We start from the raw sequence: 251,731 nt of genomic DNA, 5'->3' as shown, positions 1-251,731 counted from the left end.
CCCTCCACAAGGTTTCCTGCCCAAGGACTTCTGCATTTCAGAATAAGGCAACAGGAGTCAAACAACTCTTAGCATCTTTGTTCACAAACTTCTCCTGCAGATCAGAGATAGAGCTCTTCAGAATTCTCTCCCCATGATCCTAATTACCAGCCCCACTCTCATTTTCTCAATGCTCAGGATTCCCTTATAAGAGAGACATCTGAATTAAAAGTCTTTCCCAGATTTACTTTTTACTGATTTTTGTTCCCAATTAGGCAATAAAACTCCATCTTTTTTCACTGATACGCCACATAAATTATCCAAACAGTTTGAAGCCCATAAGAGAGAAGGAAGAAGGGAAGATTCTGGGATGACACAATATTCCTGGTTTTAGTGGCTACATTGAAAAAAGTTAGTGCTTCTTACCTACTTTCCACAGGGAAAACTGAAGGAGATAGAATCCAGTCTTAAACATGATGAGTTTGAGATGCCCAGGATCATCTACGTGGAGGTGTTGAGACGCCATGAGATGGACCAGCCTTGAAGACCACTGGGATTAGTACTCTGCAACGTTCAGGCAGTAATTCTGAGGACACACTGAGTAAGTGCTCTCACAACTTTGGTCTCAAGACAGTTCTGGTCCTCGCAGTAGACACAAAGAGCCACAAGGCAAAAAAGGTTTTTTTTTCCCAGATGTGTCTGACTCTATGACCATATACAATATACATTAGGCATCATTTTGCAAGCTGCTCTTGGAACTCACCAAGTCCAAATCTAGACGAACGGGGATTGCTATTTGAAAAGCTGGTTTCCTTGTTGAGCCTACACAGCTCCAGGAGCAGACTGTAAGCCATAGCAGCTGGTTACAGTCACCACTCTCTGCTGCCACCTCCAGGTGGGCACATATCTGTCCATCCATTGTGCTGCAACATGCCACATCCTATATGGGGACTGCAGCAGCACACATCCGCTGCTGGGAAAATAAGACTGGTCAGGTCCTATTCACAGAGGTCAGAGCAATCAGTGCCCACCTCCAGGTTCAAGTCATGGTAGAATCAGAGGCACCTAAAAGCATCAAATTTTCCACGTGTGGCTTGGGAGTAGCTGTTGAATTGGGAGGCGGAGCTAGGGAGTTTGTCATTAAGCTGCTTTTGCAGAACAAGAATTCTAGTTTTACTTATATTGTATGCTTATTTGGGATGACTCTGGGTGTGAAGGCTAACGAATGTCATGGAGATAATGGCCCACTTAAGACACTTACCCTTGGTGCCATGACTTGGGCCACCATGCTGTTTTGAAAATGAGGTCATAACTTAGGGAGCCCAATAACCTAGCGGCGCAAGCCACAGACCTCTCAGGCTTCCATATACCTCCCTGCCCGCTTTGTTCATTCTCAACCTCAGGAAATTTACCACATCGAATTCTTTTTTTTAATGTATCTATAAAATGAATAATGTTTATAATCATCCATATATTTGGTTATTACATTGTCAACTTAATTTATTGGGGAAGAGTGTGCACGATGACAAAAATGTATTTTTATGGCATTTACTATATATATATAATAAATACATATATATATAATATATATATATATATAAAATATATATATACACACACACACACATACACTTAATCACATTCAATTCTTACCAGGATGCTTTCATCGAGAGAAGTTGTGCCTCTGCACCAGGAGAGCATCTTCACATTACACAGCATTTGACCCGTGTTCTTGTCCACTAGGTAGTTATTGTTAGAATTTGAGGTATAGATAGGGAAATTGATATCTGGATGGTTTAAAGGTCATCCAGATGATAAGCAGCAGTAGAATTTGAAGTTAGGTGTGTCTGGCTCCAAAGTGCAGGCTCTTTCTACTTTTCCCTGCTTCCTGTCCTAGAGCTTGGATGAGCTTCAGAGCCTCCCCAGCATACACAGTAGGAGGCAAGTCTAGGCCTCCAGGTTGATTAGTTTAATGCCTTGGGGACCACATTCATATAGGGAAGTTCTTGACTTCCCTCAGGCTATCTCCCCAACCCTGTTGGAAGATCACGGCCTATTCAAAGCATTAACCATGGCCCTTCAGTATGGAATTCTGAAGGCTCTGCATCTGGCATGGTGCCTTTGACACTTAATTGTAATGATATCTGTGCCCAGAATGCAGAGCCTCACAATGTCTCAAGGCCCGCCTGAACCACACCAGTCCTAGTAAACTATCACAGTGGGTTTTAACACAGATTTGCCCATCTCCCAAGTCTGCAGCAAATTTTGGAGGTAGTAAATATCCTTTATAATCCCCAGTCTTCATCCTCTAAACTTCTTCTCATCTACTTTCGTCATAGTCATTTGTTCATCAGAGATGGAGGAGGATTATCTGGTATCTGACAGTGGCTGATAGTTCATATCTGACTTCAGAGAGCACATCTCCCTGGCACCCAACACCCACCGCCAGATGGCCAGATTGTACCAGCTCCATCCTGAAGCGCCTCTGCTTCTACATCCATCTGTCTTTGCTTTGCTCCTTCTTTCTGCTTTATGATCTCATTTCTTAAATCTAACCCCTGATTTTGATGTTTGGACTCAGCTCTCCTTGCTCTTTTTGTTCTCAGACTTGACACTTTGTCATTAGATCAAGTTTTAAAAATGGTCCCTTCATCATAGAAACAGAAAGTAGCATGGCAGTTACCAGGGGCTTTAGGAGGGTGGGAAGAAGGAGTTGTTGTCTTAAGGGTACAGAGTTTCAATTTTGCAAATACAAAAGTTCCGGAGATCTGTTTCACAACAATGTGAATATACTTAACACTTCCAAACTGTGCACTTAAAAATTGTTAAGATTGTAAATTTTATGTTAGGTGTTTTTCACCAGGAAAAAAAAAATGCCAAAAAAAAAAATTTAGCACCCAGAAAAAGACAAATGGTCCCTCCATCCAGATTTTTTCTAAGAAACACAAATTAAATTTGCTACCAATAGGCACTAATTAGAAAATGCTGTAAAAGAAGTTTACACTCTAAGGTATTCCTTGGTGTTGGCTACAGCTATAATCAGAATTCACTCAATACTTGCATAACTTGTTCCCTTGAGTCACTCTCTTGTATGAGTTAAGAATGTATGTTTTATACTTACCTGGCAGGGGAAATATCATGATCATGAAGGTGGTTTTCCCAGGGTAAGGCTCATCCATTGTACTCTGGATGTGCTGACTCCTGCGATTTCCCCAAATGTGGGAAACTTGTCTGCGTAATTTGTGGTAGTAGGGGATTGTGTTCGCGCTTTCCCCTAAGGAAAAGAAAAAAAAAAAAGAACGTATGTTTTGATCCCTGGATCAATGGTTCTCAAACTTCAGTGTGCAATAACAATCACAGGCTTATTATATATGCATATTCCAAGGCTAACCCTAGATCTACTGAATTAGAAATCCTCTGAGTCTGAGGCCCAGAAATCTGCATGTTAAATAAACCCTGCATCATGCTGATACAGGCTGTCATTGTACCACAATTTGAGAAATTCTGCTTTAGAAGGTATGCTGCTTCTCAGGCAAGGACCAAGTGTTTAATTTTATTTTTCCTTCTAGAGGCTCAATCTCAAAGCTTTGTACTTAGTAGGGACTTACATGTGGTTGAAAAAAATAGAGTTAAAAAAAGTATTTGGCTGGACTTGTCCTAATAAAATACAATCTGTAGCATGTGGTTTCTTTCAGAATTAATTGTGCATTAATATGTATTTGAGCAAGCCATATAATAAGGAGCTATAATGTGAGGCTAGCTCCAAAAATATGGCTTTAGTGTTTAGTGTTTTGAAACCCAGACTCTCAGAGTCTCTGATCTCATATAGCTATAAAAAAACATTTCCTTTTTGAACTTTTTATCCCTCTTCAGCCTCTAAATGGAAATGAAGCATTCCTAATTTCAATCTGATTTACAACTTACAGTTTTTTCTCAATGAAGTGTTAGAAGACATTTATGATGTATTTCATTGTGTAGTCTGTCCACAAAAGAATAACTGTGAATATATTTTTAAAATTCCATATACTTTAGAATTTAATTTATTGTGTGAAGAGAAGGAAAGTTTCATTTATCTAGTGAGCAAAGAAATTTGGAGTTGCCTGATTCATATTAAATTCATAATTTTATTTTTAATAGTCATTTACATTTACGATATCACAAAAATATGCAATGACAGTCTTTTTACTTAGAAATTAATAAGGCAATTTGTTCTTCGTGTTCTGGAGGATTTTTGCCCATTAGATGGATGGTTAGATAAATGTCTATGATGGCTCTATCTAACCCTAAGATTCTATGAATTTATACTACCAAAGTAATTTCTTGATACACTCAATATTACTTGGGTGTAATGTGAAATGTAACTTGTTCCCCACAGAGAACAGTTTTTAGCCCCAAATTTGACTGTATAAAGTAAATTGCATAATAGTTTTATCTCCATGTATTTTTAGAATGACATCATGCTTTAGAAATATGAACATTCAAATGGAAAATAAAAAATTGGATCAAATAATAACACCCAAATGATCTGGCTTTTAACTTTTCTAAGGGACTAATCTATTATATATTTTCTCTTTCCACCTGTATTAAGGTGTCAAAAGTAACACAATAGTCAGCAAATGAGTTGTAGTTGCAAGAATACAACCAGGATTTGTGGCACTCCAAAATGTCTTGAGAGCCTTGAAAAGGCAGGTCCAAAGTCACAGAAGCTTAGAACTGAAAGGACCTCAGAGATGGAGCATGAGCGCTTTGAGGTCACTGAGTTGCCCAAGAGTGTATGATGGTAGAAAGATGACTTACTTCTCCCTTGAAAGGCAGTACACTTCCCACTGCTTTGAAGGAGGAAAATTTAAGAAGTTGTTTTGTCTATTCTGCTTGTGGATAACACTGTCCTAGCCATCCTTTAGAAATCCACCTGGTATTATGGGTACTTGTTTCTTCCTTCTAGGTTGGTTACCCATTGTCACAGATAGACCCTAGGGTGGCCCCCATGATCCCCTGCCTCTTGGTATTCACACCCTTCTGTCCCCCTCCCCTGAGAATGGGCAGGACCTACAATTTGCTTCTAACTAACAGAATGCAGCAAAGGTGACAGGATATACATGGTTATGTGTATATGATGACCTTACACATAGCTGTTAACCATCATGATAGGAGACTCTCCTATAGCCTGCCTGGCCAGACACAGCTTAGCTGGATCCACTGATTCAGAGTCTTACAAAGATGCAATCAAGTTATCAGCTGGGGCTTTCATCTCATCTGAGGCTTTACTGGGGAAGGAGTTGCTTCCAGCTCATGTGTTGTTGGCAGCATCCAGTTCTTTGCAGGCTGACGGCTTGAAGGCGTCAGTTTCTTGCTTGCTGTTGGAAGGAGGCTGCCCTCAGTACCCTGCCATGTGCTCTCCAGAGGCAGCTCACGCCATGGCAGTTGGTTCTTCAAGCCAGCAAGGGAGAGAGTATTTTGGTCATATTGGATACAACCAGAAGACTCAGTTATTTTAACTTGCTGCATCTAATTGGGATGAATTTGCACCCCAAACTTTATGTAAGAATTCTAAAGCTTGTGATTGTGTTCACCTTGACAACATCAATATAAACTCAGTTTATATTTTTTTCATTAATTGTATAATCATATGTTTCTGGGGATTACAGAGTGTATTGACTCTATTATGAATTCAAACTAATCTACTGTGCAAGCAAGGAAACTGTATGAACTATTAAATTAGCAACCAGCCTACCACTTGGCCTCAACCAGAACAGAGTGTCTGCCAAAGCAACACATTTCAGTCTTTGATAGGTTAGTCAATTTCACTGCCATGTTTTCTTTCCTACTTCCTTCTCTTCCTCTTTCCAAATGCTGCACAAAAATAAGGTACTGTTTGGACACCAGTGCTCTTGGAGCCCATGGCAATCTTCCTGTCTTCAGAAGTGTGCCTTGAATGGTCCCTATAATGATCTGTTTTTTCTGCATATTTTCCTCCCAGTGATGGTTTTGCTTCTTCCTGCCTCCATCAGTGATTAGCTTCATGAACCACTTTAGGTTGAGTCCAAAGGTTTTTCCCCAAAAGAACACACAACTGACAAAAACAATGAAAAGTGTCTATGTTTCAAAATTAATAGAAAAACTTTTACCACAACATCAATTAGAATTTCCGTCAGTTATTATGACATCAGATTTTAGTCTTGACGAAACTGATAAACTCTAGGCATTTATTACTAGAGAATCTCAAGATTATTATTTTTTTTAATCATCATTACCTGGAAACTAGCACTATTTTATTTTAGGTACATGACAAAGTGACAGAATACCAATCAAGGCCATAGCCAAATCCAGGGAGGGCAGTCTGGTTTTGATTTTCCCACTGAATTTTAACCAAGGCTGGGCTTCTGCTGGGAGATATGGTGAACTGTTTCATCTGTGCCAAGATTATTGCAATTCTGCAAAGTAACTTTTTCTTGTTTACTGACAGTTAGGCCAAGTACAAATAAGCTACTGATGAACACAATGTGATTTCACTAAAATTAATGGAGAAGTTTCACTCTTACCCCACTAAGTCTTCTAGTTCCTTTAAAGAGTTGTTAACTTTTATATTTTATCTTACAACGTGGAATTCCTTCCTAACTTGCAACCATCTTTTCAATGTTGCTGCTAAAATTTAGAGACCCATCCTTTACCTGTGTCCTTTGGATTAGACATTCCAACAGGTCTGATTTATGTTTATTAGTATGATACAACCATTCAAGTCAAAGGAACACAGTTTCCCCACACTTTGGTAACACCTAGAACTTCTGCACTTTGTGAACAAAGGTTATTATTTAAAATCCTTACAAGGCATACAGGCTCAGATACATGCTGTGCATCGGGGTCATTTGAGAAATAATACACAGACTTTTTTGCATTTTCCTTGAGGACTTTTGCTTGGGTTTCCTTTATACTGTATTCATTGAAATTCTTTGTAGGTGACTGAAATAAAAAATGTGTTTTCCTCCACTTGCAGAACCAAAATAGCTGAAGAAATTTGCACATACCTTTCCTGGTGAGGCCTTTGACTTTTTCCCCCTAATGCCTTTTAAGAGAGTCTATCGTTAATTTTAGATTAAGAGTACAGAGCCTTTCTGTTTCCAAAAATGTTTTAAAGCTTCAGTTCTAGAGACGGGCTATGTCGGGAGGGCGTGAAGTTGCTCTTTTTGAGAAGTAAAATAATTCCCCACAAAAAGAGAAGGAAAGTTTTCAGAGAACAATGAAAGCCTGGTAAGTGGACCTGGAGTTTCTCAGAAGAGCTCATTCTTCTCATGTGGGAGGATGGTTTGCTCCTAGAAACATACTACCTGATTGCCAGTCATTTTCTTGCCAAAGTCAACTCGTGTACCTTGTAGCCACCTGAATACACTGCAGCTGTTACAGCCTGACCACCATGGACTTCCTTCTTCCTTTCTGCTGTTACAACGAGGTCATTCACTCCTTTTTCTCTCTCTTTTTGTTTTTCTAAAGGACTCTTTTCCTCCCCATCTGTGCTGGAGGAGGCAGACACTCCCGCTTTTCCCTCACCAGCTCTGGCTGAGCTCATTGTTCAACTCATTGTTTCTCATCTGCAGGGCTTTGCCTTAAGGCTGTGAATGGACAAGAGGTGCTGGGCCAGAAAACTGAAATCAAATCATTAAACAAAAATGGGGAGTGGAACATTTTGTTTCTGTTTAGAGACTTAAATTTCTTCATATTTTCTTTGGTTTTGTCTTATTTCAGGCAACTTATAATTTTCCAACATAGCTGTTAGTAAAGCCTGCTTTGAATGTATGTTTTTTATCATGACTACCCCCAAATGAGAGAGTGCTTTCGTCTCTCCATCATTTGCTCTTTCTACTGCTTTTGCCTTGCAGTTACTTTGGTAGCTCCTCCAAAGTAATTGGGAAGTTAGTGTGGCTTTTTAACTTTTATGTGTAAGAACTCCTCTAGCCTTCTAAATAGTAGTCAGTGGCATTAAAAGTGTTTAACAACAAGATTATACTGTATAGCACAGGGAACTATATTCAATATCTTGTAGTAACTTAAGGTGAAAAAGAATATGAAAATGAATATATATATGTTCATGTATGACTGAAGCATTGTGCTGTACACCAGAAATTGACACAACATTGTAAACTGACTATACTTCAGTAAAAAATATATATACAAACAAAAGTGTTTTAAAAATATCCTTATTCTTGCATAAAATAAAATCAGTGTCTCAAATTTTTAATTGTTTATTTATTTGAGGTATAATTGACATATAACATTATATTAGTTTCAGGTGTCCAACATAATTATTTGATATTTGTACATATTGTGAAATCAACACAATGAATCTAGTTAACACCTGCCATCATTCATAGTTATACAAATTTTTCTTTCTGGTGATGAGACCTTTTGAGATTTACTTACTCAACAACTTTCAAATATGCAATATAGTATTATTAACTCTAGTCACCTTGCTGTATGCTCAGACTCTTTTTAGAGGGTTGAATATTAATAAACAAAGAAACAAAAGAATCCGATAGACCGGTGCTTCTCATACTTTAATGAGTATCAGAACCACCTGGAGTGAAAATACAGATTCCTGGGCCCCTAACCTGGAGATGCTGATCAAAGTGCTACTGATGCTATTGGTCTGTGGACGGCGCCCTGAGTAGCCCCTCCTGTCCAGAGATTCTCTAAATATCCCAGTATTGCTTCTCAAAGTGTTACCTCAGTGTAAAGAGAAGCTGGTTGAGACAGTTAAGTGTAGAGTGATCAACAGGTAGATGATAGAAAATAAACAGATAACTAATGGAATCCTATGAAGGACTCTAAGTAATAAGTTTTTAAAATTCTATCTTTAAAATTAATAAGTTTTTAAAGCATGGCATACACAGTATAAAAGATAAAAAAGCACAAAATACGTATATCAGAAACGAAACTGTCCCCCATTCCAGATCTCCACTCCCACTTTGCAGAATCAACCATATTTAAGTATCTTGTTAGAGAATGTTCACTTAACATTTTGAAAGAAGTCAAGAAGTGCCCTGTATCAACAGTTTATGCCAGTTCACACTTCCATCTACTATTCTATGGATGCTGATTTCACCATACTTCAATGGTATCACAAAAATCTGAAATTCTGATCAATCTGACATGTAAAAAATGACACCTAGCTTTTATTTTTTGTTGTTGTTGTTGCATATAATTATGAGAAAAGTTAAACAACTTTGAGTAGTAAGACTATGGACAATCTATTAATTTAGTACAAATGGCTGGTTGATAAATGATAGACGGTTTATAAATTCAACATTATACATTCTTTCAAGCAAAAATATCTGCTTTTCTTGTTCACCTGACATTTTCCTTTTGTTGAATCTTGCCTTGAAAAGTACTGCTTCACCTCCTTTTGAATGAAAAGAAACAATTATGGTAACCCCCCTTGTCCACCCCCTTCCTCATTTCCCCCTGGAAATTTGATTCTTATGGCAGTCCTTTGAAAAATGAAGGCTTAGATGTAGGTTTGTTTATGGTTTATATACAAAATGAGACATCTCCAAACCCAAGCTTTGCTTATGGGAAATGACAACATATAGCCAAACCGAGGTTACAGGAAATTAAAGAAAATGTTGGCAATGGTACACACACCAAAGTTGAATTTTCCTTAACTTGTTTATTGGTGTTCATTTGAAACACACACACACCTAAGACTGCTTTTTGAAATCAAATGCATTTCCTGCCTTCTTCTTTCCTCTGTACTCTTGCGACCAGCCTATTTATAGCCCAGGAAAGGAAAAAGCTCCGCTGGAGGCAGGAAAACTAAGTTCAGAAAGAATAGGAGGAAGTCTGCCTGCCATTTAGCCAAACAACCTCTAATTCATTGAGCTCAAAGCTTAGCAGCTTCACTGTTGTCGTGAGGCGTAAACAGCTTGCAAATTCAATTTTTTTCCCTCTCCCCACTTCTGAACTGGATTTGGGCAATGGAGGTGAATGCAGCAGGTTGGAAGAGAAAACAGGAATCTCTGGGTGTTTAGACACGTGGAAGAGAAGCTGGGCAGGAGTCAGTGAAGCGGAACGAGAGAGTCTTCCACAGAAGGATGAGCTTAAAATGATCCCATGTCTGTGAGTTAAGGTAAGTGCCCTTTTCCAGACCATCCATTGTTGCGTATACATGCACATCACGCACTGTGGGTATCAGCCACAGACATGGTGTATATAACTGGAGGGCAGATCCTCATGCAGGGCTCAAAAGCTTTACTTATATCTCTGAAGAAATGTAGAAATCAGCCTCAGTGATATGACATCTTTGGTTTTTAACAATAATACATATTTTTTAGCTAGTGATTTTCTTAAGATAGCTTTATCTCCACTAAGTTTTCTTTGGCTTCATTATCACCAGGAAATTAAATAGTTTACATAATTTCATAGAAGGTCCTTTCTGAAAGATAATTTCTTGATATTTGTCTGTTTTTCTATCCTTTGCAAAGTACTGATTAAGAATTCATTTACTTTTTTTAATCAATACTGGTTTAGAATATATTTTATAGACAGGCCCTCAAGCAAAGGTCTATTTTAGAAAAGTTATTTTAACTAAAATTTAAATTTTGTATAAAATTAAGTGAAGATTAAATTTTTTAATGATAAGCTTCTCCTGAACATTTATTTTCAGACTAAGGAAAACCTTCTAGAAGCACAAAAAACAGTATTTAGCAACTCCAGTGACAGAAACTGTTCACAATCATTATTTGCATTTAACTTATTATTTCAAAACAGTCATTCAACATACATTTTCTGAGTGATCTGAAAAAATGTCCCTGGGTTGGAAGTGGAAAGGTCGAAAGGGAATGGATAAAATCCAAGAGCAGCTGATGCTGCCCACAAAAGCTTGGAAAGCTCCGAGGGACATTCCAACTTCATTTAACATTCCTTGCCATCAGACAAATGCGTTTGTTTAGATGATGCACCATGTTTGCCTCTATCGCCGATAATACCACATTTGTGTCCTAGAGAAAATTGAGTAATGTCACCACGATGTCAAAGGAATGAGGTTCTGGTGGTTTATTGAAGAGGAAGAGCAGGAGGAGATGTGTTGCTGTTATTTTGGCTTATCCCAGTTTGAGATTGGTATGTTTAGAATCTGTCGTAAGAAGATAGCAGAGCTGGAAGCTGGAAAAGCTGAGCTGGCCAGACTGCAGCGAACACAGGAGGCCACTCTCAGTTCTGTCTCAGTGTGGCTCTCACTGGCTGTTCTCTTTCCTGGAAGAATTTAAGGGTTATTTTCTTCTGATTAGAAAATTATAATTCATTCCATGGAAACAGCAGAGTATAATATTCTTGAATAGAAAGAGCAGTATTTCTTAGCTGAATTTAGGTTGTTAAAAAAAGAGGGAAACAAAATCTGGACAAATATGATGGGTCTGAAGAAACAAAACAGACTCTTAGCCCTTGTCTCCAGGACGCTCCAGTGCGGCAAAGTCAATTCTGAATCCATTTTATTATTTCCACAAAGTGAAATCTAAGGTAGTCTAATTAATTGCTGCTCCACGTGGGTCTAGCGCTAGAGATGTTGTGTACAGTTGATCCTGATTTCTGTTGATCTTGAATTTTTTTTCCTTTTATAGTTTCAAAATAACATTTCTCATTTGACGCATTTTCGTGTTTACATCATGAGAATAAAAATGTTTTAAACACTATTACAGGCTTAAATAATAGAAACAATTACGAGTTACGTATTTTATTCTAAGAATATATATTTTTTCACTTTTAAAAGTCCTGTTCGTCATTCATTTCTGGATGCCCACAGATGCTTATAAATGTATTCATGAAATACCACTTACTTAAAACAGAGTTCTTGGGAATGGCCTAATAGTTTCACAGCTTTCTTGATGTATTCTTAAGCCACAGAGAATATTTTAAGTTATTAGAGTTGCCTGATTTTTTGAAAAGGAAAAATTGTCATTTTTTAAGCTCCTCAATTAATTAAACAGAAATTTATTTCCTGGTTTCCAGTATAGCTCCTACAACCACTTATGTTTACAGGTTACACTGTATAGTCACCCTTGACCCTCACCTTTGAATATAAGTGAAATCAGATTACTGAAGAGACAGTGTGGAATGTTCAGAAATTTAGGTGTCACCAAATGTAATACACAACTTGGAGGTGCTGAGGGAGGTGCATTGGGAGAAGTGTGCCAAGGTCAGGCAGCCGTACCCACCTGGACTGATGCTGTGGGTGGGGGGGAGCTGCATATTGACTTTCATGGGTCTATGAGCACCTTAAATCCAGATGAGTAGCCTCTGCAGGTTCTTTTTCTCCTACACTCTCATTCCTTCACATCCTTTATTACAGGTCAGCAGCACCACCACTGAAGTAGATTTATTAAGTTCTCCTACTTACAATACAACCTCTGCCTTTGATAAACTCAACATTTACATGGAGAGAACTATAGGGGGATACAAGGCAACCTACGTATGGAACCAAATGAATGATGTAGATGAGTGCAGATAAGGAAGGCATGATCCAGGCAGGCTTCACAGAGGGATGAGGTTTGAGCTAAGCCTTGAAGGAAGGGTAGAAGGAGATCTGATGGGTATAGCAAGAGATAAGAACTTCCAAGACGAGAATGGAGCTGTGTGCACAGGCAGATAGGAATGTACCTGGGTTGCCAGATGAAATACAGGCTTCCACTTCCATGTGAATTCCAGATAACATATACTTGTTCTGAAAGAGGATGTCCTATTGCACATGTGTGTATGAGACCTATTGCATGGGACATACTTATACAAAATATATTTGTTGTTTCTCTGACTTATGTTTAACTGGGTGTCCTGTGTTTTTTATTTCCTACATCTGGCAGTCCTACCAGGGAACTGTGGCTGGACAGGACAGCTTGACAGGAGCAGGGGCAATGCACACATGGAGCAAGAGAGAAGCATCTGGAGGAGGCTGGGGTCAGATGGCAGAGGGACAGTAATGCCAGACCAAGGAATTTAGAATCTAATTTTTAGACCCTGGGGAGCCACTGAGGATTTTGGAAAGGGAAATGACATCAATAAGATCTGCCCATTCAAGGCAGGACCTTCCAAGGCCTGGGTGCTGGTGACAACAGAAAGAAACCAACTAGCCGAAGACAGGTTAGAGAACAAATCCACATTTTGCAAACTAATTGGATATGGTTTTAGGAGGAGAGGACATGTTAGAGAGGATGTCATGTTTCATGGTCTGTTCGAAGAAACAGTTCAAGATATAGCAGTAGGTCAGGGAGTTGAGGGGCAAGGATTTTGGTTTCAGACACATTCAATTTGAGGCGATGATGGGATAATTGGGTGGAAATAGTGAATGGGCAGCTGGAAATGAGAAATAGCTTAGGAGGAAGGTAAGGGCCGGAAATAATGATAACACCCACTACTGATGGGGCATTTTCTATATGCTAAGCTTTTTACATCCATTATCTTATTCACAACCACCTACGGGCAGGTTCCATGGCCAGCCCCACTGAATATATGAGAAAACCGAGGCTCACAGAGGTGAAGACACCTCTTTATTTTAATATTTATTACCTAAATTGTCTTTTTCCTTTAGCGCCTCATTTTAAGATTTCTCCTCATTTACCTCATGAAGTAAAGACTATGCTGAAAACAGGACCAAGAGTGTGAACTCCTCTCCCTGTCCCTGGCTGCCCTCTAGTGGCAGAATCAGGTAACAATGCCCAGCCTAGGTCAAGGACAGCTCAGGCAGCCTAGAAGCAAGCTCCTTGGGAAACCAAGAGGTCACAGAATCACAGCAGAATCATCTGTGGGCTCCTAAAAGGTTTAGAAGCTAGCTGTGCTAGGAGATTCTGGAAAGGACATCATGGAATCATTTACACCCTTACAGCTGGCTGGCCTGAAGGGCATTTTGGATAGACCCATTTTAGATTTACCTTAAACTTTGTAATTATTGAAAGTATTTCATTTGTGTATCCTGTTAGGAAAGGTATGTATATTAAGTTTGGTTATTAAATTTTTAATGCACATCTGTGCCTTAACTGTGACAAAAGTTTCCTAGATCTTTTACTCTAAATATTTTATTTTATTTCAAAGTATCCAATATATTCTTTAGTGAAAAGTAAACAGTCTATCTTTTAGGAATGTATCCCAAGGAAACATTCATAGATTGAGACAAAAATGTATGTAAAAGAAAACTTATTTGAAACAGACAAATTTTGGACAAATATACAAAACAAGGGAATTGCTAAATAATATTCCTCAATATGGAATTTCATATAGCCACTAAATTACTTCAAAATATTTAATGGCATCAGAAACACTTCATAGTTAAGTGTTAAGTGAAAAAGAGAAGGCAAAAATTATATACATGGAATGATCCCATTTTCTTAAAAATCATAAATGTATATACGAAAAAGAGTTAAGACTTAAAAATTCATACACCAAAATGTTAATAATAAGACTCTCTGGTTGTTGAGGTAATGGTGATTTTTATTTTCTACTTTGTCTCCAGGATAAGCATGTACTACTTTTCAAATGAGGCACAAAAATCAGTATGTTTTGAAAAAGTGGAGAAATGAGTCCCAGTGCTCTAATTCCCTGCTGCCATGGCTGACAGTCAGGTTTGTGCTAATTCAGCCCCATTTAGGCTTCTCTGCCCTGTAAAGAGCTGTATCCTGTTTGTGACAGCATAATTCATTGTAATGGAAAAGATTATGATGCACTAGTCTGGTCTATGACTTCACTGTATTCATCAGCAACAGGAAACAAAGACGGATACTTGGTTTTTTTTTTCATAATTGTTTTAGTAATAATTGACAATTGGAGGAAATGAATGGCAGAAAACAATTATGGGCAGACAAGATGGTCAGCAAATCAGGCTGGGAAATGCAGTGGGGCCTGTCTTGGTTCTATTCATGCAACGCTTTCAGAACATTACAAAGATATTATTGTTTTGTTTTCAATCTACTCCTGAAATCACTATTGTTTTTACCAGCAGTTATACAACTCTTTGCTGGCAGCAATGACCCCCAATGTGTTTTTAATTCAGTAATCTGGTAATCCCACATCAGGAATTTGGGACTGAATTTTTCATGTATATTATTATTCAGGGTCAGTGTGAACTCCCTGTGCGCGTGTCCAGTAATGATGCTCCTGTAATAACAACTAGTTACCTGTTGCCCCTACATAGAATCTTAGAAGTTTTTATTTTCCATTACATTTTAAAAAATCAAATTCATGGTTCTATTTCCTATGAAAAGATTCCTCATCTTCATTTTAGCAGCAATGGTTGGGGGAAACAAACAACAAAAAGTCAAAACAAGTGAATTCATGATTCACTCTCCTGTTTCCATGCTGTGAAATAAGTACAGTTAATAACAGCTAAGATGAAAATGAAGGATGTGTTATCAACTGGGAAAGAGCTAAGTAAGGCAGGTATTACATACACTGCGTGACATTTATCTCTACCAGTGTCCATAGACATGACCTCACAGTCCTGTTGGGTACTATTACAATGCTTTGGATGGGAAACTAAACCAGCCGGGGCTGCTCTAACCTTTACTCCTGGTCATATTTTCTTCTGATTAGCCTGATTTAGAGTAAAATTCTGCAGCAGCTCTCATTTCCAATCTTAAAAGACCAATGACTGGTCATGTGATTTATTATGGCAGCCTCTAGACCAGTGCTGTCCACTAGAAATATAAAGTGAGTCACATATGTGAGCCACAAATGTCATTTTATATTTTCTAGTGGCCTATTAGGAAAGTAAAGAGAAACAGGTACAAATTAATTTAAAAAATCTCATCTATTGAACTCAATACAGCTGAGACATTATCATTTCAAAATGCAATCATTATAAAAGATTATTAATGAGATCCCTTACCTTCTTCATTTTGGGTGCTGAGACTTTGAAATCCCATGTGTAGTTTATGCTTGTTGCATATCTCAGTTCAGATGAGCCTTGTTCCTCGTGCTCAGTAGCTTCAGATGCCCAGTGTCTAGTGTACTGGGCAGTGCAAACCCCAGCAGAAGAGCTGCACTGCTCCCACCAGTACAGAAAGAGCATGTGAAGCTTGGACAGTGAGGTTCTGCTATCCGTTCAGAACTCAACAGTCTTCCCCATTCTGATGCATTCAGCAGGCCACGCTTACAGCTGTCAACTCCAACTGAACTGCTGAAAAGCAAGCAAAGGATTGACAGTTGTTGAATTTTGGCCTCTTAGAACAATCCGATTGTTCGTTGGATCAACTGGAATGCTGCGTAACTATGGATTCCTGAATTGAGGATAAAGGTAATAGAGGTTTATAAAAAACTCTCAATTTTTGAAATCTGGATTATATGATTATAAGAAACTTTCTTTTATCTTGATGTTTCCAAGTGAATTTAGGCATGGGAACAGATTATAATACATAGCCTAAAATGAACTTCTAGGAAACATTATAGATACTGTGCTCTTAATAGTGCATAGAACTTAGTACAAAGAAAGAAATCTTTAGCAATTCACACACACACACACACATACACACACACACACACACACACACACACACACACACACACTCTCCTTCTACCATTGTGACCGTTTCTGATGTCTCTTCTGCATTCTGCATTGTCTTATTTGAAGGGTAGGAAGTATGCTTCAATAATCCTGTGTAACTACTATGCCCTGGGGACTCTCATGCCAGTCAGCTGGAGGGATAAAGATAGCTCTGTGTGCTAAGTATGGAGACACAAAAATAGAACTGATGGAGTGGATAAAACTAAAAGACATTGTAGGTTCTCAAGGCCCCGCCAATGGCAGGGACCTGGAAACAAAGGCTTCTGAAGTCCTGGCAATGAGTCGCAGCCAACTGAACGATCATATTTTGGGTTCATTTCCGATTCCATGAAGTTTTGGTTATAGGGTGAGATTTAAAGCAGTTGGAAAATTCTAAAATCAAAATAAAAGTTAAAGACATTTAACATATAAATAATGACCAACTGCTGCATGATATACAAATTAGAATTGCTCCAAAAAATTGTTTTTAAGAACGTTCTTGGCCCTCTGAATTGACTTTCCATTTTTCCCATAGAAAGCACTTTGTAACTTTATAAGGAATGATTGGTATGTGCACCTAAAATATCATATGCTTACAATGAAATCACTACAATGTATTTATAATGTATTCACAATGCATTACATTAAATTATTATTCTTAAATCATGATTTATAATAAATATGTATTAATCATTAAATTATTTCAATGCATTTATACTTAAATATAACCATTAATGTACTGTTTCTACATTAATACATTATACCATACATTAATACTGTGTTAATAACTAGATTACATTAATACTGTTAATAACTAGATTGCATTAATACATTAATAATATATTAATAAGTAACCCAAATAGAAAAATAATACATTGAATCAACTCACAATCTCCATCTACCAAAGCAAAAGCACTGACAGTGAACCTCGGAAGTGCCAGGTGCTCTATCAGGAGCCAGGACAAACAAAAGATAAATTACATTTATTTTCTTTGCTAATGTTGGTAGGAAAGCAAATTCACTAGAGAAGAATGAGGAAATGGATGGAATTCTTTTCGAAGGAGACAGCCTTATCTACACGATGCAAAGGTGGAGAAGGCCTTTTCATTTCTGTATCTAATTTTACTTCTAGACTTTGGTTTTGCCTTTTCCACTCATTTTTTTTTTCCCACCACCACATTAACATCACTAGGGGAATTCATCCTTTAGGGTTGAGATATTGTTTTTCAAATACCTACTTTAAAGACAAAATATATGATGTAGGTGAGATGGAATGGAGGAATATTTGATGGCAGTGGAATATTTAAGAATACTTAATGACATTTGCAATATGATATTGAAAAGCAGACTGAAAATCTATAGGCTTGTTATTAATTTTAGAAGAGATAAGAAAGATATTTATTAGTTACCTATTTCTGTGAAACAAGTCACTCCCATGCCAAGCACCTTTAATGAGCAATTGCAATCAGGTGTCAGGTAGGGCGTTTCCACAGTGACACAATGACAATATTTTGGAAGCTAGAAAGCAGATGGTTGACTACTAACTCAACAGTGGAAACCAGAAAATCAATCCGATTTACACTAGAGAACCCTTCAAAGACTCAGGAATTAGTGGCACCAGGTACCATTAAAACTGTAGGTAAAGCTGAGACTAACATAGGGAAGACTGGCTGAAAATCTTCCTAAAGCAGTTAGGTTCCCAGATCCTGTCCCCTCCTTTATTCAATACCAGGATACTGGAAGCTTACTCTCTCAAGAGGAAAAAATAAGGGTGTTTAGACTGGGGGACACCGGGCTTTGGATGAGGCCTAGCTCAAGGTGGGCACATTATATCTGAACTCAGAGAATTAAATTTAAGACCCAGCCCTTTTCTTCCACTTGGCTCCCAGAACACGGTAGGCAAAGCAGAAAAAGTGACTGCTAATAGGTTCTAGGTTTTATATCTTAAGATGTGGCCATGGAAGAAGGGTGTTCTGGTGCCATCCGAAAAACGTGGGGAAGGGACTTATTAGGTGATGGAATTGTCTGCCTGAATCAGGAGTTTACCCCTGAAACACTCCAATGTGGCCAAAGCAAAAGAGGTACTATGACTGGCCCAGTCTGCATCACATGCATCCTTGGACCAATGAACTTTGACCAATAGATTAAGGAAGTACCAAAGGTAGGATGGGCAGATGGGGTTGTTGTCGTAGGTGTGCGAGAGGAGAGTGGGCATATCAGGTGGGCCGTATCCTAGGTGTCAACTAAAATTCTCAGCCTCCTTTGTAGAAGATGATGTTATGCAGGCAAAGGTACTACGAAGGCTTAAAATTGTCTCACAGGTGCAAGAAATGAGTACACTTCACATTTCTACAGTACATTGCGGGTTTTCAAAGTACTTTTTTCCTATACTATTTCCCTTGCTTTCCAGAAAAATCTGCAGATACTACCATTCCCACTTATTGATTATTAAGGAGGATTCATAATGGGAATGCGGTGGACTCACTCACTACCCCCTAACTCGATTAAGGCAGAGCTAATATGAGAAATCCTGTGTTTTGATTCATAGTCTGGTGCAATTTCTTTTTTAGCATCCCAGTGATGAGTCCAGGATCACAGATTCCTAGATAATTGGGCGGGGAACAACATTTGGAGCTGCTGTTTACAGGCAATGAACTGCAGGACTGTTCAGAGTCTCCTAGCGTCTCGCCCACAATTCCCGGCACATCAACCCCAACACGTGTGAAATCAATAGAGGCTGGGAGAGGCCTGCCAAACGCACACAGCCCAGAGGAGCCACGTGGCCTCCTTTTGGAATAAGACTAAAGAATTAAGTTCTGGGAAGAATTTTCCATCTGTTTTCCAGATAAGATTGATTAGAACGATCTATCCAGTTTCATAGATTTCATGAAAGAATGGATGAATGTCCCGTCTGGCCTGGTTAAATTTAGTTTCACATTTCTCGGTAGAGTTCTAGCTCTACTGTGCAGGGAAGGCCACTTCTTTACCTTCAGAGCCCCTCTGGGGAAGAGGAGCGGGAGGTCCCTGACACGAGCCCCACCCTGCCCTGAGGCCTTGCTTTAGGTAGGAGGGGCTGCACTGTTTGCTGCAGGCCAGCTGGATAGCACACAGCCTCATTTACCTTTTTGCTGAGGTTATAGCAGGGAAGCACATTTCCCTTTGCCAGATCTTTCTGTCTCCCTTCAACTTCCCTGACGCTCTTTCCTCCCCACCAAGTCAGTTCCCTTTGTTATTTTTGGTATAAAGAACTTTCCTTCAGTTACTTTCAAGGCTTCAGAGAAGCAGTTAAAGGAAGTTGAGTTAGGGAGAAGTCTCTGAGCCTTTTATCTGTGTGTGTGTGTGTGTGTGTGTGTGTGTATACACACACACCCTACACCTGTGGGACTGAATGGATTAAAAATGGATCCATCTTTTTGTTTCTTACTTAACGAGAGTCTTTTCATTTTAACGTGAATTCACACAATCAACACTGATCACGGGTATTTTTATTCTCTATTTACCATTCTGTTTCTCTCCTCTCCTGCTTTCTTTTGGATTTTTCCAGTTTTCTGTATTTTAATTCCTCCCCTCTAGTGTTTTGGGAGTTATGTAATCTATTTCTTTTCTTTTAGTAATTATACTTAAAAATTTAAATCCATATTTGATATAGCAAAGCCTAATGTAAATATCTTCATAGTAACATCTTTTGAATGACATAAAAGAAATCTTCTGAATAACATAAAGATCTTAGAAACCTTTCTTTGTGATCTCATGCTGCCATCTTTCATATTACTACTGTTGAAACGTTTAGCTCCACTTTTTTTTAAAACAATTTGGTTGAGGTATAATTGACATATAATAAAAATATAGTTTGATGTCCTGACATATGTATACATCCATGATATGTATCGTGACAGTAAAGACAGTAATCAACCACTAAAAAAACCAATCGAGTTCATACACAAACACGCCTGGTTGATGTAAACTTGCTTTACTTAAGGAGTTCCACTGCTTCTGGACAGAAATAACTATGATAATGACCATTCACCTAAGTCCACTAGGCATTCTGCCAAGTGCTTTACATGACATAATTGATTAGTATTTCTCATTGCTTTCTTTATTGTCTTTAATTATTTTAATTATAAAAACCAATACAGGTTTATTATAAATGGATGTACTCAATACCAAAATGAATAGTAGAAGAAAGACTTGCAATATGCTTTTTTCTTCAGAATAGATACATGTTTATTGCTTCTTGTCACTGCAAATACTGTCTATGCATTTGAAAACATACGTGATTGTAATAAAAATCGGGCTAAGGCATAGTGGGGTTTTCTTGGGCCTAAAGCAATAGTCATTTATGCATAATGTTTTTGCTTTTTTCACTTATTACATCAAAGCCATCTTACCATCCACCCTTTTCATGGCTGCATGATATATACAGCATTGAATTAATACATTGTGATTATTTTGATTAATCTCTTATTTTTAGGTTGTCTCCTTTTTATTGTTGTTATTACAAATGTTGCAATGAACTTGTCTTACATATATCTTTGTGCATTTATTATTTTTATTGGATAAAACTCTGAAAAGCATGATTTCCAACCCAGAGAGCCACCATCTGAGTTGAGTATTATTTCCCTTCTACAATTGAGGAATCTCATATAGGTTTTCCTCTACTTACAGTGTGGTCATGTCTCAATAAACTCATTGTAAGCTGAGACTATCACAGGTGAAGAATGCATTTAACTTACCTAACATACCGGACATCGTAGCTTGGCTTAGCTTAACTTCAATGTGCTCAGAACACCTGCTTTAGCCTACAGCCAGGCAAAATAATCTAACACACAACTAACCCAGGAAAAGAGCAAAATTCAGAATTCTGTGCAGTTTCTACTGAATGCATACAGCTTTCACACTACCATCAATCGAAAAACTTAAGTCGAACCATGGTAAATCAGGGACTGTCTGTACTTAAAGAGACAAATAACTCCCTCAGCTAGTGAGTAGCTGACTGGGGGATGAGAATCCTGATCCCCCAGGTCTCCAATATGCCAGCATTCTCACCACTTACCACACTGCCTTTCCTACTAGTTTGGAAATGGTAAATAAAGAAATAGGTTATTAATGTTGGAATTGTCAAGAGGATTACTAGGGATTTTCAGCTAATAGTATTCTTATGGAATTAGAATGCAGGGGACATATTTCAGGTAACTTATAGTTTCTCTTGGCCCTTAGTTGAGGAACTGATGTAAGAGTTGAGGGGCTATTTTTAGCAGGTTACTTTTAAGCACCCCTGGAGAGGCGGTAAAATAGCCTGTTCTCCACAGGCAGCTAGGAATTGCTTGCCTACTTTTTTGTTCCGAAGGAAAGGACACAGACCATCTGGGCCAGTAAGTTGGGTCCAAAATTGGACTCATGTTTATTTTACTTAATAAATGTGTTCTTGAAAAATATGAGTTGAATTTTGGTTGGTTGAATGCCATTTTCAGTGCACCAGTGGTACACACATTTCTTGTAATCCTGCAATGAGTGGCTTTCTAAAACAAAGAATGCTTTGGTAGGTAATGTGAACAATTTTCCCTTAATTTATGTTGAATATAACTTTTTTTTTCTTTTTTTAAGGCAGGGAACCCTGTGCTCAGTTGCTTGCGTCTTAGAGTGTGTTGGATGGTATAGCCAGATTAGTTAATGGTAATATAGAATATATATGCTCTCAAATTATAGACTAATAGAGTCCAGCCTGTCACTCCAAAGTCCCAAACCAAACAATGTGGTGAAATGTATAATTTAAAAGAGGTGGTTTGCAATAAACACCCCATGCCAGAAAGAATACAGTTGTAGACCTGGGGTGCTCCTATCCTTATGTTTGGATTGTGGGCCCCATTCCTGCCTCATCGAGATGGCATGTGGAAGACCTGGCTCTTCAGTTACTAAGGCCACTGTACAGCAAATAAGATAGAAATAAGTGAGGATGCAACTGGCCCTTTGTCACGCTAGCACCATTGCATGCTTTGGAAGTACAGTCCAGTATTTCTAGTCCAACATGAACATTTTTGTTCTTCCTAACACATCAGTTCTCAGTTGCTCATACATTTTTTAAATTAATCAGCAACTGATTCTATAACAGGAATGGCCTTTAGAGTTCATGGAATTTTTGGTGTGTGCAGATAAGGATTAGCCAGGGAGAAATATACTCCAACCTTTCACTTTGAGGAATTTTAGTCAATGTGGCTTAAGATGCTTTGGTTTTTAAGAAATATTTTTATTCTACATGAAAAGCAAGCAAACATCTTCAACATAAAAGATTTAGTGAACATGCCTGTTAGGATATGATTCTGAAATGAACTTTTAGTGCTCTCATATTACAATCTTGATCCTCTAAGTTGACATATATTGGTGCTTTAAAGGCCATGACCCTTATATGGCTTTTAGTTTCACTTGGGGAAACTAGTGTAGTAATAGTAAAAGCATAGTAAAATGGATACCTTTTCAGTTCCAATAATCTGTTTTAGAGATCTATACTGTTGAAATAAAAGTACCAGAAACTAAGCTACATGTGCTAGAATGTTTAGTGCAACACTATTTACAGAGGCAGAACACTGGGAGCATCTTGAATGTTCAGCAATAGGGTGAATAAACTATAACTATACTGTGGAGGAATATGAAAACATTAAAAAGAACAAATTATATTATTGATCTTGGAGCCAATGTATGTGCTCATGGTACATTGTTAAGGGGAAAAATCAAATTACAGATTAATTTTTTTTTTCTTAAACTGGAAAAACAGACCCCCTCACACACATATACATATGTATGAGATACATTTCTTACAGGTGTGTGTTATCTTGGTGAGAATGAGAGGTCTATACATATCTGTAATATATTTTATTTATTTTATTATAAAAATGTATTTTTTAAATATCTCTGTATTGTTTTACTTGCTACATTGAGCATTATTACTTTTGAAATTTAAATTTCTTATAAAGTAAAAAACACAGGTGTCCTGCCTTTCTTATTTTATAAAAGGAAAAAAGATCACTCTTCCATGTGGTAATGTAGTTATTCTGACCATTAAAATATATATTTAAAAAGAATTTATAGGCATTCGAATATCTATCGAAGCCTCACCACTGAGGTCACTATTTTTCAGCTGTTTTAGCCCATCCTCCCCTGCACTGATTTCTCACTACCATGTGTTTATCTTCACCAGCCAAGGAGCTCTGCTGATCTTCTCACTTCCCATGGTTATGTTAAGGAAACAGCACACACCTCTCAGCTTTGACTCCTCCCCTGCACTTGCCTCTCAATTTGAGACTTTTACACAGCATAAATAGGTCTACTGCCGTTCACTAACAAGAATGGCAATCACAAAGAAGAGCCCTGAGAACAAACACTCTTTGTTTAATTAGAACATGAAGGAAAACTGAAAATTTCCCCACCACTTTTTTTATGTGCTTCTAAAAGGCCTTTCTTAGTTTACCCCCTGTGATCTGCAAATAAGAAAATCCTCCTGCAAGAATATTAGATCCTCATTCCTCTGCATGTTCCAACTGGCTTGTGGTTGCCTCTGTGTTCTTCCAGGAAGTCATAAAAGGGAATATCTTATCCAAAGCCTTTCTGCACACAAAAGGTATAAATAATCCCAAGATGCACCTGAAAGTTTCCGCAAATAGAGTGCAAGTAAACCACTGGGATGTTGAACCAAGTGTATGATAAAGGCAGTGATACCTTAAGAAAGGATATGGAAATGAGGTTAAAAGCTCAGGACTCACAGATTTTTAACCTGCAGGCGGTGATGTTTGGATTAAAACTTGAGCAAGTAGTGGCACTAAAGACTGGAAAACAGAACTTGTAGTCAGCTAGCTGGATTTGGATCATACGGTACAGTGAAGAGCAAAAGTGACTCAGTAGAACATTGACATTATTTAGACACAATTGTGAACAAATGGATTTGGTATCAAAATAATACGGCTCTTTCATAAGTACAACCATGGTGTAAAAATTCATTCATTCATTCATAAAGTATATATTGAGCATCATCTTCTGCCAAGGCCAGTGGGCTGTGATGTGAACCCAGGACAGCTTAGCAGACCCAGAAGGAGGCCAGTACTCAGCAAGAGTGAAACAGCAATGGGAGGATGGAGAGAGGTGAGGCCGAGGGGGCGGGGGGTCTATAGTTTGCATATGAGAATAAGACGATTTGGAGTTTCTGACAGCACTTTTCCTATGATTCTCATGAAGATCACATTGTGCACCACCTCATGCACTTAGCTATCACACATTTCGAGGAAAAAAATTAATTTAAATATTTTCCTTGCCTCATTTATCCCTGAATCAACTTTGAATTTTATGCTTTGAAATAGCAATGATGTTGAAACTTAGAAAGGAAATCTTAACTCTGAAAATTGCCCTTCTATTATTTTCTACACACTGACTCTAGAAAAATGCAGAGGCAGTCTCAGATTTTATTTATTTTTATTATTATTTTTTTTACTCTGAGCAGCTCTTTTCAAGAACTAAAAGAATTCTGAAAAAGGCAGTGGCATTTTAGAAGATTTAGATTGAGATTAACTTTACCACTAGTCTGTGATTTATTGGGGTGAGAGCCTCAAAGATTAATGACAACTGCTGTCAAATCAGGGTTTTGAAATAAAACTATTGAGGGGGGAGTTATGTAAGTAATTATGCTAAGTAAGTTCTTTTGTGCCATAAACATTTAATTTTCCTTCCCATGTTTTACCAAATCCAGCTTCAGCTAGAAATCTAGCGTAGTCTAAGAAGCTGATTAGATGGAGGAGAAAATGCTACCATAAGGTAAACTTAAATGAATTAGATTAAGTAAGTGCAACTATACTAATAGGCAATGCGTTTTTGAAAAGTAAATGACATCTTACAAAAAGGGAGAACGATAATCAGATATTTAGGACGCGATGTGTTTAATCCATAGAAGCATTATCCTCAGAAACAATGTTATAAATGCCAATCAGTCTACCAGGCTGTCCCACGACTAAACCGTTATCACTGGCTGAAAGATCACACATTTGCAGTGGGTAACAGTAGCAAACTACTGTTGTGATGTCAATAATTAGCTTCCAAAGTGCAATACAATTGGCTGTTGTGCTTGAGGGTAAGCAGGTTTAATTAGAAAAGGATGAGCAAGTCTATGAAAACTTCTATGATTATCGAAATTATTTTGTGGGGTACATGTGCAGGGTTTGGAGTCAGACAGACAGTCATATCCAAATACCTCTTTTTCTGCTGCTTACTACCTGCAGGCAGGCTAGTTAATCTCACTGAAGGTCACTTGCAGATAATAATAGCACCTACACAGAGCTTTGCTGTGCGAATTAAATGAGCATTTTGCACAAATGTCAGCGTGTATTATTAACAATATATTAATATAGTATATTATAATGTTAATAGAAATGGATTGTTATGATATATAATTATCATTATTCCTTATATAGGGCTTTCTACATGTCCCACTTTTCCCCAGAGACATTATAAGCTTCTAGAGCAGAGATTTTTCTTCATACTTTGATGAATCCCTAAATGCAATGCACATTGAACATAAGAAAAATAAATGTACCTTCTCATTTATTGACAATAATTTGCTCTGTTCAGGAGCTTCAGAGAGTAAAAGCTCTATTCTGATTCTTTCACCATTTTTTTCTTTCCTTCTGTTTGTTGCAGGCATGTAGCTAGCACAGCCTGTATAACTGATTGTAACTAGCTGCTTATTTTGGCTCACACATGGTTCAAGGGGAAGAAAAAGGGAAGGAGAAGAGGTGGGAGAGAAAATTCCCCAAGATACTTAGACAAATGTTGGAAGAAAAAAGAGAAGGAGAAAAAGGACCCCAAAAGTGTCTGAGAAAAAGATGACCAGGTAGAATTTACTCAATTCCAGAAATAAGAGAGTAATACTACGTACAAGGTCCCCTGAAAAGAAAGAAGGCAGGGATGGGGATAAGCGTGGCCTTAGTACCTTGAGTTGACCAGCAGGTGGTGTGTCACCAACTTGAAGCAGCTTGTTTGGAGTTTGGCACAAGAAAAATGGGTGGGTGGACAGTTTAGGAAAGGACAGCTGACAGGGGAGGTTCATGCTATCTGATCACGTGTGCATGGGATGGATACCATTTGGAAATTTCTACTTACAAAAATGCCTCAGATAGGCACAAAGGCCAGCAGGACATCTCTGAGAGACTGAATCCAAGGTGCTCAAACAAGACCATGCTTCCCTCCTCTTCCTGCATCCTTGGAACGTGGTAATTCCACCACTTCCAGTGACTGGCTATCAAATACTGCCTCCAGAACCAGGAGGTTAGAGAATAATTGAGACTTAGTTGAGAGGAAGTGTCTGGCTTGGTTAACGGATGGTGAGGCTTTTCTGCTTTGGTTCCCTTTTTTTAGATCACTTTTCTTGTCAATGGCTTTCTCCTCTTTGTATAGATGATTAACGTACTCATGTATGATTATAGGTTTAGAAGCTTTTTTCTTATATTAAAAGCACCTCTCATTTGAAAGTGAACAACTGATACACATTTGCCATGGAAACAGTATAAAAAAGCTGATAAACAAAGAAGGGGGACAAACTGTACTTGACCCCAACCAGCAAACATAACCACTATTAAAAATTTGATATACAGTTTCAAACTTTTACATGTTCACATGTTTTCTTAGAAAAATGAGATCATACTGAATAAGTTATTTTGTAACTTGTGTTTTTCACTTAATCTCTGCCAAATATTTTTCCATGTTAATATATTTCAACATTATTTTATAGTGATTGCATAGTGCTACATCTTCTGAATGTGTTATAATTTATTCTACTACTTTTGGCAGGTAGATTGAAATTTTTCACTAGTGTAAGCAATGCTGTGAGAAACACCTTACATGTATGAAAATCCATATTCTTTTGTAGGGATATATTTCTAGAACAGGAACTGATGAATTAAAAGGTATACATATTTTGAAAAGCTTTTGCTACACATTATAAAATTATCTTCTTCAAATGTTGTAGCAATTTATACTTTTGCCAGAAGACTATGAAGGTACCATTTTCCAAACTTCCTGCCAAAGCTAGGAAGAATCAATTTTCCATCTTTGTCAAGTTTATGGATAATAAATGACACCTCATTATTAATTTGTGTTCTTTTTTAGGAAACAATTTTTTAATATGTGTATTGGTCATTTATATTTCTTCCCTTATGAACTCATGAACCATTTATAATATACTCTGCCTGACTGTTAATTATAAATGCTATTTATATGTTAAAGCTATTAACTCTTTACCATACAGTTTTCATTTTTTATCTCATTTTGTCATTGTGATTTAATTTTAGTTATGGTGGGGTTATTTTTGGCATACATAAATTTTACATTTTGTTCATTTAAATATTTAAACTTTTTAATGTGTCTGCTTTTATAATCATAAAATAGTTTTCATGATTAAAATATTTAATCATGATTAAATTATTTTAAGATTATAAAAAAATCATAATTTTTTTCAAATTTGTCTGTGGTTTTATTTTCACATTTTACTCTTCAGCCCACTCTGCCTTTACTTTGTGTCTCATGTGAGGTAATAACTGCATCTGTACTTTTCCTAATAATTAACTATTCAACTAGTTGCTGAATAACTTTTCCCCACTAGGTTTAAATACCACATTTAACAAATAAACATTTTAATATAGTATTTTTATTTATATTTCTGGGCTTTCTGTTCTGTTCCATTGCCCTCCCTCTTTTGGCATCAGTATCAAACTTTCTTTTTTTGTGTATATATTTTTATTGAAGTCTAGTCAGTTTACAGTGTTGTGTCAATTTCTGGTGTATAGCATAATGCTTCAGTCACACATGAACATACTTATATTCATCTTCATATTCTTTCTCACCATAGGTTACTATAAGATATTGAATATAGTTCCCTGTGCTATACAGTATGAACTTATTGTTTATCTATTTTATAATATATTAATATCTGCAAGTATCAAACTTTTAATTCTTTAATTTTTTTAGCCTATTTAATACCTAATACCTCTTGCTGTTTTCTAAAAATTTCTTTACCATTGTCAGTTTTTTATTCTTTCAAATAAATTTTGGGATTTCTTTTTTAGGCTGTTCAAAAAATACTTGGGAGATTTTAATCAAAAATTAGTTATATTTAGAAATTAAGTAGGGGAGAACCTACATCTTTACAATGTTAAGTCTTCTGGTCCTGGAAAATTGTATAACTCTTCATTTATTGAAATATTTTCCATTTTCTCAACAGAGTTTTATAAATTTTTAATATATTACTCATTTTTTTGTTATTCCTAAAAATTTTGTTGTTGTCATTACTATTATGAATGAGGTTTTTTCCCCCGTTATGTTTAACAGTTTTTGGCTACTATATGGAAAAAATTTTTTTTGTATTTTTTTGTTAACTGTTCACCTCACTGACATTTCTAATTATTTAAAATCTTTTAAAAAGTTGATTCTATTGAATAAATGATTATATCATATACAAGTTGGATAATTTTATCTCCTAATTGCTCATAATTCTTTTTTAGTTTCTTTTTCTTAACTGGTCCAGAACAGTGTGCTAAATGATAGTCATGTCAATGAGCACCCTTTTCTTGTTTGTTTCTGATTTTAATGTTAGTAACTCTAGTATTATAACCATTAAGTGTGATGCCTGTGTTTGGTTTGAGATAGATAATCTTTACTGTGCTAAGAAAAATTCTAACTCTATTTTATTAATGTAAAAAAAACCCTGATATTTAATTTTATCAAAAGACTTGTTAAGATTACCTATCCAAAGGCTAATCCAAAGGCTTTTTTCCATTGACTTATTTATGTCATTATGCTAATGCATTCCTTAATATTGAGATAGTTTTTCATCTCAAGGATAAACTATGTTTATATGGGAGGTTAGGCTGTGGTTTCCTTTAGTATGCTTTATCAGTTTGTTAGTTTTCAAGTCAAGGGTATTATGTTAGCTTTCTGTTAGTTTTGTCCACTTGAATATTTGATATAGCCTGGGAATTATCTGTGGCTTCAAGCCCAAGAGAACTTGATTGTGTAAGTAATTTGGAAATAGTTTTTCTTGGAAATAATTTTTCAATAACTTTCGCATTTTTCCATGATTATTGATCTATTGTTTTTCAACTTCTTGAGTCATTTTGCCTCTAATTCTTTTGGCTTTGCACATACTATTTGATGTGTGATGTTCTCATTATTGAAATCTTCTAAGCATTCTGTAATTTTTTTTTCTTTTCCAATCAACGATTTTTTTTAAAGAAGAGTTATAAAAATTTTCCAAGAGCTTAGCTGTTTTCTGACTTAACACTTCTGTAATTGTTTTATAGTTTTATTACAGTGCAGTCATAGAATGTAGCCAAAACAATTTCTTTTGGGGGGAAGTTGCTTAAGATGTCTTGCTGGCCTGATATAAGTTTTTGCAAACTTAAAAAAAATATCTTTTCTTAAAGGAATAGACAGAAAATCCTTCTGTTCAATCATTTGTTTATTCATTTAGCATGGTTTCAGCCATGTCTCTCCTACAAGCCAGGCATTGTATTACGCATTGCAAGATATAAAATGAGTAAGTCATACTCTTTCTCTAAGGTTGCCAAAGTTTAGATGGAACACAGATACACGAAGACCTAATTACAATGCAGAGTAAGAAATGCAACAGCAGTGGAAAATACAAAAGAGAAGTGTAAGCCCGGTCATAGGTTCTGGGAATACAAAGATACTGAAGACACCACCACGGCCCCTGAGAGGCTTTCAGTCTAACAGTATAAAAAAATAAACTGAAGGCAGAGACAGGCTTTTGGAGGCAAGGCAACTAATTAAGAAACCACTCTAGTCATTCAGTAATAAATTAAGACATGAAAGATGCTAGAAAACAGGAAGAAAAGAGGGGATTTACACATTTAAGGGGCAAGTAGACTAAAAGTCTACATAGGAGGCTGAAGGAGGTAAGAGCAAAATTTTACAGAAATCACAGAAGAACATTTTAAGGAGTATTTGGTGAGTTGGGTCAAATGGAGCTGAGAAGTTGAGTAAAATCAAAGCAAAGCCAATAGCCTTGGTCTTCAGTGCCTTGGGGAAAGGAGTTTCAGTGAAGTGGATGGGAGATGCCAGACTGTAAGCAGGTTGAGACTTACAAGGAATGCAAGATGGTGGAGGCAAGAAGTATTTCTCCAGAAGCATGGTTCTGAAGGGAATGAGTGGGTTAGGGTAGGAATTAAAGAAGCAAAGGATCAAAAAGGATTACTTTTTAGGACATTGAAAACTATGAGTATATTTAGATAACGAGGAGGGTGAGCAGACAGGGAAAGAAACCACAGTTGTTGGCGGCAGGGTCCTGAACGTGGGAGTTGCAGGGTGAGACACAAACCCAGGGGGTGGATGGCCTCTGACTGAAAGAGAGTACCTCTTTCTGAGTCGAAGGAAATGACTGGTGCCTGTAGACAGTGTGGACAGGGAGGTGGGATCTCCCCATTTCTTTGAGAGGCTGAAAGGTGTCATTTTAGAACCTTTCATTACATTCATGGACCCTGTTGGAAAGGTGCTGGGTCTTGGTCTGCATTGACAGTTCCCTTCATAGGTATGTTTCAGGATCCATCCTTTCCTTTCTGACCACAGACTGAGAAACGTATTTCTGTGTTTTCCTTTCCTGAGGCTGTTTTCTCTATTGATCACTGAAGAGTTTCTCTCTTTCGCTAACTGTGTGGTATGCAATAGATCATCAGCACAATTAACAAGTCAATTGCAAATAAAGTGATGGATGCCGTAAGATCGCCAAAGTTGGTTACTGTACTTACAAAATATAAATCAATTAGAATAGTTCAAATCCTCAGTGGGCCTCCCTTTCTGTATCTGATTAAGGACTGTCACATAAACACATGAGGAAAAATGTTTATGAAGGTAACATGTATTCTAGCATATTGTATATTGGTATCTGTAGTTTATTTCTATTACTAACTTTGAACCCTTAGAAAGGGATATGTTTTGAAGCTTGCAAAAATGTTTTCATTTGTACTCTGGGCTCTCACATGTTGCTAACACGTTAATCCCCTGAAAGAATGGTAAGACTGAGGATTTTTAGTCTTTTTCTTTTATTCTGGAAAAACATTATCTTCTGTGTGGAGGGAAACTTCTGGTTTGATTAACACTGTAAATAATTGTGAGACAAAATCCAGATATGAAAGATTGCCCACACAGGCTCCTCTACTGAGTAAGGTCTCACTTATTAAAAATCAAATTTGACAGGTTTAACAGGCTCATTATGGTTCAGAAATCCCCTGGGACATTTTAACCTTTTAAAAGCTTTTTTTTGGATGTTCAGTTTGCTAAAAGGGCTGATTCTCTGTCATACCTCCACTCTACCCTGCTTGGGCACTGGTTTGGGGAAGTGTCACCCTTACTATATAACAAGAAGTCAGATACCCAAGTCAGATACTATCCAAAATCAGATTATTTAAGGGCTTCCCTTGGAGAGAGGGATGAAGAGGAAGGGGTGGGGATATCAGCTCAGGTGAAAAGTATGCATTCACCACAGTATTCAGAATGGTTTGCCACTTGTATGAGCAACACAGGAAACAGCAGGTTGATCCCATTTCCTAGCATACCAAAGGGGGCAGCAGCACATTTTTTAAGTGCTTTGTAAATTTCATAATTTCTGTTTCCACTCATTCCCTAGCTGATAATCCCAGCAGTGCTCCCAAATGTTGACACAATCCAACACATAACTATGTGGAAGTTTGATCTTACAGTCATTTCCATTAGCTCTTAGATAAAGCTGCCCTTGATATTCTTCATTAACCCCTCACACATCTACCCCTCAGCATCACTGGGCATAGCAGCCATGGTCTTTGAGATTAAACCTAAGCGTCCTTAGACTGCTGGTCTGCCTTCAGCACAGTGCACTCAGTCTTACGGCTCTTCCAACAAACTGGAGACTGGAATGCTGAGAAAATGAAAGCACAACGGAGTGGCAGATTGATGGGAGTCTGGGGGCACCTGGAAAGAGGAGCCACTTCCACCTGCTGTACTAGTCTGGGGTTCCTTCTTCTTTCTATTCAAGAGCCCCAGTGAAAACCTGAATGAGATGAAAAGCAGGACTGCCAGCCTCCCCACCGCCCTTCCCTCTCAACACAAATACATCAACTTTCCACTTGCTGTGACCTGCCCTCCAGGGTGACTTATCAGCTATTTGGATTTTGTCACAAAAAGAAAACAAACCATGGAATGTACTGCTTTACATGCTAATGAAACGGCTGAGCCGGTGTAGGGGTTATGAGAAGGTTTGCAAATTAGGAGAATAATGATCTTCAGTTTCTGACCTCTTGGCACGCAGCGGTATTTATCAGGAGGTGCATGTGACTGGCTAAGACACAGAGCCCCGGCTTGAAGGAAACAGCTGCTCGCAGAGTGCTCTGCACTTGGCAGCTGAACAGGCAGGGTGCTGATGTGAGGAATACTGCAATCAAGTGCCCCAGTAAGTAACTGGAGAACTCTGTGTGTGTGTGTGTGTGTGTGTGCGCGCGTGTGTGTGCTTGTGTGTGCACACGCATACATTTTGCAAGCCACTGACAATTTTTAACTGATTTTGGTTTCCCTTTGGCACTAAAGGAGGTATTTTATTTGTACTTGTTGCTAATAGCCATTTGTTTTTTACTGACTTTTTTTTTTAAGAACCTGTTATTTTCAGCAACATTGTTTTCTAACTTTAAGGATGAGTGAGGCATGTTACTTGACTAGCTAGGAAAAAGTGAGTTTAGTTCCTGCTATTTGGGGCATTTTACAGTCTGTGGTGTTTAGGTTCAAAGCCAAGATTCAGGTTACAAAGTAGAGACTACTGCAGTGAGTTGATGACTAGGTTTGATTTTAACCAGTTTTGCCACTGACACTTGGAAAACAGTGTTTTGAGAAATAACTTGTGAATTGATTGCATGTCCGACTTGACCATTTCTAGTCAATTTTGAAGATTATCTCATTTAACTCCGTGTAAAAATGTGCAATATAGAAAGCTAACAATACGTAGATTTAGATTGGAAATCATATTTAGATTTCAGGTATGCCTTCTATTTCATCGAAAGATACATTTTATAGCTCTTTTCTTCAACGCAGTAAACTCAACTTCACTTCTTTACAGCTAAAGTTTATGGCTGTCCTTGGTCTTCCTTATTTTAGAAAAGGGAAAGTTCATGCTTTTATGATGCAGAGTCTTTCTTCCTTGTTTATGATCTGGGTTATAAAAGTGTTTCCTGACACGGATTATCAACTCTGAGGGGTCTGGCATCCCAACCTGAGAGGACTTGTTCTTTCTCTGGTTCACCCAGCAGTCATGGAGCTCGCTCTTGGGAAAGAAAGCAGCAGAGCAGGCACTATCCTGGAACAGAGCTGCTGTTCAGGGACTTTTGTCCTTCCTGGTAGTCACTAGACAGAATGTTTAAGATGAAAAGAGGAAAGGGCAGAACCCTGAATTGATAATGTGAGCCTCTGGAAGTGACAGGCCTCCATCAGAGCACTGTGGGGAGGTAACCAAACAAGTTCCTTTTTCTGGATTGCCTGGATGTTGAGGAGGGCAGAGAGTGGTCGTTTTGATTTGAATTCTTACCGAACAGGTATTTTTCTTGTGACAAGCCCAGGGCACCCAGAAGTGTGCTTGTTTCCCCAAGTGACTGATGGATTGTCATACAGGCTCAAGTTGTACAATTTCCTTGCAATTTCTGCCCTCTGCCCAGAGGGAGCACTGCTCTCCCTTCACCCCCACCACCCCTTAAGGTATATGGAGAATGGATTGAAAACGACATGCTAGTTCTGCTGTGGTTTCCCCTCACACAGTTGGTCTTGAGTGCCACATCAGCTAAAGGCCTGGGATAGAAGCAGATTCAGATGCCGGGCTAGTCTGGCACTGGGAGGTTTTTCCCCTTGTTTTCCTTAAAATGTAGAAGTAGTCACAAGACCTAGAATGTCCAATGAGAAAACAACATTTCTAACTCCTCTGTTCCTCTTTATGCCATTCGGGTGAAGTCCTTGGGTCAGCATGTGGCCCAGTGACTTCCCTGTCTAACTGCAGGGCACCGGCTGCCCAGAGGTCAGTCTTTAGGGAGTTTGTTTCTGGTACAGTTTCACTTTTTCCAAAGGCTGATAGTGGAAAAGAACTCTCAGGGAAAACTATGTTTCCAGAATCACAGTCACCTGCAGTAAAATGGGTGGGGGGGATGCCAGTCAGAGTACCCTTTGAATTATAAAGAATCCTGAATTTTTGAAAGCCCACAGATTATTTTGAAAATCCCAATGATACCTTGACTTTCAAATATTAATATCAGATTGTAAAAATTATTTTACATACAGGTAGTATGTCCGTAGAACAAAAGACTTTCAGCTCTGGATTGAAATCCTAGAATGCGTGATTTAATACCTTCATTTCAAAGATGAGGAAATCATAGTAAATTTATCTGGGTCTCAGTGCTAGTGAGTGGCAGAGCTCACAGAGAAAGCGCAAGGCCTCTGCCACTATTACCATCGTAATATTAACACTGATCATTATAGCTAACATTTATTGTGCACTTACCATGCTAAACGATGTGCTAAACAAGTGTTATTTTCATATAATCCTCACAGTACAGCTATGTGCTTTATCCAATTATTCCAGTTTACAGACAGAGAAGCTGAAATGCAGGGACACTGAGCCGCTCCATTACACAGGGCTCAGGCAGAAGTGACACCTAGATCTGACTCCAGAACCTGCACACATTAAAAAATAAAAGTGGAGCTCATATGCTAATCCCACACATTGAAGCTTAAAAGCTCATGAAATGCAAATCAGACTATTTTAACACAATACGTTTAGACACACCATGTGTGTCATGGCCCTTTCAAGCTCTCCAATCCCCGGCAGGAAGGGTGAGGTTTCCCCTAGTGATGGTCCAAGCCCAGGCTCTATAAAAGCACTGACCGGCAGCATGTTTGTCTCCGTGAGAGTAGTTCACGGATGGCCCTCACGTGGTCAGAACAGCAACTGAGAGCTTTGTTATTACCCAGCCATACGCTGCACTCGCTGCCCCTGCTGGCCCTTCCCTCAGTTTTTCCTGTCACTCCTTTCCTTTGGAGGACAGCCACTCCACCCATACCCCACCCCCAAACAGCCAGTTAGTGGTGATAACACTGGTGTCAGACCTGCTTATTGCGTGGCTCAACCTGGGAAGCTGTCGTCATTTGGGAATTGAAGCAACACAATCCTTCCCTCTGTTTCCTCCGTTTGTTCTGAGCTGTTAGGGAGGCTCCCACCCAGGGGACTGGGTTTGGGAAGAGGGAGGAGAGGTGGACTTTTCTTTGCTGACCAGGATGCTGCCTGCACCTGCCTTTGCGCGGGTGCACACTTCTCCACACATCTGCCCCGTATCTCAAGACTGACCTTCTCACTTGTGGGCCACGAAGCTGCGGGCTTCCTGGGTCATCAGAGACAGAGCCCTGAGACAAACCTACCTCTTGAACTCTTCTAAAAGTTTAATTTGGCTCTCCGTGTTCCTCCATGGGGTTAAATGACAAAGTGAGGGCTGGGGATGAGAAAGAGTACTGAGTAAGTAACAGAAGGGCCTTCTGGTTAATCAGAGGAAAGTTAAGTAACCAGACCATTCATGCATGTCTTTGAGAAACTTGTCAATGTTTTTTCAAGGCTGTTATAACAAGATAACACATTTTGAAGATCAAGCTATTTATAACAAGAGGAGGGACTTTTTAATCTACTTCTCACCTGCCTGATGCTTCTAAACCTAAGCCCAACTCAAGAGTAATCAGCAATTAAGTCTTCCAACCCAGAAACACTGGAAATTACCTCCAGTTCTTGCTGGGAATTGGTTATTTCCATAGCAACTGGCGTGGTCCAGTGGGTGTTATATGGAGATGTGTAAGATGGACTCACAGCATAGCCCACAAATCATACTCCAGAGCTGGTCTGGAGCAAAATAAAGTGATGATTTACTTGGGACCTTTTAGGATAAGGAAATAAATTTTGTGATGTAGTGCTTGTTTTGTTTCTCTGTTTTCTCAAAAAACCTGTTCCCAAAGAGTTAACCCCCTTGGGTCCCACTTTCTCTTTGTGTTGATTGCTCATTTGCAGTCCCTGGAGTTGTTCAGCTGTTTGTGAGTCACAGTCTCATTGTTTTATGGATTTGAAAGTCTGAATTTTTGTTGTCGTCATTGTTGTTGTTGTCGTTTCAAATGAGCATAGTCGTACCTCTGCAGTCTATGGTGTGTATGTAGGTTCGCTGTGCTTTCATCTTTTCTGAGCCCATCCACAGTGTTAAGATAAACTCCTGTGTGTTTATGGAAACTTTCCAGTATAAGGCATTTTCTTGCACTTTGCCACAGTCCAATGAAAGAAGGACGACACCACCACCATTGTTTCCAGAGAGGAAGCCAAGAATGAGAGAAAGTGACTTGTCCATGGTCAGGGGACCAGTAACTAACAAAGCTCAACTAAGTCCCCAGTCTTCTGACTCTGAATAATATCTATGGAATTGCTCTTTGTGATCAAAGTGCTATAATTTGTATTATCTTCTCATGGGTGAAAGGTAAATGGATCACTGATTCATGATATGCCATCTCACATATGTCAGTGATGATATTTCCAAAGCCTTTGGATATTTGGCTTCAGAAACAGGGTCAGCTTAGTTACAGACACAGTAGTATTTGCTTTGGGTAGTATTTTTAAAGGAACTTACTGGTCATTTTCCTAACCTGCAGACCCAATGTGGTTAAGTTGGAGTCATACCAGCTAAGGCATGATGTAATATTTGGCTTTTAGAAGGGATCCTGTTGTTGTTTGAGATTTTAAAAAATGTAGTCTGCTGTCCACTATGCATTCCTCTTACTCAACAAAACCATCAGCATTCTTGGAGGTTCTTACTGGTTACAGTAACTTTATTCCCATGGGAAGTAGTGTACTGACAAGCAGGAACAGGGTCCCTGTGACCATCTCCCTCTGCAAAATTATATTCCCACAACTGACTCTTAGCTTGCTAGAGTAATTGATAACCTTCACTACTAGTCAATTTTCTCTTATAGCAATCCAGTTCATTGTATAACCACATAATCAGCATGTCGGCAAGGTCCTAAAACTGACAGTGTGTGATTCCTGACTTATAGTGCAGCTGTACATTGTGATGGCTAGGGCTTAGAGGCAGCAGAGAGGGAGAAACTTGTGAACAGCTTTATGACAGTAACAGTGCTTATAAGCATTTCTTTCTAAAATAGCCTTGAGTATGGATGTGAAAGGTAGCCTTCTTCAAATTTAAAAAATCCTGAAAAACATGAACCGCCTCAAAGAGCATCTTCCTTAGGGACTACAGTGCAATAATTAGAATTTTCTGTACCTTTCAAGAGAACGAAAAGGGAAGGAAAAAACTTTTTAGAAAGAAAAAGATGAAATAGGTTAAAGGAATTTGAATGCCCCTATTTATAAGTGGAGATTTCAACTCAATACACCAATGATTTATGTGGCTGCAGATATCTCAGTATCTTTTAGTTTCTATGCGATCAAACTGTTAAGTTTTATTTTCTGAAGGCTTCTCTATTTGCCAACAGCTGCCCTGTCTTTATACTTCACTCTGTATTGGTTTAGGTGAACCTGTTGCCACCTCAAAAAATGTTCCAACACCCTCGCATAGATCATTATGCCATTGGTTTGCTGTATTATTATAAGTGCACTCAGAGTTTCATCTTCTAATGTGTTCCAGATAGTCTTTGATAGAGAACTAGTAGGGGAGAATAACTGTGAACTTCTTCCATGTTAATTACAGAACTTCATTTTAGTCCCCACTTTGCTGAATTATTTCAAATATCGCAGACAAGTAAATGCACTTGAATGTAAGTGATTTTAATTGCTTCTCTTTTCCCTCTCTGAGGTATTTGTGGTAGAGACCTTAGCAACTGATGAACTGGCTGAAAGGAAGAACAACTCAGGCAAAGAGGCCATCAATTGACCATAGAATTAGACTCCACATTAAAAGAAGTAGAAGAAAAAAAAATGTTAGTCACACCTGTTTTGTTTTGAGAAAGTAATATTTTTCCTTTCATCCAACAATTCAACATGGGCTGAACCAAGTTTCCTTGGAGTCTTCTACTTAAGTTCACTTTGAGAAGGTTCCACCTAGGGATTTCTTTTTAGAAACTGACACACCGTGAAACCATTCTGATTTTGCAGAACTCTTTTTTTTTTTTTAATTGAAGTATAGTCAGTTTACAATGTGTCCATTTCTGGAACTCTTTAGACCTGGGATCAAGGAGCTAGGAAGAACAAATACAATTTTCCAGCCACACTCAAACAACTTGCCCTATGACTATCAAGAATGATAGTTCTCAAAGTCCAGTTAATATAGATTTCTAGAGCTCATACTCCAGTTAATATAGGTTTCTGGAGCTCATAAACTACTCAAGAATTTAAAACAGTTCTAAAATAGAAGAACTGAGTATACTTTCCATATTTGGTTCTGGAAAACTCATACCATGAATTCAATTTGACTGAACTTTGGATTCTGCCCCACTCACAGTTCTGCTTTTTAAAAGTAGAAAGTATTTCATTTACGCATGGAATGACTGCTATTCAAAATCCTATGAGTTGACAGAATGCTTTAGAGATCATTATTTTTTTATGGCAAGGATAGAGCCTCAAAATGAATGGTGGTGCTCCAGATTCCTCTGAGGTCTCTTTCTGTCCTCAGTCACTTCACTCTGATTATAAGATCAGTCAGTCTCTTCTAGTTTCCTTCTATAGCAGGCATTTAAACTAAATCTGCTACTGGGAGAAGAGAGAAACTGAGTTTATTTGCACAACACCCAGAGTTAGACATTATTGCTCTCTTACAGAAGAAAAAACTAAATTTCAGGGAGGTTGAGCATCTTGCACAAGGTAGCAAGGTGGCGAGTAGTAAAGCCAGAGTTCTGGTCCTGGTCTTTCTGGAAACAAAGTGTATGCCTTTTCCATTCACTGCATGGTTTCCACCGTGTTTATGTCAAAAAAACGCTCACTATGGAAAGGGCAGCCATTCTGTGAGGTCCAGATTTTGCTCTTCTTGTTATGCCTAGTGCATAGTCATTTCCACTAGAAGGAAATGTCCATGCTGCAGGACAAAGAAACATCTCAGGATGCTGGATTCAAGATTGTATCCCGCAGTCTCATCCTGTTTCCTTCGTTGAGGAGGCCTCTCAACTGCTGGGCTCTGCACCTTGGGCAGGGTTCCCTTGCAGAGCTAAGCAACTGGAACACTCAAAAATCATTATACTATCTCAGATGATGACAGGTATAAAAAGGATCTAGACTGTAGGACCTGGCTGATTAGCTAGCAGTGACAGTTTGCTTTATATTATATTTGGTTTTTACAAGAAGTGACATAATATTAACACCAAGAGGGGCAATTATACTCATTCCATGAATTGTTACTTGGGGCCATGATTACAAATAGATAGAAGGGCTGAACAGACCTTGAATGACGCAGAACCAGTGGAACATATCTTTATGCTACTTTAACTCTCTATTTTCTGGAAGAAATGCTACCTTCAAACTCTTCTTTGGAAGGTGCAGAGCCTTTGATTGACTTACGCCAGTGATGATATTGCTGTGCAAGCATTGAGGCTTTATCTTTTCAGCTACAAGGATGACTGAGAAATGTGTCATGCATAAAATTTTGCAACTACTTGGAATACTCTCTCACATTAAGCTTGTGGAAGGGAGGCTAAGATATTTGGAAGATTAAACATGTTTAGAGTTGTAATCCTCGGTAGAGTTGTAATCCTCAGATTTGGAAATTTCACTCAGTCCAAAGTTATCAAAACCTCAGTAAGTACATTCTAGTTTATGGGACCCCCTTATGTGAAGTCAGAACTCATATTTGGATTAAAAAAAAATAAAAGAAAAAATCCAAAATATATTTTCCTATGATTCATTTGGCAAATTTTTTAAACATATGCTTTGCACTGCATATTGCACAAACATAAATAGTGGCATAGACTTTACCTTATTGCCACCTAGTTAAGCATATTGATTTTTAAAATATTATGCCAATTACCTTACAACACAAAAATATTTGTTCTACAAGAGAAATTTATACAGAGTTCTATGGAAGTCTGGGGAAAGAAGGTGACCATAACAGGATGAATCAGGGAAGGTTCCTTAAGGTTAGTGACATTTGAACTGGGTATAAAAGGATATATAGCCACTGTTCAAAAAGAAAGAAATATCTGTATTTTGAAAGATTCCTTTCCAGGAGTAGCATGTAACTTGGCAGAGCTGAATCACAGGCTACATGTTGGAGGAGGAACTAGAGAAAAGGCTCAAAAGGTAAGGTAGTTCCAGACGGTTAAAGGTACTGTTTGCCCTTCTAAAGCATTTAGATCTTTCTGAGAACCATTTAAAAGTTAAGAAATATATATTTTTATTATAGAAAATCTCCAATATACACAAAAGTAGGCAAAATACAATGAACCCCACATGTATTCATTACCTGAACTTAACAATTTTTGAATGGTCACTCTTATTTATATCCCCACCCTGTTCTCTCCTTCCCATATTAGTTTTGAAGCAAATCCCAGACATTTCATCATTCCACCTGTAATTAGCTTAGTATATATTTCTAAAAAATAAGTTCTTGTGAAAAATCTACAATATCATTAATACATCTAAAATAATTAATAATTATTAATAATTATTAAAGCTTTGTTAAGTAAAGGAGTGATATGAATATACTTGCATTTTGGAAAAAAACTCTGGAGGCAATGAGGAGGACAGATTGGAGAGAAAAAATACCAAAGTCCACTTAGAAGATTCCAGAGATGAGTATGAACCAAGCCAATGATGATGGAGAGGACAGGAGAACTTTAAGAATGTTTAAAAGTAATGCTGATAGTTCTTGAGATCGACTCGAAATGGAGATGAAGGAAAGGAGGGAGTTGAGAAAAATTTGGAGATTTTTAACTTGCATAATCACATGTTAATGTGCCACTAACTGATGCAGCATAGGGATTTTGTAAAAACCAATTTAGCCTGGTTCTTCACTAATGAGACACTATTATAAACAAAGTCAAAAATATTTTCCTATCACCCTCAATCAAAACTTTGAGACTTGCAACATTTGGAGTAATTTTGATTGCTCTACCTTAAGGAACTCATTAACAAAAATTGGACAACATCCAGAGAATAGCATCTGAAATACTTCAGGGGAGATAGGAGCCACTTGGACAGACTGATAACTGATAACCTCTTCAGCCTACATATGATTAATAGTTATAAAATCATAAAGGCTAATAAACATGACTTATTCACCAAATCCTCAAATACTTAAGGTTTGAAAGACGTGAATTTAAAATAATGGAAGGACCCAACAAACAAAAGACCAGGATCAGATGGCTTCACAAGTGAATTCTACCAAACATTTAGAGAAGAATTAACCTATCCTTCTTAAACTATTCCAAAGAATTGTAGAGGAAAGAACATTTCTGAACTCATTCTATGAGGCCAGCCCATCACCCTGATACTAAAACCAGTATCACAAAAAGATATCACAAAAGGAAAATTACAGGCCAATATCACTGACAAGCAAAGTGCAAAAATCCTCCACAAATTATTAGCAAGCCAAAAGGATAATCAAGTAGGATTTATCCCAGGGATGCAAGAATTTTTCAATATCTGAAAATCCATGTGATATACCACATTAACAAACTGAAGAATAAAAAATCATACGATCATCTCCATAGATGGGGAAAAATATTTTGACAAAATTCAACATCCATTTATAATAAAAAAAAAGAAAAAATTCTCCAGAAAGTGGGCATAAAAGGAAGATATCTTAACATCATAAAGGCCATATTCCAAACCCATGGCTAAATCACACTCAGTGGTGAAAAGCTAAAAGCATTTCCTCTAAGATCAGGAAGAAGCCAAGGATGCCCACTCTCACCATTTTTATTCAATTTACTATTAGAAGTCCTAGCCACAGCAACCAGAAAAGAAAAGAGAAGGAATCCAAATTCAAAAGAAGTGAAACTGTCACTGTATGAAGATGACATGATACATAGAAAATCCTAAAGACACTATCAAAAAACTACTAGAGCTCAATGAATTTGGTAAAATTACAGGGTACAAAATTAATATATAATATCTATTCCACTTCTATACACTAGCAATAAACTAAAGAGAAATTAAGGAAACAATCTCATTTACCACTGCATCAAAAAGAATAAAATACCTAGGAATATACCTACTTAAGGTGGTACAAGACCTGTACTCAGGAAACTATAAGAGACTGATGAAAGAAACTGAAGATAACACAAAAAGATGGAAGAATATACCATGTTCTTAGACTGGAAGAATTAATATTGTTAAAATGACTATACTGCCCAAGGCAATCTACAGACTCAATGCAATCCCTATCAAATTACCAATGGCATTTTTCACAGAACTAGAACAAATGATTTTAAAATTTGTATGGAAACACAAAAGACCCTGAATAGCCAAAACAATCTTGAGAACAGAGCTGGAGAAATCACATTCCCAGACTTCAGACAACACTACCAACCTACAATAATCAAAACAGTGTGGTATTAGCACAAAAACAGACATATGGCTCAATGGAAAAGAATAGAGAGCCAGAAATAAACCCACACACTTATGGTCAATTAATCTATGACAAAGGAGGCAGGCATATACAATGGAGAAAAGACGGTCTCTTCAATAAGTGGTGCTGAGAAAGCTGTACAGCTAGATGTAAGATAATGAAATTAGACCATTCTCTAATACCATGTACAAAACAAACTCAAAATGGATTAAAGACCTAAATATAAGACTAGAAACCATAAAACTAGAGGAAAATATAGGCAGAACACCCTTTGACAGAAATCAAAGCACATTTTTTTTTTTTGGATCTGTCTCCTAAGGCAAAAGAAATAAAAGCAAAAATAAATGGGATCTAATTGAACTTAAAATCTTAAGCGCAGCAAAGGAGACCACAGGCAAAAAAAAAAAAAAAAAAAAAGACAACTTACTGGATGGGAGAAAACATTTGCAAATGATATGACCAATAAGGGGTTAATATCCAACAGCTATAAGCAGCTTATAAAATTCAACATCAAAAACACAAGCAGCCCAATTGAAAAATGGACAGAAGACGTGAACAGACATTTTTCCAAAGAGGAAATGCAGGTGGCCAAGAGGAACATGAAAAGATGCTTAACATCCCTAATCATCAGGGAAATGCAAATCAAAACCACAATAAGCTATCACCTCACACCTGTCAAAATAACTATCACCAAAATCTTCAAATAACAAATGTTGGCAAGGATGCAGAGAAAAGGGAACCCTTGTACACTGGGTGGGAATGTAAATTGGTGCAGCAACTGTGGAAAACAGTATGAATATAGAGGTTTCTCAGAAAAAACTAAATATAGAACTACCCAATGACCCAGCAATTCCACTCCTGGGTATATATCCAAAAAAACCAAAACCACTAATTCAAAAAGATATATGCACCCCGATGTTCATAGCAGCATTATTTACACAGCAGCATAATTGCCAAGCCATGGAAAAAAACAAGTGTCCACCAACAGATCAAGGGATAAAGAAGATGTGGTATATATGTACAATAGACTACTACTCAGCCATAAAACAGAACGAAACGTTGCCATTTGTAGCAACATGGATGGGCTTTGAGGGCATTATGGTAAGTGAAATATCAGACAGAGGACAATAAATACTGTACAATACCACTTACATGTGGAATCTAAAAAATAGAACCAACTGGTGAATATAACATAAAAGAAGCAGACTCACAGATATAGAGAACAAACTAGTGGTTAGCAGCGGAGGTGGGAGCAATATAGGGATGAGGAGTAGGAGGTGCAAACTACTGGGTGTAAGATAGGCCCAAAGATATATTGTACAACATAGGGAATGCAGCAGCCAATATTTTGTAATAACTGTAAATGCCAAGTAAACTTTAAAACCTGTATGAAAATAAAACAATTTTTAAAGTGAACAAAGGAAAAAAGATTTTCCATTCTCTTTGGGTCATCTCCAAGTTGGCATATTGTTCTTTCAAGTAAAAAAATCTGCAGTTGAAAAAGGGGAGTGCACCCAGATCAGTCCCACCAGCTACCCAATCTCAGCATTCACACCCTCAATGGGGACTTGACAAGGGACATTGCCCTACCTGAGTTTGGCTGGCTCCTTGGCAGGTATGAGAGGGTGAGATCATTCCTCTCTCTCCATCCTCAGAGAGAGGGTGGAGAGGGGGATGCTGAGCCTGAGGCTCAGGCACTGGCAGCAAAGGAGCAGCAGCACCATCATCTAAGGTGGGAGGAGGAGCCTTCAGAGTGTTCAGCTCAGCTAACAGCAAGTCTTTTTCATCAGTCAAGCAGAAGAGGTTTCTTACCTTTCCTTCCTGTTGGACCGGAGTCTTACATTTTCTTTACACAAGTTTATTTTGATACAGTTACATACAAGACTGTGAACAGGTATTTCACCTCCTTTTTCTTCCCACTTATAAAGGAAATCTAGTTGCAAAATTTTGTTGTAATTTAAGGGTTCATTTTCAGACCATTTTGCTCTGGAGTCTAAAGGCTATTGTGCCCATGCAGTATTACCAAAAAGTACCATCTTCCCCCACCTCCCCCATCAGGTTCATAACTGAAAGTGCCGGTTTTGAAGAACGCAGCCTAGAGGGCTGCAAGAGGGAGCTGAATTAACATTTCCCGCCTTCAAGGGGCTTTGCTTCCAGCGGGTCACAGCAACAAAATCGTTCGGAGGGTCCTTGCTATGGTCGCCAAGAAGCTCAATCCCCCAAAGCCAGTTCTTACTTAACAATCAAGACAACCAGACCTAAACGGACAAACGCTCAAAACCAAACCAAAAACTCTGCCCGGGCCTTTAAGCCGGGTACGGAGTACCTTAGCAGCTGTAACTTTTTATACTCTCTGCCAAAGTCCCACCAGGTGGGCCACCAACACACGATCGGGTCAGAACTGCAAAGACAATCTAGAAACAGGTGCGTTTCTCTAAGGAGGTTACTCACCCAAAAGACGTCTTCCAAATTCAAACTCCGAAACCACTAGTTTCCTTTTGCAGCACAGAAAGTGTGGAAGCTCAGCGGCACCTCGCTGGGGGAATCCAGGGATGGTTCTGGAACAAACGGACCGGGCAGCTGCTCGGCTTGTCCACAGGCTCTCAGTACCTGCAAGGGGCGGCTGAGCCACGGGCAAACGTTCCGTCTGGACGCCCCTCCTGGACTTGCACTCGCCAAATCTGTTACCAACCCAGGTTGCCTGACTCAGCGCAAACCAAAATGCTGAGATGCTGAGATTTACAGCAAAGAGAGGGCTTATTCGCAAGGCAGCCAAGTGAGGAGCCTGGAAAACAAACCGCAAACATGCAGAGGCCCTGAGAAAAGGAATAAAGCAGCAGGGATGTTGGGAGCGTAGGGAGCGTGGGGAGCGTAAGGAGCGTGAGAAGCGTAGGGACCGTAGGGAGCGTGGGGAGCATGATGGGAAAAGGTGCCGTAATCATCCTTCTGCGCAGGCGTAACTAAGCTACAAGCCTCTGTAGGCTCAAAACCTCACCAGGTGGACACTTGCGCATGCCCAGTTGAAGTTGGTGGTCCCTTCCTGTCTTAACCAGCTCAGTTAAACTAGGCACAGCTGACTTCAAGTTTCTGGAAAACAACTTAAACATCTTGTTGTTTAGGCTGCTTGCCACTTAGAGGACATGGAAGTCTTTTGCGGCAACAATTAAAACAACCTTGATTAGTAAAGACAGGTTATAGGTGAAATGGATATAATTAATGATTACCCGCCCTTTCATGCCCAGCTTTCATCCATCTTCTTGAGTATAGGACAGCCATCTTTGAAGGAATAGCAGTTGTCCTCCAACGTATTTAGGAAGAGGATTTTTCTTTTTATAGATGACTGAGCATAACTAGAAAATGCTAGGCTTTCTTGTTGTGAACAAACAGAATATTTAGTAGGACTCTGATTATCTTGATGCTGCTTCTCCACATATTCTGCACCCTCCTACTCCCCACCCCTACATAGACTTACACAAGAATTCACTGAAGCCTGCATGAGAATTTGGATTTTTTCCCCTCAAAAATGTCCCTGCAGCCAGGCATACTCAAAATTGTGGTCTTCAGACTAGTTGGATATCCTGAGAGAGCTTCAGAAATGCAGAATCTCAGGCCTACAAACAAGATTCTCCCAGATGACTCTTATGCATATTAAATTTTCAGAAGCACTCTTTTAAAGAAGTGGGTTGGTTTGTTTGGCTGTGTATTGGAATTACTTGGGGAGCTTGAAAAACTGAAGGCTCTATCTCCAGAAATTCTAATTTAATTGGCCTGAGGTGTAGTGGGATTCCTAATATTAGAACTGTTACTCTTAAAACAATGAACCTTATCTATGAAATAGAGACAATGATACCTGCCCTTACTACCTCAAGAGACTGTAGAAGGGATCAAAATAAGATAATAAGATCATATTAAAAAAGCTTTACAAACCAGGATTCATTGTGTACAGTTAAGGAATGATTATTCTTTGCCCCATGTCACTGAACACTACAGACTGAAAAAAATCAAAAACACTATTTCGAAGATACATGCACCCCAAAGTTCACAGCAGCTTTATTTACAATTGCCAAGATATGAAAGTAACCTAAGTGTCCATCAACAGATGAATAAAGAAGTTGTGGTATATGCGTATATGTCTCAGTCATAAAGAACAAAATTTTTGCCATTTGCAGCAACATGGATGCTTTAATAAAAAAGATTAGTTGACTATAAAAATAAAAATAAGATAATGGCAAGAATTTTTTTCATACTTTATGGTGAAAATGTTCAAACAAAAAAAAAGTTGAAAGAAGTGTATGGTGAATATCCATCTACTGCCAATTCAGTTTTACCATTAACAATCTACTTTTTTTTCACATATCTCTATTTATTCATTCCTCTTGTCAATCTATTGGTCCATCTATTTTTTTTTTCAAAATAGGTTGTAGACAGCAGTATACTTCAGTCCTCAACACTTCATCATACATAGCATTAATATTTATTTATGCAGAATTTATTTTTTACACAAGATTACATTTATTTTGCCAAAAGGAAAGGCTGTGATTCAAGGAGGATTAACGGAATTCATGGCTGATTGTTCCTGGGTTATTTATGAAAGCAAGAAGCTGTTTGAGGACCTCTTGATCCTCAAAAGCTGTTGCCATGTGGAGCAGACACACCCTCCCACAAAAGAGCCTTTGAAGCACTGTCAAGTTTTGACTTGGCAAACCACATGCCTCTCAGTAAATGTTAGTTGGACTTGAATGTGAGAAAATGACACCCAGAAGCACAAGCTATTTGCCAGTAAGTGATAGAGCTTGTAGGAGAACAAATCACCTCCAATAGTTTCACATTGAGCATCACTCCCTGCCTGGAATAACTGCACAGTAACAGCGCAACATAGTGAATAATTTATAAGTAAAAACTGTAATACAGGCAATACATTCAATATAGACTCATCCTGAGATTACTCAGGGGGAGCCAGTACTTGGGCAATGGGAAAGGAAGTGAATTATTCTCACAAAATAGAATTTTTTATTCACATATTGAAAAAAATGCCTCAATGTATAAGTATTTGTCCTCTAAAGTTCTTCAAAAGGATTAAAACAGCTTATGATAAACAGCAAAATTAAAATAAAACTGAAAATGATTAACATAGAGATGAAAAAGGGGCCAAGATATGCCAGTTTGTAGATGAGGAACAAGTTTAGACTTAGAAAGCTTTGAAGTGTTCTAAATTGAGTCAAATTCTGACGTGTTAAATCCTGCCAGTTGCCTCAAGAATGGAAAATCAAGCTGAGATGGTGTCTAGACGACGCATTCATTCAAATGTCTGTTATTGTTGAAGACATCTAGGATTCATTTGAAAACTGAAAAATTCAGTCAAATAGCCAGGCATATGCCTACACTAAAAGCAGACATTCTGATACTAGAAAAAATTTAGTTAATTGACTTTTTCAGTTTTCATTTTTATGTTGTGACATCTGTCTATATCAGTGGTTCTCAACTAGGAAAAATTTTACCCTCGAGGGAACATTATGTGATGTTTTGAGCTGTCTCTACTGCGGGTGGAGGTGGGGGTGAAGTACTCCTAGCACCTGGTGGGTAGAGGCTGAAGATGCTGCTAAACAGCCTGTGATGCACAGGATGGACCCCTGCAACAAAGAATTATCCAGCTGAAGTATCAATGGTAACGAGGCTGAGAAACCCTGATCCATGTGAGTCAGTTACAAGTCTTACTCTAATATGCCTTCAAAACACTTCAGATGATTTACACATGACATTCCTTCTCGTAATTGCTGTTGAACAGTAAGTAGTGACAATCTGCATTGGCATGATGGCAAAAATGAGATGTCAAATGACTAGTCCTCCAGAATAAAGTTCACAAAAAGCCAAGTTCAGTGGTTCACAGCACAAGATGACAGCACTCTTTGGTGTCCAAGGGCATCAAATGTTGGCAGACAACAATACAGATATTTAACTAACAGAACAGCATTCAAAGGAATGAGGACCACATTGCTTATAGGAGCAGGAAAAAGGATCATTAGATACTAAGTTATGGGACAGTTCATCCTGGGATATCTCCCTCTTGGACTTGGGGAGCTCATTTCTCTCTTCCTTCTTTCCTCTTCAAAAATTCAAGGAGATTGGAGTGTATCAGAAACAGGTGGATTAGATAAGCTCCTGCTGCCAGCCTGGTGATTTTATATCTCTGATTGATGTTATTCTCCTTCCTCTTCCCCTCAGCAATTATATATGCTCTATCTGTGCTTGCAACCATATTCTCCTTTCTTCATTCTTGTTACAGCTGGTAGCCATGCCCTTATCTTCAGTTATCCCCTTCTCCTTCTGAATCTTTATTGATCACTTCTCTAATAGATCATCCTCATCAGCATCTAGGTATGTGCCAGCAACTCTCGTCTTACAAAAATACCCCTTGATTCCCACAACCTCTGCCAATTTGTCTTCATGCTAATCCTAAACAAACTCATTAAACTCATATTCTACACATGCTATCTTTGTTTCTTGCCCTCCCATTCTCTCTTCAACTCACACTAACGTGGCTTCTGTCCATAGCTCCACTGAAGCTGCTCTTGTCAAGGTTACCAGTGACCTCCTTGTAGCAAAAATTATAAAGCAGGTAGTTTTCCATCCTTCTCTTATTTGACCTCTCAGTAGCATTCAACACAGTTGATTGTTTTAACTTCCAGGAGCACGTTCTTCTCTTGGCCTCATGGCACAAAATGCTTTAAGTTTTGCTTCTGCTCCTCTGACAACTCCTCCTTAAGACACTTTTCTGCTTTGTCTCCTCTCTCTGACCTCTAGAATGCCCAAGGCTTAAGGGTGGACTATCTTGTCCCTTCTCTTTATGCATTCTTCCTAAGGAATATGAGCCATTCTTATGGCTTTAAATGCTGTTCACATGGGGTTAACTCCCAATTTTAAATTCCATCCAGATCTTCTCTTGGACCTCCATATTTGTATAAATAACAGCTTCTTGAGACCTGCACATAGGAGTTTCACAGGCATCTCAGCCTGAAGGCATCTTAAGCACAACTCTAGATGTCTTGCAATGTACCCACTCTCTCCATCCTGTCAATCTTCTCCAACTCAGTAAGGATAATTATGACCTCACCTGTTTTTCAAGCCTTTCTTTCCCTCACATCTTTCACTAAATTAATCTCCAAGTTTCAATTCTTGGCTTAAATACTGTCTCTTCAAAGAGATCTTTCCTTACCACTCAGCTAAAATAATCCCTCTTGTCATTCTCTTTGTCCTCTCATTTGGATTTTCATTCATAGCTCTTATAACAATTTGTAATCATATATCAACTTTATCTACTTGTTTGATGTCGGTTTCCCTCCATAAACAGTACATGCCACAGAGATTTGGTCTGTGTCATTCACCATTGGATACCCTGGCCCTGGCATAATGTCTGAAACATAGAGGTATGTGCTTAGTCGATATTCATTGAGTCAATAAAGGACTTAGGATTTGAATACTGAGCCTAAAACAGACATTTTTTTCCCCCTGACAAGAAAAGAATCAGGTCCTTTTGCTGTTAGAATCATACTTTTAATTAGATTAAAAGGTAACATTTAAACATCACCGAGGGTGGGGGAGGAAAAACAAGTTACCATTTAATAAATGCTTATAGATTGATGGACAGATTGACCAATTGAAAATTTATTTAATTTCTTTGTATTCCAATTTATTTAGTTATAACATAAAATAATACTATTGTCTCTTTTCCAGAATTATTTTATAGGGCAAAGTTAGATTATTGCCCTTTAATCTCCTTTGAAGAAAGACACAAATCTCCTTTGCATAAAAGACAAGCAAAGCCCCATTTGAGGGTACAGCGATTGCACACACGGACAAATTTCTCCAGTCTGAGAACTGCACTGCACTGGGTTAATGTCCGCACTCCTGTGGTTTGTGAGCCAAAAAATGTTATCAGTCTAAATGGTTAATACACCCTATTTGAAAGGACATCACACTTGACAGGCTAGGATTATATCATTGTCTATGCAGCCTCAGGGCCCTCCTCTCTGCTGCCCTGCCCTGTGGGAAGTGTCATATGACGCTGGTGGACCGCACAGAACAGTGCCCACCCTCCCTTCTCATGGCATCTGACCAAGGTACTGAAGGGTAACGGAGGTGAACGAAGTGGTGGAGGAAGCAACTTCACGGGGAGGAGTAGGTGTAGTATCTCTAGACCCTGACAGGGGCATAGATGCCTCTGCAAAAGGAAACCTTATGTTTTTAAATTGGATGTTAAGTCTGAGGTTGCTCATGGACTCTTGGGAGGGAGTGAAAATGGCAGTATGTCAAATTTTTTGTGACTCCAAAAAGCTGGTGGTGAGAATCAGGGAGTGATGTGTTTCCATTCCTTTTGCCCTGGGTAAGTTCATCTGTTTTAAAATGACATCAGATGGTGGAACCTTAGGGAATACTTGTTTTCCTGTGTCTTCTTCTGAAATCCTTTGCGGCAATCAGTCTCTGTGTGTTTGAGTAGTGGCTCTTAAACTATTATTGGTCACAGGCCCCTTTGAGACCCTGAGGAAGGCTATGGATCCTCTTCCCCAGAAAAAAGCTCACAGGCGTAAACACAAAATTCTACATGTGATGTCATAAGTTTTATAAATCTCTGATTCTTGGTTAAGAGCTTTGGTGTGGACTGAATTGTGTCCCCCTAAAATTCATGTTATATCTCAATATAACTGTATTTAAAGATAGGGCCTATAAGGAGGTAATTAAAGGTTACACAAGGTCATAAGCATGGGACCCTATTCCAATAGGGCTGTGCTCTAAGGGACACCAGAGCTCTCTCTCTCTCTACCATGTGAGGACATAGCAAGAAGGCTGCAAGCCAGGAAGAGTCTCACCAGGGACTGAATTGGCAACACCTTGATCCTGGACTTCCCAGCTTCTAGAACTATGAGAAATTTCTGTTGTTTAAGCCACTCAGTCTGTGATATGTTGTTACAGCAGTGTTAACAAACGAATACAAGTTTCTCTCCTAGAAACTGCTCTGCCCCACAAAGTAGCTATGTTTATGGTTACTGATCCATGAAGGAGTGGGACTGGGGGAGGGGAGGTCCCTAGTGAGCAAATGTTCTGAATGTGGAAGAACCACCCTGCACCATGGATGGGAGACTGGGAGCACAGGAACAGGATCAGCTGGCAGCACCATGCCTGGCTCTCTGCCCTGGGCTTCATGAGTCCACACTACCGAGCAAAGTATGAAGTATGACGGACGCGTGGAAGGCTGATGGGCTCTTGTGCTGAGCGTAGATCTTTTCTATAGGTTCTCCTTCATTTCACCGGGCAGGTTATCCATCTGAGCCCAGGGGCCTTCTTGAATTTCTTTCAAACATTTAATAAGAGACAGGTATCCTCCTGAATATGGTAATCTTGTAAAGTGGCGAAGTCTCTTCCCCCAGAGTTAAGATTGGAGCCACCTGAGCCAGAATCTAACTGCTGGGAATGTGGGAAGAACTTGCTCCTTAAAAATCCATTTGCCCAATCGTTATCCCTCTTGAAAAAGCTGCTGCTGTCTGATGTGAATGGAATTTGAGGACAAGGATGATGAGAGTTGTAATTTGCAGATAATGTAGTCCCAAACTCAGAAGAGCAGAGTCTCAAAGCTTATAATGGTGTTGAAGGAGTGAGTTTAGATTCAGGGAATGGAGCATGTGTGGCTCTTTTCTGGAAGACTTTAAAAGAGACGCCAAAGTTTGAATGAACAAAGATAACCAAGAAAATATGTGGGGCTCCATGTGACAAGAGTAAATGACGAGACAGGGTTCTGGATCCAAGCGTCAGAGCCAGGGAGCCAGCTGTTTGTGCCAAGACGACTTTTGAGGTCAATCTCACCTTCACCACACATTTTTATTCATCTCAAAGGTACCCAGAACTGCTTCTGATGCCCAGCCCCCATCAACCAGGAATATCAGCTTCTTACTAAACCCTCCACTGTCATTTTAGACCCCTGAATACAAAAATTATTTTGACAAAGGGAGATGATTAGGTTGAAATAGTTTTTGCAAAGTTCAAGAGTCAAATTCCCTTGAAACCAGACTGATGAGCAGAAATCCCATGACTGACAACATATAGCTGCTGATTCAATTCTCCATACCTAAATAGCAAAACAACTGCTTCATATCAGAAAACTCACTTTCTTAAGCAGATGCATTAGTTCAAAATCAGCCTCTGACACATGCACTTTTTACGTCCCAGGGACCCCACCATGAGTCTGGATTCTATGGAAGCACTACTGTGATGGCATATTTTTCTTTCTCCGATTAACTCACTGTTTAAACTTGTGCAAATTATGTTTTCTTTTTGGCCCCGAGGCTCTCCTTTATAAAGTGAGGTAGTTAACCTGAAAAATAAAAGGTCCTCTTGAAAAGAGGGAAAATATGTCTCTGTCTCTCCTGTACCACAATCTATTTCTCTAATAGAACCAGAGGTTTTCTTGGAGTAGACAAAAAAAGCTCTATCAGAAGACTTGAATGAGCAAGATGACGAAATCAGGTGTTTAGAGGTTAATCCTTGCAGCTGCACTGACCAGTAAATAACACTCCCCTGGTTGCTGGTTTCTATTTTTAGAGTCATAAACAACAACAAAGGAAGAATACCAACTCAGTGTATATAGTCACTAATTATCCAAGTGACTCATTATCTAAGTGCTGGAAATTATCCACAGGAGATTATCCTGAGAAGTACACAGTGATGAGTACCTGTGCGTTATTTGAATCTGACATGAAGGAATAAGCCATTACTAGTTTAAGTCAACAAATCCAAAGCAGCAGAGAGAGGAAGTGGGAGAGAGTGAAACTGGATACTTATTGTAGTGTGGGGAATCTGAAAATGTATTTGCCTCTAAGCATAAGTAGGTAGGTACTTTTTGTGTAGCTATCCCAGTGTACATTCTAGTTGCCTTTAATCTTTCCAGAATCTACAAAGTTAGGTGCTTAGAGGGCATTTGGCACCAAGTCCCATGCTCTTAGTGAACATCCATTTTGTGATTAGGACAACGTTTCTGTAAAAGAAGAACACAGGTATCTGAGGAAGTTGCAAAACTTGGAGGTAATCTAGAAATTTACTCATATTATAAATGGATACAAATAATTTATTGACCAAGCTTGACAAATGCTATAGAAATCCACATCTTACTTTCTTGCTTGAGCAAGACTTAGTCTTGCAATTTGAGCCTACATTTGAATGGAAATATGCCAGGAGGCATAGTAGCTGTCTTGTGATTCTTCCTTGTCCAATGCACAAATAGAAACATTCTAAAGAGCCCTCCTTAGCATCTTGATGTCAGCTGGCATCCTGGGGAGCTGCAGGAAGGGGCTTGCAAAGGCAAACGTTTGTAAGGCCAGGAAAATACCAGAATGAGTGCAGTGGATTTAGGGATAAGACAAATTCTCTCTGCCTAGGACAAGTGATATTTCGCTTTCTTCTTAAATGTACTACAGAAGAAAAGGCACAGAGTTGGGTGATAAATGGCCCTGACACTTGGCCTCAGTTTGGGGAGACAATAGAGGGTAGTGGAGATTTTGGGGAACTGGGAGGTGGTTGCCACTCAGCTCCAGCCAGGTGATGCCTCATGGGGATGCAGCCCTAAAACCAGCAGATCTGATTTTTCCACAAGAATCTAGAAAACTGGATTTTTTTAAGGTGAAAATCTGGATTTGTACATTTTTGCAACTAATTCAGAATTTCTACAACTTTGTGATGGCCAGTCCTGTGTGAACCTAACCAAAAATATGTCTATGAGCTAGATCTCTGTTTAGGAGGTCACTATTTTATAACCTGTAGATGCTGGGTGACAAAGAACTTGTTAACTTATATCATCTTCACTTTGGAGGAAAAAACTGAGACTTGTGGTTTATTATTTGTGTGTCTCTAGGCTTTCAAATAAAGGGGAAAATGCAAAAAGAGAAGGGCATTTAAGAACAATATTTATAATGTGTATATAGCCACTATACCTTCCTATTTAATTGCTGTCGCGTCAGAGCCAGAGTTCTTGGGTTATTACAGGAAGCACGATTTTGTGTTAGGACCCACAAGTACATCTGTGTGAGATATTGCTGATGCCAAGTATGGCATCTGTTCAGTCATCTTGGTGTGAATATGGGTCTCTGTAAAAAAAACTCACTGGAAAGACTCAGGTTGTTCCATATTATAATAAAGATATGGAGATTTGGATACACCTAGATGATGCAAGGAATTTTCCAGTCTTTTTAAAACAGATGTTTGGCACTCTGTGGACAACACATTGTCAAATTGAAAACTCCGTATCCAAAAGCAACATTAGATTTTAGGAAAGAAACTGGAATACCTGAGAAACAAAAACACTTTTACTATTTGAGATCACTCATATGTGGAATTAAAAAGAAAAAAAAAAGACAAATGAACATAAATACAAAACAGAAACAGAGTCATAGACATAGAATACATACTTGTGGTTGCCAGGGGGGAGTGGGGTGGGAAGGAACAGACTGGGAGTTCGAAATTTGTAGATACTGACAGGTATATATAGAATAGATAAACAAGAATATACTGTATAGCAGAGGGAAATACATACGAGATCTTGTGGTAGCTCACTGTGAAAAAGAATGTGACAATGAATATATGTACGTTCATGTATAACTGAAAAATTGTGCTGTACACTGGAAATTGACACAGCATTGCACACTGACTATAACTCAATAAAATAAAATTTAAAAAATAATAATAAAGTGCAATAACTAACTTAAAAAAAAAACACTTTTACAAAATCTGGGCTCCCTTCACATTGTTTAAGATACATGAAGGTAATACATTTTGGGTCTTGAGCACTCCTTGATTTTTCAGTGTAGATACGGCTTCAGGTAGTCCAGTATTTTCCCACAGTTGTTGATGTTTTTATGATGGGTTTTTGCCTTTATCTCCCGAACCAAGTATTACTACATTATTATGTAGTAGTAAGTTAGTGAGAATGTTTAAACATTTTCATTTGCATTTTTCTGTTTTAAAAATGCTATAAATAATTTGTGTTGCACTTAGTAGTGAGGAAGTATCTTTTTACCTAAATTCTTGGTGAATGCTTTCAGGTTTTTTTGTGATTAATAGTTAAAGAGTATCTAAACAAATAAATAAATACATGTCCACTTTCCTGGACTAGAAACTAGAAGCAAGTGTTAAAAAGAAGTCACTGAAGATGAGATATTGTGGTGAGATAAAGATTGGCAAGGGTATAAAACTGTGTGAATATGCAGATTTGTGAAATCCCCGCAAATTACCACAGAAGCCGATGAGGTTCTCGTTCTAATTTTAGTGCCCAGCTTGGTTTCACTTACTATTTCAACTCTTCAACATTCTTCTGTGACAAGTGGATCCATCAGTAAAACTTTTGGTGGAAGTGTTTTTGTGCAATATCTACTCTCAAGAATTGTTTTTGAAGTATTAGTAACCTGACACGCATTTATTTCCATTTCACAGAAGAATGAATGCAGTGTCAAGACTTGGATCCCCTCCATGACTCATTGGTACACACAAGATACTGCTGACATTTCTGTGTGGATCTACTGAAATCTCCTGGTCTCTAACCTCTCTAGGGGCATGTACGTGTCTTTGTATCCCCTTAAGTACTTATTGTATGTGCTTGATAAATCTCTCTTTAAAAAATAGATTGTAACTGATCAGTAAAAATATAATTGAATAGACAGGCTTGCATATCTAGAGAAGTTAGGTCTATCCTCCAAAAATAATGAATATTAGAATAGGGAAGTTGATAACAGAATCTTCATTTAAAAATTTTTTGAGACTAAGACACAGTTGGTAGAAATGGTATTTAAACTAGTTCTCAATTCATAACTCAAATTTCCAGCCTATGCTGCCTTTCTCCGTTTTTTCTTTCTCTTCCTTTTCTTCCTTCCTTCTTCCTTCCCTCCCTTCCTCCCCAACATTCCTTACTTTCCCCCCAAGTCTTTTGCAAAATAGATATATGTGACTTCTGAGTTTGAGAGAGATGACATAAATAGGAATCATTATATCCCTTAGGTAGAAGGCACTTTTTGTCACTTGCCAGGAAAACAATGATAGTAGCTAACATTTACTGAGAATATTCTGTGTGTCAGTTAATACGCACTTTACCTATATTCACTCATTCATTCAATTCTCATAACAACCCTCAAAAACAGAGATACTGTTATTATCCTGCCATACAGATAAAGATACAGAGATATAGGAAGATTAAATAATTTGCCCAAGGCCACACAGCTAGAAAGTGTAAGAGTCAAATTTGATCCCAGTGGTCTGGCTCTGAAGTCCAGGCCCTTAACCATTAAGTTATATACTCAGAACTCATTCAAGGAGTAAAACGTGTGAAGCCTACACAGACCCACAGGAAAGGACTACATTGGATTATGCCACATGGACCATCACAGAGGCTTTTAGTTCTGATGCTTAGAACATGGTAGCCCCCTCTCTATGTTTGTTTGGTGAATGAATAAACATGTAGGTACTTTAATTCATTTTAAGACAGCACCATTCTGTTAGCATTCCTGTGTTTCCATATCTGTCTGCTTTTTTTCAGCATCATTCTCTCTGCATGCAGTGTTCTTTTCTCTGCTCAGTGCAACCTCACTCATGCTGCAAGGCACAGCTCAATTCTGTGAGTCAGAGCTTGTTTTTACTTCTCTTTCATAACGCCCTATATCATAATTTCTGTTGATATGTGTCACCTCTTTAGACCCTGAGGCCTCTGAGATCAGTCTGTGCCTGTTACGTACTTGTACCTCTGCCACGGTGTTAATCAGTGTCTGGCACAGAAACAAATATTGAATAGACAAGAAAATGACTGGAAGAAGTATTTGGTATACTTTTATTCTCTCTAACATAAATCTGTACTACTAAAAATCTAGAAACGGGTCTTGAAATTCCATTACAGGCATGTTAAAATAAAGGAAATAAATTTATTCAATAATTGAAAGAAAAAAGTTCAAGACAAGAATAAGATTAGAGAGGAAAGTTGGAGAAGAAATAAATTTAAAGTTTGAAGACCATGTTGGAAGAATAAGACGGCAGAGAAAGATAACCATATAAAGATATCAGACATACTTCTGTTTTGGGAGCTAGAAAGACAAAAGACAGGGTCTAGTTCTTAAGAAACTACTGGGGAGACAGAACTATTCAGTAACATAAATCACACAAAGCCTAAAGGAAGTCAGTACATTGAGTGCCAAAGTCTGCCTGGAAAAGTTGGGAGGGAGGAGGAGATTTCAAGTAGGCATTTGAGAAGTGAGTATGTGATTGCCAAGCAGACATACTGTGGGGAGGAGAGACATTCTAAAAAAAGAAACAATATAGGCAAATCATGTCTTAGTCGGTTCAGACTGCTTTAACAATAGTACCATAAACTGGGTGGCTTAAACAACAAACCACCCTCATGAGTTAATTATCTTCCAAAGACCCCCCCATTGGGGATTAGGGTTTCAACATAGGAATTTGAGGGGACTCAAACATTCAGTCCATATCACATGGGCACTATGAAAAAGAAGTTCATTTTACAGTAATAGAACATGCATTGGGTAAAGCAGAGGTGAGTAAAGAGGAGTGAGGGTGTGGGTGGGCAGAATCAGAGCCATTCATTAAAGGCTTTGTATGCCAAGCACGGACTTTAGATTGAGCCAATTGGGAATGGTGGAAGGACTTTAAATAAAGGGGTTATGTGATCATTCTGATAATTTGGGAACACTGATTTGGCACTAATGGAGAGGAGAGATAAACAAGAAGTGAGAGCCAGTCTAGAAGCCTGACAAGTAAGCATCGCAGTGGCCCAGGGAAAAGTAATGACAGCTTGAACCCAGGAGTGGCAATGGAGAGGGAAAGAAGTGGAGGTATATGCTCACACACCACTCATTCAATCAGGAGGTAGATGATCAGACTCGGACATGGAGGGATGATGAAGGAAGGTGCCAGGAAATCTAGGGTGAGTCCCAAGTTTCTGGCATGGAATATTGGGAGGCAGTTTGAGCCATAAATCAAGGAAGAAAATATAGGAGATATAGTAGTTTAGGAAAGTGAAGACAACATATTTTTTAATTAATTAAAAAATCAATAGAGATATAACTCATACACCATTAGAATCTACTTTTTTTAAAGAGTAGAGGTCAGTGATTTTTAGTGTATTCACAAGGTTGTGCAATTACCACAGTCAAATTCCAGAACATCTTCATCACCCTCAAAAAGAAACCTGAACTCTTTGCAGTCACTCCCTAGTCCTCCTTTTCCTCAGCCCCTGGCAACTGCTAGTTTACTATCTGTCTCTACCTATTGGATTTACCTATTCCAGACATTTCATATAAGTGGAATTTACAATATATGGCCTTTTTTGTGTCTGGCTTCTTTTACTTAATGATTAGGTTTATCCTTATTATAGCATGTATCAATGTCTTTTCTTTTTATGGCTAAATAATATTCCACTGTATAGATACACCTCATTTTGTTTTTCCATTCACCAGTTCACGGACATCTGGGTTGTTTCCACTTTTGAACTATTCTGAATAATACTGATATGAGTATTTGTGTACAAATGTTTTGTGGACACTAAGTTTTCAGTTCTCTTGGGTGTGTACGCAGGAGTGAATTTGCTTGACCATCTGGTAACTCTATGTTTATGTCTTTGAGGAACTATCAAACTGTTTTCCAAAGTGGCTGTTTCATTTTACATTTCCACTAGCAATGTATGATAGTAAGATATGAAAACTTACTCAAAAGTTAAGTAAAACCTGCCCAAAGTCATTCATTAGTAAGGAGCAGAGCTAGGGTGTGATCTCAAGCCTGCCTCTCTTCAGAGCCCACTCTGCCCTCTACTATGCACCACACTGGTGTCACCAACACAGAGGTGGTGGGTGAAGCTGTGGTTGTGGATGAGCTTACACTGAGCATTTGAAGCAAAAGAAAAAGGCCAGGTATGGAGACCTGCAAACCTGTACGTCAGACTGGGAATGTGTGACCAGAGGCATAGGAGGAAAATCAGGGAAGAGAAGGTGCCAGGAACACCATCCGAGGGGAGAATTTTAGGGAGGGTGGGGTCAAGGGGTAACACGTGGCATAACTTCTAACAGAACCCGGTGACCTCTACCGGAGTAGTTTTGGAGAGGTGTGGGGGTGGGAAGTGGAGGGAGAACTGATTTGGGTGGTCTGAAGAGGGGATAAAATCGAGCCAGCAAATTTTATTTGACCGTGAAGGTTGGAGAGACAGGCAAGATGGCTGACAGAGGGCTAGTGTTTGCTGTTTGTTTTTGTTTGGGGCCAGAAATGACACCTCATGTTTACCTAAACTGCTAACACTTTAGTTCCAATTCATCAATTCCTCTGTTCTTTTATAACTGTACCAACAAAATTCTTATCCCCATTCCTTTGCCTCCTCTAACTTCGTAACAGTGACTTTGTGAGAAGTTATCTCTCTCCCTTTTTCTTCTTCTCCTCCTCTGTCTCTCTCAATCTAAAAATACCCATCAGTTTCATGTTTCTAGGACTTACACAATTTCTGAAGGCTAGTTTGGCATATAAGGAACGAGTGGTATCAACTGCTAAACTTCTTGAGAATTCCAAAAGTTATTTGTAGCATTTTTGACAGATCCCCACCAACCTCCTTGTCCTCCATGTGTAAATCTACTAGCAATCCATTTATAATATTGTTCCAGTGGGGAAATATATTCCTATATAAGGACTTTTCAAATATAATTTGGAACATTTCATAATTTTAGGACTTCCTTTTTTCTCATGTTTTATGCTCTTGAAACCTTCTCAAATGAATTTTTTTGTTGTTCTGATAAGAATGGCAGAGTAATATTATTTTTCTCATGTTAAGGATGATGAAAGTGAACCTTAGAGAAGTTAAGTGGGACTGAAGATACTTCTGAAATGTTCTAGTTACTTATGTTTTCTCTTTTGTTGGTATGTACTGTGATTTCAGGAGTAAGGCGAAATTAGTTAAGGTCTTACATAGGACGAAGCGAGACATCACCACTTCTTGAAATTTGTTTTCCTTTTAGAGAAAGGAAGAAACGTTTGCTGTAGGAGAAAAATCTGAAATAAAAGAGAATGAGAGAGTCAGTAAGGAGAGTATTCTAATTATGGGCTTCATTCAAGCTGTGTAAATTTAATTGAGAATACAGAAATAATTAAAAATACATTTGGGGGAGGTTACTATATTTTACTTTTAATTGGCTCCAATAAAAAGTGTAGCTCCAAACCCCTGATTCAGAAGTAATTTCAAACTGAGACTTTACTATCCCATAAAAGAATGCTATAAACATATTTGTTTCTGAACAAGAGCAAGATGTTTTCACTTAGGTGATAACATACTACACTTTCACCTGAAAAAGAGAAATTCATATTACATCTTCAAGTAGATCTGTATCTGTGTATACAAAAATTAGCATCAAAATGGTGTAAGGGACTCAGTTTTTAAAGCTTATCAATGTCAGTGGTGAAATTGGGGAAAATAAAATAAATTATAAGAACGATGATGCTAAAGCATTGTACAGTCCCTATCTTTTTGTAGTACATTTATTTACTTATGCCTTTTTTTAATCCCAAAACTGTTCAGAACTCAGTGCATACCTACCTGACCCCAATCATTTCACTCTCACCAGCTCTTATTCTAAATATTGTCTTATGCGTGTTCTTATTCTTTTTTATGTGATGAGGAGTTTTGATAGCAGGTTGGGGATATCTGTCCCTTGTGCAGTTCTGAAATCATGCTCAGGTATTTCCAGCCACTTTGCCGTCTGACACCACTGAATTTAGCTGGTATTCTGTTTTAGTTTTGTGATAATAAAACTTAACACTCTTGGGTATATCCTCCTTCTGGAAGCCTTCGTAGATCTCTTAGGTTGAATTTGGTCCAGTTCCTACGCTCCTACGTCTTGGGCATGCATCTCTGACACTGGACTTAACAGGCTTATTATTTTATAACTGGTTTGTAATCTGCTTCCACACAGCGATGTGAGTCCCTGTGAACAGCTCTTAACATCTTCAGTCTGCAACACAGTGCTTAACATTTAATGGGTATTCAATAATCATTGGCTTTTTTGCTCAACCAAACAATGCCTTTCTCTGAGAGGATGGGGATACTTTTGAAGGCAATCTTTCATTATATTAGTGCTTCTTGCTGCATTCCTGTATAGCAACTTGGAACACAGGCTTTGAAATCCTATTCCAGAATCTTCGTAGACAGGCAGCTTCACCCCCAGCTCGAAGTGGTGGTAGGTGAGAGACAGATTTTGTCCTCTAGGCTGTATCCTCTGTTCTTGTTCTCTTGCTTCTTAGAGGTTTTCTGTGTAGTGTCTTCATTCCCATGGAGCCCCCTTTGTGTAGACTCTATCCCCTGAGATTGTCTTCTGGCTTCAGAGTTTTACTTAACCCATGCCAGTTATTGAAAATGTCCTCCCCATGGTGGGTACACAGGCATGAGTGTGTTAGTGCTGGTATCAAGTACTAAGTGGAAGTCAATAACCAGCTCAGAGCTCACCTCACAAGGTGTCCTTGCATTTTTTGGTAACAATTAAATAGCAAAGTTTAGCTGTGTTTTATTCATTACTGGGTTTCTGGAGTGGGGCCTGATCTTCCAGAGTTCATTGGGTAAAGCACTCAGCACAATGACTGGCACAGGAGCACTCAAAAAGATGACTTCCTCCTCCTCTTCTTCCTCTTCCTTCTTCTCCTCCTTCTCCTGTATCATCATCACCACTATCATCATCAAAGTCACTCTGAAATAAATGAACAAAGGGTGAGGAAATGTGACCTTATTTCAAGGGATTTGGAACCAGGTCCTTCCAGGTATTAGTGCCACAGACAGAATAGTTATGAATATAATATTGGCATCTTCAAGAGAAGAAAATATTGATATTTAAAACAAAACTATTTTCCTGAAGTTTAAAATTTTAATTAAATTTAATGAGTTAAACATTTCCTAGTTCTGGGTCTTATTTCGGGGATATTATTTACAATTTGAACACTGGAGTTGCCATAGTAGGTCATAACCTTTCTGTGTAGTTGAATGTGTCCATCTGGAAACCTTCTGATTGCAAATGTCTTATATAAGTAAATTCTCTTCTGTGTTCAGCCCCAGCCAAATGCTAGGAAAACACCTCCTTTGTTGGACCTTAGAATTTCATTTTATTTATTACTAGAGCTTCTTCAAGACTCATTTCTCATTCAATTCATGTCAGGTAGCCATAAATATGTTTGTTTGGTTGTCAATACTAAATGCTGTTAACCAAGAAAAAATAAATAAAATGCAGTTTAATCTTGTTACCTAATTGTTACTGAAAAATGCAACAAGGCCTTGTGAGATGAGCTCTGAGCTGGTTATTGACTTGTTGTTCAGTGTTTGGTACCAGTGAGTCCCTGAATTGTCAAGCTTGCTGTAATAATAATGGTTATTCATTTTTCAGACAATAGGGCCAGTGATAGAATGCTTAGAAGCTAAGCACAGGGAATAGTAAACATTTGTTCCAGACAATACCTAGAAATTTATCTAATAGGCAAGATATAACAACAGCTAACATGTGTCTGGGTAGTGGAAAAATATATAAATTTTTGGAATCAGATGGACCTAGTTTTGCAACATAACTAGTAATATGATATGGATAAGAAGTTTAACCTCTCCAGGTCTCAATTTCTTCCTCTATGAAATGGGGAGAATAATACTTAGCTTTCAGGATTATAAGATTTAAACATAATATAGGTAATTTTCCCAACAATATGTCTATCACATATGCCAACAATTATTTCTAGAGGCTATTATTATTTTGTTTTTAAAATTCAGGACAATGTTGATTATTAACGCTCCATTAGTAAAAGAGCTTTTTTTGTAGGAAAAAATAAACAAACAATAACAAATACAAATTTAAAGCCCAGGAAAACCTCATTGTGAGATTAAATAAACCCATCTAAGCCAGGAATGAAAAAAAAAATTACCTTTAGAACTGAGAAATACAGTATTATCCATGGCTATTCCCTCCAATCAGTCTTAAATAAACTTCAGGGATATCACTCCACTATCCATAAATGTGGGATACTTTCTTCTATGGGTCATTATCACAGCCCGTTTGAGGTGTTTAAACTTTGCTATAAGCATTGGACTCATTTTCTAAGTTCATACTATCCCAGTTGGTTTGTGATAGAATCAATTTCAACAGTACTGGCAATGAGACTATGACGGAGGACTCTGGCAAACGTAACTGACTGGAGGAGATAAATTCAAAGAACTGAGAGGTGATGTTGAAGGAAATGAGAAGGAAAATTAAAAATAAAACAAGACCAACACAGAAATAACTAAAGAATGCCAAATGTGAATAGTGAACTGAGAAAAAAAGCAATATATCTTGTGATTTGTGAACTTTTTAAAAATAACTTAAAAATGAGGGCATTGGAGATTGTGCATAGTGGGTCAGAGCTACAGAAATTCTGGCTTGGAGGGTAGAGAACATGGGAATAGTGGCTGAGGCTGAAGTTGCCGGAAAGAAATATCCCAGAGCAAGTCAAAAGGGTGGGAGGCAAATTATTTCTTTATTATAATTTCACTTCCAATCATGTCCGTCTTTCTTTTCCCCATTTCAAGCAAAGCTAAGTGAAATTGGAGCAGGGATCCATGCCATCATGAAGAAACCACCAAGCCAATGCCAGCCATGCTTTAGCTCTGAGGTTCATAATTATGGAAACTTACGTGACTAGACTATAACAGCAGAAACTCAGAATTGCCTGCTCCATACAAAAGAAAGTTACCATATAACTTGTTCCAGAAAAGTTACCTTAAATAATTTTAGAAACATGACACAAGTGAGTGATCTCACCCAAGGAATAAGGAACACTAAACTTCCTCTCAAAACAAATCAGCCTTCTACTCTGGATGGAAATAATCCCAATGCTTCTGGTTTCTTTCTTCTGCTCTACACTGTATATTTTGTATATTTTCTCCTCTTGATAAACCTCAGACATGTCCCCATGAGACCTTCCAGGGAATGACCTTGTCTCCTTCTTAGAGTAAATAAAAGTCACCACACAGGAACTTCCTTGACTTCCTGTTATCAAAAGGACAAATACTCCTGTATCTGTACCCATTTTTTCCCCCTTTCCTGCTGTTACATTGAAAGAGGTGAGCCTCTGCTTTATCAAAGTAAATCTCTCCACTGTGCATAGTCCATCATTTTTGTCTTTCCAGAGCCTTTGTTATGTAAATTCTCTTTTTCGTGCCCCTTAAATTTCTCCTTCCACTAATTCTTAGCACTTAAACGTGATTGGGCAAGTGAGGAGTCTGCAACAGATATCCAGAAACTAACTCAACATTCTCCTTAAGATATCTCAGCAATCCCTAACTCAAAATGTCCAAAAGTGAGTTCATCATTTGCCCCTCCTACTTCCTACTCCTTCCCTCTTCCTTCAATTTCCCAATCTCAGGGGGAATGGCTCCACAACTCAACCAAATATCTAGCTGGAAATCTGGAAATTATCCTTGATTTCTCCTTTCTGCTCATTCCCCAAAGCCATCTGACCAGCAAATCTTGCTGAATCTATCCTCAAAAAATATTCTGTAACCAACCACTTTTCTCCATCTCCATTGCCACTCATTGGTTCAGACAGCTATTTTCTCTTGCCTGGATGGTTATAATTGGCTACCAACTGACTTCCCCATCATTAGTGTAGGTCTTTACTAATCTTTTCTCCATACTACAGCTGGAGGGATCTTTTAAAAGTCCACATTTGATCATGCCACTCCCTTACTCACCATTAAAACAATGGTTTCTTATTGCCCTTCAAATAAAGCCCCTACTCCTTAATATAGCTTGCAGGACTGTTCACGAGCTACTCCTAATGACTTTTTAGTGTCATCTCTTTCCCCATTCAGTACTTCAGTCATTCTAAATGTCTTTTAACTTTTCTTAATTGCCATCTTCCCACACATTCTTTGCCTAGCTAAAACTCCTCTGGCTCCTAGACTATATCAGTGCCCTGCTACCTTCATAGGATAGTTTATTGTAATTATTTGTTTAAGTCTTTGCTAGAGTATAAGAGCAAGAACTGTGTCTGCCTTGCTCACCAGTTTATCCTGTCTGCTTGCCTCCAACCTCCTCTACCAGCCATTCTAGTACCTTGCTTGGTATCTGGCATCTAATAGATCCTCAGTAATTATTTGTCAAAAAAATTAATTATCTTTCATAGTTGTATTATTTCTCTTACTGAACTCAATAATCTCCTGTGGAGTCTCAGAGAATATAATCACAGCACTTTCAAAATCTCATGTCTGTGGTGAAGAAGAAAGATTAATTAAGCTTGAATGTTGCCAGAACAAATGCTATGGCACATTCATTGTTAATCCTTAAGGCTTCAAGGTTTGTAATAATTACCACTCATCTTAACAGAGGATTTAGGCATTTGGAGAAACCTCCTTGTCTCCATATGAAGATCAAATGAGTGCAGTGACACACATATGGTTATTTATATATATGCCATTAGGAGGGAAGAGTCAAAGAGTTTTTGTTTGTTTTTTTCTTACAATAGAGGTAATGCTGTAGACAAGACTATCTTAAGAAGTTCTAATATGGCCAATACCAGTTCACAAATATTTCTTGAATACTTACTAGATATAATATTTCACCTTATAAATTCTGTAATCCTAGAGCCAGGGGGAACCTTTACTTTTATTTTGGCATATTTCTTAGACACTGTCTGGGAATTTAGTCTACAGCATCTCTGACAGGCATTACTTTACTTCGGCTTGAGCACTTTCAGGAATGGGATTCCACTGCTGGTGAGGCCACCTGTCCCACTGCTAGATGCCCTAGTGTCACAGTATACTTTTCTCCTATTTCCTTCTCCCTTCTCTAAACTAACATCTCTCTTCCTGTCACATCTAAACGTTGATCCTCTACTTCACCTTATGTCCTCAACTTAAAAGCCTGTAAATACTGGGAGGGAACAGGAAGCGTGGACAAAGGGAGACACCTTCCCAGCGTGTTTTGCAGGAGAGACGGTGGGTGCATTTTATGTTACCTCACCAGCTCCTTAAACAATCTAGTAAAGTAAGCAGTGTTAATGGCATTTTCCTTAGAGTAGTAATGGGGTTTTACTCAAAGTAGTAAAACTTTCCCCATTTGTCTATCTAATGTTGAAATCCAATTTGTAAAAACTCTAAAGGTTCTGAGTTAAGAGCCTGGGTGCTAATTAAGATCTGTTCATGTACAGTTACATGGAATTGGCTCCTTTTCCCTATTGCCAAAATTGAGAGCAGAGTTCTTATTGTCTTAGACAACTTCACAAGGATTTTTTGAAGACAGAGTCTCTGCCAGTCATGTTAATGAAAGTCTTTTTGCTGCATGAACACATCATGGCCTTTGGAAATCACACCCAACAGAACTCTATTGCCTTTTTGAAGTGAGACCTTCTCTCTTAGGAATAATTCAAGCCCTAGGGGAATTTCAGCTTATTGTGTCCTTTTCAGACTTGTGAGAAAATGTTTATGCTGAGGAACAATAATTTTCACTGCAGCCAGAGAGTATCTATCAACACGAAAGCAAGTCCTAAGCATCAGGAGACTAAACAACCTGGACTAAAATAACATTGACCTTCACGTTGAGACAGTCGGGAGGGATTTAGGGTCAGAGTTTGATGATCACCACAACAAACTCTTTTAGAGATTTACTAACATTCCAAAGTCAGTGTTTGGAAATTCTTAATGAGAAATTCACTGATAGAATATTTGGGCTACAATAGTATTTTACACTATGTGTATAAATTTTGGTTTTGTCACATTTGTAGGTTATTCATAGATCAAATTTTTTTTAATTATTTGATTTTTAAAATAGCATGACACCAAATAACTGTTTTGAATGTATTCTCTTTTTGATTAACTTTGTGAGTAACATTTAGACAAAAATCTCAAAAAACACTTCTAATTCAAGGTTTTTGGAAATGCTTGAACACAATGTGGATTATTTGGTGTTTCTATTATTTAACTCTGGGGATTTCTTTCTGGTTTTTAATCAGGTTCTCCAAAGGACTTATTTGAGTTGGGTAAGCCAGTTCAGCAGACTGCATCTCCAATGCTTTTTCCAATGATGATAACTGCCCTTAAAATCCTTTCAGACCTGGATATCTATCTATGTGAGACCAATAAGTATTTTGGTAAGTATGTCTTAACTATTATAGATTACTGTATGTAAGAAATACACCAAAATAATTATTCCAGAAAAACTAAAAGTAACATGACATTATGTTAACAAGAGTTCTTTGTATGGTGAAATTATAGGTAACTTTTTTTTCTTTCCTATTTCATTATTGTCTTACTTAAATGATAAATGTATATTGCCTTTACAATAAGGAAGATTTACTTTTGAAAAAGCAGTTGTAGGCACAGTAATATCCACACATATGAAATGAGATCTCAGGTACATGTGCAGGTGACAGAATACTAAGCAGGGACACAGACACATCTACTAATTGCAGAAACAGACTGTAACCAGATAGCCTGGCCCACCTGGCTCTCACGTACTGGCTTCTCTGCAGATCACAAATATAACTCCAAACATGGTGACAGGTCTTTGGTACCAGATTATTTATAACCCCTTGTGGAAAGTCGACATCTTCCCCAAACAGATGAGTTGAATAATTTTGGTTTTAACCTAAAAACTAGTTTAGTTAATCTAGGGTGTTTGGTTCTAAGTAATACATTTAATATTCAGTGACAGGAGTTAACAAGATAAAAAAATGTCTGTTTAGGCATGAAGGTAATCAAACTTGTCAGTTGTCCAGTGCTGACTTGTAATTGGTTTGACAGAATTTACATTAGGGAAATCAGAGAAATGCTGCCCCAAAATGTCCTGGAAGAGGTACCAAGTTCTTCTTATGACTAGAGTATATGCAGATCCTATCACATCTAGAAAGCTGGCAGAAAGTCTAGAAAACTTCTGTCCCAGTGATGTTTACTGAAAGCTGATTTAAATTAGTAAAACAAACTAAAAAGCCACCTCTTAAAATTTATAGTATACATTCATACTAATATATATACATATTCAAAGAAAAACTTCTTACAATTCGTATTTTATTCACTTCTTTATCTATCCATCCACTCATTCATTAATTTAGCAAATGCTTTCTCGAATATCTTCTATATAAGAGGCAAAATCTTAGGAGTTGGGGAGTATACCAGAGAACTAACAGAAAAATCCATGTGTTCATGGAGCTTACGTTTATAGTGCTTGAGAGATTAAAAAACAAATAGACAAGTAAAATATATAGTGTGTCAGATGGGGATAAGTGTTAGGAGGAAAAATAAATCCAGAAAGTGAGGTAGGGCATGCCAGTTGGGAGGTGGGTGTGGAGAGTGAGGTGCTGTTGTTTTAAATTAGGGTGGTCGGGAAAGGCCTTACCAATAAGGTAACTTGGTTAAGTGATGTAAGTGTTGGTTCCAGACAACTTCAATATTCCTCTCTTTCACAAATCTTTTGAGCAACAGAAGTGGGACAGCACTGATCCACTGTATCTGTTATTTTTATTGCATATGTGAAATAATCATTCTTTTCATGCTTTAAGAGTTTTGTATCTTCAGCACATGAATATTGCTCTTACACAGCAATAATACACAGTAAGCATGTTTACACTAGAGTTATATAGCTGGTGAACAGACTCATTCAGATGCCAGTCTTTTAGTGGTACCATTAAACTAACACAGCCGCACATGTGAACATAAGGTGTTTTTCTATTCATTCATGTGTTTACCTTCTCAAGTTGACTATGAGCTCACTGAAGGCAGGGATGAGACAATGCTATGTTCACCTTGGCAGCCTTAATGCCTCACCTAGTGCCTAGCAATTGTCAGGTGCTCCATGATTACTAGCTGAATAAATAAACTTTGAGAGTAAAATAGACATTGACTTTAGGTTCAAGAGATTCCCAATGGCCCACATATACCTACTGAACTGCCCAAAGTGGGTAACTGACTTATATCATGATGATTTCTCAATTTCTCTAAGCCTTATACGGAGCTGGCATTAAGGACTTACTCTGTAAAATAAAATGATGGTGTGTTTTCAGCAGGGATACTTTCTGTATAAACAACTCTGAGAGGTTGTTTCTAATTCCATTTTCCCCGTGACAGTGCTATGAAATGAGACAGCTGTCGCGCTCACATTTTTCTTTTACCTCTGTGACAGATTCCCTGGTTCATGTCCTCTTTCTGAGATGGTGTGGAGTGATACTCTTCAGACTAGATTAGGGGGCAAAATTATGACAGCTTATGTTAGCCACACTTGGGAGAGCAATAAAAGGGAAAGAGGGAAACAAAAAACTTTATTTTATAATGGAGTCCTGATTCTAGTTCTTAATAGTTAATGTGGTTTTGGACCAGTTGCTGAATGTCTGTGAATTCCATGACCTTGTCTACAAACTGGGAATAATATTTACTCCCTCGCACTATTGTCAAGAAGGTCAAGTTGGATAATATATATATAGCGTTTGTTATGGTGCCTGGCACAAAAGGTGGGTGTTTAATCGATTATTATTAGTATTTTTACCACTACTACTAATAATATTACTATTAGAGAAGTTAGGTAAATAAGATGGTTTTCACCAGTTGTTGAACACTTATATGATCACTGAAGATAATGCTCATAAATATACTTGCACTTTAAAGTTTATCTCCCTTTATATATTTGTAATAATATTAAGCCAAGTAATGTTTATAATAATGTACTCTTGAATGTCTTTATCACTTAAGTATATGAAGAAAGTGTAAGATGTTGTATCAAAAAAAAATTCAGCTGCAAAATGGGATGTTATTTAATAGGGAATGTCTCCGTGTTCTCAGAGCACCAGACATGCAAAGGAACAGCTCAGCAGGCGTTCTGCCATCATGGTGGTCGATGCAATCCCTGCCCCTCTGATACTTTTCTCACAGAAATGTAAAGTCAGTGGAAGTCATTATCTTTTCAGGTAGGAAAGTGATGCTTTAATTGTTGGCAGAACTCTAGTCTGATAACCTTTTCCTCCTCTTTCTTTAGAGTCTTGAGGCTCCAGGACAAAGCCCACCACTAGGCACAAACATCACCAGCTTGCATGATTATGGAGATGGTCTGTCTGATGTTGAAAATGTCCCTAGTTTTTTGACAACGGCTAAACAACCATGGGGTCAAGTGGACTTGGGAAAGCGGCAACATTAGATGAACTGCTGAGCACTTGCATTGAGATGTTTGGTACGTGCCTTTTCTCCCTTTTGTACATGTTGATACTATTACTTTCCCCTTGTTCAGATGCAAGTGTTGCTGTGGAACAGAATTCAGTCTCCATACTTTGGTATTTAGGGCCTTTCTGATTGACCCCAATCTGTCTCCCCATTAGCACTGCCTCTGCAATTCCTTCCCTGTAGTGCCTGTAGCTAATACCCCAGCCATACTGTTCACTTGATGTTCCCAGAGCACTTCCTGCATCTTTCTACCTTCGTGCCTTGATCATTCTCCTTCACTGCAACTCTGCTTCAGGCTCATTTCAGAGGCCACCTCAGATGTCCATACCACCGTTCCCAGTCTCCCCTGTCAGGAGTGCTGATTGCGTCCTCCACCACCCGACAGCCCTTTGACTTTCTCATGGTGCATGGTATATGCCACTGTGATCATTTCTTGGTCTTTTGGCTTAGATATCTATAAGTAGCACCATCTCCTGCATTCTCTATGTGTGTGTATGTCCTGTATCTCCTACTAGGCGATAGACTGTACAGCTGTATGCTTTTTCATGTTGTTTATGTATCTACCTCAGCATTTTGGATTATTCCTTGCACAAACAGAGTCACAAAGAAGTTGCTTGTTGAACTGTTGTTATAAGAAGAGTTAAACCAGATAGATTAGGGTTGCCGGATAAAATACAGGATGATCAGTTAAATCTGAATTGCAGATAAACCACATATCTAGTATAAGTATGTCCTGAGTAATGCATTGGACACACTTATGCTAAAAAATTATTTGTGGTTTATGTAATTCAAATTTAACTAAGTGTCCTGTATTTTTACTTGTGAAATTTGGCAACCCTAAACCAGACGAAGGGTGAGACCTACCCACTTAATTTGCAAGGAAATACCAGAAAAAGTAGGAGGAAAACGATACTTGAGTCCAACAAGAAATTTTTGACACTAACATTTCTCTACTGCTATTAGAAAAAGAGAAAAGTAGTACGTACTGTTGTCTCCTCACCCCTTAATTTATTTTATTTTTTAACAGATGACAATGGAGAGCTGAATAATAGTTATCTGCCAAGAATAGTTCTACTGATGCACCGATGGTATTTATCTTCCACTGAACTGGCGGAAAAACTTCTCTGCATATATCTTTTCAACTACTGTGTAATTTTTACAATCATAAATCAAGTTCTGTATTTAGATAAAGTGTCTAACCAAAGCCAGTAAATTAAGATGAATAAACAGTCTTCAGTCAGTTATCCAGATGTTTTGTGAATATATATAGATGTCTAGACAAAACAGCTGGATGATTGACCAAATAGTTGACTATCCATCTGGATGTTTTGGCTCCACTTGAAAATAATCACTAGATATAAAATGAAACAGGAGCTGTAGGCTGAATGTTTCTAGCTTGTCTTAAACATTTCTGTTGTTAGTACAATGAAAGAGTATTTAAGACTAATTTGAGAGCTAATTTATTCCTTTCAAGAAGGAAAAATGGTGGACCTAGAGGATACATTTTAGACATATGGAAATGACAGCCAAAATAGTATGATCTGGCTCAGGCATAAACACCACTTAAATTTTCATATCTTCCCTTGCTGGCAAGACACAAGGAACATTCCAGCAGATTTATTATAATTTGTCAATAAGTATTAATTTTAAATTTTCTTCTGACATAAAAGCAAAAAAAAAAAACAAACCCCACATAGTTAGAAACCCATTTATAATAAGGGCTTTTAGCAGTTCACCACTTTTGTACATGGTACAATCCTAAAAGGTGGTTAAAAGCCAGATGACTGAAAATGGCTACAAAATAGTCTAACATTTATAAGGAGGTTTTATTCCCTGAGATCTAATGTTTATTATATAATCACTAATGTTGGTTCCTACAGTCTCTGCCTGCTTCACGCCCAGGGGTCCTACAGGTGAGTAAGAAGCCTTGCCGGGCAGAGGGTACCTAAGAGGGAGGGGGTCCATCAAGTGTCATTAGGGCCAGCAGGGCTCCTACCTGTTCAATTCATGCTTCCGCCACTTTCTACTTCCCTCCATCATTCCCCCAACCTCAGGGCAGAAGAGGATGTGAGAGAGGATAAGGGGACATTCACCCTGAACAGAGGTCCCACGAAGTGAGGAGGGTCCTCAGTGATCCAAGAGTTCCACGGGTCCCAGTGTTGAAGGGAAGTGCATAGGGAAAGACAGAGGGAATTGACTCAGTCTGGCCCCATCCTTCCTCAGGATTCAAACAATGTCCAAAAAATGTGCCCACAAACAGCATTCTCATCATTAGCAACGTCCACTGTTACATGAAACGCAAACAAAATGAGACATTTAGGCAGAGCCCAATATCTGAAAGTACAGATTGTACGGAAGTTGAAACTGCCTGTGAATTACCATTTCTTCAGATTTTCTGCCCTTTGGATTCCTTGCTCACTGCATATCCACAGTGTCCTGGCATATATAGCAGGAGCTCAATAAATATTAGTTAAAAAGAGTATGAACAAATAGACTTGAGACTAAATCACAACCCCACCTGTGTATTAACATACCTGAAAATAACATTTTCAAATACTAAAGAAATTAGAGTACTTATATAAAGCATTCATCCTATATTACAAAATCTTTTTGGCTAAAATGGTGCCTCTATGTACTATCAAATCTAAATTATCTATAGTTGGTAATATATTTGTAATGACAGTTGACAGTCATTACTTGGTAAGTGCTCAGGAAGGTGAAACTCATTTTTTAAGTGGCATCTCTTCCAGACCAAAAAATACATCCCAGAGCAATAATACACCGTTCTAATTATTCAGTGCTGATGGCATCAGAACCCACTTCTCTCCCTATTTGAATATCCACATAACCCTAATATTCCTACTATGGCCTTCTTATTAGAACTTCATCTAAATAGATCAAACAGCTGCAGGTCTGTTCAAAGGAAACAAAGTACAAGCATTTTTTCTTTAACTAATGTACGTATCGAAATGCCAGTGGAGAAAGCTGTGATGAATTTCGATTAAAGATCTGCTACTTCATAAGGTAAATACTTAGAAATTTAATTGTCTTGTAGTTTCTGATTCTGGAATTGTTGACAGTTTCCTTTTCCCCAAACAACAGACTTAGTCTGACAATAGAATTGACTCAAATTCCCCTTTTATTGATTTTGTTTAAGTTGGCCCTCCTCTGTTCCTTCGGGGTAGAATTTAGCTTTCTTTTTGACTAGAAATCAAGCAGTGATCAATGTGATTAGGGAATGAAGCCAACGTTCAGAAAGAGTACATTCTTTTTTTTTTTTTGTCTACTCCCTCACCATACACATTCCCACCTACTTGCCATGAGTTGAGAGAAAAATTTTCTCTCAGCTGTGGTTCTAAAGAGAGAGTCAGAAAGAGGGCTCAGAGTGGGAGAGGTGGACTTGGGTCCTTGATTGAAGAAGAGACGAGTGAGATTCAATGTGATTGGTGAGGGATCAAAGATCGCTAACTTGGGGTGTGGTCCCGGATATGTTGTTAAATGTAATCTGTAAAAACAATAGTTTCCATAGAAGTCTACTTAAAATCTTCCGATTGTCAAAAATACTTGGTGCCTTTCAGGTACTGGATTCTGAAGTTTCCTGCAGAGTTTAATTTGGACCTCGGTTTGATCCGTATAACTGAGGAGTTCCGGGAAGTAGCTAGTCAACTGGGATATGAGAAACACGTCAGCCTCATTGACATATCCAGCATGTAAGAGTGGTGTAAGCTTCTTTCAAACAAGATGAGTCCACTGTTTTGGGGAGGGAGTAGTGATGACCCCACTTGACCTCCATGCACACCATTTCAGAATCAAGGTGTGCTTCTTTGAGGAAAGGCTTGCTGCAATGAGCATAGCCCCACTGGACATAGTTCATCTCTCCAAGTTTCAGTTTCTTTATTTGCAAAGTGGGGATGGTACTTTTCTCATGGGGTTATTATAAGCATCCAATAAATACAAAAGATTATGTCTGAAAGCATTTGGCACATGATAGATGCTCAGTACCTAGTTACTAAATCTAGCTAATGTCTCATGCCTTTGCCACTCATAGTGTGTTCTGTGGGTCAGCAGCGTTGGCATCACCTGGGGGCTCAATAAAAATGCAGACTCTCATGCTCCACCTTACACTGCTGAATGGAACTATAGTTTAATAAGATCCCCAGGTGATTCATATGCTCACTCAAGTCTGAGATGCTCTATACTGTGGTGCTTCTGAGGTCAGCCTGAGGCTGTACAAATGTTGTCCATAATTGTATCATGAACTGATTAGCTCAGTTGTTAGGAACTTAGTGCTCATTAGGCTAGCATTTTATATCAACTAGTTAACTTTGCAGACAAAACTATTTTAGGTCCCTAAGTATGGTTATCCATATTACAAATATATGCTCTTGTGTCCTAGACATTCACACCCTAGTCTGTTTTCCTAGAAAACTTCTTCAAGAGTGATCAATGGTGAGCAATCCAGGAATCATTAGGGATACTGTTTAAAATACAGATTATTCAGATTATTCATTCCTAGTAAGTCAGAATCTCTGGTAGCGAGGTCCAGGCCTTTGTCTTTATACAAGCTTTTCAGATAGTCTATATGTTGCTGAAGCATGAGAACCAGCTTTTGGTGATCTCCATGTACCTTAAATCACCATTTATATATTGATAAACTCCCTAATGTATATCCCTAGCCCTAACCTCGGCCTTCTGATCCAAACCTTTCACAAGAAAGGCCAAGTAAGAGATTCTGGATGGATCAGTGCAAACCCGCCCTATCTGGAAAGACACTTGAAGTTTATGTTCTGTTGGCAATGGGTCAGTGGTTTTCTCTTCAAATATGGAGGGCAGGGCATGTATTTTGCACAAGCCCCTGGAAGCAGGCCACAAGTTACAGAGTCAGTAGGTTAATAACTTCCATTGAGTGAAATGGGCTTTCAGCACATTGACCAGACTCACTCTTCTTTTATAGTCCTTCCTATGATTGGATGAGAAGAGTCACACAGAGGAAAAAAGTATCCAAGAAGGGAAAAGCCTGTCTGCTGTTTGACCATCTGGAGCCCATTGAATTGGCTGAGCACCTCACTTTTCTGGAGCATAAATCTTTTAGAAGGATCTCAGTAAGAAACTGGACATTTATTCCTCCAAGGATAACAACCACCATGCCAACTTTCCCAAGAGCTGCGTTTTCATTCTCTGAAGTGTTGGCAGCCTCTGTCACTGTGCTCCACTGGAAAAGTGCCCTTACTTCACAGGAACAATCCCTTTTAACCAAAGATAAATATTATCCTGTCTTTATTTTATGGCTCAGGAGCTATATTTCTGTCGCTATTTTCAATGTCTCCTTTCATAGGATTAAAGCATGGTTTTCTAAATACTCAGCAGAGATTGAACCATTCAAAGTTTTTATTTAGCTCCATTGACTGCTCCCAAGTGAACATGTTTGGCTGGGCCCTTTATTTGGGGGGAATAAATATTTATTTAGGTTGGGATTTGTATAAATGCCTAATTATGGGTATAGGCTGAAAATAGGAATCGTAGGCTTTCAGGAGAATCTCAGCATCAGCTTGTTTCTTTCCCAGGGATGGAGATCCTGGATTAAATTTTTCTTTTCAACTCTGCCTTGATAGCATTCCTTCTCTTCACCCCTTTTCTTTCTCCTGACTATGATCTCTTCCTAGCCACCTATTCACTATTCACTGGCTGTATTATTTCCACAATAGTTCACAATCAGCCTTTGTCTTTGTCTCACCAAGCTCTGGGGAAGTCACTCTTTCTTTTCCAAAATGCCAAAGAAGAACATGAGGTTAGAAGTACGGATTTCTGAAAGATATTCTTTTCACTAAATAATCCTACTTGGAGAGGACCTTATCTTTCTCCACAGACAGGCCATAAGAGGGAACCCCCTGCACCATTTGTTTATAAGATAGGAAGCTCCTATGTATCTGATGACACCCATGCTGACTTCCCAAAGATGTGTCTGTTTTGCTAAACAGTGGCCTTAATCCAATTACTATTTTTTCTCTTTTTTTCTTGAAAAAACTTTGTGAACTTATTCTGACTTGAAATTATGATATTTGTATTCATTTCCTCCTCTTACTTGTATCTCAAACTTGCCTGACCATTGGAATCACCAGCAGTGGGTGAAAAATGGAGATTCTTAGGTTGTCCCTCAGGAACAGTGAGCCTGTAGGTCTGACATGTTCCCTGAAACCAGTATTTAGCAAATGCCCCAGGTGGATCTTATGACTCAGCAAATTTTGGACTCACTGGAATATGACTCTGAGTCTTGTCTCTTCCTTCTCCCACCAACACTGTGGTGTGCAATAAATGTGTGTCTGTATAGGAGAGTGAAAATCAGCAGAATAACATGTTAATGGCACAGAAACAGTTAACCTTGTAAGATGCCATTATAAACGTGAAAGGAAAGAAATCATTATGTTGTCCTGAAACAGTTATCTCACCTCTTCCATGCAACATTCTAATTTCTGATTTTGCAAAGACTCCATTATAATTCAGAGTCTCCGAATCTTCCTTTCCTAGTTCACCGATTACCAAAGTTATGTCATCCATGGCTGCCTGGAGAACAATCCAACCTTGGAGCGGTCTATTGCTTTATTTAATGGAATCTCTAAGTGGGTCCAGTTGATGGTTCTCAGCAAACCAACCCCTCAGCAAAGAGCACAAGTCATCACAAAGTTTATCAATGTTGCCAAGGTATGTATGTCTGTTAATTAGACTGGGGTTCTCAAAGGATTCTAGATATTCATTCACTCTGTTGAGAAGAGTCATTGAGGAAATTTGGGGTTCACAGGATAAACGCCAATTAAACTACCCATTAAGTGTCTAATGAATAAATCATACTTCTCTCATGCAAGAAGATTGCTTTTAATTGGCCATACTTTAGAAGCATTTAATGTAGCTATTTTTCTGTGAAATGATTGATATATTTTTCTAGTAGATTTCATTTGTCCTTCATTTTGAATTGATATTATTTTTCCTACATGTTGGTTAGTAAAATTGTACATGACTTCATCTGTAACTTGAAAAGATCAGAATAATTCAAAAATTGTTACAAAGTATTGAAGTTAACATTTTTTTAATTGCAGAAGCTCCTTCAGCTCAAAAATTTTAACACCCTGATGGCAGTGGTGGGAGGCCTTAGTCATAGTTCCATTTCCCGGCTCAAAGAGACCCATTCTCATCTTTCTTCAGAAGTTTCAAAGGTACAGTGAATCAGATCCTAATCCTAAGTGAAAAATTCATTTGTAAATTATTTAGGGGTAAGATGCTCCTAACAAATGTCACTCAGAAGGGGAAAGGTTTCTTCTTAGATAGTAGTAGGTTACACATGAGGGATAAAATAGTAAAGGAATAGCCATTCCACTTGGAAAAACAGGCTGGAGGGGGTGGCAAGTGTCTCAGAAAGAATACCTTGAATACCATTAACATATCGTAATTTTAAATATTCAGTAAATATGTATTTGGTGTTTACTATGTGATAGGCATTGTGAAACACATTGGGGGAGGCAGGGATAGGGCAAATAAGACCAAAATGGTTCCTTCTCTCCCTTCCTCAAATGAAGTCTTTGAATACCTGCTCTCTTCTTAGCACTGTGTTTGACACAGTGGAAGATACAAAGGAATTGGAGGGGGGGGCATAAGCCTTGTATAGAAATCCCTCAGATTATAGCTGAGTTGTCAGGAATAAAAAAAAAAAAAATTAAACAATGGTCATTTCCCAAACCCAGATTTTTCTGCCATGTTTATTTCCAAACCACAATAATTTTTCCTTATTAAGCAAAAAAGAACAGTTCATTCTTATGAATAGATCTCCCTATAAGAGTGTACTTTGCTGTATAAGTAAGGACACTTTCAGCTGTAAGTTTAAAAAAAAATCTTAAAATTGCTTAAACAATAAGGAAATAGATTGTCTCACATACCTGAACATCCAGAGGCAGGGTCAACTCCAGGCATGGTCTGATCAGAGCTCTGGCTCAGTTGCTCTTTTTTCTTCTGAGTATCAGTTTTTGGTTTTTGTTTGTTTGTTTGTTTGTTTCATCAGACTGCCTTTCCTCCTGATTGTGCTGTCTGCAGAACAGGAAAATTATGCTCTCTTATTCATGAAAGTTGGAGATAGGAAAAACTTCTTTCTTCAGCTCTGCCCCCATGGAATTAAAGACCTTTTTTAGACAGATTGGACCATCTCAAATCACATGCTCATCCCTGGACCAATAACAGTATCAAGAGGAATACAATGTACTGATTGGCTTAATTCTGTGTTCCTGAACCAATCACAAGCCACAGGGATGGAATTATGATGATCAGAACCCATCCTTGGACCTGGGCATGGAAACAGCTCTATCTGAGTCACATGGGCTGCTTTGGGCAAGAGCAGACTGATCAAAATTAGGGTCTATTAGGAAGATCTGGTTGCTATTAGGCAACCAACAATAACTTGTCCATATAAACAAGAGGATATAAGCCACAGAAGCACTGCTGTCTGACCTCAAACACTGCACCCATTTCAAGTATAATGGGGCTCATTATGTAAGTGTTTCATTTTCCTTGAGATTTGTACTGAATGTCCAGCAAAGAGCAAAACATATTTTAAATATTGTGAAGAATAAGATTTCAATGGAAGCTCATAGAGGCTTGGAACCACCAGTATGTCTTCAAAATTATTTATTTGAACTCCTCTTTCTTACAGAAAAGGAAACCAAAGCCCCCCAAAGTGGAGTGATTTGCTTAAGGTCACCCTCCTGGTTAGTGGCAGAGTCCAAAACCACAGCTATCTCACACCTCAGTGTGTTCCTACCCGATATTGCCCTAGATTAACCTTCAAGTTATATCTTGAATGCAACTTTAAAGGACAACTAGGAAATTTTAATACACTACATACTTTGATACAATACATGCTTGTATTTGTGGATTGCAGTAGTTCCAGGAATTGCAAAATACTTATATATACATGATGCCATTTGACATCTCAGCATCCCTAGTAGGTAGGCAGAGGTGCAGGCTGTTCTGTTTTGTAGCAGAGTGGAACAGTCTGTCCAACTCATAGCCAGGCCTGGTACATTTTTCGAACTTTCTTTTTCCTGGTTCATATTTCCCTGCATCAACAATTGATACTTCTCTCAGTAGCCGAGGAATTTCCTAGCCACACACTGCTGGGCCTGGGGTGGGCAGAAGGGAAGGCTGTTTGAAAATTCTACTTTTCCATCTGCTCCCAGAACTGGAATGAAATGATGGAGCTGGTCTCCTCCAACGGCAATTACTGTAATTACCGCAAGGCCTTTGCCGACTGCGATGGCTTCAAAATCCCAATCCTTGGCGTCCACTTGAAAGATTTGATAGCAGTCCATGTCATTTTCCCAGACTGGACGGAGGAGAACAAAGTGAACATTGTGAAAATGCACCAGCTCTCTGTTACCCTGAGTGAACTGGTCTCCCTGCAGAACGCCTCTCACCACTTGGAACCCAACCTGGATTTGATCAACTTGCTCACGGTGAGTCCAAGGGACTGGAGTTTGTGGTAATAACTCATCACTTCCCAGGGGATACAGGAAGAGCTGTGCCAGCATTTCACTATTTGGAGGGAGTGGGGTTTGAATTCAGAGTTAATAAATGGGAAGAAATCTCAAAGGATGAAGAGAGAGAAACCCACACCCATAATCAGCATGACTTGAGACTAATCTAGCAAAAAAAAAATTCCCTTTGCTTTGAGGGGCCCAGTCTCTATCCCTACATCTCCCACTTCTGAAGTTCTTAGAGCCCTCTCCAGCCCTGTCGTCAGTGCTTCACTCTCCTGCATCACACTCATCTCAGTCATCACCTCCTTCTCTATGTCCTCGACTCACCAGCTTCCCTGGATCCTCACTGTACTGCTGTAGTTGAGGCCTGGAGTAATGTAGAGACCATCTCTGTCATCTCCTTGTCCCCGACCACCACCAACCTCCCCAAACCACCAGATGTAGTTCCCAGCCTGGCATTCGGGGCCCTTCAGGACTTGTTTTCTGATGGTCAGCCTATCCTCATTTGTCATCATCTGATCCTGCATCACACCTGCCTTTGGGAACTACTGGGCCTCTACTTTTCACTACAAACTGCTGCTTTTGGCTTCTGAGCCTTTGTATTTTCTTGGAAAAACCCACCCCTGTGACTAGTTTAAATTCAAAAGCCTCTATCTTTCTGGAGCATTCTCTGTTCCCTTCCAAAGCAGTCATACATCTGTCACATGTTGCCCTTGCACTTTGTACTTTAACTATAGGAGGTATCACTTGACATTAGATTTTCTTTTTTTCTGTTTACATGCCTTCTACATCACATGTCCTCAGCACCTCACACACAACCTGGCATATTTTGGAGCTCAACAGATGAACTGAGGGCTGTATTTAGGAATAATATGGGTCAGAAGAAATTCATCTACTGCTCATACTTTTTGGCATTTGTGGCACATACCTTTAGCTGGTCTCTAGGTCCTAGCACTTTAAGATACACAGGTGTGTAGAAGAGAACATTTCGCATTGGCTGCTGCTTTGTCAGGGGGCAAGAAGCATAAGCAAATTCTCTCACCCCTTTTTAAACAAGTGGAGGAGCAACTTCCTTGTTTGGGTTTGTAACACTGTAGCATCTGAAACTTGGCTGCAATACTGAATTGACTACTTCCTCCCAATGGCCATAGGAAAAGAAAAGAACCGCTCTGAAGCTCTGAAGGGCTAAATCCTCTAGGACTGCTGCATAGGAGTAAGAGTGCGTTCCTAGACCTTCCCACAAACTGTTCCTAGAACACATAATTGCTTACCAAAGAATAGAACCCCTAGGTGTAGGCAGTAATGGCAGCTGCACTCTTAGTGTAAAGCAGAAGTGGTCAACACACAGAAACACAAATCTCTTGGGGTTGAATTTGTGTGACAAATAGTAAATACACAGACATTCTCTATTGAGGGGGAAAAACCTCACAATAATCCAGGCACCTGCATTTATTAGTCATTTGCCATGTAAATCTGTTTCTATGAATAAGTGACCAGAGTTGCAGCCCCAATCAGAGTGCAAACCCACAGGCACAGGTGATGTCTGCAGACCAGTCCCAAGGTGTAGCCCAGGTTTCAAGTGTCTGTGTCCAGACTGTCTCTATGAGATGGAAGATAATTTCACAGAGCAGATGCCCACACTTGGGACAATTTCTCATCCAGAAAAAAGATCATGATGGAGCAGAGAAAATAAATTTTTGAGTTGTAAATACAGCAAGCATTATCATGACAGATATTTAGAGAAATACTGAAGGATTTTTGCATGAAATTTTTGGGGTGCAAATGGAAAATCTTAACTCTAGAAATAAAAGCTAAGAAATAATTCCTTTTTGCTGGGAAGGAAAGAAACAAGAAAAAGACTCATTCCCTCTCTCTCTCTCTCTCTCTCTCGTATTGAAGGAAAATCCAGAAGCCACCTAGCACCATATTTAGTAATGGCAGTGTTATGTAGTATAGTGTACGCTAGCGACAAGAATCCCAAGATGGGAGACCTACCTTTTAGCCCTGCTTCCACAGTTACTTAGCTTTGTCCCTTTACTAAATGGCCTTGACTTTGGATTTTTCCTAAAGGGTTCAGTGCTCATTTGCGAGGTCTCATCCGGCTCTAACCTTTTCTGGTTCTAGATGTAAGGAACTGTAGAGCCTTGGGAATAAGGAACCAAGTGTCAACCTGATTCTGTGGTTCCAGCGCAGCTGTTAATTAGGATAGCACAGTCCCGCATAAGAGCACAATCACCGAGACAGCTTCTATTTAAAGCTAAGATCCTTCCTCTCTCCCCATAAACAAAGAGAAGGCTCAGTGCAGAGGAATACCCACTCCTGCTTCCTCGCCACAGGTGGATTAATCCCTTCAGAAGAAAGATGGAGGAGACTCCCACTAGGTGTTACTAGAGCCCAATAAGCATCTCATGAACCACATACATACCGGGGATTCGAACTGTATGGTTGCCTGCAGCTGCCCAAATGCATGTGAGATCATTCATAAGCACAGCCTTTGAAGGGGTAATTCTTTTTGTCTTGGTCAAGTTTCTGCCTGAAGAGACTGCTTCTAAACATGGCCCCAGGCGAGGAAGCTGATAATATGATTGAGAGCCCTGGAAGAAAGAGAATGAGAACTTTAAAGTTAGTCAACAGTTACTAAATGCTTACTCTATGCAGTGGGATGAACTTTCTGTAATAACTGATTACAGTTTTCACAGAACTTTTCATATATATTTCCTCAGTAGATTCTTACATGCACCCTGATATGACCTCAGAGGGTGTAATACCCTTGTCCCTATTTTACAAATGAAGAAGCTGCGATTCATAAAGGTCAAGTCTGCAAATAGCAAACTTCTGAATCCCAGGTTGGGCCTTTCTCTCTCTCTCTGATGGAAATTTAATCTGTTATGTGGGAATATTGCTGACATTCATTTTATTTTGCATCTCTACAAATTAAATAATATCTCTCCCTCTTCATGGATTTAAAGAAAGTTAATTACAAAACAGAATCTATAAGAGCAGGGACTATTTTTGCCATTTTTATCATTGTAACCTTAGCTTCCTGAACAGCACTGAGCACATGAAAGAAAGAGGACCGCACCACCAAGCTGCTGGGATCTGGACTGTTTCCCTTTTCAGGGAAGATCTGAAGAAGACATTTTCCACGATGATCCCAATTCATGTTACCAGGAGCTTTCAAAGCTGATGCTTCTTGTTTCATGGTGTATGAAATAGTCTGATTTTTTCATAGTATTTTTAGATCTATCAGTTAGTTTTACCATTCTGGGTATATGCAAATTACTGGAAAGCCCCTGTACTTTTACAATCGAAGGAGGAGGAGGAGGAGAAGAAATAATTGCAAAAATGGTGAATGGAGATAGTTTGATGAGTGTGTTTTACTTTCCAATTCTCCAGTCAAGACAATGTCCGTCCTAAGGTGCAGACTAAATCCACAACCATCTTTGTGGATAGGCGTGGATGTAAATGCAACAACCTGAAACAGTGACTCAGAACATCAGAAACAATCAAACTTAAAATATGTTAGACAGAAGCAAACGTTTTGAAACCTCATCTTTTTATAAAAAAAAAAAGATGTGTAGAAAGTAGAACAGGTCACTCTGTGAATGGCCATAAAGCCCAGAGGAGATCCGAGAATGCAAGTAGGATTGTGGCTGGGAATGCAGAGAGATGGCAGGAATAACCTGGAAGGCAGCTCTGCATTCATGGATGAGCACAGTGGCATTTGGCCACTGCATTGACTGGGAGTCAAACTCAATAGTTCTCATCTGTGTGGCCTTCTAAATAAACCCCGTTGGATGCACATTAGCTCATTTAATCTTCACAACAGTCCTGGGAGGGAGCTATTATTGATGATCCCCATTTAACAGAGCAGGAGACTGAAACTCAAGAAGGTTAATGACTTCCCCAGGTTCATACTATCACTAAGAAATGGAGAGCAAACATTGGGAGAAGACCAAAACATTTCCATCACAGAGTCCATCTGACATATGAAAATACCTGAGGATGCTCTGTGTCTTTTGAAAAAGCATCTCTTCTACTTAGTGTGTAGCTTATTTGGATTTCGGGTTGGATGTTCCAGCACAGCTGTCATCTCCTCTCCAGCAGATGCCGATGCCAGTCACTAGAGGCCAAGTCAGGAGGACAGGAACATGCCCATCAAAGCCTGGATTAACTCCTGATAAAAAGGAATTCAGACGGAAGAAGTCACTTGGTTTTCTCTCTACTTATGTAGCATTCACATTGCAAGGCAGCAAGCTGGGACTGGGATCACAGAGACAGATATGCTGCCTGCTTTCATAGGCTTAAGACCAGCACAGCCTCCTACTGTGGAATTTACAAAATGGTGGGCAACTGTCCATGGTAGATGTGTTTTATTTGGCCCACATGGAATCATAAAAAAATTTTTGTTGTTAGGTGCCAGAGTTTTTAAATGGGGCTATTTCACATAAAACGCCAGATTTATGACTTCCCTTGACAAATTAGAAGACGTGGCAATTGTCAGACTGACAACAATTTGCCTTAGCTGAGTAGTAGCTGCCTCTCATTTGTCAGAGACCACGCCTCCCCCATTGCTTCCCTAATCCAGATATCCAGTGTCAGATTCCACTAATTATCACACCTTTTTCTTATTGTCAGGCTAAGAGGAAAGATCCCCAAGTTAATCGTTATTTGCAAAGACCCTCTTTTCCAAAGACATTGTTATACCAATGTCTCTATCACAATATCTCTTTCATGAATCCCACTTCACTTTTATATAGTTGGCTGGATCCTAAAAGCATTTATTTCTAACACGGGAATGGTACCTCTCCTGCAGAAATGCAGAGCCTTGGAAATAGGAGTGACTGCTGTTCAGGGGAAGGTGGATACAGTGTTCATTCTTTGTAAGCAGGATTTTCATGATCTGAAATGATGCTAAGGGCAATTTTATAATAAAATCAACTTTATTATGTTTAGAAAATACCTTTAGGTGATAAAGTCTAGGTAAAGCAATATATGACCAGATGTATGAAACCCTTAATTTAAATATTGTATTTAGTAGGTAGAATAGTGACTAAGATTGTCCCTGACACATATTAAATGACCGATAAATATTTGCTAAGTGAAAGAATGAATGATTCAAAAATGGCATTTTATAATGTCAGCTTCTTTTTGAAATGAGATAGAACAAAAAGATAAATCCTTAAAAGACATACTTTTGCCTCTGAATTTTCTCTCACTTTCTCCTTTTTTCTCTTCCTTCTCCACACTCATACACATTAAGTCTTTACCTTTAGACAAAATATATTAAAGGAAAATTTTCACGCCTACATGGTCAAAAAAAATGATAGGGCACCTGGTTCTCCTCACTGCTGGTGAAATGGTGTGATTTATCATGTGTCTTAACATTGAAGGGCACGGGGGGAAATTATCCAGGCTTATTTTAAGTCTTAAGACTTCTGTTTTAGGTGGATGGGACCATGCATTTTAAGGTTTTGCAAATTTTATTCATGCTGTTCAATAGTCTAAGTTGTTTATTTTTTTCATATTGAGTTGTATGAGCTGTTTATATATTTTGGATATTAACCCCTTATTGGTTAATGCTGAAGACCACATTAGGTTTAACTTTTTCTTTTTTTAAATTTTTTAAATTTCATTTTCCACTTCTGCATGATAGCTTTTTAATATTTGGCATTCACTAAAATTATTAGACATTAAGCTTAAGCATTTGGTTTGAAAAATATTTCAGCAATGTAACAAATAAATATATAAATAAATATGATCCAATATACTTATTTATTCCTTCTAATTTGTTGTAGCTTTCTCTGGACCTCTATCACACAGAAGATGACATTTACAAACTCTCACTGGTGCTGGAGCCTAGAAATTCTAAATCGGTAGGTGTTGTTTTCTAAGGATTCATGCCAAACACCATTGTTTGTCATTTATAATAATTGGCCATTATAGTGGTGCTTTGTGATCTAAAGATTGAAGAAATTTTTTAAATCTGTATTCTTCCCATTTTACCAGTAGAACAGCTTAGCCCTGACAATTTGAGAATTATTTCTTCTCATCAGAGGCTAATAAAGCAATATACCATTCACAATTACTCCTTTTTATTGCTGCTCTTCTATGTGTTTGTCGTCTCTGAGAATTCATCTACATATAGGACCGAAAAAAAAAAAAAAGAAGAAGATGAAGATACAGTAATTCATTTTAACGTTACAGATCACTTAGACCCTCTAGGCTTTTTAAAAAATCCCATTTAACATAAAATTAGACTTAATAAATTGTAAATACCCTGATTATAATTCACAGGTTTCTGTACTAATGATCAACTCAGCTCAACATTTCAATTTCACATTGGCTAGAGTCTCACTTAATTGATAGCTGACCCTTAATAAAGAAACATTATATAATGAGTTGAGGAAATTGTACTACTGAATGTACACTCCTCATTACTTTTAGTAAGTAGACTGTAGGTCAGATATGTTTTATGCTAATAAAAAAAAAATACCTAGGTAAATTAGAAATTTACAATGAAGATGAGGTTTGCATGTTGAAGAAAAAGTTCATGTTTACTTCTTACACTCATATTCTGAGATCAGTTTCCTTATAGAAATCTCATGTGTTACCTCCTTACCAGTTGAATTCTGTCATGTTACCAACAACTCGAGATCCTAAGTCTGTCCACCTGTTAATACCTACTATAATTCTGAACCATCGAACTGAAAGAGGCAGAATGACTGTGAATGCTGTTCACAGTGAAGGCCAGGTGGGAGGGCATGACCTTGAGTCTCAGTCAGTTGACCTGGTAGCATCTGTTCTTAAAATAGTGAGTATGGTGGTTCCATCAGCACATTCCCCTCCCTGCCAGTTCCAAGAGGCCCGTCTCCTGGGGACACTGCAGAATGTGAGAAGATACAGCACAGGCAGTGAGGTGACAGAGAGAGAGCTAGAAAGAAAGGTAACTTTACTGAGAAAAAGGAATTTATAAGCTCCTCCCTCATCCCGTAGCGTTGGTGTGAGGAAGCTGGCCGTGGTGTGGCAAGCTGCACTATTGATGCACACACAGCATTTCCACCTCCTGACACCTTCCTGTACCTATAACCGGGCACCTTCATTTCTACCTGTTGGTTGTTGGATACCTGGCATGTCATCAGATATGTGTTACCTCATTAACTGTGTTAAGAAACAGTCTGGTGAGCACAGGTGTCTTTCACAGACCACACAGCCAGTAAGCGGGAGAACTGGGATTCACTCTCAGGACTATCTGCCTCCATCACCTGTACTTTTTCTATCACGGGATGCTGCCTGTCACTTTCCCACCACCCCTTGTTCAGAAGCAGGGTAGGAATAACCATTTTAGCACACTTGCCTGATTTGCGCCCTTTAGATTTACTTTATATTCAGGATAAAGTTTTGCCAATTTTAGGACACATTTCCATCCAACATTTAAAAAAAAGTCTTTTTATCTTTTGTAAAAGCAGAAGCTTTTGAAACCCCCTCTAAGTGCTAAAATCCTATGAATCTGTGAAAACACATTTCCCAATCCCTTTCTGTCTCTTCTCTAAGTGGAATGTCATTCCACTTTGTGCTTAGTGTTTGACACATGCTGGTAACTGGAGAACAATTTCCAGTCAGGATTATATTACTGATGATATTCCTAAATCCTCTAGCTTTAACGTGCTTACAGTGGGTGCTGGCTGACCTCACCTAGTTAGTCCCAGAGCCTCTCAACAGTTTTCTGTTTGTCGTGGCACCTTAGTGTCTATTTTTTATGTTGTACTTCATGTACCTCTAGGTCAAAAGAAATATCTAATAGTTTTCTGATAATAATATTTTTATTTCATTCTTAAATAACCGCAATTACTCAATAGTGGATGTGTGTGCCTGTTGGGCACTGTACAATTTCTTAAATCTTGGAATCATATTGGATATTGTTACTCATTTCTTATTCCACATTGACATTTTGCTTCATAAAGATACGAAATCATTGAAAGAAACGTTGCCTGGTCTAATGTGTGAGTTGTGAACTTCTTCAAGAAGGTAGTTCACAAGGTATCCGACAAATGTTGAATATTGCTGTATTTCCCTTGGAAGTTTGAAATATCTTTTGCTACTCCTCTGAATTTACTGCAGTGCTCTGGGCAGGGTGACTTGCTGTATAGTTTAGGAGCCAAGGGTTTAATCCTTTATCAGAACAGTAAGATGAAAGGCTTGACCAAAAGAGCTGAGATGTGTGAATGTGTGTGTGTGTGTGTGTGTGTGTATGTGACTGAGTACGGAGGTACCATATTCAGAAGGCAGGTAATTTTTCATCCTGTTTGTGGCCCACAGGATTCCAGCAACACCCACCACTCAACATTGGTAGGGGCTTAAATACAGTTATTTCTCAGTTCCTCTTGCAGAAATGTTTATTCCCAACTCAGTATCAAATAAAAAACCTGCTAGTGCAGGCTTGTATGTGTGCACCAGCAAAAATATTTCATCGTATGAGAGTCCCAGGGAGAGGATACAAAGTGCACAGCACTTTTGGCTGGGCTCCTGGTAGGACTGGGTTTCACGCTTGTGTTGAGTAAATGTGTTCTGCATTATCGCCACCATTTTCTCCACAATATTAAGTGAGAATGTCTTGCAAGAACGTGGAAAAACCTGTGGAGAAAGGAAGTTCACCAAAGAGGACTCAAGAGAGCTAATGATTAGCCAAACAGTCAAGAAGTGGTTAAGCGTATAAGGAGAGATGCTGGCATTGCTGGCGTTAAGGGCAGAAACTTGGCCGTGCACTGATGCCCACTTACTGCACACACTTAATTTGTCACTAAGAATTAGATAACTGGTGTTTTATATATTTTGTATTATATTTTTAAAACTGTATGGATTGTTGTAGAGATGTCTAAGGGTGTTTTAGTGTTATTTGGGGGAACTTGAATAGGATTTTTGGATGATCTGGAAGAGCGATATTTTTTTCCATCTAAAAAACACAGGTTAGCTGCTGCTAACCAGAATGCACTGTCCAAACATGTATTTAGTTACAGGTTAGAGTCTATTGACAGAATACTCCATTAACAAAAATTCCACTGGTGTCTGCTTTCAAAACATTTAAGTGATACATAAACATAAGTTTTTACTGATATTATTAATACACAAATGTCACATATCTTTCTCAGTGTCCTTGGCTCTAATTGCTCAAGGCCCCAGATAAAGCTGAAAACTGTGTGTTTTGTGCCAGCAGCCTACCTCCCCTACAACGCCCACCAAGCCCGTGGTGCCCCTGGAGTGGGCATCAGGGGTGATGCCAAAGCCAGACCCTACGGTCATCAACAAGCACATACGGAAATTAGTGGAGGTAAGTGGTTGAAGGAAAGTTAAAAACGAGCACCAGAAGGCCCCTTTGTCTTCCCAGTATATTCTCTGGTTGCCCAGGAATCAGATGGAGGCCATGAAGAGAGCCCTCTGGCATGTGGGAGCAATTCAGCAGATGCTTAGCTCTACCCGGCATTGGCCTCTGGGGAAGAGCCTCCCAGGAAGGCCGCCTGTCCCCTTCCTGTCTGGCAGGTCTCACTTGTGCAAATACTGTCATCTGTTTAGAACCGCTCCGTTCCCTAGGCACTGGACACTTCTGTCACTGCCCCTGCCACCGGAGGGGCTGTTTGAGGATTAGAATCTACTCATTAAAAACCCACATGGGTCATAGTAAAATGCCCAATAAATTGGTTACTTGAGGGTAGAAAAAAATCTGGTAAGTTGGATCATTTCTCCAGTTGTATGTATCTGAAGGTCTGTGACACCGCAGCACAATGCCATTTAAATCAGAAACATCAGTTCATAAAGGGCAAGATTATGTCAGAGTCTTCGATCTAGAAAGGAGTCAAAGCACTGGTGTGAGAAAGATGGAAATATCTCAGGCACTGGAAACTGTGACGATTGATTAAACACCAACTTTCATGGATTCAGTACATCCTCTGATGCAGCAGGAACAAGTCTTTGGGGGTATAATGTGCTCTTTGCTGGGAAAGGATGTTTACGGAAAAAGAAAGAATGTTCTACATCCATGGAACTATGAGATGCTGAAAGAAAAGTTACGTGGAGCATGTGAGGCAGGAAGGAGAGGTCGGAAAGAGTGAAAGAAGCTGGGTGAGAAGGCGATATGGTCGCATGGAGGCCTGTGATATGGTGGTAACAGACCCAACTCGGTGCCAGGGATGGTGGGCAAAGGATCCCAGTGCCTGGAGGTGCAGCTCAGGAAGGTCTAGAATCAGGAAATGGAGAATAGAAGTGTTCTCTCTCCTACTCTCATCTCTTTTTTTCTCTGAATGCTCACTTTGTTCTCTGCAGACAGACTTTCTTTGCTCCACAGGTGGACTCTGTTTCTCCTGCCACCCCTTATATTGTCTCTCTTCTCTTCTCTCTAACTCCAATTTCACGGGGAAGGTTGGACAAATTGACTACAATTGGTTTAACGAAATGAAAGGCCACGTTTTACTGGAATTTCCACACTGAATTTTATTTCACAAAAAAATCTTGTACTCTCAGTATAAATATGGATTTAGACTATAAATAATAGGCACTCCATAATAGTTAATTTTTAAGCAATTTTGATTATGAATAAGTACTGACAGTGGGACTTGCAAAAAAATTCAGTTATCTGTGGGTAAATCTATAATGGGTGCTAAACAATCATGTTTCTGATTAATTAATTTTTTGATCTATAATTTGCCTACTTCCCAAAATACTCCTGAAGCAGCTTGCAATGTAAGGCAATATAGATAAAACAGAACAGACAGAAACTTTAGGGAAAAGAGAGAAAGATTCATTATAACTGGACTCTAAGCCAAATATATGTTTGCATACATGAGTTTCCAGGGAGAACTTACAAAATTTTTTGAAAATCCTATTAGGCAGAGGACAATGGAAAAACTTCTCTATCTTTCTCTGATTATAAAGAAAGTCAGAAACATTGTAAATATTAAAACCTTACATAAAACATAGAAAATAGAAAGTTTAACTTTCAGGCCTTGGTATTTCTACTGTGTAGAGATAACTACTGCTAACCTATAGATTATCTTGTATGACTTTATTCTACACACACGGACACACACATACATGTATATTATTGAGCAAGCTTGTTCAATGATTTCCTTAGAACAAGTCCTAGAAGTGGAATTGCTGCATCAGAGAGTGTCCTCCAGAACAACTGTGGGTATTTGCCTCACCAACTTGATATGAGAGTATCTATTTTCTCGTACCCTAGGAAATTATCAGTTATTTGAATGTTTTCCAATCTGAGAGGTAAAAAAAAGTTTCATTAGTACTTCTATAATGATTAGCAGAATTGATCATCTTTCCATGAATGTATTGGCCATCTGTATTTTCACTTTGGTGATCACCTGTTTTTCTTTGGGTCTTTGCTCTCATATATGTTGCAAATTATTTTCTCTGTCATTTATATTTAAATTTGTTAATTGAGCTTTTTTGATTCAGACAAAATTTGTATTTTATTGTAATAAAATGTTTTGGTTTATGACATCTGACTTTGATATCAGGCCAAGAAAGGTCTTTCCTACTAAGATTGTAAAACATGAAAAATATTTTCATCTATTTACTTTTGGTTCTTTTATAATTTTTTATATTAAAATATTTAATGCATCTATAATTATTAGCTATTTAATTCAACAGAAATTGTCGGATAATCCATAATTTCCCTGTGGATTTGAATAGATAACTTTTTGATATTCTGAATTCCTACATATATATTCGTATATGGATCTGTTCCTGGAATGTACTTTCTGTAATAAGTTGCAATACATGTTTTGATTAATGTAGCTTTATAGAATATTTAATTTCTGATAGGGCACATTCTCCCTCATTAGTCCTCATTTTTTAAATTAAAGTATAATTGACCTTCCAGATGTTTTAGATATAAAACATAGTGACTGGATATTTCTATACAAAACACAAGATGATCACCACAGTAAATCTAGTTACCGTCTGTCATCATACAAAGATATTAAAATATTATTGACTATATTCACCATGCTGTACTTTTCATCCCCATGACTCATCTATTTTATAACTGGAAGTCTGCACTTCTTAATTTCCTTCACCTATTCATTCATGTATAGGTGTTTGTTCTCTGTATCTGTAAGTCTGTATCTGTTTTGTTTTGTTCTCTGTGTCTATGAGTCTGTTTCTGTTTTGTTTTGTATGTTCATTTGTTTTTTAGATTCCATACATAAGTGAGCTCATGTGATATTTGTCTTTCTCTCCCTGATTTATTTCACTTGGCACACAAAATACCCTTAGGTCCATCCATGTTGTCAAAAATGGCAAGATTTCATTCTTTTTTATGGCTGAGTTAAATTCCATTTTATTTATATACCACGTCTTTTTTTTTAATTGTTGAATTACAGTCAGTTCACAATGTTGTGTCATATACCACATCTTCTTTATCCATTCACCTTTCAATGAACACAGGTTCTTCCCATATCTTGGCTATTATAAATAATGCTGCAGTGAACACAGGGGTGCATATATCTTTTCAAATTAGTGTTTTTGTTTTCTTTGGAAAAAATACCCAGAAGGGGAATTTCTGGATTGTATGTTAGTTCTTTTTTTTTTTTAATTGAAGTGCAGTCATTTATAATGTGTCAGTCTCTGGTGTATAGCATAATGTCCCCTAGTCATGCATGTATATGTATATATTCATTTTCATATTTTTTTCCATTGAAGGTTATCACAAGATACTGAATATAGTTCCCTGTGCTATACAAAAGAAATTTTTTAAAAATCTGTTTTTATATATAGTGGCTAGCGTTTATAAATCTCAAACTCCCAAATTGATCCCCTCCCACCCCCTTTCCCCGGTAACCGTAAGATTGTTTACTAAGCCTGTGAGTCTGTTTCTGTTCTGTAGATGAGTTCATTGTATGGTAATTCTATTTTTAATTTTTTGAGGAAATTCCATACTGTTTTCCATGGTGTTTGCACCAATTTACAATACCACCAACAGTGCATGAGTCCTCTTTTCTCCGTATCCTCACCAACACTTGTTATTTGTTGTCTTTTTGATAGTAGCCATTCTGACAGGTGTGAGGTGCTATCTCATTGTGGTTTTGATTTGCATTTTCCTGAGATGAGTGATACTGAGTATCTTTTCATGTGTCTGTTGGCCACCTGTAAGCCTTCTTTGGAAAAATGTCTATTCAGGTTCTCTGCCTATTTTTCAATCAGGTTGTTGTTGTTGTTGTTGTTGTTGTTTTTTGATGTTGAGTTGTATCAGTTCTTTGTATATTTTGAATATTATCCTCTTATCAGATATATCATTTGCAAATTTCTTCTTCTATTCAGTAGATGGTCTTTTCATTTTGTTGACAGTTTCTTTCCTTGTGTAAAAGCTTTTTGTTTTGATGTAGTCTCAGTTGTTTGTTTTTGCTTTTGTTTCCCTTGCCTAAGGTCTTTACTGTCATCTTAAAACAATTTTAGGCTAGTCTCAACATGTTCACTTCTATTGGAATTTTAGAATCAATTTGTTCATTTGAAACAAATTCCCACTAGGATTTTAATTGGAATTGCATTAAATGTATACTTTGATTTGGGGATAATTTAACATTTTAAAGTTTCTTTTTCTATTGTTATGGTATTGGCATTTGTGAATTCACCAAGCCTAACTGCTACTCAACCCTGAGGTCTCAGTTTAGACCTTGCTTTTTCCAGAAAACCTGTTTAAATCTTCCTCCTCCCTCCCCTCAGCACTGTCTTTATCCTCAGCACTGCTCTTATCTCATCGTACCACAGAGGCTTCTCAATTCCGTTATCTCTCACTAAATTCCAAGCACCTTGATAGAAAGAATAATATGCTAGTTATCATTGCTTTCCCAATAATGAGTTCAGAGCCTGACTCACAGTCATTCAATAAATATTTGTCTTTCCTTTGCAGTCTGTGTTTAGAAACTATGACCATGACCATGATGGGTACATCTCTCAAGAGGACTTTGAAAGTATAGCTGCCAATTTTCCCTTTTTGGATTCCTTTTGTGTGCTGGACAAAGATCAGTAAGTTTAATTTTGTTATATTGTAATGCAACTGTCCTGAAGTAGGAAATTACTATCACAGGAGAGCAGGGAAACCTTTAATTTACATCTTGACAGCTTCAGTCCTAGCGTGATGAGATGTCTAACTTTTCACTGATTTTTTTTTTCTTGGTGTCTATGAACATGACTGGTTGGATAGAATCACAAGGCAGACCTCATAATCAGTGTTGAGTACAAGTGCTCGTTTGCAAATTAGCCCAGCTCTATATTACTTCTACTGTTTAGCTAGTTCATCAACCCCAAAGCTTCCATCAAAAAAGAATAAAGGAGAAACATATGTAGATCTAGCCTGGTAGAGTCCTCAGCATCAGTGGACCTGAGGGCAATCTTAAAAGTTACCAAGTAAGTAAGATTTTTGTTTAGATTACTTACAGTCTTCAGGAGAGCAGGTGAAGGCTGCAGATAGCTGAGAAGTGTCCATGCTTTTTTTTTTTCTTTGCTAGTTCAAAGGTTGCCTTGAGAAACAAAGAAAAAATATATTACTCTTTATCTTCAAATGATTACTGAGAAATTAAATAACTTTAGAGGCTAAAACCTGCATCATTAAAAAAAATAATGATTTTTAAAAATTTTTGCCAAGAAACCATGGTATTAATATATTTTATTGCTTAATTTTTAATTATGTGATATTAGTTCCTAGTCTAAAAATCATTTGTAATGAAATACTGGATTTTATGTTGGTTAAATGTTCAAATTATATCACATTAAAATCCTCTAATATTTTTGTTGGTGTGAGAATTTAAAAAAAAATCTGTAAATACTGCAACACACCAAGTAAAGCCTTGGTACTTTATAATAAAGGTCTTAAAGCCTTAATTGATCTTCACTGTTTAACTAGAACAAAGAATACCTAACAGCTGTCCTTTCAGGTCCTTTCCTCCTGTCAGATGTATCAGGGAAGTGAACATTCCCCACCTGCTTTTGGCTACAAAAAAGGTTTGGAAGGTGAGTGATTTAAGTGTGGCAACTACTTAGCAACATGGTATTCAAAGACCCCTCCTTTCTTTGATTCTCTTCACAGGGATGGCCTAATTAGTAAAGATGAAATGATGGCTTACTTCCTGAGAGCTAAGTCCCAACTACACTGTAAAATGGGACCAGGATTTGTCCATAACTTTCAGGAGATGACCTATCTCAAGCCAACCTTCTGTGAACACTGTGCAGGATTTGTAAGTCTGTTTTCCCTTGTTTTCTCCTGTATCTAGTGATTTGTGCAGCATTCTCAGAAAGTAAGAAGATGATGCAGTAACAGAGTCCTCTGTCTGCCTTAGATCAGAAGTAAAACATGATGACTCCCTAAAATTAAAAATTCAATTAAAAACAAAAGCAAGATCTGCAGATTTAGCTATGTTCTTTCTAGGAATGCAGGGCTGGTGAAGACAGGGAAGGTTGGTGAGGCCTGTTAAGTCAAGAGAGCAGTTTGTCTGTTCATCCCTGCCAGGGAAAGGTTCTGCCCAGCGAGCCCTGAAATTCATCACTAAGTGGGTGCAGTTAAGGGGAGTTTTTATCTTAGCCAGTTCCTCTCAGTTCTTGTTTCATACGTGTCAGTCCCTAGAACTCCATCATGGCATGGCTCAGTAATTCATAACTCAGAGAAGAAAAAATCTTTTCAAAGAGAAGATGGTTGTAATAATAACATTTACTCAGCACTTGACAGTATGAACTATTTCAGAGGCATTAGTGTAGTTAATCCTTATAACTAGCCTATGAGGTCGGCATTTTACTCTCCCTATTTGCATGTGAAGGTAGAGAGGTCCAGAGAGGACAACCCAAGTTTCCCAGGATTGCACAGCCAATAATGGCTAGAACTAGGACTCAGACGCAGGTGTTCTGGCTCTACCTGCATCACTGCAACAAATGAAGGTTGTACACTTCATTTCCCCACGTTTGATGATTCTTTGGCAACTGAAGTCAGATTTGGCCATGGTATTAAACAAATACCCTAGGGTCTTGAACTTCTTCTAGTTGATACCCAAGTTATATTAGATGGAAGATGTGGTACTCTAGGTGAGGGTAGCCTAGCAGCCAGGTGAGTGAGGCTACTGCTCCTTGGTCCAGATGCCAGCTCAGTCATGCCAGCTCAGTCATGTCAGCTTCATTCAGCAGTCATGCCCTGCTGTGGACACATACTGAATTCAAAGCTGATATTATATATGCTCCCACTAAATTACATTTTCCCATTTTGTTCTTGAAGAACCAGCTTTAGAGGGGCTGCCAAAGGCATGAGTCTGTGTTCAAGCACACACCCCACTGACAGTGGGTTACATAAGAGGCAGTGTTACCTTGAAGATGACCCCAGGTGGTCATAGCAGCTGATGTGGTCAAGGGGCAAGACCAGCCTGACCAGCTCTCTTCACCCACCTCAGAGAAGGAGAGGTTCTTCTACCAGCTACGCCACTGGGATTGCATCACCTGGTCACTTTATCATAAAACAAATACGTTTCCTTTTTCATGTTTTCTCTTCTGTGGATTTTTTGCCTGTATCTAGACCAGAAAAATGCTCAAATGGGAGGGAGCCATGTGTAACTCTCTCTGCAGAGTGGGGCCCAGGGAATCTGTTTGGCCATGGCAAGGCTCAGCCCAAAGTCAGGTTGAGATACTTGTCCCGTGGTGTGGTGTGAGAGCTGGTAGGCCTTACCAAATCTCAAGTTCTTCTCTCTGCTCTCCAGTCCTTCTGGATGTCTCTCCCTTCCATGGAGGCATTGGTTTTGTAGAAGCAGCAAGGTGAGCCATCTTGGGAGCTTCCATACTCCTCTCCCCAACTCATCGGAGCAGATTTGCTGGTACTAGGTTCCTGATGCAGCTGTGATGAGGTAGAAAGCTCTGGACTTGGAGTCTGAAATCTTCGGCTTTGAACCTCAATTCTGCCCCTTATTAACTCTATGTCCTTGACCAAGTTATTGACCATCTTTGAGTCTCTATTTTCCTATCTATACAAGGGAGTTAAGACTTACCTGCCATGTTGTTGTCATGTAAATGATATCAGATATGTATGTCACAGAACTCAGAGTAAACTTTTCTTTTCTTAGTATTCCTTGATATTTTTGGAGTTTAATTAAAATTAACTCATTTAAAGTTTTAATAGTCCTTTTATTTTTTAAAATATATTTAATTCCATTGGAACAATTTGATTTGATCTTTACTTACACATATTTTTTAAAAAGCTCATTGGTTTTCTGGCTATGATATCCTATGTCCTATGCAAAACCTGAATTAATTTTGATTTACACACAAGAAAAATGCCTGGGAATTTATATAACAAAATAAAAAATGATAATTATCTCTAGGTAGGAGGGGTATGGGTATTTTTAGATTCTTATTCTCTTTTGTTCATCTGTATATTCTGATTTATCTACAGTGAGCATGTGTTTCTTACATAATCAAAGTAGTGACTGAAAGAAATTTAAACTGCTTTAATACAAATTAAACTACAAAAAAATAGTGGAAAAAAAAAGACCACGTAACCTAAATACTGTTTTAGATACGGCAAATTTGGTACTCTATTGTCATAAGAAAATGTTTCAAACAATAAATAAATGCATTATTGCCTCCCCCCCCAAAAAAACTCATTGGTTTTCAAAGAGATTTATAAATATAATGCTCTAGAAGGGTCATTAAAAGGAATCATGGGGGAATGATTCCTTTTTTTTTTAGTGCCTGAACCACCTGCTTTTGAAATACATTCCACTTTAAGGGTAAAGAAGACAAAGAGACACTACTTGAAATACGCTGATTATAGAATTAGAATTCCAGCACTGCAAAAGTTTTGCTAATCCCCTTATTTTGAGTTCTAGAGAAGTTAAGTGACTTCCTGAAGGTCACATGGATTATTAGCAGCAGGACCATGACTCATATTCAGGTCTCCTGACTCCCAGTCCAGTGCTCCTTACACCACAATCACTCCAAATTTTACAGCAGCCTGAGGTCTCAAAATCAGAGGACTGTGGGAAGTACCCTGTCCTGTCCTTGACTGGCACTTTGACCCAGAGCCTCTTCCTGCCTCGTGCTGTCTCCTGGTTCTTAAGTAAGCATTAGCAAGCAATGCCCTGGCTTGCCCTCCTGATGGGACTCACGCTTGACTTTATCTTTTTCAGCAGTTTCTGCAGTTATGCTAATAATGTGCCCTAGCCATATATTAGGATGCTTCTAAAATCTTACCCTTTCTTGTCCTAGATCAGTGGCTTTTGCTCTGATCACACACAAAACGTTCAGGAGCAATGGCTTCCTGTCTTTCCCTCTAGTGACACATTCTTCACATTCTTCTTTCCCTACTCACCAGCTCCGAGATCTTGCCAAGTGACCTCACATCTCTGTAACTCAGTTTCCTCATCTGTAAAAATGAGAAAATTATTATTACCTGTCTCACCATGTTGCAGCAAAGTGTGTTACAGCTCAGTTGTTACAGCAACCTGGATCCAGATGAGAGATCAGGCAGCTCTTGGAGGGTTGGAGAACTCAGGTTTATTACGTCAGCAGGCCCAAAGGAGTTAACATTCCAAACTCTGGACCCTATCTGTACGTTTACACAGGCTTTTATAGGCTGCCAGTCTGGACTTTGCAACATCATATGCAAATAAGGTGTAACAAAGTTGACTAATTAGGAATGAGCTTTGTAGAAATAGACCAATCAGGAGTGAGCTCTATGCAAATGAAGCACTACAAATGGACCAATCAGGAGTTAGCTGAGGGAACCAATAGAATCTTAAGGGTAAGTTCTGCTTTCCAAGCCATTTTAGAGGCAAAAAGCAAGATAATGCCACTGGGCCAGGGAACTGGATGGTGCTGGCAGGAGAGTACTGGCCCTGCCTGGGGGTCCTGCTGTCTTTTTCATGGGGCTTCCCACCTCAACAAGGATAGCGTGAGCATTAACTAAGTTGCTACACACAGCTTAAAACTTTGTCTTTCACACAGTGAGAGTTCAATACATTTTAGCTATCGTTGTTATTACTTTTACCAAGGGCTCTGTGAGGGAAAAATTTCTTATCACTATAAAGCTTCTCAGATGCAGGACCGTGCAAATTATTTAATTTCCTGGATCATCACATTTACCTATTATAAAAGGGAAGCAAACTAGATTATCATAAAGATCCTTACAGCTCTGACAGATGTGACTGTCCTATCCACCTGCTTCCCTTTTCTGTGCTGACCCCTCCCTACCCCTCTTCAGGTCATCCTAGGCACCTGAGGCCTTGCTTCCAGTTAGTTGTCTTAATAATCCTTCCTGTCTTGTTCTGTCCCCGGAGACATCTGCATCTTAGTAATGTGTTCCGAGGGACCAAATAACCTTTAAGGCTCAAAGGAATCGCTCTCCACTAGTGGAATTTCCTTGTCAGAAAGAGGGTAAGGAGCAGCCTTCCTAATGCCTTGAGTCACTTCATGTCGGCAGCTACTTACTCTTCTCAGGCCATGATGCCCACACTCAGGGTGCTGTTCCCCTATTACACACCCCAGCAGCCTCAGCAGGCCACCAACCTGTTTCTTTCAAAATCATTTTATGAGGTAGATATCAGCCACTTAACCTCACCAGTAAAGGGTTAGGAATGGAGCTTCTCCTGCTTGAGCTAAGCCCATTTAATTCATCAGTACTGTGTGTTCCTGGTGTCCCTGGTTCCCATATGCAAGTGCTATGGGAGGCCTAAGAAAGGACTCTTTCTTCCCAGAGATCACAGTGTGTCCAGAGGGCAGGGACACCACCACCAGGATGATGCACCTGGGCAAACACTCCCTCGTTGAACTGTAGGCCCTCACATCTCTCCTGAGACACTTGTCACTGCGCACATCCTGCTTCCTACTTGGTTGGCAGGTTCTGAGCCTTTTCTGCATCTCCCATAGCCTTGCCACAGGCCAAACACCGAGCAAATGCAGAGAATAAATACATGAATAAATACAAGACCTTTTCCTCTTCTGTATTCTATCAAAATAGAAATGCTTCTCAGAAAATAACCAAGCAAAATGCTGTTGTGTCATTGGGATGTGCACCGCTTTGGTCGCTTGATTTCCTGTAGGGGGCGCCAAGAGCAGCTGAAGTGATTAAAAAGAAGGCAGAGGGAGCTAGGGGCTTCCAAATGCAGAGGAACAAAGTCTCTCCTGGTGAATTTTGCTGAGAGGGCATTATGCCAAAATCCCAGAAATGCACCCACGTCAGTTTCCCATCCCAGCTCCCATTTGGCTTCCAGAAAGAAAAGGGAAGCAAAAGTCCCATTATTGCCCCAGCTGGAGTGGGCTGGGAGAGGGCTCTTCTATCTACAGGAAGGGTGTCAGGAGCAGCTACATCCTGTTTGTGCTCCACCAGTCATCACGCTTCCCAGGACTTCCTTCTCAGTGGCCTTGTTTTCTTTCCAGATTTCTCTTCAGATTCCTTGACATTCCTTTGTCTTTTGTTACAGCTCTGGGGCATAATCAAGCAAGGATACAAATGCAAAGGTAAATAAACTTCTTTTGTTGTTAAAATTTTACATTGTGACATTTGGGGCAGGACTCAAATTTGCCTAATGGAAACCACCAAAGCTCCTCGGTGTTATAGAGAATTTAGTGCTTCAGGGCCATTGGCAACTGAAGAGTTAATGTGTTCAGGAAAGGACTCCCTGGAGTTTTGGAGAGACCAGGCTGGAATTTTATGGCTTGTTACAAGAGCAAGCAAACTATCACCACCCCCAACACACACACATCTAGCCCCCAGCTCTAAGATGCCTGGCTCATCATCTGCACACAGTTAGGTGAGAACTCTGAGGAGGGCAAGCCTAATGGAAACATTGTATGTAAGAACTCTGCCTTCAAGGGGGAAAACAACAACAACAACCTGTGCTTATTTCTGTAACACCTATGCATTTCTTTCCACTCTCACACAGCTATTCCCTTCTCTGCTAAATCATAGATGACAATGAGAAAAAAGGAGAAACTTGCATCCAGTTCAATGAATTTGTTCATATACCTCCATTTAATTGAAATTTAGAACAACTGAATAAATATTTGCCAAATGCAATAGGAATGTGTTGCTACTTGCAGATGTATGATTATTGCACATTATTCATGTTTAAGAAATTGCTGGATATTTTATGCAGACTGTTTATACTTGTTCTTTTAAGAATCAGATAATGCTCTTGAAAAATATAATGTCAAATATAATAAAACCACAAAGGGAACACAGAATGCCTTCAGATTAATATTGTCCCCTTGGAATACCCTTTTTCTCCAGCCATCTTTCAGTATTTGGCTCTCATTTTACATGAATAGGGAGCTTCCTTGAACCTTCATGAGAGCCACCTTTTAGTGTTTAAAAAACTGCTTCCCTTTAGTTCTCTAGATCAGTTGTCTTAGTCTAACTTTGATTTTTACTTTCAAGCAGCAAAGATAGTGCAATATCTTACTGCCCCACCATAAGTCATTAGTTTTATTCTGGTTTCTGCCCCTTCTCCCCTAGACACACACAGACACACACAGACACACACAATTTTATGAAGATGAAAATCAATTTAACCTTTGGGTCATCTTTGTTCATACAGTATTTTCTCTTAAAGGCACACAGAGTGAAAAATCTAATTAAAATAGACTGGGCATGTCATTACAATTTGATCTTTCCATGATATCATTACAAAATCATTTGAAACAAGACCGTTTGAGGGAAAATGGGTATTGGAAATAATGAGAAAAGTCTTCTTTGATAGTGAAAAAGAAATAAACCCTTTAAAATGATCGTATCTGTTCAGTGATTCTAAGGGGAATGTAGGACCGTCATCACATGAAATAACTGTGTGCTATCTTCCAAAGTGGCCAAAATTTTCTACCCCAAGTAGCAATTAATATCTACTTTCTTAACTAAAGCATCAAATGAGAAAGGCCACAGAATCTGCCACATGCCATTTCCAAGCCATAGTCAAGTCTGGGACACGTTTATTGAACATATGCTCACCTTATTTTCTGCTTCTTCCAAGAAAGCAAGCCAGGCAAAGGGCAATCACAGCAGGTTAAAGCCACAAAGACTGTGAACCCGTCTTGGAATTGGGGTCTTGAGGTTTTATAGAAACTGGATGGAACAGAAGAGTGATAACAATCAGGGGCAGTGGTGCTGATTCTTCTTAATCTTGATAAGTCCATCTGGCTTCACAAAAACTCCTTAGGGTCTGTCCATTCTTCTGAGGTCATCAACTCATGACTTTCTTTCTGGAAAACAGCTTCTGGGTTAAAGAATGTATGGGGAAGGTTGGGGGCTATTTCAACAAAGCAATTGAGTGAGTAAACAAAAAGAAAAACAAGATGTGTCAAAATGAGTCAGCAAACAGCCTTAGCATTAAGGAAGCCATTTTGTGAGTTATGTTAGTTAGATTTCTACTCTTTCAAATGCATGTGGTTCACACTAATCATCTGTGATATTTTGGGATGTTTCAGACTGTGGAGTCAATTGTCACAAACAGTGCAAAGACCTTCTGGTTTTGGCCTGCAGGAGATTTGCCCGGGCACCCTCCTTGAGCAGTAATCATGGATCGTTGCCTGGAAGTCCATCGCTGCCCCCAGGTAATGTCCTAGACTCTCTTTCTTCCTGCGATTTCTCTCTGCTAACCTTCCCATACCTCCACCTCAGTGGGGTTCCGGATCTAAAGCTGGTCAGGGCCATTCTAAACACTGAGGCCTTCTTCAGGATCAGCAGCAGTGGCAAAAGCCCTTGAATCCCACATGCTTCTGTCTGCTTTCAGGTCTCACTAACATGCAATTCACCTGTGGCCAGTTTCATTCTGTCTCTTCCTCTAGGACCTTTCCTGTCAGACTCCTGTTGTTTGCAGCAACTTTGATGGCTTGCTATGAAGCAGTCAGATGTCAAATAATCACAATAATTACAGTAATTCTTCCCTTTCCAGTGCAGGATGAGGTATTCGAGTTCCCTGGCGTTGCTGCTGGACACCGAGACCTGGACAGCAGAGCCATCACACTGGTCACAGGCTCCTCTCGCAAGATCTCCGTGCGGCTGCAAAGGACCACCACCAGCCAGGCCACCCAGACCGAACCTGTGTGGTCAGAAGCTGGCTGGGGGGACTCAGGGTCCCACACTTTCCCCAAAATGAAGTCCAAGTTCCACAACAAAGCAGCAAAGGACAAAGGCTTTGCCAAGTGGGAGAATGAGAAGCCCAGGGTGCAGGCTGGCGTGGATGTTGTTGACCGTGGCACCACGTTCGAACCAGACCAGGATGAAGAAGACATGGGTGAGACCAGACAGGATGGTGAGGTCAGTGCTGGTCAAACCACAAATAAAATGAGAAGAAGGAGGCTCAAAGGGATTGAGATGAGGGTTATAATGAGTTGAGGGTTATTTGAGAGGCAGCTTGGTAATTTTGAAAGCAGAATGGTTGGGAATCAAGACATACCACTTTTAGTCTTGCTGTTGGCTAGTTTTGTGACTCTGCAACAATGATTTCTTCTCCTTGGACCACAGTTTCAACAGGTATAAAATTGAACTGGATGGATTCGAAAAGTGATGGTTTCCATGTCTGTATACTGACATGATGTCCCAGGGCCCCTGACTGTTGCATGTATCCAGTACAACAGTACTCTATATCTATCATTACCTTAGTTTTCCAAGCTAGAATGAGGGCCCAAACTCAGAAGAGGCAGTGGAAGCAAAAGACTTGCAGACAGAGAAGGAGAGTTGGAATCTCTTGCCTCTACTAAAAATAGAGAGGCTTTTGACAGCATTATGGAAGAAAGGGTGGTGAGTATCAGAGATGTGGGGACATCACAGTTCTATAAGCCAGACTTTGCCTCCACACAGAAATTACACTCATATCATCCAAGGCAAATTGAGAAGCATATGGAATTTGTTAGAACAAGCTGAAAACATAAATTGATTCAAAATTAACTTAGATAAATTTATTATTCAATAGTCCATAATGGATTAAGAAAAATGATTTGGGGAATTTGTTGTCATATTCCTAACCTTAAAGCAGTGTCACAGAGGGCAGTCACTGCCTCCCTACTGAATCATTCTCATAAATATACTATTGGGTTAGGCAAAGATCGTTTTGGATAAGGCAGTGCTCTTTGTTCTTATGACTGATCCTCCAGATTCCACTTGTTACCAGGAGACCTAAACACACAGTCTCCATAGTTTCCCATGATGAGAAAAACTCCAATGACCTTTTACCGAAATTCCTCTAGTTCCTTCCTCATTGAAGACAATAAGGATGCCACACATTATCTTCAGTCATATGAAGTTTACTGTAAGTTCCTGCTGATACATTTTTTTCCTTTCTTATAACACCAACTTTTAAAGCTGCTTTTTTGAGATATAATTTATGTAGTATAAAATTTACCCATTTAAAGTGTATAATTCAATGGTTTCTAGTATATTCACAGAGTCGCACAACCACCACTAACAATCTAATTTTAGAACATATACATCATGTGCCGGGAGGACTACATGATCTTTTAATTCCCTCTAGGTCTTGAGAGTACAAGGTATTGATCATTTGAGATGTTCCCTTGAAATTATCTGATCAACTGCTTTCTAGGAATATTCTGATTTCCTTAAAATGAGACCCAGCCACACAACAGGTTCTGATTCATATTGCAGGATGGCTGACTTCAGGCTGAGAATACTGAAGGCAATTGCGCTGGCATTTGGAAGAAGCAAGATGAGAAACTCTGAAGAACACTCCAGCTCTCAGGAAATTATACGAAAAGATATCTGGATATTTACCGCCCTTGTGACACTGTGGGATCTCCCTGATAAAACTGTGGGACAGAGGATTTACCCCATGAACTATTTATTTCTCCTCCCTTGCCCCTCGTTAGGTGCCACAAAGACTGTGTTATGTAGTTGGTAGTTTTCTCTCTTATCTTCCTCTAGACCCATTTATATATGGGTGAAGTGAAAGCTTTTGTGCATGTAGTTGATACTCATTCTCTAAACTCAAATTTTGCTTTTTGTGTGTGAGAATGTTATTTCAGTATTTTTATAAACCTTTGAGTGGGGTTTTAACAAGGAGTTAATTCAGAGATCTTTTTGTGTGCTTTTTGGATGGGACCAGGATGTACCATTTTCTTGAGGGACAAGGAAGCTCTTCCTGTCTTGGAAAGCAGGGGTTCTTCTAATGATGATTTGTTGCAAGGAGAAGCTGTTTACATTGTTCTTACCATACAATTGCTGTTATGATGTGTAACAAGTCACAGTTTTATAATCATATAAGTCTTACCAATTCTGTATCACTAGGTAGCTATGACACAGCCATGAAAACTCTTCTAATATTTATAATTGTCATGGGGAAAATTAACTATACTTGTCCTATCTGACTAGGTTTAGCCGTCTTTCTTAAATCTTCTATGTAGAAGTCTGAATAGCAATTAAAAATCAATTCAAGTTTTGGGGAATAAAATTTAGGAGAAATACAAACTCAGACCACTTACTGAAATGCTAAACAACCAGCAGTTTTCTTTGTGGGGGTTCAACAACAACAACCAGCAATTTTTAAAAACTCAAAATAGTTTTAAGAATTTTGTTTGCTAAAAAAAGAAATTTTGGTTGTGAAAGATAACTCTTACGCTCTTCCTAAGAAATCTTTCCGTCCGTGATTAAAGAGTAATTGTAGAGAGCAAATCATCACAAACCACTTTTGTGTTACATTTCATTTAAAAAGTGTCAATATTTTAAATATCTGCCATAACTAGACATGGGCCTGTTTCTTACAAGATGAGAAAAGAAAGAACTTGGCTCAAAATGTTCAAAATAGAGACGGGATTGAGCCTATGGGTGAGGGGAATGACCTGCTACCAAATGACCAGACAGAAACTGGTCCCCAGAGATGCACTGGTCTGCCTTTGGGAGCTTAAGAGTGATTTTGTTTTTATTTGGGGCAATCACATCAATAAAGAAATGCCTTTCTTCTCATTTTCCATTAGGTAATTGAAGACAGTTCTGCTCAACAAACACTTGCTGAGCACCTGTGCTGGGCAGGCAGGTCCTGTGCTAGATGCACAAAGAGGAGGAACACTTGGTCTTCTGCTCTCAGGAGCAGAGAGCCTGTGGGCAGTAAGCAAGATGCTTCCTTAAAACACAGTTCCAAATTTGCTAGAACTGACTTAATTGTGCCAAACAGATTTAGAGATCAGTTTGCAGACATATTGCAAATTAAATGAAGTTATTAGTTGAGGGAGTTGGGATGAAACTAGATAATAAGAGAACTTACTTACCATTGGCAAGCCCCTCAGAAGGCAAACAGCCATCCCAGTATTGGTTATATGTATATACACTCTCTGTTCCTACTCATAAATGCAATGAGATATATGTTAACAAAATTAAAAACAGAAAATGGCAATGTAAGTACAAGAAATCTTTCTTGTGTGTGTGTGTGTTTTTTTAACTTTAAGAAAATTCTGGAAGAAACTTGTTAATGAATGACTAGCCTTTTTTTTCTCAAAGCAGTTATTTCACTTACCACTTAGTTTGGGTTATTTTTGAGTTGTCACATATAAGAAGAGTTTTATATTATCAGCCTTCCTGTGACAAAGATACTAACTGTATCTTGAGTAAAAAACAAATAAATACAAACAAAAAAGAAAATAAAACATATGTGTTTGTATATGTATTAAACAATGTATTTATATGTATACACAGGCCCACACATACACACACTACTGTTACTACTTTGCTGAAGAGGAATTTAAGTCCATAATGAAGCTGCTTTATAATTTTCATTATATCCTGTACTCGTAACCACAATGGTGATTCTGATGTTTCCATTCTATCAATTTTCCATAATCAGTAAAATACGTAAATAAGGCAAATGTGTGGTGCAGCAAAAGAACTATCATGGTTGTTGGTTCCTCCAGAGCTTCCTTTTGTAGGTTTGATGATCATTGTTACCTTTTATGTGAAAAGCAAAAACAAAACCAAACTCTGAACAGTGAATATTATTAGGTAACAGGAGAGGAAAAATTAGATGCTGCAATTGAGCCTTCATTGAAGGATGTACAAATTGGATTGATGCTTTTTGAAATGTACCTAAACCAGAGAGTGACCCTAAGTGGCATCTGAACACTTTATGTTGAGTAGCTATCTCTTGTCTCCAGATTTCCATGGTAGCAGAGTCTCTCCAAAGGTCCAAGAGGGTTGCTATTTAACAATGAAGGCAGGACTGCTTTAGAAGGAAGCACCAAACCACTACTGACAGCAGGAAGCTTAAGCATCCCTAAGGTAAACATACAGATTTTTGAAAAGGTAAATTCAGTCAAATGAGATTTCCAGCACACCTTTGACATGCAATCCGAAGCCAGATTTAAATCCCATCTCTGCTGTAGTCATGAGGTCCTGGGCAAGTCATGTACATCTATTTGAGCCTCAGTTTTCACATTTGAAAAGGAGAGGTTTTACCACTTTCAACTACCTCATAGAGTTGTTGTAAAGATCAAGTCTAGTAATACATGTAAAAGTACTTTGTAAAGACCTTACAAGTTAATATTATTTTACAGTTACACAGGGTCCTTCTCTAAAATTGTCTTTAAGATCCCAGACTACATGTTTACATGGCTGTATTCTTTGGAGGCTCTAAAACCAACATTTAACTAACTTTTGTGTTCAAGAATTAAACAAAGAAATATTCATAGAGGTTTTTTCTGATTCCTGGCACTTTGTATGTGTAGCGTCAATTCTGCTCCATTTTCTAATATTGGCTATTCTCATTCTGTTTGTAAACAGGTAGGCAAGATTAAGAAACCAAATGGGTAAGATATAAATGAGTCTAGAGAAAAATAGGTCAAAGCATAAACATGCTTAAGAGGCTCATCTTGAAATAATCAATTTTACAAGAGGAAAACAAAAATTAACTTTTCAAATAAAAAGTACTCCATTTATTTGACAACTAGAATGTATTTTATGACTATTAAAGATGGTAACCATAGGAAACTACTTGGAATTTAAGGCTTATCAGGAAATAGCTTCCTCCATGCTGCATCCAAAACTTGCTTGCTGAATGAAGTCTAGAGAGTATTCAGACCTCAAACAAAAATATTTATTCTCTTTTTAAAATGTTAATGGCAAGTATGTTGGAATTCACATCTATTCAGAATTTAAGTGACTTTCTGTTTATATATAATAGCATAAGGAAAGCATTACATGGGGCATTCTATAAGATAGCTGACCTGAACATTTCAAAAATGAAATGTCTTAAAAAGAGAGAAAAAGCAGGGGAGACGCAGTTATGGATCAAATGAAACACGCTAACAAAACAAAACAAAATAACCAAATGCAGTCGTAAACCTTGATTGGATTCTGGACCAAAAAATTTAAAAAGCAGACATTTTGGGGGGGCAACTGGAGAAATATAAATATGGACTATACATCAAATGACCTGTGAATGTTAATTCACTCCAGTGTGATCATAGTTTTATAGTTATGTAGGAGAATGTCTATTTTTAGGTGATGCTTGCTGAAGTAGTTGGGGAGGAAGTGTCAATATTTGCAATTTACTTTCAAATGGTTCAGTAGAAAAAAAAGAACGTTTTTGTGTAGAGAAATAAAGCAAATGTGGCAAGATGTTAACTGTTGAATTTAGGTAGAGGGTATATGGACATTTATTGTTCATTTTTAAAGGTTTTCTGAAGGTTTGTAGTTTAAAAAGAGTTGTGAAAAAAGAAATCATTGTTTCTTCTCTTACTGGAATTCATTTAAAAAGCAACAACAAGAATAAAAACAAATAACAAGTTCCATTATGCAGAGAAACTAGAACAGATCTGAAATCCCAGGCCCAACGGAGGAAAGACAGCCCAAAGCATTAGAGACTGATCAGAGACGCTTGAGGGGGACACGGAGAGAAGTTGCTGGAGTGGAGGACTCATTGGCTGCAATATAAACAAACAGCAGACAGCAACAAATACCATCTCAGTGGGAGGGGCACAGTCTGAAGTGCAAATCCTCAATCTATTCCTTAAAACAGAAGGAAGGGATGCATCAGCAGGTGGCAGGAGCTTCCTGGATCTGGTTTGGTTCTGAGAAGTAGCAGAAATGAAGCACAGAGATGGAATATTTGCAAGAAGCAATCTGTCTCTAAAGGGCAGACTGCTTAGAGAGTCTTTGTAATGGAAAAAAAAGAAAAATCCCACAGTTGCCAATTCCTGCCAATTAGCCTTTGCCAACTGAATTTACATACAAAACCCAGGATCATAAGACAAATTTCACCTGGCCTGGATATTACCCTGGCTCCTTCCTTACAGGAACTTCCTACAAATTTTGGATAAAAGCTCAAAATTAAAATACTTTAGACAAAACAAAAATCCAGGGCATACTAGAGGGAAAAAAAAGAATAGTTAAATGTGAGACCTCTCACCTGAAAAAATAAACAACGTTACAGAGCATATGAAAATTGTTTCTCTAAGAATTAAAGCCACTTAACGAATTCCTGATCCCAGAAACCATGATAATAATAAATGTTTATTATTGTTGTTTTAAGCTGCTAAGTTTTAGGGTATTTTGTTACACAAAATATCCAACTGGGTGATTAAACCAGAATTTTCTTTCATTATCTTCTTCTCTACTGCACGGAAATAATTTGCATCTCTATCAGATAAAAACCATTTGCATCTTACCAAGTTTTCTTCAAGTTAGCATTTGGGCGCATAATACATAGTATATCAAATAAAGTTATATTCTCCCAGAAGAGAGTTTCTCAGCCTCTGCACTACTGACATTAGGGTCCAGCTAATTTTTTGTTGGAAAGGGGTGGGGGCTGTCCCGTGCATTTGAGGTATGGCACTAGCGCTCCCTCTCCTCCCTTAAGTTGTGACAACCAAAAATGCCTCCAGACATTCCCAAATGTCCTCTACGGAGCAAAATTGCTCTTGCCCATGCATCTGGAAGTCTTGCTCAGATTGCTGGGTCCCAACCACAGAGTTTCTGATTTTGTTGGTCTGGGATGGGGCCTGAGAACTTGCATTTCTAACAAGTTCTCAAGTGATGATGGTGCTGAGTACTGCACTTCAGTGCTCCAGAAAATCAGGTAACCCTTAAGAAGGCTTGTTAGACACTGCTCTAGAATGACAACCGAAGGACATGCAGCCATCCATTGCCTTATTTCCAGGTTTTGGATGACTTTTCTTAGTAATTCTTTCTGAAGAAATATAAGGTGAAGGCAATTCTATATAAATAAAGGTAAACACTGGAACAAAACTCTAAATCTTTCTGAATATCAGAATAAATACAAAAACTAAAGCAAAGAGGCCCTCTGTGACTTTTAAAAGTTGTAAAAGTAGAAAATAGAACCTAAAATAATAAGACAGAACTAAGTTCAAACATGTATGTCATATCAATATAAATGGGCTAAACTCTATTTTTAAAAAAGATTCTCAGACTGACTGGTAACAAAGAAAAATCCAATTATATGATATATACAGGAGACTTACCAGAAATGATTGAGATGGTTAAAAAAAAAAGGCAAAGATACAACAGATAAATGCAAAGAGAAAACACTGGTCATAAATATACCACATGAAATTAAATTCAAGGCAAAAGGCACCAAAAGAGACAAAGGCAGCTCCATTTTAATACTAAAGGATACAATTCACAATGAAAGTTTAATAATTACGAGTATTTTTGCATCAAATTACAGAGCATCAACATTTATAGAATAAAAACTAAAGGCGATCAAGAAGAAATACAGAGAAATATATGAATGGTATAAGATATTTATTTTCACCTACTCAGCTCATGATATACCAAGCACTAAGTACACACAAAAAAAGTAGCTAGAATTTGTCATCGGTATAGTAGCCACTGACCACATATGACTATTGAGCACTTGAAATGTGGTTAGTCCAAACTGAAGTATGCTATAGCTACAAAACATGCCAGATTTCAAAGATAGTGCACAACAAAGAAAGAAAAATATGTCATTAAAAAATTCTGTATATTGATTACATATTGATAACATTGTTGATATAATGGGTTAAATAAAATATACCATTAAAAATGACTTTTTCACTTTCTTAACATAGCTACCATAAAACTTTAAATTGCATATGTGACTGTGCTATATTTAATTTAAATAGTGCTGCTCTAGAGGAACTAAAAAATTAACCAGGTCAATCTAAATAATTATAACTGCTAATATATATACGGTGCTTATTTCATTCTAGATACTATTCTAAATGCTTTGCACATATTAGTTCATTTAATCCCTGCATCAACCCTAAGAGACAGATGTTATCATTATAGCCATTTACAGATGAGGAAACTGAGGCATAGAAAATATAAGCAATTTGCATAACATTCCAGTAATGAATCTGGGATTTGGATCCTGTTGGTCTAGTTCCAGAGTCTGTACTCTAAACCATGATGCTAAAAATTGATACATATACTTATTAACTCTGTCCTCCAAAAACAGAAATAAATCTTGAGTTGTATCTTCTTCAATAAAACATTCACAAAAGTTGACTGTATGTTAGAGCACAAGAAAAACATCAATAAATTTTAAAATTTGGAAATAATATAGATAAAACTCTATCGTAGTACTATAAAATTAGAACTTAATGGCAAAATCAGAAAAATAAAGTCCCTAAAATTCAGAAATTAAAACAAAACCCATCTCCTCTTCCAAATCTGTCAAACAACTCTTCAAAGAGGAAACTGAAATTGAAGAATGTATAACAAATGATCATGAAAACACTGTGCATACTGCCTACAGGTTCCATATGCACTATTCAGAGGAAAAGTTAGTCTTAAACACACGAATATATTAATAGACAAGAAAGAATAAAAACAAGTGAGTACTTTGCTCAAATCTAGACTAAAAAAAGAAAAAGCAGAAAAGAAAACATAGTTAAAATAGATAATTTTCTAGGAAAATACAATCTGCAAAAACTGACTTAAGAATTAAAAAGTTGGGTTGTTGAAGAGCTACTGCCCAAAATTATTATCAGACTTTTGTGGTTCTAGTAGGAAATTTTATCAAGCTTTTAAATTATAGATTATTTCAGTGTAATTTACATTGTTCTAGCACATAAGAAAAAAATCTTCTAAAAACTTTTAAATAAATCAAACATAATATTAACACCAAAGCCCAATAAGAATTGCCCCAAATAAGAAAATTGGAATAATCTTATTTATGAATATCAAGGCAAATCTGAAACATTGTAAGTACAGTACAAAATATGAAGGTTCATACTAGGAATTTAAGACTGGTTCAGTATTCATTTATCAATGAATATGTGACTATGTTAATAAAATCTAAAGAGAAAAATTATATGATCATCTTAAAAAATGTTAAATAAACATGTGATAAAATTCAGTACAGATTTTGATTCATAAACTCTTAAAAATAAAAATAGGTGAAAATTTCTAAATGTGATTAAAATTCATCTATCTCAACCCCTAAACTAGCATGATATTTAGTGAGGAAACACTGCAAGCATTTTTACTAACAACTTGTCTAAAATAAGAAGGCCTATCATTATTATCTAACATTGCCTTCAAGAGGTATTAGGTAATACAAAAGATAAAAAAAGGAAATAAGTGTAAATATTTTAAAGTAGGCAAAATAATTACTATGAAATGACTTTATACTGAGAAACTCAAGAGAATCAACTGAAAACTTACCACAAACAAAAAGAAAAATTAATAAGGTAGTTGGGCATTAAGTTAATAGACAGAAATAATGTCATAATATATAAAGTAATCAGAAGATATAATAAAAGATCTCATATATGAGTGACAAAAATAGTTAAGGTATTAAGGAATAAACTTAATAAGAAACAAGCAAGCTAAACTTTAAAATACTCCTGAGAGACACAGAAGACTGAAATGAATGGAAAGGCACTAAGTTCTTGGATAGGAAGAAAATATCACAAAGATTTCAGTTTGCTTCAAGTGAATCTTTGAATTTCTTACTGCAAATCCCAAAAAACACTAAGAGGAATTTTTTTTTTTTTTGCATTAGCAAATTGATTTTAAAATTCATTGGGGGAAAAATAAACATGAATAGCTAGGAAATACCTGAAAAAGAGTAATGAATGGGTGAGTACTAATTAGCTCTGTCAGATAGTAAAACAAAGTAAAACAGTTTATTACAAGACTATGAATGGATAGAAATAGAATAGTGAGTCCAGAAATAGAAGCAGCAATATGGTAATTAAGTATATGATAAAGTGGCCATCTCATATCTTTTCAGAAAAAAAATATTACTCAATAAAATAGTTTGAGGCAACTGGGTAGCAACATCAGAATAAATTTGGATTTATGGCTCAAAACTTACACTATGATCATTTTCAAGTGCATGAAAGATTTAAATGGAAAAAAAATCAAACCATATTATAATCTATAGTATAATTATTTTAAATTATTATATTGGATTGGGAATACCTTTCTAAATATGGCATAGTATCCAGAATCCTTAAAAGAGAAGATTGATCAAATCAGCTCTGTAAAAAATAAATAAATAAAAATTATGAGTGGCTCATCCACCAAAAGCTAGGTCAAAAGATAAAGACTATTTTAGAATATCTGCAAGTCCTATCACTAACACAGAGCTAATTTATTTAATATATAAAGAGCTCCAAATTCATATGACAAATTCAAAATCCTGGTTTCAAATAAAATGGGCAAAGGAATTAAGCATGTATTTCACACCAAAGGAAATCCAAAAGACTCATGAAACCATGTTACCCTCCCATCACTTAAAATGATATGTAACTTGAAACTACACTGTGATAACAGTTTTCACTCATCAGATTAAAAAATTTTAAGTACTTTCTTGGTATGAATGTGGGGAAATAGACATTCTATTCACACATCACTGCTGGCAATGTAAATTTGTGGAGTCTCGACTGAAGACCATTTTGGCAATATGTATCAAAACTATAAATGTATTTTATCTTTGATTTATTAGTTCCATAACCGGAAATGTATCCTAAAGATATTGATGATAATAATAGCAGTAGTAGCAGCAACTAGTACTTACAGCATTTACTGTTTGTCAGGCACCTTTCCAAGTAGTCTACATAGGGAGATTTATTGAATTTTCACAATAGTCTGAGTTCTTACTGATGAGACACTTGAGGCACAGAGAAGTTAAGTAACAGGCTCAAGAATACACAGCTAGTAAGTGGTGCAGCCAGACTTCAAACCCCAGCAGTACTGTCTCCAGAATCCAGGCTCATGCTTGTGACCTCTCAAGATATACTTGACACAAGAGAAATACAAAGTGAACATGGTTTTTCACAACAGTATTGTTTGGGATAGGAAACAACTGGAAATAATTCAGTATCCATTAATAAAGCCCTGGTTAAATAAATGGTTATATCTATACAATATAATACCATTCAGATGTTTAAAAAAATAAAAAAAGAAACTCTCTGTGGATTGATATAGAAAGGTCTCCAAAATAAACGTTAAATAAAAATCCAGGTGAAAAGTGGTATGGACTGCATGCCATCGTTTGTGTACAAATGGTGGGAAAGAATGAATATATTTATTCTCTCTACATGCTTAAAATGTCTCTGAAAAAGGACACATGAACATACACACACACACACACACGCACATGCAGGCACACCCCTAACAAATTAGATGTCTGTGACAGCAAAGCTGTGTGACTGACAGTCAAAAATAAGGAGATTTCTTTGAATAATTTTTTTCTACATTTTGAATTTTGAGCCATGTATTGCCTATTCAAAAATTAAATAATAGTAATTTTAAAAGAATGGTATGGACCCTCCTTAATTGAGGCAAGGTGAACAATGGTGACAAATGCCCCCTTGCAGAAAATTCCTAAGAATGACTACAGAAGAACACATAGTCACACTTTAATAATCACTTAATGAAACTGAAGAATCAGTTATTAGCAGAACCAGCTTTTTAAGCTCCTGATATAGTCCTCTTTCCAGTACATCACGCCATCACTTTTATTTTTTCTATAGCTAAAACAACTTCAAAGTTGTGTTCTATACACTCCAAAGATAGTAGAAATTATATCCTCAAAAAGGGACTTGTCTGGTGTATAATATACAGAGAGAGCTCTCTCTGGTCCAGGACAATGCGTTAGGAATGAAGTATTCCTTAGACATACATGAAGACATTTACCGAGCCTTTCTGCTCACCTGCAAACTTTAAAGTCTATATACAAAATTTTTTATAACAAATTTAAATGTTTATTTTTTTCTGTAAAATGAAATGAGCACTGAATGTGATGAGAACATCTCATGACATGATTTGATAAAATCAATTCTACGTATCTTATTGCATAAAAACCTCTGAATCTGAAAAGAAGTCATTTAACATTTTATCCATGAGTTTTAATTCAATGTTATAAAATGGTCTAGTTATATATTTAAAAGAATCCATATAATTAACCAATACTCTTTTGGTTGCTCTAAACTCAGAGTGTCCCTAGATGGGTCAATTTGATCCTTAAGGGAAGTAAGTAAAAAGGGACTTAAAGGGCTAGAATGCTTTGAATAGATTTTTAAAGGAAGCCTCCTTGAACCAGTACTTTGAATGATCTCAGTGATTGGTACCTAGAGGGTTTTACATTCTAGGGCAATTCAGAAGAGGAAGATGTGGGATGCATTTGGGTATACATATATATGTGTGTGTGTGTGTGTGTATTTCCCACATAAAGTGGGAAAACTTACTTTCTCAGCTAGTTTTAGGAAAGAGTACTGGTGGAAGATTAGGATAGAAAATTTATTCCTTTGCTTAAAGCAATCCATTCAAGCAGCATATCCCTTGCAATGACTGTGTATTCTTGCTTATTCTATTTTGGAAAAACATTAAACCACAAGCATCACTCTACCTTCTTATTTTAGCTTGATTTTGATGGGAAAAAAAATGCCCAACTAGAAGGAACATTCAAAAGATATAAAAAGAATTCTGTAACATGAGCTGATGAGCAACAAGCTCCTAACCTTCAACTCACTCCCTTGGTTGTCCTTGACAATGGTTACAAGGCTTCTCTGTTCTACACACACTAAATACATTGGGAAAGAGTCTCTTGTTTGACAAAAATGAGAATTCAAAAGAATGCATAGCAGACTGTCCATTATAGATTCTGCATGTGTAGGCAATTGGGATATTTTAGGCTATTTTGAAGTTGCAGAATAGAGAACTGAATGTCACATACTTCTTTGAAACATTTGTTCCAAACTTGAACCAGGAAGGAAAGAGAGAGATTCTCCCTTAGGTTCTGTTTAAGATGTTCCTGAGTATTAATTACTTCTGTATTGATAATAGGTAAACACTGAGTTCATATTATGTACCCTACACTGTGGTAGGCACTTTACACAGATTATCACACTTAATCCACACAGCTATTCTATGCAGGCGGGACTTGCTATCCTCGTTTTCCAGAATGGAAGATAATGAGTTAGCTAGGTTAAATAACTAACTTGCTCAAAGTCACAGGGCTGGTGTACCAGAGTTCTGAATTCACATCACTAGCCTCTAGGTGCTCTAAATGAATTGTTAGGCAACTATTTCTTGAAAATAGCTTTCAAATTTTAATACATGTACACATTTCATTGCCCGAGGTTGTAACAGGGCAAGTGCTCCGAGGGGAAGCACGTTTCCCGTTACTTTTCTTTTTTCCATAGCAAGCACTTTAATAACTGAGTAAGAAGTTAACTGATAGAGAACAGCCCCACACAATTTTAAACTGTTACAGGTCATCATCATTGTAAGTAAGATTACAGAAAAGCCCTCACTCATCCCTTTACGTTAAGGGTTCAGTTTCCACTTGTTTCATTTGAATTTTTTCATTAATTTCTGATCACTGAGGATTATTTAGAATGAAACAAGTTTCTCTGTAATTTCACATTGGTGTAGTTGAGTTGTGATTGGTCTTCTACACCATGCAACTGGTCTCTATTGAGAGAGAAAGGATTCTGAAGCAGGTAAGTCTTAGGAGACATTAGAGATGGTGCTGGCTAAGGCCTTGGTAAGTGCTGGAAGCTATGTAAAACTGGGAGTAAACCTATCAGCTCTGAGGATTTGATGGTAATTTTATACCTTTCCCCAAGAAAACCTGATATATCCCAAGCATCTTGTAAATGCCTCATGAAAAATAGCATTCAGATACAGTGATGGCTAGATAGTTTTGCTTTGAATTCCTTAAGAATTCTGCAGTTGACACTTTAAGGTTCTTAAAGCTATTCAACTACTACATTTTGTCAAAAACTTCCTTGGCTTTTTGTAACCTTTCACAATACAACACTTCACCCCACTAAGTTTTATATTGCTATTTTACTCTTTCCCATCTCAGTGAAGCTTCCAGAACTAGTCTAAATTTTCTCCCCTCAAACTCCAGAAAACTGGCTTTAGTATTTATCTGAAAGTACTCTTGAAAAGGTCAGGGTAACGCATATTTTTAAGCCTTGGTTTGTTAAATCTCTAGCATCTGGAATTGCTGGTTACTGAGCTCTGGAGCCAGATGGCCTGGGTTTGATTCTAGCTCCCCTGCTTATCAGTTACATGGACATGGGCCATCTACCCAACCATCCTGGGCTTCACTCTCCTTACGAGTGAAATGCGGGTAACAGTACCACATTGCTCTTGAAGAAAAGCATACCAACTGTTCTGGTTTCCTCTTACTTCGGACCCTGCTCCATCACCCCACTAAATGATTATTCTCTAAGATTCCTTCCTTGGTCCAATGCTCTTTTTTCCCCTCCTCTTGAGTGATGTAATATAGGATCATTATTCTAATCGAATGTTCTAATGCAAAAAAAAAAAAAAAAAAGTCACTGGATGATGATCATTCCCAAATTTCCATCTCCAGGCACTTTCTTGAGTTTCAGATTGAAATTTTGCCATCTACCATCTGCCTACATATACATTTTCCCCTTCTTATATTTGATGACAATTAATGGTATTGTCATCTAGTCACACACACACACACATACACATCAAACTAAAGTTCTTGTTCTCACTCAAACCAATGAAGTCCTGTGATTTAATCTTCTAAATATTTCCTGAATTTGTCCTTTCTTTATCCCTGTTAGTTTAAACTCTATGCCTCTGATTCCAATCTTCGTCCCTCTCCTTAAATCTATTCTCTTAATTTTTAGCCAATGATTTATACAGAATCCAAAACGGATCACACTACAAGCCTTGGCATACTAAGGAACATAAATTAGGCCCAAGTTACCTACGAAAGTATGTAGGGCCCCCTATTATCCCTGCTTCTGCAAACTTTCCAAATTCTCCTCCTGCCAATTTCCATCTCACATATGAGCAATACTGAACACCATGCCAGCCTAGTACCCTGTATAATTTTTTTAAATATTATGCTACAATAATCTGTTTCTGGCTCTGCCACTGGACATTTTCGAAGGCAAGCACTTTCTAACTTATCTTTGTGCTTCAAACACTCAATATAGTGCCTGGAATACAACAGTTACTCAAGTGTTTACTAAACTAACTGTAGGCTTTTCTTCTTCTTAAGGAAAGTATAACAACATATTTTAACAAATACTGGTCATTTTCATAGATTTCCCCCCAAGATTTTCCCTCAGATTCTTAGGGAACATATTAAAAATGATTTACTGTGGAAGTTCTCATGCCAATAGTTATGTTTATGCAAAGTCTACCAATATAATTTTGCAGCTGACTCCAAAGTACCCAAGGCGAATGAGTCCAAACACTGACACGCGTACCTGCTTCAGTGAGTCAAACCCTAGCAGTATATTAACGTACACAAATGTGGAAATGTACTGTCAAACACACAGCATTTCTAAAGATTATAATCACATTAGTGAGGAATGAGAGAAACAAGAAAGGTGGGGGGCGGGATTATGTAACATTAGATACCCTGTGGTGAGGGTATTTTAAAATTTAGGTAAACCCAGTGGCCCTCTCTGTTAAAAAAAAAAAAAAAAAGACTCAAATACCATCCAAATTACTTAAGGGGGAGATGGCTGAGTAATATGCACACATTTAAAGTCTATTTTCAAAAGGATATAATATAGGCAAAGTATCCAAAAGGGTAGAAAGGGCATAACCTAAAAAAATCTAAGTGTAAGAATGTAAGTGATTTGGGCAGTGGAAAAACATTTAAGTATACAGCTAGTTGGCCCTTGAAGAACACAGATTTGAACTGGACAGGTCCACTTAAACAGGGATTTTTTTTCCATAAATACAGTACTACTCAATCTGCTTGGCTGAATGCATGGATACTGTGGATACTGAGGGCCAACTATGGGACTTGAGAATCCTTGGATTTTGGTATCTGCACGCTTCCTAGACCAACTTTCCATGGATACTAAGGGACGATTGTAGATGAATTTTCAACTGTGTGGAGGGTCAGCATTGTTCAAGGGTCAACTGTATGGAGAAATGATTTTAGTGGGGTGTGGGTATAGCTCAGTGGTAGAGTGCGTGCTTAGAATGCACAAGGTTCTGGGTTCAATCCCCAGTACCTCTGTGAAAATAAATAAACCTAATTACCACCTCCCTTAAAAAAAGAAAATAGGGAAGGAAAATGTAAAATTAAAAAAAAAAGAAAGATTTCAAATGCTTTCCCTCAGCACAAATTTATTTAACTCCCTATCTGGCACAGTTGGGTATGTCATGGAGGAAAAAATTTCCACCTGTACTCTTCTTGAGTTCTTTGTCTGGACTAATACTAAAATTGACACAAGACAGATTAACAGAAGAAAAAGAAACAAATTTTAATTTGTGCACACTTGAGGTCTCATAGAAATGGAACCTAAAAAGTGGTCAAAACAGGCAACTTTTATACTTTGTAGATGAAAAATAAAAACAATAAATTTGAGAGTTGACAGGACAAAGCAACTTAAGGTTCTGGGTGCTTAATTAGTGAAGAATCTAAACACAGTTTGTACTTGGGGTAGTAAATTAAAGAAGTAACAAGGTTTGTTTATACAGACTTCTTGGTTCAAATTCCCTATCTCTGGCAATAAGGGTGCCCTTCTATCTGCAGATGGAGGGAGTGCACCTTTCACAAGACTTACTTTCTGCTTCAGTGAGACAGAAAGGAGGTTCTATGTCCCTCTTGCACTGGCTATTTCTTAAGTAACTTTAATTCAAAATAATCAATATGCTATTGTGGCATATTTTGGGGGTGGCCTGCCATGAGCCCCAACAGACACTAGCTCATTTTAGATCTAGAGTAAGAAATGAAAATGATAGTGGCATATCTTCGATAATTTTCATAGAGAATGTTGACATCCTGCTCCAGTTCCTGGTAGAGGAGGGAACAAAGCACTCACAAAAGGTACTGTCTGTCTCTGTCTACCTGTTTAAGAGACAGTATTTTAAGATTTCACATGTCAAAAATTTCCTCCTAAAAATTTGTTTCTCCAAGAAATTCCTACATTCCCTACTACAGTAAATCATTATTTTCCGTAAGTAAAGGTTAAGAATGTGTATAAAATCAACACTCTACAAAATCTGAGAACTTTAATATAACAAAACTAACTAGTGGTTTGAAATATCCTCTTTCTAAAGAATTTAATCTACGTCACAGAGAAGAAATTAAAGACAGTTCTTTTATGGGGTTATAATTTGAAAAAACTTCTAATGTAAAGCAGAAAATAGAGTGCAAATTTTAGAGCCATTGTGGAGAAATGTATCATTTGTTTTCTTATATGCTTATATATGATAATTAATCTATTAACCATAAAAATTATATTTGTCAAAAGAATGAAACATATTCATTAAGAATGTTGTGGAGTCTGAGGATAGAAAACAGAGTAAAGCAGTAAGGTACAAGTTAATACATTCTAAAGATATCATTTTAAGATATGAAACCTTGACAATTTTATTTCTAACTGGAAAGTACTTTACGTACTAAACATATTTAACAGCATAAAGAGACCAACACTTACAACTTTCAAGACAAAACTTAAAATCTTTAATGATAAATAAAAATATCTGAAATTGTCTTCAAGCCTGAACATTTTAGAATGGTAAATGCTAGTCGAAGAATCTAATAAACAGGAAAATTAACAAAATGATCAAGGAAGCCTTTCAAAAATGGTTTTAGCAATCAAAAGAATGTGCTTATTTCAACAGCAAATAGAATATTTTTAATGGTAGGTCGTGAGTTGATTCTTTATTCTAAAAAGACCAAATTAGTAGGAAAAGGAAATTCTGTTTCCTTTTACAAACATATCTTTATATTTTCAATTCACTTCCTTTTAAGAAAAATGTCTCTCATTCTCAGGAAGAAGAGAGAAACAAATAAAACTGAACTAAAAGACCAGGGCCATTAATACAACTTTGCCTAGTATACTGTGTAGCAATGGCTACACCCAGTGGCCAGAGATGCGTAGTGAAGCTTTCCAGCTATAAAGTTACAGCAAAAGATAAATTTGGAAATAGCTATTTTTCAATTTACCTAAGGTTTTAGGGTGAGGGTTATCTTTCACTACAAATTGTTTCAAGGAAACACTTGAGAATCTTTGGGAAACAAAGGCCTTACTTAGTTCATAAGCCTGAAACAAGTGCCCAGCATAAGTCTTAAAAAAGTGGCTAAAAGAAAACTCAAACCAAAGAAAGAACATAGAGATACTTTATTGCTCACCTTTCACACAAAGCACACCTCCAGCCATTTTCTTTCACAGCTTGACAATATATACGTGTACAAAAACCCAGCAAGAAGCGTCATGTAGATTTCAGTAAAGGAGAGTGTCAAACATCAACTCAGCCAGGCTTTTGTTTTCTGCAGCAATAATAAAGGGCCTCCTGCTCTAAGCAAAAATCTGTCCTCTTACTTGGTAGTGCATTTCTTCCATTACAAAAAAGGTCTCCTGTCCAAAGCAAACTAACTTGTATTTGCTGAACCAGTGGTATTAACTCGTGCATAAAACAAATTTCAGTTTGCTGTTTCTTCTAGCAGATTTCAAGTAAAAAGAAGGTTGAAAGAGGAACTTGTTTTGAATGGATGCAGGTCAGTTTGAATTATTATACTTAACTAAATGCCTACATGTACTATAGGTTCATAACTTAGTTTGCTTTTTATAATCTTTATGGATTTTGGCCACGTTCAAGGTTTTCAGAGTTGAGCATATGGTACAGTGTTCCATCGAAAGGATAAGGCTACTGAATGTGTTATCTGCAGAAGAGCTCATTTAATAGGAACTGACTTAAATGTTCTATCATGAAGCAAATGTTGCACAACCTCTCTGAATAAAAAGCCAATCAGGGCAGAACTGTGCTTGGAAAACAGGCATTAGAATACTTTAAGGAAAACACATTAAAACGGATTGTTAATATGAGGAGGGTTTCCTAGTTGTAAGTCTAAAAAGGTCTAGGAGAATCCTCATTTTTCAAAACCGCATATTGAAAACATGAAAACTACTTATTCAAGTAATTTCTTCAAAAGAGTATGCATGTCCTGACTGTGGAATTAGTCTGCTGGTCATTTAAAGGCAATTTTAATTACCTTTCAAGAAATTCTTCATACAAAGGAGAGATACTGTATGTGTTTCTCAAATAAACAGCATTATGTAAGTCCATTAAAAAAAAAAAAAAAAGAACAGTATTGAATGAAGACCTACAAATGCTTACACCAAGCAGGAATCTGCCTGCCACCTGTGGTCTCACATTAATTCAAAATCAATGCTGGATTCAGGATTCTGAAACTAAATTTCTATTACTTGAGCTCTAGCAAAATGTAAGGTTCTGTAGCCTCAACTAGTATAATGTCTTCCCTGTCCAAATCCAGAATGATTATACTGATAACCCCCATGCTGGAAGTGCTGTTCAAACTGTCCCCCCTGGTGATAATTCTGGCTCCCTCTTCCTCCCCAACCTCCTCCCTGACCTGCACGACCCCCTCGGCCTCCGCGACCACCTCTCCCTCCACGACCACTGCCTCGATCACTGTGGTGCCCACCATCTTGGTATCTATTGTCCTGCTGATATCCACCACCCTGGTATCCACTTCCAGTATATGTAGACGCTTGGAAGCCACCACTATAACCACCACCTTGATAGCCACCACTGTGGCCACCGTGATAGCCACCTGGCTGGAAACCCGCATCTCGATAACCACCATCTTGGTAGCCACCTCCTCCTCCACTCCCTCCATCTGTCCAGCCTCCTTGATGCTTATTTCCTCTTCCTCCCCCTCGGCCACCATGGTCATAGCCACCGCGTCCACCTCTCCCTCCTCCTTGTTCATGACCTCCTCGTCCTCCATATGAGGAATGTTCATAACCACCTCTCCCTCCTCCTCGGCCTCCTGCTTGCTGCTGGGGGCCATCTTGCCTTTTCTGCCATGGTGGCATCTCTGGGGGTGGAGGTTCAATTTCATTGGGTCTACCTCCTCTGTCAGGCACTCTGCCCATCAATACCTATGGGATAAGAAAGACATTTTAAATTATTTCACTTTATAAACAAAAATAAATGTATCTGAAAGAAAATTAAAGGTACTCCAATCACCTTATTGATGGCACAGGCAGTCTTTTCTCTTATGGAGCCGCTGCTTGTCCTTAAAATCTTTGACAAGTCTTGTCTTGCGGCCAAAAGGTGTGCAACAGAAATAGTACTTTTGGGAGATAAGACTGAGCGTTTCGGCTGGTAAACCTTCGCTAATTTTTCTGTCTGACTCTGTCGAAAGAAAATGTTCAAAGAATATCAATTTTCAAGATGACATAGAAACAGTAAGTTAAGGATTTCCAAAATGTCTGATGAGAATATCTACTAGGCTCCAGATGAGAGAAAAAGTTACATACTCACCACTGCTCCTATCTAGTCAATTATTACCTTAAGAGCACAGCTGTCAGACTTGCTGATACAGCTGTATGTTGGGAGTAGGGGAGGAGGATAGAGGGGCTTCCCTTTAAGACTGCGGGACTAAAAACATTCCCCGTACCATTGGTCTCAGATCAAACATCTTCATTTTATCTATTTAAATATAAGAATGTAAATCCATTTCAACAATTTTGCTTTTTAATTTTCCCACCTGCTTACTGTGAGATAAAAAAAGTTAGCTGTGACTAATCTGAACTACATTGTCAACATGATATTTTTGCAAAAATGACTCCCCACATAGTACTTTCCTCTGTTATAAATAATAAATAGGAAAAAAGAGTCTACTTTAACCATTTAGTAGAAGTAAATTTAATGCATTTTAAACATAAGACCACAAAAGATGAAAGAACAAAGGATATAAAGAAGTTCAGACAAGAGAAAATAAAGTTCTAATAAATATAAAACATGTTTTCCAGACAGGAATCAATAAATGCAAATTAAAGTAACCTAAATTTGGGGAAATGATTAACAAACTCTTAGCTACTAAATTTTAGAAGCAACAGTTATAACTACAATACCCAGGAGAATAGAAAGAACAAAAAATATTTGTTTTTAGTCTGTCAGTTATATGCAGGTACTCAAATACTGATGATAAATGTTTAAATTGTATTATCTGAAAAAACAGGATGTAAAAAGGTATGTTTACTATGATTGTATACGTGGACAAAGTAAGAAAGATAATACTAAAAATGAAAATAAGTATTGTGGTTAAGACAATGGGATGATCAGTGACTTTTTATTTTTAAAAATCTTCTTTAATGATTAAAAGACTAAAGAGATTGCCATTCCATGGCTTGTCTGAGGAATGTTTCCTGAATGTCTTATATTTCTTTTTCTTTCAGTCACTTTTGTACCTACAATAAATGTTCAATGTTTGATGAATAGAAACAAAGACATCAGAGAAAATAGTTTCATATATGTTTCAAATAAAACTGATTTAAAATGCAATTTCAAAGTGAGATGTAAGTACGTAAATCTCCTTATATGAAACAAAAGTTCATGTTGTGCGTATTGAAGTAATTTCTATACAGTGATTTGAAATGAAGTTTGAAAGTGAGATATCACTACATAAATTCCATTAAATGAAACAAAAAATAAACTTGTGCAAGTTAAGTAATTCGTAGTCCTTTCTTATCAGCTCCAATATGTTAATCTATTTTGTAGAATCATTGTGTATTATAGTTCCAAAGGATCTTAAATATCACCTAGATTGAACATGAAATTTTAAAGATGTCAAAAATGAGGAGAGTAAACACAAGCTCAGACATACTGCATCAGGACCTCAGAAGTGAAGTCCATTAATGGCAATGTCAAGACCAGATCCACAGTGTTAATGCCTTGGGGTCAATGCACATCCATCAATCACTACATGCTTTTCTAGCTGAGAGGTGCAGATTACTGTTTTTGAAATATGTGTACTATGCCAAGAGTGAAACGATTGTTTTTTTTCAAAAACAATTTAAGAAAAGACTGCTATTTCCTCAACAACAGTCCAAGAAGAGAACAATTTACTCCTCATGTTACTGTGAGATCTTAGGCAAAGACTTCCATTTATCTGGGTCTCCATTTTTTTAGGTGCAAAATTTTTTAGGGAAGTTAAGACTGACCTCTAAGACTCCTTCCCAACAGTAAAATATTACAACTCAATAAATTATCTACTCGATCAATTAGTAGTCAAACAGGACTATGGTATGGTTTAAAGATTTTAGGTGAAACTAACATATTAGAAAGATAGTTGAACTATTTCTCAGTCAATTAACTAAAATTCTGAGGAAAATCTACTTTCAAAAAATGAAGTTACTATTAAAAGAATATCTAATGTTAACATATCTAGACCGACCTCCACATAAATTCAAGAATTAGTACCATTTCAGGGTTCCAAGAAAAGTCAAATTAATCAATTGTGCCAATTAATCCCCACTTACTGATGATATAGTAGATATTTAATAAGCACCTGTTGAAATGACCAAGCCTTTACCTGGATTATCTCATTTGAGCTGAAATAAAATGAAGTCTTACCAGATTCCTCAATTTTCTATAAATGGATCATAATATTTGGTCTTACTAAATCCAGTATTTCTAATATAATTAATTTATTTAATTAACAAATTAAACTGTTAGCTTAACGTATAGTAAACAAATAATTTAAAATTCATCATTTTTAGTAATTTTCAGATACTCTCTCCTTTTCTCACATATGGGTACTTCCAGTAGGGCTTATAACATACAGCTTCATTGAAAAATATTTAAAAGTTGAAAAATGTTTTCATTAGTGCTAAATGGCTGAAAGAATTGCCACTCAGTAACTCACTAAAGAAAAATTCCTATGTGTACCTCCAATGTATTTCTCTTACAGTCTCTACTGTACCTAAACTGTGCTAGGAAGTTTAAGGATCATGTCTATAAATACACTGCTCTTTTAAATTATTTAATGTGTACCTTAGCTCTGTCAGACCAGCCAAAAGACTGGACAGTGACATCCAAACGTTTTATTAGCAGCTTTCTCCGAACTTCATATTCATTGGCTACAGCTTGGTTAATTGCTTCTATCTTTTCCTGAAACAAAATAAAAAAGACCAGTTAGAATTTAAATCTGTTTGACCCTCCACTCCAAAAGGGCAGAAACTGTATCTGTTTCATTCATAACTGAATCCCCAGCACTTACCACAAAATAAATTAGGTTATTTAATAAATATAATAAAAAAGTGAAACAATAGGCATAACAACCTTGTCTTAAAACATAATAAAGAACATGTAAAGTACAAAACTCTCATTTAGCTTTCCCATAATTTACTGTGTAAAGCTCAGCCCAGTGAAGTTTTTGGCCTGAAGGCAACCCATTTGGCAATTAGAAACATGCATCATACTGAACTTCAATTTATTTTAATCAGCTGTGTGAAATATTTATAAATTATGAAATAAATGTTTCCAATCTTACACAAATAAAATTATTCTGGATAAATCTTAAGATTTACAAATATGATTCTAAGGATGTCCACCTAGGAAACCACATATTAGAAAATATAAATTGAAAAGCACAAACATAAATATCCTGAGATAGGTAGATGGTTCCTTACAAAGTTTACTCAGGATGATCACTACTCACCCAGTGGGCCGGTCCCATTGGCTTCTTCAATAAAGGCTTTCCCACATGATTAGGTGGAACTTTTGCTAATGTTTCCTTTAACTGACACAAAAAATAAATGAATGAATAAACAAATCTAAAAGTAAAACACATCCTCCTCATCTTCCCAATTCCCATCATATCCTGCCATCAAAAGAAGATTCCTGACAGAGGCAAAGGTGGAGGATGTTTTGAAATGTACAGGACCCACATGATAAAGACACTCACTTGTCCCACTCCTCATGTGCCTATGAAGCATGAGTCCTTCACTGCACCTAGAACAGTGCCTGACAACAGTGGGCACTCAATGTGTATTTGCTGAATGAATGAATGAACACACAGAAAAATATGGACTATGGATACATTGCTGCTCCCCTGTAGAGTTCAGCCAAATTTGTGCATCATGACGTCCATCTACCCCGCAATGGGAATGTACCAATTCTTAAGAGTCCAGCAGATATGCATATAGAGAATGACTCTGCTATAACAGATATCATTCTCTTCTTTTCATTAATTTTTCATGAAAATTCCTTGTTCCTAATCAATTATGTAAAAAACCTTAATTGTTGATAACATGTGGTATAAAAATAACTGTGACTTATTTTCACATACTAGATTATATTAGCAGTCAACATATTTAGTTTGCCAATTGAAACATGTAAGTGACTGGATTAAAATTACAAAACATTAACATCCTTTTCTGTCCAGTCAATGGGGAGAATAGTGGTAACATTTAATGATAAAGACTTTAAAATTAATTGCATCAAATTTCAATGATAAAATAATTTTTAAAAGGACTTAAGTCCTTATTTTTTTACATTATATCTAGCTTATTTCAGTTTATAAATCAAAATGTAGTTTCTTTTCTGAAAAAGAAACATGCTAAAATGTTAAAAAAAAAATTAGTAAAAATACCAATTTCTCTTTAAGGTATCTAGGATTTAAAACCCCAAACTCAGAAACAACCACTTAATAATATGCACATTAGGTTCCCATTAAGAGAAAATAACTTGCTTTATTTCAAACAATTGTAGGACTATGCCTTTAATATACCACAATTTGGTACTAAAGGTCTTACTTTTTTTTCAATCCCGCTGAAGAATTGGAACATAGTTATATTGGCTGGAGGTTTGGACATTCCTAGAGCAATACATATGCCTTTCAACTCTTGAAAGACCTCACTACCGCCTCCTTCTTGAGCTTTTTTTGGAGGAGTATTCACACAGAGCATTCTGGCAGCTTCTAGTTCTGAGATGAGGTATGCTGAAGTAAACAAAATAAGATTTCAAAATGAGATACAGCTACAGTTAATAGTCATAAGTCTGGAGTCACAACTCTATAGGCCTAATGATATGTAACTTTTAAAGCTGCAAGAATGGATAAAAACAAGAAAGGAAAACCATTTTTACCTGCAAATGACATAATATATAAACTAGTTCTATAATTCAGTATTTAACCAATATATGTTTAAAGTTTGACTTAAAAGTGATTCTTTCCTGAAACCAAGGGATCAAGGTAGATCACATCTAAAAATCTGGATTCTTGCATTTCACTATTAAGGAGCCTCCAGAACAGGGGTTGGCATCTCTTAACAAATTTGCAAAAGGCAGCAGGTGGCAAATTTTCAGCAATAGTTAAAAAGGTTATTTATTTAATTTTTTACTTCTCACAACTCACACGTACCAGTGATTTAACCATTTTGCCCTCTTACCTTCCAATACTTAGGTAGTCAGTTGAGGGCTGGAGTGAAAGAACATTTTTAAATAGTCAAAGCTTCACTTACAAGAGAAGGGGGAAGGTACTAAATTCTCAAACATTCCTTTTTCATGGTCTCCAGTAGCCTAATGTCACCCACTGGCTGTAAACAGAAAAGGCTTTTCCATCTGTATTCTTCTCACTATTTCCTTTCCTCCTACATTCCTCATTCACCCCACCCCTAGGAGGGGGAAAAAAACCCCAAAAACTTTCTAATCATTTCTTGGCGGACTTCTTTCATATCAATAACATCCCCTTGTGTACTGATTTCAGCCAGGTGTAACGAGGGCTGCAATCTGCTTCAGGTAATTCAGTTTAAGGTATAAATAGTCAATCTTATTCCTTTAACCTCCGCAAGGACATTTTTATAAAAGATGTTTATAATCATTTGGATCTCAGGATTTCAGGTTACGTGACAACGTGCAAAGTTTTTGACATTAGGAAGAGAATTTTGAAAAAAGACGTTTTCTGGGCTTTTAAGCCCTATTTTAAGTATAAAAGAACAATCAGCTTTAATATCTCACTTCCTACACCCAAGGTGTAATGTGAGAAGTACAGGGGTCATAATTTTAGCAGATCATTTCTGACAAGCTGCCAACTCCTATTCTAGAATAAACACAGCTAAGTTTCTGAAAAGGTCAGGTCATGCTAAATGGATTTGACAAAATCTTAATGTGTTCCATATAGCAAACTGTATGAGTTAAAGATCAAAACAGTAAAACTCCACTGTCATGAAAATAATCACTGTTTTTGCAAATAAGCTATTATTGGAACCCTGTCACACTCTGATTCATTTACATGTCATCCGTGGCTGTTTACATGCTACAACAGCAGAGTTAAGTAGTTGTGACAGAGACCTTATGGCTTATGAAGCTGAAAATATTGACTATCTGACCCTTTAAGAAAAAGTTTCCCAACCCTTGTTCAAGAAAATCACATACTACATGATTTAATAAACTGGTCTCTAAATTTGGGACAACATAACTCAGACATTCACAGTATTAGTTCACCAATACAATTACCATCAAAAAACATTAATTGTAACTGATATATTCAAAGTACTAGGAAAGACACTGGAGATATAATATACAACAAACAAAAAAGATTATATCTACTGACAATCTAGTTAGGAATAAAAAATATATGCATTAAAAAAAAACCCTGACTTATTTAACCTAAGGGAAATAAACTGACAACCAGAAAGGCCAATGAACAGCCAAAACAGTTCTTATCCTGACACATGAGAGTTTTTCAGCCACTACAAACTATTAGAGAATAGACTATTCTACTTCACTAAATATTCTAATGAGGTTGGTTTATTTTCCCCCTCAGAACAGAATGTATTAAAAGATTCAAATCAGTTAAGGTAAGGGTGCTAGAAGTAAGTAAAATTATAGCATCAAGATGTGACAATTGATACTTGGAGAGATGAGACTTTCTATACAGAGCGAATAGAGAATGAGTATATGTACATAAAAACATACTAGCATGAGAGAGGATACAAACTGAGGGGACTATTTTAGAAAGAGGAAACAGCAGAAGCACAGATAAAGAGGAGGGAAGGCAGCAGGGTGTATGCATGTGTGAAGATCTCCAAGAGCCGAATAAGTTTAGTTGATTTAGTCATTTAGTTGAGGAGCAGAGTTGTATGTTCTTGAAGAGTGTCTGAGGTGACAGCAAATTAAAATACAGTTTATAATTATGACCCTGAGTCCAAAATAATAATGTTCAGTGCAGTCTGCTTAAGAAACAGGAAAGCGCTAAAGGCATTTTATAAAGATTTATATTCCAAGTGGTTTTTATAAGCATCAGCACTAAAAAGACCAAACTCTGAGGTCTTTGGAAGAATTCGCCATTCAGGGTCATTACTAAGCTTTCCACACAGCTGTTGTCTTCCTACGTAAGATAACATATTCTAAGTGCCAAATATTAGGTATTGGTAAGGATAAGCAGTGCTACAAGGAAGATTCAGTGAGTATACTGCGGCTGAGTCAGTTACAGAAATTATACAATTTGAAGGATAATGAATACATGCATAAGAATTATATGCAGCAATATCAACATCTAAAGCAAGAGCTAACATTATGTATCTATTCCCCCCTCCCTTACCTCAGCCCCCACCCAGTAATAATCATTTGACAAAGGGGAAGAAAGTGATTTCAGAATAACCTAATTCCTAAGTATAATGGCTATGAACAACTTCTTTAACTGAACCTTCAAAATTGGTGTTGTATCATTTTTCAGAAGCCAGAGTTCAGCTGTAAAGACAAACATTTAAAAGATCCTCTGAATTGTGTTTGTCATAATAAGAACTATAATATTCAGTTAACCAAAACTTAATCTAAATGTATCTCAGAATACTACAAAAATTCTGAGTTTAAGACTACTGGTGGTGTTTATTGGAGAGCTGATCTAAGGCAATAAAACTTTTGAGTCTACTTACTGTTTTTCAGGTTGAAGAGAGAAACAGTAGTTAGTATATTAAAAAAAAAATGGAAGGAAAGAACTTTTCATAAAAATTTACTTTTCAAATGATCACTAAGTACAGGAACAATCCAAACAGTATTCCAGAAATGTCTACATTGTAATCTGACATGTTTACATAAAAAAACCAAAATCCCCAATTACCCAGCCACAAAGAAACAGGAACAAGACAAAATACTTTAAATAATTACATTTACCATTTACTGTGCCTAATGAATGATTACTGTCCTCAAATAAATTAACTTTTTAAAAAAATCTTCATTATTCCCACACTATCTTCCTAATTTATTTTAAAATGTACTTCTGGTCTAGAACGCTAAGGTTTGATGACCACACACTTGGACAACCCTCCAGCACTACCTTTGGTCACGTTAGGTGAAACACAGCAGGCTGAGCACTACACTGAACTTAAATGGATAAAAGAGTAGCAATTACAAAACAACACTGCTACCACTGCATGGACCCACCATTAGCTTCTAAGTTAGAAATTTAACAAAGTTTTCTTTAAATTGTCTTCTGAATTAATAAGTCCATAATGAAGCAAAACAATAAAACCCATTTTATTAGTCGTGGAAAATATAAGTAGAAGAGAGTAGCTACATTCTCATAGCCATGAACTTACTGAGCAAAAGGAGGCAGTTCTTCTGAATGAGAAGGCGCTTGGTCACATCCCCAGATGTCAGTGAAAGATATGGACAGTTCATCTCCCCCAGTAGCCCACTCACCTCAAGCTGGAATTCTTCAGCTTCACTTGGACCTTTTAAGAATTAAAATAATTTTATTTAATATAAAAATTACTGTTTTCTCCATTAGCATAATAATTATATATAAGTTGAAAATTTTCATAGTATTTTCCTAACACAAGTTCCTTCCTCCTAATTCATCCTTTCTCACACCACTGCCAATTTTCTTTCAACAGTTTTCATTAGGTTGTTGCCTTATTTGAGAATCTTTAATGGCTTCCTAATTTCTGCCTCATGTAATCTAACTTTTTTATGTCTGCCTTTAAAGATTCTTCACAGCCTCTCTGCTTTGCCCTTCACAATACAGTGTTAGGTAGTAGTTCCTACTACATGTTTGTAGTAATTCCCTTCAGTCTCCACAAATATTCCCTCTACTTGTGCCAGGTTGGTCTCCTCATACTGTCCCAGAAATGCTCAGTCTCATTTCTACTTCCATGCCTTCACTTAAGTTACTCCCTGTGATTCATATGCCCTCTACTCTCTCCCCATCTATCAAACCCTACCTATCCATCAAAGCCCAGTGGTCCTACACCTTGATGAAATCTTCCCGAAGTCCTGCTGCCCTCACTGATTTCCTTCCCCTGTGAACCACAAAACCACAAAGAGAAGTTTAATTATTGTACTAATCCCCAGTTGTCTCATTTGTGCCTAAAACTCTGTTGGATGACATTTGAAGATCACAAACATGATTTGTAGTTCTGATTCCTATAACATGTCAGTACAGAGTTCCTTGGGTGAATCAAGGAAAAGCAATGCTCTTTCTTCCTTACTATTTTGATGGTTCTCTATCCAATATAACAGAGGGGTAAGATTTAATTAGCAAACTTGAGAGAGTCACTCGACTTGAGTTCATTTTCTCATTTATAAAATGGGAAGACTTGTATTACCAACGTTTTGCAAGCTGTGTCTGTGAATTCCAGGGTGTCAAAGAACTCCATTAGAGGCAGCTGGGGAGGAGAGACTTGTGGTGCTCAAAGTACTCCTTCTCAACTTCAACTAGAACCACACTTTCACCTGTTTCATATTGACTTCTATAAGATGTTACCATTCAAACAAAAGGGCTCCAGATTATAAAGTTACCATCTAGTATAGGTGTTTTCAAAGGCACCACAATCTCTGAAATGTTAGGTCAAGAGGCAGTGTGAAGACCACTGGCTCCCATACTTGACTGTTGGAGATTGAATCAGGGCTGTATCACTTACTGATTGTGACCTCAGGCAAAGTACTTGACCTTTCCTTGTTTAATGTATATTAGTAATAAAAGCTGCCTCCTAGGGTTGCCCTGAGGTTAACACAGGTAAAGTTCTTAGAACATGGCTAGTGTTCAGTAAGAGTAAGCTGCTGCTATTACTGTTACACTATACTCTCCTTAATAAAGGTGGGTTAGCAGGTAGAAATTATTCTTTGTCTTCTATTATGGGTTTACCTATGATAGGAGGGAACCAGGTGGTGGAGTGTCAGTTTCCAGGGTTTAGTACCTTTTGCAGCATCAAAACTAGTGCTAAAGCAGATTTTTAAAAAAAGGCAAATACAACACAGCCCTCAACACCATAAATCTGATGGTGCTGGAACTGGTTGTGATGTATCTAGTTATATATTCTTATAACACAGAAAGCTTCTTAATAAAGTATTCTTTCTCCCCACGCATAACAGAATTATAATGCATTTAATTTAATGCTATATATACTTCTGGAATTTTGTAGTCCTAGGAGAAAAGTATCCCAATTTCTAGTTCTAGCCACGAATTTAAGATCTCACAATTTTTACAAAGAATGGAAAGTTCAGATATATTTGTCTCCTCCATTTTTTTTGTATCTCAGTAATAGGGTCTTTCTAACATCCACCACTTTTTCATAGTTGTACAACTATATTCTGGCTTTTCAACTTCGGAATCAACTTATCTCTAAAAAGAAGGGAAGGCAAAAAAGAATTTGGTTTCTTTACAAATTTTTTGTTTTACATTTACGAAGAACTTGAAATTTCAGCTGTAGTACTGATAATGTTCACTTTACAATACAAACTTTATTTTTATATTTTGCACCTAAAACTGAATGTTTACTTACTGTTAGTTGCTTGCACATTTTCCTCTAGTTTACAGAGCACTCTTAATTCAGACACCAACCAAGCACAGAGTTTGGTAAACTCAGGGGAATTGGCTCCAGCAGAGACTGCCTGAGACAGAGCGCCATCTTCTAACAATGGACCCTTGTAACTGGTGAGTAAGAAATTACACTTCAGAAAAATATAAAATCACATCTAATATATTACAGATACAATATATTTACGTATTATTTGTATAATTAAGCAATAGTTTAACAAAGATAAGTTACAATGGCCAATCTCTAAACCTGCAAATACAAATAAAATTTAGGACTATACTAAACCATTAAAAAATAAGCTAATCCCCCAAAAAAGGAAAATAAGCTAATCCCTTCAAAATAAATGTGAATATTGAATAGAATCATATATACTATTAAATTATGTCAAACTCTGTACATTTACTGAGAGCTTTCATTGTACAAAGACTTACTTCCTTACTTTAACTGAATTGAATGGTAAAACTAGACTTATAAAAGTGACAGCAATTATAGTTTACTACTTCAGAAATAAAACTTAGGCTATCTTTTCCAGAATTTTTTTCCAAAAATCAATTAGATTAGGTTTTTAATGACTTTCTTTAAAAGCAAAAACTTTAGAATTATTTATTTATTTTCTTTTTCTGTATTTAATGACAGTAAAGATTAGTAAGACATACTAGTACCAGAGAAATGTCAAAATTAATTTAATAATTGCTGGCAGGTTGATGTTTGGGTGAACTGGTACAACTCAATGCCAATCCTTTGTGATTCAAGTGTAATTAAAAAAAATTATCAAACGTTCAAACGTTCATAAAAGACAATCGTAATAACAAACTTCAATCTAGAATATAGCTAAAATTAAAGATTTTATCATTCTCAAAGCACTTTTAAAATACATATTCTTCAGGTTATTTTATCTTCTTATAATGAAATATTGATAAAAAAGTTACTAATCTTTTAAAAACACAATTATATGTTTATATGTTGAATGGGATGGAAAAATCTTATACAAAAAATGAGATTATTTATAGCCTGGCATTCTGGATTCAAAACCACATATTATTAGACACTGGAATAAACAAACTAGGCTTAGAAATTTCTTCTTGTGTTACACATTTAAACCATATTATTTTATTCTACAAGTATTTACTGAATTCCTATGTGTCAGGTTAGAGATAAACAAAGGTCATTTATTTTTATTTCTCAGTAAATCCTTGAAATGTACATGTCAATCAATTAAGGCTAAACTTGAGTTACTGAATGCCACCAAACTAAGCAGTTACTAGTTAAACTTTAAAGTTTTCAGAAAATCTGTTGGTTGACAGTACAACACATCTCAATTATTTATTTAATTAGAGTTATTATGGTAACAATGAATTTTATAGTACCAAAAGAAGAAAAACACAGCTAAAAGAGGGTAAAAGAACAATAACGGGAAGAAACGGCATCCATCACCAGTTGTTAAGGTTAAATCTCTATCCATGCAGAGTGACTACATTTAAATAAGGTTTACCTCCATCCTCTCATCCTACATCTCCTTCAGCACTAATCTTCCAAGTGTCACTTCGAAGAAGCTTAGAAGTTGTTTGCTTTCCCAGTTTTTTCCCCCCATTTCTTTTCCTTTCCCTGGCCCTCCTCAGTTGCCTCACAGCATATTCTCAGTGTGAACTTCTCTTCCACTACAATCCGTACCCTTAAGGGCTCAGATCAACACTGTCAATAGGTCAAGCGTTCCTCAAAAATGTTTACTGAATGAATGGTTTCATGGGTGAAATTTAGCAATTTAGTCTAAGAGGTCCACCAAATAGACACCATCTTGCTGAAATGTGACTTTTATTTAGGCTCTAATCAAAGAAATAAGCCAACTAAAGTCTGGGATATTCATGAAAATTCAGAGCAAGTTCCAAAGAAAAGAACAATAATAACGTTGACCAAAAAAAAATTATATATATATATATAAACTACCACTTCCTTTCCTAAAAAAATTCTACCAGGACAAGTTACTTAAATGTAAGACTTTTGCGAACCCTCACAGTGTCCTTTCTCCTAAAAAAGAAAGGTTTATCCTAAAGGTGTCCATGCTACGGGAAAATCTATGGGAAGGTTTTGATAAGGGACTTGTTACTGTATAAAGTTACCTAAATCTGTATTTTTTTAAGCCTGTAGGCAAATATTTAATTACACAATTCGTTTCTGGAACCACATTTAGCCCAAGAAATTCTAAGTTCTCAAGTTTTAATAGAGTACAATGATCTGGGTGACCCAGTGAGATAAGAAGTCCTACTTCCAGCTTGTAGATACTGATGAATGGCTGGGTAACTATCAGGAAGAGAGACAAACTGCACAACAAATAAGCAGGGACTTGGTGGGTTAAGATGTCCCTAAAGGTAAGGGGCTAACAGTGGTTCAATGAAGGACAGTGTTAGAGTCAAGGAAAACTTCCAGGGTTCCCATGAAGAGGGTGACAGGTTAGGTGCCCCAGTGAGCTGGCTGGCGGAATAGATGCAGCGCACAGACATGTGGCTTAGGGAAGCCTGGGTGCATGCAGACATGACTGGGCAAAGATTTTTTCAGAGAAGTGGGGTGGGGTAGGAGTAGGGGCTCAACACAGGAGCAGGAAGTTTGGATGGCAAATGGGAAAACAGAGAATCATCTCTGGCAACCTCCAGAGTGAGGGGGTAGGGCAGAAGGATGGGAGCAAGGAGAGAAGCTCGGGGAGGGGGGGTGGCGAGAACCAGAGCCCAGACAATGACACGCATGACTGACAAACGCTGCGGGTAACTCGGCTGCAGGGAGCACAGGGCAGGCCTAGGGGCCTCGCAGGTGGAGGGGCCCGACCCGGCAGGGCAGGCAGTGGACGTGGCATTGGGGTCCCAGAGCCACAGGGAGGCGACAGCCAGGAGCCACGGGGTGCGGCGTGGAGAGGCAGGTGTCTCCCACTGAGGCGAAGGAGGAGTTCCCGAGGGGCCAGCAGTGTGGGATTTAGGAGACCCGTGCCCTGGCAGTCTTACCCTAGATCTTCCAACGACTCCAAGATGTCAGTCTCCATGAGGTCACACTCCATGCTACTGTGGTATTCAAATTTCCGAGTCGTCAGGCTCCCCTCTTCGCCGGCAACGCGTACACTCACGCATGCGCCGCCTCCCCGGAACTTCCAAATCGACAGCTGGCGCCTCAGCCCCTGCACTGCGCATGTCCCGAGCGTGCGCAAGACCCTTGGTCCCGCCTGCCGCCCCGCCCCGGCCGGCCAAAGGATAGCAAGCGACACCGTTTGCACATGCGTATTATTGAATAGTGAAGCCAGCGGCCCCAAGAAGGGCAGGAGGACTGGCTGCGTGGCAGCTGGGCGTGGGGACCAGGCGAGGCTGAGAGAGCGCTAACTTCTCCTAATTGGATGTACGCATGTGCGAATCTTGGGGCGAGGCGGGCGGGGGAGGAGCTTGAGGAGGGAGTGCCTCAAGACTTGGGGTGGGTGTTGGCTGTGAAACGGAGTCTCTGGATCCCAGGCAGTCAGCCGAGTGGGTGTCTGCAGGCTGCCGGTGCGTTTTAACCTTAGCTGTGGGTCATGGAGAAAGGGAAAATTCCTACCTCGGATCTAATTCCTTAGGACAGACGTAGATCGGCCAAGTGCCGAGAATGGCAGATAACATGCCTTTGGATTTCCCTGTGATTTCAGTGGCTGTATTTCAGGGTTAGGGAGGAGTCAACTTTCCCTTGACAGGGATGTCTTCAGAAAGTTGTTTCATTCCCTCCTCTGCATTCTTTACCTGACTTTTTAAGCCCTTCCAAGACACTAAGCATCTTATTTTAAGTTGGAGGGGTAAGAGGAGGTTTTCACTCCATAGCAACATCAAATAGAGTATATTTAAATCTATGCAGTTTAAAGAGCAAATAAACTTTTTTGTTGCATTGGTATTGCTTTGGCATTAATTGGCTGGGTGTGACATTTGGTTCTCTTTGGGTTGTGGGTTCTTGGCAGTAGCTTGTTGGATCTGTGCTTAGAAACTGTTGAAAATTGAGAAAAATTGTTTTCAAAGTGATGGCATGTTTAGAAAATTATATTTAACTAAATTGGCATAATGTTGAATTGTGCAAGCATTTAATTAAATAGTTCATATTGGTACCTGTAGATTTTATTTTAAAGTTCTCAAGAATTTTCACGTCTAATGGATTAATGCTACCCATCTTTAATAGTACCTTTTAAAGTTCCTTGTTTTACACTATCTGGAGAAGGTATTAACATTTATTATATACCTTGTGTGTGCCTGGTATGGTATTACTTCCTTGATCCGTATTATTTTATGCAATCATAAGGCTGTGTAAGTATTACTCCCATTTTGCAGTTGAGGACCCTGAAGCTGGTTGGCTTAATGGTCTGTCAGAAATGGTAAGACCAATAAGGACCTGGATTTTGAGAATGAGATATCTTTAAATCCATATTTCTTTTTATTTGACTATTCAAATAAGGATTTGTAAATAGGATGTGAGAAGATAGGAGGATCTAGCTAGTTGAATTTGTTTACACTTGTATATATTATACATAATAACCTTACAATAAAAATGGAATAATTATTCTCATAGGGTTTTTGAAGGTGCCGAAGAATAATTCATAATGCAAAATCAATTTGGGGAAAAAAGTTTCATATTTTACTCACTTTTCAATGTATGTTATAACCCATATTATTAGTGTATGAACAAGTGATGACTCCCCTAAATTTATTATCTCTATCCAATGCAAATCATTAGATTAAATGGAGGTAGCCAACAGAAAGGTTTTTAAGTTATTATTTTAAATAATTCTAGTGTTGTGCTTAGCATGTACAAGGTCCTGGGTTCAATTCCCAATAACTCCATTAAAAAAATTCTATAATGGATTTTTGCTGCAATAAAAACAATGCTTTTAAAAGTAAATATTGCTGCAGAGCTACAGTAATCAAAAGTGTGGTATTGGCACAAAAACAGATATATGGACCAATGGAACAGAATAGAGAGCCCCAAAATAAACCCACACGCCAATGGTCAATTAATCTTTTACAAAGGAGGCAAGACTATACAATGGGGAAAACACTCTCTTCAGCAAGTAGTGTTCAGAATACTGGACAGCCAGATGTAAATCAATGAAGTTAGAATACTCCCTCACACCATACACAAAAATAAACTCAAAATGGCTTAAAGGATTAAACATAAGACAAGAATAAACCTCCTAGAATAAAACATAGGCAAAACAGTTTCTGACATAAATCTTAGCAATGTTCTCCTAGGGCAGTCTACCCAGGTAATAAAAGCAAAAATAAATGAATGGGAATGACTTAAACATAATCTTTTGCACAGCAAAGGAAACCATAAGCAAAACAAAAAGACAACCTACAGAATGGGAGAAAATATTTGCAAATGATGAGACTGACAAAGGCTTAGTTTCCAGAATATATAAACAGCTGATACAACTTAAGAAGAAAAAAACAAACAACCTAATACAAAAATGGGCAGAAGACCTAAATAAGCAATTCTCCAATGAAGACATACTAATAGCCAATAGGCACATGAAAAAAATGCTCAATATTGCTAATTATCAGAGAATTCAAATCAAAACTACAATGAGGTATCACCTCACACCAGTCAGAATGGCCATCATATAAAAGTCCAGAAATAATAAATGCTGGAGAGGGTATGGAGAAAAGGGAACCCTCCTACACTGTTGGTGGGAATGTAGTTTGATGCAGCCATTATGCAGCAACCTAAATGTCCATAGACAGATGGCTGGATTAAGAGGCTGTGGTATATTTACATAATGAACTACTACTCAGCCATAAAAAAGAATAAAATAATGCCACTTGCAGCAATATGGATGGACCTGGAGATTTTCATTCTAAGTGAAGTAAGCCAGCCAGAAATAGAAAAATACTATATGATATCACTTATATGTGGAATCTAAATAAAAAAGACAGAAATGAACCTTTTTACAAAACAGAAACAGACTCACAGACATAGAAAATACACTTATGGTTATCAGGGGATGAAAGGGGGTGGAAAGGGATAAATTGGGAGTTCAAGATTTGCAGATTCTAACATATAAAGTAGATAAGCAACATGTTTCTGTATAGCACAGGGAACTGCATTAAATATCTTGTAATAACCTATAATGAAAAAATATGAAAATGATATATGTATGTATCTGTATGACTGAAACATAATGCTGTACACCAGAAATTGACACAACATTGTGAACTGACTACACTTCAATAATAAATAAATAAATAAATGTCAATATTGTTATCATTTGTATAGGATCTACTAGGAATCTTTTGCAATTTGTTTTGAAATTGTTTATATTTGTATTGTAGCCTGGATATCCAAAGGTTTCACTCAAGCTGAATTTAATAGAATGAAAAGAACACTGATATAGGAGCTAGGGAGCCCTGGTTTTTGCCTTGGATCAGTATAAGAAAGAGTTTTCTAACACTTAGAGTTGTCTAAATTCCATCAGTTATGATGATTTTTCTGTATAGAAGGTGTTCAACTAGAAATCATGAATGATCTTAAAGACCAGACTTTCCAGATAGTCTTGAAAAGAGTAAAGAAAAAAAATCATATTTTATACTTGTGAAAAAAATATATAGAGGGGAAAATTGAAATGAAAATTGATTTCAGTTTTCAGAGGAACATCTTTTTATGTCATAACCTTAAAGATTATTATAGGCGAAGCTTTGAATTATGTAGTAATTAAAATTTTATGCCGCTGAGATTCTTAAGAAAGTTATCTATAAAACCCATAGAACCCATAGAAGAGTAATTTTTATAATGGCAAATAAGTAGGTATAAACTTGAATATTGGTTTCTAAAAGTTGACTTAACAAGCACCTAAAATAAATACTTTTCCCTCTCAATTAGAAGAGTCTGAAAAAAATGGCAGCATTTTCCAGTTTTAATGAATTTGCTTTTAGAATGACTCTCCAACAAGGAGACAATAAGAAAGACAAAATAGATTTGCTCATGTTGCTCATGAAATTAAAGTTTGTATATGCTACTAAATAAAGTCCTTTATAGTTTGCACAGTGAAAACAGTACTTCCCCCCCACCTTTATAGTTTGCACAGTGAAAACAGTACTTCCCCTAAAACATTAGTTTTAGCATGTAAAACTAATCTTGTAGGATCTCAAATACTCTTAGAGGTGTACCTTGGAGGTGTCGCAGGTTTGGTTTCAGACCACAGCAATAAACTGAACATTACAATAAAGAGAGTCACACGAATTTTTGGTTTCCCAGTATATATAAAAATTATGTTTACACTATAGTGTAGTCTATTAAAGTGTGTGATAGCATTATGCATAAAAAGTACATACCTTAATTAAAAATACTTTATTGCTAAAAAAATGCTAACCATCATCTGAGCATTCAGTGAGTCTTTTTGCTAGTGGAGGGTCTTGCCTTGTTTTTGCTGGCTGCTGACTGATCAGGGTGGTGGTTGCTGAAGGTTAGGGTGCCTGTGGCAATTTCTTAAAATAAGACTAACAAAGTTTGCAGCATGGATTAAATCTTCCTTTCATGAATGATTTCTCTGTGTAGCATGCAATGCTGTTTGATAGCATTTTATCCACAGTAGAACTTCTTTCAAAAACTGGAGTCAACCCTCTCAAACCCTGCTACTGTTTTATTAACTAAGTTTATGTAATATTCTAAATCTTTTGTTGTCATTTTGACAACTTTCACAGCATCTTTACCAGGAGTAGATTGCATCCCAAGAAACTACTTTCTTTGCTCATCCGTAAGAAGCAACTTCTCATCTATTTAAGTTTTATCATGGGCTTGTAACAATTCAATAACATCTAATTTTTCACTTCTAGTTCTCTTGCTATTTCCACTACATCTGCAATTACTTCCTCCACTGAAGCCTTAAACCCTTCAAAATCGTTCATGAGAGTTCAAATCAACTTCTTCCAAACTCCTGTTCATGTTGATATTTTGACCTCTTCCCATGAATCACAAATGTTCTTCATAGCATCTAGAGTGGTGAATTTTTTCCAGAACATTTTAAATGTACCCTGCCCAGATCCATGAGAGGACTCACGAAGGCAGCTATAACCTTACAAAATGTATTTTTAAAATAAAAAGACCTGAAAGTCCAAATTACTCCTTGATCCATGGGCTGCAGAATGGAGGCTGTGTTAGCAGGTATGAAAAAACAACATGAATCTCATAAATTTCCTTCAGAGCTCCTGGATAACCAGATGCATTGTCAATGAACAGTAATATTTTAAAAGAAATCTTTTTTTTTTTTTTTGAGCAGTAGGTCTCAACAGTGGGCTTAAAATATTCAGTAAACCATGTTGTAAATAGATGTACTATCCTCCAGGCTTTGTCATTCCACTGATAGAGCATAGGAAGAGTAAATTTACCAAAATACTTAGGGGACCTAGGAGTTTCAGAATGGTAAATGAGCACTGACTTCATCTTAAAGTCACCAGCTACATGAGCCACTAACAAGAGAGTCAGCCTGTCCTCTGAAACTTTAAAGCTGGGCCTTGACTTCTCTCTAGCTATAAAAGACCTACATGGCACCTTCTTCTAATAGAAGGCTGTTTCCTCTACGTTGAAAATGTTATGGTAGCTACCTTTGTGAATTACCTTACCTAGATCTTCTGGATAACTTGCTGCTACTTCTACTGCACTTCATCTTTCACTTTTATCTTATAGAAATGACTTCTTTTCTTAAACCTCATGAACTAACCTCTGCTAGCTTCAGACTTTTCTTCTGCACCTTCCTCAAAGAATTGAAGAGCGTAAGGGCCTTGTTCTGGGATTAGACTTTGGTTTCAGAAAATGTGGCTGGTTTGATTACTAAAACTTTTTCCATTATCAGCAACAAGACTGTTTCACTTTCTTATCATTCATGTGTTCACTAGAGTAGTACTTTTAATTTCCTTTAAGAACTTTTCCTTTGTGGTGTCCAACTCCTCCTTTCGCTTGAACACTTAGAAGCCACTGTAGAGTTATTAACTGGCCTAATTTCATATTGCTGCATCTCAGGAACTAGGGAGGCCAAAGGAGAGGGAGAGAGACAAGGAATGGGTGGTCAGTGGGGCAGTCAGAACACACACATTTACTGACAAAGTTTGTCATCTTATGTGAATGCAGTTTGTGGCATCCCCAAACAGTTAAAATAGTAACATTAAAGATCACTAATCACAGATGACCATAACAAATATAATAATAATGAAACAGTATAAAATATTGCAAGAATTACTAAAATGTGACACAGAGACACGAAGTGAGCAAAAGGTCTTGGAAAAAATGGTGCCAATAGACTTCTTCAAGGCAGGATTGCCACAAATCTTCAATTTGTAGAAAAGGCAGTATCTGCAAAGTGCCATAAAGTGAAGCACAACAGAATGAGGTATGCCTGTACTTTTTAAATTTTTGTTTTTTTCAAATCATGCCTCTGGCTATGTTAGTATATTTTCTGAGACCTGGCAATTTTTGAAGAATGTCACAAAGTTTGAGAATAATATCATCCCTATGTTTAAATTGAGGAAAAGGAATAGATATAGTTACAGATGTATAAAAAAACCATAAACAGGTCTTTCCAGAATAAAAGCTCTGAGCTGGATTTCTGTTCTTTCTGAACAAGTCTTTGGCTTAGTTGCCATGTTCTGCCAGCCCATGAATTAAGCACATAGTGAATCAGACAGACATTGGTCTAATTTGGATGCAATAAGAATTTATTAGACTCCAGCCCAGAGATGATAAACTAGCATCCACATCAGGCTAAGATTTGGGTTTGTTTATTTTTTGACCTAAATAATTATTTGAAGAATTTTGAGTCATTATTTAAAAGTTTAGAGATATTATCTAAAAATCTGGATTTCTGGTTTTCTTGAAAACACAAATTGGATGACTTGGCAGCTGTAGACCCTTCATGCTCAAAAAGGCAGTAATTGGCTTGGGTTGAGAAGGTTGTCCCTTCTCATTCTACCAGTTCTTTGTGGTTTTTGGATCCTGTCATTCACACAATGTATCATATACATCCAGCAATCTACTTTCCCCACTGAGGGCTTGAGAATTTCAATTTTTATTCTTTTACTTCTTAGTCATGTTGACCACTTCCATTCTGCCTCTCATAAGCCTCTCCTCCTTTCTCCTCTGCCTATTCTAATATAGGGGAAGAAAACATTTTCCTCTACCCTCTTAGGTTTATAAATGGGGCCTGCAAATTAAACTGACATAGACAGATTAACAGATTAACAGGAGAAAAGGCATACACATTTTTATTGATGATGTTGTTGTTATTCACGGTACTTCACAATGAAAACCCCCGAAGAGATGGTTAGACTTCAGAATTTATGTACCATTTTAACAAAGAATGATTAGTTGTGAAGAAGTGACTAAACAAAGGGAAGGTAGGTTGAGTTTCTAGGGGTGGTAAATTGTGGGAAGATAAATATATGGGGAAACTAATGGAAGATAAAGTCTTATTTCAAGTAAGGTTTTTTGTGTAGACTCATTTCAGTGCCAACTTTTTTCTTCATGGCCATAAAATGCCCACATAGTGGGGATTTATGGCAGTCCTAGTTTCTTAGAATTTTTTGCTTTGAGTCATTTAATGGAAGCTCTGAGAAGGCTTCTTTGTGCACTTGTTGATTCTCAGTTGCCTTCAGCCCAAAATAATCCATATGCCAAAGTAGCATATTTTGGTATGGCACGTTCTGATCCCCTTCACCAGTCACATGGAACTTCCGCGATTCACTTTACACACCTCATGCTTCCATGTCTCTATACTTTGTATAAGTTGTTTCCTCTGCCTGAAATCCCCTTTCCCTCATCCTCTGTTTGACAGATTCTTCCTGCCCAATCTTTAAGACTCAATTTGGGGGAAGCCTTCTCTGACTTAGGCACTCATTCTCTACCTCCCAAAGCTTCCTTAGCACTTTATCCCAGATAACACTCTTGTTCCAGGCAAGCGCACAAATGCCCTCTGGGTTCTCTGTTGCTTTGTTTATAGTCTCCCCTGTCTTCACAGCTTCACTGTGCCACAAATGTTTTCCCTGGCTGTACCAATTAAAATTAATTTTCTTCTTCGGGATTTCTAAGAGAGTGTTCCTAGCTTGACTATCATAATCGTCTGGGGGACTTAAATGAGTCCTGGTCCTTCTCCTGGGCCATGCCTTCAATAACTCTTATGTCAGTATTTCTGGGGTGGGTTTAGGAATCCATTTTTCTTAAAACCACATCAGATGGCTTCATAATTAGTCCTTCATAATTTAACATTTATTAATGTTCTGTTTTTATGTTGCATATTAAATATGTTCTGGTCTTTTCTATCCAGTGCTATAAAACCATGCACAACCTTCATATTACTTAGTAAATTGATGCATACACAATAGGGGCAAAAAATGTTGATTAGTTGATTGACAAGAAAATTTTCCCTTTCTCATGACCAGATTTTGCTTTCTTCTGAAAGAATAAAGTGATTCTTTGCAAGGAATAAATAAGTATACAATAATGAATTATGCTCTGAGCTCTCAGATCATCCTGGAGCTCAGTCAATGCCTATTTAAAACTAGGCTATTCTGGTAGGATGATATGTTCTCTACTGACTTAGATTGTTACTAGCAACTTTTATCCTAGTGCAGTTATCCATTTTAATGTGGGGGTTAGTATCCTCAAGGAGACTTTTCAAGCTCTCCTTGTCCCTCCCTGCAAAGCCCCCATGAGCATCACAGTCTTGTGATAAGAAATGCTACTGTTGGGAGTGTGCTGTGAACAAAACAGGACGAAAGCAGAATAAAGGTTATAAATCACTTTCCTGGGGAGAGCTCACCAATATGACCATTATGATTAGATAAGCGAACTTGAGGCTGATTTTGAATGTCCTCCTCAGAAAATCTTAGTTTCCAATTTTTACTTACTTAACAGTTATGTACTTAATTTCTTTATTATTACAATAGGATCATTGTTTATAAACACAATAGAGATAAGAAGAAGCTATATTTTAAGCAGGAGCAGTTAGAGTCAAATCCTTGCATTGAACTGCTTTGTATTTTGGAGAATTTTGGTAAAGTCACATAAATTTGACTCTGAGGAGAATCTTGGGACATCATTCCAGACCAGCCTTTCTACAGCAGCTCTTCTCAACCGCTTCCAAGAGAGAAATAAGCCCTAATGCCCTAAGGCATCCACTGTATGTAATAATTAGCTTCTCTCCTTTGCATCTAGAATGCCAACTATCTATATAATCACACTGGGAGAAAAGAGAAAAAAGTCACATTTTCTCTAGGGGTCAAATCACTCTTTTGCTTGAGAAAGTTTAAATTATCTAGATTCCAGTGGTTTTCAAATTTTTCTGTGTATCAGAATCACCTGGTGGCTTTTTAAACACAGATTGTTAGGTACTATGCCTAGAGGTTCTGATTCAGTAGGTGAGGTCCAAGAATTTGCATTTCTAATGAATCCCCAGGTAATACCTAACACTGCTGTTGTAGAAACCATAATTTGAGAACCAGATATGTAGACTAATTACTACATTGCTTAAAAAGACGCAGGTCAATCAGTAAGAAACCCACATGCACACAGCTGAAACAATTTCATGCAACAAGACATATCTCTTAAGTACTTAAAAAAAACACCTCGATTCCATTTTTTAAAAAATGCTGGTTTTGAGCCACTAAATTGATCTTTTAGATTGATCACTAATAGATTGTGAGCAGAAGTCTGAAAAGCAGTGGATGAGGAAGTATATCAACGGCCATAAGTGAGTAGGCCGTGGGGCTCAGCCTTAAGCGAGTAGCCTGTGGGGCCCGGGCCACAGTTCACAATAGCTTGCACCTGGTAAGAGGTAAATGTACGCATGCGCTGGTAGCGTGACTACGCATTATGAACAATAGGCCTGCGCCAGCAGCGTGAGTCAGCATTATGAACACTACACATGCGCCAAGTGTGCACACCTGAGGGCGGCCTGCCATGACGCCACCGGCTTGTACTTCAATAAAGTGCTGGCTTGCTTGCTCCATGTTGGCTCCTCCTGCCTTTCTTCCAGTTGGGGCAGCTCACCTTGAATTCCTCTCCAGCCTCCCGGCTAACAAAGTGTCTTTTCTAGCTTCAGTATTTCATTCTATGGCTTAGCGACCCTAATTTTACAGCTAAGTAGAAGAGGCTCCAACCACAAGAGCCTGAGATGGCTACTCAGTAAGGATTCAGACACATCTGACTGGCGCTAATGGGATGATGTTTGGGATCCAGTGAGCAAACACCTGAAGCTGAAGTCTTGCTTTCAGCATCCTTTAGCCCTGAGACAACTTTCAGGCATTAAGCCAGATTGGGTAAAGAACTCACCTTACTTTACAGACTTAATCAGAGATGTTAATGAGGGCTCATCCAGGAAGAGTGGTTCTGAGCGTGTTATAGAGCAGTAACACTTAAGTGGACTTTGACTTGGCTGAAAGGAAAACTGGGCCTAATCCCTAGACTCTAGAGTAGGAAAAAGGAGATAAAGGAGGACTGTGAATTTTTTTTTTAAAATTTTTAAACTATTATAAGGGTATGACAGACACAGACTACAAGGGGGCTTTGCTAAATGGCCTAAAGACATAAGAGGGTTGAAGGAGAGGAAACACTTTGTTATCGGGACCTTGGACATAAGAAAAACTGTGGACGACAATATCGGTAGTATGGGAACAAGATCTCCACCAGAAGTGATGTCAGGAGCTATGCTAAGAGGTAGGAACAGATTGCTACCTGAATTTCACTAATGAGGACTGTTTTGAGGACTGAGGACTTTTTAAAGGGAGATTTACAATCTCTGATCGTTCCGTAGGCTAATGTGTTCTGGGCAGTGTATTTATTTAGCAAAGAGAGTTCCGAATTTGTGTGAACTGACCTGCTCCAGGCGAGAAGTAATGATGAACTGATACCTGAACCCATATCCTCTGATTCTCAACTTTGCGCATATGCATTTTTGTTGTGGTTGTCACGTATTCGTTTGCTTGTTTTTCTTTTCAGCAGGATAGATCCCAGCAGCAGGACGTATCTCCCACAAGCCCCGGCTCGTAACTATGACTATGCCTGCGAGATCCGAACCAGAGACCGATCTCAGGGCCCCGGATGCTGTTTGTGGGCGTGGCATGCACCTGCGCAGCTGGCTTAGCGGGCACTTGGCATTCCGGACCTGTAAGAGCAGCAGCCGCCTCAGCCCTCCCCGCTGCCTTCTTGAAGCCGCTGCGGGTCGCCTGCACTACTGCGCTCCTGAAGAACAGGGAAGGACACTGGAGTCTGACCCTTTGTGGCCCAGAGCCGGGAAGACACACAGGGCCTCTCACAGAGTCAGGTGCCCAGGTAGTTCTCCTCAGCGGATGGCAAAGCCAAGGAGTTCCTGTGAGACGTGGCTTCAGGAAAACAGGTAACTGTTTTTGAGGAGGGTGGACCTTGGCATCGCGGTTTGGCCTTCAGAAGTCCCTGCTGGTGGCGGCTCAGTCTGTCCCTACAAGTCCTGGACCCGGGGACGGTCCTAGGGTAGCCTGAATGCAGAGTCTCGCGGCCGCCAACGCGCCTTTCGCGCCGGGGTACCTTCCCTCGGGCACCTTTCGCGCCGGGGTACCTTCCCTCGGGCAGCAGGCCGCCGTGGCCTGCAGGACGCCCCCACCCCCAACCCACCCCCGTCCTCTGGGGCTGCGGGTCCCTTCAGTCCGATGTTGGTGAGGGGAAAGATGGTTACCTTCAGCCCCCATATGGGCCTGCTGTCCTTAAGGGCCTGTCTGGCAACCCCTTTGTTTTTAGTCAGGACTGTTTTCTGTAGGTAAAAATACTTCTTTGATTCTGAGGTAGAATGTATTGTAAGACACTCTGTTAATGTAATAGATTTGGGGAAAGCAAAATACTACATGACAGAATGCAGTTATCTGTGGTGATAGCTCTATTCCAGGACCTCTGTCGAAATTGTTTTAGGTGGCAGTTGGAGGGGAGGTAATAGTTTCTAAATGACGCTTTTGGGCCTTGATTGCTTTCAGCTGGAAATAATCTGCATACCTGAGAGACATTTTGGGGTGGCAAATTTTGTTCCCCTACAGCCCCATTGTAGTAGTTCTCCTGAATAAAGTCTGCCTTACCATCATGACACGTGTAATGAATAATTTTTTCTTTAACAGTGCTAGAGTATAGATAAACTTTGGAGGCTGGCGGAGGATGGTAATCCATGTTATGCAGTGGTGAACCAGCTGAAAACTATTCCCTGTGATAAGTTTGGAGATTTATATCTAATAAAGTTCAGCTCTAGGGAGTAAGATTAGAAAACAATATTAGAAGCTTATGTAGGTTTCTGTTGGCTGCGTTTGCAAGGTATTATTTGAGAGAGATGAACTCACTAAAGAATTGCTATGTTTGCAATCAGGAATGAAAAGGAACAGAGAAAGTCCTCAAATTCAGAGACTTACTCTTGGAAGAGACAGTTGCTTCTCAATCTCAACTAGAAACAGCCAGTACTAAAAAGGCCCATGAGCATTAAAAGCCAATAAATTAAATGTTGTGTCAAGGGTTTAAACTCTCCGTGTTAAAACTATGGAATGAACTAAGATGTTTTCGCATCAGCATCCATCCAAATTGTCTTGCCCAGTCAGTCCCTCCAGTGATTGAAGAGGAGAGTAAATGTGAGGAGCTCCCCCGAAGCCCTATAAACAAGGTATGTGTAATTAATTTATGTGAAAGAGAGTCTTGAGGGCAAGAAAGTAAAAGAATGTTAGTGATTCTGAGAACTCTGCCTGAAAAAAAGAAAAAATTAAGTCTGTAGAACTGATAGGAATTAGAAAGCCAGAGACTTACTTAAGGCAGTTAATTTGGCAAAGGAACCACACCTGGCTGAAGAAGCTGTGACTGAGACTTAACGATCTTGAGTCTAGAACCTTTCATGGGCAGGAAGCAGCCTGAAAAAGCTGGTCAGTACTCGAGGAGGGGCTTTGACTCATTTCTACTCCAAGTGTGGCTAAGGAGGATGATGAATAGGAAGAACCTCTCAGGCTGGAACCAAGGGTCATGGGGCAGTTTCAGGGGCTTCTTTTGGATTTTTTTCCACCATACTGGCTCATATTCTGCGAGTCAGAGAGCCATATGAGGGTCCTTTCAGCTGCTGAGTATATCCATCTCTGTTATACACTCAGAGGCTGGGGAAATGAGTGGAGGGTGGGTCTTTTTGGCAAACTGGAAATGGATTTGAGCTATGTCTCCATATGCTCCCAACCCACAGGGCAGTGGGCATGACAGCATTTTGGTTTCTTTCATACTGGTGTCAGCTCAGACGTGGTATCTTACAGAATGGGGTATTCCCTTTACTCTGTATAGTTATTTTGGAAAATGGCCAGGTGTGTAACTTTACATTGAAATACAGAAGCAAGAATGTACAAACCAAAACTACACACAATATCAATGAATTTCAAACATTAAATTTAATAGAAGCAAGACAGAAAGAATACATAGTGTGTGAGTCTATTTATAGAAAGATCAGAAACAGACAAAATAAATCTATCATTTTTAAAGTCAAGGTGGTGGTAACTCTTCGGGGGTTAGTGACTGAGAAGAGAAAAACGGGCTTCTCAGATATTGGTAAAGAGTTACCAGTCTACATCAAGACTTACGTACTTTGTGTTTGCTATGCTCTAAATATGACATAAGTCTTTGTGGGTGGATCTATAGCTGTGTGTTAATTTCTTTGAGATATATACTTAGGAGTGGTGTTACAGGATCATAGAGTAGTTGTTTAATTTTGTTAACTACCAAGCTTTCCAAAGAGGTTGTAGCATTTTACATTCTTACCAGGAGTAAATTAGAATTCCAATTGCTCCACATCCTTGTTGTCAGCCTTTGTAATTGTTTTTTTTTTTTTTTTTACTTTAGCCATTCTGGTAGTCTTGGTTTACCTCATTGTGGTATAATTTTATTTCCTTCTCGGCTAGTGTTATCAAGCACTTGTCCACCACTGTGGATATTTAAAACAGGGTCTGGCACAATGTAAGAATTAAATACATGTTTAATGAATGAAGGAATGACATATCAGGAGGGTCAACATTATGTTTTTTATTAAATGTGTCTCTACCTCTAAGCCACAGTTCATAGCACAATGCAACATAGGGCTTTCCTTCATTCTTACATGTGAAGTTCCTAAAAGCAGGGTGGTAATTGTTCTCTTTTTATATATGAAGTAACATTCTTTGGTTAATTCCTTCATACTGAGAAATACCCAAGTAAGGCCATACCTTCTGCTTTGGTCAATGTGTGCCTGTTCTCTCCTTGGCCTGTCCTTACCTAGTTAAAGCTACCTCTTCTGTTTGCATTATAACCTGTCTTTTAAAAAACACTTTGTGTTAGCGTCCATCGTAGTTAAAACTGCCTAATTATTTTTACTTTGCTAAAGTAATAGAAAACCAAAGCATTGATTCTTTAAAGCATTTGATAAACATTTACTGAGTACCCACTATGTGGCATTAGAAGGTCCAGGGCCTGAGCTATGCTGATGCTCCCCTCCCTAGCTGTCTACTGGAGGAGACCAATTGTTATTCACAAATTACTGGGTGGAATTTGGTACTTGAGACTAAAAACAAAATATGTCCCAATAAGTATTTTCGTGGGTTGTCTTATGATCACATTATCTATCAGATCTCAAACTATTGTATTCTGTGACTAAAATTCAGAAAGTTTGTTTGAATTGCTTTGACTTTTCCTTCTGCATTTGAATTTTTGGAGCTTCATTTTTTAAAATTTCACTGTTACAAAACTACTTTAGAATTTATTTAGTATTGAAAAGTGATAAAGAAACATAAGAAATATGTTTTCTAAATGTAGTGGGTGCTAAGATAGATATCTTAATTGAAGCTTTAGAATATTTTGTTATTAACCCATAGCTATTGATCATCGCCTGCCCTCCTTACCTTCCCTTTTATTGAAATTTTCTCTGCTGTTGCTAAACCAACAACAGGACATTGTGTCCTCCCATATCAGTTGCAGTTGACTATGTGAGGGGAGAATGCATGATTTCAGAATAATGCTCCGTAGATCTACAGCCTCACATGAAAAAATGAGCTGGGCCAAACATTTTTCTCCTTTGTGAATTTGAACTGGAAAACTGGAGAAGTAAGACAGAACAATTTCGCCACAGGGACAGTGGTAAAAAGGATGTGTAGAGGGGCCCTGAGGTGTAGCATGGCTAGGGTGCTTGAAGTTAGGAGAGAGAAGTGAGGAAGCCTCTCAGAAGACCTAAAGAGAATACGTGATTTCTTATCTTTATGGATGAAGCTGTAGCTCAGAGAGCTTGAGTTGTTATCCAAACATGCACAGCTTATAAAGGTAAATTGTATTCACAAATTTCTCTCCTTATACTCTTTCCCTTCCTATAAAACAAACAAATCAAACCAGTTGGGCAGTAGTGATGAAGTAAAATTCTAGGAGAGGAGTCGCTATTATTCTTTGCCTATGATCTCTGTCTCAAAATGCTTACAGGACATGTACACATTTTTTTTTTTTTTGAGTTATCTAATTTGTCACCCGAGGTAATTTTAAAATTCTCAACCTACTGAAAATGAAAGATTAATGCTTTATTCTTTTTCACTATTAGTACTTAATCTATTCATTTTTATCCATGTCTAAGATTCTGTTAATTTCTCACCCCATTTCTGCCAGTAAAATTGGTATCTACAGCCTGCTTTTTGTTTACAATTCTAGTGAGTGCAAGTCTTTGTGTTTAATGAAGGAGGCTCAAATAGAGGAGAACGAGAGGTTCTACCCTGCAGCTTCTGGGGGAGGGAGAGCCTTCTGTGCCATTGAAAGTGGTCAAATAATCTAATTTGATAAAGCACTGGAAACATTCATTAGACTCTCAGTCTTGCTTTTCTGTGCAATAAAGAGATTTCTGTGAATATTCATAATTGTTGCTAGCTTGTTTCTTGCTAATATAAATCTACCCTTGGATGCAAAATTGAAACAAGGGGAACTTTCAAGATTCCAAAGACCTTAGAAAATAGTGCCATGACCTATGAAAATAACGTTCAAAGAAGAACATGTAATTCAGGTTGTTTTATTACTCATTTAAAAAGTTTTTTGGCCTGATTATAATGTTAATTGACATGTGTATATTTTCAAAAAGGAAAAATAATTAGAAGATGTTTTTCTCAAATCGGCAGCCCTTTCTTCCTCATGTGGATGGAGGGTGGCTATGACTGCTAGTTTTCATTATTTAAAAATGATAAATTTTTATTTTGTTTAAATTAAGTTATTAGATATGCATAATTTAAAAACTCAGATTATCCTTCTGAAATGATTCTGACTTGTTTCACCAGCTTCATAAAAAACATTACTTAATATTCATCCTCACATGCTTTATTTGTCAGGAAATCAGATATCTCCTATTGTTTTTTTCTGCCCTTCCCAATTGTCCAAGAAGCTGTGGATCAAAGCTGCAGTCTTTTCTGACATGAGGCAGAGAGCAAGGTGGGAAGTCCAGTCAGCCTGTTAGCTGCCTGTTCAGATACTATCACTGAGTTCTGCTGCTGGGTATTTTAGACAGCCTGATGGACTCTTGTCTATTCCTTTAGTGATGCCCTTCTTGACATAGATCCTTGCAGAAGTTGAAGTTACTGCTCTGGCTCAGGCTCCAAGCTTATGTTGACATGTTAAGCTGTTTTCCCCATAGCCCCAACACTGTCACAGTGGACCCAGCTGGGCTCCTCACTCAGCCTTATTCTGTGCCGGGGTCAGTTCCCACTGTCCACTGGAAAAACAAAACAAAGGGCACAACCTAAAAGTTGAGAGTTATGTTTTATCTGGGACCTTATATTTTATCTGATGACTGTAGTCTAAGATACAGCCTCTCAGATAGCTTCCAGATAAGATTCCAGAGAGGTGAGGGAGGAGCCAGGAGGTACAGGAGTTTTTGCTGGGGAAAAACAAAACATTCAGTTGAATCAGAAGATTATTGCTATCACAAAAAACAGACATCTCAGTGTTTTAGTGATTTTCTATGTGTGGAAAGATGCAAGAGTCTGGGCTCACTGAAATTATTCCTTTGATATGCATCTTAGCTATCCAGGACCAGTATCCTGTTTTTCTCCAAGCTGAATTCCCCTCAGGGTGTGCTGTAGGGTGGAAACTGTTGCTGCAATGGCTGATGACTTGATGGCGGGTAACATTCCTTGTTTACAGAAATGGCAAGCAACATTTATTGTCTGCACCACACTTTGCCTTATAGTCAAGCCTGGACTACCAGCCCAGACTCCCCATCCTCCTATAGTGATTCTGCTTTGTGGCTCTTGGTACCTTTTCGTACTAGTGGTCTACTATCTAAGCCACCCTGATCTACCGGGGTCATGTGGGGCTTCAAGTATCTTTTCTCCCAAGATTCTTGCCCCATAGGATTGCCCAAGGACATGGCTGCATGCCTGCCTTTTACTTGCATCACTAAAAGCTATCATTCAAGTGATAGCTCACTTAACAAGCCAATCTGCTGTTAGATAAATTATGCCTCAACCTTGGACCCAGAGGTAGGCAGCTGCTCTAATTTAAAATTTTTCTTCATCTGAGGCTCCAAACACTAATCTAAGGTCATGTGCTGCCAATAACAGGGGAACAAAGGAAGGATTTGCGGGCATGCAAAAGGAGGTATGAGTTTTTGAATCTGTGTGTATTCATGTTGTTGAGTAGAGCTTTCTGTACCCCAAAACTAATTGGACTGCTGTTCTTTCTCTCTCATGTTTAGTTCTGGGGGACTGCAAATTAAACTGAGAAAAGACTCATTAGCAAGAGAAAAAAAAGTTTATTTACAAGTGCAACACGTGTACACGTGAGAGTGCTCAGAATGAGTAACTCAAAGAGGTGATTAGAATTTGGGGCTTACATACATTTTAATAGGTGAAGGGGGAAGGGAGAAAATTTATTGGGAAATAAATGATTTCTTAGAAGACATGGCAGGTGAAAGAGCATTTATGGAAGACAAATGACTTTCTGGAAAGATAAATGAGCCCTTAGGACAATAGATGGGAGATACAATAATTTTGTGACAGTCTGTTGGGTGTGGTACCTACTTCCTGAGTCCTAGTCTCAAGATTAGAGTTGCCCCCATGGAAGGGATCTATGACAATTGAGTTCTTTTGGGAGTCTCTGCTTTTAGGCAGATGAGGGATTTCAGGAACTGAAATGCTTTCAGCTCAAAGTAAGTTTTATGTTGCAGTAATGTATTTTGGTGTCGCATGTCCTAATCCCATTCAAAAAGGACCAAATCATTTGGATGTTATAAAATATAACAAACTTTAAAAGTATATAGAGAATAATTTCCTGTTTCTTTAAAGAAAAGTATAATTTGCTTTTGGAAGGTTCAATTAAAAAAAAAAATACCCCCAAGTCCCCTAATATCCCTAGAAAGTCAACTATAATTAATTTTAACTAGATGTTCATCACAATGGATCTTGGACAAAGGAACTTTGTGATCTAGGAATTCCCTTTCCTGTGAAACTTAAGCCAGTAGCAGAAATAAATTCTTAAGTCAGAGGACCTTCGCTGGTGGCTATCTGTGGTCAGGTCCATGTTGCTTCACTGTATAGGAGTGAGACAGTATTGGTAGCCCACGTGGCACATTGGTATAGGGAGTGAAAATGCATTTGCCTCACATGCTTTTAATATTTTTACTCTTTGTTTTTTAATTTGTAGTCAGTAACATCTAACAATATTCTTTCCTGCTTGACAGTTTTTATATTCTTGATGTCTTACCAGGTTGGTTTATTCTAGTTTCTACTGAGAACTGGATGTATATGTGTTTTTTTTTAACTTGAAAGATCAAATTTAGGAGAAGTATCATTTTCAAGTTAATTGTGTACCCGTGGATCTGGAGAAGACAAAAGATGAGTTGACTAAACCCCAATGAAGTGGAAAATATTTATATTTTGTTTTAGTTAACTATAAGCCCCAGAGCCTGTGGGGACACTTGGTTTTTGGTTTTTACTGCAGCAGGTACTCAACAATAGCTTTTGAAATGCCTCTTTGTTCTGTGGCCAATGAGTTTTTCCTGCTGGTGGCAGATGGCAATTTATTTTTAAATTGACCTGGACAAGGATACTTTTTTCCTTGGCTATGGTGATAAGTTTGGGAAGACAAGCCTCCATAGAATGTTAATTCTGGCAGGTTAGATTTTTCATGTAATCCTAATTGGAAGAATCAGGAATAATGACTGTAAGTTGACCAGTAAATACTTCCCACAGGGGAAAGATTTACTCTGAGTTGTTGCTAATGATGTCAAGGTCTCTAGCTTCTTCTATAGCTGATAACTGTTATAAATTCAGACGTCTCTCTTGTGCCTTATCTGGAGAGATATGCTTTGAAGCCCCTTCTCCGTTTGCTTCCACAAGGCCCCTAAACCTTCTTGCATGACTGCTATTTCATATTTATGTTTCCTTGATGACTCTCCTGAACCAATAACAGCATCTGCTCCCACAGTTTGCAGGGCATTAAAGCAAGAGCTCTTCTCAGCATTCTGTGATCTATGACGGACACTTCTTATTGACTGCATTTTAATCAGGTTCTCTCTGTTTGCTTCTAAGTAGCAGTGTTTTCTGCATTGTAGCATTGACAGGTAGAGGCTTTCCTCGGCTCTGTTCATAAATTCATAAGACAATTAGTTTTCAGCTGTGAAATAATACATTACATTTTCCTTACTCAGATTTCTTTTTATCAAAGAGGAAAATTTACTGTTGGTCTAAAAAGGACTGAATTGGTTCTGTTCTTTGTTAGAACACTGAATGACAGTTTGGCGGTGCCTCTGTGTGTTTTATTCATTTTCAGATAAGAAGACATTTATCTGTTATGTAGCTTATGCTACATAAAAAGTTTTATATAAAACAATTCTGTATATCCAAGCTGTTCTTGGAAACAATCATTCATTTTATGGAAATTTTATTTCTGAAATGACATTCATAACCTCCTAGTAAATGACTTCTTACAAAGTTATTTCACAGCACTTAAGAAAGAAATCAGAGAAAGTAATGATTTAAGTATGCATATTTTCCTAAATTTATGTAAGAGCCATTGTATAGGTATTGCTGTGGAATCTTACATAATGAAGGAATCTTAGAATATTCATCATAGAAATTATCTTAGGGTACTGTTATAGACTGAATGTGTCCCCCCACCAAATTTATATGTTGAAGTCCTAACTCCTAATGTGATGGTATTATTAGGTGGGGCTTTTGAGAGGTAATTAGGTCCTGAGGGTAGAGCCCTCATGAATGAGATTAGTGTCCTCATGAAGGGGAGACTGGAGAACTCTCTTGCCCTCGTTCTTCCATGTGAGAACACAACAGGAGGATCTGAAACCTGGAAGAGGGGTCTCACCAGAACCTGACCAGCTGGCACCTTAATATCAGATTTCCAGCCTCTAGACTGTGAGAAATAAATTTCTGTTGTCTGTAAGCTAACCAGTTTATGGTATTTTGCTATAGCAGCCTGAATTGACTAGGAGAGGTGGCATTTCCCTGTGTTTTTCAGAGCATAATAGTTTAGAGACCTATCAAGAGGTTTGCAGAAAAAAACATGGCAAGGAAAACACATGGTCTAAGAGATTTATAAAGAATATTAAAAAAAGTTTTCTTTATTATAAGATTTCACATCCCCTTTAAATGTTAACATGGATTGGAGTCAAGTGTGTTTTTTCACAATTGCCAGATCAACAACTGGAAAAGCCCATACAAGAACTGAAAAGCCTGTACAAGAGCTTATTGGTTCCATCACACCCAGGAGGAGGACATGATGGCAGAAGCCTCATAAAAATCCATGTGGCCCAAGCCACCACTGAAACTGTCTCTACCAGCCATCTTGGCTAATGGCTCACCACTTGAGTGCTTTTCTTTCCTTCTCCCTGCTCAAGCACTTTCCTTCCTTTTCCTCTTTTGAGAAATAAAAGCAGCCTTTTCACTTTGCCTTTCTGCCTCTACTGTGAAATCTTTCATAGTCAGCGGCAAGGACCCACACATTGGTGGGCCTCCTAATTTAGGGGTCTGTCTGCTAACAATATAGTTGAAATCATATAGTACATAGCTGTAGGAGAGGAAAAAACTTAACCTTTTTCTCTCTACACTCTTAGGTTCTCCAGCTGAGACCTGTAAATTCGACTGACAAAAGATAAATTAGCAAGAGAAAAATAGAAGTTTAGTAACATGCATTGTGCATACAAATGGGAGCCCTCAGAGATGAGAAATTCAAAGAGGTTGTTAGGACTTGGGCTTTTATAGCATCTTAACAAAAGAACGATACATTTTTATAGAAGTGATAAGACAAAGGAAAAGGATTTTGTACTTCTAGGGTAGTAAGCTTGTGGGAAGGCAAATATATGGAGAAATTAATGGAAGATAAAGGCTAGTTTTAGCAAGGTTTGTTATATAGATTCCTCTGGTGCCTGCCTACAGTTGTCTCTGGTAATTAACTTCTGTCCTTCCTGATGGAGAGGGGAGGACAGAATATCTTTACAAATTTTGGATTTTCGTATAGTCCTTGTGTAATTTAAAAATTTTATTTAAATCTTTCTAATATGGGCTCAACATTAAAGTAAAACTAACAGGCTTTTAAGGGAAAAAGTCAACCTAATGGATTCATCCTTTCCTAGTCCCCAGTCCAGTTTCCCAGAGGCAGACACTTAGCTTTTTTGCCTCTTTGTTTTGTTATCTGCCTCCATAGTTTAAAATACTACTGCTATGTCGTAACTTATTAATTCTGTACATTATCTATTCATTTGTTATGAGACATGAGGAGTTAATACTTTGAAACAGCCTAATTTCATTGCTCACTTTCACTATTTTTGGTACAGTTTTTGTTTTTACTGAAGGTAATAATTGTGTTGCTTTTTCATTTGCTTTATTTTTATGAACATGCAAATGTATAAAAATATTTATACGGATGTTTTTATATACATATGAATATAATATAAGTACACAAACATTTATAGGAAAAAGAAGAGAGGAAGGGATAGTGAGAAAGGGAAGGAGGAAGGTTACTGAACTGAACTTGTATCTATTCACCTGCCATGCATCAAAGCCAGTTTACTGACACTGGGTTGTGCAGCGTTTATTGCAGGGCCCAGCAAGGAGAATAGGCGGCTCATGCTGAAAAGACCCAAACTCCCTGATGGCAACATTTGGGGTGAGGGCTGCAGGGTGCGTGACTTCTGATTTGTTGGTGGTGAGGTAACAGGGTGGTGTTTTAGGAATCTTAATCACCAACTTTTTGGTTCCAGCCAGTCTGGGGTGTACCAGCTTGTGCTCAGCAAGTAGTCAGCATCTTCTTTCTGGCTGGAGGTCTTTGTTTCTGAAGAGCATCTCAAAGATTTGTGTCAAATTGTTATGTATATCCCTTGAAGAGAAATTAGGACTCTGAACTATTGTTTCTTGACTGCTTTTCCTTTATTTCTGCATTCCGTCACTTCCCTAATTAGTAACTACTTGAGTCTGCTCTTTGGAACTCACAAAGGCCTAGAAGACTAAAGCCTTTTTCTACAAACAAGAATTGGGAGACACAGAGGGGCTTTTGTACCCTGGTGGGCCCTACAGTGTCCTGCTCAGTTTCAGAGGGAAGAGAAAGATTTTTTTCAAACACTCAGGCAGATATGTGTAACTTCTCTTAATATCAGTTTTGCACAAGGACAAGTTCATCAGATAATTCACTAAGCTCTCTTTCTCTGGAGACCTTCCTTGAATCTGTACCCTTCCTGTCCCCTGTCTAGGCCTGTTGCACAGCCATCCTCTGGGATTATTCTGTCACCCTTTTGGATCCCTGTTTCATGGATACTAAGTCTCTCTGTTGCTCCGTTTACTTATTTTGGTGAAGAACATTCTTCAGCCTGTCTAAAATATTTTACATTTACTCTTATACTTGATAAATACTTTGACTAAGTATAGAAAGCTTGGTTAAAGGTAATTTCCCTAATAATTTTAAAAACATTGCTTCCAGATTCCGTCATTGTATTTGAGAAGGCAAATTTAGTCATTCTAATTTCCAAACCTTTATAAGTGACCTTTTATTCACTCTCCCTCTCTCCCTCTCTCCCTCTCTCCCTCCCTCTCTCTCTCTCTCTCTCTCTCTCTCTCTCTCTCTCTCTCTCTCTCTCTCTCCCCCTCCCTCCCTGCGCCCCCCCCCCCCCAAGCTTTTATAATCTTCTCTTTAACCTCGGGTGTTCTGGAATTTCACAATGGTGTACTTTGTGGCTCTTTTCTCATTCCCTGGTCTGGCTCTTAGTAGCCTTTTTCTAGTCTCTGAATTTTCCTTCTTTATGAGTGACTATTCTCTCTCTCTCTCTTTTTTTTTTTTTTTTTTTGATTATGGTAAAATACACATAATATAAAATTTACCATCTTAACCGTTTTTAAGTGTAGTGTTCAGTATCAGGTACAATCACATTATGTAAGCATCACCACTTTCCATCCACAGAACTCTTCAACTTGCAAACTGGAACTCTGTGCCCGTTAAGCAGTACTGCCCACTCCCCACTCCCCTCAGCCCCTGTCAACTACCATTCTATTTTATGTCTCTATAAGTTTGACTGTTCTAGGTACCTCATTATACTAGGCAGGGTTCTCTGGATAAACAGGACCAATAGTGTGTGTATGCTAGAGTGAGACTGAGAGAGAATTTTATTTTAAGGAGTTAGCTCACATGAGTATGCCGGCTGGCAAGGACAGGTGGTGGGAGTTGCGGGGAGGAATTGATGTTGCCGTTTGAGTTTGAAGGTAGTCTGGAGGCAGAATTCTCTCTTCCTGGGAGGAAGTTAGTCCTTGTCCTCTTAAGGCCTTCAACTGATGGGTTGAAGCCTACCCACATTATGGTAGGTTTAATCTCATCTGAAAAATACCTTCACAGCAACATCCAGACTTACCATATATCTGGGTACTGTGGTGTAGCCAAATTGACGTATACAATTAACCATTAATATCATATAGGTAGAATCATACAATATTTATCTTTTTGCATCTAGCTTATTTTACTTAGTATCATCAGAGTTCTTCCATGTTGTAGCATGTGTCAGAATTTCCTTCCTTTTAAAGGCTCAGTAATATTCCTTTGTATGTATATACCACATTTTGTTTATCCATTTGTCTGTTGACAGATACTTGAGTTGCTTCCATTTTTTGACTGTTGTGAATACTGCTGCTGTGAACCTGGATGTACCAATATCTCTTCAAGTCTCTGCTTTTAATTCTTTTGGGGTATATACCTAGAGGTGGAATTGCTGAATCATATGGCTTTCACTTGTTTTTAATTTTGAAATCCTATTAGGAGGATATTAGAACGCTTAGATTGATTTTCTAATTTTCTTATCTTTTTTTATCCTCCCATTTGACTTTCGTTTTTATTCGACTTTTTGAAACTTTCCCTTTATCGTGGTTTAAAAATCTTCCCATCTAGTTTTCTTTTCTTTCTTCTTCCATCCCTCCCTCCCTTCCTCTCTTCCTTGCCCTTCAGCTCTATCTCTTATGTTGAACAAATACAGCCTTGGAATCAGGAAGCAATTTTATTTTTGTCTGCTACTCTCCTTTTATTATTTCGTGGGGCTAGTTTTTTCTTTGCCCTTGAATAAAATTTAAGGTCATTCCCATAACTCTTTTCATCATTTTCAGGTAACCAAAGATGCTTTCCAGTCCCATGTCATAGTTAAATGTTTAACCTTGAATTAAAGTTAAATCTTTCTTTCTCCAGCTTAGATTGCTGCAGATGGGACATTCGAAGTTAAGAGAGAGAGAGTATAGTCACTTCTTTCCTCCTTTATACCTGGCACTTTTATTCCTTCTCCCCTCTTATTCTAATTACATTTTCTGATCTCCATCCCCTCCAGGGTAGGAATCCTATGAAGGGATAGAAGAAGAAGGAGAGACCTGTCTGTGATGACAGTAGGGTCAAGGTGTGTGGTTTATTGTAGGTAATACTTTCCTATATGCTTTTATGAGAAAACAATCATTATTATTATTTTTAAAGTTAAGTAGTTTATATTTTTACAACCTCATTAACAGATACAAAATGTTAGTGTTTGCTGTAACATAATACATCATTTCAGTGATATTGAAGCGTTTTCTGAGAACCCTTGCACAGAATCTCCACAACTCCACCTGTCTCCAGCAGGGCTGACCTCATCCACATCCTCCAGTTTGTGCCCACTTCTGTTTCACTAGTAACAGGCTGTACTGGAATCATCTGTTTGCTTGTCTGATTCCCTCCCAGACTGCAAGCTCCTTGAAGGGCCTCATTATCTCTCCAGTGCCTGGATTATAGTGTTATTAAGGAAATTTCCATCAAATTGAACAGAATTCAAAGGGTCAAAGATTCAGCAAAAGAATTCCCCAAAGTGAGTGCTGATTCCAGAAGAGAGGCTGTTTGTCTTTTTGGGAAGCAATATCTCCCACCCTTGATTATGAGCTCAGGTCCCATCCTTTCCTCCTGCTTCAGTGAATAAGGGAGAGAGGGCTGATGATTTTTTTCTACTTTAAGCTCAGGACAACAGTGCCAAGAACATTTTCCTCCTAATAAGGACATTCTGATTACAATGACCATGCTTAGATACCTAAAGCATTGCTGGACTCTGACCTCCAGATACCCAGGGAATTACCAAAATTGTGAAAAAAAAAAATCAGTCTGGAAAAAAGATAATGAGGTAGGCTTGTTTGTAAATATTTGGTTCACCTTTCTGAGAGACAAATCTTTAAGCTATAAAAATGTATTGTATGTTTTATGGGTTTTATCTTCCTTCATAGCTTTATAAAATGAGAGCTTTATTGGTGTAGGCCCTCTGTGTGAAATAAATGATAAGCAGATGATCATTTTATTTCATGGTTGAGACAAGATGTGCTGGGCTTTATTGCACCTAATTCCCCCACTGAAAGGAGAGCTTTAAAGTGCACAGCAGTTAATTCTCTTTGGCAGATATGAGTTATAAACATGTTTTCATCTGCTTTCTCTCCTTATTAAATTAGAAAATTTCAGTGATTATGGGTTTTTATTTCTCTTGTGGGGAACTTGCAAATAACTTTTTATATCCATCTTTCCTATTTTTTCAATGCAGTTGCAGTGTTACCTGGAGTGACCTGGGAAACAGTATTAATTAGTTTCAGCATCTCACTACTACTGGTATAAATGGCTTTTTTGGCTTAGAATAGAAAGATTAGCCGTCCTCACTGTTGTCAAAACAGTGATTCCTGATCACGTCAACCAAAAAAGTGCTCTTCCGTCTTGGTACTATTCTCTATCACTCTTTGTCTGCACTTAGTACATAAAGCTTCTTTACCAGGAAGACCTGTATCATAATATGGCTGTTTCCTACTCTTTATCCCTTCTGTCTCTACAGATAGGACTGCCTAACTGTGACTGGTATAGAATAGAAAATTGATTTTACTTGTCAGATCAAGTCTGACAAATAGTTTTGACTTTATGGAGCCTTGAGCCTAGATGATGAGGCCACATCTAGACTCAATATGAAACAATGCTGCAGTTGGTTAAAGATGCTTTCCCAGGTTCAGGAGTGGGATACTGGTCACTATTCACATTACTAGGTTGCATAAGTGTGGGGAGAAGGGATGTGGAGACCACCTTTGAATTCGTGAATTTTTGGACAGGTAACATTCCATAGGAGTGCCTTGGAGTCCAAAGGGTACCCATTAGGAATGGGCTTCAGTTTTACTGACAGGTAGCCTCATTTCTCCCTTCTGAATTTCTTTAAGCCATCTCCACTTTCCTAGTCAGAAACACTCACATTGAGTAGAAGAATATATAGCCATGTTTGGAAACTTTTCATCAGAAATGTTTTAGAGGAAAAGAGGCCCACATATAATGGGCTACCTCATGGTAAGAGCCTCCATTTCATCTTGAACCATACTATGAAGTGGGCAGTCCAGTGAACACAAGCTGCCAAAAGGTCTGGCCCTGGCTTGCTTTCTAAAAGGCCTTTTCTTCCTAAAAGAAAGGGGAGGTGGTTGGGTTAGGAAGAGAGGGAAGGTGGGAGGTATGCATTAGAAAAACAGGAGGATTGGTTTAAACCTACTACGTTTGTGGGTTTTTATCTTTTATTTTGATTTCTTAGAGAAGCTTTGGTCATGTACTAAACAGAGAAATCCAAAGCAGGTATGACCTGTTTATTTTAGTTTCATAAACCATTGCTCACAGTTGGAAAAACCTTGTTTACTTGCTGGCTTGTGACCCCCTCTTTCACTGTTTTATACTTCACTGACTAGCTCAAATTTTCCATTCTCTTCCTAGTCTTTATTTTATGCTTTTGCTTATTCTTCCTCCTTTTCCTAGAATGCCCTCTCTCTATCTGCCTGCTTTTCAAGCTACTCTTTCCTTGGTGTATCTGCTTGCATGTTACAATTTAGCTCAGGGATTGCCTTATCTGGGTTGCTTTCTTGTTTCTCATTATGGCAAATGTTGGTTGCTTCCACATAATCCTCCCTTCTTTCCAATAAACAGCACTCTGATTTTTTAACATCGGGGTGGTTGGGCCTCTTACTGGACCCAGAGGCTGAATCTTGCTTGGCTGCTTTAAGCCAGTAGTAATAATTCTGTTCCTCTTACCAGTGACTGTTTAGGAATAATTAAGTGACACAATTCTGATTACCAACATGTAAGGGAAAGTCTGCTGGGAGCTTCTGGGAAAGTGTATCTCACTCTTCAAAAGGAATAGTCTCTCTCCTAGTCTATAGATGTTGCTGGTGGGGAAGTGACATGTGGAACTATGGCGGACACCTTGTGATCGTGTGGGGACAGACCTGAGGGCAAAGGCTAATAGGAAATTGGAGGAACGGAAAGATGAAAATAATTGGAATCCTGAAGATGCCACTGAGTTGCTGACTTAACCACCCTGGAACTGTCCTTTTTGCATATTCCTTGATATGTAGGATAATAAATCCCTTTATTTGTAGAATCCAGCTTAAATTGGGTTTTCTCTTATTTGCAACTGAAATCATCTTTACTAATACCCATCATACCCCTCATCTATACTTCCTTTAGGACTTGTGCAATTTACTGTCATGCTTTCATTTTTAAAAATAGCTTCATTGAGGCATAATTTATATGCCACAAAGGTCATGCATTTGAAGTATGCAATTCGGTGGTTTCTAGTATATTCACTGAGTTGAGCAACTATCACTACTGTCTGATTTTAGAACATTTTGTCACTCCCCAGAATGAACTCTGTCCCATTGGAAATCTCATCCACACCCCGCCAGTTCTAGGCAATCATTAATTTATTTTCTGACTCTCTGGATTTTCCTATTGTGGCTATCTCATGCAACTTGAATCAAATGATCTATCTTTCATAGCTGTCTTCTATCACTAACCATAATGTTTAAGGTTCCAGGTTATAGCATGTATTAGTTCTTCATTTACCAAAAGTTGATGACCATTTGAGTTGTTTCCACTTTTTGGCTAATTTGAATAATGCACATTTGTGAGCACATTTTTGTGTGGACATGTGTTTTCATTTCTCTTACATATATAATTAGGAATAGAATTGCTGGATCATATGTGATGTTATGTTTAACATTTTGAGGAACTGCCAGTCTGTTTTCCAAAGTGGCTGCACCATTATACAATCCCTCTAGCAGTGGAGGAGGATTCCAGTTTCTCCACATACTCGCCAACGCTTATTGTCTTTTTTTTTTTTCTCCCCAGGTCATATTTTATCTTATTTTTTGCCTTAAAAAAATTACAGTGTTGTATTAGTTTCTGGTGTACAGCATAGTGATTCAGTTTTTACACACACACACACACACACATTTTTCATTACAGGTTACTACCAGCCATTGAATATAGTTTCCTGTGCTATATTGTAGGACCTTGTTGTTTCTCTGTTCTGTACATCTTAGTTTGTATAAGCCAATCCCAAATTCCTAACTTGTCTCTCCCTCCCTCCTTTTTCCTTGGTAGCCATAAGTTTTTTTTTCTATGTCTATGGGTCTCTTCTGGTTTTGTAAAGAAATTTGTATCATTTTTTTTAGATTCCACATAATAAGTGATATGATATTTATCTTTCTCTGACTGACTTACTTCATTTAGTATGGTAATCTCCATGTCCATCCACGTTGCTACAAATGACATTATTTCATTCCTTTTTATGGCTGAGTAGTGTTGCTATACACACACACACACACACACACACACACATATCACATCTTCTTTATCCATTCATCTGTTGATGGACATTTAGGTTGCTTCCATGTCTTGGCTGTTGTAAAATGTGCTGCTTGTCTGTTTTTTTTGGTTTGTTTTTTTAAATTTTAGTATCGTAGTGAGTGTGAAGTGGTACCTCATGGTTTTGATTTGCATTTCACTGATGGCTAATGATGTTGAGTATCTTTTCTATCACACTGTTTTAGTTACCTGTTTCTGTGCCAGTCATCAATGCCTGCTGTGTGCTGAGTATATAAATAAGTACAGGTACATGAATGGACCTGAATCAAACTTAATTATAAATTGAATATATAAATATAATACTCATCTCAGACCATTCTTATGAGGACCAAACAGTGGTTCACAGCTTGTACTTTAGAGTAAATCGATTTAGATTCTAATCCAGATTAGATTCTCTCTCTCTTAATATCTGTAACTTTTTATATTGCTTAATGTTTCTTAGCTTTAGTTTCTTCATCTACAAAGGGAGGAAAAGGTTATCCATACTATTGTGAGGATTAAATGAGAAAATGCAAAAAAAAATTTTTTTGGAAGAAAAATTTTGAGTAGTGCCTGGCATATATTCACTGAAAGAGAGGCAGCTCTTCTTTAATAAATAAATGTTGGTCTCTGTGGTAGATTGTGCAGTGCCCACTTGAATCCCCTTTACCCATCCCCCTGCTCTGTGAAGATTGGCTTCTTATAACTCACTTCTTTCCCCTTTCTTCAGAGCATTGCCCTGGCAGAGTATTGTCAAGGGACTTAGTTCTGCATAGTCCACCAACCCCCAAAGCACATAGCCAGCAATTGACTGAGTGTCCACACAGAAGGTTCTTGGGTATGATTTCTGTTCCAGAGCGCTCTCGCTATGGATCAAGCCAAAGTCCATCTTTGCCTGAGACCACATTCTTGCTTGCTCTTTCCTTTCCAGCTTCACTCCTAGCCTTGTGTGCTTTTTCTGAGCACATTCCTTCAACCAATCACATTCACCCAAAACTCATTCTTGGACTCTGCTCCTCTGAAGCCTGCCCAAAGCAGTCCCCTTGCCCATTGCAGTACCCTTGCCCATCACCTTAGTGCTCCTCCTCCAGAACCCCCCTTCTTTCACCATCACTCCCTTTTTCCTTATCACCCCCTCATCAGATCCTCACCCATCTTCTGCCCAGAGAAGGGGAGAAACAAGTTATCATAGTGTGAAAGAGATAGAAATAATAAGAAGCAGGAAATGGGGGAAAGAAAAGAAGGTTTGAAGAGCTGAGGAAGTGTAAGAGAAAGAAATGTAGCCATGCACAGAGGGAGGATGAGTAAAATAAATTCAACAATAACAAAATCTGTGGCTCTGGTATGACAGGAGAAAATTCTTATTTACAGCCCTCTCACAAACTCCTTTCTAAGAAGGTTGTATCCTAAAAATGTATTTTTGTTTTAAGAGGTTAGCCAATGCATGTGAAGATGAGAGGCAGACAGGAAATAAATTACTTGGCATAAAATAGGAAGGCTGGAGTGGCAGGGAGGCTGCAGGGTGGGGAGGGGAGGGAGGGGAAAAAATGATGTGGTTGATGACTGATGGGATTAAAACAGATCTTTAAAGGTGATTTTATTTTAAGGAAGTTTTTGTTGTTGTTGGTTTTGTTTTGTTTTTAACCATAGGTGTTCATTGTAAAACAACCTTCTAGCTGTCTCCAAGAAATAATTAATAAACATCCATTTCTCAACACTGCTTGGTTGGGGTGGCTTGATTTATTTTTGGAACAGTGATTTCTGTTGCAGAAGCAGATTTAGGGGTGGGAAGAGGGACTGCCCCCAGGGAGCCAGTCTCCTGGGGTTCACGGTGTTACCCCTTCCTGCTTATAAAGGTACATTCTGAGAAAAAGAAGATAAATTGGGAGCGTGTGCATATGTACTTTTTTTTTAATGGAAATTATTCACTAAAATAGAGCCAGGAGAGAGGAGGATGAAGACAAGGAGGCGAGGGGCAATGCAGTAAAAGTCCCCCAAGCAAATCCTTGTGTGTTTCTTTGAGTTACTCCAAGAAACCAGAATATTTCTGTGAATGAAGATTCTGGTATTGTTGCATGACTTGTGTCCTATTTCTGGGGCCTTTACTGATTTCAGTGGCTTCTAAGTAATTAACTTTTGTTTGTTTGTTTGTTTTCACCATGATTTCTTGCCTTACTGTACACCAGCATGAGGCATCTGTCCTCATAGTTTTGGAAGAATCCTGCAGATTGAGGAAGAAAGGAGAGGGGCGTGAGGACTGAGTCTGTTTCTTGTAGAAAGCTTTCCTGCAGCACCATTTAGTGTCTTTTGTTTCTGTCTTGTAGATGAGAACTGGGTCCCCTCAGCCAGCCCTGGCTTCAAGGGGGTATTATTAGCCCAAAAGGTAAAGACCCCAGTTCTTGTCCAACCTGAAAGATAAGTTTCCAGTTGGGAGGTAGTGCATTGTGTAGCAAAAGATTTTAAAGATTTATTTAGAAAAAAAGAAGTATATCTCTAAAAACAGGAGGTGGGCTGATTCAAGGGAGGAAAAGTGGCGGTTTTTGTCTCCCTTTTTTCTTACTACCCTGGCTTAGAGGTTGTCTTTTGATTGATTGACAGCCCTTGTCCCTGGAATGGTTAGTAATGTTTGGCCCCTTTTGTGCACGTCCTTACCCGTGGTGTATAAAGAAAAACCCATGGAGGAGTACCTAAACTGCAGTGTTAATTATAATACAGTGAACATTGGGTCATGGCCGGTTAAGTCCTTTCTGCTACCCTGCAGTCGTGGCTGTCGGGTTCTAACCTGTTTCTTGCTGGCATTCATTTAGAAGTAAAGTCCTTTTATGGTGGAGGTGGGCATAACGTCATCTTCCAGACCAACCTCACTCTCTTCCACCTGTCTGCCTGGTGCCCCCACTTACTTACTCATACTGTAAGGTAGTTAGACAAGTGTTGTGGGACACAACAGCAGCCAGTTGGTGACACAGTGACATGGGTTGGTAAAAGAATTTACCAGAGATGAAGGAGGAAAATAGTAAAGGAGTTTAATAGGGGTATGCTGCCATAGACAACAGTTGGCCACACAGATAAGAGGTGCTTGTGTGAGCACCGAGGGCCAGTTGTTGGGGTCTTTTATAAGAAAGTCACAAGATGCTTGCTCAGCTTGTGTGCAAGTCTCTGATTGGTTGTAGATGAGGTAAGAGGTTTAGGGTCCATGAAGGGTGAGGTTTATGACTGATAAGGTGGGCTGAAGCAAGCCAGCCTGAGCTACTGTGAGATTAGGCATTACCTAGGGCTATTAGTTTGTAGGGGAAATACACCCAGTAAAGAATGTGCTTTGTATGCTGAGGAATCACCAGCAGACATCTGAGAGCCTAGAAATGGGGGTTGTTGGACTTTGAAGGATGTCATTTGGCCCCAAGCCAAGTATTTTAACTGTGCAGCCTCTTTGGTAGAGGATAGGTAGAGAAGCAAGATAAGAATGGCCTTTGAGTAGCCAGTCTATTCCATCTGCCAGAAAATGGTAAAAAAAAAAAAAAAAAAAAAAAAAAAAAAAAAGTCATCAGGAAAGTTAGTAAATGTGCCGTAACTGACTTAACCTAGCAAAGAATCTGCAGTCTAGGTGCCCTCAAGGAGGATTACCCTTGTCAAGAATAGGGAGCATTCCCACACACAGAAGGTTCAAGTCTCAGAATTTAGAACACTTAGGCACTATAAAGGTGGGGACGTGGGGAAGAGCTGAAGAGAAGTCATTGTTGGAAATACATATAGTGAGCAAGCTGCCAAAGTTCCTTCTGACACCTTCTACACATATGGAATAAGTTAGTTTCTGGAGACATTCTTTGAGACATTGTGAAAACCATGTGAAGCCTGAAACATGGGACCCTCATCCCTCTCCTCCCTGCATGATGCCAGAATACTGGATCCAGGGTAATATACCCCAGAAAAGAAATGGAAGGATTCTTCTATGGGGGAAATTAAGGACCCCAGAGAAAAGACTTATAGACACTGACATTTGGCTTTTTTTTTTTAAATTGAAATATAATCAGTTTACAATGTTGTGTCAATTTCCATTGTTAATAGTTCAGTCATACATATACATACGTATATTTGTTTTCATATTCTTTTTCATTATAGATCACTACAAGATATTGATTATTGTTCCCTACGCTATACAGTATAAACCTGTTTATTTATATATAATAGTTAGTATCTGCAAATCTCTGTTGCCTTACTGATTTTTTGTCTGAAAGACCTGTCCAAATGATGTTAGTGGGGTGTTAGTCTCCTACTATTATTGTATTCCTATAAATTTCTCTCTTTATATCTATTAGTATTTGTTTTATATATTTAGGTGCTCCTATATTGGGTGCCTATATGTTAAAGTGTGTAATATCCTCATCTTGTATTGCTCCTTTGATCATTATATTGTGTCCTTCTTTATCTGTCTTTATGGCCTTTGTTTTAAAATCTGTTTTGTCTGATACGAGTATTGCTATTCCTGCTTTCTTGTCATTTCCATTTGCATGAATTATCTTTTTCCATCCTCTCACTTTCAATCTGTGTGTGTCCTTCTCCCTAAGGTGGATCTCTTACATGCAGCATATTGTAGCTTCTTGTTTTATTATCCAGTCTGCCACTCTGTCTTTTGATTGGAACATTTAGTCCATTGACATTTATGGTAATTATCGATAGATGTGTGTTTATTGCCATTTTCAACTTAGTTTTGCAGTTGATTTGGTATTTCCTCTTTGTTCCTTTCTTCTTTTTCTTTTTGTGGTTTGATAATTTTCTGTTGTATTCTGATTTCTTTTTGGTTTTTGTGACTATTGTATGCTTTTGACTTGTGGTTACCCTGTTTTTCAGGTATATTAACCCATTTCTATATCTGTTTGCTTTAAACTGATAGTCATATAAGCTCAAACACATCCTAAAAAGAATGAAAAAAAGACAAAAATGTATTTTCTTGCTCCCCTCTCCTACCTTAAATGATTTTGATGATGTCTTTTTACATCTTCATGTTTATTGTGTTGCAACTCATTGTAGTTATCACCTTTCCAATTATGGTTTTCTTCCTTCTGTAGCATCCTGCTTCTTTTCTGTTCAGGGTAGACCTTTCAATATTTCTTTTAGCATACGTTTAGTATCTGGCCATCTTGACCAGAAATTCTGTAGATGTAATTCTTCGTGTATTTGTGGGAGAGGGCGAGCTGTGAGTCCCTCTATTCCGCCGTTTTGCCACTCCTCTTCATTTGGCTTTTAATCTCTCTATGGTCTCTACCTCTAGGCAAAATCTCAGAGTCACTGTTCCAAAGCTAGGGGGAGGGATAGTTGCCTGCTTTATTCAGAGTGAAGTCCCCCTTTATGGGCTGTGCACTGGATGGGTCAGTAGCCTTGTCTTTTTGGTTTGCTTCTCTTGACATGGGACTGCAGCCTTGTGAGTGGGTGAGGGGGGTTGGAAGCTCAGTATTCTTGGCTTGCTGTGCTTGGGGTAGACCCTTCACCCTGCTGGGTGGAGGAAGGGAGCCATCAGCTCTCAGTTGCACTCACCTAGAATTTAGCCTCCACCACAGGGAGCAAGCAATGCTGGCAGCATGCCCCTTCTGCAGATACCATGATCTCTGACATGGAACTGAGGGGACAGGGAGTCCTGTGTGCTTGGCCACACCTTCCCTAGTTTTCCTCATGCTGAGTAGGAGGGATAAGAGAGGGAGCAAGTCATGGCTCAAGTGCTACGAATTCTCAGTGTTCTTACCAAGATTTAGTAGATTTTTGAATAAATGTTTTTTCATTTGCTATATGTCCTTAGGACAATTTCAAGAGATTTTAAATAGTTCTATTTTTAAACTTTTCACCAATTATATTTGTTTTGGCGGGGAGTAGATCTGCCAAGCTCCTCATGTTCCCATTTTGAAAGTTGTCCTCCATTTTGACAGTTAGTGGAAATGTTGGAGGGACTTCCTCAGAGCATCCATAGCTCTGTACGTGTTGTGGAAGAAATAGGATAGAGACAGTTTATTTTTATGGAGGAGAGAGACATAGAACTCTGAACCTGAGTTCCTTTGCCTCCCTCCATACTTAGAAGTCATTGGGCAGATGGTATGGATGTTTCAATTCAGCTATGTACTATAAATGAATGTGTGGGAACAAGATTTATTAATAAAGAATGAGTTTTCTCAGTTTTCTCCCACTCTTTTACTAGCTAAAGGTAATTTTGTCTTTGCTAACACAGATTCTCCCCTCTCTTTAGTCTCTAAGGAGGTTTCTGTCTTTGTCAGTCTAATACAAGCTTTTATAATTATGTAGAATTTGCAAAACTGGTAAAGAAGGATAAGACCAGAAAGATTAGAGGAAAAAGAAAAAGAGGAAGAGAGTCCAAGAGCTGGATGAGAGTAGAAGAATGAAGATGTGTGTATAGGGGGGCATATGTAGCTAGTTGGGTGGAGAGAGAGCTTTGGGGGCGGTAGGAATGAAAGAACAGGAAGAAGAAAAGAGATTGACTAAGTTTTGTTTTGAGTTGTGGATGGCTTTCTTATCATGGCCCTTGAGAGATGCAAGGAATGTTTGTAGTACTCTTCTAATTTTGTCTGACTGGTGGTCCATAGTCTTCTATATAAAGACTATTCTATGTTAAGCCCTTGTTCTTATTTTAATAAATACTAAATATACCTCTCCCCTGCTTCCTTAATAGATTTCTGCCAGTTGTACTGATTACATAGAACATTGATCTTTATATCAGACTCAGGAGAAATGGGAGAGAATCGTATTCTGTTTTAAAAGCATCTGATTGATCTGTAATTTTAAAAAAGATACAAAACATGTCTTTTTATTTGATTTGCATATTCAATTCCATAGTTATGTAATGCATTTTTCATTAATAGCTCTTAAAATGAGGTTCTAAAATGCCATTCCAGCTAACAGAATTCCAACCAAAACGATGTGAAATGACATTCTGCACATATTGCTGAAAAGAATAAATGCCATTTAAGGAGTAAATCGAGATTTTTTTTTTTCCTGGATCATTTCATGGGCTGTTGTGGGAGTTGGTGGGGAAGGGGTAATAGCCATGAAGGACACCTCCCACTTTACAACTTAGATAACTTAGGACAGTGTTGTTTCAATGAGATATGAATGTAGGAGAAGCAGTTTAGGAAGAAGAAGAGATGATATTTGGAGGTATTGGGCTCCCTGTGCTTGTGGGACTTTGAGGTGGATGTTTAGTGGGCAGGTAAATATATAGATTTGGGCTTTGGGTGCAGATACTGATTTTGAAGTCAGTAGCATAATGATAGCAGTCATATGTGAGGGAATAAATATGATGATGGAGGGAGGAAGTGAATCTGTGGTAGAGGAGTCATCTGGGCAGAAGATAGAAGAGGCAAAATGCTAGAGTGTGGAGAGAGGAAGGATCAAGTATCAGGGACTGAAAAGCATAAAACAGTGAAGTATTTCAGAAACTCTGGGAGGCAAGAGAAAATGGACAATAGTGTCTAATTCTGAGGCAGGGTTAAAAAAACAACACTAAAACAGAAAAGTAATGTGGTCATTCAAACCTTTATTGAGTGTTGAGAGAATGGATTTGGTGGCAAGGAGATTATTATCTATCTTTATGAGTTATTAGGTAATGGAGGGGATGGAAGATTGCTAGAGGTTGAGGAGTGAATTGGAGGCCGGGAAGCAGATGAAGGAATGTAATCTACTGCTTCAAAAACTTGAAGGAAAAGATAGAAAAAGCTAGACCATCAACTCATTACTGGAATGCAAGCTCCAAGGGAACAGGGATAATGTCTTTTCATTTTTTAATGAAAAATGAGTTCCCTGAACTCAATATATCTGTCCTAGTAAGTAAGGACTCAACAAATACTGTTAACAGAAAGGAAATACAAGGGGTCAGGGACTTGAGGGTACAAGCAAGAGAGTTGTTTGAATGGTCAAGTCTTTTCTGCTCCCTCTTTTCTCATTTCTCTGGACTCAGACCCTTGCTTGGTTCTACTATACTTAACAGACACCAGCTGGCTGGCAGCTTTTCTGGTTGTGGCTAGCCTGTTGTCTACGTCTACAAATGATGGTTTTGAAATCTTGCTGAAGTGCATGTTCAGAGTGCTGTGCATTTACACCCCAGTGTACAAATGGATCATTCTGAAACCTGAGAGAAATGCTCAATGAAATGGTTACTTCCTGATACCCTCCACCCTTTGCCTGACTCTCACAAACTAATCTCTCCGTAACCTCATTAAATCCCTCAGTCACTTTTACCATTAGTTCCACTCATTCTCCATACTTACATTTCCCTCTTTAAATTATATTCAGTTTGTCTTATTTTCTAAGGGATGTTCTCAACTCTGATTGCATGGGGAGACTAAAAATACTGATACTGAAGTCATATTTAAGACCAATGTAAGCAGAATCAGAATCAGAATGGTGCCTGGATACTGATGTTATTTAAAGATCTCTCAGAGCTCTAAGGTGTAGTAAAGATTGAGAACCAATTTCCTAAATATTTGCATGGACATAGTTATACGTCCAAATAGAATGACACTATTCTTGACCTGGCTGTTGACCTTCATCTTGACCTTTAGGAATGAAAATATAACATCACATAATCTGAATTGGAGGAAGTACCTTTCCATATACCAATAAAACTTGGGGGAGGGGACGGGAAAGGGACAGAGGAAACACCCTCTGAATGGAATTACTAATTGATCTTAAGTTGATCTACCACTTAGAAGAAGATGAGCTCCTGGGAAAAGGTGTTCCTGCCTGAATTGATCTTTGGCTCCCTGAATTCCTAATGTGTTGTGGACATCCTTGTATTGTTCCACCTCTGTTCTAGGGTGATGCTATTCAAACTTTAAAATCATCCCGTGCCCCCAAAACAGTCTTTTCAAATGTATTTCCCTGTAGAAGCTGAATGTAAGGTTGAATGAAAGTGTAGTTGTTCTAGTTGAGACAGGGATGTGGGAAGTTTTTCACTCCTGATTATTGGCCCCTCCTGAACTACCCTGAGGCACTTGTGCTAACTGTAGGATTTCCAGAAATACAGATTGAAAATCAGTACTTAGAGTGATAGCAGCAAAAAAGAGTAAAAGATAACACTAGACTGAGTGTCATGAGTTTGTTTGGCCAATAACATGACAGGGTCACTTTCATTGAGTAGTTGTGAAAGGATCCCCATATAAAATAGAATTTGAGATATGAAATGGATAATCTTATGCATGCACCCTCAGAAGAACAGAATTTAAGAACTGAGAGACTGATTTCCTGTAAATGCCTGATTTATGGAAGACTGAAATTTACCTCCTGTGTAATCAGCATCTGCCAAGAATCTCTTCCCATCCTCAAACCAATGAATTTACTGCTTGGGCTCTGAATTGTCCCTTCTTTTCACTCCTTGCCCATAAATACAGCCCACCTCAAACCTTCAAGGGACTTGCCTGTAGCTTGCCATAGCATGTGTATTCCGACTTGTGTTTCCTCTGCTATTCCTGGATAAACTCAAGTTTTGGTAATTAGACCTTGCCTCAGTTTACCTCTTTATTTAAGTTACATAGTCAGGGCTATAGAGGCCAACATACTCAGTGAGAATGCTGTTAAGTATAGGATAAGCATCAAAGAAAGGAGACAAATCCAAGGGAAGTAGAGTAGTCAGACAGTGTGAAGATTTAAAAACCACCCTGTAGGGGAGATATAATTGAAAGAACTGGCAATGTTTAGTTTGAAGAGAAAAAATGTATCTTGTGAAATATTTTTAGGACTGTCCCATATAAACAGGAATGAAGCAGTTCTGTATGGCTGCAGAAGGTGGAACATGCACCATTTGGTGGGAAGAAACTTCAGAGAAAAAGTTTTTGGTTCAGTTTAAGAAGTAAGTTTCTCAGGAACAGGATCACAGACAAAGGAAACAAATTTATGGTTACCACAAGGGGAGAGAGAGGGAAGGAGGGACAAATTGGGAGTATGGGATTAACAGATACAAACTGCTATACATAAAATAGATAAGAAATAAGGATTTACTGTATAGCATAAGGAATTAAATATCTTGTAATAACCTAGAGTGAAATATAATCTGAAAAAAGAAGGTGAATTACTTTGCTGTGTATCTGAAACTAACAACACTGTAAGTCAAATACTTTTTTTTTTAACTGTAAATTTCTAATATTACAATGGGCCCCACCTCATGAATTAGAAAGTTCCGAGTCCTAGGAGATGGTGAGCCATTGACCAAAGGAGAGTCACTTGTTTGCTCCTTCCATCCCTCTCTTCCTCCCTCACACACTCAAATTGAAGATTCACATTAAGTAAAACTGTAACTTTCACTAAATGAAATTAAAATTTTGAGTACTTGATATATGCCACATGGTTCTTAACTGCATTGTTGACAGGGGGATGAATCCCAATTAGCTTGTGAAGTGCCTCACAAGAAATTAATTTCTATTAACAAGTTACTAAAGCTTGCAAATGACTTGCTTTAAAATGAAAGACAATTTAGAATGGATTCAGTGTTGTACCTATATAACAGTTATTTTTATTCTGCATTCTGTGATATTTGGGAGAAAGAGATGTGGGTTATTTGCTAAAGTGTCTAAAATTAGTAATAACCTATGTCATATCACATGATTATAACGAAGAGTAAGTGACTGATACTATCTATCCCCGGTCTAATAAAATAGACTGTTCACAGTTTAGTGAGCAATGCACTCTAGTTCTTTTCAATTTTTTTTTCCCTAGCTCTGCTCAGTACTTTTGTTGAGGATGTAAGAAGTCTACTAAATATACACACAACAGTACTGTTTTAAAAAAGAACTTTCCCTGATTCAGAGCATATTTGTTAACTTGTTAACATATTTGTTAACAGAGCATATTTGTTAGTTTCCTGTGTTATGGATGAGAATCCACTAGATGGTACTATTACATAAGAGAGCATATTTGAAATAGTACACTGAGAATTTCTTCTCCATTAAACAATTGCTCAGTGAAAAATTTTTTCAACTCAAACTGTGCCTACTTGATTAATAATGTAACTTGGTCTACAGTGAGGAAGTAAATTGTCACTATTAAGATTTATGGTAAGCTCCTTGCAAAATAAATGAGTAAGATAATCAATTAGTAGTCTTCTAGCAGTTTGTATGCTTGGAATATTATGAACCACAACATACTGTATTTTGTACTTGAAAACTGAGCTCCTTTCAGAAAAACATTTTTGTGCTTATGAGAAGGGAATTGCGTTTGGTATGCATTTAAAATTTCCTGCTTTGTAGATGGCAATTTATTGACTATTTGGTGTTTATAAAGTTTTGCCAGGAAGTAAACCATTAATCTCAGCAAGTGTAAACATTATACACTATGCAATTAGAAACAGATTTGATTTAGTGGAGCAGCTACATGGAAGCCTCCTTGTAATATTTCCGTGGAGTTCATGCTCTGGAATTGACCTTGGAGTTGGGCCATTTGAAAGCAAGCCATTTTGATTCCTAAGTATACTTGGAAGTAATCCAAGATGAACCTGCTTCATATAGAATTCACTTTATAGTATCATTATGACAGAATGAATCTCCAAATCACCAAAGTAATGAATTACATATGGAGAAGTCAAAGGCTTGAATGGAAAGGATAATTCTATATTTGTTTCAAAAGCAGCAATTAACTATATCAGTAGTAAAGTCACTGTAATTGTTTAAACACTGGGAAGTGTACTTAAAGTGACTTATAATAGAGTGAGTAAGCTAATATTACATTTTTTCTTTAAGCCCTTAAGTCCTTCTAATTTAGGGGTTCTTAACCTGGTCCATGGAGCCCTTGAGTGTTCATGGATAGAAAGTAGGGGTCTAGGAACTTTGAGTGGAAAAATTACAGCTAACTACAGCTCAGTATTTCCTCTAATTACAAATGTAGACAACAAATCATGGCAGTGTTAGCAGAACCTATGCTTTCGACATCAACAGAAATCACATTTATCTTCATTTCACAGTACAGTTGTAGTATCTTGAAATATTTTTCTTGTTCATCACTACTTTAAATTTATGGTGGTTATTAGACTCTGGATCTTATTAAGATGTTAATAAATAAATGAGTTACTCTATAATAGTTTAGAAATATTTTGATTGCCATATTTTAGTATAATTGATTTCTTTAGATTCCTATGCATTTTACTTTATGCATTTAGAAGTAATATTCTGATAAGGGGTTCATAAACTTCACAGATCACCAAAACAGTCTGTAATATAAAAATGTTCAGAAACCCTCTCTGAATTGTGCTCTGAGATAGGACATTCTGGAAAAGCCACACACTGTTTTTCTTCCTTAAAAAAGAGTAGCATCCTTTGAACTCTACCATTTAAGGGTACTGAATAACCTGGAGGGTGGATGACTTTGATTAGAAACAGAATCAATGATTACCCTTCCATTTAGCCATAGGAATTTAGAAGGTGATTATTTTGAGTAAGAGAATACTTAGCATTTCAAAATTTATCAGAAAATAAAACTTAAAATTCAAAGCAGTAGATTCTCAACTTTTTGTGGCAAATAGAATTGAGGATTGAACTAAATAGGCAGGAACTCCGCTTCTTAGTGTTTACCTCCCCTGAAACAATTCCAAGGTTGAGGAACTACACAGATGATTAACTTCTCGGTTAACACACAGGTCCAGGTAACCTCAAGAAATTAAGAAACATTTAAAAAAGAAGAAGAAAATTTCTACCAGGAATTGAATGAAAAGTTTCTGGTAAAAATAGTACAGTATCCAAAAAATATAAAAGTAAACTGAGAAGAAAAATGATAATCAATGACAATAGTAATTTAAAATTATTTGAATTTATTAGAATTATCAGTAAATATAACTACCAGCTGTAACTAATACTTTAATTGTATTTCCTCACACATTGCCCACATCTCATTCCCATTTAACTATGAACCTTGGCAAAGGTTTAAGTGACTCATATGTCCAGTGTGTTCTCTTGATTCTCCCCAATTTCTTGCTAAAAGTGTCAGTTTAAACAATATATATTTAAAGAGAAATTTAAGAACTCGGAGGAATTGAGGAAAGAAATAAGAGATTTATTATTTGCCCATGTGGTCTTTGGATAGTCTTTGTGTTTAAAGAAAGGCTGATGGTGCTACTTGGCTCCTCATTCTGCACAGTTCACTAGTGGGAAAGTTAGAGCTTCTGGGTGTGGGATTCAGTGCCCTTTATCAGGGAGGATTTGTCGCTGGAAGAATCCAGGCATGAATGCATGAATGCAAGCTCACGCCTGTTATTTTAACATAGGGGTCTCCCATGAACCATGGTTCATCTGCATGTGGAAAATTGCCAGGTCTGCTGCTAGGGCCCTGAACTCTCTCCTGTTCACTAATGGCTCACTCACTGGGCAGAACTGTTTCTGCTTCCTCAAACTTTTCCTTCATCTCTCTTAGAAGCTTGTCTCCTCATTGTCTCCTCATTGTCTCACCTGCACCACTATTCCTCTGACAATGCACCACAGAGTCAGGGTTAACATCTCACTTATGCCACTCTGCATTCAGTCCTTAGATCTTGATCGTGTGGGGGTATTCCACCTCTTAATCTATAATGCCATGTTAGTTCTCCAGTCTCCGGTTATTTCTGACCTCATTTGATATATAAGATGTTATCACAGACCAATGAAACTGATTTTCCTTTGTGGCTTCTGGAATTCAGTCTTAACCGCATTAGCTTAGAGTCATACCCTGCATCATTTTTACTTCATTAATCTCTTTTCCCTTCATTCAGTACTAAATGCATTGCTAGCCATCTTGATTGTCACTGAGATTGTCATTTTAATCCTTTAAACACTTCCGTGGCTCCCTATTTTCCTCTTCATTATCAATGTGCTAGTTGCATTCAGCATTTTGTCAATATTATTTTCCTCAGTCCCAAGATACACTTTCCTGTTATTTCTGCATCCCACCCTAGAAGTCTTTCATCTGTGAACCATTGTTTAAGCTTTCTCCAGTTATCTCCCTTCCATAATACTCTAGAAACATGACCTCATATTCCAGACTTCAACCCATACCTTTTAAAAGTCTTTTTTGATTATTTAGAAGAAAATGTAGGCTAATAAGCCTCAACCAATTAGGGTATCTCCCTGCAGTACTGACACTTCTGTTATACGAGTGGAGATTTATAATTGCAAACATTTCAAGAAAGGATTAAGTTACTTATAAGTGTTTGAGTGGTGGCTTCTTTATGTGTAACTGGCTCTACTTCATGAAATATTTTATCAGAAACTACAAAGGTGGTTTCTGAAGCTAAAGTTATGTCTTGTGGAGTTGAGTACAGAACACATCCACTGGGTTGGCTAATAATGAATCATTCTTTTCATATATTCTTAATCTTTAACAGCTTCTGTACATCCGGTTAGACGAATAATTCAACTAGAAAAAGAGATGGAATTTTGGACAAATATTCACCAGTGCTGGTGTCTTAGCACAGATGTCTATAACAAAATATTATAAACTAGGCAGCTTAAACGAAAGACATTTATTCCTCACAGGTCTGGAAGTTGGGAGGTACAAGATCAAGATGCCAGCAAATTTGTTTCTCAGTGAGCTCCTAGTTCTTGGTGAGTGCCTGCTTCCTGGCTCATAGAAAATCACCTCCTTGTGTGCTCACATGGCCTTTCTCTCAGCCTTCCTCTTCTTATGAGGATATTAGTCCCATCATGAGGGTGGGACCTAATTTAAACCTAATCACTCCAAAGGCCTCATCTCCAAATACCATCACAATGGAGGTTAGGGCTTCAACATATGAACTTTGTGGGAATACAAGCAAAATTCACTATAGGTACATGATCTGCAGGACCCAGTACAAGATGAAAATGTGGAGGAGCCCTTGTTTAAAAGCAAGAAAAAAGTGCCATTGACGGTACTAAAATATAAAACTTTCCTATCTTTTCTGCAGTCTCTCTTGGCCTGTCTTAGTGTCTTTTTCTTGCTACTTAATGTCATACTCCCTTGAACACGAGGATACTTGTTGGATGAATGCAGATCCTCACAGGTGCCTGGGACCCTACTATTGGCTACCAGGCTCTGTTTTTTGCCAGCACTAGACCTCCATGGGAAATCCAGTCTCCCTTTCCCTTGGGATTCCTGCCTTAAGCAACAGTGGGCAGGTGATCCCCAAGTGATTGCAACTGCCCCACTGGGATGTGCTAGGTACCTGGATAAGGGGTCAGTGAGAAGCTTGCCCTTCTTGTCTCCTGCTAAGCCTACTGTGATGCTGCCAGCCCAGAAAGGGGATGGCCACCACCATGCCTCTCCCTGAGATAGGGGTGTGTGTACTTTTGTATGCATCACTCTGAATCTCCCCCTCCTCCTACCGAGGGCCACTGGGAGATTGAGTGGGTCTCAGAACACCATGGATTTAGGAGCTGAGCACCTAAGAACCCATCCCAGGGAGGCAGTGGGAGGCAGGATTGTAGTCGAGCCAGGACTTCAGCCCCCTGGCATATGCTGCATTGTTTCATTGGACTTCCCTTACAAAAAACTTATTCAAAGATAAAATTACTAAGAATTTAAAGACAAAGAAAACAATACTTTAAACTCCAACTAGGGGTCCTTCTGAGTGTGTCTCTCTGTGTGACTGTACTGGTCATATGCCCATAGAGCCATCCTTTCATGCAGTCCCTGGGACTTGGCTGTTATAGTACTTAATTTTGGGTTATATCCTGTTGGTTCATTGTCTTGACGTATCAATGTTCAATGAATAACCTTTTCACATATGCTACTGTTGTGGGTACTGTGTGGTTCAGAAACAATGAATATACAGCATAGCCCTTCACGTGGAGTGATATAATGCTATGCTATCCTTCCAATTCTTACAGAATTTATTAGCTTGATCTTAAATGCTATACTTCATATCAGTTAGCATTCATTTAGCAGTATAATTTATACTTTAAACAGACATTTTAATTTTACACACATGTGTTTCCATATTGGAGGCCCTCTTTACAAAAGTAACACTTAGATAATTTTTCCTCTAGTAAATTGATCAGTATTTAGGAAGGAGGCGCATTCACAGATAGAAACCACAAGGAGGAGCTCTGAACTCATTTAAGCATCAGAATTTGAAGTTTTTATCTCAAGAATGTATCCATGGGGAATAGGATTATCTTTAAGCATAATTAGTTCCAAGGAAGAATTTTATCAGCTGGTCTTTGAGCCTTTGGGGAATGGTAACATGTAAACACTTATTAAAATGTTGTGGTGGGAGGGGCACAATTCTGTATAAGTCAGATTAGACAGATGCAAATTAAACCAGAGGCTTCCTGCCTTTGGGATTATTTGTTCTTTGGTGGAAGATAGATGTCACATGGTGGATTCTCATCCACGTTAAGAGACGGTAAGGAAAGAGTATGGACATTTCTGTAGTTTATAAATAGCTCTGACAAATAGAGATATAAACAGTATGGCTCTCAGAATCTATTATTTTTCTCAGGGCATCTTTAGGGGTAGTAGGGAAAGTGATTGAGTTCTGTTTCCATATAATGTAAATTCTCATATCAGGAAAGCTTGAATTAAAGTGTGTTGTGGAATGTCTTGTACAAATATAAATAAATCGATAAATAAACACTGTATTGTAAACAGATGAGACAAAGCAATAGAAATGAAAGCTTATAAAGTACATTGATTTGTGGACTTTGTTTTTCGGATTCTATTTTTAATCTATTTAAAGCCACCCAGTCTCTTGAGCCAGTGGAGAAATTAAGAGTGAGTGTCATATCGAGTCAGAAGTATGTTGGGACAATGTCTGGTGAAACTTGAAGGGTGGAATCATTCCTGTGATCTTTCTTCTTGGTTCTCCAGCCTGGCTTTGAGATAAGGAATACATACTTCGTAAAAATTGGCAAGCTCTATCTGGTATGGCTAAATACTCAACACTTGGTTGGTTCTACATAGCCAGAGAGTTTGGGTGACTTTTTTTTTTTTTTTTAACCCTTGTTGTAAGGTTAGGAGAAGTGAATTGGGAAGGAGTGGTATGGTTTAACTTTGGTACTTCCAAAAAAAAACCAAAGGAAGGTTGAGTTAGACTCAGAGGGTGAAAAACCAAACAGGTCTTTCCTGGCAAAATAACAGCACTTATTACCATATTACCATTTCTTTGCCTTGCTTTTATTTTTCACCAGCTGGTCTTGTGTTGTGTGCTTATTTGCTTTTAATCTGTTACCACCACTGAAATGTAAGCATTATCCTGAGCACAGGTCTTGGGTTTGTTCTTGAGTTTATCCTCAGAGTGTAGAACTGTGCCTGGCATAGAGTAAGTTAAGTCACGCAATAATTATTTGGGAAGTGATTAAATCAACAAATCTGTAATGTTGCGTGGTTTATTCTGTCATCGTTTAAAATCATGTTTTTAATCATCTTTTGATTTGAGATCAAACTCGGGATGTTGTAGTGTAATGCTGTTCCTACTTTGATATTGGGAAATAGGGAAATTCTCGATGTTAACTAGACTGATAATTAAGGTTTCCTCTACTGAGGGAGTCTCCTATACCTCCCTATTCAAAGTGGGGACCTGCAGATTAGTAGCACCAGCAGGCCCCAGCCCAGAATGACTGAATCAGAATCTGCATTTTTACAAAATGCCAGCCAATTTGTGTATATATTAAAATTTGAATGGGTGGCTCCAAAGAATTGAGACTTTAACCAGGCATGTGATTAGATTAGAAAGTCTCATTTCCTCCTTCAGAACAAAGCAAAAGAAGAAAGGAGGCTGCAAACAGGATGAAATGGAATGTTTTGCAGTGTCCTTTACTCTTTCTGCCTTTATATCCTTCTAAATACTTCTACATAAACTCCTTTCAACTGTAAATCTTTGCTGGTACTTTTCTTTTCCACCTTAATTTTTTTCTAGCTCTCTTATGTTGTTATAGTTTCACTTAGTGTGTCAATAAGCAAATAGAGTGTTTTATATTTCACATGTGAATGCACTTTATTTAAATACTGTCTTGTCCTAAAGATCTTACCCTTTGTGTATAAATATTTTCTTCCTCAGCTTTCTTAGATGTCAAGAAAAAGTCCAGGTTATAAATGAGATCTATCCTTCAAGCAGTATGGAATATTTTACAAAGGACCCTTTTTGTCTTTGGACCATTGCTTACAGCAGTGCCCCCTTTGGCCTGGGATCTCTTCTTCTTCTTCTTCTTTTTTTTTTTTTTTTAACATTTTTTATTGATTTATAATCATTTTACAATGTTGTGTCAAATTCCAGTGTTCACAATTTTTCATTCATGGACATACACACACTCATTGTCACATTTTTTTCTCTGTGAGTTATTATAATATTTTGTGTACATTTCCCTGTTGGGATCTCTTCTTCAGTGGCTTGAAAAGCATTAACTGAGAGCGCTTGAGTGAGAGTTATGCTCACAAACTAGGCCCTGTGTATTTTAATAAACATTACACGACCTATATTCTGAGGGATGGTTATCTTCTAATGAATATAATTGAGAGTCAGATAGAAGGTCACTCTTAGAAATTGGGGACAGGAAAATGCCAATAGTGGTTTGATTGTTGTTGTTGTTGGTTTTTTTTTTTTTATTACAAATGTCCTGGATCAACATCCTAAGATTTTTTTCTGTTAAGTGTTAATACATCAAATAATCTTCCTTCCTCCATTTCTACCATCTTGTTTCCACTTTGAAATTGTTTCCTTGACGAAAGAAAGTCTACCTTGAATTTCCCTTTGTGGGGTATCTAGCACAGTATTGCATACTTCATAGTGCTCTATATAAATTCATGATTTGAAATTTGAAAAATGAAAGAATCAGCTGCAAATAGAAAGAATTGTGTGTAAGCAAAAGAGCTATTAAGACAAATAAGCCATGCATTTAGTAGACAGAAACACAAATTGAAAGGGTTGTTTCTGAAGTTTTCTATGGGTATTTTAAAGCTACATGAATCATTATAATAAGCAATAGTTTGAAAAGTTTTACATGGTGTAGCCAAAATATCTTTTCATACGGATTCAGGTTTAACTATAGGACTGGTGTCTGTTTTGTCTTGGAAGCTATATTTATGTATTCATCTAGGTATAAATTCTTAATGCCAAGATAGCATCATTTTGCTTTATTCGTATTCTCTAGTGGTGATCATACCGTCTTTCCTCAGCTGAGTAACAAAGATCAATTTCTTTATTCTGTCTTGAAAGGTGATATGAAATGAACTCAAACTGCTTTTGTTTGTCTGTATCCAGTGCTGAACTAGTCTTAGTGAATAATCTAAAGTCAGGACAGACTTTATTTTCTAGCTCTTGGTGGTGCTGACACACATAGAAACATAGTGCTTTATGCTTTACAAGTTTAAGAGGATACTGTGTAGAATATATCCTCACAAAAATAGGTTATACAAGTATGTAGTAAATTAAACATTGCTGACATGAATGTGAAAAGATAGAGATAGGCAACATCAAACTGTTATGCTTACTGCTGTAGTTTATTTTTGAACTGATGCAAAATGTAAAGTACCCAATATTCGTATCATTGGATTTTATCCTATTAAAATTTCCCCCCTCAGTTTCATCAGGCCCTTAGGAATGTTCCAGTTTAACCCTGCATATGCTTACTATTTATGTATGGTATATATAATTATAGATGCAAAGTTTGATCCAAGTTTTTAATAAAAAGCAAGTCCCAAAGCTATAGTAGAGGAAAGGCTGTTTGAATTTAGTTTTTCCTTTTCCTCTTGCTTTCTGTATTTACTTTTTCACTGCTGAGAAATAAGAAAGATAAAAAACAAGAGTGTTTGAATTGCTTTTCCCTACCTGCTATAGTAAAATCAAAAACCAAAATATCAGGGATCATTAAGAGAAGACAAGGATTGGTAGCTCCTACACCAAAAAGAATAGGAGAGGGCCTATTGATGTAACTTAAGGTCAGGAAGGAGAGAGATGATTTTTTTTTAATATAATGTGATGTAGGAGATCACTTCCAGATTAGTGGGGTAAGAACCCTTCAGAATCCACTCCTCTATAAAAACAAGGAGAACATTGACAAAAATTGTCAAAATCAACATTTCCAGAACTCTGAACGTTAATCAAAGGCTTGTAATATTTGAGGACCACTTTTTTAAGAAAAATGTTTAAATCTTGGTGAGAATAGTGAGATTTGTGGTGTTTTAATTTGCCCTGTCCCATCGCCCTCTTACCAGCCTTAAAATCATGGAAGCCAAGAAAATCAGCAGCCTAGTAGCTACTGAGAGGCAGAACAGGTTTGAAAATTCTTAAAAAGTCCTATTCCCAGACAGTTGTCATTATTGGCTTATCAGTTCCCTGGAAATCTCTTTGGAAGAACTTTTTTTTTTAAAATTGAAATATAGTTGATTTATAGTGTTGTGTTAGTTTCTGGTGTACAGTGTGGTGATTCAGTATACACACACACACACACACACACACAAACACAAACGTATATAATTTTCATGTTCTTTTTCATTATAGGTTATTACAGGATATTGAATCTAGTTCTCTGTGGTATAGTAAGACCTTTTTTTCTTATTTATTTTATATATAGTAGTTGGTATCTATCTGCTAATCCCTAACTCTGAATTTATCCTTTCCCACCTTCCTTTTTGGTAACTATAAGTTTGTTTTCTATGTATGTGAGTCTTTTCCTGTTTTGTAAATAAGTTAGTATATATCATTTTTTTTTTTAGATTCCAAAAATAAGTGACATCATATGAATTTTTTTCTCTATCTGACTTACTTCATTTAGTATGATAATCTCTAGGTCCATCCATGTTGCTGCTATTTGCATTACTTCATTCTTTTTTATGACTGTGTAGTAGTCTTCTACACCCCATCCCCACATATGTACCATATCTTCTTTATCCATTCATCTGTAGATGGATATTTAGGTTGCTTTCATGTCTTTGCTATTGTAAATAGTGCTGCTATGAACATTGGAGTGCATTTGTCTTTTTGAGTTAGAGTTTTCTCTGGATATATGCCCAGGAGTGGGATTGCTGGATCATGTGGTAACTCTGTTTTTATTTTTTAAAGGAATCTCCTTAATGTTTTCTATAGTGGCTTGCAGAACTTGTCTTTATTTGACCTGACTGGCTCAATGCTAACAGCCTTTTTGCCTTGAAGCATTTGTCAAAAATAATCAGTGGCAGTTATTTAGAATTACAGCTGTCTGATGTAGTGATAATATATTTGGCCCACACAGGAAGCTGGCCAAAAACTTAAAAGGAAAAAGTAGGTAATGAGATGTTCATAGGGGTTTTTGAAAAGCTCTGACATATTCCTGGGAATCTAGAAGGCCACACAAATGCAAAGCTGTATGCATGTGTAGGAATAATCTGAGAAAGCTCTTGTATTTCACTTGTGGCTGACCTGAAATTCTGCTCAAGGAGGACGTGAAGACTAAGGTAGTGTAGTAAATTACCTGCATGATGTTGAAGGAATAACTCACATAGAACCCCTTGGCAAATGCTTGGAGACTTATTGGTTCAATACATTTAAGTAAATCTCCATCCAGTTGTTAGTTGATTTAAAGCTAACTGAGCAAAGACATCAGCGTCCACACATGACAAAGAATATAGATTTTACAGAATTAGTCCAGGAAACTGATTAAACAAACAGCAACAACAAAAAAATCCTTGGAGACAAGATCTGATTTCCAGAGTTTCCATATTATATTATTTAAAATACTTAGTTTTTGCCATAATATATTATTTGAAGATGTGCAAAAAAAAAAAAAAAGTATGGCCCATGCACAGGGGTGAAAAAAAGAAGTCAATATGTAACTGATCCTGAGGAAGCTCCCACATTACTAGAACACCATAAATTACTAGACAGAATTTAAATAAGTTACAAACATGTTCAAAGCACTAAAGGAAACCATGTCTACAGAATTAAAAGTATAGGAGCAATGTCTCATCAAATAGAGAATAGCAATAAAAATAAATTAGAAAAAAGGATCAAATAGAATATCTGGAGTTGAAAAGTACAATAACTGAAATGAAAAAATTTACTTGAGCTCAAAAGCCAATTTGAACTAGCAGAAGAAAGAATCAGAGAATTTGGAGATAGGTCAAGTGAGATTTTATAGTCTTGACAAACAGAAAGAAAAAAAAGAATAAGTAGATACTCAGTGATATGGGGAGACCATGATGTATATTATCAAATGCGTAATAGGAGTACCAGGAGAGGAGAGAGAAAAAAGGGCTGAAAGAATATTTGAGGAAATAATGTCCAAAACTTCAAAATAAGATGAAAATAATTAACCTACATATGTGAGAAGCTTAGCAAGGTCCAAGTGGAGTAAATTCAAAGAGATCTACATTAGATACATCCTGTTGAAACTGATAGAACTGTTGAAAGCCAAAGACTACTGAAAGCAGTGAGAGAAGCAACTAATCACATATAAGGGGTGTTTAATATGAATAATAGCTGGTTTCTTAGAAGAAACCAGGGAGGCCAGGAGGCAATGGTATAACATATTCAAAGTGGTGAAAGAAATACTGAGAGAATTTGTTGCTAGTAGGCCTATCGTACAAAAAATACTAAGGGGAATCCTTTATGTGAAATGAAAGGACCCTGGAAAGTAACTTGAATCCACATGAAGAAATAAAGACCACTGGTAAGGGAAATAAAGATTAGAGTAGAAACAGACGGGTAGAGAATAGAAACATACTAGAGAAATCAATGAAACTGAATTTTTTTTAAAAAACCAAAAAAAAAAAAACGCCTGACAAACCTCTAGCTAGATTGACCAAGAAAAAAAAAAATCAAACTCAAATTACTAAAACCAGAAGTGAAAGAGATGTCGCTACTGACCTTAAGGAAGTGAAAGGATTATAAGGAAATACACAAATGACTATATCCCAACAAATTAGGTAACTTAGATGAAAGGGACAGATTCCTAAAAACACACAAATTACTGAACTGACTCAAGAAGAAATAGAAAATTGGAGAAGACCTGTAACAAGTAAAGAGATTAGCTATATAATTTAAAAATTTTCCACAAAGATAAGTTCAGGCCCAGGTGGCTTCACTGGTGAATTCTAACAAATGTTTAAAAAAGTGAATACCACTCTTTCACAAATTCTTCCAAAATGTAGAAGAGGTAACGGTTTCTGTGGCAGGCTAAAAATAACCCCCCAAAAGATATTCATGTTCTAATATAAATATTACCTTTTGGGCAAAGTCAAAGAATGCTGGCAAGCCACAAGAAGCTGGAAGAGGTAGGGAGTGGATTCTCCTTTAGAGTCTCTGGAGTGAGCATAGCCTGCCAACATCTTGATTTGAGCTCAGTAAAACTGATTTTCGACTTTTGGCATCCAAAAGTATAGGAGAATAAATTTTTGTTGTTTTAAGCCACTTTCTTGTGGTAATGTTTTAGAGCAGCTGTAGGAAACCAGTACACTTTCCACCTCATTCTATTAGTCTAGTATTACCTTGATGCCAAAACTAGTCAAAGATGTGGAAAGAAAGAAAACTTAAGACTGATATCCCATATAGATACAGATATCAAAATTCTCAACAAAATACTAGCAAATTGAATCCAGCAATATTAAAACAAAAAACAAAAAACAAAAAAACAGTTACACAACATGACCAAGAAGGTTTATCTCAGGAATGCAAGGTTGGTTTAGTATCTGAAATCAATGAATTACAATCTTTTAATAGAATAAAGAACAAAAATCACTAAGCATCTCAGTAGATGGAGAAAAGCAATATGACAAAATCTTGTACTCTTTAATGATTAAAAGAAAAATTCAGAAAACTAAGATTAAAGGGGAACTTCCTCAACTGGATAAAGGGTAACTCTAAAGAACCCACAGTTATCATATTTAATGGTAAAATGTTGAATACTTTCCTCGTATGGTGTTAAGACAAGAATGCCTGCTCTTGTCACTTCAATTCAACATTGGACTGGATGTTCTAAGCAGGGTAATGAGGCAAGACAAAGAAATAAAAGACAACCAGCCTTTTGGCTGGAACTGCCATCATCCAGTTAATTTGCCAAAATGACGATGACTAACACAGAGAGAAAGAGGAGAGGCACCCATTGTATGTTCTCTAGGCTTTTTACAAAATATGGTGTTACTCCTTTGGCCACATACATGTGAATCTACAATAAAGGTGATATTGTAGACATCACAATGGGCACTATTCGAAAAGGGATGCCCCACAAATGTTATTGTGGCAAAACTGGAAGAATCTACAGTGTTTCCCATCATGCTGTTGGCACTGTAAAAGAACAAGTTAAGGGCAAGATTCTTGCCAAGATAATTAGTGTACATATTGAGCATATTAAGTATTCTAAGAGCTGAAGTAGCTTCTTAGAACATGTGAAGGAGAATGATCAGGAAAAGAAGGAATCCAAAGAGAAACGTAATTGGGTTCAACTGAAGCAACAGCTGGCTCCATGCAGAGAAGCACACTTTGAGAAACAACAGAATGGAGCCAGAGCTGCTGGAACCCATTCCCTATAAATTCATGGCATGGTAAGTCTAAAAAAATAAAAGATCTCTGGATTGTAAAAGTTTTTCTCTTCAGTAGAAGTATGAGTGTCCCCTCCTCCAAAGAAATATTTAAAGCAAACTTTGTGTCCTAAAAATGAATGAATAAATGTCATCCAGATTGGAAATGAAGAAGTAAAGCTATCTCTATTTGCAGGTTACATGGTTTGTATATAGAAAATCCTAAGGATTCTACTAAAAAACTGTCATAGCTAATAAAATTAGCAAGGTTGCAAGATACAATGTCAGTATACAAAAATCAGTTGTATTTCTACATGTTAGCAATGAGTAATATCAAAATGAAATTAAGAAAACTAATTTACAACAGCATAAAAAAAAAGTACTTGGGAATAAATTTAACAAAGAAGTGCAAGACTTGTGCACTGATAACTATAAAAAGATTGAAGAGAACTTAAAGAGACTAAATGTTGGAAAGACATCCTGTATTCATAGATTGGAAGCCTTAGTATTGTTAAGATGGCAGTACTTCCTAAATTGATCCTGTAGATCATTCAGTGCATTCCCTAACAAAATACTAGTTGGCTTTTTTGGAGAAATTGACAAGCTGATCCTAAAATTCATATGGAAATGTGAGGGACCCAGAATAACCAAAACAATCTTGAAAAAGAATTAAGTTGGGGAACTCACACTTCTTAATTTCAAAACTTACTACAAAGCTTAATGTCAAAACTTACTACAGTGCTATGTAATGAAGACAGTATGTTGCTGGCAGTAGGATAGACATACAGATTATTGCAATAGATTTGAGAATCTAGAAATAAACTCTTACTTTTATGGTCATGTATTGACAAGGGCACCAATAAAACTCAGTGATAGAATGAATATTCCTTTTTTCGGGGGGTGAGTGGGGGTAGGGAGGTAACTATGTTTATTTACTTACTTTTAATGGAGGTACTGGGAGTTGAACCCAGGATCTCATGTATGCTAAGAATGTACACTATCACTGAGCTTTACCCTCCCCATAGAAAGAATATTCTTTAATAAATGGTACTGGGACAACTGGATATCCATATGGCAAAAGAATAACATTGGACTCCTACACTACACTATATACTAAATTTAACTCCAAATGGATCAAAGTCCTAAATGTAAGAGCTAAAAGTATAAAAGTCTTAGAAGAAATCATTTGAGTAAATCTTTATGTCTTTGAATTAAGTGATGGTTTCCTATGTACGACACCAAAAGCACAAGTGACAAAAGAAAAAAAGTAGATTTAACTTCAACATAAACACTTTTGTGCTTCAGAGAACACCATCAAGAAATTAAAAAGATAACCCAAAGAATGGGTGAAAATATTTGCAAAGAATATATTCAATAGAGGGACTAGAATCCAGAGTATGAAATTATCTCCTACAATCTAAAATAAAATGACAAATAATCCAAATAAAAAATTAGTGATTTGAATAGATATTTTTGCAGAGAGTATATACAAATATCCAATAAGATCATGAGAAGGTGCTTATCGTCATTAGGGAAATGCAAAATCTCAATGAGATACCACTTGTCACTAGGATGTCTATAATAGTAATAATTTAGAAAGGAAAATAATAAGCATTGGCAAAGATGCGGAGAAATTAAAGCCCTCATATGTCGTTAGCTGTATCATTTTATAATCACGCTACTTTGGAAAACAGTCTGGGAAGTCTTCAAAATGTTAAATTTAGAGTTAACACATGAGGCAGCAATCTACCCCTAGGTATATATCTAAGAATTGGAAACATATGTCCACAGTAAAGCCTGTATACTAATGTTCACAGCAACATTATTCATAATGCCCTAAAAGTATAAACAACTCGTATCTATAAATTGATGAGTGGATAAACAAAATGTGGTAAATCCGTTCAGTGGAATTATTTGGCAGTAACAAGGAATAAACCATTGATACATGCTATGTCATGGATGAACCTTGAAAACATTATACTAAATGAAATCACAAAAGAGTACATACTGTATCATTCCATTTATATGAAATGTCCAAAATAGACAAATCCATTGAGACCAAAAGTAGATAGTAGTTGCTTGGGGCTAGAATAGAGTGAATTGAGGAGAGACTGCTAATGGGTGCAAAATTTTTTTTATGGTGTTGAAATGTTCTGAAATTAGATATTGGTAATGATTGCACAACTCTGTGAATGTACTTTAAAAGGGTGAATTTTATATGAATTATATCTCTCAGGTTGTTATATTAAAATGTATATAATATCTAAATTTTATACTAGGAGGGTGATAACTAACTTTGATATCGACCAAGTGAGGGATATGGGCAAGAGATTAATTCTTATAGTATTAGATAGCATAGAAACAAAAACTATCCAAATGTCTAAATTATTCAGAAATAATAAAAAAAATACTAAAGAGAAAAGGAAAATCAAAATGCCACTTCAGGGTTTCTTATTCCCTCACTTATTGCCAGAACTCTGGCATATAGAAGCATTTCCTTCTACCCAGTAGCACAAACTTGTACAAATTGTCTGTGTAATACAGTACTTATAATACGAATTATTCAACCTGTTGCTATTCACATATACTAACCCTATGCTCTCCATATTATTATTTACTGTTCTTTATACACATAGAGTCAATCTCAAGACTCATGAAAGAGAACTTCTTTTTTTCTGAATTATTATGCTTAGGAAATATTTTGGAAGTTTAAACAATATGTCAAAATATTTTATAGTTACTTTAGTTGGGAAACATAACTAGATTTTTAAAAAAAGGATAATTTCCTTTTCTAAATTCTAATTTACATCAGTTAGTGTTCAATGAGAAGAATAGAAATTACCCTAGATGTCTGCAGGTTTTTCAAGGAAAAAAATACATTTTTTTCCCAGGGAATTAGGTGCTTGCAAAATTGTAGGAAAGGCCAGAGAAGAGAAGGAGGAAGTGGGGAGGTCTTCCCAGAAATCAGAAAATTGTAGTCAGCTGCTGCCTACATTCCAACTGAAGCCTGATAGTAGACCAGAAAGCCAGGAAGTAAGCTGTTACTGATGCCATTGCTGCAGATGTCTGGACTGCTGTATGAGAAAGAGTAGATTCTGCCTCCTCCTCGCCTTCCAGATCTCACGCAAGTGCTTCTGTTTGATGGAATCTCAGTCGATATCCTACTGGCAATTCATTCTGGGAAATGTAGTTCCCAAACTTCTAGCCCTTGCAGCACCAAGAGAGTATGTACAAAAGAGTGCTGGAATGTTACTGAGTCATAGCCAGTGTAACATCCCTTTAGGAATCAAAGCACTGGTCAAAATGAACTTCGGGCAAATGATGTTTAGATTTAGAAGTTGACCTTTGTTCTTTAAAATACTAGAGAATTTACTACTGCATATTTGTCTATTTTTATATTTTACCTTTCTTATGTCTCAGGCTGCCTAACATTAAGTTAAACCCAAACATATTTGTCTTAGTGTCTCCTCTCTGCTTTAACAAATTGCCACAAACCCAGTGGCTTCAAACAACACAGGTTTGTTCTCTTACCATTCTGGAGACATAAGTCTAAAATCATTTAAAAGTCAGTGTCAGCAGGGCTGGTTTCTTTGGAAGGCTATCAGGGGAATGCATTTCCTTGCCTTTTCTAGCTTCTGGAGGTTGCCTGCATTCTTTTACTGACACTTTCCTTAGATCACTCTAGTCTCTTGTTTCCATCATCACATCTCCTCTTCTGTCATCAAATCTCTCTCTGCCCTCTCCTATAAGGATACCTGAGATTATGTTTAGAGCTCAACTAGAAAATTCAGGATAATCCCCATCACAAGAATCTTCCATCTGTAAAGTTTCTTCTGCCATAGAAGGAAACATTCACAGGCTCCAGGGATTAGGTCCTGGATATCTTTGGGGGCCATTGTTCAGCCTACTACAGTATTTAAAAAATGTATATGCTTTTCTTTTTAAAGACGTCCTTATTCCTATTTTGTGCTAATTCTTTCCTGTCCAAAATGTAAGCCACCAGGCTTAGCCCATCACTACAACTTTTGATCTGAAATTTTACATAAAGTATACACTGTCATCTTTTGCCCTTTTGGGGAAGATCTTTGTTTATATGGTGCTACATAACTCAACTTTTCAGGCACTGAGGACCCTGTGGATTCATTAAAAAGAACCTTTAATTCTTTCTAATGTCATATCCTAATTTTTCTCCCAAAGAAGTATTACCTCTTTTCTGCTAAAAGCTTTTCTTGTTCTGCTTCTGGTTGATTCTTGGCTCACAAATCCCATTTAGTAGTGCCATGACTTTCTTTTTGTTTTCCCAGGCTTGGTCTACAACTGTACTGTAGTTGGAGCCTGGTAAAAGGACTGGAATCAGTCCTGGGGGTGTTGTTCTTCAGGACCTAAAATGTGCTCACTTTGTTCCATATTCTTGTATCTTGCTTAACCACTTGACCCCATTTCTCCCAAGGAAGGATTCCTTGTTCATTTGTTTCCTGCCAGTTCTAGTTCTTACGGTTCTTCTGTTGGAGATGAGGGTTCCTTTCTGATGCCTCACTCATAAAGACAGGAGAGTAGATGGGTTTCCGTGAACCTTTCTATCAACTTACTGATTTCACTTAGATTATATTAGAAGCCTCTTTATTGCAGCAAGATTATATTTCAAAAGAGGAAAGATGGCATAGAGTAATAACATGCAATAATTGGAGGTGAACAGTGACAAATACCAGATAAGCTCTCAATTTTGGGGAACTGTATTGTCTATTTCATTTGAACAAGGAGAGAATAGGTGTTCTAAAAATCCAAAGTACATAGTCTGTAAATAGATGAAAAAAGACCCTGATAAACAAACTAGAATTAATAACCAATTCCCTGCACATAAGTCTTATTTTCTTATTACATTATCATTGGAAATGGACTAATGTAACCCACTAATCTTTTGTAGAATTTCTGATTTTCTAAGATAATGAAGTAATTAGATAGCTATTTTTATCAAAGGTTTTATTTTTGCTTCTATCTGGAATAGAGTAAACAAAAGACCTAATTTATGTCAACAAAATGCTTTATAAAGCTGAGTAAATGATAATGTCAGTAAACATTTGAAAGGAAGATTTACTTCCCATTCATTGTGAATAATTGAGGTGACAGAAATCTCTTATCAACTCTTTTTTTCTGAACTAAAATTTTGGATTAAGTGAAATGTACTGACACACTATCCTCTTGCATCCTTATTTCTCACTAGTTTTTCCCTGTAATAGCAAAGTGACATTCAGGCAACACAAACATTGGCAGCGGTTAGAAAAGGACAGGCCTCCGGTGTTTGGTTATACAGTCAGATACTCACCAGCATCTAACATCAGACTACTTTTTACAAAAGCACTGATCCATCAGGCAAGTTATCCGAAGCTGGAGGCACAGTGGGGTCATTTAGCTGTGAGCCTTCCCTGTTAAAGCAATTTTTTAAGAGCCAAGAAGGAAGGGCTTCAGTGTTGAATCATACAGAGGATTTCCTATGTCCTATGAAATAGCCAGATGTGCAGGAATGATCTTTTATTTACACAGGAAGTTTCTAACAATAGATTCTGATTCTGCTATTAGGGCTCCTCTTTCTCATTTATTCTAAAAGAATTTGAAATTCAAAAAGAAAAGAGAAGAATTGTGAAAAAGCAGAATGTCTTGAATATGCTATTGATGTGAAGATTAACCTTTAGAACAGGGCATCTACTATGGCACAGCTCTATGCAGAAAGTCTGTTTACAAAAGAAGGCATTAATCAAGACATATGAATCCATTTATAATGTCTTTGCACTGTTGCTAACTCTGGAGTGAGCTGGTGAGTGAGACGGCTGAAGCCTGACAGCTAATTTAAACCCAAGGTCTTCACTGTCCAGAGATTTATCAGAGTCATGCAGCCAGTATCTTTTATGACTTGCACCTTCTCCTTTTTCAGAGGTAGTAAATGAAAAAGACTGAAAAAGGATGTGCCATCTATTAAGGCTGGGTAAAAATCACATAAACACCGTGCCCTGGTCTTTCATTATAACACCTCCTTCTTAGCTAATTACTGTCAGCATTAAATTACAGAGTCATGAGGCCCCACTCAATGCCAATTCATTCATTTCAGGTCACAGTTTGGCAGAAAACCTGTAGCTAAAGGCCAAACCTTTATCCACTAAGCCTTTTATTTGTGACTAAACAAAAGTCTTGACAAGCAATATAATTTTCATCAAGCAGGGCTACACCAAGGGGTGATTAATAGTTTTTTTCTTAATAATTTTGCTCTAGCCTCTAGTCCACTTAACAGGATTTATCATTTTGCATATCAAAAGATACAAAAGGGGGTCGAATACTTTCTTCCCAGTTCAAGCATTGTATCATTTACTATTACCAACCTTTCAACCAACAAGTAACATTTTTAAAAAAGTAAGCACAACATTTTACACCCACCAGATTTAAACTGTCTTTTACCTGGAGAGGTGAGATTTTTGTGATACTGCTTTTTATAATAGGTTGATTAGAGAGATTTTTTATCCTAACCCTTTAAAATGCTGTTATTGTACAATTCAGCATGCAGGTGGTCAAATCAAAATGTGTTTTTTAAAAATGCAGAAAGGTTTTAATCTGCTTAGGTATTTTCTGGGATATAACAGTCTATAAAGCTACTAACTTTCCAGAGGTTTTGATTTGTATTTTTACTATCTAGCTGTCATTCTTCAAACAGCTTACTTAGGAAAAAGAAATCAAAGGTACTGAAGCCTAGTATATATGGTTGACAATTTGATATAGTTTCTTAAATAAACTGGTTTTCTGTTCATATAGAAATAAGACTGAAATGAGAAATTCAAAATCAGCATATCAAACTCATGTAGGGTAGAGTGATGTTATTAATTCATAAGAATCAATTTCTTCCGATCTGCTGTGCTTGGGTTTTAGGGCATAAGGGAAATGCTTTTTGTGAAAACACTTGTTGCTTTGAATGAAGAATTCTTGTGGCCTTAATGATGTCAGAGCCTGGACTAAGCATCTTCCCACTTAGGACCCATTTATTTAATTCTCACAAAGGTAGTGTGAGTTAGGGCTAATCTCTATTTTGTAGGTGAGGAAAGGCAAGCTACAAGAAATTAAATATCTGGCTTGAGATCATGTGCTGCTAAGAGGCAGGGCTTGGATTCAAGCACAAGTGTCCTATCTTGAAGACGCCTGGTTTTTTTTTTTTTTTTTTTTTTTTGTTGTTGTTGTTGCACCACTGCCTCTTCTGCACATTGGGATTGTCAGTAGGGGAAGATTTTATTTCTCTTGGACTCATCATTACCATTATCAATGGTTAGTGTTTAAATGCATTTTCCCCCAGCAAAGTTTCTGGAAGAATAAATAGCCGCCTCTGTTAATTGTCAAATCAGGAAAACTAGTTTCTTCAGTTCATGGACTGCTTTGGTGGTGTTTACACTTGTGAACATACAAAACAAACAAGCACTTGGGGAGAGTTTAACTGGAGTGAACGGGTTTGGAAATGTAGTGGTCTGTAGGGTCCTTAAAATTTTTGATGCCTGAGACTTAGCGGGATTGGGGCCTGGCAGTTACAGTTGTATTTCAAACAGCATTGTACATAGTTTCTGCATTTCTTTGCTCCTGCTCTTCCTGTCTGAGGACTCAGTGAAAAGTAACCTTTTGACTAAGATGGATGGTTGCTAATAAGGCATCTATCTGTGTTAACGATATGTTTTGTGACTATGCCTTTGTTTCAAAAGTCAGTTAGAAAGAGATAACCTTTGTGAGTGTCTGCAAAGTGCCTGGCACTATTTTGGATGCTCAGTGAGGGGTCAGCATTGAATAGGACATAGTGTCTGGATTTCTTTTTTTTTTTTTTTCCTAGGAAATCGTAGTGCAGTTGGACAGCGAAAATAGGCATATGTTACAGTGATAGGTGCAACACTAAAAGAGTACAAAAATAGAGCTATAAGGTGGGTTTTAGAAACTCTGGCTATAGGAGCTGAGGAAGGTTTTCAAAGAAGGTGCCTTTACAGAATAAAAAATGATTTGCTAAGCAGAGGAAATTGCAGGTTCAGAGATGAGCAAGAGGATGTGAAATAGCATAGCCAAAATGCCATGGGTTCAGGGTAGAAGAAGGTGGGTGGAAAGGTTTAACAGGAAGGCAGAGTGTGTTGCCCTTGATTAGGTTCTCATCACAGAGAGAATTCAGAGACAAGACATGGAGGTCAACAAAGTAAAGTGTGGATTTATTAAGGGGTAAATAATAATGCTCTCAATGGAAGAGCGTGCCACTCAGGTGAGTGCTGCCTTGAGTTTCTTTGGCAAGTTGGTTACATAGAGTGTAAAAATGAATGGATAGAATATTCATTGGAGTGGGGGAGGTTTGGGGTCATATTCCCTGATTTTCATCCCAGCTCCACCTTCCTGAGGGGAGGAGGTATTTTTGTCCATATTTAGTCTTGATAGGAACTGTCAGGCGTCAGTGTGTGATGGGTAGTTCTAGTCTGCAAGGCTAATTTTACTGTAATGAGGGCATAATGAGTGAAAAGTTACATAGGGACTTTGGGGATTTCTGCCTTTTTCCATCTTTCTTTGTCAGCCTCTAGGGCACTTATCATCCCCAAATTTGTAAATTTTTATCAGTCTGGAGGTTTCTGCTTTTTTCTTTCTGCCCAAGAACCCCTGTTGTTCACAAGATAGATAGTAGCCTGCCATTTGGCATGTGCCCCTCTTTCACTGCTATTGTCTGGCTATCGGCCTGCTCTAACAGAAGTGACTTGTGCACCATGGTGCTGACGTTTGAAGGCTGCTAAGAGCCATGGAAGGGTTTCAGGAGGGGATCACCATGGTCAAATTTGTGGTTGGGAAGCATCAGTCAGCATTGTGGGGACAGATTTCAAAGCAATAATATCAGAAACATGGAGACCAGTTAGGATCTCATGTCACGTTATCTTTTAAGCAAAGACAGATTGATTAAAGAAGCACTGGCACTCTTAAATGATTCCTAAATTTGGTAATGGTGCTGCTGTAATATTTTAATATTTGTAAGTGTCTTAAATGGTCAACTTAGAGCTTCAGCTGGATTCCCCAGGGAAAGAGCAGCTGAGAGGGAGATCTGCCTGTAGAAGCTACATTGGGAAGTACCCTCAGCATCAGTACCTATAGGGGAATAAAGGCTGTAAGACCAGACAGAGGGAAGAGTTGTGCAGTGATACAATCACATAGAGCCAGTGCATGGGGTGCTTAGGAGCTGGATGGCCATTAAAAGGAAGAGACCTAGATCTTTATACCTCTGTGGCCAGTCATTGGATGCAGAATGTACCAAGGGATAGGGGAGACTCTTGTGCTGTGGACAGTGCCTGGAGTGGGACTCAGCTGCAACAGTCTGGCAGCTGGGAGAATGAGTGCCTTGATCTTTGAGCACTCACTTGAATGCTCAAATGAAGTAAGGTATCCACTATCACTAAATATGTTGAAATTCTCCTGACAGCATTCTTGTAATCATGCTCACAGAATAGCTCTCTTAGGCCTTTGCACTGCTCTTTCTTCTGCCTGCAATATTCTTTCCCAAGCCCTTTTTGCGTGGATAGATTTTCTTGTCACTTGTTTGCTTCTAATATCTTCACTGAAATGGCTCTTCTGATCACCCTGTGTAATCTGCCCCAAGCCCCAATAGTCACTGTCTAGGATGTCATCCTATATTTTTCCTTTTTAGCAGAACAACATAAACACAAATCTCATGATCTGTTTCCCTTCCCCTAGAATGTGAACTTCAGCAGTTTTTTTCTATTTTGTTCACTGTTACATTCCCTGCACCCAGAACAGTGCTGGTCACATAATAGATGATCAGTCAGTCTTTGCCAAATGAATAAATAAAAATTGAATTTAAGAAAATGGTTATCAGGAGACGTGGAATTTTGCAAATGAGGGATCCTGAGGAATTCTTATCTTTCTTTTGCTTTTGACATTGGTGGAACTTAAGTCCAGGACAACAGTTTGTGACTCATCACTCTTCTACAGTTTTCAGTCACCCATGAAGAACTACTGGAGAGAGTATCTCTTGATCTTGCAAGATGGATAGGCCTCTGGCAAGAGCTTAGCTCTTAGATCTCACACTGAGTATCATTGGTTTTTTTTTTTTTTTTTTGCCTCTGGGAAGTTTGAGGGCTTTTATTATTCTAAAATAAAACTATCTTAGAGGAACATAAATTATCTATTAAAGAGACTTGGAATTTAGCATAGAAATCATGCGTGGAATTTGTGTGGAATTGACAAGCTACTCCTCTATAATCACCTAAACCATTTTCTTTCAAATAAAAACAAACTGAAAAATGTAATTTTCAAGTGTAGAGGCAAAAAGGCACTTAGCACAGCTTGAAGATTCAAATTATTCTGGAAGCAATGCCTGCTGTACTTGGCTTTAATTTGAATTCATTTCTTAGAAACGGATTTAGTGACTAACCTCATGACAACTGCTGACTTCAGAACAGCCTGTGGAGGGCAAGGCATGAAGGGAAGAGCCCTTTTTTCTCCTTTCTTTTGACTTCTGCCTGCTTCATTCCTGTCATTGTACCTTATATGGTGATCCTGTCCAGGAAGCACTTACTATGTTTGGGAAGAATGGAAGGAATCTTTGGAAGTCATTTATTTACATCCTTGTCACTAGCCTGTAATACATGGACATCAATAATATAAGTTCACTCTTAGTTGTATTTAAATATTTAGATTATTTACTAAAATGTTTGGTCTTCTGATTCAATTAAGAGTCCAGGGAAGAGACAAGAAAGTATTTGGGTAGTTATCAAAGGCACAGAGAATACTTAGGGCAGATCTACATTATCTTCAAGCAACAGAAAAAAGAGTAAAGAATTTCAGGGTAGAAGTGGGGCAATGTGTATGCAGATTTGACTTTATTAGAGGCATTCCTAGTCGATAATTAGAGGGGCTCAAGATAGAAATGGAATGTTTCTGGATATGGTGTATGCTTAGTTGTCTAGGTGTTGTAAGAGATTGTGGATAGCTTTTGCAGAGGAGATTCCTGAAGGAATTCAAGAAACAGAAGCAAGATGATCTTTAAGGGTCCCTGTAGTATTAAAAATCTGTAAGCACAGAGAGAGGGGCTTTCTATGATTTTGTGTCACTAGGTAGTTGTTTGTTGCCATGAATTATATATATAAAATTCACTTTTACATGTCAACTCCTGCTCTTAAAATTACAGTGGCTCACTATGTTAGCAAGCACTGATTTTTATCCTCCGTTCCAGGCTTTTTATGACAGAACCACATCTTTCTGGGCTAGTATTCCAGTATACCCTATACTTAACCCAGTAAGTCTGGATTCCTCATTGTCCCTCTCCTTCTTAATGACTTTATAACTCTGCATCTTTGTTTCTCACTGTTCTTAAAACCTGGAAGTCCCTTTCTTGCCCTGTAAGATGATCACACTTTTGCTTTTCCCTTACCACTCATTTCCACTATTACCTCGTTCATGTAATCTGTATCTTAGTATTTCTTCTTTTAGCCATCCTTTGGTTGAATTAGTACATATTATTGAGCTCCTACAGGGTACCTTGCAAGACGCTAGGCTATGAGGATAGAAAGGAAGCAAAGATATTGTCCTTGTCCTCATGGATCTTACAGTGCAGTCGGAAGAGGATAGAATTAGGAGATAGATGTTACATAAACAATCACACAATAAATAGTTATAAGTTGTGATGGGTATTATGAAAGATGAGTGTGAAGTTTTTTTTCTTAATTGATGTATAGTGGATTTATAATGTGTTAGTTTCAGGTGTACAGCATAGTGATTCAGGTATGCACATACACATATATATCTTTATATATATATACATATATATATATATATATATGTATATTCTTTAGGAGTGTGAAGTTTTATGAGAGGAACTGATTGTGGCTGGGAAGTCAATGAATGTTTCCATAAAAAAGTGAAAATTGGGCTGTGAATAGAGGGTGAGGTGGGGGCAGAGCATTCTTGATAAAGAGAAAAACAAGTGGAAATGCCAGGAGGAGTAAAGACTAAGGAATATTCAAGGAATTGAAGCAAGGCCCAAGTAGCAGAAAGCAAAGAGTGGAACAGTGGTAGATGTTGGGTCTAGAGAGTTAGTCAGGGGCTACATCAAATAAGGCCTTATAGTCCAGTGTAAGGAATTTGGGCTTTACCAGAAGGGTTTTGATAAGTTTCTGGAGTGGTTTGAGTTGGAGAACTTATGGTTAGATTTGTGTTTTTACAAGGTCACTCCAGTTGCAGCATGCAGAATACATCGGGCAGGTCCAGAATGGAAGCAGTGAGAATTCAGGAGGCAGTTGCAATTCATACATATGGGCTATGATGGTGGCTTTAACTCAGGTGATGCCAATGATGATGGAAAAAATGAGAAATATTTAGGAGGCAAAATTGACAGGACTTGCTCATGGACTTTATCAGATGTGGCTGAGGAGGGAGGAGGAAGAATTGGAAGATTTTTGAGTTTCTAGCTTGTTCAATTGGAACGGAAATCTTAGTACTTACTGAGATGGGGAACAATTTTCTGTTCTTTTAGGACAGTAAAGAATAACACAAAGTAGAGAGTGCTGTTTTGCAGTTGTTTTAGCTGACTCCACTAAAATATGAGCTTGATGAGGGAGGGAGTATATGTTAATTATCTGTGTTTTTGCTGCCTCTCCCCCCTTGTCCCCAAAGTATTCAGCCCGTTGTTTATACCAGTGGGAGAGAAATAATACTTGACCTTGATTTGGAGAACTGGATTGTGACTGAGAGTTTGGACTTTTTTTTTCATGGTGGTTTAGGAAAGATTTTTACTTCCATTTTTACTTCTAATCAAGTTGTATGAAGACCAAATGAGATAACAATGTAAAACATTTGGGGGAGAAAAGTCTCTTAAAAATTTATTTAATCATTATAATGCATATGCTTTCTTCTGCACGCATGTTAAATTCCACACATTTATTTATAAAAAGGAGAACTAGATAAGACATAGTAGCTTAGGGTCTAATCAGTGCCAGATAAAATGAGATGGATTAGTTTTTGCCACACACGTCACTCCATGGGAGTTCTGCTGGGCCACTTTGAGATATTACCCCACATGTGTTTGGGGAAATGTCTTCCCTATTTAGTATATTGCTTAATATTCTCATTGAAACATAATCAGTCACTAAGTATAAGAAATTAATAAACGTCAAGGTTAATTAGTTCTATAAAGTGTACATGATTCATTAATAAGAGCTCCATGAAGTTCAATAAAACAAATAATACAGGACACTTTAAAAGGTAAACAAAAGGTATTTTTGATTCATATATTCCAAATGATTTAAGACTCCTAAAACAATGAAGTCCATCACCTCATCAGTGTGAAGGATTCTTAAATACTTGTTAGTTCTTTCCTATGTGATTAAAAATGAATTTTATTTGTTTTTTTGGAGTAAATTTATTATTTAGAAAATATCAATAATGAAGGACAGTCATTCCCACATTGATCTTTATTTATTTCTTCATGTTACAACTCTACCAGTGAGTAGAAAATAGTATATCTGAATCCATTTTTTTTTTTTTTTTTGACAGATCCTGCCTCAGGTTTATTGGTCCAAACAGCACAGGTAGACATGAGCCCCATGCAGACAGCAGCCCAGGGGTCACACTAGTCCTTATATCCTCACATCAATAGATGAAAGCCTCTACTCTGGAGCCTTTGTGGGGGCCTGGGAGCCTTTGGGAGCCGGAGCCGGAGCCGGAGCCGGAGCTGAAGCTGAAGCTGAAGCTGAAGCTGCAGCCTTGGTCTGAGCCTTGTCCTTGGCCTTTGGCCGATAGAGCCTGAGACCCTTGGCGATGCCGGCACGAGCACGTTTCCCGTGCTTGGGTGAGCAATGTAGGCAAGTCGACTGAGCTCGCAGCTGCTGCCCTTTGGAATCTTGGGCTTGACCTCCTTGGGCTTTACGAGAGCCTTGACAGCCTCAGCACGTGCACTCATGGCCTTGGCGTTGTTGGCCTGTGTCTTCTTCAGGCCCTTCTTGTGCTTCTTGGCAAAGTGCATGTTCCTCAGGAACTTGGGTTCACTCCCTTAAGAGATTTGTATAGTAGTGATCAGGGTTTTTTGATGCCGTTTCTGTGCCATTTTCGGGACTGGTTGTATATGGTGTGGTTCTTCAACTTGGCCATGCCTGCACCGGAGCCGGGAGAACCGGAATCCTCCAAATTCATTTGTGATAAACAACCCTGAAGTTCATTTTCACCTTTGAAGTGAATATGAATTGTATCTAATGAAACTCTAGAAGCAATTGTACAGAGTGAAAAGGCCAAATAATTTGGAATCAGATTTGTCAAGTAACATTTTACAAAAATGATGTATTTTCTTTTTTCATTCTTCATCGTACTCATAATTCAAAACTGAGCCCAAATGTTACATCCTTTGTCCCAGTTTCTCTTTTCTCCTCTGCATGGCAGAATTAGACTTTCTCTTCTAAACTGAAATAGCCCCTTCTCCCTTCCTCTAAACCAGAACTTACAGTATGATATTGTAAATTTTGGTTTCCTGGAGGGAAACTATTTTTGAACAAAACAAAGATCCTGCCCTTGTGGAACTTACATTTTATGGCAGATAGACAAAAAATAGTAAGTTGAATAAATGAAGTCATATAGTATGTTAGAAGGTGACAAATGCTTTGGAAAAATAAAAGGTAGAGCAAGGTAAAGGAGATCAGGAGTATGTAGGGGGGCTTATTGTACGCTTACCTTACAAGAATTTGAAAGAGGGCTTTTTTTGCAGTCAGATGAGATAGAGTAGTGTGAAATCTTTGCCAGCCATAACCGGTATCCAAATGTGTGCTTACTACACACACTCAAATTTCTCATGTCTAGTCTTCATCACTAGTCCTTTTCTAGCTTCCTTGTCACTGGACCAGGCTAACACACTGATGTAGATTCTAGGCCCTAAAGCTATCTTCCTTCCCAATTACTGTTTCCTACACTATACTATCTGGTTCCCCTGGCTTTAAGACAAAGTTTTTAATTCTCTGCTTGACTTTCTCTCTATATATATTTTTTGGAGTCTCAGCTGTCCAGATTTTATTTTTAAAATGGAGTTGAATCTGATTGATAATTCTGTTTTCTCAGGGCTGCCCTGTTCTTGACATCACATAATCCAATACTGCCTAGCTCCCCAAGAGTTTAACTTTTTTTTGATTGAAGTGTAGTTGATTTACAGTAATTTTTAAGCTCCTATGCCAAGTGTTAAGCTTGGGGCTTGGGTCACCTTATCCAACTAGAACCTGTGTCATGCCAGCAGAGTGATTTTTTTTTTTTTTTGGTCTGCCACTTTCTACTCATGGGCAGCCACCCGTCCCCTCATAGGACCTCTCTGCCTTGCGCTCATCTTCCTGGATACACTTTGAGATGCCATCAACTTTCTCTTAACTTTCAGCGTTCTTTTTCTTTATGTTCCAATAGGGCCTCACTACTCCAGGAGAACTTAGTGGCATATCTCCTCCTATCCTTACTTAAACTGACTGTTACTTCCCAGGAAGTAAGGAATGCTTATCCCCCCCTTTTTTTTCCCCCGCTTGAAATGCTTCACCCTACTCTCATTTATTCTTTTAAGGCTTAGTTCAAAAGTCCCCTGTTTTGAGATTCTATGACCAGCTCTATCCTACTCTAATCACTCTATCATTTGTCTCTCCAGTCCTTTATGTAAAGACTGAATATTACCTTACATATGCTTGTGTGTTGCTTTGTAGCTGTTTTTTGCTGTCACTCTAATCTTCTTTTCAATGTGGCTTTAATCATGATTATCTCCTCCCTTTTTCCTACTGCTTCAGGCCTAAAACACATTGTTCCTTTGGAGCTCCCACCATTCCTGTCCTCCAGGCAGCAGGCTGGTTCTACTGGCTTCACAATGATTCTAAATTCATTCCTTCCTTTGTATCAGCCTGGTGTACTCTATTCACCTGAACGTGTAGGTTCTGCCCTTCCTTTTAGGCCCATGGATATCTCATTCATTCAACCTGGAAGCCTTCTCTGATTTGAACTTGCTGTTTGAACTCAGGAGCCAAAGGACTGCTTGTTCTCTTGTTCTCCCTTCCTCACTGATCTTTCCTTTGAACTTCTGCCTAGACTGAAAAAAAAAAGCACTTAATTATATACTGCTGTATATTGTTGACTAGTGTCTCAGTTGTTGTTGTTTGCTTCTCAATTAACTTGTTAGCTTCTTAAATTACAGCACATCTGCTTTCTCTGCAAAAGCCACCATTCCCCTAACTGATACCCAGAGTCTATGTCCCTGCTTATATATGAGGGTCAATATTGGAATTGTTCTGGGAAGTAAGTTATATTGTGAAATTGGAATCTGCTGTCTTCCTCTTTGGTTGTGGGCATTGGAGTGGGTCTTAGGAGTATCAGTCAGACTTAGTTCATTTATTCATTCAACAAATATGTATGGAAGGATAAGTCTTAGGTCCTTGAGATAAAATGATGAATACATAGGTAAATAAAACAATTTAAGGGACTTATAAGTGCTATCAAGAAGCTGTAACAGGATCACAGGCTAGAGAGTGACTAGAGGGCAAGAGATGCTTCTTTGGCTGGGTTGGAGAAGACCCTTCTGGGGAAATGACATTTGAGTTGAGATTGCTAAGAAAGAGGAGGCAGCCATGTTAAGATCAGGCAGTGTCTGAAGTATTAACAGCTAAAAGAATTCCAGAGATCAGAATGCTTGGCAAATTTGAGGGAAAGAAAAAAAGACAGTAGAGAGTAAGGACTAAGGAAAAATGTAGAGAGAAAGAAAACAGGCTATGTAGGGCCTCAGGGAAATTTATTCTGTGGTGGGAAACCAAAGGGGAAATTTTTAGCTGTAAGTGATGTGGTCTGATTTATGCTTTAAAAAGCTCACTCTGACTGCTATGAGGAGGTATTACGGAGGGGGTGGCCTGGGGACTACAGCAAGTGTTAGAACAGGAAAACCAGTTTAAGTTCTCCTACAGGGGTCCTGGCAAGTGAAAATAGTTATCTTGTTTAATAGGACTGTAATAGTGCAGGCACTGAGAAGAGGAAAGATTCAGAATATTTTCTAGCTGCATGATCTTGGGTAAGCTACATAAACTCTTTTGGTGCTCAGTTTATCCATCTGTAGAGTAGAGGTTAAAAATAGTACCTACCTTCAAGGACTGTCATGAAAATTGGATAAATTAGTTTTTGTAAAATGCTTAAAATGCTATCTAGGTAATTATTAAGTAAAAAAAATGAAAAAAATAAATATCTTGGAGGTATGGTTAAGTGAAGTTAGAAGTTTGTGATAGATTGGATGTGAAACATGAGGGAAGGAGAAGGAGTCAAGATGACACATAGATTTTTTTTTAACTTGGGCAACTGCCTGAATGATGATGTCATTATTGGTATGAGAACAGCTTGATGGTTGAAATGGGGATAGATTTACAAGATAATGGTAATCAAGAGTTCTGTTTGGCCACATACATTATAGAAGAGCTGTCAAGTTGGCAGGATGCTTGACGAAACTGGAACTTCTGGGGAGAGAACTGAACCTGAGAGAAATTTGAGAGTCATCAGTGTGTGGATGGTATTTGCAACCATAAAGATGCATGAGATCTCTTAGGGAGGAAGGCTACGTTGAGAGAGGGAGAGTCCTGAGGATTGTACCCTGAGGATATAGCAACATTCAGAGTTTTATAGAAGAGGCAGAGCTAACATGAGTCTGAAAAGGAGTATTTGGTACTGCAGAAGGAAAATCAGGGAAGGTAGGAGTATAGGAATCTGGTGCAGAACAAATTTCAAGGAGAGTGCAGACAATACCAAATGAGGCTGAGAAGATGAATAAGATGAAGACTGAGTATTGTCAGTGGGCTTTGGAAAAAAAGGAGGTAATTAGTGATCTTGGTAAGACTCATTTCTGTGGGGTGGTAGGGAGGAAAGTCTGGCTGGAGTGGATAGAGGAGGGATGGTGAGTAAGGAATTGGAATGGCAAGAATATAGCACTTTTCCAAAGAGTTTTGCTGTGAAAGGCAGCAGAAAAGTAGGATGGTGGCTGGTTGTGTGTGTGTGTGTGTGTGTGTCTATATATATATAGACAGGAGAGGTGGTTTTCACTCTCCTCTCCCCTCCCCTCCCCTCTATTAGGTATGATATTAATATTGTATTGTATCAAATGAAATGATCCAGTAGTCTTGAAGGATTTTATTATGTTGAAACACACTGTGTTTTCATTTTGGTGGTTAAAAAGATAGCAGTTGTAATATATGCAGTGGTCACCTGGCTAAGTCATCTTTTTCCTGTCATTTTTCTACTTCCTCCTAATCTCCATCCCTGCCTAGTTTGTTATGTTCTTCTATTTGCTACTACAGAAAATGCCCTTCTCCCATATGTCATCTATAGAATTTTTACTTTTGATAAGTTTTCTTGATTTTTCACTGAACTAAACTCTGTGAGGACAGAAGCCCATTTCTCTATCTCTCCAGTGTATCCTCAGCATCTGGCACAGCCTGACATCTAATGAGAGTTTAATACAAATTTGTCTGACATACAGTGGGAATTTAACACATACATTTGTCTAAATGAGATTATGTGTGAGAGACTGTTCACATTTAAATTAAGTACCTTTTAGATGTCTCTAGTAAGATCTCAGGAAATCTTTCTCTAGTTTGATGAGAGGTAGGGATTTATGTGGAGAGGAGTATTATATGATACCCACTTTGACGCCCATTTTTTTCCTTGCATTGTCACAGAACAATCTGAATTAGATTATGGCTAAAGAAAATATAATTGTACTACATACAAGTGAATTTAGTAACAAATTATTAATCAAGTTTATTTATATATATATATGTCTAACATATATATATATATGTTTATTTATATATATATATATGTCAATTTTCTTCATATTCAATAAATAATTCTGTCATTTTTGAGAGGAACTTTATTGGAGCTGGTATTAGCTCCTGCATGTCCAAATTGCTGAGAAGTCCAGTGTTAATCATTTTCACAGGTCTCTGACCTTGTGTTGTATTATGCTGTGGACTTCTGTTACCCTGAAAAGAGGTCATGCAGCCTCTTGATTCTTGGGTGAGGCAAGTCCATGGTCCCAGGCCAGGGTTGCTCTGTGATTGCTTATTCTTTTGGTCACATGATCCTGTGGTTCGGGGACTGGTTCCATTTGTGTACCTAACATTGTGATTTCCCATCTCCAGATCCATATCCTTGTCCAGTTCTCTGGAGACTCCACATGATAGGCTGGGCTCCTGATGTTGTGTCCTGTGCCCTTTATGGGCCTGACACATTGAAGACCCTGCCCCTAAGTTACTACAGAATCTCTTGTAAGCCTTGTTCTTATTCCCAATCCTGTGTTATCCAGAACAGCAATGCCTTCTTCCTTTCACTCTCCCTAATACAGAAAAGGTTCATCCTGCCTCTTCTTTCAGCAGTAGGACCTGAGGAAGCAAAAGATGGCCCACAGTAGCTGGCCACATACCCACCACAAATGAACCTGTCTTCCTTTTCTGACAGTGAGGACCCAACTTGAGGAATACAGATGCTTTCTTTCAGATGAATCTACACACAGGAAGCAAAAACAAAAGTTAATTTCCCAGCTAGTCACCTTGCTATAGCATGTTCTCAATCAGTCACATAGTAAGCACTACAATCCATGTTTGCTGAATGTGTTGGATTCTAATATTATGCAAGAAATGAGCAAATTGAAAAAAAATCTAGATAATATTTTTAATGAGCACTTTGCATAGATGGTTGAGCTAAAGGACTTAAAAATTTGTGTTCTCAAAAGTAAAATTAAAAATTATTTTTAACCCTGCTGTCTTTAGCATTTTGATTTGTTTGAAACATTTCCATAAAATTGACCTATCCATAAGTGACCAAAGATATCATGCTAATGTAGGATCCAGCTATTGACAGTTTATCTTCTTTACCTTGTGGATTGAAATAATTTATTTTAGTAGCCTGAAACATACACTTACAGTCTCAGATTTTGGGATTTATAAACATTGTGTTTGTAGGCAGAGAATGATCAGTCTTTCATTTCTTTTTTCGTCCCTGGCATTTACTGTTAAAAGCCCATGCTTCTCTTGTTACAGTACTACCTGCTTGGTCTGGCCATGTGAGAGTCTGTTATTTTCCTTGATTTCTGGGATTAGAATGAGTGACCAGAAACACATTCTGTCTCCCAGGATACAAGCCCGTTGTGGTTGCTGGGAAATGAGCACAATTAGGATCAGCTCATTAACTGATGGTTTTCAGTGCATCATACAGAGGATGTGGTCAAAAGCACTGCCCGTTAGTCTGCATCTTTTCATTTGGCTTCTCTGAAAAATTTTGCACTCTCTATAATGAAAGCAAAAAAATAGAACACCTTTAATGAGCAATTGCAATTAATCACAGATTCAGAAGTATGTTTAAAAGATACCTATTGTGATACAGTATATTAACTAGTGTATATATTTGTAATTATGTTTGGTTTTTATTTTCCTTAGGTCTTTTAGCTAGCACTTTTTCTAAGAGAATTTCTTGAATATTTTTGAAAAGAAGCCATAGTCCTGGTTCAGTGCAGATTCCAGGGAGAGTAGAGAGGTATTTTGTGGTCCTGACCAGCTTAAATGGCCTCAGACAAGCCATTTTACAGGTTATGAGAGGCTGGATTAAATCAGTGATTCTTAATCATGGCTGAAGAATCCTCTGAGGAGCTTTTGGTGTGTGTGTGTTTTTCCAGTTTTCAGTTTTATTAGATAGAATTGCTACAGCTTGACTACACATATACAATATATTGTATGTAAATACACATATATACTGCACATTTTTTTTAGTTTACATGTCTGTGCTAATCATTGTTTCTAAGAACAGATTAGAACTTTATCTTTTTAAACTTACACAGTTATCAAAGGAATAAAGCCAACCACAAAATAAGAATCAGAATATGGTAATCCAATCATAAGGGAAAGTCAAATGTACTTACACATATTCAAGAAATCAATCATCTAAGTTATGAATAATAAGTAGTTCATTTGTGTCTTTCTTTTTTTTTAATAGATTCCACATATAACTGATACATGGCATTTTTCTTTCTCTTTCTGGCCTGCTTCACTTAGAATGACAATCTCCATGTCCATCCATGTTGCTGCAAATGGCATTATTTTATGTTTTTTATGGCTGAGTAGTATTCCATTGTATATGTATATCACAACTTCTTTATCCAGTCATCTGTTGATGGACATTTGGGTTGTTTCCATGTCTTGGCTATTGTAAATAGTGCTGCTATGAAGATTGGGGTGCATGTGTCTTTTTGAATTTTATTTTTCTCTGGGTATATGCCCCAGAGTGGGATTGCACGATCATGTGGTAAGTCTATTTAGGTTTTTAAGGAGCCTCCATACTGACCTCCATAGTGGCTGCACCAGTCTGCATTCCCACCAACAGTGTAGGGAGTTCCCTTTTCTCCACACCCTCTCCAGCAACTATCATTTATAGACTTTTTAATGATGGCCATTCTGGCTGGTGTGAGGTGATTCCTTCTTGTAGTTTTGATCTGCATTTCTCTGAGAATTAGTGATGCTGAGCATTTTTTCATGTGCTTGTTGGCCATTTGTATTTCATTCGAGAATTGCTTGTTTAGGTTTTCTGCCCATTTTTGGAATGACTTGCTTTTTTTTTTTGATATTAAGTTGTATAAGATGTTTGTATATTTTGGAATTAGTCTCTTGTCAGTTGCATCATTTGCAAATATTTCCTCCCATTCTGTAGGTTGTCTTTTCGTTTTGATGGTATCCTTAGCTGTGGAAAAGCTTTTAAATTTAATTAGATCCCATTTATTTATTTTTGCTTATATTTCCATTACTCCAGGAGCTGGTTTAAAAAATAAATTACTGTGATTTATGTCCAAGAGTGTTCTGCCTTTGTTTTCCTCTAGGAGTCTTATAGTATCTGGTCTTAGATTTAAGTCTTTAATCCATTTTGAGTTTATTTTTGTATGGTGTTAGAGAATGTTCTAATTTTGGTCTTTTACAGGTAGCTGTCTAGTTTTCCCAGCACCACTTATTGAAGAGACTGTCTTTTCTCCATTGTATATTCTTGCCTCCTTTGTCATAGATTAGTTAACCATAAGTGTGTGGGTTTATTTCTGGACTTTCTATCCTGTTCCATTGATCTGTGTGTCTTTTTTTTTTTTTTTTGCCAGTACCATACTATTTTGATCATTGTAGCTTTGTAATATAGTCTGAAGTCTCAGAGCATGATTCCCCAGCTCCATCCTTGTTTTTCAAGATTGTTTTGTCTATTCAGGGTCTTTTGTGTTTCCATACAAATTTTAACATTTTTGTTTCACCTCTGTGAAAAATGTCATTGGTAATTTGATAGGGATTTCATTGAATCTGTATATTGCCTTGGATAGTATGGCCATTTTAACAGTATTGATTCTTCCAATCAAAAAACATGGTATATCTTTCCATTTGTTTATGTCATCTTCCATTTCCTTCATCAGTGTCTTATAGTTTTCTGAGTACCTTTTTTTTGGCTCCTTGGGTAGATTTAGTCCTAGGTATTTTATTCTTTTTGGTGCAATAATAAGTGGTATTGTTTCCTTAATTTCCCTTTCTGCTATTTTGTTGTTAATGTATAGAAATGCAACTGATTTCTGTATATTAATTTTGTATCCTGCAACTTTACCAAATTCACTGATGAGTTATAGTAGTTTTTGGTCTCTTCTTTAGAGTTTTCTATGTATAGTTTTATGTCATCTGCAAACACAGTTTTATTTCTTTGTTTCCCATTTGGATTCCTTTTCTTTCTTTTTCTTCTCTGATTGCTTTGGTTAGGACTTACAAAACTATGTTGAATAAAACTGGTGAGAGTAGCCATCCTTGTCTTGTTCCTGATCTTAGAGGAAATGCTTTCAGCTCTTCCCCCTTAAGTATGATGTTAGCTGTGGGTTTGTCATATATGAGCTTAATTATGTTGCGGTATGTTCTGTCTATGCCTAATTTCTGGAGATTTTTTTTTTATCATAAATGATGTTGAATTTTATCAAAAGCTTTTTCTGCATCTATTGAGATGATCATATGGTTTTTATTCTTCAGTTTGTTAATGTTGTGTATCACATTGATTGATTTACAGATATTTAAAAATCTTTTCATCCTTGAGATAAATCCCACTTGATCATAGTGTATGATCCTTTTAATGCATTGTTGTAGTCAACCTGCTAGTATTTTGTTGAGGATTTTTGTATCTATATTCATAAGTGATATTGGCCTGTAATTTTCTTTTTTTGTGATGTCTTTGTCTGTTTTGGTATCAGGGTGTTGATGAGCTCATAGAATGAGTTTGGAAGTGTTCCTTCCTCTGCAATTTTTTAGAATAGTTTCAGACAGATAGGTGTTAACTCTTCTCTAAATGTTTGGTAGAATTCACCCATGAAGCTATCTGGTCCTGAACTTTAGTTTGTTGGCAGTTTTAAAATTACTGTTTCAATTTCAGTACTGATAATTGGTCTATTCATAGTGTCTATTTCTTCCTGGTTCAGTCTTGGCAAATTGTACTTTTCTAAGAAATTGTTCATTTCTTCTACATTGTCCTTTTTGTTCATTTATAGTTGTTCATATGTTCCTTTTTCTTTTTTTTTTTTTTAGGTTCCACATATGAGGGATCTCATATGGTATTTTTTTTTCCTCTTTCTGGCTTACTTCACTTAGAATGACATTCTCAGGAACATCCATGTTGCTGCAAATGGTGTTATGCTGTTGGTTTTTATGGCTGAATAGTAATTGCATTATATAAATATACCACATCTTCTTTATCCAGTCATCTGTTGATGGACATTTAGGCTGTTTCTGTAAATAGTGCTGCTATGAACAGTGGGGTTATGTTGCTCATAGTAGCCTCTTAATGATCACTTGTATTTCTGTGGTGTCAGTTTTAACTTCTTCTTTTCCATTTTTAGTTTTATTAATTTGGGCCCTCTCCATGTTTTTCTTGATGAATCTGACTAGAGCTTTATCAATTTTGTTTATCTTTCCAAAGAACCAGCTTTTAGTTTCATTGATCTTTTCTATTGTTTTTTTAATTCTCTATTTCATTTATTTCTGCTCTAATCTTTATGGTTTCTTTTCTTCTACTAACTTTGGGTTTTGTTTGTTCTTCTTTCTCTCACTACTTTAGGTATAAGTTTAGGTTGTTTACTTGAGATTTTTCTTTTTTCCTGAGGTAGGTTTATATTGCTATAAAGTTCCCTCTTAGAACTGCTTTTACTGCATCCCAGAGGTTTTGGATCATTGTGTTTTCATTTTCATTAGTCTAAAAGTGTTTTTTGATTTCCTCTGATTTCTTCAGTGATCTATCGGTTGTTTACTAGCATGTTGTTTAGCCTCCACATATTTGCAGTTTTTTTCTTGTAGTTGATTTCTAACCTTATATTGTTGCGGTCAGAAAAGATGTTTGGTATGATTCCAGTTTTCTTAAATTTACTGAGGCTTGCTTTGTGAGCCAGCATGTGATCAATTCTGGAGAATGTTCCATGTGTACTTGAGAAGAACATGTATTCTATTGCTTTCAGATGGAATGCTCTATAGATATCAGTTAAGTCCATCTGGTCTCATGTGTTATTTAGGGCCTGTATTTCCTTACTGATTTTCTATCTGAATGGTCTGTCCATTGATGTAAGTGGGGTGTTAAAAATCCCCCACTATTATTGTGTTATTGTTGATTTCTCCTTTTATGTCTGTTAACAATTGAGGTGCTTTTATGTTGGGTGCATATATATTTATAATTGTTATGTCCTCTTTTTGGATTGATCCCTTGAGCATTATGTAGTGTCCTTCTTTGTCTTTTGTAACAGTATTTATTAAAATTTTATTTTTGTCTGATATAAGTATTGCTACTCCAGCTTTCTTTTGATTTCCATTGGCATAGAACATCTTTTTCCATCCCATTACTTTCAGCCTGTATGTGTCTCTAGCTCTAAAGTGGGTCTCTTGTAGATAGCATATATATGGGTCTTGTTTTTGTATCTATTCAGCCAATCTGTGTCTTTTGGTTGGAGCATTTAATCCATTTACATTTAAGGTCATTATTGATACATACGTTCTTATTGCCATTTTGTTAATTATTTTGGGTTTGTTTTTGTAGGTCTTTTTTTCCCTTTCTTTTTGTTCTCCTGTGGTTTGATGACTAGAGAAGTTCATTTAACATTTGTTGTAAAGCTGGTTTGGTGGTGCTGAAATCTTTTAGCTTTTGTTTGTATCTGAAGCTTTTGATTTCTCCATCATATCTGAATGAGAGCCTTGCTGGATAGAATACTCTTGGTTGTAAGTTTCAGAGCATGGTTTTAAAAGAAGTAAGAAAAGATCTCAGAGAAAATTGCATATTGCTTCTGAGGCCCTGAAAGCCATTCTATCACACAGAAAACTAAGGATTCAGGAAATTTCCTTCTTGGGGTTCCAGGAGGGGCTATCCCGGTCTAGATTCCAGACTCCAGCCTTCTCCCCAGCACGTGGTAGACACAGTAATGATACTTCTCTCCACCTTATATTTGCGATAAACCACCAGCTGCATCTGTCACATTGGTGGGCAGTTAGTACTTGTGCGATACTATTGATTTATTTGTTTGGAGCTATAACCAGAGGTTTGAAATCCAGAGTAAAATATGTTATTTCCGCAGATACAAAAGGATGAAGACAGTTTTCAAACTTGTGGTTGTTGGCTTTGTATCACTGAGGCTCTTGCTCATTAGGGTCCATGAATCCAGATCACACCTTCAGTGTGTTCCTTTATGCTCGGAGTGCTGCAGGAAGCGACAAGGTGCTGGCAGTGTTACCTATGTGATGCAGGGTGTTGAAACAATTCTGTATTCTTTTCATATGGAGTCCAGTGACAAGTAAGAACATTGAGGGCCCTGGTTTACAATTTATATCCTTATTTACCATTCCTATTTTTTTCGAAAGGCCTATATATGGGCCTTTAATACTGATAAAAATTGTGTGTTCAGTTTGGTCAAATGTCTCATTTTTTATGTACCTGCTATTCTTCCACATTACTGAATTTAAGAATCAAGTCCATATATGTTGCCTTAATTAATTTGGATGTTGTGTTTCTGTAGATCTCTGAGGCACATCTTTTGTTTAGGCATTTTTGTAGTTGGACATTTCTCCCTTGGGTGACTTGAATGGAGCTGTAATTTAGGAAGGATGCTAGTATATTGGCATATTTACTGAATTCAAGGGTTTGATTGTGGAAAATCTTGATTTGTCTTAAAAAATAACTTTCCTCATTTTTATAAAATAATGCATATTTATTGCAAAAGTTTTTGTAACTGGAATAAGTTATAATAAAGAAAGTAAAATTACTTTCAACCTGACCATGTGTGGGGAAGAACACACAACTATTATTCTCCTTAACCCTTATTCCCTGGATCAATTTAACAAAATTATATTCTGTGTACTCCACATTATATCTGAAATGTTTACTATGACATTATGCTTTGCTTTTTTTTCAGTTTCATTGAGATAAAATTGACACACAGCAATGTGTATGTTTAAGGTATACAGTATATTGATTTGACTTACGTATATTGTGAAGTGATTACCACAGTAAGATTAGTTAACATTCATCCCTTCATATAGATACCAAAAAATAAAGTGTTTTTCCTTGTGATCAGAACTTCTAGGATTTACTTTCTTGGCAACTTTCAAATATACCATAGAGCAGTGTTAACTAGTCATCCTATGATTACACTTTTTGAAATAATTATTTTTAGTGGTTGCATAATATTCTGTTCTTTGGATAGATAATTTACTTACGTATTCCCTTTTGGTTGGTCATTTAGGTTGTTCCTAATTTTTCACAATAACCAATAACACTATGAACAGAAAAATGTGCAGGTGCTATTTACAGGTGAGACTGATAATATTCCCAGATGTTAGTTCTAATCTGGATCACGACCAAGTCTGGTAGTTGTGTTAGTAGGAGGTTGAAAGTTTATGCCTTGCTTTTAACTTTTATCTGATCATAAATATGTAGCTTGGTTTGGAGCTTGTTTCTAGACTTAACACAATTATTCATTTTTCTATGAATACATAGTTTTATTCTTAATATTCTCTTTCCTTGTTGAGTGAGCTGTTCTTTAAGACACACAAGGCCTGCTGATACTACCAAAAACAGTACAAAACCTTTTAACTCAATTCTCCTACATTCATTGTTATTTTCTGGGATAAATGCTGAGAATTATCCACTTCATTGTACAAAATAGTTCTTGTGGTTTAAAAGGATCATAGAATAAAAGAAGAAAATATAAAGATGTATGAAAATGAAATCCATGAAAAATAAATCCTAAGATAAGAGTATAAACCTTAGAGGAACTTCAGAACACAGAAATGTATCAAAGAGCCCCAAAAGTTAAAACGTTGAACTTGAATTAGGTCCTTAATTGCTAAATCAAGATGGGAACTGTATTGTCATATAATTCACAATGAACTCAAACTGAAAAAATACTGTGCATTAGGAGGTGAAGTACCTTGTGGGGCACAGAAATGATTTTACCTTATTCATTCTACCTTGTAAATTCTATTAAAAGCATCCTGGAATATATCATGATTGTTCTTAAGAAATACCTTTCCATTGAGTCATACTGTATAAAAAATAGGAAAGTAAAACACCCCAATGGTGGCTCCTGTATACATTCTAAATGCATGTTGCTTTTTTAGCTAGGTTTAATGTGAGACTCCAAATCTCTCTTTAAATGTATTCATTTTTGAGTAGATAATACATTCACATCACATAGTTCAAAATACCTAACGTGCCAACGGACATAGTTTATTCTTTTAGGGTTGAGAGGATAGGTGAAACCATCAAATGTGATCAAGAAAAAAAAATACTATTTATCAGATGATTTCAATACCGGGCCTGCAGAAAGAGGAATACCAGTAAGTGTACTCTCAAAATGTTGACTCAGTTTGGCTTCTGTGATATATGTGGGTAGGGCTGGTTTCATGGGCATGTGACTTGTAAGGTTGAACAGAACTACCTGCAGTTGGCTTAATGCTCTGCTTTCATCGTCTTGAAATTTTTAATGGTTTCTGAACAAGGGCCTTGCATTTTCATCTTGCACTGGGTCCTGCAAATTATGTAGCTAGTCCTGTCAGTGATACTTTCCAGAATAATTTATGACTTGAGTTGTCCATGACTGACATGGGACAGTCACTTGCTCTGAATAAAATTCGGATTCTCACCAGTCTCTGAGGTCCACCATATTGAAACATTTGCTAAAAATGTGAGAAATCTCCTGGTAGAATAGAATTTCTAAAAGAATGGGAAAATATCAAATTGAATAGTAATGAGCTGCTTTTGAATGCTAAATTTCAGATAGATTCATTATATTTATACTATTGTATGTAACATTTACCTTATTCTTAAAGATCTAAAGGTTTAGTTTTGGCAATTGTTGTTTTAACTGTACCTAATGACTGGGGTTATTTTCAGCAGTAGCCACTGTCAGTCAAACTTTTTTTTTTTTTTAACGTATATTTGTGTTTTAGTGTAAATCACAGATATCACATACTTAAGTTCTTCTCAGTTATTGCTGGGAAAGAGAGGTAGGTATTATCCAGAAAGGAGCTATGACAGTGGAGTTGTTCTGCTCCCAACAGGAAAAACTTTTACAACTAAGAGTTTTAATCTGCTTCTTCTGTTGCCACAGTGCAGACAAATGCTGATTCCTTGGGAAACAGCGTCTCCTTAGAAAACAGACTCAGGCATAGACATCTCAGAAGTGGAAGAGCTGTAGGACTTCAGGCGTGAGGCCATCATTTTCCAGAGCATATTGGAATGGAATCACCGTAGAAATCTGTTAATTAAGTATGCAGTACCCCATGGGTGGACTTTGAACATGGGCATTTACTAAGGCATCATAGTAAGAGCCTTCTGTGACACCAGAAAGAGGCCTTCCAGCCTAGTCCAGACCTCATGGGTAGGAGGGTTGCCAGATGCCTAGCTAAATTTGAATTTTAGATAAATAAATAATTTTTTTTACATAGGTATGTTTCCAATGTTACATAATTTTAAGTATGCTCTATGAAACATGTAGGACATACTTATACTACATAAAACATCATCAGTTGTTTGTCTAAAATACAAATTTCACTGAATTTCCTATATTTTTAGCTGCTAAATCTGATCATCCACTTTGGGGAAAGATAAGCATGAGTTTCACAGAAGAGGATGCAGACTGGAGAAGAAATAGTTTTTTAACCACACTGTTTGGGTCAATCACCAGATCATTGTTGAGGTAACCTGGAGGTTAGATGAGAGCTCACTGCATATTTCTTATATAGTTTGTAGTATTTTAACTAAGAATGGTGAGTTGAATCAAGTTCTCATTAATAATGAACATTAATTTGGCACTTACTATGTGCTGGTCACAGTGTTAATGTGCATTACTTATATTATTTTATTTAATCGTTACAACAATCCTATGAGAGAGACACTATTATTAATCTACTTTAACAGATGAGAAACAGATTACTCCTCTCCCCAAACTGCAATATAATTCACATACCATAAAACTAACCCTTTTAAAGTGTATAATTCAGTAATTTTTTTTTATATTCACAAGGCTGTGCAACCATCACCACAATCTAATTTTAGCATATTTTCATTGCGGCCAAAACAGCCACTCTCATTTTTCCCTTCTCACCAGCTCCTGGCAACCACTAATCTGCTTTCTCTCTGTGGATTTACTTTTTCTGGGCATGTCATATAAATGGAATTATACATATGAATGGAAGTGACTGGTTTATTTCACTTAGTGTATTTTCAAGGCTCATTTACTTTGTAGCATGTGTCATTGCTCCATTCCTTTTTATGGATGAATAGTATTCCTTTGTATGGATGATGTATATTTTGCTTATCCATTCATCAGTTGATGAGCATTTGGGTTGATGAACACTTTTTGGCTGTTCTGAATAATAATTCTATGAAAATAGATAGGAGTTTGATAGGGTAAGTAATTTGCCCAATGTAGTGATTAGTAGATGAAAGATCTAAGATGTGAAATTTAAGATGATAAAGATCTAATATGATTCAGAGCCTGAACTTGTAACAATTTCATGTTAATTCTTGGCATTCTCACAAATCCAGCCTTCATGAAGTCTCATTTTTATGCAACTTCCTGGGTCCAGATTAACTTGTTGGGCTCTTATTGATGAGACCATGGGTGGGTATAACCAGGTAAATGGCACTCTTCTTGCAGAATTCTTCCCTAACAACATACATTACTGCCTAGAAATGCAACATGTATTTACATAATTCCATATTACAGCCCAAAGAAGGAAGATGAAGGGAGATGCCTCTAGATTTCACTGTTCTTTGTCTCATTTCCAAATCCTCTACTTCCCAGTGTCTGGGTTTTTAGCCAAAAAAAAAAAAAAATAGTTATCTAAAAGAATATTTTGTGGCTTCTTCTGAAGCTTCACAAAGTTTAATACCTCTTATTGGTCTTCCTCTCTTGTATTGCCAAGGAGTTGAAAATAAAATCAAGAAAAGAAGTGCCAGGAAAACAAACGAACAAGAAGACAAACCAAAACCCAAGAGAGAGATGGTTTGAAGGCCACTGTTGTTTTATTGCTTGTGTCAATTTCTCTTTTTACCCTATCCAGCTGTGCAAAGGCCTGCAGCTCATATATGTAAGACACAGTGTGGAGAACGGCCAAGAAACCAAAGAGAACATCCAGTTTTACTCCTTCATAGTGAGTTGTGGAATTCCACTCACTGTAAACAAAAATCCCAAAATGCATAGGGAAAACGCTGTACTTATTTTTCTTCTTACAGCTTCACTTAGCTAATATTTAAACATTCAGCTAGGGAACATATGCTTCATACCAGTAACAGTTTTTTTAAAATTTTTTTATCAAAATGTTTTGTTAAGGAGAGCTTAGAAAGGGGAGCAATTTCCAACTAAGCTGTTTAAAACAAAATAAACTGTGCCCGCTGGTTGGAAGGGAGACAGCCTAGGCATGATTTCAAACAAGGGCAAGTAAAGGTAAACTCTTGAGTCCACATTTCCATTAAAAACAGGGATAATGATTTTGACCCTATTGTTCAATGTTCTCTCTCTCCTTTTTCTCCAATTGAAAAATCCACAGTCTGTCAAAAATAAAATTTTTAAAGAATCTTTCTGGCTCCTTGCAACAGAAGCATGTTACTCAACCATACATTAAAGATCCTATACAGTGATTCTATTTATAAGGCCTGTGGATGCTTCAGTTTTTTTTCCTTACTGCAGTGAGTGTCAGTCTAATTCCGGGGGGTTATATGGTTGGGGCAAATCACTTAACTTCCCAGTGTCTGAATTTTAACTTGTGAAATGAGCAAAAGAGCCTTATCCACAGGGGTTTAAGGAAAATAATTAAGGTTTATAAAGACCTACTTAGACGAAACACAATGTAACTGTTACTGTAAATAATATGACTACAAATTTCTTTGTCATCCCCTGACCCCAAGGGACTCAACAGTACTTCATGCCTATGAGTCAGTTTAAATTGCACAATTCCTTTATGAGTCAGAAAGAAGGGAGATCTTGACATTCACATCCTGCAGTGGGAAACTGAGGAACTCAGTGGTTACACTGAGCATTTATATCTTGTTGCTGAATCCTAGTGGGATACTTTTTTTTTTTTTTTTTTTACAAATTCGTATTGTACTTAAGGTAAAATCAAGGAGAAAACTTGGTTTTATGATTTAGATTTGTCTCCCAAGACAACTGTGTTTATATTTTCACTATCCAATAATTTATGTAAGAGAAAAAGAGTGCAGATGTGCTTGCTCTATCATGTCATAGCATATGAAAACAGTGAAAGAAAAAAAATGAAGAACAAAAAGAATAATTCAATAGAACAGTTTCAAACTGACTAATAAATTTTTGTTCAACTCTGATATCAACACTGAAACACACACATAAACACACACACACAGAGCCTTCAGGGAGTGACAATGAAGAAAAGGACAGCTTATATCTATATATAATGAAAATTACTCTCCCAAGTGGCAGTTTAATGTATCTTGATGGAGTATTAGCAGTATATTAAAAAAATTCCTATAAATTACTCAGTTGGCCTTTATAATCTTGGCCTGTCCTATTTTAAATATCTAGAAGTTATATTCTGCTTCTAATTGGACTTGGTACAACTGGTTAGAAAATAATAAATCTCTCATTTTGGAGAAATATAATAACTCTTATGGGCAATTCAGTACATTGGATGAGGTAATTTTCTAAATTGTGCCCTAAAATTAATGTACACTTGAAAGAGAATCATTTTCCCCTTTCTTACTGGTAGTTTTAGGCTTTATAATGAAATTTGGTTGCTAGATCTAATTAAAACAGCAGTCATACCAGTTACTTGATCTTTCTTTTTTAATGCTTGATCAGTCCCAGTTTTGGAAGATACCCTAAACAAGCACTTCCTCTGCAGGAGCTACAACATCTTGATAGCTCTGGTCTGTGCCATTTACATGGTTTGGACTCAAGATTCCATTTAATCCTACTTCTTTTCTGAACAAGCCATGAAATTCTAGAATAAATGGAGTTGTATCCTTTGGGGAGATTTATTTGAGGCTCCTTTACCTTTTCTTTTTTCCTAGTGACTAGAGATCTGATGACTAGAATGTCCCAAAGCAGATAAATATATATATTCAGATATATATGTATATATGGAAATGAATGAATGAATGAATGAATGAATAAATAAATAAATTCATTCATACACACTTACATCTATATATATCCTTTGGGTTTGGGGGATAACATGGAAATTCATAGTTTTGTGTGTGTGTGTATGTATGTACATATATATACATACATAGACACAGACATATATATTGCGTCTCTAAGTTTTGAATGCAGAGAGATTGGTTGAGAAGGTAGGTTGCCTTTCTGTAGAGTGAATCAGTAGGGAATATTGACAAAAGGAAGAGGTCGGGGTATGGATAGAATATGGTCTGTCTTGGTATATGTTCCTTGAAAATAATGTGTATTCAGTTTTTGGTAGGTGGAGTGGTTTATCACTTGTTGGCTGCTGTATTTGAGTTCTGTATCCTTACTGGATATAGTTCTATCAATTTGTGAGAGATGGGTGTGAAAGTCTGAAACTATAAATGTGGACTTGTCAGTTTCTCCTTTCACTTTATCAGTTTTGCTGCATACATTTTGCAGCTCTTTGGTTGGGTGCATACATATTGAAGACTGCTATGTTTTCTTGGAGTATTGACCCATTTATCATTACATGATAATGTCCCTCTCTGTCTCTGGTAATTTTCTTTGTTTTGAAGTCTACATTATCTGATACTAATACAGCCATTTTTGCTTTCTTTTGATTAATGTTTGCATATTATATTTTCCATACTTTTATTTTCAACCTGTCTTCATCATTATAGTTGATGTGAATTTTTTATAGACAGTATATAAGTGGGTCATATTTTTAAATCCACTTTGCCAGTCTGTCTTTTAATTGGTGTATTTTTATAATTTACATTAAATGTAATTATTCATATGTTAGAGATGAAGTCTGCTCCTTTTTTTTTTATTTTTGTTTTTTTTTTATATTTCCGTTTTCTTTTTCTTGCATTCCTGTGATTTACTTGAACATTTTTTTTAGAATTACATCTTTTTTTTTTTTAAATTGTAGTTCAGTCAGTTTATAATGTGTCAATTTCTGGTGTACAGCATAATGTTTCAGTCATACATATACATTCATTTGTTTTCATTTTTTTCTAAATAGAATACTACAAGATATTGAATATAGTTCCCTGTGCTATACAGAAGAAGCTTGTTGTTTACGTATTTTATATATGGTAGTATCTGCAAATTACGAACTCCCAATTTATCCTTTCCCACCTTCTATCCCCTGCTAGTAACTGTGAGTTTATTTTCTATGTCTGTGAGTCTGTTTCTGATTTGTAAATAAGGTCATTTGTCTTTTTTTTTTACATTCCATATATGAGTGATATCATATGGTATTTTTCTTTCTCTTTCTGGCTTATTTCACTTAGAGTGACAATCTCCAGGTCCATGTATTTTGCTGCAAATGGCATTATTTTATTCTTTTTAATGGCTAAGTAGTAGTCTGTCATATTAATATACCACAGTTTCTTTATCCAATCATCTATTGATGGACATTTAGGTTGTTTCCATCTCTTTGCTATTGTAAATAGTGCTGCTGTGAACATTGAGGCACAATGTATCTTTCTGAACTAGAGTTCCCTCTGGATATATGCCCAGGAGTGGAATTGCTGAATCATATGGTAAGTCTGTTTTCAGTTTTTTGAAAAATCTCCATACTCTTTTCCATAATGGCTGCACCAAACTACATTCTCACCAAAAGTGTAGGAGGGTTCCCTTTTCTCCAAACCCTCTCCAGCATTATCATTTATGGACTTTTTAATGATGGCCATTCTGACTGATGTGAGGTGATACTTCATTGTAGTTTTGATTTCTATTTCTCTGATAATTACTGATATTGAGCATTTTTTTTAATGTGCCTGTTGGCCATTTGTATGTCTTCATTGGAGAATTGCTTATTTAGGTCTTCTGCCTATTTTTGGATTGGGTTCTTTGTTTTTTTCTTGTTAAGTTGAATGAGCTGTTTATGCATTCTAGAAACAGCCCTTGTCAGTTTCATCTTTTGTAAATACTTTCTCCCATTCTGTAGGTTGTTGTTTTGTTTTGCTTGTGGTTTCCTTCACTGTGCAAAAGCTTATAAGTTTAATTAAGGTCCTATTTGCTTATTCTGGCTTTTATTTCTATTGCCTGGGTAGACTGCCCTAGGAAAATATTGTTCAGATTTATGTCAAGATGATGTTTTGCCTATGTTTTTTTCTAGGAGGTTATAGTGTCTTTGTCTTATGTTTAATTCTTTAAGCCATTTTGAGTTTATTTTTGTGTATGGTGTAAATCTGTGGGTTTAGTTTTGGGCGCTCTATTCTATTCCATTGATCCATATGTCTTTTTTTGTGCCAGTACCATGCAGTTTTGATTACTGTAGCTCTGTAGTATTGTCTGAAATCTGGAAGGGTTATTTCTCCACCGTGTTCTTTTTCTTCTGTATTGCTTTCGCAATTCTTGGTCTTCTGTGATTTCATGTAAATTTCAGGATTATTTGTTCTAGTTCTGTGAAAAATGTCATGGGTAATTTGATAGGAATTGCATTATATCTGTAGGTTGCTTTGGGTAGTATGGCTATTTTAATGATACTAATTTTTCCACCCCAAGAGCAAGGGATATTTTTCCACTTCTTTAAGTCATCTTTAATTTCCTTAATCAATATTTTGTAGTTCTCCATGTATAAGTCTTTTACCTCCCTGGTTAGATTTATTCCTAAGTATTTTATTTTTTTGGATGTAATTTTAAAAGGGATTGCTTGTTTACTTTCTTTTTCTGATATTTCATTTTTAATGTAAAGAAATGCAACTGATTTCTGTATGTTAATCTTGTATCCTGCTGCCTTGCTGTATTCTCTTATCAGCTCTAGTAGTTTTTATGTGGAGCCTTTAGGGTTTTTGCATATAGTATCATGTCATCTACATATAGTGACAGTTTTGCCTCTTCTCTTCCAATTTGGATCCCTTTTATTTCTTTTTCTTGTCTGATTGCTATGGTTAGCACTTCCAGTACTATGTTGAATAGAGGTCGTGAGAGTGGGCATCATTGTCTTGGTCCAGATTTTAGCAGGAAGGATTTCAATTTTTCAATGTTAAGTATTATGCTGGCTGTGGGTTTGTCATAAATAGCTTTTATTATGTTGAGGTATGTTCCCTCTATACCCACTTTGGTAAGAGTTATTACCATAAATGGGTGTTGAATTTTATAAGATGCCTCTTCCGCATCTGTTGAGATAATCAAGTGATTTTTGTTCTTTCTAATGTTGATGTGGTGTATTACATTGATTGATTTGCATATGTTGAACCATCCTTGTGTCCCTGGGATGAATCCAACTTGATCATAGTGTATGATCTTTTTTATGTGCTGTTGGATTCTGTTAGCTAATATTTGTTGAAGATTTTGGCATCTATGTTCATCAGTGATATTGGCCTTTAATATTCTTTTTTGATAGTGTCTGTGTCTGGTTTTGGTGTCAGGGTATGGTGGTTTCATTGAATAAGTTTGGGAGTATTCCCTCCTCTTCATTCTTTTGAAAAAGTTTGAGAAGAATGGATATGAGTTCTTTGTGTGTTTGGTAGAATTCCCGAGTCAAGCCATCTGGTCCTGGACTTGTGTTTCCAGGGAGGTTTTTTACATCTGATTCTATTTCACTTCTAGTCATTAGTCTGTTCAAGTGATCTGTTTCTTCTTGATTCAGTTTTAGTGGAATATATGTTTCTAGAAACTTGTCTATTTCTTCCAAATTGTCCAGTTTGTTGCCATGTGGTTATTCATAGTAGAATTACATCTTGACTTATCTATAAATCAAGTGTTTTGAGTGTATATCTTTGTATAGCTTTTTAAAGTAGTTACTGTAGGTGTTACTTTATATATACATAATTTATTACAGATTACTGGTTTTAACATTTCATTAGATTGAGTGAAGCCTAAACACCTTAGTTTGCTTTATGTGCCTACGCTTTCCCCAATTTATGATATAATTGTCTGAAATAGTTCTTATACATAAATTCAGAACCACATCAATGTTATAATATTTTCCTCACCATACATAATTTAGAAAACTCAGGAGCAGGGAATTCTGTTGTTTTAATTATATTTTGGCTTAGCATGTTCTGTCTTCTTACATGATGTTCAAGTTTCCTTCCTCAGTTCCTTCGTACTTGGAGAACTGTAAACATTCTTTTATAGTTGACCTGCTTCTAACACGTTCTCTTAGTTTTTCTTCATTTGAGAATGCCTCCTTTCCTCATCATTCCTAAAATACATTTTTGCTGGATTTAAGATTCTGAGTTGGTAGTTCTTTTGTTTTTTAAGTGCTTGAAAACTGTCTTTCCTTCCAGTTTTCATGATGAGATACCTGCTCTCCTTTGAATTGTTTTCTCATCATAGGTAAGATGTTATTTCTCTCTTACTGTTTTTAAAACTTTTTTTTTAACCTTTGGACACTTGAGTATGATATGTCTTGGTGTGGATTTCTTTGGCTATGTTCTGTTTGTGGGGCACTGAACTCATCTTGAATATGTAGGTTTATATCCTGTGTGAAATTAGGGAAGTTATTGAATACTTTTCAGTTCCAGCCTCTATCTGCCTCCTTCTGTTGACAAAAATATTAAATTTTATTTTAGCCCCAGAGGTCTCTGAGCCTATGCTCATTTATTTTGTTTAGCCTGTATTTTCTCTGTTGTTCAGATTGGGTAATTTCTATTATCTGACTTTGTTCGCTGATTCTTCCCTCTGTCCTCTGTATTCTGCTGTTGAGCCCATTCATTGAATTTTTTATTTTGCTTATTGATTTTTTTTAGTGTAAAATTTTTAATTTGTTTCTCTTTTATAGTTCCTCTTCCTTTGTTGAGCCTTTATTTTTTTTTTCATTTTTTTCAAACGTGTTTTATAATTGCTTGTTGTGACATTTTTAAGATGGCTGCTTTAACATCTTTGTCAGATAAATTTAACTGTCATTTTGGGATTGGCATCTGTTGATTAAAGTTTTAAATTAAGTTTCACATGATGTATGATTTTTTATTGAAACCTAGATATTTTAGGTAATATAAGATTCTGGATTCTATTTAAACCTTTTGTTTTAGCTGACTTCTCTGACACTGCTTGGGCAGAGAATTGGGGGACACCATCTCATTACTGCCAGGTGTGGGTAGAAGTTCAGCTTCTTCATTCAACCTCTGTTGACAGCTGAGATGGGAGGACTTATTATTGCTGGATAGGGATGTGAGTTCCAGCTCCTCTTAGGTCTCTACTGTTATCTCCTTGGCTTGGAGGAGGAGGGGCATCTTATTACTGCTCCCCAGATGACCTCCACCGATTCCATGGGGCTTGGGAATGTGGCCTCATTACAACTGGGCAGTGGTAAAAGTCTCGACTCTCCACTAGGACCAATCTGGTACTATCCTACTGGGGAAGGCAAGGGATGCCTTACTGCTGCCAGGAAGTGGTGGAGGTCCAGGCTCCCCTGATACCACAGGAGAGTACAAGTTACCACCTGGTGGGGATGAAAGTCCCACTTCCCTTCCTGACTTTTTTTGACACCACCCTGGCAGGAGTATTGGGTATTGGCTTTGTTGCTTCCTTTCAAGGGCAGAAGTCTAAAACCCCACTTGGCCTTTGCTGGCAAGAGTGGAGGTGGAACCACAGTTTTTTGAGCAGTTATTGTCTAAAAGTTTTGTCTTACTTTGCTGCCTCTTTCCTGGTCCTTTGGCCAGAGAGAACAGGCTATTTTGGGGGCTATTTTTTGTGACCATTGACATTTCTGGGTTTCTAGCTTCTCAGTACCCAGTCTGGGATATATGTGGCAAAAAGAAAACTCAAGATTCTCACCACCAAGTTGTTCCTCCAATCATAAGAGCTGCCTGCTTCTCTCCATATTTCAAAGTCTTAATGTTTGATTTAAAATGTACAGAATTTCTAGTTGTACTTAGTGGGAGGAATAGGAAATGTATGTCTACATGGTCTTTCTGTGGATCATTGAATTTGCAAACTATAAGGAACTTAAAAGATGTTTAACATTGTACCTGTAGTCAACAGTGCTGTATTGTACACTTAGCGTAGATCTCATGTTTAGTGTTCCTACCACACATAAAAAATATATTTAAGTCCAACCCATATGTTCTAGATGGAGTTCTGAACATTGTGTTCATAAGACTACCTAGTTAGTTCTTGGAAGAAAACTAAACTAAAAAAGCAGTGTCCTAATTCTCAGTCTGTTGTTATTCATGTTGCAGTATATTATATCATGACTAGTTACTGAAAAATTATTTTTGAAACATGAAAGAGAACCACATCAGTTGCCTGTTGCCCCCCACCAAAAGAACCCAGCAAAAATTGTTTGAAGTAGCAACCAAATAAGGAAAGGAGTACAAGCTAATATCAATCTAAAAAGTGATCTCTAAAGAAAGATTGTGAATACTCTGGAGCAACAGGGTATAGCTCATAAACTAGATACTATGCTCCTTAGGTTAAACCAGTATGCTAAAACAAAACAAAACAAACAAACCCAACATTGAGAATTTTTCCTAACACAATGTTCTCTGTTATGACATATTTTAGAAATATACATTTGTTAACGCAGAGTGAAAATTTTGGGGGTTCATGTGTGATTTCCCCCCCCAACATATTAATATTTCAAAGTGATCAGGGGCCGACATTCTCACAATTACAGAGAAAACCTAGGTAATACATAAAAACTCTAAAAAAAAAGTTTTAAATTTTGTGTTTCTTCTTTGAATGCCAATCATAGCTAGTTTAGTTTTCAGGAACTGCTACATTTCCTAAAACACTAAGCCCTTTGTTAAATCTGTGAGTGCAGATGAAGAAACTATATCACCTTCTGTGTTAAAACTGATTGTTGAAAAATGCTATACAGTGGATCAGATTTTTAATTTTCATGAAATTGATCTCTTAAGGACCCAAATCTCAAAGGCAAAGAGAAATTTCCAAGATTTACGTAGTAAGTATGATGTTGCATGAAATGGTTTTAAACCAGAAACTGAAGGGTCTAAGATTTTATCCTACTTGCAAACTAACAAGTTAGCCTGCCACAGGATGTCTGTCTGTCTGTCTATCTATCTTGTATGTGTGTGTGTATAGTATATATATGTATATGCATATATGTATACATTCACACAAACAGACACAGATGAACACAAGACCCTTGGGTCAGAGATGTAGATGGTTTATTACAGCAGAAATAGCCAAGCAACATCTTGCATCAGTTCTCCACAACCCAGTTCCCCACAGGGAGATGCAAATGAAGGCCAGATTCTGCCTGCACATACAGTGGGTTTTCATTACAGGAAACAAATCCTAAATTTAAGAAACTTTTATCAGGGTTGCTGATGACCTGTCCATCCTCTTCACTAGAGAGCTATTACTCATATCCCTGGAACATGTGCAAATATTCTCAGGGAAAAGAAGGGGGACTTTCTCTTCTGGAATGTCTTTGGGGAAGGAGATACTCTCTATCCTAGATTTGCTATCATATCATCCCTGAACAAACCTTGTCAGTGCCCTTTACTTGGAAAGCCTACACTGTGTAAGAAAATAAGGAATCCTGGGAGAATTTTCTGGCAGCAGATGCCAGTGGATATTTAACTCTGGTTAGTATTTCTATTAGACTGATATTATTTGTGTTAGTGCTCTGCTTACAAAGTTGCACAGATTTTGAGTGAACTCTTTCGAATATATTTTTCCCATAAATTCTCTAATTTTTAGTGCATAATTTTAGAGAAAATAAAGTTTAGCAGGAATACATAATCATATTATAGCAGCAATATCTGTTACCTCCCAATCTGGAAAGAAGATGACTGAGTAGATTATCTTTTCCTTCCTCTCACTGAAGGTATTCAATTGAGGAGAGAAGAGTAAATGGAAGAAATATGAGAAAGTGGTGGGCCCAGGGTTTCATATGAATTGGAGAGACACTCTAAGACCTAAGGTTGTCCATTCACCTGAGGTAGATTTATAGTGAAGATAATAAAGTTTGAGCTTCAGAGACTCTCATTGGCATAGGTCCTTTCCAGTGCTACAGGAGGGGTTCTAGCACTATGATTTTGCATTATCTTTTGTTTTTGTAAAATTTGCAAAAGGAAGATATTTTAACTACAGTCAGTTAAGAGTGCTGCCTTTTCTGCTCTGGTTTCTCTTTGTGTTGGGTAGCAAAGGAGTGTCCAGTAATATTTTTTTGGATTAACTAAGGGAAAATTGAGCTCAGGATATAATGAGGCTATATTTAGTGGGTTATATTTAAGTGGTTTGCAGTTATATCCATGAATATTTAAGTTATTGTTAACTGGGCCAGTGTAGACATTGCCTTGAGGAATACTTCTGCCTTCTCCTGTGCAAGCCCAAATGGAGTCATCTAAAGCAATTGCAAAGCCAGAGGCCACACATAATGATATGAAAGTGTCCTGTGGTACCTGGCACTGAAAATATGGGAGTGCTGCAGGAGAAACAAGGTTTGAAAATTTTGAACTGGAAGCCAGAAAGTGGAAAAACTTTCAAATATGACAGTTTATATATGAAAGAACTTTGGTAGACAATCCCAAATTTAAAAAATTAAAAAATATTTTAAAAAAATTTATAAATTTATTTTTTTCATTTTTATGGGTAGAATTGTTACAGTTTGACTGCACATACATATTTCATGTAAATACATATACAATATACTGCACTTTTTTTTTATTGTTTCTAAGAACATTTAGAGTTTTAGCTTTTTAAACTTACATAGTTATCAAAGGAATAAAGCCAACCACAAAATAAGAATTAATTCAAGAAGATACATACACCCCACCCAACAGTCTTTATAATTGCCAAGATATGGAAGCATCCTAAGTGCACATCAATAGATGAGTGGATAAAGAAGATGCAGCATATATATGTAATGGAATACGACTTACCTGTAAGAAAGAAGGATATTTTGACATTTGTGGCCCTGCATTCACTTTTTTTTCTTTTTACTTCAAAACCCAGAATTTTATAACAGGCATAAACATTGCCATTGCATCAAAAACAACAAAATACCTAGAGATGAGCTTAACCAAGGAGGTTACCTATACTCTGAAAACTGTAGAATAGTGATGAAGAAAATTGAAGATGATACAAAGAAATGGAAAGATACCTTGTGGTCTTGGATTGGAAGAATCAACATTATCAAAATGACTGTATTACCCAAAGTGATCCACAGATCCAGTGCAAACCCCTGTCAAAATACTCATGACAGTTTTCACAGAACTAAAACAAACAATTCCAAAATTTATATGGGACCATAAAACATCCCAAATTGCCAAAGTATCTTTTGTAGGTCCTTTTTTTCTTCTTTTTGTTCTCTTTTCTTATGGTTTAATGATTAGAGAAGTTCCTTTAACATTTGTTGTAAAGCTAGTTTGGTGGTGCTGAAATCTTTTAGTTTTTGCTTATCTGTGAAGCTTTTGATTTCTCCATCAAATCTGAACGAGAACCTTGCTGGATAGAGTATTCTTGGTTGTAAGTTTTTTCCTTTCATCACTTTAAATATATCGTGCCACTCCCTTCTGGCCTGTAGAGTTTCTGGTGAAAAGTCAGCTGATAACCTTATGGGAGTTTCCTTGTACATTATTTGTTGCTTTTCTCTTGCTAATTTTAATATTTTCTTCTTATCCTTAACTTTTGTCAGTTTGATTACTGTGTGACTTGCTGTGTTCCTCTTTGGGTTGATCCTGTGTGGAACTCTGCGCTTCCTGGAATTGGGTGACTCTCCTTTCCCAGGTTGGGGAAGTTTTTGGTTATTGTCTCTCCAAAAATTTTCTCAGGTCCTTTCTCTCTCTCCTCTTTCTGGGACCCCTATAATGTGAATATTAGTGTGCTTCATGTTGTCCCAAAGTTAGAGAATCCTAAATTTGATAATATTCCCCCAAATTTATATATTACCAGGAATGAGTTTTGAAGATAAAAGAAATTTCTCCATAATAAAGCTATCCATAATAAAAGCAAATGTTGATAAATATGCTGGTAGAGACTATATTATTTTTCTAGTCCCTCCACAGAAAATTATTTTACAAAGTTGTGGCCATATTAAGAGGTGATGAAAGATTGTGGCCAAAAATGTAGGGAAAAATAGAAATGTGTAGGCAGTTAATTATTAACTATAATTCTAGATATTGTGACTCTGTGGTATTTGCCATTCATTTAATGCTGATAATGTTTTGGTTTCCTTTTTCATTCTAAATATAAATTCATGGGGTAGGATATTGCTCAAGTGCTAGAGCACATCCTTAGCATGCTCGAGGTCCTGGGTTCAATCCCCAGTACCTCCTCTAAAATAAATAAACCCAACCCCCCACCAAAAAAAAATTCATGGTCATATCTAATTTTGTACCATGACTTTGTATTCTTTTCCTTAAAAAGAAATCCCTCAAATTATATACAATTTAAGTCCTGTAAAACTCAGATATACCCTTAATTGTGTGTGATGGGCTATCTTACGTCCTTCAATCCCTTTTCCCAAATCAATGGCGTGAACTCTTTCAGAAAAGAGAGTGGAGCTCATGTATTCTTCAAGAGACTGTTCATAGCATCAGATGAGTTCTCTCTTTTCTTTTACTTGTCCCACTACCTGCTGGCTCTGACTCAGTCTGTGTTTGAGCATGAGATATCTAGCTCTCAAACTATAGCTGAGGGAAGAAAACAAACAGTAACTCACACTGTATCAGAGAAATATTATTGGGACAAAGAAGCACAGGTTGAGTAAGAATAGTATGAGAAGAAATGACAGTGCAACTATGAAAACAAATTTCAGCAACAATAAAAGTAAGCATGAACAGAAATAGGAAAAATTCAGTCTGGGAGATACTGTGACCCAGAACGAAAGAAAAGTCCTCATAAGTACCTGTGTTATTTAGCAACTTAACAGGAATGATAGTCATGTAATACCTTAGGGTAGAGATGATAGATAACATAATGAGGATTCTGTGGAGCAAACAAGACAAATTGAGGACCAAGCCAACACATCACAGAGCCAAAAAAAGTGATTAGAAACATCAGGGTACAGACTAGCATAGGTGAAAATAAAAATACTGATATAGACAAAAGGCTTGAGATAACCACAATGAATGTGGATTAGAATGGGATATTTAAGCGATTAAATATAAAATGATAGACAAAGACAGTCCAATGCAAAGATGATTGATGATCCTGTAATATGTAATCCAACAAATGAAACTGAAAATATATTCAGAGATTGATATAATAGAAGAAAGGTCCATGAACTAAAGAAAGAACTGAATGGATAAATTGAAAAAGGCTGTTGTATCCTTGTGGGGGGAAAAAAAAAGCAATTGACATCTAGACATAGCCTGATTAGGTTGAACTTCAGAGCTAAAGAGAGAATTCTTAAGGTATCAAATTAAGGTAGAAAAGGAACATCACATACAAGAGAAAAATAACATGCTGCCTTCAGAGTTTTTTTTAGTATAACAGTAAGGGCCATGTTTAAAAACCAGTGGTCTAATATTATAACATTCAGACAGGTTGTTTTCAAGTGGAAAGGAAACATACATTCTCAATAGTGTATCAAATACTTAAGGCAATAAAGCAGTCATGGGCCCTTTCCAGAAACAACAACTTGTTGAGATTAAAGAAATAGAACAAAACAAAACCACCTGTGATAGGCAGAATAATTCCCCCTTCCCACCAAGATGTTCATGTCCTAATTCTCAGAACATGTGAATATATAACCTTATATGGCAAAAAGGACTTTGTACGTGCAGTTAAGTTGAGGATCTTAAGAGAGGGAGACTATCTTGAATTAACCTAGTGGTCCCAATGGATTAACCTGCTGGTCCCAAAGTAATTATAAGTTTTCTTGTAAGTGAGAGAGAGGGAGAGATAGGAGGTTAAGAATCCAACAGATACTTGAAAAGTGCTACACTGTTTGCTTTGAGGATGGAGGAACAGGCCATGAGCCAAGGAATGAAGAGAGCTTCTAGAAGGTATAACAAACAAGGAGACAGATTCTTTCGTAAAACCTTCAGAAGGAATGCAGGCCTGCAGACACCTTGACTTTAGCTCAGTGCAATCCACTTCTGAAGTACAGAACGTCAAGATAACAAATTTGTGTTGTTTTAAGCTCTAAGTTGATGGTAATTTGTTACAGTAGCAATAGAAAGCTAATCTGCCACCAAGCCAACTAACGAAATAAAGACAAAAAGAGAAAGAAATCTCCCAGAATTTAGGATGCAGACAGCAATGGTAAAAGGATGTAACAGTGAACATTGAATGCTTTTGAATATGGAAGAAAAACTAACTCTAGGAATTATGGTTTTAGAATACACCAAAATTACATAGTCTATTGATGGATTAGTTGAGATATTAGCAAGAATGCAGTTAGAATGCTATAATAAGAGACCTTAAAATTAATTGGCTTAAATAAAATGGAAATGTTACTTCATTCTCATAAAAGTCTGGGTAGATAATCCAGGGTAGGTTTGGTGGCCAGGAGTATTGGGGTCCCAGGCTCCTTTGTTTTGTCATCATCAGCATGTGTCTGTCATCTCATATTCCCACATGGATGCTTTAGCAGCCACTATCCTGTCTGTGTTCCAGGCTGTAGAAAGGTGGAAAAGGGATCTAAGCAAGGCCAGGCTCCTTCTCTGTCATTTTCTCCAACATTTTCTTGCCCAGAATTTAGTCAAATGGCCACACCTACCTGCAAAGGAGGCAGGGAAATGTAATCTTTAGCCGGGATGTCTTATGCTTGGCTCAAACTTGTATTATAATTGAAAAAGGGGAAAATGGCGATTGGGGAAGAAACAGCAGTTTTTATCTCACTTGATGATATAAAAATATTGATGTAATATAATTGAAGGAGTGAGGAGAAAGAGACAAGATGTTGTGATCTTCTTCCCCCTTCTTCACATATTTATAGTAGGAAGTCAGTTCATTGGAAGCATCTAAAGTTGAAACACATTGAAATTATTTCAACTTAAGATTTTTATAATCACTTTTTGACCTAAGATTTTTTTTGAAATATTTTTATAGTGGAGAAACATTTAATATTCAGGAATTACGTCAAGTTCATTTTTTCGGTTAAATAAAATTTAAATATTTTTTAAAGTTAAATTAGCACGCGTATTATGTTTCCATGTGAATGGAAGTCAATCGATTTTTTTATATGAATAGACAGACAACTAGAATAATGTTCACATAAGGTTAATTATGCCTATTTATGGATGGTAGGATTTTAGGTAGTTTTTTTCCTTTCTTTGTCAGACTTTTCTGCACTACTTTAATTTTCATAATGAGCACACATCATTTTAAATAAAATGATAATGTCTTTGTTCTTAACAAAGATACAGTCATTACTAATGTGAGGAGGAAGGGATTTAAATTTTTTTTTAAGAAGTATCATGGGGTATCTTTAATTAGTGCAGTAACACAAGCTTGAATTTCTAAAAATCTCTTCAAAAGCCCTTCTTAATGTATTAATTATGTTTGCTATTTTACATATCTCCTTTGTTTTCCTGTCATGGTTAGTGGTAAACCCCTCAAACTCAAAAGTGAATATTTTTATGTAGCAATAAAATGGAGATATTTTCATTTTAGAAATTTTTGCATAGGGAAGGATCTCCAAGAAGCATAGGAGGCACTGATAGCTGTGAAAGAAAATGACTCAGACTGAAATTTGTAGATTGTGGAAATAAAGGGACAGACCAAACCCATGGATCCAGCCTGGATTGATGAGATAAAGTTCCAGACCTGTCAACCCTTTCACCTTTAAGAGCTACAACCTCAATCTAGGGCTTCTGCTACTCTGAAAATGGTGTTTCCTATATACAACCTTATTTTCCTGGCCACTGGATCATAGCTTATTCAATCAGAAGTGGGCACTTAATCTAGGGCAAATAGTATTATGGTTGGCTGCTGACAACCTAGATGGGTTGGCTTGAAGATACGATATGTGCAACTTCTGAGTTATGCTCATATCACTGATCGGTTTCCCCAAAACAGACTCAGAGATGATCAGTGTGTAGGGAGATCTTTTGGGAGTGCTCTTGAGATCTGTATCTTGGGAAGGGGAGGGGAAAGTAGGAGAGGGGAGGCAGGAGAGGGGAAGGAAAGGAAGGAAGAAAGGAAGCAGAAGCCAGCAGAGGGAGCAGTTAAATGGTGATGCAGTTTCAGTGCAGGGCTCAGCAGATACTATAGGGAGTTCTCGACCTGGAATGACCCTTTGGAAATGTCCTGAATCAGGACAAGAGGACTAGGCCTTTATCTTATCTATCATTAAGTCCCAGCCGCTCAGGAAAGAGACAGTGCCTTGGATGAGGCAACTCTCTTCAGCTGAGGCAATCTCTGTGGGGCACTGACAGCTGGAGGCTGGCTGTCAGCAGCACCTGCAGCGGTCAGGGGGAGAAATCCCTTTATTTTTGAAGGGAATCTGGGTGGCGCATCCCAGTGTTTGTCCACCACAGGACTTCTCACCTTTTTTGCCGGCGGTCAGAATCTCTGTTTTGGGTTTTAAATTAGGTAATCTAATTTTATCTAATCTAATTTTATCTAATCTATTAGGTAATCTAATATTATCATTGTGAAAGAGAGTGAAAGTCATTGTGAAGAAGGGGCCAGCAAGACCATCATGAGGCATGTAGAAGTTAATGTCATAAAATAGAAGCTGTGAGCACACAGGGAAAAACTTAAAGCAGGCCAGAGAGCACAGGAGGGTGTCACCAGCTGGAATTAGGATATATGAACTCCTGTGGCTGAGCCCTTAGAGACACCTCCAGCTCCAGTGTAGTTCCTGGTTTTCCATAGATGAAATTTTCCTTACGGTTTCACATGTATTCTTTTTTCAGATAGTAGCCCAAAGATCTGAAATTCCATGGTGACCTGAGTTGTACATAATTCCATGTAGCTTCATTTACATAAATGTGAGGAACTCAGATAGGACCAAGATGTATAGGCCATCCTATTTTGGGGTCTGTTTATCCTTATCACCATTTCTGTAATAACAGGGCCTCAAGTTATGCAGGATAATGAAAGGCATACATCTGCATTTAATGGTCTTTTGTCACATTGATCTTGTGCCATTTCTTTGTTCTTGCCCCATGTCATTTATTCCTATATTACATTGTATGCTGGAAATATTCCTCCACTAGAAATTTAGTTAATAAGTACCCTGAGACTATGTAGTTAATTAAATAAATGAGATGAAGCATTATTTATTATTGACCTTCATAATAATGTCGATAATATAAACATTTATTGTGCACCTGTTACATGTCAGCAACTCTGCAAAGGCCTTTACATACATTATTTCAGTTAACATTTGAATATCATGTGATATGCAAGTTTTCCGCCCTTTTGCAGATGAGGAGGTCAGGGGATTAAGCATTTTTCCAGAGGAAACAAGGCAACTAAGTGATACAGCCAGGACTCAAACCAAGCAGCTTGCCTCTAGACTATGCATGTAACGAAACACTGCTCTGCACCACAGATCTAAAGGATTGTAATCCTTATACCTGCAGTGCTGGGCTTTTGACACAGTAATGGGGTGGTGGTCTGGTGAGCTCTGTACTCCTCATACAGTGGTTGCTCTGTCTGACATTCAGCCCTTTGAGATTCCCTCTTCAGACTCCTCTTGCAGCTGGCCTCTTTGAAAGGGCAGAAATATCACAGGACTCCAGACACTAGACCTAATTCTCACCAAGGTATTATTGAAACAGTTTAATTCTACATTTAAAATTGATAAAACATGCTCAAATATAATTTTGGGAGAATGGCAGTGGTTCTGAACTCTATTTCAACTCCTCACTGTCAGTTTTCTTTCCTTGCTTTAAGCAAGAACCTTCAGGTGGTGGCAGTACAGTAGTCTCTTTGTTGCCTCGAATGCTAAAGCTTGTGCTGGGTGGTTGCCTAGCAACCCTTGTTTCTTTTGTATTCTTTTGTGAAAAGGTATTTTTGTATTGCACAATGCAGAATTTTGTATTTATATTTATTGGTGATTTAAAATGAGATTCTAAATTTTTGTGTTAGAATACAACAAACTCCATGTGGGTCCATCAAATCTCTGAGTAATAATTATGAAACAGTGAAGCCTTATTTGGTGAAACGACAAGCAATAACAGCCCCATAATCATAAAGGCATTTCAAAATCCTGCTGGAAAGCATAAAGGACCCAAAGAATGTGCAGTTCTAATGGAACTGTATGTTTCTTATGAAATGTTACTTTTTAATACATATATTATTAGTACTCTCATGGGCTAAATGTACTTTTATTGAAGATATTGTTGCTTAGCACTTAAAGCTCTAGCAATAAGAAAGATGCAAAACAATGTAAAACTTATGTAGTATAGAATCTTTTTCATTGTTTTGTTCCAGAATTTATGAACAGGATGATTTGCCTGTTTTTCCCCTCTAAATGAGAAACCCTTAGGATTTCATGTGATTTACGTTCTAATTTTCATCTTTGAACTTATCTTTCCTTGGTCTCTCAAGGGTTCTGAAGGTTGATATCCAGTAAGCTTGAGAACTAAGCCTCTATAAAGTATTCATGGCAGAAGCAATGGTCTTCTCAAAGTCTGGAGAAGTTAGTTTCTGATCTGCAGAGATAATATTAGGGCAAATATTTAGGTGCCCCCAAAATAGAAGCTAAGTTTGTATAAACAGTGAAACCCAAATATAGAGTTGAAGTGGAGTTTAAGGTCTTCATCCATGTAAAAGATTCCTAATTAAGTAATGTTAGGATCAAATAGAAGAATATTTTTAGAAATTAATGTGATCCTTTTAGTAATACGGAGCTAGTATTAAACAGTTGCTCAGAAGCTTTTAAATGCTCTTACGTTTGACAAGATTTTGGTATAGGACAGGTTATATAAATAACCAAGTTAAGCAGGTTCCCTAAATTGTCTACACAGACGTTCTGTGGTGGAGGCAAGAAGCAATGAAACATTTATTTGCTTGTGGCTCCTTTGGAACAATCTCTCATCTGCAATATGAGAATTTTATTTACTATACCTTCCAAAAATAAGACAGAACTTGAATAAAGATGTAGATGTGAGCCCTGTTCCTGCAGCCCCGCCCCCCAGAGTTTGCAATGAGCCAGGCTTGCTCTTTAGGAGCTGTCTTACTGGGGCCAACCACAGAACTGACTTAAGAGGGTCCCAGGTGCCAAGAAGGAGACTAAATTAACCGATATTTTAAAAAGACCTGAAGTTATTTTTTCTATCATCTCCTAATTTGCTGATCAACACATTTAGGCAAACTGTGAGTGTATGTGTGTGTGGGTATGTACATGTGACCTCTTGCTTTTCATTCATTCCCTATTTGCAGGTTTTGTAATTAATTTTTTTCTCTTTAAGTCCTGTTTTAGGTGTTTATTTAGACTAAAGTATTATGGGCATGGAAGTGTGTGTGTGTGTATAGGGACATGGCTGGAGGGAGGCAAGGATATGAGCTTACTGTATGATTCAGTGCAGGGTCCACCCCTTCTTCATTTTGAGTTAATTTATGGACACTGTATGTCTTTGAAAAATTATACCCATCGGAAGTGAGGGTGAGGAAGGATTTTGAATGTGAGAACTGCTTGATTTTCCTTCCTTCACACTTCAGTACGGAGAGCCCTGTATGTGGCAGCCTTATTGATGGAGTCAGTTACTCTTCTATATACTCATCTGTCAGGGAGGGAGAGAGAACTGCTCCCTACTTGTTATTAGCAGCAGTGCCCCCACTCCCCCTGTAAGAGCCATGCATGAATAAGCATGGCATTGGAATCCAGTTCTTTTCCTTTCTGTGCTTGAAGAACAGAAGAGAACTAAGAGTCAACCTGACATTTTTCTAGTCAAATATGCCTCAGTATTAGTCCCTGAATTTTACTAAATAATTGGCTCTTCCCTGACTGATGGGAGGACCTCAGCCTTTCCTTCAAGTCTTTGCACTTTTAATGTACTTCTTAGTTCTTAGGTGAGGTCTTCTTTGTTCTCACAAACTGGCCCTTTGCTCCCTTTTGTTACTGGACTAGTTTATGTCATGCTGTTGCTGCCAGGATGCTTGCAATCTGATGAGATATTGCTGCTCTGCCTTGGGACCCTGCCTGTTGAGATTGGTGGTCTTTTTCAGCCACCATGCTGCTTGATAATTTCTTCTTCTGGTGCAGATACCTTCCCCTTAAGGGTCCAGACACACAGTTTCTTGGTCCTGATACTGCTGCACCATCCTGGCAGTCTGTTTACACCAGAGGGGTTGTGGTAGACTGCTGTTAATGTTTATCCAGTTTCTCACTCTCTTCATCCTACTTGTGGACATATCCCTCCCTCTTCTGTCTGGTCCAGTGAGATTGTTAATCACAGTGCCTTGTGTACATGTGGCTTACAGGTGTCCCCATGATCCAAGCTAGGATAAATGACTCAGTCTTCAGGAAATTTGCACCTTGAATGGAGGGACATAGTGTTGGAAGGTTGTTGTTATCCCAATGATACTGCCTCCAAGAAACTGAGATTTTTGACAGTGTCCCCAGGGTTGCTCTGCTTTTTTGTCCTTCCTGGGTTTAGGTGGATTGGCTTTCCTTCTACGGCTAAAATATCCAGAGCCAGTTTTGGTTGCTTAAAACCAGTTAACTGTTACTGATACCACAGGGGAATGGTTACCTCTCTGATCACTTAGCGTAAGTTGCAACAGGTTACTTGGCTATAAGTAGAAGATTTCATGAGTGCCTATTTAGGTTATAACTACAACTTCTGTTTTTCCAGAGGATTACTGATTTCTTAGGTGAGTGGGTAAGAGGCTCAGGTGACATCCATGTGCTGTAATCAGGATAACTACTTCCTTCTAACCCCAAACCCTACTACTGAGGCTTTCTTGTATAGTGATTCTCCACTGAGGGCATAAGGTTCAGTGGACAAATGATCACCTGGAGATATAGGTAACTTGAGAAAGTATATTCATTTCTAAGTAATTATATGAGTTATAAACTTGATCCATCCCACAGTGGGTTCTCTTTTTCTAGTCCTGATGGTTCCTTTTTTCACAATTTGTCTCTTTTCACTTCCCCCCTTCCTCCACCAGTTTTCTCCAGTTAAATTGTTGTGGTGACCACCAGAGTCCTTTGCCTAGAAGTAACCTCATCTCATGTGAACTAATGGATACAATAGATGTGGCAGGAGGAAGGTATTACCTAACTCCACACAACTGTTTCCAAAATCATAGGCTGTACCCAGCAAAGGCACTGTTACGTTGCGTTTATTATGTCACTAACCCCAGTACTACCAGTATTGTGCTAAGTAATTATATGTGTTTCTATGTGTCTCAACAACCTAGAGGTAGCTAGTATTATCTTCTCCCATCAGTATTTTAGGGTTTTATAAATGAGAAAATTGAGGTTCAGTGTCATTGAGTGTGGTTATAGATGTTAGTTGTATTTGAGTTCTTGATTTAGATCAAAAGCCCATACTTTCCTTAACACTGCTCTTCACTTATTCAACTCCATTTTACAAACTGAAGGTGTCATAGGATCTGAAGATGTAAACAGATTACATTTGGTCACCGTTACCAAATAATTCACCATTTAGCAAAAGAAAGAACCAGTTTGAACACCAACCGTAATAAGAGTACACTATTGAGGGCATGGGCAAAATTTTCTGGAAGCCCAGAAGAGGGAAAATTAATTCCACCTGGGTTTGGATCATGAAGGAAGGCTTGCTGGAGGAGGTGACTTGTGGATTGGAATTTGAAGATAAATAGGAATCTACTGGGCTGAAACTCTCTTGACCCTGCTTGGCTCTGATACTCTACGCTTGGCAGCTGTGAACTTCTATCACCAGCAGGAAGTGTGAATGGGCACCTTGCTTGGAGTCTTCTAATGACTTCTACACTGAATTATTTAAAAAGAGAATGGAAGGTAAGTGATCTGGAAGAAGGGAAGAAAAGAGAAAGGAGGGGTGGGGAGGGAAAAAACTTGAGAAGGGTAAGGATGAAAGATGAGAAAAGGTGAGAAGGGAAGAAGAAAAGAATGGGAATAGGGAAATTGTGTTTGAGCTTACAGTTCTTTCATTTTTAGCTAGTGCATATTATTCCATTGCATGAAAGGCCCACTGTTTATTCTTCCACTGAGGGAGAGTTAGATTGCTTCTACTTTTTGCTCTTAAATATTTGGATCAAATCTTTAATATAAATGCAGTTATGAGAACACCAGAAAATAAGTGGCATAGGACTTCATTTTTGAACCCCTGGTCTCTTCTTGCATTCATCCATCCATCCATCCATCCATCTTTCTTTCTTTTCTTTCTTTTTCTCTCTTGCATATTTTCTTTCTTTCTCTCTCTCTGTCTCTATTGAAGTAAAGTCAGTTTACAATATTGTGTCAATTTCTGGTGTACAGCATAAAGTTTCAGTCATACATATACCTACATATATTCATTTTTACATTCTTTTTCATTATACATTACTACAAGATATTGAATACATTTCCCTGTGCTATACAGCATAAACTTGTTTATCTATTTTATATATAGTAGTTAGTGTCTGCAATTCTTGATCTCCCAATTTATCCCTTTCTACCCTCTTTTTTGCATATTTTCCATTTAGGAATCTACTCCATTTTTGTCTTCCTTAGGAATAGCCCTGAATTTTAGAATAAATTCATTAAGTTATCTAATCTTATATAGCTATGTTTGAACATTCCAGGGCCATCTCATATTAGACTGATGGCTTAGATAAACCTTGAAGTTTTAAAGATGACTTGGATGTAAACTTTAGCAGCTAAAAGAAAAAAACACTTTAAATTCTAAGTTTAGAGTTTACTTGCAGCTCTAGTTCTCATTGGAACTTGTGTGTTTCATTTAGAACTATACAAGACTCTTGGGAGAAGTATTTTTAAGGAATGGCTCAGAGGGTTAGATGAGGACTGAGAGTGGAATAGCTAAAATTAAACATTCCCAGAGTGGTTTTGTATGTCATCTAGAAGTTTCTTCACTTTTAGTGAACACTTTTTTTTTTTTCAAAATTAGGATAGTTTGATAGATGCTAAACTTTTACATAAAAACATACAATATTAGTCTGGAATTAATTGATATCTTCCTCAGTTTTAGCATAGCTTTTAGAGCTTTATATATTTCTTCATCCTTTCCCTTACTTATCTTTCTCTTTTTCTCTCTCAGTCACTCAACATATATTTGTTCATCACTGACTATATACTAAGCATTGTTCTAGGTCCTGGAGATACAGCAGTCAATGAAAGAGACATAATTACTACCCTCATGGAAATTATGGGTTACTACGGGAGATAAGGGAGTAAGCAAGAAAACTAAATTTTATATGTGTGTGTATATATACGTATATGTGTGTGTGTGTTAGATTGTTATAAGTGCAATGGAGTAAAATAAGTGGGGAAAGGGGATAGGAAGGGTTGGGATGTAGTGGGGAAATTTTAGATAAAGTGGTGACATGGGAAAGACATTCTGGGCAGAGATAGCAAGTGTAAAGGACCATGATATGTGAGTGTCCCTAGCAAGTTTAAGGAACTTAAAGGCATGGAGGTGAGTGTGGTTTGTAGAGTGATAGAAGGAAGAGTAGTAGGAGACAAGATCAGAGTGCAGACTTTGAGGCCTTGTAGATCATTGTTAGGACCTTGCATTTTGCACTGAGTGAAATGGGAAGCCATCATCCTGGCCTCCTAATATCTTATCTTCCTTACTTCTAATGGTCTTTTTCTTCACTCCTTTACTGTTACCTTCAAAATTTCCATTTCCATTTCCATCTGACCATCTGCCTTCTATCTTTCCTGTTTTGTTGTCATATTTCACCTCTAACTATTTGCAACCACGTTAGGACATTTTCTCTATTGACTGCACACTTTTTCCACTATTCGTTGCCTTCACCTTGTCTTCTTTCCCTCTTACCCAGCTTAGAATCCTGTATATGTCACCTCAGTCACTTTTTGCATGTACCCTTGACTTCTGGGCTTCTTTCTTCCTCTATTGTACTCACTTAGAAAAGGCCCAACCCTGCTTGAACCCACTCCACCCATTCTGCATGTCTGCCCCCTGGGCTGAATACACCTGAGACAAAGTATCTAACCATGTGATTGGCCTTTGAATTTATGACCATAAATCCCAAGTGAACTGATTGAACACGGTCTAGCAATCCTAATTATTTCCCTCTTCTCTTTGTTACCATTCCATGCTCCCCAGAGACTAATTTTTCATCTTAACTACCTTCTTCAAACCTTTAACATCCTTCATGATTTCTTACTTTCACTGATAATTTTGATTTTTGCTTCATTGAGCAAATAATGAACATAGATGTCCTTCCTCTTTGCGTCATCAAATCTTCCAGCCTATCTACAGCTATACGTTTATGCTCTGCCCTTCTTTTTACAGAGGAAGAACTGTTCTTGCTCTTTCCTAAGGCCAACTACCCTGTTGCCTCTCACAGATACTGCTCCTCAAATTGTTTCCTCTCTCTCCAGCAATAGGAGTTTTTTCCTCCTTTTAACAGATTCACCATACATATTAGAATATACCCCAAGCAAACAAATCCTTCCTTAACCCCACACCCTCTTATAACAGTAACCTATTTCTTCCTTTCTCTTTGTAATAAAACTCTTCCAAAGATTGTTCATGCTTGTTGTCTCAACTTTTTCCTCTTTCATTCTTTTTGGAACACAGTAATAAAATTTTATCCTCACCATGACAAGGGAACAAGATCACCAACGATTTCCACACCATCAACTCCAATGATCCTTTTTCCTGTTTTATTTTGCATGAATCTCAGCAACATTCAACAGAGTAGATCACTCACTTCCTGAAATAGTTTCTTCACTTGAATTTTGGAACATCTTACTTTCCTGATTTTCCTTCAGCTTTATTAGTTTGAAAAATAATGTATCTCTAATTGGCTTATTATTCACTAATATTGATAATGAGATATGCATCTTATAAAATATCTTTTAGTATCTAACAAAATTTTGTGATTTATCTCCTTTAAACTTACTGTGGTAAGTATACTAATACATATGGGCTATTTTGTCAATTCTACTTTTTTGTTTTCTAATTTACTAATTACTATTTTATTAAAACTTTTTTCTTAAGTTACAATATTATTTACCTTGTGATATGCATACATCTTAAATGTAATGAATTTTACCCTTGTATACACCCATGTTACTTACCCACAGGCCAAGTTATAGAACTTTCATCACCCCAGAAAGTTCTTTTGTGCCTCTTGCTTATGAATACCACACCACCACTTTCCAAGAGGTAATTATTGTCCTGGTTTCTATCACCATAAATTGAAATGGACTATTTTTGAACTTCTGATAAGTGGGTATTACAGTGAGGGTCTTTTTTTGAGTAAAAAGCTTCTTTTGCTCAACATACTGTTTTCAAAATTTGTTCATGTTGTTGAGTGTATCTCTTCATTTTAAATTTATTTTCATGCTTGCTTTATGTATATTTTGTTTTCTGATTCAATGGTTAAATTTTATTTGGTAATGTGATTCAAGATGTAGATCTTCTTTGCAGTACAGTGTTAATTTCCCCTTAGGTTTTGGTAAGTGTTGCCTTTATGCTTGTTTCTGATTTCTTTGCCATTGCATTTTGATTCATTCTTTGACCCAAGAGTTGTATAGACGAATTTATCCTAAAAAGGTTTAAGTATCTGGAATTCTAGTTCATACCTCTGTTATGGATTTCTAGTTTTATTGTATTTTGGTCAGAAAATTTGTTTTGTGCCATTTCTATTAAAAGTTGTATTGAGATTTTCTTTAGTACATAACTATATTCTCATTAAAAATATTCCATGGGTCCCCTGAGAGAGTACTTTTTTTGTTTTTTAAGAACCCATGAAAACTTTATAAAGATTGATAAACCAGAAAAGCTGAATGATAAAGTAAACAAAGATAATGGCATACTTTTTCCCTCAGTCTATATGTATTATTCCTTTGTCTTCTGGTATTTAATTTTGCTGCAAAGTATGAGTTTAGCTTGATTTCTTTTTTCTTTTGCAGATTCTCTGTTCTTCTGCCTAATTACTTATAGACTTTTTACTTAGAAATGCAATAACTTCACCATGTTTCTGTTTCAATGACTTGGTAATAATTTTTATTTATGTGTGTAAATCCTTTTAATCTGAAGGTTCCTATCTTCTATTTTAGAAAATGGTTTTCTATTATCACTCAGTATTTTTCCATTCTGCTTACTCTGCTTTTTTCTTCAGGACTACAGTTTGTATACTGGATGTCCATTATCTTTATTTCATACCATCGTTTTATCTCTAATAACTTTTATGCTTTTCCTTTGCGTTCTGTGCTCATTCTCAAGCCAATCCTCCACTTCACTGTTTTTACGAATGTTTAACTTCCTACTGCCACTAAAGTGGTTTTCATTACGTGAAGTTTTTATTAATCTTATTTTCCCTTTTTATTTTCTTTTATTGTGTGTCTCATCATTGATCTCATAAATCTCTTCCTTGATGTCCATTTTTGTGAAGTATGTACTCTTTGACTTTTTTAAGACCTTGAGAAAATCTTACCTAGAAAAGTTTTCTGTTCTATAGGAAGTGTTACTTGGAATAACTGTCCTTCCAGTGTTTATTCTTTGTCTTCCTTTTGCTTATTCGTATTTTTTCTTCTTTCTCTTACTCTTTTTTCCCCCTCCTGTTTTTGGTTTTGCTTTGGTGTGAACTCTGCACAGATGCCATGTTTAAAAGTACCTTACTCATCTCCTTTGAATGGGGCAATGCTCTTTGGCCCGTTATTTACTCAAGAAGTGGAGACTGAGATTGTCCTTCCTTCTAAATCATTCTTCTCCCACTTTATTTGGAAACTTAAAAATTATGCCAGTGGATTTTGAAGAGGAGGGTTCAACTCTGTTTAGTCCTTCGTGTGCTTGAGGGATGGAGGGATTAATAGGAAGTCTTAATTTCCAGTGTATTGTCTTTATATTCTTTGACATTACATATGATGAATCCTCTGTCCTAGAGCCCATTTTGCCTCGGCTTCTGCTGACTCCATACTTCAGGTCAGTGGTTCACTCTGTACAAGACTGGGTGCGTGGGGATCCCTGGGACTCATTGTCAAGACCTTTTGTTTGCTGGTGTAGAGGTCATTTAATTTAGCCAAGCAGAAATTTTGGCTTCTGTTTATTGTTCCTCCTCACCTCTAGATTTTTTCATATATAGATAGTTGGATCAAGAAAAAGTAAGAATAAAATAGCCCCACCACTCCAGCACATAGATGTTGCTCAGTAACTATTTGTTGAAATAATGCATGCAGTTTTTTCCTATTGATTGCTCACAACTCCTGTCCCCATTTTTAAAGGCATAGGATTTTGGGTAGGACATGTAAGGACTCTCTTCTTTTTTTGAAGAGAAATCTGCCTTTTTCTTAAGAGGTGTGGATCAAGCACACTTGGTTGGTTTCTATGCATCCTTCTTTGACTTAGTGTGCGTTTTCCTACACAGACATTCATTATGGTCTCTGTTATGGTGTTTTCACCATTCCCTAGTTACATCATGGATGACATTTTTCTGGCTCTATTTCGGTTGTTAGCCATTTCAGTGGTTTCTGGGAAGGGAACTAAATAAATATGCATTCATTCTATCACATTTTAGCAAAAATTATCAAGTTGTTACTTTAAAACAAAATATAAACAGTGAAACAACTATTCCCTTGGGACAAGTTTAGAAAACTATTTGAGATGAATGTCACCTACATTTCTAAGTCTCCTTGTTGCTAGTAGTCTGCTGTTCTGATTTCTGCCCTTCCAGAATTCATGAGGTCCTCAATGAATGACTAATCAGCAGGTTTTTGACCCATTTAAATTTTTGACTTTTGGGACCTGTGTTTCTGTGGATAAGTGACTGTTCTCTCATCATTTTTACTCAAGCCTCTTAATGCCTTGGGTTTATTAGCTCCTTTTCAAGTTGTTATCTTTTTTGCATCCTAAATCCCAGTTTCCTGCATTATATACCCAGATCAACCATTTCTCATGGTCTGAGTGTAGAGCTTACTTGTAAGGATGACCTACCACTCTGCATTTACTTATTCTTTGTTTTTTTCCAGTTTCATTTTTTTTATTTCCTGTTTTTCCATTTCTTTTTTTTTCATTAAAATTTGTTTCCAGTTTTATTAAAACCACCATTTTTTTTTTTGCAAATGGATGACATATTGTTTCCTCACATGGTTGGATATAACCAGATTCACATAGTAATACTTGGTAAGAATTGATTTATGATTTCAGTGTCTGAAATTGTCCACATATTTTTTCTTTTTTGTATTACTTTTGTGTCATTGGGAACAAAATGATAAGGCCAGAGCCGTCTTAGGGGCAAAATGGCAGAGTTAGAAGCTTCACTCCAAGGCCATGCTTTGAGAAATGTGGGTGGTGGAAGCTCCTGAGGCCATCCCTACCCAGACTCTGCAGGACTCTACTTAGGGACCCCAGCTCCAGCCCTAGCTCTAACTCCTCTGCAGTTTACATCATCCCTGGCTGGATTTTCCTGCTCTCTGCAGTCATCTTGTCTTTTCTCACCACTTTTATAACAGTGTCCTTTGCATGCAGCTCTTTCTGAGGACCTAGAAGCACAATTTTGTGTCAGCCTTCATTAACTTCCTTACAGGTATGAATAGGCAGGTTGGCATTGTCCTCAGGCAGTCTCCATCCTTTGTAGGGGCTTGGGGAGGTGTCCAAAGTAAAGGGTAGATGGTTGGTCTCTGTCTGTGATGTCAAGAGAGAGTATTTTTAAGGCCCTTCTCCTCTGTTTCCTTCTTTATGAAGTAACCTATCCCTCACCCATCCTCTCAGAATTTATGATCTGCTTTCTTTGGGGCTTCTTAACCTTCTCTATTTTCAACTAGCATAGTCTGTCCTTACCACAGTGACTTGGGATCATTTGCCTGGGGGTCATTTTACCATATCTCTCTCCCAGTGATCATAATAGAATATGGAATATAATTATAATTGAATTATGTAATATAAATTGAACACAAATGTTTCTTGGATGAATGAATGGCAGAGACCAGCTCTCCTTTGGAACCCTTTGACTTTAGGAGGCTGACTGAGGCACTTAAGTGGAGAAGGAGGAAGAGGAGGAGGTGGTAGAATATTTATGGTGGGAAATTTGGGTTGCATTTCATTCAGAGCATCACATTCAGAGATCTCAGCCTGAAGTCAGCCAAGGGCACAGGCATTAAGGATACCCAGGAAAGGAATTTCTGATTATGAGGTTCCTGGAAGGTGAAGCACATGGGCTTTGAGATGAGTAAGGAAGGAGTGTGAGACACATGTGGGGTTGGGGTTATTGGCTCTGAGAGGGCAAGGTGTGGTGGCTGGGGAAAGCAGTCTTCAGGCAGGCTGCAGGTTCATGGCTCTGTCTCATTAAGTCTGAAGAACCCTGGCATGTAGGTGTAAACCATGGCAGAAGAACTAGAGTGCCTCCCTGTGAGCTTTCAATGTCTGTGCTTTCTCGGCCTTGTTGCTGCATGCCCTTGAGATCCAGAAGCCAAGGATGAAACTCATCCTTCTACAGTTCTTTAAGCCATGGCTTTACTGTGCCCTGGGTTTGGCTTTCTTCTGTTCACAGTGGCTGGTGAGTGTCCTGGGGCTAGTACCCCTCTCCCTGCCCTCTGCTTGAATTTAGGAGACTTTCTTATGAGGCCTTTTCTGTGTACTCTAGAGCATAGTTTTGTTCAAACTATGGTCACTGGCTACATCTGGCTGTTTAATTTTA

At 37.6% G+C, this 251,731-nt stretch overlaps 2 protein-coding genes, 1 long non-coding RNA gene, 2 other non-coding genes and 2 pseudogenes across 7 annotated transcripts; 4 read left to right on the top strand and 3 right to left on the bottom strand.

Moving 5' to 3' along the window:
• Positions 1 to 3,092: 3,092 nt before the first annotated feature.
• Positions 3,093 to 3,256, top strand: LOC116157593 (U1 spliceosomal RNA). The gene has a single exon (XR_004141719.1). It is a non-coding gene; the product is annotated as a U1 spliceosomal RNA (small nuclear RNA).
• Positions 3,257 to 9,836: 6,580 nt separating this feature from the next.
• On the top strand, positions 9,837 to 107,213 carry RASGRP3 (RAS guanyl releasing protein 3). 2 transcript variants are annotated; one of them, XM_064494591.1, is made up of 21 exons: positions 9,837 to 10,099; positions 32,823 to 32,963; positions 56,554 to 56,675; positions 68,113 to 68,250; positions 71,124 to 71,315; positions 72,333 to 72,435; positions 74,267 to 74,329; positions 74,884 to 75,015; positions 76,260 to 76,407; positions 77,831 to 78,004; positions 78,397 to 78,513; positions 80,524 to 80,799; positions 86,622 to 86,699; positions 90,035 to 90,151; positions 94,742 to 94,857; positions 95,918 to 96,065; positions 101,283 to 101,319; positions 103,282 to 103,407; positions 103,749 to 104,113; positions 105,043 to 105,104; positions 105,458 to 107,213. In XM_064494591.1, exons 5-20 carry the CDS (start codon positions 71,246 to 71,248, stop codon positions 105,055 to 105,057), a joined length of 2,085 nt encoding a protein of 694 aa, XP_064350661.1. In that variant the 5' UTR covers positions 9,837 to 10,099; positions 32,823 to 32,963; positions 56,554 to 56,675; positions 68,113 to 68,250; positions 71,124 to 71,245; the 3' UTR covers positions 105,058 to 105,104; positions 105,458 to 107,213. The 2 variants fall into 2 exon arrangements, with proteins under 2 accessions (XP_064350661.1, XP_064350660.1); XM_064494590.1 differs by lacking the exons at positions 9,837 to 10,099; positions 32,823 to 32,963; positions 56,554 to 56,675; ... (3 more) ...; positions 74,267 to 74,329; positions 105,043 to 105,104 and having other exon boundaries at positions 74,890 to 75,015.
• A 4,329-nt stretch (positions 107,214 to 111,542) lies between these two features.
• Positions 111,543 to 121,542, bottom strand: LOC135323081 (uncharacterized). 2 transcript variants are annotated; one of them, XR_010384230.1, is made up of 3 exons: positions 114,828 to 121,542; positions 114,230 to 114,288; positions 111,543 to 112,306 (listed from the first exon to the last, which is right to left on the bottom strand). It is a non-coding gene; the product is annotated as an uncharacterized LOC135323081 (long non-coding RNA). The 2 variants fall into 2 exon arrangements; XR_010384229.1 differs by having other exon boundaries at positions 114,230 to 121,542.
• On the top strand, positions 120,213 to 120,284 carry TRNAS-AGA (transfer RNA serine (anticodon AGA)). Its single transcript has one exon. It is a non-coding gene; the product is annotated as a tRNA-Ser (tRNA).
• Positions 121,543 to 122,378: 836 nt separating the features above from the next.
• FAM98A (family with sequence similarity 98 member A) lies at positions 122,379 to 138,005 on the bottom strand. Its single transcript, XM_010987683.3, has 8 exons — positions 137,838 to 138,005; positions 134,812 to 134,960; positions 132,628 to 132,762; positions 128,845 to 129,029; positions 127,749 to 127,829; positions 127,082 to 127,198; positions 124,271 to 124,438; positions 122,379 to 124,182 (listed from the first exon to the last, which is right to left on the bottom strand). The coding sequence occupies exons 1-8, from the start codon at positions 137,888 to 137,890 to the stop codon at positions 123,517 to 123,519; spliced, it is 1,554 nt and encodes a 517-aa protein (XP_010985985.1). The 5' UTR covers positions 137,891 to 138,005; the 3' UTR covers positions 122,379 to 123,516.
• Positions 138,006 to 190,938: 52,933 nt separating this feature from the next.
• On the top strand, positions 190,939 to 191,486 carry LOC135322978 (large ribosomal subunit protein eL21-like; annotated as a pseudogene).
• Positions 191,487 to 204,937: 13,451 nt separating this feature from the next.
• LOC105095520 (large ribosomal subunit protein eL29-like) lies at positions 204,938 to 205,542 on the bottom strand (annotated as a pseudogene).
• Positions 205,543 to 251,731: the final 46,189 nt, after the last annotated feature.

The sequence above is a fragment of the Camelus dromedarius genome, chromosome 15, assembly GCF_036321535.1.
Source record: "Camelus dromedarius isolate mCamDro1 chromosome 15, mCamDro1.pat, whole genome shotgun sequence".
Lineage (NCBI taxonomy): Eukaryota > Metazoa > Chordata > Mammalia > Artiodactyla > Camelidae > Camelus > Camelus dromedarius.
The sequence above is the reverse complement of the archived record's forward strand: the minus strand, read 5'-3'. Positions and strand labels throughout refer to the sequence as shown.

Bases quoted from the DNA above. Each gene is read 5' to 3' on its own strand.
- RASGRP3 (XM_064494591.1), top strand. From the start codon at position 71,246: ATGGGGTCAAGTGGACTTGGGAAAGCGGCAACATTAGATGAACTGCTG. The intron at 72,436-74,266 runs ATATCTTTTCAA...TAACTAATGTAC, and splicing joins GCGGAAAAACTTCTCTGCAT to GTATCGAAATGCCAGTGGAG. The intron at 86,700-90,034 runs GTAGGTGTTGTT...GTTTTGTGCCAG, and splicing joins AGCCTAGAAATTCTAAATCG to CAGCCTACCTCCCCTACAAC.
- FAM98A (XM_010987683.3), bottom strand. From the start codon at position 137,890: ATGGAGTGTGACCTCATGGAGACTGACATCTTGGAGTCGTTGGAAGAT. The intron at 127,199-127,748 runs GTGAGTAGTGAT...ATTTTGTTTCAG, and splicing joins CAATGGGACCGGCCCACTGG to GAAAAGATAGAAGCAATTAA. The intron at 124,183-124,270 runs GTGATTGGAGTA...CTTATCCCATAG, and splicing joins CTGCCTGTGCCATCAATAAG to GTATTGATGGGCAGAGTGCC.